Source organism: Rhamphochromis longiceps, linkage group LG7 (genome assembly GCF_057381845.1).
Source record: "Rhamphochromis longiceps isolate RC_006_pf linkage group LG7, R_longiceps_female_GT1.1, whole genome shotgun sequence".
In the NCBI taxonomy this organism is placed as follows: domain Eukaryota; kingdom Metazoa; phylum Chordata; class Actinopteri; order Cichliformes; family Cichlidae; genus Rhamphochromis; species Rhamphochromis longiceps.
The window spans coordinates 3,585,423-3,873,780 of NC_140563.1; the positions used below are offsets into that span (position 1 = coordinate 3,585,423).

General features: G+C 41.9%; 6 protein-coding genes across 36 annotated transcripts in view; 2 read left to right on the forward strand and 4 right to left on the reverse strand.

The window, feature by feature from the left end:
- Positions 1–1,498: 1,498 nt before the first annotated feature.
- On the forward strand, positions 1,499–15,046 carry tspan33b (tetraspanin 33b). Its single transcript, XM_085411644.1, has 8 exons — positions 1,499–1,644; positions 6,984–7,041; positions 7,453–7,580; positions 7,735–7,809; positions 10,408–10,503; positions 10,871–10,999; positions 12,840–13,001; positions 14,619–15,046. Exons 1-8 carry the CDS (start codon positions 1,549–1,551, stop codon positions 14,685–14,687), a joined length of 813 nt encoding a protein of 270 aa, XP_085267770.1. The 5' UTR covers positions 1,499–1,548; the 3' UTR covers positions 14,688–15,046.
- A 340-nt stretch (positions 15,047–15,386) lies between these two features.
- On the reverse strand, positions 15,387–25,629 carry ttc38 (tetratricopeptide repeat domain 38). The gene is made up of 14 exons (XM_085411643.1): positions 25,542–25,629; positions 25,027–25,104; positions 24,839–24,920; positions 23,988–24,159; positions 22,779–22,952; positions 22,302–22,377; positions 21,859–21,978; positions 21,667–21,726; positions 21,407–21,445; positions 19,393–19,474; positions 18,816–18,981; positions 17,481–17,640; positions 16,981–17,054; positions 15,387–16,618 (listed from the first exon to the last, which is right to left on the reverse strand). The coding sequence occupies exons 1-14, from the start codon at positions 25,569–25,571 to the stop codon at positions 16,531–16,533; spliced, it is 1,401 nt and encodes a 466-aa protein (XP_085267769.1). The 5' UTR covers positions 25,572–25,629; the 3' UTR covers positions 15,387–16,530.
- Positions 25,630–27,631: 2,002 nt separating this feature from the next.
- mical3a (microtubule associated monooxygenase, calponin and LIM domain containing 3a) lies at positions 27,632–105,117 on the reverse strand. 27 transcript variants are annotated; one of them, XM_085411672.1, is made up of 50 exons: positions 87,753–88,107; positions 71,590–71,997; positions 70,968–71,175; positions 70,757–70,873; positions 70,535–70,636; positions 69,849–70,004; positions 67,710–67,810; positions 66,265–66,522; positions 65,548–65,663; positions 65,073–65,199; positions 64,849–64,942; positions 64,710–64,739; positions 64,022–64,169; positions 62,104–62,300; positions 61,817–61,935; positions 61,632–61,688; positions 61,289–61,465; positions 60,368–60,463; positions 59,975–60,058; positions 56,361–56,494; positions 55,849–55,897; positions 55,555–55,668; positions 55,322–55,426; positions 53,845–53,958; positions 53,490–53,591; positions 52,365–52,469; positions 51,794–51,980; positions 51,058–51,152; positions 50,840–50,933; positions 48,164–48,359; positions 47,439–47,701; positions 47,067–47,159; positions 46,302–46,463; positions 45,814–45,876; positions 44,684–44,758; positions 44,400–44,513; positions 44,224–44,303; positions 42,099–44,139; positions 41,922–42,016; positions 41,442–41,618; positions 39,232–39,285; positions 38,406–38,513; positions 37,625–37,718; positions 36,774–36,824; positions 35,784–35,834; positions 32,523–32,588; positions 30,871–30,912; positions 29,861–29,960; positions 28,627–28,700; positions 27,632–28,520 (listed from the first exon to the last, which is right to left on the reverse strand). In XM_085411672.1, exons 2-50 carry the CDS (start codon positions 71,866–71,868, stop codon positions 28,336–28,338), a joined length of 7,749 nt encoding a protein of 2,582 aa, XP_085267798.1. In that variant the 5' UTR covers positions 71,869–71,997; positions 87,753–88,107; the 3' UTR covers positions 27,632–28,335. The 27 variants fall into 27 exon arrangements, with proteins under 27 accessions (XP_085267798.1, XP_085267773.1, XP_085267774.1 ...); XM_085411647.1 differs by lacking the exons at positions 30,871–30,912; positions 32,523–32,588; positions 36,774–36,824; positions 41,442–41,618; positions 87,753–88,107 and adding exons at positions 90,495–90,835; positions 104,912–105,117 and having other exon boundaries at positions 39,235–39,285; positions 41,922–42,019; positions 55,849–55,911; positions 56,384–56,494; XM_085411648.1 differs by lacking the exons at positions 30,871–30,912; positions 32,523–32,588; positions 36,774–36,824; positions 41,442–41,618; positions 87,753–88,107 and adding an exon at positions 104,912–105,117 and having other exon boundaries at positions 39,235–39,285; positions 41,922–42,019; positions 55,849–55,911; positions 56,384–56,494.
- A 1,159-nt stretch (positions 105,118–106,276) lies between these two features.
- On the reverse strand, positions 106,277–144,358 carry LOC146664523 (UPF0606 protein KIAA1549). Of its 2 annotated transcripts, XM_085411675.1 has the most exons (22): positions 144,152–144,358; positions 143,168–143,458; positions 130,765–132,843; positions 130,563–130,651; positions 129,484–129,643; positions 129,245–129,375; positions 127,959–128,151; positions 127,745–127,804; positions 127,506–127,651; positions 124,259–124,436; positions 123,317–123,501; positions 119,311–119,472; positions 116,806–117,035; positions 115,742–115,878; positions 114,043–114,248; positions 112,557–112,783; positions 112,318–112,462; positions 111,923–112,237; positions 110,698–110,744; positions 109,995–110,143; positions 108,863–109,017; positions 106,277–108,512 (listed from the first exon to the last, which is right to left on the reverse strand). In XM_085411675.1, the coding sequence occupies exons 2-22, from the start codon at positions 143,298–143,300 to the stop codon at positions 108,321–108,323; spliced, it is 5,319 nt and encodes a 1,772-aa protein (XP_085267801.1). In that variant the 5' UTR covers positions 143,301–143,458; positions 144,152–144,358; the 3' UTR covers positions 106,277–108,320. The 2 variants fall into 2 exon arrangements, with proteins under 2 accessions (XP_085267801.1, XP_085267802.1); XM_085411676.1 differs by lacking the exon at positions 119,311–119,472 and having other exon boundaries at positions 144,152–144,357.
- A 1,245-nt stretch (positions 144,359–145,603) lies between these two features.
- Positions 145,604–212,632, reverse strand: hipk2 (homeodomain interacting protein kinase 2). 4 transcript variants are annotated; one of them, XM_085411683.1, is made up of 15 exons: positions 212,248–212,632; positions 196,229–197,408; positions 165,761–165,884; positions 165,053–165,172; positions 163,690–163,776; positions 160,305–160,489; positions 160,021–160,183; positions 157,915–158,044; positions 157,379–157,500; positions 154,392–154,519; positions 153,254–153,436; positions 152,788–153,111; positions 152,071–152,315; positions 151,798–151,958; positions 145,604–151,631 (listed from the first exon to the last, which is right to left on the reverse strand). In XM_085411683.1, the coding sequence occupies exons 1-15, from the start codon at positions 212,264–212,266 to the stop codon at positions 151,167–151,169; spliced, it is 3,636 nt and encodes a 1,211-aa protein (XP_085267809.1). In that variant the 5' UTR covers positions 212,267–212,632; the 3' UTR covers positions 145,604–151,166. The 4 variants fall into 4 exon arrangements, with proteins under 4 accessions (XP_085267809.1, XP_085267808.1, XP_085267807.1 ...); XM_085411682.1 differs by having other exon boundaries at positions 154,392–154,522; XM_085411681.1 differs by having other exon boundaries at positions 157,915–158,140.
- Positions 212,633–285,623: 72,991 nt separating this feature from the next.
- Positions 285,624–288,358, forward strand: part of LOC146664525 (thromboxane-A synthase-like) — a 15,163-nt gene continuing 12,428 nt past the window's right edge. Inside the window, 1 exon segment of the mRNA XM_085411691.1 lies at positions 285,624–286,471. The gene's annotated coding sequence lies outside the window, so the exon portion shown is untranslated.

The following is a 288,358-nucleotide window of genomic DNA, read 5'->3' on the forward strand; positions in this document are numbered from 1 at the left end:
ACTGGGGACAAACCGAGCCAACTCCACTATGTCTGCTGTGCGGAAAAAACTTATCAATGTGCTTTTTGTGACATTTTTGTTTGGTGGTGTGCTGTGTGATTGTTCTAATGTGAAGTAGGTGCCGTGGCTCCAAAAGTTTGGGAAACACTGATCTAGCTTACCTTGTATCAGTGGTGACATAAGGGTTTGCCCCATGTACCTCCAGGATGTGGTGGAGTGATTCAGCAACTGTGTGATGCGAAATTGCTGCAACCAAAATCTGAGGAATGTTTCCAGCAATTTTCTGAATCCATTCCACAAAGATTTGAGGCCGTTCTGAAGGCAAAAAGGGTCCAACCCATTGCGAATGAGGTGTAAATGTATGGTGATGGCATGTCACATACAAAAAAAAAATGTGATGATTCATGACACAATTTTCAGAGCATAGTGCCATCTTACCAAAAACTCTAATATATTGATTGGAGCCAATCACAGGAAGATCCACCATACTTCTAATTTCTGTGTTCAAACAAAGCTCGAGGTATCTGCACAGCTCAGGACATCACTATGGTATCACCCATCTGTATCATCTCTCTTTTCATATCACTCCCAGTTGGAATCCATAGATTCCATTAGCACTACCAAAGGTAAAGTAAAAATGTTGCATAATTACAGAGTGCAACCTCCTCCCAGTTAAGGTTCTGTTCAACTAAAATCTGATTTGTATTCAATCTAAAAAAAAAAAAAAGGTGAAACTCATTAAATACGAGTCTCTGGCAAGTCACTGAGTTACTGAGGGATCTGGTGTCCAGTGATGATGTAATACATTAACTTTATAGTTACGTTTTTGTGCTTCCGGTCATTCTGACAGATGATCCTTCATCACCAGTCAATAATCAGCTTTCGTCTTTCAATCTATATCTCTTCACAGAGTTTGTGGCTTGACTTCTTTCTTTCTTTTTAACTTCTTTATTGGTTTGAATGTTATTTACTCAAAGTTTGGCAGATTCAATCTAAAGCACACTGGAGACATCACAGCAAAAGGCAATGTCATGTAACTACATTAGATGTTCCTCCTCTCAAAAATGTCATTGTCCAGCCTCTGTCAACCGTCCTTCTGCTTTATTCACTGGAACAGTAATCTGAATCTGTAATCTGCAGACTAGAACATGAAACTTTCACAAGCAATAAACATTAATACAGAAAGACGAGTGCACTGCGTTTGTGCGATGTGGAATCTAGGCCCTTTGACATAATGGCGAGAGGAGACAGAATGCACAGGGGTAAACTAAAGGCAGCTTGTAGGCCATTCAGCTGCTGTCAGCTAGAGATATTTTTTGTGCAATCTGACCCATCAGCCTACATGGACAGTTCTGGGTCTCACCAGCACGGTGAGGCGGCGTCACAAATCCATGCCCCCCCTTTTTTTAAGCCACCCCGACACCAGCACAGCTTGCAACCCACCCGCTTCTCACAGATTCACATGGCGCCTGCAGATCTGCTGGGTGGGGCAGGAACTGGGGACTGTTTACAAGTGAAACTCGCTGTAGCTTTACACCTCAATAAATAATGGACCGGAAACTGAATCTGGACCGAGCTGAGACATTCTCCTTTGTCAACCCGTGGATCAGATACTTTCTCTTCTTCTTCAGCTTCTTATTTTGGGTGAGTAGAGTTGCAACGATAAAAGTGTTGCAACGATAAAATATACTCTAAATATTTTGGAGAATGCAAATCACCAGCAATCAGAGAGCTTTCAAAGAAGACAGATCTGCTACAAAGAAAAACCAAAAAATATATAAATAATAAATGGAGAAAAGAAATTCAGCTATTATCAGGAGTTAAAAACAGCAGGAGCACCCAGCCTCCATGCTGCTACCTATTTCACGTTTAGTACAGTTACACATGAGAACTTTGATTGCCTGTATACATCACTGCAGCAATGCATTCGTAACAAATAAATCGAGTACTGACTCAACCTAATAAGTGGTTGTGTCACTCTTGGCAGCAAGAACTGCAATCAAGCGTTTGTGATGACTGGTATTTAGTCTTTCGCATCGCTGTGGAAAAATTCTGGCCCACTCTTGTTTGCAGAATAGTTTTAATGAAGTCTCATTGGAGGGTTTTCAAGCATGAATGGCCTTGTTGAAGGTCACGCCAAAGTATCTCAACCTGATCTGAGTTCGGACTTTGAATAGGCCACTCGAAACCTTCAGTTTGTTTTGCTTTTTTGAGCCATTCAGAGGTGTACTCGCTGGTGTGTTTGGATCATTGTCCTGCTGGATTGCCCAAGTGTCCTTAACCCTCATAATGTCCTCCCGATTTCCATGCACCTGTGGTCCTCAGGGGTCAAAAATGTCCCCATCTGGTTTGATTGATACTTAATTAATATGAAGTGGATTTTCCCCCCACTTTTAATTAAAACTTAATTCAAACATTTTGACACAATTTTTTTTTATTCCATTTCAAATTTAAATCTGATAAAAACCTCATAAAAATGAATTTTTTCTTTGTTTTCAGGTAAAAAATAAATGAAATCATCAGTTATCGTGAGGATCGTTTCACAACCAGAGTCGGTTGCTTTAACAGATGATCACAGACGGGTTTATGTCAAAGTTAATTTAGAAAGCTGTTTTTAAACTACAAGTTCTTTACTGGCAGCACATAATCACATCTGTTGTCCTCTGGGCTCAAAAATGACCCTGTTTGCTTTGACTGTTTATAAAGCAACAAGTATAAAATATCATCCATCTCTGTGTTTCAAGGTTTTATTCAACTTTATTCCAACTCATTACCTGACAGTTTTCTATATTTTGGCATGGTAGGACACCAGGGCATGAGTCTGAGTGAAGGCAAACTTTCATGAGGACAAAGGCGTGTCCATATTTGACACAAGTGCAGGAGGAAGCTCAGGTTTATTCCTCTGCACTGGTCCCATCATGGACAGCTTTCTTTTCTGCAGTTGCAGGCCAAGGGTCATATACAGTAAACAAGCTGTTACAGGTGATTGTTGTCTTTTGGAAACCTGCAATGTTAGGGACAACTCGCGTGTCCTGACTGCAGGACAGACGGTTTGCCATCGCACACGAGCATGTTCCATGTACAGCTGGACCTGCATCACATGCTGCCCATGTTTTTATCTCATAGTTCCCTGGTTTACTTGGATGTTCTGTTAGAATGGACAGAGTCCTCTGAAGAGGACTTGGTGCTCATACAGTCACATCAGTACCAGGATCTTACATCACAGCAGGAGAAACACCCACTTGTTCCATACACCTCATGGGAGCACGTTTGTGTCATGAACGACGATCATCTATTGTGTCTTTATCAAGAAATTATGTCCTTTTTGTGCTTCTGTGATTAATCTTGTGTCACCTTTAAAACTTCTCTACCAGACTCAGGATGTCATAAACTGGCCGTAGCGACTCTACTGGATGCACGGCAGTAAGAATCAACACACCCACATATGCCTACAGCTGCATTCGGTCCATTTTTCTTCCTCTCTTGTTGTCCCTCCTTGTTCGTCATTGAGTTGGCTGTAGAGCAGGTCATCTGCTAATTGGATGGTTGTTGGTTCAATCTCTGTGTGCTCTAGTCTGGAGTTCTTACCAAGGTGTCCTTGGGCAAGTTACTGAACCCCAACTTGGTCTCTGATGCATCCATTGGCATGTGAACGTTAAAAAGCAGAATACAAGCAGAATACACTGTGTATAATGCTTTCAGTACTCGAGTAGAAAAGCCACTGAAGGAGTATGGGACCTGGCACATGTGCTTGGACTGTGGTAGATCATCTTTCTCTGAGGCACATGAGAGAGTCAGGCATCGTCTGTCACTGGGAAGGTTAGAAGACCAGATCAGTGTTTCCTCACGTTACTGCAAATATTCCTCTGTCTCAGCTGATTCCTCTTTCTTGCTTGATTCTTTTCTTCATCATAATTGAAATGGATGATGTGTAGTCCTCTGACACATCTTCTATTTCAGTTTCACATTCTGAAAATTCAAGAAACTTCAAGAAGCCCAGTCACTTTCTCTCCAAGCTCCTCAGACTACCATGTCCTGGATGCCTGAGAACCTACTTGAACATAGTTCAGATTCTTCATCACTTTTCTTCACTTCATAGCCTTCTTCCACTTCTGCAGGTGGCTGATGTGCTTTTTCAGAGAAAGGGTAGCATGTGCTCTAAATATTGACAATATTTTCTATATCTTCTAACCCTGGATCTTCCTGAACATTGATTCTCCCTCCTCATTATACTAGAGGACAATATGTGCTTTGTCCTACTGGTCATTGCTTTGCACAACATGGTAAAAAAAAGTATGCTCATCAAAGTATGCAAATCTCCAGTGCAATGGAGGCTTGTGAGCATACTTTCTGTGTATGTTTTATTGTAGGGTCTACCTTACAATACAAAGCACCTTGATGCGACTGTTGTTGTGATTCGGCGCTGTGTAAATAAAATTCCATTGAATATAGAGCACCTGCCTCCTCGTTATGCTGCCTGTTGTTGTTGTTGTTGTGGTTGTTATGACCAGTGCTTGACCCCACACATCAGTGATCCAAGATCAAAGATGTTTGAAAGCAGTATGGTGTGAAAATATGACCCTTTGCAACACTTTGTACTTTGGGGTCATTTTTGTCCACGAGGACCACAGGTGATATAAAATCCAATAAAAAACCCATAAATAAATCAAGACAATCATATTACTATTTGTATGAAATGTTGTGTTTGTTTTAAGCCAAACATTCCACCAATTTTAACTTTTATCTTGTCAGTCTTCAGCATATTTTCCCAAAAGTCTTTGGGATCATCAGCATGTTACTGTTTGTTTTTTTTGGCAAATTTGAGCCTCTGTGTTCTTTTTGGTCAGCAGTGTTTTCGCCTTGTAACTCTCCCCTGGATGCCATTTTTGACATCAGTTTCTTTCTTATTGTTGAATCGTGAGCACTGACTTTAGCTGAGACAGGTGAGGCCTGCAGTTCTTTAGATGTTGTCCCAGGTTCTTTGGTGACCTGGTGGACGAGTCGTTGATGTGCTCGATGTGTTGGTGAAACAGAAAATAAATTGGTTGATATATTTGAACGATATTCTTAATGGTAGATAAACTGTTACATTTCAGGCAGTATAGTGGATACATAACTGCATAAATGTGTGAGCAAGCTGATGTTAATGGATGCTTATATGTTTTTTGCTCACTAGCACAGGAGATGATCTGACCCAGTCACAATTCAGCCCCTGTCAGTCGCTCACACCATCACACCTTCCATTTCTCCCGTATTCAAGGACAGGTGCCCTAAATCGCTTATTTTCTAACAGATGTCAGGCATGCACGCACTGCTGATATGACATAATCATTATGCATTTTGTGCAAGTCTTACATTATACACGCTCCTCTACTGTGGCTGTTAGTGTAACAAAAAGACAACAAGACAACTGGGAAATGATAGAAAGGTACAGCGGATACACTGAAGCAGCCATTAAAGCACCGCGTCCTCCATGAGCAGTTGCTTTCGCACAAAAACACACACTATTAAAATAGAGCTGTTTGGCTCACTTACTTTCCCAGCACATTACAAGTCGAGCACACAGATCACATCTCTAACTCTGCTAACTCCCTACACCTCCATTACATCCCTGTTCATCCAATCCTCCACAAAAACAGCAGGGGGGCAAACACTGTACTGTGCTCCTACTGTGTTTAGAGCCAATCAGCAATAACTGCACCCGCAGCAGCCTCATACCCCAGCCTGTGTTGACTTTGTTTATCAGACATGGGCTCAGGAGTGAACACTGCAGCCCTAATCCATCAGGCCTTTGTCCCCCCGTCCCCGTGGCTCAGTTGAGCTGGCTTTCACCTCCACACAAAATCCTCTGGGAGAAGTCTGATTCATCCCTTTGAAAAGCCTGAAAAACAGAGCTGGAATACATTCACTGTGTAAGTGTGTCTCCTGTTGCAAATGCCACCCTCATTCACAAAAGGCACAGTCAGTGGAAAACTGACAAAAGGAGCTGCAGGTGCGCACACTCCTACACGTCAGAAAATACCCCTGAAAAATGTACAATGGTACTTTACAATGCATCCTTTATACACAAAAGCAAACACGCACAAATTAGTAATCAGGAGAATGTCTGTGAATTCGGAGGCTGGAAATGGAAGCCAGGACCGCACAGATTGTTATTCAAGGTGAGAAAAGCAATCACAGAGAGAAGGGAAATTAATGTTGACAATGCAATCAACGGGAAGCGTTAATTCCACCTGTTTTCCACTCACTTGGCTCCTTTAATACGTCGATTCTATTTGGGTGAACTCACCTCTTCAGCAGTTCACAACACGTTTGGGTAACACTGTTTAAAAGAAGGGCACGCACACACATCACAGTCAAGAACTAAGTGAAGTTAGGGTGGATAATAAAAACAATTCTCTAACCAAGGTCGAGTTCTTCTCGCAGTTCTATAAATCCTGATAAAAACTGGAGAGAGCATTTTTCAGTTCTGGAGGATTTCCATCGCAGTCACAGGTGGACTGAGTCTGATTTCTGTATTCTGCTTGGGAAATTCAACACCAGATACTTCTAAGCTGGTAATTAATTAGCAATAGCAAAGCCCAGAAAATGCTGTGTATTTGTAATTTATCCAGGTTGAGTCTTTATTTGGATGTTTAAAAAGTTGTTGAAAGGAAACATGTTCCTTCCAGGGTGCCGCCTCGGACTTTTGTTTGCAGGACAGGTGTGATTAGATTAGTGATGATAAGCTTTTTCCTCAGGTGCTGAGTAGGCAGAGCACCCGTTGCCATGGTAACTGCATCACTAGTTTATGTGTTGGCGGTAAACGGACAGATGGATATCAACAGGGAAAAAAATAATAACATATGGACCTCGGTTTAATGTGGAACCTCGCAACGAAGGACAGACAGCAAACGCGATAGAGGAGAATTACTTGCTTTCTTTGCTGGTGAAAAATAAATAAAAATTGCTGGTAACAATAAAATCATCTCCTTTTTTTCCAGGTTTTCTCCCTGTTGATTGTTGCAATTGGTGTGTATGCTAAAGTCCAGAAGGCCACAGGTACGCAAGACAACACTTTTCGCTCACACCTCCTAAACTCCAAAGTGAATTAAAGACCAGCGATAAACCGTCCCTCATAAAAAGAGGTGCAGGAATGAGGTGGCACTCTCCTTGGGATCGTAAACTGTTTAGCTTTCCTGGCACAAAGCAAATGTGTGTCAGGCTTTCGCCTTCATTTTACCTGGTGTCTTTAATTTTGTAATTACTATGAGATATATATATAGTTGAGAGACAACCAAAATTTTTTTACCTGTGTTCATTGTGCACAACCCCACAATAGATCATTAGCTGCTAGCGTAGGAAGGGATGCTGCAAAGACAGGGAAACAAGGTACATGATGGAATTATTTAAATCAAAATCAGGTATTGGGGTTGGAAACAAACAGAGGCTGTTTTCCCATCTTTCTGCCAGACACGGTGAGGGACACGTTCCTGATCGACCCGGCTGTCATATTAATCGTGGTGGGGGTGGTCATGTTCTTCATCACTTTCTGTGGCTGTATCGGAGCTCTCAGAGAGAACATTCGCCTCCTCAAGACAGTAATAGACCTCACAGACACATTACAAATACTGGCACAGTGTTTTGCTTCCATCTAATCCAAAGCCAAGTCTCACATCTTATGTGTAACAACTAATCTGTCCTTTAAGATGATATTAGTCACAGCCTTTTAATATTTTTGTCTTTACTCCCTAGTTCTCCTTCAGCCTCACACTGGTCTTCCTCACCCAGCTGGCCATAGCGATTCTGGGCTTCTTTTACTCCGATCAGGTATCTGAATCTTTACAGACTGTTCTGTGCACTGGCTCAGTTATTCTACGGGGCCATTTAAGGCCACATTCAGGCTCCAGTGATAACAATGAGCACTATTGATTTATGGTGTCATTTCTCGGCTTTTGGACATTCTGTACATTTGTAAACTGCAGTATATGCAACTTAATAAGGCAGACATCTGATCCCACAGATGGGCCAGCCTTGCCCACAGGGGAAATGTCTTGTTAATGTCTGTGCTGCGCAGCATACACAGGAAACAGAACGGCAGCTTCCAGTGAGAATCAGTGTTTGTGTCACTCTCTATAAATCCTCCAAATGACTCAGGCTTGTTCTGTAGACTGACAGAAAATACGCGAGAACTTTCTCTCGGTATTACAATGTGATTTGAAGTGACTGGATATAAAAACTATTTGGGTTTATTGTGGCAAAGTTTTAAATGCTAGTGGCAATAACGGCAACGACAGCACTGTGTTCAGTGAGCTAATTGTTGGCACCTGGGGACAATGGAAAGAAGCAAGAGTGTGCTTCCAGGCAAACTCATAAACTTTAACGTACTACGTCTCTATGTATATGAATAAATAATGGTGCCAGTAGCAGTACCAGTACCTTTGACCACTGGAGTTTAAGTTTTATTGAGCTCGCTGACATGTTTGGTCTTTGCATTGATGTGTTTGTTTTGCAGTTATCCCCACAGACCACAGCTTTTATTGATTTCAGAATTAAGTCAACCTGACTAAATAGTCTCATTCGCAGACTGTCTCCTGCCTCTCTAATTGATACAATTAGAACAATTTAAAACAAAAAAAGAATTTTAACGATTGTTTTTTATTATACATTAATAATAAGTTTAATTCCAGGTCTAGATACATTAAAAATGTCTGTTTTTGTGACCATAGGTGATCTACTCTGTGGCTGCATGAATGTACATATGTACTACAGTACTATATCTCAGCCTATATCTTATACTTATATGACCCAAGTGATTGGTTTGGAGACTACGGAGATGAGAAGGATCCCCCTCCACTTATCCCCTTCACTAACATCCCATTAGGGCTCCACCGAGAATAAAAACCACAACAGCCAGCAGTGGCAGCACTCGCTGTCATCAGTGGCGGGGATCCTGGTGCCTGATGATACCTCTCCTCTCCCTTGTGTTCTCTGTCAGCACTCAGACTGCCTGCTGCTAAACAGAGTAGTTTAACAACCCTCCCAGCATCCTTCCTCGCTAAATGATTCAAATGCTTCGGCACTTCAAAGTGGAACCAAATGTTCCATTTCAACAGATCCCTTGAAGGAGACTTTGCCGCTAATGACACACTGTGACGGTAGCCTCCAAAGCCCACGAGCAAACTGCACCACGTGGGAACAGAAACAGGGGAAGGCACAGGGTGAGCGTAAGGAACATTGTAAAAATCCTAACACAAATTAACAAAACTACTTCAGGATAACATTTTGGGCTATTTTGACAGTGCTCACAGTATTTATCAACATAACCTGTTCTAACGTAGTTTGTAATGCGAACAATTCACAAAGCCTTTAGCAAAGCATTCAGAGAAGTTCGCTTTAATGAGAATTTAAAGTTCAGTGGCTCATTATCATACAGTGCTCCTATTAGTATATATTACATCTGAACTCAGCCTGTATAACCATGGCCCTCTTTGTTCTCAGCGTCTTAAAGGGTGGAAGAATAGCAAAAACAAATATGAACAATGCAAGCCCTCGTTAATACTCTGAAAATGAAAATAATCTTACAGACAATGAAAGTTAAAGTAACAAGCAGGACAAAATTTCACCGTCTGAATCAGCCTCGTTCAGTTTCAAATGCTCATTACTGATAACTCAGTCAAATAACGTATTCATATATCATCTATAGGTTTTGTTTATTCAGCTCGAGAGGAGCTGATGAAAATCGACACATAATAACAAATGGCTAAGTTCAAGTAATTATCTACTATAATGTAGAACCTGCATATGTGCTTTGTGTTTGGTATGCGCTTCATGTATAGTTCTCACAGGCACAAATGGTTTTATTATTATGTATGCTGTACTTCCTGCTCTGCTGCCGCCTGGTTTACGTGCATCCCGCAGGACGCTTTACAATGTAAACAGGACGATGCTGTGTTGCCTCCAAACCCATGTGTTAATATTTGTTTATTTTCAGAAAAAACTGAAGTGGCCTTTTATGGAAAAAAAAGTTCAATGCAACGTTGAACATGAATACCGTTTATGCAAATGTGAAAAGTCCCACAAAAAGTCGATCAAATCTACAGCAAAGCCACCTGATTAACTATGAATAGGTGTCTGACAGCTCCCCAGAAACCGTTTTAGCTTGGATCTGAAATTATCCTCGACTTCATCATTTCAAGCTTTGTGGGGATTTTCCACTGCATCTGTTCAAAAGAGGGTTCACAAAAAGGTACTTTACAATCCTCCAAAATGCTACCCGAGTAATTAACTGAGAGATCAGTTGTGTCAATGAGCACCTTAGCAGGCAAGTAACAAAGACATCTGTAGATAGTTTATTGTAAAACATGCAAAATGTTGATATTAAAGCTGTTATTCTGTGTATTCAATCAGCCTTTTCCTCTCTCTTAGGCACGGGGTGCTTTGGGAAAGTTTGTAAAGAAAGCAATTGTGCACTACAGGGATGACCTGGATCTGCAGAACCTGATGGATTACATTCAAAAAGAGGTGCTCTCATTGGCCATTTCCACTGAGCCGGAGTGGCTCCTTTTGTCTGTAGAAGTCTTCAAACTGATCACAGATAGTTTATTGGATGCATCTGAGACTAAAGCAAGAAACCGCAGTTTGTTTTGTTTGTTTTTTTGCCTTAGCGAGGGTTTCCACAGGAGGCTACATGCAACTTACAGTTCCTGTTCTCTGTGGGTCACCTCATGTGAAACTGCTCTTCCATCTGCACATGCTGGCACATTTATGAGTTTGGGTTTTCCCACGGGAGAAGCCCTGACTGGCAGGATGCCCAGTACAGACCAACACTATGTTTCTAAATATACACCCGATTTCACTTTTCACTCTTCATTTTTCTTTTTCCCCCCAGTTCAAGTGTTGTGGATGGAACAACTACACTGATTGGTCTTGGAACCTCTACTTTAATTGTACACATGACAACCCCAGCTCTGAGCGCTGTGGTGTGCCTTATTCCTGCTGTACTCCTGTTCCTGGGGAGGTCAGTCTTTCTCTGTTTAGCCTCTTAACATACACAACATGTACAAACTAACAGCGTGCCTTAAAAGAAACCTTAACACAAACTTTCATAATCTTAAGATGATGTATTATTAAGATTGCTGACCTCACAATTTCAGTCAGCATTTCAAATTTGTTCAGTGTTTTAAATCTTCTCTGTCATGCCGAATTCACTTGATTAAGCAACTGACAAATCAAACCTCCTTCACATTTATGATAAACAGAAACAAGAAAGGCAGAAAGATTGTGACATGAACAGAACAAGCAGCTGTATGATGATGAAACAGGCTCTTAACACTTTATTAACAGAGAAAAATAAATAAAACTGCTGAGAATTTAAAGTTACAAAAAAAATCTTGTATCTTGACTCAGCAGGGTCTTATGCAGGAGCTTGGTGAGTAGAACAGACTGTGGCAATAAAGGATAACACACGTAAAGCTACCCAGCCATGTCGACACAACTGTGCGCCAGTTGTGTGTATTTCACATTCACCTCCACACATCTCTCTCTGAATGCAAGATATGTACGTGGCCAGTATTCAACGGGAGACAAAGTATGGCAGCTATGCATGTATTTCTTCTAAACTTGGAGAAGAGGACTTCCACGGGTCCCTGGAGTCTCCAGACAGTTACATTCGATTAGAAGTGAGGCTTCTCTGCTAAGACATCAGACTGTCTTATCCAACAGAAGTGAGACTGTCAGCTGATGATGGGGATTCAAGACTTTCCACTGACAAGCTGGCATTAAGAGAGACCCAAAGAAAATTTGAAATCATCTATAAAATATACCCGATACTTTAGCTAATGGTCTGTGGATGCTGAATTATAGCCAGCACTGCCTGACTGTGACAACCTGCGTTGTTTTGACATGTACGCAAGTGTGTCCAAACTAAGAGGCTCTCAGTCGGGAGGTGGCAAGAACACGTCTGCATCTGCTTGTAAAAGCAGTTTTTGGTATTACCTTCCTTTCCTTTGGGATTAGCTGTCATGCACAGAACTGGTCTCATAATGGCCAACCAGTTTCTCTTAAAAGGAATCTGCAAATTGATTGGTTGAGTACCTGAATGAGTCACTGCCAGGCAATTTCCATCTTAAAGAAGAAAGAAAAAAAAACATGTTTAACATATTCCGATATGATCAACCTTACAGTAAATTTGCACAGATGATTCCAAATCAAAGTCTTCTTTCATGAAGGTTTTATGATATTTTGAGACTACTGAATCAACACTACAGCTATCTGCGTGCATGAGGATCCATGCTGTCATACAAACAGCATATATGTAAATGTCTGCATGAGCACAAACTTTGGATTCACAAATACACGCAAAAAAATCTCTGTACAGACGCAGCAGCACAGCTTGAAAACCACCACTGAGGAAAAAACATCTATCACACTATTGATTAAACATCATGCAACTCTGAAAACAGATCACAGCAACATTTTACAACATGGGGTAAAAATAAAATAACATTAAAAACAACTAAAAAAAACTATTAATTAAACAGTTTGAGAGCTGCTGCTGTGCTGCAACCTGCTGGTAGTACCCTGTAACTGCATGGTTCCCTCAGGGATTAGGTAGCTTTTCTTTTCAGAGCCAGTGGGTTTTGCTTGTACTGCTCACATTATTTTCTTTCCTCTCAACAAACGTCACTCTTTCATTATTTCCAATTTACTTTCAATTCAAAGTAAAAACAAGCAATGTGAAACCAGCAGCATGAAAGCGAGATCTGAACGTATTTAGAGTGCTTTAGGTTTATGTGCTTATCAATGTATCATGCACTCAGTGTTTCGTCTGTCTTTGCTTTTGTTCATCTGGCTTACAGGCAGTGATCAACACTATGTGCGGTTTTGGAGTTCAAACGCAAAACTTCATGGAGGCAAACAAGTCGATCTACCCAGTAGGCTGTGCAGACAAAGCAGTGATGTGGATCGAGTCTCATCTGCTGCTGGTGGGAGCTCTCGCCTTGGGTCTGGCCTTGCCTCAGGTAACCCAGTGTAGTAATTAGGCAACACAGGACTAGTAACTTGCCAAAAGGACTAGTTTCATCTTGAATAAGACTACAAACAAACAAGCCAATATAACTATTAATGAAAGTTTGCTGGATTCAGTGTGTAGCAATCAACATATTGACTGGAGACGCTCCCTCAAAGGCAAACTTCAAACTGGCGTTTTTGGATGTGGCTGCGAAAACAGTCCAAGCTAGACTTCAGCAATCAGAGCCATGCAGACTTTATACACGCATACAAATCTCAATCTGAGAGCTTCCCACGGCCTTTTTTACAAGTTCAATATCGTCCTTGTAAAAAGATAAAAAAATAAATTTTTTAAAAAAAAGGGATAAAACTTGGATTCTAGAGGAAACCAATAAGGAGTAGGGTTAATGTGAGGCCACTGTGAATCAAGGGATTTGGAATGGTGTGTTCTACCTAGACAGCAATAACTAGGCACATTGGGACAATAAAATTTTAACTGCACATTATTCATTTATTACACTATCCTAGAATGAGTACAGGTTAATGTGCAACAGAGGTAGAGGGGTGTGTGTGATAATGTAATATGTCTAAGAGATGCTGACGACTCCCTGATTCTCACTGTGCAACGCACCACGATCCCCCAGTATTTCCGCTGCAGCAGACGGAAATCTAGAGAATCTGAAATGCCAGAATTTGAAAATAGACAGGCCTCCTCTTGAAGCTCTTCTTCCTCTTCTAAATCCCTCCCATGTTGTCCCATAAATATGTACCAAACATCTATGCTGACGCCTTCTATTGCAATGGCAGTTCTTTATACTACTTACCTGCTAAAATTTCCCATCATGAACTATATTTTTTTAAATGGGTCAAGAGAAATGTATTCACACCTAAGACCACCTAAATTACAAAATGCTGACAGGATGTGTTACGGGGATGATTTTGTTTTGCCCCTCTACCAATGATGCTAAAAACATGCCCTGATAACTAAATAAAACCATTCAATACTCATTAAGCAAACATGAAATCAAATTAGCACTTATAACGAGCTGCCTCTAAATAATTACTCTGTTTACTTATTAAAATGTTTCAGCTAATATTAAATGGCAATCTAGCAGAAGGTGTAACTTTAGCACAGGATGTTTAAACTGATTTGTCTCGTTCTCATCTGTACGCTAGGCTCTGCAGTGAATCTGAAGAGAAGCACAAATTACCCACAAGGCCCGACAGAGCAATTGCATTAGTTTTCTAATGCTTTGATGTGCCGTAAATCTGATGACGTTCTCTTTTAAGTCTTGCATATCCTCTCAAAACACTTACCGACACTTACTTTGTCTGCATAACAAGCCAAAGTGTTAATTATAGACTGCTGTTTAAAAGCTGTGTTTGCAACCCAATGGTTTGGTTTCTCTCTGTAAGAACACCTTATGATCGGCTTGACAGGTGCGTGCAAATGTGAGTACGCAATTATTTTAAGTGACTCGTTTGAGTCAGTCTCAACTAATTTGGGAACCTTTCTTCCCAGCGCCACATTGCAGCACCCTGCTAAGGGACCTTGAGATGCTCGGTACAGAACGTACAGTTACAGAGAGCCTCTTCTGTGATCTAAAGTGGCTGCTGTTGTCCTCTAGATTGCAGGAATTGTGCTGTCCCAGATCCTGATCTCTCAGATTCAAGATGAGATTACCTCAGTGTTGTGAGAGCGCTACGACAGAGGGGAAGAAAACGAAAGAAAGGAACTTGCAGTACTCCACTCAGCTTCTCTGACATGTTCAAGGACATCTTTTCTACAGCTACTACTGCAATATCTGGGCATGTGATATTCTTAACATGTGGTTGCCTACAGGTATACAAGTGTGATGCACTTTAATGTATTATTTACAGTCAATTATATGCCAAGTGTATATATTATTAACCGGTTTTGAACATTGACGTCAAGATTTCATCTCTTTAAATGTGAAAAGTTTGCTTATAGAATTGAGTTAAAACATATGCATTTATTATTTTATGTTACTGTTTATCACTGAACATCAGCTCACATAAAGCAAGTCATTATGTGTCGTTTTTTAAAGGTCTGGAAACACAACATTCACACACTGCTCGCCTCCCTCACTCAGCTAACGGGAAAGAAAGAGAGTGAAGTAGTAAATCAAACAATTTCTGATCCTAAAGTCAAGGTAGGCGTAGCCACACCTCCACACAACCAGGCAAGAAGGTGTCACACTGGATTTTGTGCGAATGCAGCCAATATGCAGTGTACGTACTCGCCACTGTGGGCCATCTGTTCTGCAACCCTGTGTTGGTCAAACAGATACAGACCTTCAGCTGTCCATGAGAGACGGAGAGCAGAATGTGGGTAAAGCATTGTCCTCGTAGCTGTTTTTATAGCGCACCACCACACACTTCAAGTGCTTCATAAGTCACAACTGTGACAAATTTATTTCGCTCAAAGTCCAAAGATTGGTTTTTGTATATTATTTCTTCAACACCATTTATCATAGACATTGTCAGCCTATTGCTGATGTTACATACATAGATATAGATCAAAGTGTTCAGTATTAAATCAGTTATTTTTAAACTCTAATCAAAGAAATAAATGTTACATTTTTGATTTTTTTTAATCAAAGGAAGCTCATTTTAAAATGTTACATCAATTTCAATATAACATTTTAGGTATTTGAAATTTCAAAATGCTATTTTCCCCCAACAAAACATTTTTCTCTTTCTTTAAATCTCACATTTTTATGTATTTCAGCAGCATTACCACCACATTCCCACCTTTCAGTCGGGGTTCAGCCTTGTAGCACCAGCTCAACAGCTGCTACTCAATTTAGCCCAGTGGAAATCTTTTTACAACAATGTAAAAGCAATTTCAAAATCATACCAAGCTGTACAGTAACTAAATAAATGAAAGGACTTAAGACGGTTTATAAAACGTACAACAGCATTAAACCAGCTAAACAGGGTTGGGGGGGCGGGGGGGGGGGGGGGGGGGGGGGTTGTTTATTGCTGAGCATCACAAGTCAAGATCCAGTGGCAGTAATATTAATCATCATTTGAAGCTCTGATAAGCTAAACAATCAATATAGAATATTTATAAAAGCAAATGTTTATTTGTTTAAATATAGAAAGTGAGAGAAGGCTCATTTAAAATAACATTGTTTTCAGTCTAGCTTCAGAGTGCACAGCGCCACCACTGTCATGTAATGTAATAAAAGCTTTCATTAGAAAAATGGAAATACAATTATTTGGGGAATAAAATTAACAATTTTTGGAATGAATAAAATTAAAAAATATTTGCACATAAGTTATTGCAGAAATTTGAATAATTCAATTTTACATATTTTTTCATGTCAAACTAGCTTACAGCTGTGTATTAATTATTGAATACTTGGAGTCTATAGTAAGGAAAGAACTTCAATGCGAACTACAATGAGATTTGCATGAAAGGTTTCCACTCTCTTAACACTCCAAGCTCTTGATAGTTAAATCTTTTAAACCCACAATGGTTGTTTTTTTATATGGGAACTGGTTTGTGCACCTCTAGTCCTGAAGTGCAAGAGCTTTCTGCATCAGACGATGGGTCAGAGGAGAGTTTGGCCTCACGGCATCGCGCTCTGCCAGAAGACATCTGGGGAAATTCAGCACAAGACAGTGCAAAGACATGAACACAGATTCAAAGAGACTGCAGGCTGAGAGGCTAAGCTGATCAATAATGAAAGTATAACATGCTGTACAGACATGGATGTCAGTTACATAATAGGAGCATGAAAGCAGCTCGTGCTCTGTATGCAGATGGAAAGCAGTTAAAGAAAATCGGAGTGGACAGCAATCGCAACAAAACTATGTTGGAATTTCAGTGTTTCAGTGAATGAAAGATGGGGTTTTATTTCCCCTCGCACAATCTTCCGGCATATTCCCATGCAAAAACACACTGATACTGGGGGGAAAACACCCCAAAGCATGAAGCCTGAAATCCCTGCTGCTCCTTACCTTCCCAGCTTCTGGTGGTGCTTATTCTCCGATTTCATCGCAGCATGAATAAGCAGCTGATTAAACAGATCCCTCTGAAAACAACAATACACAAACACATTATTAGACACAAACCTCTTTCAGTTGTAAAAGGACATTCTGCATTTTGTGTTAGATTGTGTTACATTTTATGTAAACTGTGACGCCTTAGAGAACGGTTCTCAGAACAAAAATAACATAAAAGAGTTCATTATTCATACACTGGTGCACTGCACTCCACATGTTCACACGGTCTGGTATGTTCATAGATAGAAAGACTGCAGCTTTTCTGCACAACACTCCTAACCTCTGACCTGTTTTTACAGCATCAAGGATTTCACTTTTGCTCAAGAAAACAAAGTATGAGCAATGATATCCAAAGATAGTAAAGCCTCGAGGCTTAAACATTTTCAGCAGTTCACTAGGAGAGCTGCAGTTTGAAATGATTTTCTTTAACAGTTAATAAATTCTTTGAGACTTACCTGTGCATCACTGCCACCTATGTCTACCATGTGATAGCGTAAAGGGTATAGTAGCTCCACAGTTTGACCGTAGTTACCCTGGTTGTACTCCAGCATAGCCTGGCACATTGGTATCCCTATAGTCCCGGCCAGCTGATGCTGCTGATTGTCTCCTGGATCCCTGTGCAAGAAAAACACGGTTTTAAAAAAAGGAAACAACTTTTCTTATAAAAAGGAGCCAAAGATACAGAGTAACAAGTTAAAAACTGTTAATGCTGCATCTCAAAGAAGGCATCAGCATTAAATATTTTGTGAGAGTAGAAATCCAGGGATCTGGTTTGTCTTGCAAAAAGAAAATGAAAGCAAACATAAAGAACACATTCTGGAAAAAGACACTGTGGCTAGTTAGTTTATTTCTACATTTTTTGCTGACTTGTAAAGACACAGGAATATTTCCCTCTCCTTTATCTTTTGTGGTAGTTTCCCTTGTGGCAGGCTCTCCATGTGTGATAGCATATTGGTGTCTAAGTCTGCCCTCCTCACACAAATGGAGACGAACTGAACAGAAGCGAGCTCAGTGAAGTGCATCTAATATTATGTGAATTTAAACACTTGTTTTGTCACTGTAAGTGCATTAAAAGCTTCAAGAAGTGTGAGTCCATCTGCAATGACTTCAGAGAATGACTCTCTTAGGTTTGTCTTTGGAAAAAAAAAAAGTGCTGCTGTTGCACTTATCCAAACTTCTGCGGCCCAGTCTCCTCCCTACAGCAGTCAATCTAGAGGGAAAGCTGCAAAGACCTCTGAGAAGGATTCACTTCACTGTCCTTAAGCTTTCTCAGATTAGCAAATACTCTGAGTGACTGCCTCTGACTGTATAATTACCATATGGAAAAATATGGATTAGTTTAAACTATGCAATCCTCCAAAGACCCAGGTAATAAAAAGTAATATGCTAGATGTAATTGATGCATGCTGCGTTTGAACATGCATGCAGCTCGTCTAATACACTCAAAGTAAAGCTGCGATGAGGAGAAAATTACATTTTCTTACTTAACTCACTTTCAAAGAAATCCAACACGTCTTAAGTAATAGTGAAAGCACGACAGCTTTAAGGACTGGTTTTAAATGTGAGCTGTTCTGTGGTTTGTATGCTCGACGAAACGAAGAACACAGGCCATTATAACCTCAGAGGCATCTGCTGCAGAGGGAAGCCCCTCTCTCTGACTGTATTCACACTCTATCTCACATCCTACGCTCAGTCTTGTCTCCATTTTACATAAGGCTTGTGTTGTTCTTATGTAAGCCTGACAGAGTGTTGAGGTGTGCAGTGAAGAGAAGAAATGGCACGAAACTTACTTCGCCAATTCCTGAAGGCCCTCCAGCAGACGCCGACTAGTCCCAGTCTCTTTAGCTCCCAGCGACACCATAAGGAAGTGAAGGTCATTAAACAAGGTCACGTGATCGTCAGTGTGAGGCCGAGTTACTTGGAGCAGCTCCTGCCAACGCTCCTTCACACACACTCCTGAAACATGCAGAAACACAAACACGCTAATACAGCTTGAAGGCTGCATAGTCAGCTGTAAAACAGAGCAGGAAGAAAATGTGGTCAGAGGTTCTGTTAATTACCTTAATTTCCAACAAAGCACTTTTGAGGTTCAAATTAATGAAGGATGGCAACTGAGATTATCTCACCTCATTAGCAGTTTCACTCAACACCATACTGTCTTAAATTATCTTAAATTATTTGTTCCAGTTGCCCATCAGCCCATTAGTAACACATTAGGAAATGTTGCAGCATTTTGCCAGCTGGCATCATTTTAAACATATTCTATGAGCACAAAAAAAAAAAAAAATGCATTACTCCTGAATTTTAATCAGAGTGTGATGAGTGTCTGAGATGTATTTTTAGCATGCAGTTTGTTCTATATCTTACCGTCCATTTCCAATCTGTAAAGTAATGAGCAGCCATCTACAATGTCCAACATGGCTCCCGAGGCCTTGCAACGCCTGAAAACCTTAGTTGAACACAACACACTGTCATCACTATTCATTCTAATCACCAAAGGACATACAGACGTTTACATGCACTCGTCATGGGCATGAATGTCATGGTCATTTTGCTCTTTGTTCTTTTTCCAGGGTTTAACTAATTGTAGAGCATACATCTTTAAGGACTATAAAAAACAAGAACTGGGCCACATACATACATATACAGTATATAACTAATATTTGGTTAAATGTCACTTAATAAACCAGTTTCAAAGTGTGTTTAGGATCACTGACCCAATTGTGTATCCAAGTTTCAGCTGTCTAGCTGTTGACTTGAGGTAAAGAAGAAGTTGGAGGTAGTCCTTTAGTATCAACTGCAGGAAAACAGCCCCAGAGCTTGATGCTACCCCCACCTTGACTGACAGCTGGTAGCCTATTCTAACCTTTACTTCTCCAAACTTTCCTCGTCATTTTGGTCGAACAGCTCAATCTTTGTCTTGTCTGACCATAAAACTTTTCTCCACAAGGCTTGTCTCTGTGGGTTCAGTTCAGTTGTGCTTGAACTTTGCAGCAGGGGCTTTGTTTCTCAGTTCATAGCGATGCTTCACTGTGAACGCTCAGCCTGGTGTTCCAGCAGCTTCCTGTTCATGGCAGGATTTTTGATAGTTTGAGTCTTCTTCTAGACCTTAGCAAAGCTGTGACATACCTGAATAACTTTTACTTATGTACAATAGTTTTGAAGTTTGATGATCTTAGAATTTCCAGTTGTTTAGAAATGGCTCAGAGAGACCTTTCCAACTTGTGTGAATCTACACAAGTTCCTTGGACTTTCCCATTGCTCTGAGCATTGATCGATTCAGCGCGTGATGTCGAGCAAATAATTTGTATGCTGTAAGTTAACAGGTCTTCACCTTGTCAAATTACCAGACAATGTATGACCTTCAGTACCCCTTATTAATAGACTTGAGTGTATTTTTTTTTTGACAACTTTATTTATAATTTTCCAATATGACAAAAGTACAGAAAAATATAACTCGAATTGTGATTACAAACACTGCCATTGTGAAACTGGTTACGCCAGTGGCAAACCAGTTGGATGCAGGAAAATGTGTAATCTATGGGCACATACAAAAAAAAAGTACTATCACGTGAACAAGGCAAAAAAAACAAAAACAAACGAACAGAAAAAAACAAAAAACAAAACCCACCAAAGAAAACAAAACAAACAAAAATAGAATAAAATAAATACATAAATAAAAGGGGGGGGGGGGGGGGGGGGCTGCATTGTGCGCAGTTCTGCAAACACCTCTTAAGTGAGTGTATTTAAATATTTGAGCCTGTACGTATGATTCTGACCTTTGATGGATTAGAAAAAAATCTAAACTAAAATCCAACTTTTAAGCCAAATTCTTGTTTTTAAATATTTAAAGGTGTATCCACCTAACACTTCAAAGAAAGTCAGCCAAGAATTACCATGACATTCGTGTCCATGATGACTGTACACAACGTCTGACCACGTTGTGTACAGTTCAGAGAAATTAAGTAAAGAAAAGAAAAAAACGAGATGCTGAACTTTGCTGATGTGAATTTCAGAATTTCTTTTGCGTTCAAACTTTTAGCTGAGAAGTATTATTCTAAAGGTGCAGGACATCAAAGAGATGTACTTTCAAATTGTCTCTCTTATTTTTGGAGTATCACGAAATATAATCCGCTTTGGCTGTTGACACTGAAATGAGTGTGGGTGGTTCCTTGGCTCTGACATATGAATATGGATTTGACTTTCATTTTTGTTCACGCTTACCTTCTTGACTCACAACGAGCACATCAAACTGCATTAGTCTGCGTCTCTTGTGCAGTGTTGTGCAGTGGCGTATGCGTGACTCTGGAAATTACTAAGAGTATGTACTCAGACAGCTATAGTATTAAAGTTTAGATGCAAACTTTCAACAGAAACCAACCTGAGTGTCGTATATTTGCAGAGCAGCTTCGTGTTGCCTCTGTGGAGGAGGTGAGGAAGACAAATTTGAATAACTTGAGCACTGAGAAATAGGCAACGTGGATAAATTGAGTTGCCCAAATGCAAACACAAATTAATCTTACAATATAATCAACCCCAGGCTTCAAATTACCTATGGGAGACAATATCATAAATACATTCTCCACAAACACTGTGACTGCCAGCTTTCCGCTTGGCTGAAAAACCCATTATCATCTTTACCTTCTCGATGAAAAATAGAGCCCAGTGCCAATAGTTATGACTGGCCAGCATGTCAGTTACCTGGAATTAAACATTACAGAGTTCAAATACTTTTCCCGGGGCTATTTGGATATGTAATATAATTCAGTCGTCTATGGAACAGATTACTTGTATGTGATTAATCAAAAACAGAAAAGAACAAAGTCATCGTACCTCCCAGTCTTTCTCTCTACTTTCCATGAACTTCAAGCCTTTGTCCAACTCTGCCTTCATCTCACAAACATGGGCTACAGAGTGGACTGACCAAGCATCGTCGGGAGTTAGAGCAAGCCCCTTCACAAGAGAGTTTGCCGTTTTGAAGCAAGAAGAAGCGATGAACGTGTTGATAAGTAACTAGATCTAAAATGACCAATCCAAAATAACTGCATTCTAAACACTCAACATGATGCTCCCCAATCTTTTCAGCGACCCTCATATCATACTTTGTATGCATTACACGCTGAGTTTTGAAGGGTCTGCTGTTTATTCCTGTAGGTCTTTGACAGCAAATTACTTGCAGAGTTGAACTAACGAAATCAGAAAAGGGACCGAGAGTCCAAAACCCCCTGCTACAATAATGGCAACAGCTTGAATAACAGCAGAGAAGAAAATCTCACCTCCATGGCTACTTTCTCAGCCTGGTCATAGAAACGAGTTTCCAGGAGACCAAAGGAATATAGTCCATTCAGGTAGCTGAGAGCAGGTATGTGCACACGTACGTACACACAAAAACAAAGTAAACAAATAAATTTAAAAAAAAAAAGAAGATCTAATATGGCTCATTTCAGACAGTGAATTTACAAACGAGCTGCACCAATGCACAGCATACTGGAAATATTTATATTATTTCAAACTTTGAATCATGCAAAGCTACTCTGGCAGAGTGAAAGAACATCCTAACAGTTTGAAAGCATACATGCACACTTTAAACAAAAATACTAAGCACTGCACAACTACTTACTGTAAACAAGCCTCATTAGCTTACATGCTGTATGTTTTGCAGGTATGCATCCATACTGTCCCAATGCATGGCATCAATGTTTAGATTGACAAACAAAAAAAAATCTCTGGTGACATTAAGCCGTCTTTTGTACCTGGACAAAGGCATGTGTGGTTTCCAGTGGGGAAGCACCCTGGCCACTGAGTCCCTCATTTGCATTTGGGCTCCCATGTAGAAATAAGCATCATGTGCAAACTTGAGGGCCAACATATCAGTTGGGTGGTCTAGCAGAATATCTTCCCATGCCTCACAGGCTTTCGGAAAATTTCTGCAAGACAAATGTGTCGGTTTAAAAAAGAAAAAAAGAGCGAGTTCAGGGAACGTTGATCGGTACCTGGAGAATCACAAATGTCAATATGCTTTGTGAGCAGATTAGAGGGACTTGGAAAGTATCGCAAAGACAATGCTGAGAGCCAAAATGGCTCCTCGATATTACAGTATAGCTGACTATACCCCGGGGAAATAAGACAATGAATATAAAATTCAAATATTACTTGCTGGACTGTGACTGAAATTTTACAGAAGAGCTTGGCAGACAATCTGTAGTAAGAGAGTGTATCACGTAAGGCCAGGCAAATAACTTAGGGAATGAATATCACCTGATAAAAAAATAAATAAAAAAAACACTTGTACTTCTGTGTTATGTATAAAAAAAACACAAGTTCAACCTATTTCTTCTGGCTCAATGAAACTCATTTCGACTCAGACTTCAACTACAGACCCCAGTGACAGATAAGATTAAATATGTAAGAGTCTCTCTTAGCATACAACTCTGAGAATGATTAAGTTACTTCATTTTAAAGTCATTACATCAGGATTTTGTACAGATTTATAACAGAAATATTTTTGATAGCGTTAAATAATTAACCCTTAAAATAATTTTGATAAAACCAGTTTTGTGCACATAAAAAAAAAAAAAAAAAAAAAAAAAAAAAAACTGTTGCAGTGTGCAGGGCTCTTGGATAAGGGACGCTAAAACTAACCACATTTTATGCTTTTTAAAAAATAAGTGTTTGTGTGCTGTCAATTATTGAGGTTTTTGTTTGATTGATTTTACATTTGTTATGCATTTCAATCATAAACATGCTTTTCAATCAGTTTCCTGTGAATTCACAACCACTTTGAACATTTAGAGAATTGGGTTTGCTGACTGATACAGGTTTCATATCGTCATCATGGGTTTATTGAGGCCTTCTGAGCAGGAAAACATTCAAAGATAAATTTGGCTCAAACACAACCCAATGAAGCACGGGCTGCTTTGTGATTGCGTCTCCTGCTGTGGCGGTCTGGCTCTGGACCTTACCCGTGTGAGAAGAGCTCCATGGCTTTGACATGGAGTCTCTCTCTGGAAGTGATGTCCTGGCTGTTGGCAAGTTCCACCGTCCTCCTCACAGCACTTGACAGACGCTCATCCAGCCTGGTGGAGCTTGTTGTTGCCACTAGCTCCAGGCCTGTACTTATCACATGCCCCATAACTACAGGAAAAACAAATAACAGCTGTCTTTTCTTTCTGGAGGTTTCTGCAGCTGCAGTTCTCATGGGGAACGAATCACATGCACTTGTAAAGTTTTGCCTTTGGACTTAAGTAAAATATTACAGGAGCTTCTTGGTTCCATTTCTGTTTATTTGCAGCATGAGATGAAGAATAAGAGTTGTTTAACTCCACTGTATGCCCCTGATACGAATAAGTGCAAGCAGCCAGCATTTTAAAGGGTGTCTATTGTCAGCAATGGTAAACTTGGAAGACCTCAAATTGTTTTTCTTATGTAACCAGACATTAGGATCAATCAATTCAATCAACGTGTGTGTTTACAGCAGCTAAACTAAAAAGCAGCTTGCAAGTTCTGAGGAGAATCAATAAGTGTTGAACTTGCACAAAGGAGGGTAGAGTCATTTGCATGAACAACAACTAAATGCTTGATCAGAGCTCAAACTGACAGCTGACAACTGAGGCCTCCCAGCTACACATAACACTGAAATAATCTGAAGTGACTGACCTCTAACATGTTTATTTAAAGAGTAGTAGCCACATTTAATTGTTTTTCCTTGCAGCGTATAAACTAATCAGACATCTCAGGGTTTCTTTAGTCTTATTTTGTTGTTTTCCTTATTTCCATATTCATCAGAAGCATAGTTAACCCCACATTTAGTTACCAAAATTTGGGTCAGCTGCCTGGACAGCAGAAATGCATCCTTCAATTCCTCCCAAGCTGTCATCGTTCCTCCACTTCACGTACTGGGGGGTTAAAACACAATTTAGATCTTAAACAGCCTGAAACACCCACGGTGTGCAAACTGCGTGTGCATGTGGAACAGGTGTTTTCGGGTGTTAAGTAGGCTACCTGCGTGAGTATGGCGTCATACATTTTACAAGCCTCATTACTGCTGGTGGACAATGTAAGCCCCTCCGCCCTCCATGCCTGCAAGAAACGGGAACATAATGGTGCAGACGTTAATGCTGGGTTTCAGTGTGTAAGCCGTTTGCATGACAAACATGCTGTTGTCTCGTCGGCTTGAGCAACCTGAGGTTAAAGATTCATCGAGTAAAGGCAGCCAATTTCATTTCAGTGTTACCCAGAGCCTAAATAAATCTACTTGTTATTGTAAAAGTTCCGGACACTTATCAACAGTGGACATGTAACTTATCGAGGTTTGCCTGCTTTATGCCCCTGCATGAATATTTTTCTGTAAACTAACAGTTTTATCCTTTTTTCACTTTAAATATACATATCTCAATAATACAAACTATGTTTCTCAATCCTTACTGCCACTTAGTTATTGCAACAAATAAAGAGAAAGTGTCGCTTTCTGTTCTTCATCCTTCTTTAAAATTTCTTTCTCTCTCCGAGTCACTGACCTGGCAGTCCCTGAAGCTTGAGGAAATCATTTCGAAATCTTCAGCTTCTCCACCTACACGGAAAAAAAAAAAAAAACCTGCTGGTGGGTCAACTTCTCGGTCAATAAAAAAAGAAAAACGGGCCGGAAGTTTGTCCCTCCGTTGACACTCTTTCAAAATAAGTGCACGAGTAGCGTTTAGAAAGTCTACGTCAGAATGTTTTCCGAAAGCATGCGCTTTATTTTGTTAACTGACCTGCTATTTACGAGTCCACAAGATTATTTAATGTTAAAAACATTTTCCCCACATTCCGTTTGCTTTACTTAAAGAACCTGCTGTCGTTATCGGTTATGGAGGAAAAACTATCCTCGGTGGCTACAAGAATTATCAGACGGGGAGTCTTAATAATGTTGTAGGATTTATCTTGGCTTTTGTTTGAGAAATTAAATTTTTCACAGATGACAGGACCATTCAACAGGCAGGGGGCATCAAACGTATTAAATGTACAATTCTGGGTTTTTGATGTCTGACACCAAGGCACTAAAAATCTATTTTCCCCACCTCTGCTGAGAAGATTACATTTCAGCCCCCACCCTCTTTATTCTCCCTCATGCAAGTCCCCCAATTTCATGGAAGCGCAGCAAAAAAATATCAGGTAATTTTAAGATGCCTGGGTTCCATCACAGTGCCCGCTACAGCTTCTTTGGCAAGTTAAAAGGCAGGTAGAAGTTAAGATTGAAGTTAAATGCGTTTCAAAATATACAGGAAAAGCACAGATAATACCATATGAACAGTATTCTACTACTTCTTTAAATCTATGCAGTCCCACCACATTATATAGCCTGCCTATTTGCATTTAGGAATTAATTCCTTTCTGCTACTGTACTTTGTGTTCTCGGTAGAAAGCCTCCGCTAATCCTTTATTAAGCCTGGGCTTGTAATGAAAGCAGAGAAAAAGTCACAGTAACATCTCAGGCTGGCTAAGGTGGAATGAAAGGTTTAAAAATAATAATCTCTTGCTCATAACTATAAGACATTCAATTAAAAAGTTTGATTTTAGAGGACAAACACGTAAAAGAACTGCATCGTTTATTGCCGTCTTCAGCATACATCCAACACCCCTATGAATTTTAGCTACATGAAGCATTTACATTACAAGTCGTTTGTCGACAGAGTAGTTTTAAAAATTAGGATTCACTTTCTTTACATATGATACAATTTGCACAGGTTAATAAATATCAATACAATCATGTCAACCTTGGAACACACAATCTAAAACAACAGCCCATAAAATTGTGTAATATTCACAGCTCCAAACAAGTCATAAATATAGCCTCTGACATTTCTACACTGTAAAACAGTGCCCACCTGGATTTGTACAATTGGCAAAGAGGCCTACTAGTCCGCCAAGGATGTCCAACGGATAAACCAAACCAATATTCTCATTCAATGTAGCTTGTGCAGTTCTTTAGGGTCCCATTTATGTGTAGTTTGGGGACCTGCTGTAGAAAAGTGTTGTTTTAAAAAAAGAGCTCCAGTGGAACACACAGATGTGATTATTGGATACCTCAAAAAAATCTAAACAAAAAAAAAAACTTAAGTTTATAGAATGGAAATGAAAAGGCATCTTTTTCAAAGCTAAAGTATTAACACTGCAGTATATAGTTGTGTAGTGTTCTCTCTTCCCCACAGTAAGTCCTCCCATACTAACAACAGTAACATCAGGTCGTTAGTAACATCCCATTGTTAATACAGTCTATCCCGAGGATTGTTTCTACTGTTTAACAAAGCAGGAACCAAAATGTGAACAAATACTTGTAAACGTTAACGGTCAGTGTGATACACAGCCAATGAGAGCTCACAGAGAGGCCCATCATCATCATCAACTCATGTGAAATGCTTAAATATTTGCATCCAAGTCTTCTATGTGCCTGAAGCCATAATTCCTGACATGCAGCGGCATGTATGCGAGATACAAAAGAGATATGCGAGATAATGAGATTCTGGGCACTCTCCTGTGAATACAAATAAAATTAAAACAAAACCATTTTTTTTAACTGTTAAAAGCAAAACATGGTAATAAATACATAAACATGGACATATTTAATGGATTCATAGTGGTGACAGACTCTGCAGGGGGAAAGGAAAGAAAACAACAACAACGACCCCGGAGCGTTTTATGATGCATTTGTGGTTTCTGAAGGATGCTGATGTGAGTTTGTCACTAGGGAGAAAAAAAGGCAGCTTCAGCAGAGTCCGTTCTACAGTCGGACTGAAAAGAGTGAGCTAGGAGACCTTGCTCTGACATTTAAAACACACCTCTGCAGCACTAAGACCGAGGACCCTCATCTACTGAAAATGGGACTCGATTATACCCCCTCCCATTTTTGTTTTTACAATTCCTGTACATCAGCAGGACCAATCTTCATTCTTCCCTTTAAATAGTGGAGAACAAAGTCTTTAAACGCTCTCCTAACCCCCCGCCACAATTTTCAAGGTTGAGATGTTAAAGTTGTGAATATACACACCACGTCTCCACCCACAGACTGAGACAGCAAGCATAACTGCAAAGTGATTAACATGTACTGCCTTTGGGCAGGGGATATGTAAACGCTGCAGACTGCTCCAACATCACAGGCAGCCGTAGTGTACATATTATGTTGTTGGGGTTCTTCACACATTCGCTGCTCTAGGTGTGACAGTTTTAGGCCAAATGCCTGTGTCAAAGTTCAGCAGATATATCCACATCAAAGACGCCCACGTGAGACTGAGACCGCCTACGAGCAGTCGAAAACTTGAAATGATTCCCCTCACATCAAGCCCAGTTGAGGTTAAAGCCTTTAGAGAGCATAACAGCCTCCAGGTCCTTGTCTTCCTCCTTCTCTCGAAGTCTCTGCTCCTCCAGGAGAGCAACCAGGGCATCTCGTTGCTCCACCACTTCCAACATCTCATTCAGGATCTGCTTCTCCTCAGCCAGTTCCTTCTCAGATTTCAGGTGGTCTGAAAGAAGCCCGTGCAAATTTGAAAACAAAGAGACGTTATGCAGATATGAACGCTGGGAGCTCATTTGTATAGCCCGTCAGCTAATTTGCATTCGAGCGTTCACCTTCCACGGCCATCCGTTCCCTGAGTTCCTGCTGCAGTCGGCTCTGTCTGTCCTCCAGCTCCAACTCTCTGGCACTTGGGGACAGAAAGTAAGAAGGGAGACTGGCTAAGTTAGTGTCACTAATGAGCTATAGCTTTCAACATCTACATTATTCATCAGACTATTCATTTATCTATGTAGCATTTCATTAAAGAATATACTATCTGGCTGGAAAAAAAGATGGGCTATTAATCTAAAAGCTTTTGGTAAGCAATGATGAGATGATACTGGATAATTTAAGGGCCAAAATTAAAGCAGTAAAGTTGGTTTTCCTACATTTTTCTAAATGTATTGAAAAAGCGGTCACATATCAGCAGATGAAAAATAAGTGACTTCATAGCAGGGGAATCAACATCACACTCATAATATTACTATTTATAAAAGAAGGAGGTAATAAATCTCTGCTTCTGTCAAGAGAAACATAACTTATAAACCTTAAGAAAGACATTATATTACATATTTAGGCATTTATGATATTACACTTATAAAGTAATCTGACGCTGGAATGCATTTTGATCACCTGGCAACCTTCGGGAAGACTGGCAACTGCAACTTTTGGTTTCTTTAACCCAACTTAAGGGTAAAAATAAACATTTATGACAACATATGTGCAACTGGACTCATTCACTTTATAGATGCATCTTGTTAACCTATGAAAATGAGATGCTAACTTAGCACACCACCCTCTCATCCATGCACGGTCACTTCTGAAAAGAAGGATCCCTTTAAAACTGTAGTTCCCGAACCAGCTGGTGAGAATACAGTGACGTGGTCTGTTATTTACAAACCTATAATTCTTACTCAGGCTTGATTTGTTTATTATTCTGGTCACTGCTCTGAAGTTTCTCACCAACTACTGAAAACTATCAGAGTCCAAGGAATTCAAGAATCATCGCGATCGATGATGTCTGGTCATGGCCCTGTTGTATTATCCACTTACTATAAATCACTTTATAAGACGTACCCTTAAAATTAACCACTGAATTCACCTCATCTCAGCCAACTACTGACATTTTCTAAAGATCAGTTTTCCATCTGTACAGTGCACATTAGTGAAATTTGCCACCTACATAAAAAGAAGAAGCTAACATATGAACCAGTGACAACAAAGTTTTGCATCTTGGACATTAAAAGGATCCAATCAGCTAACACATTTGGGGGTTTTTCCAGTGCACCTTTAAAGGGATGTACTTACAATATCATGAGTTCGGACTCGTAGCGGACTAGGGCATTTTTCTCCTGCACCAGCTTGAACCACTCTTGCATTAGTTTAGGATCGTCTTTCTTACCCATACCTGGATGGAAGGAGGAAGCACAGAGCAGCAGTGAGACTCCAGGTGGCTGCGGCACGACACTCATGTCACAGAGACGAGGACTGACACAGGCAATGCAATGACAGCCAAGCCAGGATGTCCTTACAGAGGGATGGTGAGGTGGAAGAATGGATTCGACATCGACGTGATTGGCCGTGCCATACCTAACGATGGCACTCAGAAGGTGAGGAGGAGCTACAGGACTCAAATTTGGCATGTGTGCACATAGAAACACACACAATCCACATACAAACACATACAGACAATACCTGTTGTTGTGAAGCTGAGAGTTTGTGTTACCCAGTTTGGTCCTTTCGACAGACGTAGCTACTTTCTGAGCAACTCCTATATGTTTTTTTGCAAGTGTGAGTAATAATAAAAAATTCACAAGTCTACCAATCAATAGCTAAGATATTAGAGAGAAATAAATCCAAGGACCTATGGAAATATTTCATCTTCCCCTGTCCACATATTGACCGACCAGCTGAAATGAAATCCTTTCAGATCCTATTCATGCTCGGTGGTTTTATGGGTACTTTATCCTCATGTTATAGGGGGACTTATCACTGTGACCAGTAGAGAAGTTCCCTCTATTCATCCTGCCACAGAGACGAGCATATTTAGTGCTGCTGGCATCATGCATTGCAGTCAGAGCGCAGAGCAGCTGCACACTTCTCCTGCAGTCCCACTTGACTATGCAGAGAAGACCAGTGTATGGGGCATGCTTAGGGAAGGTCTGCTGCTGGGGCGATGCACCCTTTCATTTATCTGACTGCAGCAGGTGGAGCCAAGCGGTCTTGATGAAACAACAGAAGGCGAACCTTGATTCAGCGTGACATACTTAGCTGGGGAAGAGGAGGCTCTTGCACAACGAAAAGAAAAAACATTGTACACACATAAATAGCATGGCTGTGGTCTCGGGCACTGGCTGCTGCTAATTGACAGACAAGGGACAGAGAGAGAGGCAGAGGTGGAGGAGAGCTGCTCACACTTAGAGCAATGCAACATGAGAAGACAAAAACACGAAGCCTGATTTACCAGACCTATTCTACAATGGGAGCTTTTCTTCTTCCTTAACTACTTCTGTCTGTTCCACTGACACCACCCTTCAGCCAAGGCTCCCATCACAAAAGAAACAAGGACAAAAACAACATGCCTTTCTTTTTGGGGGGGATTTTTTTCTCTTCACATGGATTGAAAGCTTCACTGACCGAACCACGTGGCCCACTCATTTTTAAGACTTACATAAGGCTGGAATTTTACAACAAATCATCACACCATGCAAGTTTCTTGCTGACAGGCCAGTCAGGTGTCAGGTGGTCATTGCTCAGTTTGAACATTTTATGATTGCATGACATTGTAAAGATTTTATCAAAGGATAAGCCAGAAAATCCAACCAAAACATGCTGCTGATTAGAGTCACGCTGTGGCTGAGTAGTTACTAAGTTACTGCAGTAGTACTTAGATGGTCTAAACTTTCTACATTATTGTATTAAAATAGGTTGAAAGGTGATTTCTTTATTTAAAAATGAAAAATGCACCACAGTCTTCAATATTCTGTTTTTCTGATATGGCATTTTCTGAAAATGAGCATTACACAGGAAAGACATAATCCATTACGGCTAGCAAAGAAGTATGCTAAGCTAAATCTTGATATTAAATTACTCCCACAGTAAAACACCTGTTCAGGACTTGAGGGACCCCCCTAGTAGGAGCAGAGATGTGTTCTGGTAAACTATCCACAATGATATACAGCGGTCCCTCGTTTATCGCAGGAGTTACGTTCTAAAAATAACCCGTGACAGGTGAAATCCACGAAGTAGCCAACTTTATTTTTTTACAATTATTATAGATGTTTTAAGGCTGTAAAACCCTTCACTACACACTTTATACACTTTTCTGAGACAGGCGTGGACCTTTTCACACTTTTCTCTCTTGTTTAAACTCTCACAGTTCAAACCTTCGTAGAAAAATAAGTCCAGTATTAAAGAAAGAAACCAAAGGCAACCGCGGTTGCCTTTGATGTTGCAAAACGTTTCATCGACATCGTTGCGTTTGTTGGGGAGAAAACAAACATACCGTACGGCACTCCAGAGACACGCTGCTAGCGATCGAAGATTTATGTACATTTGATAAGCTGAACGCGTTCTGTACTGTACAGGAGACACGGCACGAGATTGATTGACAATGGTCTACAGCCAATCAGGACGCAGAAGACAATACGCTGGAAAAAAACAACAAAAAACAAACATGCAAAATTGAACCCAAAAAATCTGTAAAACAGCGAGGCTTCGAAAAGTGCACGGCGTTACAGCGAGGGACCACTGTATACTTCTAACAAAATTATTTTTCCCCAACATCAGCTTCAGCGTGATGAGCTCCTTCATATTCTGGAGAAACCTACTGAGCCTAATGTCACACAAACAGTTAGGAAAAGCTGGGAGGACAAAGGGGGGGGACCAACGACGTAGCCCATTTCTGGAGATCCTTACGCTTGCAGGTAACCTGCCACAACTGGCGGCAGATGCAGCGAGGTTATGTTACCTTCAGGGGAACAGCAGGGGCAGAAGGAGAGCGGTCTTCGGCGAGGCATCCCCACAAAGGGCTCAACTTCCACAAGACAGAGGGGAAAGAGCGTGAGGGAGTGACGCAGGTGGGCACATTAGGAGGGGGAGGTAAGAAACAGTAAGAATGGAGGAAATAATGTGGGAGGAAAAAAAAAACAGACATGACAGAGGCAAAGAGAAGAGGACAAAGAGGGTGCAGGAGGAAGGGGAAGGAGAGGTTTGAGGTGAGGAAGAAAATATCAAAGAGAAAAATCAACAGGGGACAGGAGCACTGCGATAGGGAGCAGACAAATCACCTAGAGAGAGGAGGTGGGAAGAGATCAGCTGTGTGGTGTGAGAAATGAAAAATATGGGATAAAATAAGAACAGAAAACAAGAGGGGGGAAATCTAGAGCATAGAAGAGAAAATAATCCTGTTTGATCTTGCAAGTGTAGTTCTTCTCATGATCTTTCAATTAGGTAAAAGCACCCTATATCTGTGCGCTACACACCACGCACATAGCCAGTGGTTATATATAAATGATTTATTCCCATTATAAAACCCATTACTGCTCATAAATCCATCCCACTCGCAGACGCAGATAATGGCTTCATCTTTAAAGTGCTGCTTCTTGTACACGCTACATGTTTAGACCACCCTGCGTAATTTGTTGCCGGTTTGGCGACTTCTGAAGTTTAGCTTCTTCTCAAGTGCAAATTAGGATTTTTTTCTTCTTCTTATTTGCATCCACTAAAAAGATTTTCTCAAAACGTAAGATTACAGATAGGCGTTTATTAAGTAACTTCCACTAAAATATAGACTAGAAAATATGTGTAATGTAAGGCACATTTCACTTAAAATGGAGCAAATATGCATGATCTTCTATAGTAAGGGCTCATACTCGAGTAAAAAAAAAAAGAAAAAGATTTTTCAGGTTGGAAGGTGAGGAGGCGTGAGAATGACATGCTCAATACGTGCTACAAGGGACTATCACAGAAAAGAAGGAAAAATTGCAACTTAAAAAGACCGAGGCCCTAATAAAATGTTTATGGCTTCCCCAAATCATCCAAATGTGCTTATGGATTGTGTCGTGTGTTCAATGAATCTTCATCTATGCTCATAATTATTAAAGTTGATTATTACATTTCTAAGTAAAGTTAATAAAAATAGCAGAAAGAAGAAGGGGGAAATTACCTGGCTTTAATATTAGATTTTTCCTCTTTTGTTTTTTCCTTGCAGGTCTCATCTGCTAGCACAAACCGTATAAGCCACTATTCAGTGTAAGCGCCACAGTTCTTCATCACCCACCAAACACGATAAGCAGGACGGAGGACTAATGGAAAATTATCAGGAAGCTAAAAGCGTTTTTTTGTGACACATCCAGCCCAAAACATTCAACAAACCCAAAACAGTTTCAGGTTCATACATTTGAATTAGCTCAGAAAGAACAAATAAAACCAGCTGGATTGGAAGTGATGAAACACCATGCCTCCTGTTAGACTTCTGGGCAACCAATTAGAAGGGGAAACTCGGACGCTTGCAGAGTGACCTTTGTGCCAAAACAAAATGACTCTGCACAATCTTCTTTTTGATGAGTGCCGACAACCAGCGACACAAAAGCACAGAGAAGCCCTGCATAAAGAAATGCTCATTTTTCTCCCTCGTGCTGAGAAACTCCATTTATGCTAAATAACTAAAAATCAAACACGTGTTTCTCACAAACCGAATTCACAGCAGACGTGAGGTGAAAAAGATGCATTCCTCTCATACTCGAGTCTAAAGGAGAACAGTGGACACGACGAGACCTTTCAGCCAGACACAGTCAACGCGTTAAACAGTTTTCCAGCAGCAGCTTATACATAGCGGCTAATGTTTTAAGATTACAGCACTACCCATTAGTGCACACACACATACACACACACACAAACACTTTGGGGAGTTATGCAACTGAGCAGGTATGAGAAAGATTGCTGGGACTACAGTGCAGAACTACAGCAGGACAGAGTTCTGAGGCGAAGCTAAGAGCCAGGCTAGGAGTTTAGTATTAGTCAAACCAGGGTGGGTCACAGGTTACACATGTGTGTGGTCGGCAGGTGTCCGAGGTTTGTCCATCTTCCATCACACTCTAGCTCCAATGTGCAAGATCGGAACATGACTAGATGAGATGAGTTGACTCAAAAGTGTCACAAACGCGATATCTTTAGATGTAATGTGACAGTTGACAATAAAAACACAGAAATAAGACAGATTTTTTTTTTTTAATATCTTTCTTGAAATACAAGGCTGGGATTTCTTTTCTCTTATTGTTAAAATTAGGAAAGCCAAAGCTCTTTCAGTTCATCTACAAACTGCGTTGCTTCAAACATGTTTTCCTTCCAGCTAATGGTGTAAAAGAGGACAACTGACAAAGATCGATTTAGAAATTTGCACTAGAAATGAAAATAGAGACCCTGTGCATGCAATATTCCGAATCTCACATGTACCAATTAAAAAAAAGAGATGATTTACTGAAAAAAGGTCATTAGTTTAAAACAAATACAGACATTAATCTGTTTTACAGTTGTCCTGTATGTCTCCCATAAAAATAACACTGAATATATCGATGTAGGAATATGAGAAGACAGCAGGATCAGTGCATTGGTGGTTTTGGTCTTCTCATGAACAGAATATTCAACGTTCCCAGCCTTTAAGTAGAACTCTGTACTTTTCTCGGTTCCCCATCTCAGCTGGCCTGCTGCTACTAGCCAGGATTTTATTTGATGAACAGTATATTATTCTATCTGCTAAATTAAACGTTTTAATGAATATGCAACAGAAGACCAGAACTTTAATGTGCAGCAAAAGCATGAATGCATACTGCTGCTCTAATATCACTCTTTGCATTGCGTCGCCGTTTGCATCAGTGCTGCACCAAACAGTCTACGTGCAGCAGAGCGACAAATAAAAGTTACTTATTAATTCGTTCATTCATCATTCATAAGTTTATAGAGATCAAAGACAATCTTAAGAGAACAGCACGAGGCCAAGTGTCTGATCTCCGTTTGATGTAAAGAGTGTCTGAACTACAAACCCAGTAAAGGAGAAAGCGAGGGGAGGGAGGGAGGGTAAAGGAGCAGAGAGCATCACAGTGGCTTAAAGCCAGCCAGCCAATCACGGCGGATATGAGGGGTACAAAGCTCAAGTAGTAACAGGGAGGAGGAAGGACAGATTGGGTTAGCCATTAGGTTAGTTTTAAAGCGACAGATGTGAAATACATACCGCCCAGATGCAAGTCCAGGATTTCACTGTAATTAGAATCTCCCCAATAGTCTACAACGACAGGGATATATTAGAGATAGGAGTTACTTAACACAGCCCCAAACTAGGCACACAAACACGCACACACTGAAATCTCCAACAAAAGCAAGTCATGCATGTTCTCTGAAACATACAGACACACACAGAGTCCATCAGTACTCACCACAATTCAAATGCAGTCATTTTGTGCAACAGAATATTTCCAATGATGATAATAAAAGACTGCTGCATAGATTTGGTGTGTTGCCGTTTGCTGGGCTATTCTGCATATTTGCTCTGTTTTGTGTGTGTGTGTGTGTGTGTGTGTGTGTGTGTGTGTGTGTGTGTGTGTGTGTGTGTGTGTGTGTGTGTGTGTGTGTGTCGACGTGTTGAGGAAATTGCTTCATTTTTATGTGTATTGATTTGAGCAGAAAAGAAGAACTAGCTCTCCACTTATGTACAATTAAATCTACATGTGCTGAGATCTTTGGGTGGAGCAGATAAGCTGTTGTGCATTCCGAAAGCAGCAAAAAAATAAGTAAATTGAAAAAAAGATAAGACAAGATCTCAAGAAATATCTGTATCAAGTCATCCAACCACAGCAAATATTTGCAGAAATGATTCCAATAACAAAGTTGTCGGGCTGCAAACCAATCCAAATTTGATTTCTTACATTCTGATTGCATTTAGGAAATCTAACGTGATCCGAGTATTGACTGGAGAGGCGGTGAGAGAGACGAAACACATCCAGAATGAGCAGACACCAATCTATGTCGGGGAGGGGGACACACGCATTCTCCTCGTTTGCATGCAGCTTGGACTGATGATGGCAGACACGTTATGAACGAACACATATCGACATGTTCGGAGATGGAGAACTGTTGCAGTGTGTCACCACAGATGGACCCTACGTAACAGTTTCATGTGTGGTTAATTAAAAGGAAAGGGAGAAACTACAGTAAAATCTAATACCTGATCTTCTTTTGTGCTGTTTGGGTAATGTACAAGTACCTTTATACAATCCTTTAAGAGAGTAGAGTATTAACACGTTAAAACATACTCAAACAGCAAACTGGATAAACAGCCGATGGTAAAGTAAAACAGTCATTTGGTCGGCGAGAAAAGGGACCGACTGAAATTAATGCTCCGCGTGTCTAGATGCATGCATTTGCATGATTAAAGTTTTCATTTCATTCCATTAACTTCACCATAAAGTGCACTAGGCTGGAATATCATTTCAGTGCTGCAAAGTCAACCTTCGTACTTTATCCTCATGCAAATCTACATCATGTAAATATTATATTATTACTACTGAGCACAATTCATGCTTAGAAAAAATTGTGCTGCTCTCAAAGAAATTATTTATTTCTCATTTCGGAAGTATATCGTCTGTGATAGTCCCTTGTCAGAAACAATTCGGGATTATTACTTTGGAGAAATAAATGTGTTTTTCCTGCATACGAAATCATGTGCTGAATTATGCTTCGGCACAAGTGAATAAATGGTAAACGCACACAGTGATTTCAGCACAATCAAATGAGCGCAGAGGGACAGGTTTGCTGAGTTACGTAACCCTGACGGTTGTTATTACTATTCCCTTTGGAGCTCTAGAAAACTCTGAACTCATATCGTGTAAAGATAAAACGCGGCCTCTGGTGAGCAGCTTTCATGACCAAGATCTTACGTCAAATTTATGGCAAAGTACTTGTAAAACATTAACAAGTGAGGTGTCTAATACGCGATATTAAAAATGCACGCGCACATAGGAAGCCAAACTGAATGAAAAAAATCGATATATGCAAGTATGACTGACGAGGAATTACCTGCTTCTCCTCTCAAAGCTTTCTCCACAGCTACGCCCCTCTCTTCCAGCTGCCTCTGCTTCTCCTCCACCTGCTCCAACTGCCTCTGGATGATCTGAGGAGACGATCAGCAGCAGAGGCACATCAGTATCATAAATGCACAGGGTGATAACTAACTACCAGTAATTAGAAATCCCCCCTAAACTCCCACAGGGAACACTCAGTCGATGCGGCTGTTTACTCTGTTGAAATGTCAGAAGTGGCAACGACAACTATATTTAATGCCTGCAGCCACACAGGACATTTGTATTAATTTGTCAAAAACCCCAAGAAAACGTGCAGATTTCAGTCGCTTGTCATCTTCTCTGTGTCTTGATTTGAAGTTGTTTTTTTGTTTTAATTTGAAACTTTTGATGCTTTATAGCACACAAATTGTGTGAAAAGGTTTTTTCCCCCCTCTCGAATCTCCTGTAACAGCTTCTGTCAGGTCTTGGGTTTATCTGTGCCACACAGAATTGGGAGCTGAAATAGAAGAAGTCCTGTGGGGTCCTGCAAATAGCCAGTAAAGGGAAGCTAAACTGAGGCCAGCAAATGACAGCTCCAGGAGAAAAGAGAGTTTAGTGCTGAGTCAGGGGAACGGGAGTCTGACTGCAGTTACAACATCAATCACAATGGATGAATCTGGCCTCAGTTCAAAACATTAGGAGTGACCAAATGGTAAAAAGCACCAGGGGAAGAATGCAGGAAACTGAATTCCCAAATTATATTAGGAAAGCAGTCTTTAAAAGAAGAAAGGACAAACCTGGGCTCTGTGGAGCCGCTTCAGTTCCTCCTGCTTGGCCTGTCGTCGTGCAGCTTTTTGGACTCGACGCGTCAGCTTGGCATTAAGCTCTTCCTCCGTGTAGGTTTTCTGTGTGGAATAACAAAACGTAAATCAGAAAAGTCTCATCCACAAGGTCCTAATGTGTGTAGGTGGCTCCATGAGGTGCTGAGCACTCAGACAAGCTGAGGAGGGGAACTTTCTGGATCTTCTAACAGGGCGAGGAGATAACAGGAAAGTGGCTAATGCTATTTAAAGCTTCATCGGTCATCTATGGGACTCTCGGGGGCTAGAAAAGTTATGCTTGCATAAAACACAGTGTGAAACATACTTCATATAAACTTTGCTGCAAGCTCTGTTATAATCCTCCACAATAGATAATACATATGTGAGAAAAAACAGAGATGTTTCCGCTGTAAGCTGACATGGATGAGCATTTAAGCTAGCGCAAAACGGCAGAAAGAGAAAACATGAATGAAAACATGTGAAAAGGTCCTCCAGTAGCCAGACTGGAGTAAATACAGAGCCGCAGTGACAGATTAATCTCATAACAGCCTGGGGTGTCAACAGATGCAGAGGTATCACGGTGACCAGAAAAGAGAGCGCTATTGGAAACGTCGTGTTATAACAGAGTGGATATTCAGCAGTCAGTGAGCGAGCGTTGCTGTCCAACTGTCGCATGCATCCAGACAGAACAACGATTAGCTTTAGGCCAGGCCTACGCAGGGTGTTATGAAAGTAAACTGGCACGTGTGCAGGAAGACGAGACGGGGTGCAGGAGGGTTATCAGCGGGAATGTATGTAATACTACCTTTGTGGCATACGATCTCTTGAACGCCAGTGCGTGAGGGACATAAACAGACTTGGGGCAGACGAAACATAAAAGGGAGGAAACAAACATGATACAGATGATATGATTAAATGGGTTAATGATTATGTTAAATAAACAAAAGTAAAATAAACAGAACAGTGAGTCACAGTCTAGTTGGTACAATCAAAACAGGCAACGTTAAGATCACAAAAAAGACAAGGTGGAATGAAATAGTTAAAGATCTACATTAACTACAAAATTGTGACACTAACCAAGAAACTCAAGTGTAAAATGTTTTATGATGAGATGTTGTGTCCAATACTACAACTATGACGCTTGTGTCTTGTCTAGTATTCACAGATCTGAAAGGGATGGGGACAAAAAAAAAAAAGAGACTACTCTATAGATTTCTCAGGGGCTCTCACTGACTCACACATGGCTGAGAGGCATGATACAACTTAAAACTCCTGTTACTGTAGCTGTATGAAGTGAATAATTCAGATCAATAATCGTTACAAAGAAGAAAACGACATTCATCAAACGACAACGAGCCACAACATCAAAACCACAGACGGGTGAAGCGGTTAGCACCGCGGCATAGACACCATGATGCAAAGCAATGTCCTGCAGGTTTTAGATCTCACCCTGGGTCAACACACCTGAATCAAATGATTAGTTCATTACCAGGCCTCTGGAGAACATCAAGACATGTTGAGGAGGTCTTTTAGCCATTTAAATCAGCTGTGATGGATCAAGGATACATCTAAAACTTTTCCATGGCTGTATCCCAATTCAGGGTCTGCAGCCTTAAAGGCCGCATTTTATGGCCGATTACGTCACAGCGACGTGGCAAAGGATTTCCCAATTCGAAGGCTGCTTGAAATGCGGCCCTCAGATGCGTCCTTCATTTCCCTGAATTTTAAGGCTGTGGCGGTGTAGACTTCGTGGCCCAACATATCCCAGAATGCATAGTGCGGCGGTGGGTGTGGATAATTTTGCGGAAGAAAAAAAAAACGGCGGATGAGGGGCGCCCGAAGAGTAAACTTTAAGTACTGAATATTATGTCACTTATTTATGTGCAAATGTTTAATAACGAAGAACATTAAACATTCCTGTTGGTCACATGTCGACAAAGTTATGTGACGTTAGTGACGTTTGTACTAACTTGGTTTTAAAGCCTTTACTTTAAAATATACGCCGTTCAATAGCTGAGCTTAATCCTACAGAGAATAATCAAAGCTCGTGTAGAAACAAACAAATGAACAAAAGATTGTCTCCTTCATTTCTGTCAAACAAAGCTGTATGACACGTTTCCAGCTGTTAGTATCATGGTTGCTAGGCAACCTGGGCAGCGCAACAGATCTTCCGGCCTTACGCGGCCCTTGAGGATCGTTGAGGCTGCGTACTTTAAGGCTGCAGATCCTGAATTGGGATACAGCCCATCAAGACATGTTGAGCAGATCATTTAGCCTTTAGATCAGCTGTGTTGGATCAAGGATGCATCTAAAACCTGCAGGACACCGGCCCTGAGGTCTGGTGTCCTGAAACTTTTCCATGTGTCCTGGTTGCAACACACCTGAATACATTTCGTAGGTCATTAGCAAGACTAGCCACGCCCTGAGTGGGGGAAAATCGACGCAGGTGTCCACAGGCTTTAGTGTTGTGGCTGATTTATGTACACGTTTCCAAAATATACACAAACAAAAGAGAATAGGAGTACATCTGAGCTTCATGCCTCTGGCCCTGAGCACGATTCTATCTATTTAAAACCACCAGAAACACACACAGACTCGGCAGCAGTGGCAAATATAATGCTGAATTTCAGCCATAAATGCAATGAGTGCAAATGGATTCCAATAAAAGAGCTCATGTTCTAAAATTTAAGGACTTGTTCCAAATATGTGCATAGTTCCAACGCCATTTATGCGTTCAGGATATTGAATTATTACGATCTTTTAAAGAATTCACTTGTCCAGACCTTGAAAATATTTTTATCATAATTTGTTCTGAGACCTCCCAAGGTCAAAAAAATATATATACACATTATTTTATTCCAATAACTCTTTAAAAAGAGATGACATGATAGCAAAGATGCCACCGGCACGTTATATGAACTTTAACTAAAAGATTGGTGATGCTAAATGGCATTATTCAGAAAGATGACACTTTCTGAAATTCAAAATTATGTAACCCCTGCTGCACAATACCTCCTCGTCGTCTTTCTCCATTTCTCGCTTAACCTCCTTCTCCTGTCCCCTTTTTTTATGCCTCTCTTTCACCCCCCTTTTTTCCTTCAACTCCCTCCTCCTCTCCTTTTCCAGTGTCTCTTCCTTTATTGCCTCCTTCTGCATGCCTGATACTAGGTCAAAGATGTCCACATGCCTCTAGGAGTGGAAGAGATTATATAAAGAAAAACATTTTCGAGAGGAAGCAAAACAGAAACTGGTACAGCGGATGTCGTGATGATATGTATAGCCTTGCAAAGCCAGACTGCACGAGTTTCATTCACAACAGTTTGATTTTAAGTTGTGATTTACATCTAATGAGATGAACCTGCATGAGTAAAATTCATTCAAGAAAGGTCCAAAAAGGCGGTTTTAAGGACCCCAGGCAACTCCGGTTGGCGTTGCAAGCCTGTGCATGCATGAATCCCTAATGACAACCACGTGACATTTGTATTTGCTCACATCTGCTTTGGACTTCTGGGAGGATCTTTCCAGAACATCGTCACAGGACAGGTCGGAATCTTCGGAGAAACTCAGGTTTCTCCGAGTTTTCAAGTCTACTTCAAACGACAAGCAAAGACAACAATCAGCAATCAATAATTTCATAACATGAAATGAGCTTTGGAAGAATAGTCTTACCTGAAGATCTCCCAAGAGGTGATGTCCTTCTCTTCCCAGAGTCCTGAGTAGTGGAGCTGGACGACGGTGTACTCGGGCACGACTTATCATCCTTCTTCTTCTTGTCCTTCTTGTACCCTGAGAAGACAGCCTTCCACAGAGACTTGTGTTTTGGAGGCGTCTCATCTGCGCCCGAGAGCCTGCTGCTGTCGTTCTTGGCTTTTTTCTCCTTCTTGTTTTTCCGCGGGGAGAAGAGGGAGCTTCGTTTCTTACTTTTACTTGTAGAGGAGCCGTCTGACGAAGCCACCGAGCTGTCCAGGCTCTTGTTACTGCTAAAGAAACGCTCCGACAGGGCCTCGGACTTCTTTGACTCTAAAGCTTTTACAGCTGATGTCTTTGGAGATGCAGCTGACTTTTTACTTTTTCCAACAGTGTCTGGTGTTACATTCCAGGCCACTTTAGGTGAGGCGCCCTTTTCCCCATCGGACTCTTTCATTTTGCTCAACTGTTTGGCCATAGCTTCTTTTAGAGCCGGGCTCTTGACAGATTTTTCTCTGGCCCTTATCCTCTCCTCTGCAATCTCCCTGGCTTCTGGAGAGAACTGAGTTGCCCTCTGGGTCTTAGAGACTGGGTTGACTGGGATATTGGGTTTACCATTTTCCATTGCTAGTGCCAGATGAAGGGGAGGTTTTTCCCTGCTCGGCTTGCTCGTGGGCGGAGTGTAATACCTGTTCATGCTTGTGTCTGGTGTCCGGTCGTCGTAGCTCTCCTCCACATCGTCAGCAAAAGGAATCTCCTCCACAGTCTCCACAAATGACTTCCTCGTCTCCTGCGGCCGTGGCTTCTCCCTCTTCTTCTCCCTCATCACGACCACCGGGGTTGTTTCTGGAGCTGCCTGAGGTGAGGAGACCTTCCTGGGTGCTGGTTTGGGCACAGATACGGGGCTCAGCTGGGTCCTGGGTGCAGGAACAGGGGTAGTGGCTTTTGCTGGCTCTTTGGCATGCTCAGATGGAAGTTTTTCTGTTCCGTTGGTCCAGGACACCTGGTGTCTCTGCTGCCTGAGCACGGCTGGAGACTGATTAGCAGGCACGGGTGGTGGCGGACTGGAAGGTGGTGTCAGCATAGCCGAGTCGGACGTGTTATAGCTGTCACTGTTTACCGTCTGGCTTGTGGCCACACTTCCATTCAAGCCCAAGCCTGAGCTGCTGCTGATGTCTCTTTTATCAGAGCCATCGCTCTTGGGCTCAACAGGAGCGATAGGAGTAATGACCTGACCCTCGAGAGTGATGTTGAGTCTGCGAATGACAGCCCGGCCAGTGAAGGCAGGCTTCTGTTCCCCGGACACGTCTGCTGTTTGTGTCTTAGCGAAGTTGGAGTCCTGAGGTGGAGTCTTAACAACACTCCTTTCTAAGATTTTACTACTGCGGTCCAAAGGAGTCAGACCGAGGCTCTTTCTTATCTCAGCACTCTTCAACCAGAACTCCTCAATGATATCCGTCTTTTTAGACGGCGTCTCTTCTGTTGAGGAATTTGAAGGCTCTGGCGTGGCCATGTTGGTTTTAGCCAAGGGCGTTGAAGTGACTGCGGGGACGGGCTGAGTTCTGACGGGAGAATCAGAGGTGAGGGGTGATGAGGGTTCATGGCAGGGCAGCGGCTGGGCACAGATCGGGGAGAGGGGGTTTCCTGTGAGAGGGCAAATGGAGCGGTGAGGAAAGACGGGAGATTTAGGTCCTTCAGTTTCGGGCAGGGGTGTAGGCTGGGAGCAAATTGGTGAGCTCACTGGTGACTTGAGAGGTGACTCACTGGGTGGCTGTAGTGGAGAGGCAGCAGGTGGTTTGGTGGGTGAAAGAGGAGGAGATGAAGCAGAAGTTGGGGTTTTAACTGGTGTAGAAGCAGCAGCATTAGTAGGTGAGGGAACAGGAGACAACTGCTGGACAGGAGCAGGTGAAGGGCACAGCGGGCTCCTGGAAGTTGGAGATGGAGTCATCTTTTCTGGCTTTGTTTCCTCAGGTATGAAAGGATCAGGAAAAAAGCGGAGACCAGGAGATTTTACGGGACTTATCTACAAAACAAAACAAACAACAGAGGAGTTTAGGATTCAGGTAAAAGCCATTAATCGCTTTGAACCTCTGAAGCATCATCTCACCTGGGTTTCAGGTTCTGGGGATGGTTTAAGCGGAAAAAGAACGATATCGTCCTTCTGCAGCAGGCCGATGCTGGATGGTTCTGAATTCACAAAAGGGAGAAGAAAAGGCTCATTGCCTTTTACTTGTGGAAAACATATCTGCGTGATCGTGTAGAGAAACGTTTTGTGACATGTACCCATACTGGAAGCTGTTGCCAAGCTTTCCGATTTCTTGTCTTCCTCGGGAAGCGCTTCATCGTGCTCCGACTGGTGCAAACGAGCCTCAGCTTCCGCATCCGAAGGGATGTCATCTGGAATTTAAACATCACATCAAATATTTCATTATTACACAGCTTTGGAAGTTTAATTATCTGAGTCGTTTCATTTTGATGAAGAGAGTTCTTTGTAAACAAAAATGCTATTTTCCGCATGTTAAACACTTGATGGATTCATTACTGTTTGTAATGTTTTGACTGTTTACCCTGATCCATCTCTGTGCCAGGCTCCATATCTGGACCGTCTGCTTCGGCTTCGAGTACTTCATCTTCGCAGGGCTCTGACATGAAAAAAAGGGAAATAAATGAGTCATTGGAACATTATTATCGTGTCTTTAGACAATAACTGTGAGAACTTTTTTCTGTTTAAAAGTAGCTTGAATGAATCTTTTCTCAGAAATCCTGACAGTGAGGTGGAAAGCTATCGAGGCCGATTTTGAAAAGCCGAATACAAACATTAAAGGTCGAAAAAAAGGTGAGTAGATTTTAAAAATCAAAATCTATTTTTCTTCAGACAGCATTAGGAAAGAGTTTGGGCAAAAAAAAAAAAAAAAAGAAAGAAAATCTTTTGCATACAAATCAAACAGTCCAAGTCTTTTAATATGAACAAAGGAGCAGCTAGGCTGCAGCTACATGCAGCAACTTTAAATTAGTAAGCTGAAAATATTTGATCCAAGCAGAAGCACAACCAGAATGTTACTGGTTAAACTGTGGTTAGCGAGCAAAACTGGGAGGGGGCAGTTTATCCATGCAGTTTATATATCAGCTTTAACTACTAGGTGACCGATCTGAGTGCACGGGCACATAAACTACTAAAAGAACTTTGTAATTGGTCTGATCTCTGCCGGAGGTCTTTACTGGGCCTTTAACTCTGAACTCAAGGCTTATACGAGGACTTCAAACAGAGGTGTAGGACTCTCATTCAATTCATTCAAGCTCTTAATCAGCTGATAATGTACTTCAACACCCACATTCTGTGAACTTAATGCAAGTACAAGTGCCATTAAGAGGTGAGCTCCCAAAGCTGTGGTGCCTTGTGGTTTCACTCCCCGGAATATATTACGTTACAGCATAACATACAGAGCAAGTGCAAAAGAAAATACATATTTTGGAAATTAGAAGAGTAGAATGTAAGGTTTGGTTACAAAAGGTGAAACACAAGTGCTGATCTGAACCCAGGAGAGAAAAACCTCGACAGCCTTACAGCAGGCATGCTTGTGAGTTTACTGGTCTCTGCATGTGTTTATGCATGCTCCATGAAAAGAGGCCAGCCCAGCTGATAGACAGAACAGGAGTCTAAGACGGGATGTCAGGATCCCTTTCGAGTCTGTGCTACCTCCGGACAGGGACTCCAACCAGACTCTCACTGCCTCGTGTCGGGCGGACGTGTGGGCAGGGGCTACATTCAAACCAGAAGATACAGAACGACGAGGGATAGATGGCGGGGAAATAACAGTAAAGCAATTAGACACATGAGAAACAACATGGGAGAACACAAAAGAACAAAAGAGAATCAAATCAAAGGAACTGACGAGAGGGTTAAATGGCGCGCTGGGATGCGTTTGGAGAGCGTTATATTCGCCCCAGAGGAACAACAGTGACTCTGAATGACAACAGGCTCAACACAAAATTAGACATTCCAAGAAATAAAGCAATGTTACACAAATGTACAAATCAGAGGTAATTCAAAACAACAAGCTGGGGTCCACCTGTGGCAGACACAGACAAAGCAGCAGCAGCCACACTTGCAAAATGAGACACCCTGATCCTGAACATGGCGAGACCCACGGCCTTCCCAGGCGTATAGGCCCCCGGGTGGGTTACCTGCAGAGGAGGGCTGCGTGAGCTCAGAGGGCTGGGAGAGTTGGGAGGCTGAGGCCAGCTGGCCATCATCCTTGTCTCCCTCAGACTCCAGATGTGCTCTCAAACCTGGAATGGCGCTGGGATCCACAGGCTGCAGGACTTGTTGGATGTGGAGACTCCTCGCTAAATGTAAGTGTTGTGATTTTGTATTTTTGCGTGGCGTAAAGTTGTGTGAGTTAGGAGAGGAAGATAAAGAGAGATGAGGGTAGTTGTGGAAGAAAGGAACAGGGGGGAAAAAACAGGGCAAAATGGAAGAGAAAAGGCAGAGAGACAGTTATACAGTGACAATGGGAAAAAAATCATCAAAGAGAAATGAAGGGTGGCTGCATGCAATACACTGCAAAACGCCAAACCATAAAAGTAAGCTTCAAGGGTACAAAGCTTGGAAAAGAAAATAATAACACATTTGTTAAATATAACAGTTCCGTCGCACAGCTGTAAAACATAACTGCAGCGCCGTGGGGGAGATAATCAGATCTGATTCATCAGATTAGTATTTTAATGCCATAAAGAACTCCAGAGGTTTGAAACAGGAGGTTAGATGGAATGGGACTGACAATGAAAAGGGAATACCGATGAACACAAAACTCACATAAAAACACAACAAACCAAACCATAAAGAAGCCAAAGGCACGCTTCTTGTAGAAATTATTGAAAATGAAACCCAGACAAGGCAGAATTATTCAAAGTAACTGCAAACACATCCGCAGGCACTTCCGTTGCTACCTTTAAATGTACCAACATCCTCTTCGTCTGTAAGGTACTTCTCCAGCCAAAGGCCTGACTGGAGTTCTCTATCCCAGGGCCAGTAATCCCCCTCTGTCAGCAGGGGGAGACAAAGGCCCCCCAAAAATAAATCAAAAAAGAAAATGACACAGACAGATACATACACGTGCATTGTATGTGGACATGGCAGACAAGCAGAAGAGAGACAAGAGGATGACTCGGTGTTTCAGACAGTGACGAGAACATGAAACAGTAAACAACACGGAGCTCTGAGGTCAAGGCCACTGAAGTCTGGATAGGGTGTAAACACATTAGCATAAAGAAACCATTAATTTCCACTATCACGGGAATAACAATGCAAAACTAATTTACCTTCGCTCGACTCCTCATCTTCTTCGGCCTCATTTTCATCCTCCTCCTCCTCGTCCTCTTCATCTACTTCCCCATCTCTGCTGCGTGTGTCAGCCAAAGCTTCACCCTCTCCCTCCTCGCAGTGATCGCCCCTCAGCTTGGCGTGGAGCTCTACCGCCTCCTTCCACGGAACGCCGCCGAGGTCTGACGGGCTGGGAGGCTGCTCCTCCGCCTCTTCTTGATCCTCCTGCTCGTCCTCCTCTTCCATGTCTGACTCTGAGCTACTGCAGAAAATAGAGAAAAGGCGTCAGCAAAGTGTTAGGGAACATGAAAGAAAGCAAGTATTTGAGGACAGTACAAGTATGGAGACGTTCACAGCAGCCTGAGGGATTCTGGACTCTAGCAAAGAAGTTTTCTGTGATTCAAAATAGACAAACCGCTCGTTGGTGAACCCCCACAGTTAATCCCAACTAAGATGTTTTTAGCTTCCTCCCACTTCCTTTCTATCCCACTTTATCGTGATTGGCTAACTGTCACGAACAAAAAGTTTAAAGAGTGGGTGGAGCTTCTGTGCGCATAGCCAGAGCTGCTTGCGTGACGCGACTATTTTAAGGACGTCCAAAGAGTTGAAACTTGTTTAAAGTCTTATTAGAGATCGTTTAAACAACTCGCTGAACACTAAACGGCAGAAAGGGTAAAACCGAATATCATAAAAACGAAATTAACGGATGTTGTTAAAATCTTACCTAGAACCCAGGTCAGCATCTGTGGCCTTGTCCAGCACACTGCTCAGATTGTGCTCCGCCAGCGTCTCCTCAGGCACCTCCTCCAGCTCCTCCTCCCTCTGCAGGGACAGACGGTAGTTCTCCAGCTCAATGCGTTCTGGAGTTCCCTTCAGGCGTTTAGCTAGGCTCGGTTCCTGCAGGCCGTTCACTTCCAGCACTGTGGGGTACAGGATCAAGGTAAGAAAGCAGAGGAGAGAGAGCACATACGTGCAGGTGATGATCAGGCAGGTGCAAGCAGGACCAAACTAAATCCAATGTATTTGTGAACGCTGATGTGAAAACCGATGCAAATTCTGGCAGTGTATGTGTGAAGCTACGTCAGCGACAGCATCAAATCCATCACACATCCAACTAGTAAAATGGTGCATTTTCATCCACATCTGCAGCCAGAACTTTAACCAAAGTAATCTTGTACATTAAGGACAAACTGACAAGGAGACACCGATTTAAGATCTATTACTGAATTTATTGCATTAGATAATATTCCTACAGCAAATAAGATCAACAAACACAAATAGGTTTCACACTTTAAAATAGAGCCATTGTTCTATACTTAAATGTACAAGATTGGTGCCTTGCCTTGTTCCCATTCTGAGAAGCAAACCTTAAAACTGTATGTTTTGACAATATTTCCTCTGGCAAAGGTTCATGACAGTGAAATGGGTTAAAATAGAGTTATCATGGAAGTACAGCCGTCATCTTGTCACTTAGAGATAAATTCTAATTGAAATAAAGAGCACTAGCACTGCTTTAAGGCCAATGCCTTAAAGTCCCATGATCTCATTAAATGTGTGATATTTGACACTGAATCCTGTTTATTTTGTATGTGTGACTCATATGAATGTGACGATAGATGTTTCCTCGAAAACAAGTGAAAAGTACGTAAAACAGCAAAGAAGAGAGAGACTTAAGTTTAAACTGATACATATTTATACTTTAATAACCTGCATCACTAAACACTGTAATTACTTCATCTGATATAGTCCAGGGTTGGACTTCTGTCAGCAGTTGGGGGTCTGTTTTGGTTTTTTTGTGGTTGATTTTGGTTTAGTGGTCTAACTCTTATTATTTTGCAAACACTAATTTAGTGGTCCAAGAACTCCACAGTTGCTGAACTTTGCAGCAGCATGGGATGTCCTTACCATATAATGCATATGTATTTGTGGAGGTGTCTGTGCAGCACAAGCACACATATCTGACGAATGTATAGACCTGCAAAATATTGCTTTGTTCTACAGTACTTTACACTGACTGCAAACCTCCACCAATATATTAGCAGTTGTTTGTTGTCTAATCTTAATGTAGAATATATTATAGTATGCACGGCTGCAGTATGACTACAGTATTTAATAAAGTCTTGCATCTGAAGTTATAAACTACACTTGCCACATTACGGCAGGCCTACACTTATTAACACTTTCACTTATTAAAGTTTCAAATATTAATTTTCTGCAAAGCTTACCGGTTTCAGCTCTCTCTAGTCTAATCCGTGATTTTATTCAGCTACAGTGTGCAAAGCAATTACTGCAGATGAGACGCACTACGTCGAGCAAATACAAGTGGTTCTGGCAGGAATCTGTCGGGGGGTGAAAGGCTGAGGAATGCAGGAAGGCAGAGGAAGGGGGGGTGAAAACAAAACTCCAGTCCCAAGCACCAATGCAAGCACTAGTAAAGCTCTCAGTTTTAAGATGCTCTGATCGGAAGGGGAAAGGTAAAGCTCACAACAGCACTGATACAGGCACTTTATCACATATAATAGTGAGTTTTAGGAAGAGGAATACTAATAGGTGCAAAACAACTTACAGAGAAAGAAACACGTCACACAGGAGGAGGTCGAGCTAAAAAAAGAGCACTCACAGGCCACTCGGGGTTACAATCACCAAAGAGTACAGCTTGGCTCTTCATTAAAAACAGGCAGCTCTATAGCAATCATTAACAGTATATAGAGATTGAATGTACACACCAGTGGGTAACTGATATATTTTTTTGGGGGGGGGGGATTGGGGGCTAAGAAAGCTAAACTTTACTTCCACATTTCACAGTAAAAGCCAGAATAGCAATGAGGAGGTCTATGCAAAGGGTTAATGGTGCTGCCTGGAGAGCTGACCAGAAGGAATTCTGAGCAGCTCTCTATAATTTCCAAGCCAAGAAACAAACAGGTTTAAGATGCACCATTCACTTCTAAGATTATGGCGCCAGAGCACTGTTTGAATCCATCTGCCAATCACAAGTCATAAAGAGACTGCCAACAGAAACAGAAAGAATGCTGCATCTTCAGGAAATAATTCAGCAACTGAGAGACTCACAGTATTTACAGGACCATTTTGAAGCTTTGGTCACACAAACTAGATCTATATACATCCCACTGACAGTAGTCGGCAAAGAGAAAAAGGAAGCAAGGAAGGAAATAAGAAGGGACACAAAAGTCATGCTAGAGGAGGCTGAGCAGGACATTGATGGTGAAACAGCAGAAGAGGTAGATGCAGTAGGTAAACAGGAAGGGAGAATCTAAGGGGTTGTGTGCCACCTGGTGGCAGGTCCGGGAGAGAGTGCGGCGGAGGGTGCCTAGCTGGACTCCCACACCCACGGCCAGACGCCAGGGCGCAGCCGCCACAGCTAGATAGGAAAGTCGAGTACCTGAGGGTTGGAGGTCAGCCGAGGGGGCAGCTGCTGCCATCGCCCTTCCAGGGGCATCCACGGTCGTAGTAGGTATTTGGGGGGTCTGATTCTCCTGCAAATGACACAAATGATTTTAACATCAGCCCTGCTATCGGAGATATGAGAGCACTCTCAGAACATTTTTCCAGCCCTATCCTGATTTCCACCAGGATTTCTTCAAGTAAATAAAAATGGACCTTGGCTGTGACTGGAGCAGCAGAGGGAGCAGGCCTCTTCCTCTGAGCATACCCAGACAGGCGGTAACAGTAGTGGGGCTTGCAGTAAAATTTTCCTGTAGGAGACACACAGAGCATAAGCAAATACATTAAATGCACAAATAAACGCATTCGGCAAATTTCACCTCACGGAGTCTGTGGGCTGCATCTACTCTGTCGGAAAAAATCAATTCCTTTGTCTCAAGTGCATTCAGAAAAATCAGGAGGTTCTGTTCCCACAGCTGACCGTGAAAAAGCTACTGTCCCACTGAACAATCTGTTGCCTGTCCTTAAGCACAATAGACACCTCCCAGCATGGAAAAATATGGAATCATAAGACTGCACTGAGTCCGAGGTGGGGGTTACCGCAAAAATCTCTTACAGCTGTCTTTTACATATTTAAAACCAATAAATTTTGAAAAATTATGTGGCTGTAACTTCATTTTTTGAATCAGAAGATGGCTCTGCTGCATTCCTCGGCTCAAAAAAAAAAAAAAAAAAACAGGCTGAGAGGCCATGGCATGATCACACCACAGGAGGGCAGCAAACGTGCACACAGTCAAAATCGTTTCTAGATTGTATGTCTTCAAACGAAGAATCATCTTTGCAGCTTTACACTTTAGTCATTATATCGTACTCAAGATCATTTCAGTCTATTTCACCTTGTAGTTAATGAAATATAAGCACACGTGGGGCTGAAACCATTTGGAAAGCTTACCGTCCTCGACATCAAACGCATAAGAGGACAGTCGTAGAGTCGTGCCGCAGTAGTCGCACTTGAAACAGCTGCGATGGAAGAACTTCCCCTCGGCACTCAGCCTTTCCATCACGTACACGCGTTTTCGGCAGAAGAAACAAACATCGCTGCCTCCGATGTTGACAGGGAATTCTTTCCTGAGCGAGCCCTGCAAGGGAAAAAGTACTGAATCTATCTTTATTTATAAATGAAGAGAAACGTTCAAACTGGTGCACAAGGAGAAAGTTATTGTTAAGCCAGACGCTCACATCAGGTCACTACAAATGTTTGAAGGATACAGATATTATTTACAAGCTAATGATTCCAAAATACAGCAATTCCAAAGTTATTCATTAGTGAGAGAGGGATGCTTGCAGGCGAGCAGCAGTCCAAATTACAGGGACTCGTTGGGAAAACACACTCTGCAGCTACGGGAGAGAAGGAAGTTCAAATGTGGTAAAAGGAGCACAATGTGCAAAAAACACACTCTCTGGGAAGCGCTGCAGTGATCTGTGTAGCCACATGCCTTCTACTCTACAACCCGAGTGCTTACCAAATCCCTCTTTTCAGGTACATGTGTGGGCTTGGGAGACTGAAGCTGACTGGCTATCTGCTCGGTCAATGAGCTAACGCCCCCTGTGTACATCCTTACATACTGCTATCAACAGCAATGAGAGAAAGAAAGAAAAATAAGAGGACAGGTAGAGAAACATTAGAAATGATGGATGAAAAACAACGTGAAAAACAGAAGGAAGAGGTGTGTGTGCGACAAGTGCTCAAACACAGCAGACAAACAATGGTGTCTAACAGGGAATTTACACAAGACAAAGGAAGCGTTTGCACACTGGACTGGTCGAGTGTTCAGACGTGTGTGAGGCTCCACCAAAAGCAGCAAACACAGTTCCTGAGAAAAACCTCAAAAGTTTCATGTTGGGTTTACTACCAAGAGCTGGATTTGGAAAAAGATCAACTATCACAGTGTTTAGACAACTCGCTTAAAGCAGTCATGCAGTTTTTATTCGCTTGCACACACAAAGTCACTCATGCTGCACCGTAAATATAAACGAGCTGCAATAATCTGTAAAAATCTGCAAAAATCTGCAAAGCTGCGTTGCTAATTCCCAAATTCAGCAAGTGTTTGGCATATGAGATCATCTTTGGGTCGAATTCTGAATTAATCTACACCAGGATTAGATTTCAATCTATGAAACCTCAAAGAGCTTTAAAAAGGGAAGAATCTAGGTCGACTGTAGCATGTGGCAAACCTAAGCCACGAAAACTATTACTGTGCACCGCTCTGCTAAATTGAAAGTTGGCTCGTCAACATGGGAATTACACTAGATGAGATTTTTGCTGCCAAGCTGCTCTTAAAATCCAAATCAGCTACTGAGTACAAATAAGCGTGGGAATTATAACAGAGTTCTGCTAAGATTACTTTAATATCTGTTCAGACACAGTGACGGATCACTCGCACTCACTAATCACAGCAAACGTGCTAAACAAATGAGTTTGCTCGCATTTCTAAACAAGCAGCCCGACTTTCAAGCAAACATCAGGTGAGATCACGTTAAGCGACTTGTGCTGGAAAGTGAGGTGCATCATCTTCCTGACAGGCCAAGTGCACGTTTAGTGTGTCAGCGCCACGACACGCCATTCCTTCCAGGCATAAAATGACTACCTGTCTCAAGGTGTCAGACGTGGTGGGGGGAGAATCAGGGGGACTCTGGGGGCTGGCCAGGCGCCACTGTTCCATAAAAAAGCGTGATGGCTTTTTCTTAGGCTCCAAAGAGGGAGAGAGGAGAGTTATTAGAAGTTCAAGTAAATCTAAAGAAGAATACTAATGTATTCAACTGAGAAGATATTATGATTTACTACTTATTCTGTAATATCCTGCTGTAACAACAGCCTCTCTTTCCTCTAGAGTCAGTTAAAGACTTAGGTGAGACAAAGTTGACCCAAAAAAAGTGCTTTTGTTAAAAATGTACAAATATTTAAACCTGTAATCATCCGTCTGTGTCAATAGTTCGAGTCACCTGTTGTTTGACTGGCTTGCCCTCAAATTGTAAAGCAAGTTGATCAGCCCTCTCCTGAATACTAAGCACACACAAGGGCATTTGGCCATCAGAGTCCAGAGGCTTTGCTGGCTTCTGCAGAGAAATCACCAAAGGGACGTATGGTGAGGAAAACGTTGACTAAATATGAAATCTCCTTTTCATTGTGGTAAAAGCCATAGACTGCTGTCATTGTTCTCAGATTCAGGCTGACAAGCCTTTAATTTATGCAGTGAGTAAATAAACAATGAAAGCAATTTCCTTTAGTTAGCGAGTGTATTCAGCACAAAAACAACAGATATCAGATACTTAAGCATCGATTGGCAACAATCAAGTGAGCCTTTAATTCCTGTTCGTAGGGCTGCCACGATTAGTCGACTATCAAAATCGTCGATGACTAATTTAATAGTCGACGCGTCGTTTGAAGCTTTGTAAGATCACAAAAGCCGCAGGAATAAGTGGTAGGATTTAAGAGTGTAATAATGGACTGAAACAGAAGATGGCAGCACTGCATGTACAAGGAACCAGCTGCCGTTAAACCCCAAAGAAGAAGAAGAAGAAGAAGAAGCTGTATCCCAGAATTCATAGTGCAGCCCAGCTCAGTTTCCAACAATGGCGGCAGCTAGTTAGTTTTAATATTACTCTTATTATTCTTTCTGGGTCACAAAATAAACGTTTAACATATTTTCAGGCGGGAATGTAGCTGTGGAAACCTCAAATATCTGCTCAGTTTATCAAGACACCACATATTTTCAAAAGCGCTCCGAAGTTTTCGGAGACGTCTGTTACCCACTAGCTCGATAGCTAGCAGGGGGCTAGGGTCACTAGAGCCGTGAGAACACCGGACTCCCGGCAAATCGTTTTCAAACCCACCGTGTTTCGCTACTCAGGTTAAATATATATAAGTCACTTAGATAACTTAAAAATGTTATTGTTTGGCTTTTTTCAGTGTTTTATTTGTTCCTGAGTAAATCGGTTTGGCTGAGATTAAAGTTATAGTTTTCACACAGCTGAATAAACGTCAAGCAGACAGCTGATTATCAGAAGTGTGAGATGCTGGAAAATTTACTCCGGTGTCCTGTTATATTTTAGAAAGCAAGGAGTTTATTAAACTTCACCGAAACAATCTGCAAATGTCATTAAAATTTAACAAACTATCATCTTGTCTTTATTTTTAGTTAGCACATACCTTAAACACTTAAAGCTGTAAGCTAATGATAGTTATATAAGAGCAGATGCTGCTGGTGCAATAAGCTGTACGCTGTACGTCCAATGGATGATGATCTGATTAGTCGACTAATCGCAAAAATAATCGGTGACTAGTCGACTATCAAAATAATCGTTTGTGGCAGCCCTACCTGTTAGTAGCAAAAATCTTTCTATGAGTGGTAAGTTTCCTGACATGCCACAGGTTGAGTCTCAGTCCACAGCATCCAAGAAATAAAAAATAAAAAAGAACCTTTCTGGCAGAGTCAAGAGAGGAGAGTGGTGAACCAGGAGCCCCAGTCAGGCCTCGGGACATGTACCACTGCTCTAAAAAGAAACGGGACGGCTTTTTCTTAGGCTTCGGGGAGGGAGAGGGAAGGGGTGACAATTAGCCTCCAATACCATTAGCGTGCTTTCTTGGATGTAGGCTACAAAATGAGGCAAATAAAACACTTAGAAACTGCAATTTTCATGTACAGTGTTCACCTTTGGTGGTTTATCGGGTTTGCCTTTAAACCTGGAGATTAAGCGCTCAGCCCTCTCCTGTATACCAGGTATGCGAATGGGTCCTGGGTCAGTTGGGTGCAGTGGCATCCACTCCTGTCAAGGGAGCTCAGTTGAGACTCGATTTCTTTTGGTGGAGCTAATGAGCGACTTGTTTAATATGTTGACATTTTTTCTTTAAAACAGCTTATTACAGATACTCGAGCCATAATCTGAGTAACCACTGAAACAGAAGCGGCAGAGGCAAGACGACTATGAATGCAGTCGGTCATTTACCCCGTGTGCCAGAGGCCTCTCATAGTATTCAAGTTCCTCTTCTTCCAGACTTTTACATTCATGCTTGAAGACAGAAATGAGCAGACACACACACAGTGTATTAACACTTCAGTTGGCACCGAGCGCACAGACATGAGCATAAAACACAGTTGCTGACTATCATTTAAAGAACAGCTTGTAATGCAGGAACCCTGACAGTGCTTGACAATAAATCAAAATGAGCCCAGGTCTCCTGAGGCTATATGTTTACAAGCCATCACACCCCAACAACATATACCAGTCAGCATGAAAACAAGCTACTACTCTGATAATAACAGACACCACCCACTCACAAGGGAAGTAAACAAGACTGAAGCCCTCCTGGGGAAACACGGCATTTTGTTTTCATCTATGCTACACACTGCAGAGGCCAAATCAGGGGTTCGGGACACATAATTAGAGCAGGAGAGTAAGGGAATACTAAATGGGTCGGCCATGGATTTGTGGCCAAAGACAGAAAGACACAAACAGACACAGATGGCAGACTGCGTGTCACCTCTGAGTGGAGAGAGAGCGAGAAAGTGGAGGAGGAAGAAGGGAGCAGAATGGTTTTCTTTGGGCAGCTCCGAGAGCCCGAGCTGTACAGCTGGTCTGCGCCACTTCTGGCCTTGAGAGATGAGGGGCAGGAGCAGCAGATGATGATGAAGAAAAAAAATAATAGGTGAGCTATTGCTAAACGTGAATATGGTTGAACTTCAACTTATCACATCTCACACTGCATTGAGATATCATAGTGCTTTACAAAACCTGTAAGAATAAAAAGGTTACATTTGTAGCAGCTTATACATATGACTGAGAAGTAGTTAATAGAATTAGTGTAGTTTCACTTCCTTTTTGTTAGGCTTAGTCACACAACAACCATATCAAAGCCTGGCGCACGCACACACACAATCTGCATAAGGCAAAAAGCCTAAAAACCCCTAAAAAAAAGGAAAGACAGTTGAAATATGCTCCAATGGTTTTATAATTAACCTCAAAATAAAGTTTAGCATGGAAAAATTCTCCAATATTGACAATTAAAACGTCAAACCGCGTAGCATATAAGAGCGACTTTCTGAGACATTTCCATTCCAAACACTCTCCGTAGAGAAGTACTTGGGATTATCAAGATTATTTACAGTCTTTCCAATCGACTTTCAACTAATTTACTCAGCAGCTGGGGACTTACTGTGTACTGAGAGGGAATTTTAAAACAGCAGTGAATTAATTCTCTTTAAACAGGAGAATTTGAGGCCTTAAATCAGTGCTTGTGATGTGAATGTGTAATCTAGTGAAGAGACAAGAAAAGGCAACTTCAGCAGGTGTCAGCAAGGGGAAACTGATTCTGGCAGTTAATGGTGCTCTGTCGACCTGAGTTAGGCCAGCCAACTATACTCAGCGGCCACTTTGTTAATGAGAATCAGCTACACATATGGCGACAACCCAAAGCATTTATGCATGTAGACGTGGTCCAGACTACCTGCTGAAGTTCAAAATGAGGATCTGAATGCAGAAGAAAAGGGTTTTGAAAGTGGCATGGGTGTTGGTGCCAGACAGGCTGGTCTGAGTATTTCAGAAACTGCTGATCTACTGGGATTTTCCCTCACAACCATCTCTAAGGTTTACAGAGAACGGGATGGAAAAAGAGGAACCATCCAGTAATCAGCGGGACGGGTGAAAATGCTTTGTCAGAGGAGAACGTCCAGACTGCTTGGTAGGGCAGGGCCATATCGGTATAATGTTAGACAATGACAAGACTATGAAATATCGCGATAGAATATGGGTAAAACACGCATGCGCAGTGCCTTTGTTTTCATACGCACATGGCGGAAAAAGCTTGGCGGCGACGCAGAATGAGAAGAGCGAAAGTGGATCGTTGAATGAAACGGATGAACTAGAACTGGTTTGTAAAAATGCTGCAACTTCAGTGGTGTGGAACTGGTTTAGCTTTCGTCCGTCAGATATACACCTAATCACATTTTTTGGTAGCGCATGCTAGCGGGCCGTCGTTATTACCGTGTTTTTCGGAAAATACGGCACACTTAAAATCAATCCTTTGATTTTCTGAAAAATGGACCGTGCAGCTTATAATCCGGTGTGCGTTATGTATGAATTCTGGTTGCGTTTACTGACCTCGAATGGATTTTATGTACACGGCGCACGAAAATCTGTCAAAAATGTTGTAGCACGACTTTGCTAAGCTACGAAGCCGCTACTCTTGATGGATTGTCGGAGCATTACAGCTGTCGTAGTCAGGAGCCTCGCGGAGTGATACGTACTGTGCTTCAACATAATGTTACCGTATTGTGTGTGTATAACCTCTTTTTAGGTTTTGTGGATATTATACATGGTTATGCTGAGGATATGTCGGCCAGTTTCCACTGGAAACGCCTTTTGGTTAAACTGTCAGCGAGGAATTTGCATCCACACTGTTAAATAGTTATATAGCTTTAATGCACATAAAAAACAGCTGCTTGTTTAAGTGAAAATACATTATTAGTGCAAAAAAACCCATCAAAGTTGTGGAGTTGTAAAGTACTTTGTCTCGCGTCAATTATATCGTCAGTTAGATCGTTATCGCAAATTTTCAAATACATATCGTGATAAATATTTTTGCCCTGCCCTACTGCTGGGAGCAGAAACTCAAATACCCAGTGATTACACACAAGGTATGAAGAATGAACCACACACTGAACCTTGGAGCAAATGGGCCAGCACATCAGGTGCTGCTCCTGTCAGCTAGGAACAGGACATTTTGCACTGACTCGCCAAGCTTGGACAATAGAAGAGCAGAAAAATGTTGCCTGGTCTGATGAGTTGTGACATTCAGGTGGTAGGGTCATAATTTGACTTCAACATAATGAAGGTACAGCCTTCTATTAACGGTTCAGGCTGGTGATGGTATATAGACATGGGGGATATTTTTTGGGTCCTTTAGTACCGACTGAACATTGTTTAAAAATGTACCTGAGTATGGTTGCTGACCACGGACACCCTTTATGCCCACAGTGCCCCATATTATCATGCTGGCTCCTTCCAGCATGAACGGAGATCTCAAACTGGCTTCTTGGATATGACAATGAGTTCATAGTCCTTGCATGGCCTCCAGTCACCAGATCTCAATAGATGGGCACCATCGGGATGTGGTGGGACGGGTGTGTCACATCATAGGTGCGAAATCTGCAGCAACTGTGTGACGCTATCGTGTCAACATTGACCAAAATCTCTAAAGAATGTTCCAGCACTGTGTTGAACCTGCCATGAAGAATGAAGGCTAGAGAGAGTCCAGCCAATCACTGACGAGGTGTAAAAAGAAGAACAGTACTAAAAAGGAACAAGCGGAAAGACTGACGTCGTGGGTGTTTTTAACGGTTATATTTTATATGCTATTATTTATAAACATTGGTTTTCATTAATGTTAACTTGCGTATTTATAGAGACACGTTATATTTTTGAAGCACACTTTTTTTAATTGAAAGTAAACTTCACTATTTATTTTAGTACATAAACCGTCTTCTTTATTCATAGTTAGAGTGCAGAGCTGCCTCCATATCCAGCTGCATTTCTCCATCTGTGACACCAAGAATACTAAAAACTTGTCTGTAAAATATTTTTTCTTTACAAATAATTTGCTTTTTATAACAAAAGTCATTCACTCCTTTTCTTTTTTGCAGTTGCACTTGTGCAGGTTAAAGTCTTAGTCACACAGGACGACCGTGTTTCTGTGGCCTTTGTATGCAGTTGTCTCGATGCATGCTCAATCATCCAGGTAAGTAAATCCCAAAAGGTTGATCCTGTTCATCTGGATGTCCAGATGAACAGGATCAACCTTTTGGCCTTTGTATGCAGTTGTGCAGAAATAAACTACCAAACAAAACACAAATATAAATATAGATGTTTTTTAAGAACGTGAAATAACTGGGAAGGTTTTGTTGTGATTAAACAAAAACTTTTTTTGAAACGAAAACAATTTTATTGTAAAACAGTCATGTGATGCTTGGTGAGGCTACAGTCTCTTCCACTTGCTTCTAGACCAAAACACCAATGTATTTAAGAAGGGGAGGCTACATAACTAAATAACTAACCATAGCTAGCTAGCTAACCATACCTGTTCCCCTCTGCTGGGCAACGTCTGACACTTGATCATCTCTTTGTACCGAATGCTCAGCTTCTCCTGCTGCTGTGTGCGTCTCTGAACCAAGACAGGAGAAGCAAGGATGACTGTGACTCTGCTTCTAATTCCATCTCTCTTGGACACAAACAAACACGCACGCACACGAAACCGTGCAGCTATCTGACTGGAAAGTTAAACAGTCAAACAGTTTTGCACACAAGCTACTGTGTTAGTTTCTCCAAATCTCACACAACAGATCTCAAGTCTGCCCACTACAAAGTGGGCTCAGGGTCCGACAGCTCAACACAAAGTGGCTTTCCCCACTATGAAACACCACGGGGATATATGGTTAGTCTAGCTGTTAGTCTCTACAGGGCTAATGTTTACCTTTCTCCATGCTGGGACAGGTGCCAGACGCACTGGCTCTTTCACAGGGGGTGGGGAAGGGGGCAAAAGACGGTCCAGATTGGGCAGCGAGTCCCCCTTTGTAGTCAGTTAAAGATGAGTGACAGCGAGCATGGCCAATTAAAGGGCCAGAATAACCATGCAAGGCATCGTGAAATGGTCCATAATGAGGGTGGAAACCAAGGAGAGAGCAACAGAAAGAAGGAAGTGAATCATGTATGAGTGGAGACGCAGCAGTAGGAAAATATGTCTTCAGAAAAGATAAGGAAATGACAAGACAGCATAAGTGCATCATGTGGGGTGAACTCTATATTTATAGAGACAATGCACAGTAAATGTCATGCAGAATGTAAATAAAAGAACGTTTTTAACCTAAAAAAAAAAAAAAAAGCATCACTCTTATAAGACTTTTAGGACCTTATCTGCAATCTTCATAGATTTCAGCGGCACACAAACCAGAAGAAGTTTTCCCAAAACAATTACAAAACGTCTCTCTTCTCTCCGCCAGCACTATTGTCTACTGTTTCAAAAGCTCACTTCTCCCTCCCACTGCTCTGTTGGTCATCAGTGGCAAGAAATCCAGACCACTGCGAACCAGTTCACCCAAGCCCTCCGAGCCCAGTCAGCACTGTGAGTCCACCCACATGTCCCAGGAACAATACAGAGCCTGACCAACATAAGCATGCGGGGCTCATTAAAACAGTGACCTACAGGTCATGACATGAAGCATGATATTCACATGTTCATCACAATGCTGATTTAAGAAAACAAACACAGTCAGTGTGCAAATATAACCGCAGCTCCTAGAACATCCAGTAGGCCTCTGCATCTTTTCCCTGTGGCTTCATCCTGATTTCCACCAGCTGTAAAACCACAAAATGAGACGACCAGTTTCTTCCATACCTGTCGTTTGAGTCCTGTAGGCTGAGTGGGAGCATTCTCCTCAAACTTAGCAAGCAGCTGGGTGGCCATGACCTTCACTTTGTTGTTGTTCCCCACAGCAGCAGAATCCATTTTTCTCTCCGACAGGATCGCAGGAACAGATGGCCTGTCGTCACGATTGGTCCTCGATACCTCGTCCTGTGAGAAAGTAGTCGGGGGAGAAAAAACACAACAAAACAGCTAAACTTTTTTGGCAATCACTGCCAGTCTAGTGGGATTAATTAGTTGGTTCTGGTTGGCTAGACTGCTCAAGCACTAATCACAAGATCAACATCTGAGACGCTCTGCTGTCAGAAATACTCACATCTTCAGACTGGCTGGTTTTCCTTCTCTTCCCGTCTAAATCCTTCTCTTTTTTGTCCTGTTGAAGAAAAGTCATGTGCTATTTTCCCCCTCAGCAAAAAAAAAAGTTAAATAAATAAATGATGAAATGCTGATTTTGTTGCTTTAGGAAGAAGTGAGATATACTGGCATGTTTCAGACACTGACCTTGGGGTTTCGTTTTCTGGAGATTGCTATGCTCTGACCCAGCTTGCTAAGGAAAGATATGGGAGACTTTGTGCTCGATATCAACGCAGCCTTCTCTTCTGGACTCAGATTTTGGTTATCTGAACAGATATCCGTGAAATAAGAACATTAACAGAAAATAGCAATTTAAAGTTCTTTCAAGATTATACTTTTTTTTGAGTAAATGACCCTTCTGATCAGAGATCGTCACGATGTCTCTCAAAAGAAAATTACAGAATAAAAACTCCCACTGTAGCACCATCTCTCACCTCCAGGTGGCACTGTGTCCTTAAACATCTCATAGAACTGACTGAGGTACATGACCATAGAGAGTTTGTCTGGCTCCACCACAGAGGACATCTCCTTGCCCGTCATGCATGGTGAGATGCCAAATTCCCTTTCTGCCACGTCAAAAGCTAACTGGTTGTTCTTCTCCTGGTCTCGTTCATCCAGGGAATCAAAGTCACTGAGAACAGAGAAGAGAGACCACAGACAGTGAGAGGCAAGTAGTGATGCCAAGCATCTCAAATGCAAACTAAGGGAATGGGGCTGATAGGTGCTTGAACTACAAACGTATATTACATATCAAAAATATAAGAACTTGATCCTTGTGGTCATATAAATTACACTTGAAAAGGTCCAATTAAACCACGACTAGCGTGTGCTCTTAGAGTTTCATTCAAAAAAAAAAAAAAAAAAAAGATATTGCAATAATTTATTTTTTAAACCCAAAAACAGGTCACATTTTCGCTGTTCTAAATCAACTGTTGAGTAAAAGTATCTGGTTTTAATGCCACTAAACTGTCCGTTGTTTTCTTGAGCTAGCTGAAAACTGTTAGTGGCAAACAACAATGCAAGAACAGTAAGAGTAAACCAAATCAAAACAATAAGGCTGTGGGCTGTAAAACAAAAATCAATGAGCTTCGCAACATTCGTAAATTGTTCACAGACTTTATAGCAGCTTTAAGAAAAAATGAAATAAAAACTAATAAAAAAAATAAAAATGCTGAATGCAGATCTGCTAATACACACACACGAATAAAAGAATCTATCATTCTGGGGGAAAACATCTGATGCTCGGTAAAATAGTGGAGGTCTTTTATTTCCGTCTTCCTAAAGAGGATAAAAAGCTGACCTAAGTGTAAGATCAACAGGAGAAATCTTTACTAGAAAATGGGAAAAACTGACTGCTTTTTATCAGAGAAGTGAGGATGCTGAGGTGCAGGACTTAACCTTATGCACAATCTAGATTGATAACACGTTTAAGTAGAGTTGTATGGACTGATGTGCCCCCAGTGTGCATGTTTGTTTGGTTTAAGAGTATAAATCTATCAAGTATCCCACAGTTAGTGATGAATCAGCAACATTTAAGAGAAAAACTGTCCCGCAGCTTTAGTTGTACTGGAAATAAACCACAAACACTAATGATGAAGCACTCGTGTAAAGCAGGTGGACAGTATTACCGTAAATGTCCTCATTACCGCAGCTGAAGATACCATTAACATGGCACATCAATACATCTCAGCTGCAAACAGCATCCATTTAAATGCATTACAAAATCACAACAAGCGCTGAGTGGGACCTCCATTATTTATCTTAACCATCATTTACACAAACACACATGACGGCAGTTTTCCAAAGGTTCCTTCACTCATCCTTCTGGCTCATCAGTAGCAGCAAAGAACAACTGCTACCCTACTTTGTAAAGGTCGGGCAGGAGAAACGCTCTAATAGCTTATAATGTTAATTGCCGTGTAGTCTCCAGAGGATAGCAAACCACATTAGGCATTGTGGATGGAGATTGCGTTATTTATATTGTATGCGAGGGTGAGCAGAGCGTTCATGTATGCTTGTGTGTGGGAGAAGAGAGGGGGAAATGAGGACATCTCAGCCCTAGGAGACCCATGGGGGTATTTTAACTGGTGGCTGTCACCTCATTTACAATGATATACAAGGTCCCAACCAGGCAGTAAACATCATTTGCAGCATCCAGCAAACACATAAACACAAAGCAGACCAGTCATTCTGAAACGAAGCAGTTTCAGTCCTTTCTTTTAAACCACAATGGGATATACTTGGCAAGGTTTGTACAAGTTCACAAACTGGGGGAGGAAAACAAACAAAAAACCTTTCCATCTATGAAATGTCAATCTCCGCGTTCTAGATGCATTTTCTTTAGATACTCACATAAGATCAGGCCTGTATCTGTGAATTAGGGCACAAAGGGCCAGGCCGCTCTTCCAAGACATGGTGAGGTCTGTCACATTAACATTCCTGTAGCCCTCTGTTTGCCTCTGGCACCAGTTGAGCAGCTTACTGGACCGAGCTATGGATTCTGATGTGTGGGAAAGAAGACAAAATTAAATGCTTGGTGTGAAATCTGCAGGTGGAACAGCATCTGAAGTAAGCAGGGAAGGAAACACAAACTGTTTCTGGGCAGCGTTACATGTCTCTTGCTGAGCAATCTCATAGCCTTGGGTCAGGCAAGGCTGAGCAGCAATGGGGCCCCATCATTCATGCTAGAATCAGTGTTTAAATAAGCCCATGGAGAAATATTACAAACCATGAAATGTAAAGATTTTACTGATGTAAGAAGAAAAGGATGCAAATGGGAGGTTAGGAAAGGATGCAGAACTCACATGAAAACTTTAAACAGCTACAAGAGGCTTTAAATGCTCGATATAGCCATGGAGCTTGAGTGAGTGGATCAATAACCGAGTTAGTATACGCAAAGGAAATATCATGGAGTCTCTCCAAAAGGTTTCATCACTCCAGTATCCACGCCATTCATAAATATACAGAAAGACTCATCAAATTTGTTAAAACTTTTAAAGGTCCCTGAAAAGCAACGCCATGCATTCGGGCTTTGTGTTACCTTGCAACTGCTTGTCAAGCAGGCAGTTGTCTAGAGTGAAAATAGTTCAGTATTACATTTCAGCAACAGTGACGGCAGCAACTCCTACACTGATTAACCAGCCTATGCCATATCATCTACAAGCAGAAAAGACACAAACCATTCCTGGCCAACTTGGGGGTTGATGAGTTGATCACGTTCTCGATTTCGATGCGAACTTCCCTGCACTCCCCCGTGTCAAACAGGTGCCGCACCTGCAACGTCAAGATGATCATTTCTCGCATGAAAAAGCGTATTTGCATAATAGCATCAAACACAACCTGGTTTAAGCTAATAATGAAATCTTAAAAAGAGGCACTGTGGCTTGTTAGTGCTCATACTCACTTGGCTAGGTTTGAGGAAGTTGAGGCTAATGTTGGGGTAACGAGTCGTAGGATCCACACTGTACTGACTGAAGTTCTTACTGACATTTTCTGGTGTGGTCTGAGGCAGAAGGCGGTATATGCTCTCCCTAAAAAACAAAAGCATCCCCATTGGGCGACCTTAACTGAGTGAAATGTAACAAAAAAGCAGCAGTGTAATATGATAATTCAGTAGCAAATCGCGATCACATTGCTCTCAGCGTCACAACAGAACATTACGGGCACATTCCAGTCAGTCCTTACTACAAACTCTTATCCTATTAGTACTAACAGAGGTGGGACTGATGCTTGAAATCTCACATTTCCTAGTAAAGCACTTTGAGATAAAAGGGTGTCCCTGAAGAGAAAGCACATCGAAGAGTGTGGCTGCAGATATGTATGAGCACAAGAACAGAACAGGTCTTGGCGTGCATGCATTAATGTTTCCACGCTCTCACCTCTCAGCCAGCACCTCAAGAGGGGTTTTTCCTTGGGCCCAGCTCTTCACCATCCAGCCCGAGTCCATGGCTGCCAGGAAACCTCGGGCTATGCCAGTCCCCATGGGCCAGAAGGGCTGGAGACAAAGTAAGCACATTCAATACCCAAATATGGTCAAATATGCAAACTATAATAAATATCAGAGATAGAAACGAGCTTTAAATCAACACCTTAATCTTAAGAATTTTAAAACAGTCTCTTGAAAATCTTTAAAGGGGACAAATGCTTTTGATATGTTGCATTACTGCTTATATGAAGTGTGTCCAAAGTTTCAAACAATGAGATCAGCACAATCCGAGTAAGGAAAACGCTCAGATTCAGACAGTACAAAGCTTCGTTTCCAAACAATTATTTCTACTCTTGTGCTTTCCTAAGCAGATTTCTTTATGTCGTAGCCACAATGATGATTGAGTTTCACTGAAATGATCATGTGGCTTCTGCAAACATACCCTGGTACTTTTACCAGGGTATGTTTGCAGAAGCCACACGAGGGGCAGCCAATCGGAACAAAATACACTTTGGGAGTTTTTTTTCAGAGAAGGAAAAACTAAAACAACTACAGACTTACATGAAGGGCCAGTACGACATTTTTACACAGTCAATTTTTCAGTTATTCTAGTGAAGTCCCAACGCAAGAAAAGAAAGAGTCGATCACAAGTCATCGTCATTCCTCTCACCTCTAACAGGCTGTCGCCAACAAGCGCCACTAGCAGCTTGTGCCCATTGCGTTGGCGCACCATGGCGGCATTTTCTGAAGCATACATGCAGGTGAAGTCAAACATTGCTACATCAGGCTGGCCGTAATGGTTGATGGCAAAGTCCAGTGTGGGCAGCTGGTGGTTGGTTGAAAAATCTGCAGCTTCACGTGCATAAGACAGCAAGGCAGCCTGGTCTACGTTGGCTCTGGAGAGCAAAAGCTCGGTGTCTGCATAGTCCTGCAGGAGAAGCAGGTGAGATAAGAAGCGGCCTTAACATGAAAATTTCATAAGAAATAAATAAAAGGAAACGATTTCCCCAATTGTAAGTTAAGATTTAAGATTTTTGAGCTTTAAGAGCTTCATATGCCCGGCCATCTGCTGCAACCCAACCAGTCACAGCAGATGGCCCCGCCCCTCCCTGAGCCTGGTTCTGCCGGAGGTTTCTTCCTGTTAAAAGGGAGTTTTTCCTTCCCACTGTCGCCAACGTCCTTGCTCATAGGGGGTCATATGATTGTTGGGTTTTTCTCTGTATGTATTATAGTAGGGTCTAAGATTGAATTGAATATGATACAATATGAATTATACAACCCCTTTACCACATAGAGCCCAGAGGATTTGCACTGGAATGAAGTCTCTCTAACATGTAGCATCAAATCACTGCACGCTTTGATAGTGACATGTTTTCACAGAGGGCGGTAAGAGATACATTTCTTCCATCTTCAAGCTCTCTGGTCTTCCAGTGGTGGTGCGTGACGGGAAGGGTGGGGCAGTGGAAGATATTAACAGGGGCTGTTTTCTGATTTGTAGTTCTGCCATGAGCTGTGCTGACTAGCCTCTGTCTTCCTCTATCTCTTCAAAATTAAAAAATAAAAATGGCTACACTGAGCTGTTTAATTGCTATAAAAGGAGCTCATCATACTGCACTGTAGTCGTGCTTACATAATCCAAATGCACTCTGTCTTTGGACCTCAGTGTATGCCCAAACGTCATTAACTCCCCATAAAAACAAAGAGCTGCACATCCATGCACAAATCAAAAACAACAACAGCTAAAAAGATCTCTGCTTAAAACTTAATGCAGACATTTATGCATCTATATCCTTTATTAATATCACTACACAAAGACAGACATGCCAAAAGGTCTTTCCGGTTTCCTGTGCAAAGTGGCCATGGAAAGGAAACTCCCGTATTTAGCGAGGACACAAATAAGTAGCAAGTGCTTAAGTTGGCAGTTTGCTCCAGAATACCGTTGGCTTGATTAGACCATTAGGGAAAAAACTGGAGGAATTTACAGAGAGAATAAAAGACTGAAAAACAATGAAAGAGTGTGAAGAAAAAAAGGCAGAAAAGAGAGAGAAGGACTAATTTTGTTGGTTTGAACAAGCATACAGAGACGAGCAAGCGCTGTAGGCTTTAATCACTCACATGTAGAATGACTCCTTTCTCCAGCAGGCTCTGTTTTTTGGCAGTCATCACAAAGTAATGCGTGTCATCCTTGTAATAGACGATATTTTCCAGGTCAATGCCTAAAATGACCAACAGAAAGATGTAGTGTTACATAACAAACACAATCATTTTCCTTTTTAACAGAGCTGACAATCCTGACGTCATTTGAGCACAAGAGCAGCAATTATGCCTTTCAAAGCACATAACCAGAGCCTCGGGGACATTGTCATGTCAGCGGCAAACTGTGGCCGGCTTGGCGTCAAACCTAAGTATTTTAATTGAGTGCGCTGACCAATTTTTAACTATGATCAGAGCACAGATTATTTGTCCAATTACTTTTATTTTTGGCATCAACTGCTTCCTTTTGCTTCTCCAGATCTTGCAGTTACCAGTAACAACAACAACAACAACAAAAGCACATGTTTTATGTTTTATGTAGTACCCGAAATTCTTAAACTGCATCATACAGTGGGGCAAAAAAGTATTTAGTCAGCCACCGATTGTGCAAGTTCCCCCACCTAAAATGATGACAGAGGTCAGTAATTTGCACCAGAGGTACACTTCAACTGTGAGAGACAGAATGTGAAAAAAAAATCCATGAATCCACATGGTAGGATTTGTAAAGAATTTATTCGTAAATCAGGGTGGAAAATAAGTATTTGGTCAATAACAAAAATACAACTCAATACTTTGTAACATAACCTTTGTTGGCAATAACAGAGGTCAAACGTTTACTATAGGTCTTTACCAGGTTTGCACACACAGTAGCTGGTATTTTGGCCCATTCCTCCATGCAGATCTTCTCGAGAGCAGTGATGTTTTGGGGCTGTCGCCGAGCAACACGGACTTTCAACTCCCGCCACAGATTTTCTATGGGGTTGAGGTCTGGAGACTGGCTAGGCCACTCCAGGACTTTCAAATGCTTCTTACGGAGCCACTCCTTTGTTGCCCGGGCGGTGTGTTTTGGATCATTGTCATGTTGGAAGACCCAGCCTCATTTCATCTTCAAAGTTCTCACTGATGGAAGGAGGTTTTGGCTCAAAATCTCACGATACATGGCCCCATTCATTCTGTCCTTAACACGGATCAGTCGTCCTGTCCCCTTGGCAGAAAAACAGCCCCATAGCATGATGTTTCCACCCCCATGCTTCACAGTAGGTATGGTGTTCTTGGGATGCAACTCAGTATTCTTCTTCCTCCAAACACGACGAGTTGAGTTTATACCAAAAAGTTCTACTTTGGTTTCATCTGACCACATGACATTCTCCCAATCCTCTGCTGTATCATCCATGTGCTCTCTGGCAAACTTCAGACGGGCCTGGACATGCACTGGCTTCAGCAGCGGAACACGTCTGGCACTGCGGGATTTGATTCCCTGCCGTTGTAGTGTGTTACTGATGGTGACCTTTGTTACTTTGGTCCCAGCTCTCTGCAGGTCATTCACCAGGTCCCCCCGTGTGGTTCTGGGATCTTTGCTCACCGTTCTCATCATCATTTTGACCCCACGGGATGAGATCTTGCGTGGAGCCCCAGATCGTGGGAGATTATCAGTGGTCTTGTATGTCTTCCATTTTCTGATGATTGCTCCCACAGTTGATTTTTTCACACCAAGCTGCTTGCCTGTTGTAGATTCACTCTTCCCAGTCTGGTGCAGGTCTACAATACTTTTCCTGCTGTCCTTCGAAAGCTCTTTGGTCTTGGCCATGGCGGAGTTTGGAGTCTGACTGTTTGAGGCTGTGGACAGGTGTCTTTTATACAGATGAGTTCAAACAGGTGCCATTCATACAGGTAACGAGTGGGGGACAGAAAAGCGTCTTACAGAAGACGTTACAGGTCTGTGAGAGCCAGAGATTTTCCTTGTTTGAGGTGACCAAATACTTATTGTCCACCCTAATTTACGAATAAATTCTTTACAAATCCTACCATGTGGATTCATGGATTTTTTTTTCACATTCTGTCTCTCACAGTTGAAGTGTACCTCTGGTGCAAATTACTGACCTCTGTCATCATTTTAAGTGGGGGAACTTGCACAATCGGTGGCTGACTAAATACTTTTTTGCCCCACTGTAACTGTTACACAGACAAAAAGTAATGGAGGAGAATGGAGCCATGACAGACCGGTTGCTTCTCTGAGGTCTTGAAAGAACTTCTGATTGAAGATGAAGGCCACGCCGCTGATCTCTTCAACTTTTGCCTCTGCCGTTGTGTTCCTGTTAATGAAGTTAGCAGTGATGGCGATGGCGAGCTTTCCCCGGAACTCCTTGCGCCGAAACCCTACAGAAAAGCACGGATGATTGAGGAAGGCCTCAAGGTTAGAAACCAGTAACTGTTCACTCCGTTAGTGAAGTAAAAGAACATAAATTAGAAATGTTAAAAATCACGCTACTTTTAAGCGCATACAATACATAGAATATCTAGAAGCATCTACAATTTCATGACATCGTCTGTCCTGCAGACCGCCTTCTCCAAAACAGTCGAATTAGAGGAGAAACACTCCTGTGCAAAGCTCCACTGAGGTCTCCATGTGTGCGTCCCAACACTCATAGGAAACAGACCTAGTTCAACAGTTCCTATTAACTGTGCTTGGAGAGCAAATACTGTCTGAAGTTGAACGCAGAAGCTAAGATGTACACAAATGCTCATTCGGCCGTGAGGAGCAGAGCGAGGTCAGGTACCCAACCACAGCTGCACACGAAGTGAGATCATAATCATTCTAACTGGCCTCCAACTCGACAAACAGTGCCGCTTCATTTAGTCAAATGCATTACTGATGCATTATTCCCAGTCTGCGCATGCAAACTCGCCTGGTAACGTGTTTCTCCTTCCATCTGCTCCAATGATGACATCAAACTCCAGCTCGCTGACGGGGTGTGTCCTAGGGTGGATCTCAGCTCTCCAGCCAATTCCTAAGAAAACACAGAATGTGTAATCGGACAGAAATGCATTAACAGAGTCGACACTCATAGGCTCTGACAGATAGTTTCATGCACTTTTGGACACATTTGGCAGCTGCTCCATTTACTAACTTTCACTTTCCTGATCTTCAGGAGGCTCAATAAGGCTTTTAAACTCTACGTTCACGTGGATCTCGATGCCCAGCAGGAGTGCCATTTTGAGAAGCATGAGCTGAAGCTGCCGAATACCTAGAACACACACAGAGAAAGAATATGTAAAATAACTTTGATATATTTTGTATTAGTACCAGTAGAAGAGCTCAAGAGAATCATGTCTACTCACTGATATGATCGATAGCACCAGCACAGAACTTCCCATAGAACTTTTTGGCCCCGAGACCCCTGAGATCCTGGATGGTGAAGGGCCAGAGGTGCAGCACATTGTTTCTAGAAAAGGCATCTCTCTTCTCCAGAATCACAACTTTGGCCCCCAGGAAAGCGAGCTCGATGGCTGTACGCAAGCCACATGGCCCCGCACCAATGATCAGACACTAAACAGAAAATGACACAGAAGTTTCAGACAGGTTTTAAGGAAGCAAGTCGAATCTATTCTTAACTTGCTTTCTTGCTCGACTCATAATCCACCTATTCAAGCTTCAGTGTGTAAAACCCCACACTAGCATCTAACACTCAACTTAATAAAACGGTCTAGCCTATAGCTGTTTAATAGGCTTTACCATTATAAGATACATCTATCTTCTACTATAATTATGAGCAACTCCCTAACTACAAAGCCCAAAGTGAAGACATCTTCAGCCTAGTGGAAGAAAAATAAAGATATCAACATACTGAGGATCATATTGTTCAGTCTGTTAGATGTGAATGGGAACAGGAGCCCAAGCTAACCACAAAATCCAGCTTTAAAACAAAACAACAACAACGATTTTCAAATTATGCTGCCTTACCTTTGTGTTGGCACAGGCACGGCCCTTCTTGTACTCCTTGTGGCTGGCCCTCTTGTCTAGCTTGGCCCAGAGGGCCTTGGCCTTCCAGTAGTTGAGTTTGGACTTGAGTTTGTGATAGAAGATCCTGTGATCACTGGGCTTTACTTCCAGGTGGTCACATAGCTCCTGGAAGGCCTTGAGAATGCCCTTACATGTGGTCGCCTGGACAAAGTTGTCAAACAGGACATGGGACTGATTCACCCCATCTCCTCCAGCCGCACCGGCACCTCCATCTCCCATGGTCCAGACTAACTCCCGGGCTGTGAGGTCCCCTCACCCCCAGAAAGGGGCTTCTGGGTCCAGCCTCAGCTCTGGAAAAACCCTCTCTCTGCTAGAGAGCTTTAACTCCCAGCCTCAGGAATCTTCATTCTGTAAAAGAGAAAGAGCGACAAATTAAAAAGTATTAAAAAAAAACAATAAAAAAAAACATACATATTGTTACAAATGTAACAAAACTGGAAAAGAAAACATGAAAGATTATAGTTTTCTCACATGTGTGAAATGGAGAATTTTACAATGATGATTTGTTGTACAATATTTTACATCAAACACTTAATGTCAGGCCTCCAAAGCACTACATTCACAAATCCTACAGATGTGAATCTGCGATGAACAATTTCTGATCTGGCACAGTAAAAACAAACAACATTAATTAAAAACCACATCAGTTTATGTCATTCATGACCTGCAACTTCTTGAGTGTCACGTATGTCAATTCATCAAATGCCTCCATCCTGACCATTGTTTTAGAAGGAATATCTGATACGTACATAAGTTATGATTTTGGAGACCCAGGAGAGTAGCTCAAGTTAACATATTCATTATTTTATGTTAAGTCTCTAAAGTGTTTGGATGTCTCATCTAACAGCAGAGGAAGCTGTGGAAACAATTTTGGAGGGAGGAGACTGATATTTTATTTTATGCATACCGTCCATCTAATATTCTTTAAAAACAGTCCAAATCAGGCAAAAAACATTCCCATGATATTCCTCAGGTATAACACCAGGTACAAAATACAAAATTACCTTTTTTAAACTTTCTTAAGTTTCTGTGATCATTTTCTCAACAACAAGTATTTTCATCTGCCTTTTTGACCAAAGACGACACATTCATCCCATTTTTTTATTTTTTTTTAAATTTTGCACAAATCTTCCACCTGGAATTTTATTTTGATGAATTTGATGACCGAATGCTTCTTAACAATCTATTTAACAACACAACTATATTTTATATATGACGACTTCTGGCTACTGTCATTCCTCTGCAGCATCATGACCTTAAACAACCCTTTGTATTTCTAAGCATGGAGCTGGACACAGGAAAGGTACCGACACAAAGCCAGACAGGAAACACACAGGGAGAAAGTGTATAGATGCGTCCTCGTGGCACAGACTCACTTCCAGACACAGGAAATGGTGGGTTCACTGCTAAATACACTGTGAAATAACACAACAACCCTTCTCAGTCAAGAAAATCATCTAGCTCTAATAAGGGTCTCTGAATAGCTACATGGATATACTGTGCACAGCTTTATTAAGCTATTTTTAACCGTTTTAACCTCCAGGGGTTAGAGATCATTCATGTTCACTGATGTCTGTAGCTTTGCTGTGATGAATGGGGAAGGCCCCGTCCATAACAAAGTGGATTTGGCAGTAACGTCTTCATCAGCTCTGACCAACATGGCTGAAAGTATACAAGGTAGATTAGAAGGATGGAAGACTATTATAAAAAGCTCAAATAAAAAAAATCAAGCACATTGACTTAAAAACCACCACACAGTTGATTCGGTTTGTTGGTGGTTCATTTGTTTTTAACCAAGCAGAAGCAGTGTTTTGCATTTGCTCCGAGCAGCGATGCAGAAACTTTTCTTGCCTCTTTAAAGTGAAAATAAGAAAGATTGAAGCGAATAATTACACTTCTGACGTGCTAGGAATAACTCTTGCTTACTTTCTTACAATGAGGACAGCTGACAGGACATAACATCTCATGTTTATAAGGTACATAAGCTCCAGGCAGGCTGTATGCTAAAGAAAGCATAAAGAATGGATGCGAGGGTGAACAAACTGGTGTGGCTGTGTGCACTCGGAACATAATCTGGCCAACAGCTGCTCTGGTGGTTCTTGCACTGCAACATTGTTTAGGCTGGAATACCTTTCAAAGTAATTATTCTGAGGTTAAACTCTGCTGTTTTGAGGATATTACTAACTTACTTACAAAAACATTATTTACAACGACCCGTTTAGATTTAAAAGCTCGAGCTTTGTTCTCCACTGTCCAGGATGCTGAGCTAGTTCGTGGAAACCAATGTAGCCCCAGTCCCAGTGGCAACACGTGATGAAAGGAAGGCAGGTACAGAGGTCAGCTGGCCTCCTTTTCACACACTGCCAACTCCTCACTGCAGTGAAAACAGCAGGCCTTAGTTTTGGCTCTGCCTCAGTCAGTCAGGAACACGACTATAAGGGAGCAGTGCTGACGCAAACAGAAAGAGCCCTTCACCAGAACAGCCAGCCACACCATTTCTTCTTTGCCTTAACTTGTAGTGTACTTTATTCAAAACACACACACACACATCAAAGTGTAAAGGTTTGTGGTTGGAGATGTGCGCACATCTGTGCTCAGTCAGTCCCCAGAGCATACATTTAGTAACAAGAATGAAAATACTGGCACACATTAGTTCCTCTGTATGGAAGTAAAAACTCAAATATAAGATTTCATTGTTGAATCAAATCACACAGACTTATTGATATTGCCCTGATATATTGTTATTGGCAAATATGCATTTTTTCTGTTTTATTTTTTGTTCATAAAACATTTGGCATAATTTAGAAATTGCGTAATTATATGGTAAGCACAGTAAGTAGCTAAATACTACTGTAGAGTTAAAGAGGCACAAAAAATACAAGAAAACAACAAAAGGAGCACAAATATGCAGCAGACACTTTTCTACATCTTTAACACTTTTTTGGTATAATGTGACAGACGTCCTCTCCACAGCAGCAGCTAAGTCGGACACCAGTGGTCTACTATACCAACTGTTCTGCGTATTTTTGACAGTGCCTCGCTACGTCAGTACACAGTTACATTTAGATATGAGCTTGGACTTTACCATCTCACTTCCATGTTGTACCCTTCAGACATACCATACACAAATTCTGTTGATCAGGAGCAGTTAAAATAAAGCTGCCTAAAAATTAGGGTGAAGGGAGCTAAAACAAATCTTTTCCCCTTTCAACATAACTCAACATACTGTTTACATATAGAAGATTAGGTGATATATCAATACTGGATTTTTTGGCTTCCTAAGAAGAATCTAGTACCCATCCAGAATCAGCCGGGTTGTAGTACTAAGCCCAAATATCAGGGGTAAACATTAATTATTAAGCCAAATTAGCTGCATTCAGAGCCTGACTATTGAGGAAGTTGTGAGAATGTTTAAGATCGGTACTCTATCAGGAGACCGCTGATTGTATCAGCGAATTAATCAGATCAGTAAAACAAAAACTCTGAACGCTGTGTCCTAAATTCTTGACCAGTCTTTTCTTTTGCTGTCAAACAATGACGGAGGAAACAAGACGTAGCGAGCAAAGAACAAAAGCAGTAGAAGAAATGAGCTGAGATTAAACTTTTTGAAATTATACTTCCAAAAAAGATGATCTTGGAAGGATGATGATGATAAACTGTATGGAGACACACAAATATGTGCATATTGTGTTGCTGTGTGTGCGCGCGTGTGTGTCTAAAACAGCACAGCTCAAACAGACATTCCTGTGACATGCTATACCATGACCCTGCTTAATGACAACAAAGCTGACCTATAGTTTGAATAACAGTACCCTCCTACAGAGAGAGCCATGTGCACACTCCACAGCAGCACTGTGTGTTTCCCAGTGGTCAGGAAGAAACCACACAGATGGGATGTATGGGATACAGTAATTAAGAAAAGTAAGGATATGGAATGGGCCTCATTTTATGCTTTTCCAAACTAAATATTTGAAGTGTGCAGCAAAAATAAAGGAAACTCATGAAATATGAGCTCTTTCTGCAATTATCCTGACATCTGGATGAGCTGCAGGATTTCACACGTTCACAGAATTCCCACAAGACTGACACACATGCAGCCCTGGCTGCATTACATCATCCACTAATCTAAAAATAGACACAGAGATTAGGCCAGTAGTCCTGTTTGTGGATGTTTGACAGCATGATTTCTTTATAAACACTGTCACTATAATGGCTCCAAAAACAAACAAACATTTCAAACCATCATTTTTCTTTGTTTTGGTTCATTTTGCTCTTCCTTTGGTTTCACTGTAGAAACAATCTGGGATTTTTCTGTTTCTTGTTTCATTTACATTCCACAGACTTGGAAAACCACAGACTTAAGAGCTTGATCCTTGATTATTTCCTTTATGAATATGTGCGAACAGATTACTAAGGAGAATCAGATGAGCTATGGCTGTTTGCTAAATGCAAACACAGTCAGGCGAATGAACCCAGAGGTTTTGAGACAGAATTTCTTACCAGTTATATCAGCATAAAATAACTGGGAAGAATGGAATTAGACCAACTTTACCAGTTCTAGAAAGTGTAATAAGAGCTGGATTTTACGGATTTATGCCTTTGCTCATTTCATCCAGTTTGCCTTGGGATGCATTCCATTTTAGCTTTGTTCCTGAAAGTTAATGATTACCTTAACATCCCATGACAGTTCTTGAAAATAGCTAGACCATAATAATAATAATAATTAGTCTGCAAGGCAACAACAGGTGTGGTCTGTTCACGGGCTGCCTGCGACTTGTAAATAGATCACACTGACGACAAAAGTGGAACGATTAACTCCGATGTCTAGGCAAGGCAAGGCAAGGCAAGTTTATTTGTATAGCACAATTCAACAACAAGGTGATTCAAAGTGCTTTACAGAGACATTAGAAACAAGAACAAATAAAAAGCATGATTTAAAATTGATTAAAACAAGCAAATAAACTAACTAACTAATTAACAAACAAACAAACAAACAAACAAACAAACAAACAACAGTATATAAAATCAAAACAGATAAAATCAGAACAGTAGATAAAATCAGTAGTTAAATGTAAGTTTTGAAATTTAAGCTTAAAGTGTGGATTTGGTGCTTTATTCAAATGCAGCTGAGAACAGGTGAGTCTTCAACCTGGATTTAAATAAACTGAGTGTTTCAGCTGATCTGAGGCTTTCTGGGAGTTTGTTCCAGATATAAGGAGCATAAAAGCTGAATGCAGCTTCTCCGTGTCTGGTTCTGACTCTGGGAACTGATAAAAGACCGGATCCAGATGACCTGAGGGATCTGGATGGTTCATACTGGGTCAGGAGGTCATTGATGTATTTTGGTCCTAAACCATTCAGAGCTTTATAGACCAGCATCAGAACTTTAAAGTCTATCCTCTGACGGACAGGCAGCCAGTGTAAAGACCTCAGAGCTGGACTGATGTGGTCCACTTTTTTGGTCTACAACAACAAGTCTACATCACTTGTTGGTCATTGTGTGCACGGTACCAAAACTGGAGACAAGAAAATAGTCACAGCCATCTGCATGAAACACAAAGGTGTGAACAATCCTTCCAAAAGAATCCTGTTTCCAAACTGACCCTAAAAGTGAATACGTTCTACGTTTTTACCCCTAGTGATAAATTTCATCCACATCCATCCATTACTTTCCAGTAATCCTGCCAGCGATCGGCCAATGCGGCAGAAATATAACAAAACAATTACAGCTGAAGTTAAGAGAGGCTGTAGTTAGAATAATGTAAACATGACATAAGACTGATACGAGGGTTGCAACGATAAAAATAGCTGTTTGTTTCTATGAGTAAGCAGGCAGATATGTGGGTAACCAGTGCTGACACTGGTCCTGAGATAACTCCCTGCCAGGTCTAAGCACAAGGGACTAACAATTTTCCTGGAAGAAATCCCAACAGTATGATGCCTACAACTACAGTTTCCTTATCAAAGTCATCTATGAACAGCTGTGTATGACAATAAAAGGACTTTCAAGATGCTTTCTTGTAGTAGATTTCTTGTTTTCATATGTAACAGACTGAATGTTTGGCGGGAATGCTTATCATCAGTGCTTGCAAATCCAAATTTCCTAGTTTTGGCCATGTGGCTGTCACCAACACAGAGGCATAGGGAAATGGGAATTTGGACCTTAACCTAAACTCCATACGGCGGTATGAAAAAACATCATGAGAGATGTTAGAAAAAGGAATGTAAATATACCAATGTACAGAACATGTTTGTCTAAAACTAGCTTAAACAGAATTACCTGAGATGACAGTAATAATGACCCATCACTCCACACACTGTGACTCCATATTGAGAGGATAATGCACAAATTTAAGTCAGAGTGTATTAATGGCTGTGTTACTCACTTCTGATATTAGTTATTGAGCAGACATGCTCATTGTGAGTCTATGCAAACTACTTTACTCAGTTAAAGGTTGTAGTCATGCACAGGTGCATCCAGCAGGAATTAGGAGAGTTGTGTCTGTTCACATAGCGAACAAAGACTCAGACCACACAGAGAACACAAATAGTTATTGGATCAAATTCAAATTGTCTCTGGCCGAAGTCGTCTCCAAACCGTTTGGCTTTTCGATCACATCCCTAACCCTCTGAAACTGAAGCCGAGCAGTTCGTTTGAGCTGATGCAGACACTGCCGATTTCGTTTCACGAGCACTGCTAACAACAAACAATTCATTATCCGAGCTTCAAACAGCACAAAAGATGGATGTAGCCACCGTAATGTCACTTGTCGGTTGGTGAAGTCCCATTTCGAAGATTTGATATGAGCGTTTTCACTACTGCCATCACGGCATTTTGAAAGCAGATGTGACGAGTGAGGGGCTCGGCTTGTTAGCCACTGAGTTCATCCTGGATCATCATCCTTTCAGACATTTAGAAGGGCCCAAATTTACAGAATGAACTTAATGTTTTATATTATGACCTAGGGCTGCTCGATTATGGCAAAAATGGTAATCACGATTATTTTCACTGAAATTGAGATCTCGATTATTTGACGATATTTATTTAACCCTTTAAGACCTACCATAGAACCAAGTCCACCAGAGCTTATATTATTTTTTTACATGTTGTAGTGCCATTTGTGGGAGCATTTCAAGTTGCTATACATCAATACAACTGTTATAGCCCATATTTTAATAATATGTATGCATTAAGTCCATAGTAACTACATTAATTGCAAAAAAGTGCAATAAGCTACAAAAAAAATTGAAAATCGTTTTTTTTTTTTTTTTTTACATATATTTCTACTTGGAGAAATTTAAGAGGTTTGTCCCTCAAAACTTTAAATACAAAAAAGTTGCAAAAAATAGTTTACAACAACAGGAAATTTATTTTGAGTGTCTTCATAGTTTTATTTTGGAGATACAGCAATTTTTATATACTGCAGGAAAAACAAAAAAACAATCCTATGATGCAAATTTGCAAAGAAAACAGCAGGTGCATCAAAATAAACTATTTCCAGCAGTGCAATTTGAGTTCTAAGCATCCCAGAAACTATTCAGAATAGTCAAACATGACTTATAAAAACACCAGTATAGGCTTTTAAGGCCTACAAGTAAAAAACTACATTTTCCGCGAATATGGCGTCACTTCTGGTTTTGGACGAACAGCTGATCGGCTCGGCAAAGCGTGTTTCTGGAATATTATGTTTTTGTTCCTGCAAGCGCTTTTTATGCAATTTTTTGCAAAGCTTTATGTGGAAGGAAACCGTGACTGAGGACAAGCTGATGGCATAAGATGTAAGTTTCATATGCAAAAAAAAATTATTGCGCTAGCTTACATGGTTCAGGTTCTACAGGGATTTAAAAATAGTTACACAAAACGGAGCGTGCTGCTCTGACTGGCTTTAAAGGGTTAACAATAACAATGTATTGAATAATGACTTTAAAAAATAATATAAAATAGTGTGCAAATACTGATAACAGTGCAAATGTTTGCAATATAAGAAATAAATGAAAAATGTAAACATCTAAGTTTAGTGAACTATGCAGTGTTGCTCTGTGGTGCAGCTACTACACCGTAGCAAAGTTTACACACTGTGTCTACTTGATCCACGTCTGACTCCGCGAACCCACAATGTTTCCACACCACTGAAGTTTTTTTGGGTTTTTTTACCTCTCTTTTCAACCAACGACAGTCACTCTCCTCTCCAAATAACTTCTGCTTAGCTTTCCGAGCTTCCCTTGGGTCCTCTTAATTGTTGTGACACGTGTTCGAAATGCAGAGAGGAGCGCTCGATTTGCTACACGGAGCAGCGCGAGAGTAAAGCTTGAGGGAGGTGCTAATAATCGGCTCAGTCATTTTTAATGATCGTGGAAAGCCCAGATCGTAATCGTGATTAAAATTCGATTAATTGAGCAGCCCTATTATGACCTCAAATTATGTTTTCCCAGTATACAACACTAATACCAGTAAGTGATACCCAATGGATTCCCTTAGGTTTTTTTTGTATCTGATGCCCTCATCTAATTTCCATTAACGTCAACAAGAGAAGCTCCAACTTCCTCCAACAAGCTGTGTAGTTTGCAGTATCGCTTACTAAGACTGAATAAATGACTATCCAGCTATTTGTTTATTGCTTATGTATTCAGTTGTGAATTTTTTAAAATATATTACATCTCAGCTTAGTTTCATCACAAGATATTACTGTTTGTTTGTTTCACTGTTGGACAGCAAACAGTCCTGGAGGCACACTTCTATCTGTACTGTCACAGCCAGATATCTGCAGCACCACGATGGAGTTCTTGGACTTTGTGAGAGAACAAATAAAAAGAAAAAAAAGAAAAAGAAATATTTTGTTGCTTCTCTCTGGGCAATTCTTTCAGTTGCAAACATTGCAGAAATAACATCAAAGACATGATTTGAAATTATTTGCATCGTGATTTTGTCAAATAAAATCTGACTCCACACATGTCGTCAGTAAAAACTTTAAATAAATAAATAAATAAATACATACATCTTGAGAGTCAGACTCATGGATGAAGAGGGAGAGCTTGATCGAGCGCAGGAGGCAAGTATCTATGGGGAAAGGTGGAGACTAATGTCTATATTCATAGATCCGTGAACGCTAAATGAGGCAAAGGGATAGAATTGCAGCTACGGCGTTTTATATCATGAAGAAAACATTTTCAAAACCTTAGAAATGCCCCTTTTTATTGGCTTCATTTACACCCAATTACTTTAAAACTCAAATAGAATAGCTAAGAAGCCACATCCAGCTCCACTTGATGTACTTGTAGAATTTAATCTGAGAGAATAAAGTGGTTCCTGGAAACAAGTACTCCAGGATTTATACTGGTCCCAGTCTGCTCAGTTGTGCTGCCAAGACAATCCTCAATTATGCCCAAATCCGGTTTTAAATGAATCTGAGCCTCATTGCGTTTCAGAATCTGTTGGACTATATCCAACCCTTTCCAACCATGAAAAGAAATCTTAAATAGCATGTTTTAAAAAGCACAATATAAAGAAATTTACCCCAGAATAGCTGACATGACTCAGGGGAGCAGTTTCCGATGACAATGGGTCTTTTGTACAACCTACATATTAGTAATTGCCTCAAGGGAGTCTGGGCACAGGCTCAGCCTGCTCTTGCTTGCTTATGGGTGTCAAACATGGTCAATTAGAGCGTCCTGGCAGCTCCGGCCAAAGCTGTTTGATTTAGGAATCCTCTCAAATTCAAGCTGAAATGCCACTTCCCCAACTTATGTGCTGTTCATAACAAGTCTTGACTAGTGTAGAATAGTATTTATGCTATGCAAACATAGATACAATGAACCATGGACGGTAGAAAAATGCAAAACCATTACTCAGCAAAGCTTTTACTGCATCAGCGTTATCAATAGCACTACTCATAAAAATCTGCATGGGTTTTCACATTTGGTTATCTGTATACATTTTACATCTGAGCACATACTGAAATAAAAGCACATATCAGGTTACTTGTATACTCCAAACCCTTCTTAACAGCAGACTAAGAAATGTAGTCTGAGGCAGACGCTGGTCTCCGTGTATTAGTTATGGTCGGAGTCGGGATATGCAGACGGCCAACAGGACTTCAGGACTTCAGTTTAAACGTCCACTGATCATCCAACATCCAACATCAGAGTTTTCTGATGTCAAAGCGAACATCTCACTGCATGTCCAGGAAGAACGATGGACAGAAGAAAAAACAGCTCGGCTGTCATGTGAAAACAAACCTTAGAGGTCGTATGATTTGGTTCCACACTGAATGCACACAGGCTAACCCAAACTGGGTTTTTGATTCTTGCCATAGGAAAACTAAACTATAACTCTGTTCCCAATCTTCTTACCTCTTAAACCACATTAATTACACCTCAAACATGAAGAATGCCACAGCCAATGTAAAAAACAGGGTGAAATAAGGAAACACAGAACGAGAAACTAACTGATATTCCCGGCACTGATAATTAGGGCTGTGCGATCTGACCCAAATCTCATATCCCGATATAAGACATCTATCACCCCGATAACGATATAAATCACAAAAATGTAACATTTTCTGTAAATTCTGTGAATCTCGGGCAGAAGTGTTTCCAGCTGGGCGTCGTGTAGCTGGAGTCGAGTGTTTTAGCCGATGCATGAAACGATACATTTTTAGACATAAGTTGTAAAGGCCGCTGTTTTCTTTGTGAGTATTTATTACACGGCGTGCTGCGGGGAAAAGCCTGTTCTAACGTTTGAGTCTAAGGTTTATTTTTTAGCACCGGACGGCTCTTTTTTACTTCTCATCCGTAAATCCTCTGTATACTATTTTACGTGATTCAGTTTATTTTGAAAAGTCTCAACAGGATCTTGAGCTTTATTGTGAAAGGTTTATGTGGAAAATAAACAAGCAGACACACGATGGTTTTACTGTCATTGTTGCTAACGACAACGCTTAAAAACAGGCGCTTGTCCGTCCGTAGTGTGGTTATATTAAATATAAGAGAAAGAGAAAACTTTAAGAAATTAATACAGCCACTACAGTGACCATCAAAACCATGAAAAAATATTACCGTAAACAGTTTATTTTGCGACACCACGAAACAAACGATAGCGTAAAATGAAACGATAGATGTTTTTACATCGTCATCCGATATATATCGTTATATCGAACAGCCATACTGATAATGTTATTTACCTGTGTGATTATGATACAAGAAATAGCTGCTATAATAAAAGAGATCCGTCCTCTGGCATGCGGTTCTGATATTATGATAGTACAACATTCAATACTCAGCATTCAATACTCAGCAATGGAAGAACTAGGAGATACTGTTTCCAGCAGGCAGGCACCAGTGCCGCGTTTCAATATTTTATTTTGTTTTTTTTTTGATGACAAACATCATCTAAAAAGAGCAAAGTACATTGATTGGAACGTGCAACAGTGAACTACAACCAGCACAGCCATAATCCCATCACATCCATGTTTGCTTTCTCTAATCTCTGCACGTGGGCGCAGCTGTGAGTAGTTCAGATGGTAAACAAATTGCAGGACTCTGTCGAGTCGATATAAGGGAAGCAGAATCTCTGACTAGCTAAACCTACAGTTGCCGAAATCTTTCATTTGGGTCGGTCATCCTCAACGTGTTAGTATCGCTGCGTGCAGTGTGGCAGCAACAGGGAGCATCAAAAACCAGGTATTAAGACCTATCTTTAGCAGAATGAGGTTTACCCAGTAAACAGCCTGTCTTTCACACAGTCGATAACTAATTATCCCATTTGCCCTCTTAGGTTACTGTATAACTCACTGCATAACTAAGCAATGATTTATAAAGGATATTTCTGTTAACCAATAAAATGAGTCACACGCGTCACTTTAGCTGTGATCAGGATAAAAGCACCAGAAGAATATTTTCTAATTGGAGAAAACAAACTGTACATATGCCTCAAAATAGTCCAAATTAAACACATGGCCATCAGAAATATCAGATGGTGCATTACTGTTTGATCATGAGCAGATGTGTTGGAAATGTTACAACTACCAAGAAGCAATAAATAGGTAAAAGTAGAGTTATGCAGTGTGCGAGCTGTGCTTTCATCCTCTTTTCAGACCAGTACATGTATTTTTTTGCTGTTTTACACAGTGTGCAGACAGTTGAATCAGAACATGCAAGGTTGGCTTTCTTCCCAGCCTCGCAATGCCGAACATTTCATGTCCCTCCATCTCCCAAATAGTTGAGCAGCAGACCAGAGGAAATCCAACCTTCCAGAGTGTACTGAAGAGCTGCTGCAGTAGGAAGGTAACCGAACACCCACGCAGCACCACGAGGCATGATTGCTTTATAGAAGCAAGCATGAAAACAGATTCCTTCCAAATTACACTTTAATCCCTGTCACCTACTACAAGGTGGTAGGAAAATCATGCTTAGCAGGTGCAGCACAGATTGCATTTAGACACTAGATGAAAACTGAGGAATTCACTGCTTCACTGTAAATCATATTTGAAATGATCAAATGAACACAAAGCAGTGGAGGGATGTGGACGAACTGGAAAAGAAACTGAGTCACAATTCATTCCAAAGTAAAAGGAGACAAAGGGGGATTCACAAGTCTTGTGTAGTTTAGTGAAGCCGATCAAAGTGTTGGTGTTAAGGTTAGCTGATCAAACGTCTTCACAGCTCCAGCCGAACCCTAAACCTCGAGACAAGAGTTCACGTCCACATTTTAAACAGCCGTCAAGTCCTGTTCTATACTCCTGATCCCAGGTCTGTTTAACATCTTGTGTAACCGCCAAGTGGATATTAGAGGACTGATCTGTGAACACATGATGGAATAAAACACAGATCTGAGCAGAGAGCACAGATGATAGCAAATTAGGAGCCCTAACGAGGTAAAGCAATCATTATTACAGTTCAAAAGGGTAACAAGCTGATGTTATCGCTATCATTCTACACGCCTACTCTAAAGTTGAAGTCTGGTTTGTCATCCCTCACGTGACACCACACATGGCAGCAAGTGTGTGACATCATGTGAAATAAACACCGGATTAAGACGTTGTTTCAATCATCAAAGGAGCAACAAGAGAAAACCTGATTCAACTATATTGGCAAGAAAGATGATTTTAACACCTTGTCAAGACACAATTAACATTACATTCAATAAAAATCAATGTTTTGTCATGACAGGCAGAAAAGGATTCAATATGAATTCGCTATGAAAGCAGTGCTGATGAAATGTGTGGAGACTAGGTTAGAGGACAGAGACGTGGAATATTAAATGTGTGGATGTCAGTCACAAATCTGTGCAATGTGTTGACTTTAAGACTTATCAATGCTCTTGATAAGAGGGGGAAAAAAGTGGTGATTTATTGGTCGGTTATTTCACCGTCTATATTTTAGTTTTGTATGCAAAGAAAATCTTTTTGGTTTTTTTTACCCGTACTACTTCGATGAACTAAAACGTTTTTTTAGTTTGGCTTAGCTTCAGTTCTGGTTTTAGTTTTGTTAACTACATCAGCCTCGTATCTATGTCACTACTACCCTTATTTCTCCCTGCTTTTTCATATTTCTCTTACACAACAATGGTTTCAAAAACAATTACAAAAATAAGGATTAAGTTAAACCAACATTACCCATCGATCCCATCTATGGCAGCGTTTCCGTGCAGCAGAAACAACTAAAAACATATAATGCTTCCAGTGTTGTTAGAGATCGCGCCCTGAGATGTATCCCGAGTAGAGAAGAGAAACTACAACAGTGTGCCGTAAAAATGGGTTTTGTGAGGTAGCTGAGAAAATACACACACTTAAGCAAAAAAGCAACGGCGCAGAGAGTCTCAGTAGCCTGTTTGCTTGTCACATGAAGATGTGTAGGATCAGAGTTTCTGCTGCACTGGCTGACGTAAGATAGTAGCCTTTATAGAGTTCAAGGAGCAGCAGACTGGCAACATGTATCACTGGCGTAGCCTCTGGAATGCATTTGTCATACTGACCCACTTCTGATCTCTAAGGTGGAAGAAACAGCCAAGAAGTAAGTCTTTAATCTAGAGCTGTGGGAAATCACAAAAGCAAATGGACAGGAGCCATGCTGGAAGTCATGCAGCTTTGACTAGTGATTATTCCACCAAATCTCATTTATTTTTCTTACTATGGGGGGGGGGGGGAAAAGAACGGTGGCAGATAAAGCAACTATCTCAGACTTTTTGTGGGATCTCCAAACCTTAAAGGGTGGAAACAATATGGCATCATCCAGGCTGTTTGGTTTTATTACACCGTGTGACTCAGCAGTCAACACAGGAATATACTCATCATCACAGGAATATACTCATCATCACAATCTCATCCACCTAAGTACAAAGTTGAAATGGTAACTGGATATTCTCTCATTATCTTGCAATGAGTGTTTGCTAAAGAAATGGAACCTTAAGCAGTTCACAACATTCCTTCTAGTTACAGCTGTCTCTCCTTTTAAGGACTTACAGCAGGCTAGACTTGCTATAACACGCATAGTAGTTTAATATTGTGGTGGGATGGAGGGGGGGGCACCAAGTCTCAGATGAGTCAGCCACATCAGCAAGCCATTGGGCAAATGAACCAGATAGCTGGGATACATCCAGCTACTCATGACACAGCACGAGTTGCCTTCACAGGACTTCCTTCCTTCCTACCGTCCGTCCTTTCATCCAGCACTTTTCCCATTTCCACAATATACTGCAGGTTCACAGGGGGTCAGAGTCAGAGCTAGTTTCCTTAACTCTCTGAGCGACGGTCAGTAAGGGGGCAAAGTGAGTCAGCTTTATCTTCCCCTCCCTCACGAACATGAACATTAAAAAGCTTGCCTTATCAAATTCGTGCTGCTGTGTTTTGATGTATTTTGGATGCTTTGTGGGTTGTGTTTATAACACAGAAATATAAACTTAAAGTTTGCCACTGTAGCACAGCTTAGTTTTGCAGAGGACGCTGCATGCTTGACTATACTTGAACGATTGTGTCAGGCTTCTCTTCAGAAAGCCAAACTGCAGTCAGCCACCAAGCAAACATCCTTTCCTACTCTGCTCCACATCCTGATCTAGGAGGGAAACTGCTAGTTATGATAACACAAAGGTGCGAACAGATACAGCACAGCCCAGTTAACACCCACCTACCCAACTGCACCCTGTGGCTTCAGAGTAGATGTACAAAGTCTTTAAAGATACAGTGTAGGAAGGAAGCTCTTGAAATGCGAGAAACAAAGGTTCAGTATAACTAATCAATAGAACAAATCCAATCACTCAGATGAGACAGGATAAGAGACTTTGGCCTGTCAGGTCAGGACCCTTCTGCTCCATTTAACCACAGAGTGGCTGCTGCTGCTGTATGGGCCCAGCTGAGCCAGCTGGAGTAATATGATATTAATGTTAATGTCAGCATACAGTTAATCAACAAAAACAAAAATGACATGTGGAAGCATTCATCACTGAAGTCTAGGAGGAGACTTTGATTTAACGTCAAAGCCTTTACACTTGGCCACAAAACAGGTACTGAGAGACAACAAAAGCACTTGCAAAATATCTAAACTTACGGTATGTATAGGACTGCATGAGATTTACACAAGAGCAAGCAGCAGCCAGCTCCATACCAGCCTCCTGTAACAACATCTTTTGCGAATACAAAGTGTGTGCATTAACGTTTACCTAACATGACTTCTTTCCAGGTGTGTTGCGGCTGTGTTGTTACCCGAAACAAGCTCCTAAAACGACATTTCTCAAATGTCACCTCTGACTCAGTGATGTACAAATATTATTGAGTTTCTTTGCCGACTCATCAGGTAAACTGTCGCGCTTGGACTGCATTCTGTACTGATGGATATATTTGTGTGGAAGTGACTAATAGCACCACTACATTCCACAGGATGTCCCATTAGAACCGAGGTTTTCCTCTGTGATGCACCAGTAATGTGCATGTTCTTTGCACAAAGAAAATTGAGATTTATAACAGGCCAATGCAGTTAAATCGTTAGCTGCTCTATTAAAACCAACAGAGCGTGACATTCCCAAATGTGCGAAGGTGCAGCCCGCGGATCCCACGGTAACGTTAAAAAAACCCACTGTTTGTCAAACGACTGAGAGAAGCGTGTCTTCTTACCTCTGAATGCCACGTGATTATAATCCAATCGTCAATAATTCTATTAAATCCATTTTCCTGTGTAAATCCAAATTTCACAGTGAAGCCAAAACGGGAATGTCTATTTTTTTCCGCTCGGTAGGGATATAGAGCACAGAGCCACACGGCAGACGAGAAGGCGCAACTTGAAACTGACTGAGAGGGATCCGTCGAAACCATAACGCCGACAAGGAGGGGGGGACGTGCAGCTCTGTAAATAACAGTATGTTCCTGAAATTTGAGCGAACAAATAATGTTCCTGTATTACATGTTGAAATAAGAGTACAAAGCAGTAATAGACTGCATACGGCAAAGAGACGACGCTGTGCTAGCTTGTACTTCAATCTCTCTAACAGTACAAGGTGAGCACCCCCCGCTCTTTCTTGAGGTGAGCCAGCGTGTTTTAACTCAGTTTAATCCAATTGGTCTCTTCCAACGTGACGCAGCAGCAGTGTTGCGTTCACATGCGGTCGAAAACTTGGCCGAAACATTAAAACTGGTTTAGACAACCGGGGATACCGGCGGGGTTTCATTTAACGTGATATCCGAACAGTCAAACTTTATTTGTATTTATTTTGTTATCTTTCAGTTACTGTAAAATATTTCCCGTTTGCCTTGTGTGCGATTGTGTATATAAATATTGACTTAACCTGTAGGGTAAAAATTGATAAATTATTGCTAGTAATAATTAGCCTGCACAAAAATGGGTTACTGTAAAATTGTTTACTGGGCATCATCCGCACAGGTGTGTTACCAGAATATAGAGGCGTGATTCAGATGTGCACTCTGGCACCCGGGAGTTTTATATGGACAGTAAAAGAAGTAGGCTCTAGGTAGTCTGGAGTGATGAGGCGCATGACATAAAATAATGGTTAACATTCCTGAAACGTGTGTATCTGCTGTGTCTATCTGCAAGTCTCCTTCTTTTCCACTGTAGGAAATCTTGAAAATATGATTCCAAAGGAAATTCCAAAGCTCATTTGTTTGTTTTCTAACAAAGTATAGACCCAGATTGTGCAGTGGTTTCAAATGGGCTGAAGTTTGCCTCAGTGGAAAACCATAAGATTACAATTTGGGAAAATTATAAGTTTTAAACAATCACTTTCAAATGGCAAGAAACAGTTTAGTGAGTGTTTGGCTGCTTCCCGCAGACAGAAATGTGCATTACTGATACACTGCTTTTGTTTCAGTCACAACATGGACTTCTCCCCAGACTACAAAAAAATGGTTCTGCAATCCAGACTGCAACTGAACCTTGTCAAAAGAAAGGTTTTTATTAACCAATCATTCAAAGCCATTACTGGTTCATTAACTGGATCACAGGCAAGCAAAAACAGTCCAGTCTCAAAGATGAGGCAGCTTGAGATATAGTTCATCCCCATGGATCAGAAGAAGATTATCTATATTCTCTGTAAGGTGCTACATTCTTAGGCCATGTTGAAAGGAGAAACCCTTCAGCTGCTATCAGCTCTGGGCACATTACCGCAGCTAGCAAGCAAACACCTTCCCATCAGCTCATGTCACAGGACAGATAGTGCGGCTGAGACGCAAGGCACGTATAATATAAACTACAACTTTGGCCAAGTTGGTAGTTCAGTATTAGTTTGATTTATTTTGTTTAAAATAGCTTTATAAGCACAATTTAATAAATGATATGGTGCATATACTAAAAAAATACTGAAAAATATTGGTCCCACCTACGCAGGGAGAAGATAAGATACAGGGATATCAAGTACAAATATACAAGGAGAGATAAACGGGCAGAAGTCAGAATCGTATAATGCCATATACTAACCAGATTATCACGGTTAAGTCACATGTAATGAGTTTGCAGGCACAATGTTGTTGTATAACTGTTCTGTCAAAACATAATGGGAATAACAAAAAAAATTAGAAGTCCCTTTCCAAACAATCTTTAAGGTTACTCTTACAAGCCACACACACACAAATAAAATGCAAAAAAATCCAACAGCCTGTAAACATCACGCTTCCTTCTATAGCAGGACATGAATTAGATCTTTAGCACTTTATTAGTGACTCTGCATCATCTCTCTTGCATGCTTTGCAATTATGTATGAGGCTCAAATGTAAGGTAATGTAAAACAGCAACATTTTGACCATGAATTAACTTGCAGCTAGAAAACCTCTCTGTTTCTATCACCACAAGGACATTTTACATAGCATACAAGTCCTGCAATCAGAGCAAACTGTCCCAGCTGAAATTTCCATGGATTTGCTAATTATACAAAACCCCGGTGGGGCACAGAGTGTCAGCCAGATCTAATTGTGTGGAAATGAGCAAGATAGAAAAAGGAAGACAGACTTGAAGGAGTAGAAATGGAAAAAAAAAAGAAAGACAGGACGAAGATTAGCGGTTGGAGGCTGAATGACTCGCTGCATAATACATCAGAAGGAGTTTCACCATGTTATGAAATTGCCTCTAATTGCGCTGAGCACCCTGGTTCCCACCATGGCTCTGTTTGCTGTTAAGGTCTGTCATCAGCCTTTGAGTAAACATACAGACAAAGGGTTGTCTACCTAAGGTGAGGCAGGCTGCATGCATTCTCCACATCACAAAGGGATTACTGATGCCATCCCTGAAATCATCAAAGGCATCTGCCATGTCACATTATCCAATTCTGATGACAAAGGACTGCATCAGATCTCCTTTCATTTGCTTGCAGTGCAGCAGGTGAACGTGGGTAATAAAGGTGAAGTACTCACTGTACTGAATGAAGACAGGAACAAGCTGAAGATCCAAAAGCTATTCCTCAGAATGGAATTGTTGTCTTTCTATCTTCCTTCCTCCCTTTCCTCTTCTCTTTCTGCCTCTCCTCCTGCCTTCTTTCCCCCCTCCACCTCCTCTTTTCTCACCACAGCAAGATGCTGCCTGGACCAGTGCTCGTTGTCATGGTAACCAAGACTGGGGGGGATTCTCATGTGACCGGATCTCCTTGAGCACTGATTGGCCAGATGCACTGATGTAAGGAGGGAGAGATGGGGCGGAGGGGGTGATGTCACATGCCCATCGGTTCACAGATTGGAGGAATCCTCAGCCAGGCCGCCTGCAAGCACAGACAGACACAATGGGCGTCTTTTTAAGGTGGGGTTGATCTGAAGTGGAGCACTTCCACAGTCAGGAAGAATCTCCTTGACCAACTGGTGACTTACTTAAAGGGATTCTGACATGCTGATGTAAGAAGTGAGATGGAGCTGGCTTGGCTCCCACCTGTTTTTGCTGTCATCTCCAACTGTACTGCTTTCTGCTGCCACTAAAATCTCTCCCAACTGGCAGGATGCAGAGTGTTACAAAACATATGGGATTGCTCATATGTGGCAACTTGACCTGCTGGACCTACCGCTGTTCCTCCTACTGGGCCTACAGTATTTATAGGACTGCAGAAACCAGACAGATGCAGGACTGCTGCTATTCACTCTTAGTTAGCCATGTTCATACAGCTTTCAACACAAACCATTGAGACTTACAGTGCATTGTATATCTTAATGGTTTGCTGCTGATAAGAACTTTCAGCTATTTCCTGAAATAAAAGGTCACGTTTAACTGCTGCCAAACTGTGATTAAAAACACAGAAGAGCTAGCAGAACACCACAAGAATGTGCAGCCATAATTGCATAATTATTCTTGCTTTTGTCACAGATTTTCTGTTTTAGAGTCTTGAAAGGTAGTGGTGACGAGGACACGGGAATTACAGGAGGACTCAGCGGCTGAGTGAAAAAAGAAAGAGCTTTCTGGCTTCATTTAAGCAGTAGATATCAGATATCAGGATAAACACTTTTATGTTTTCTATCCCTTATGAGCAGAAAGTAGGTCTCTATTAATTTCCCAACGATGACATGAGTAATCACAGTCCGAGCCTGTTGTCCAGACTGTTGTGTAACAGTTTGGGATTGGTCCAGTTCAGCCAGAGATGAGAAATGTTCTTGAATCGTGTTTGTTTCTCTGAGCTGAGCTGATGTCATGTGTTGCCTTTTTGCACTCAGCAACTAAAAAATCCCGATTTGACAAAGTTTTCAGAGTTGGTGGTCGTCTGGATTGCTTCATTGTGGCCATCTTGTTTTGCAGTGCAACTGTGGAGAGTCGTGTTGTGTATGTGTGTGCACGCCCACTGATTTCCCTGTAAGCAAAAACAGATTCACTCCTGCCACTGACCTGTGTCTCAAGACATTTCTTTACTTTTTTTTAGTAAAAATAATTATCCATTGTCTTCTATGCTATGGAAAATGACAAATTATATTTATTCTTAAAACATACGAATAGATTTGAATGCATATTTTCACTGTGAATATCCCACTCCCACTCACCCACTCACACTGTCTGAATCAATCAGACATGTAGCTTAAACATCAAGCTCCAGTGACACCAGGGATATGCATAATGCACCCATTTTTCCTGTAATGCCATAACTGGGCAGTGAGCTTTACTAATAAAACATGCACCACTGTCTCCAAAGCCATCTGTTTCTCCACACCCAGCAGGCACTGCCCACGTAAAGGTGTCATTCACTTTCATTTAAAAAAAACAAACACTGTTTTTCAACAGAATAAAAATGCAGGACTTGCTTAGTGCTTCCTTGTCTTGCATCTATATCACTCCATCTTTGGTGCAAAAAATGCACACAAACAAAATTAAAATGCTGAAGAAATCTGATTTATGTCTTATTTACTGTGAGTCTAACACTTGAAAAACAAAAAACAAATATGCTTTATGTGTGATGATTGACTCGTTTACAAAAGTGCAGCTTAACTGTAGCAGACGACACGTTAATGCAGGTCCAGCTCTCTGAAACACTCGACAGCCATACGGCCTTCATCTGTACGGCTACATTCATATTGAGGCTGTCACTGTTACTGTACCCTCTCCTCCAATTCTCTCAAGTGTCTCTGTACATATGCTCTCCCCTCTCCCTTCTCGTGTGAGTGTGAATGAAAAGATGATGAGATCAGTGATACTAGTGATCTCATCATGTTCATAGCCGGCCATCAGGAAGCTGTTATGGGCCATTGAGCACTAAGCTGCAGAGGAGAAGGAACTGAGAAGAGGAATGGCAAAAGTAAATCTTCCTCATCGGATTGACCTTACTTGGATATTCATGTTTCAATTTGAAAGCATATTAATGCTAAGAATAATTGATCAATTAATTAAACTATCAGCAAATTTAAATGATGGGCACAGAGCTAGAGAAACTAGCATTTTATCAACAGAAAAACATATATACATATAACTGACTACATAGTATAACTATATATAACTATATAACATATAACTGAATTTCCCAGAGGAACCTACCCGAGGGATTAATAAAGTTCTATCTATCTATCTAAACTTAAACTAAAGCCTGTTTACTACAATAGAAAGTAACGTTTACTTGAGAAAGCAGAACAATACGCCACTAAATGTGATTAAAAGTGTCAAACAAAGTGGAACGTTTCCATTGTAGGCCAGTCCCCAGATAGAACTATATTTCCAGAACACTGAAAGGATCAAACTGTCAGATATTATGCGCAGAAGGACAGCAGATTTTGAGACGTCTTGCTGGTTGAGCAGGTGAAAATGGGTCAGATTTGCTGTGTGTTTTCACCTGCTCTCTCTGCTCTCTCGCTCCACCTTCCTGTTAAATTTTTCACTGCTCCACTATTATTAATGGAATCACCAACTGTTTATTTACTTATTGGATACAAATTGAAATAAATCAGTTGAAGACACACACTCAACAACCGAGGAAATGCTCCAGTATGAATAAACAGGATTCCAGCAGTAAGCTTGTCAACAGAAGAAAGATGTGCACAGCTTCTTCTTCTTTTTTTAATTTAGGGAGGACAATTGTTTGATCGTTCAGATAAACACAGCATGAATTCTGTCAGTCCAAAAAAGTGATAATGGAAAGGGCTTTTAAGAATCGTATCAGTATGTAACTTTAACGTTTCATTTCCTCCAAAACTGTGAGCTCTAACTCTGTGCAGAGTAAATCAGCTCCAGTCGGCTGCCCCCGAGCACGAAGAATAGAGGGAGAGGTTATGAGAGACTGAGGTGTTTGTGTGTGAGATGGTTGGGTGCTCAACAAAGGAAATCGGTGAACAAAAGTTAGAAAGTGAAAACGCACCTACCCACAGAGTCAGGAGAGAGAGAAACAGCAGACAGTGGGTGTCAGATTTCAGGAGGTTAGGCTGTGTCTGTGGTCAGCCTGAGCCAGTCTAAATTTAAGCGTATGTGTTTAGGATACCTCGGACCAGGGCTGTGTGAGGACTGAAAAAAGATGTAGTGGTCAGGGTGCGGCCACACTGGAAACATTTCTCACACTGCTGGTTATTCACCGTGTCCATGAACTGCTAAGTTGGTAGGCTATAAATCCATCCGTTCCTACAAGAGTCAGTAGTCTCTGATCTTTAGCAACGTGCACGACGTTCCTGGTCTAAGTATGGCTGTGAATGTCATGACTCAAGGTGTTTAGGGGTCAGGGGTTACCGCCGTAGAGTGGATCATGCTAAAGAGTGAGCTGTGGGCGTCCACAGGAAAAATAATTCAGTTTATTTGAACAATTTCTTATACACATTACAAGGAAGGTATTGATCTTAGAAAACAACAGAATAAAAGGGTATATTTTGCATGTTTACCTTGAAAATATTAGCTTTATAAGAGAATACGTTTAATGCTTCCATAACAACAACAACAACAACAACAACAACAAAAACTGCCACAGAAATGAAAAGTAAAAGTTAAATATAACTTAAAGGTTTTAATCAAGTATTTCTGTAAGGCTGTGGTTTTGGGGTACATTAGTTCTTAAAGCTAGTTATCTGTAAGCATGCTAACATGCTAACAAACAAGCTGTTTTGGGGTATAAAGCTAACCATGTTTCCCATTACAGTTAGGATTTTTTGCTAATGTTTCTAAATTAGTTCAAAGGCATTAGATATGAATTTCTGGAGACATGAATGATTGAAGTAAATTAAAGGGTGATGCCTACAGCTGAGCTAATTCACTCAAAATCACTTTCAACGTGAAAAACTCATGTCGGCACTAAAGGCCATCTTAGTTATGGGGACCATGAATTTCTGCACCACATGGCAACCCCTCCTATATTGCTGTTACAGATCATATCACCAGCACACTATACCAGCACCAATGTGGAGGTTTGGTCAGAGTGGCAAAGCCTACATCGTTCAGGTAAAGTTTGACCACCCTCAGCACAGGTAAATATGGATAAATAGGCTGTAAAAACTCTATTTTATCTTGGATAAAGGAGTGAAAGTGTTTAATCTGCTTATTTGCCCTCAAAGAATAAACATAAATGTTATTGCTCCATTCACTCTGACGGGTAAGGTATATTGTTTTCCCCTCTGCTGGCACCAATCTTACTATAACATCTTAATTCAGCAGGATCAACTGAGAGAAAAAAAACACGCTGGACTAAACAGTGCACGAAAATGGATAATTGCATCTAAATCCATGGAATTAGATGGTCTAATAAATTGAATTACATTCCACTACAAGTTAATATTCATGATGGCAGGGACACAATAAAAAGGTTGTGCCACAGCACACTAGTTCACTAGTTTTGATAATGGATTTATTTCAGTCACATCAAAAGTCTAGCTCACTATTACAGTTACATAACTAATTACATAACAGATTCTTCCTTGAGGGAAATTTGCTTTATAGTGTCTTCATGAAGAGGAGTGTTTTTGCATGTCATTACTATATATTTGTTTGGCCGTGTGGGAAACATGGCTGCCTTTGAAAACAGCTGGCGTGCAAACACTATCAGGCGGCACACATAAAGGTCAAGTTGCATTATGTTGATTATGATACTTGAAATATACACTTTTAAAGAAATAGATTCATGATATGAAGTTAAATGACCAGCTTTATACAAGAAGTGTAGTTCACTCTTCTTTCAACACTGTGCAGTGTAACACAATGGTTGTGCAATGTTTTCTGAGACTGTGAAGGGAGCTTATTTTGTAACATCTGAACATGGGCTTGAAGCTTCAAAAAATAATAATTCAAGATCTATTCCAAATGTGTGGTGGGTTTGAAATGTGTGGTTGTTCAGAAGGCAGAGGGGAAAAAAGATGCCACTGAGTTGCATTTCAGGACTCCTGCGTTGTTGGTATTACACTCACACTGGACGGCAAAGTGTAAGACCTACACAACTCTTTTCATCTGGGTTCTTCTTGTATTGCGAGTTCCAGGCAAAGCGTCATCAGTGTTACTTTCCACACTTTCCCCAGAGGGTGCGATTAGGCTGTGCCTTATCAAATACCAAATGATGATTCCAAACAATGTGTGCTTGCGACTAGAACAGAATTTTAATCACATTCTGCTTTAGACTGCCAAGGTGCCCTCTGCCTTTTTTTCTCCCTTTTTCATGCACTCTCCCCCCTTCAGAGAGACCATGAGGCTGCTATGTACTCGCCCTGATCAGATGATGGGTTTGCTAACTGTAATCAGAAGTCAGTAAACACAGTCCTCAGCAAAGCTTTTTCATTACCGTTGGAGACAAAGCAGAGCTGAACTGCAGTTTACACAATGGCCTCAAATCTCAGTACAAATCAGCTCGCATATATTACCCAAGATCACATCTGACAACACAAGCTGAGCTGGAGAGCTGGGGTTTTTTTTTTTTCAGCTTCCATCAAAGCTAACACATAGCTTGACTTTTACTCCTCAAGTGAAAAAACAGCAAGATTAAGTTGTTACATTTTTTAGCTTCAAGTATACTTTTGAATTCCAGCTTATCGTGATGATTCATTAAGTGCACAACAAACAGGTAATGGTTTCAGTTGACGCTTCAACTTGATACAAAGTGGCCATGATGGTCGTCCGTGAGTCTGCGCACACATACAGCCCAAGGACAGAAACCAAACACCTCTACCCCTGTTACAGGCGCACGTACCTGTAACATATATATAGTGCACATGCGCTATACACGACACGCAATTCTCTCGCATTGTGTCCACTATTATCAGTGACCTTTACTGCTGTAGGAGACTGAATAGTACAACAAACAGTCCTTGTCCTGTAGCTATCAAGGGACATGAGCAGTTTAAATGAATTCTGAATTCTTGCGTTGCATGAGTTGCTTAAAAGGCCCTGAGATGTGTTAGTGTGAGTTTCTTCAAAGACAGTTTTATTGGCTCTCTTACAGCAGCCTCCTGGTGTCGAGGATATGACTCGCTTTCTGTGAGGCCAATAACGCAACGGGACAACAGAGAAGAAGATATTTAAGTGTATGTTGAAAGAAAAACTGGCAACGTTTCTCCAGCCTGGAAATGCAATGGATAGTAGCTACGGTGTTCAAGAAGGCTCGAAGAGCAGATATCATGTTCCAAGTCCTGATATTGACAGGTTTAGGTTAAGGTGACAGCATGAACGGAGCCGTTAGGTTTCTAACATAATCCATTATATTGATCCCGCTCCATCCTAGGGGAGGATTCTCAGCTGTCACTCTTTTGATGTTTTTCTTTTACTGTTGTCGTTGTTTTAATTACAGTAGTTTGTATGTGACGCTTGCACGATACTACAGATATTTCTCCCACTGCTCACCTGTCCAAATTCTCACAGTCTGTTATCAAACCAGATCTCCACTCTCCGTGTGGAAAGAAGAGAGAAAACACACAGCCAACGACTGCAGCTGTTCAAATATTGTGACATGTGATCTGTGGCTGGCACAAAGAGAGACTGTAGTGAATGACCAGGATACAAAGAGTGGAGAACAGGGGGCTCAACCGTGTGGCCTGTCCCCGACTCCCAAACACAGGCACAAACAGCAGCGTCTTTATTTTGCATTCTTCTGCACGTCATGCAGAGCTGCTGCCTTTGGCCTCTGACAAATATCCTTACACACACAAAAAAACTCCACCCACAATTGCAAACTATTTTTGGAAGCAGGATAATCATTTAAAACCAACATGAGGAAATCCGAGAAAAGGTATTATCTATCCAAATATGTTGAATAAACACGACTATGAGCAGTGGCTGCTGAGCAGAAATCAAACCAAGGGAAGACTGAGTAATGAATTCTTTATCTCATAAAGAACAGAACTGCTTTTGTTCTGCTCTTAGCTCTTACTCATGCTTTGACAAGACTTTCAGAGACTTTCATCCCACTGCCACCTTTCCCTTAACGGCTTTTATCGCACCTGTAGATGAGGATCAGATAGACAAAGCAGTTGTTTTTAAAGCTTTCCACCTCTTTTGAGTCAGACAGAAAAGTCCTTTCTGCCACTACCTACACCCTAAGACTTCTGTTTTGGGTGTGTATTGAGACTATAGGGGCTTTCCTTGGGCTAAATTATGATGTTAATGTGTCAGCAAGTGGAATTAGAAAGGTTAAAAACACAGAAACTCGAAATTCATTAGCAAACGAACCCCTTGACCTCACTGCTGCACTGATGCTGACTGGCACTGACACATGCTCTTTGGAGGGGAGCTGCAACAAGAACAGTCCAAAGCCAGGCAAGCAGCTCTGTGACTCTCTCCAGCTAAGCATCAGTATGCTAACATGATCACAACACAGTAATGTTTGCATCACAGCAAGCTGGCATATGATGATTAATAAGAGTGAACAACAAATTCAGGTTTGGACCCAATTGTGGCACGACACTAAAAGAGTTGGGGCTGTCATTCTTATATAGAAGAAGTAAATACTGTTATATCCACAAATTCACTCAAAACCACCTATATTTGATCTCAGTTAAATGCACATATGCAGACAAGCTGCTTGGATTATCACAGTCTGATATATCTATCTGAGGAAATGAAGAACACATCAGTAAAGAATGCAACCTTTCATTTACAAGAAGGTAGATGACAAAGTCCAGCAATCTTGAGCAATCCCAGAGCTCAGGGAAAGACCTCACTGAAGAGGCCTCATGTGATGGATTTCATTTCCTGTTTTCTTCTTTTCAGCCTGATGAGGTTCTGTGGACTTCACAAGACATGAAGGTATGAAATAATAGCTTGACAGCCTTAGTAGGCTTTAGCATATTTGGATTACTGCAAGGTTTCTTTATGCATGGTGGTTAAATGCTGGCTTAGAGAAACTACAAAGCAGTAAGGCCCTTTGAATCTTCATAAGGGTGCAGGGCCCTTTTTAGTCTTTACTCTCTCCAAAACATGAGATGATGACGACATGCTTGTCATCTTCAGTGCAAAAGGCAAGTTTGGGTCATAATGAATTCTGATTGCATCCTGGCAACAACACATTTAAAAACAGAATATTTTCCAGATGAATGGCAAAAATCACATAAGAATAACAAAGTACCTTTTTTCCAAAATATAAATTAAGATCAATTTAAGCTGAAATATATGAAGCCCTGCCCTCGGATATGATTGTTGGCATGAAGATAAAGCAAACAATGAGTCATAATGATGGTTATTTCAATGATGACTCATTTGAACTCCACTACAAAGACGAGTGAAGCTGAGAAAAGAGGTTTCTAGTTTTCAAGTGGGTTAGCTACTGGTATTTGGTATTCATATACAATGCTTTTATTTTGAAATAACACAAATATACAGCTAAATTAAGAGAAACTGATGGAAAAGAATGTTTAATGAAGTAGTAGGTGGGAATTGTGCTGGTATCCACATGCATAATGCCAAGCTTTGCAGCTCATTTCTCCGTGGTCTGTCAGATTCCTGCTACACTCTGTATGCTTGTGCACGCATATGAGTGAATCACATTTGGCCTGCAGCTCTCATCCTGACATCAGCTCTGATCTCTGACCCCAGTCTTTGCTTTTTCTCTTTTATCCCCCCTCATCTCAATGAGCTCATCGTTATTAAAGAAAGGGAAATGTCTGTTCTCTTAAACAAACTCCACCTGAGTAAAAAGAGCAATTCCACAGAGTTATTTCCACATTTGAAGTCAGTGCGGAAAACAAAATTACATTGATGTTAATAAGTTAAGCATACCAAACATATGCAACACTGGCATGCTGCTAGATTTAATGCACAAGAGCATAATAACAGTCGATGTGCCATGTATACAAGCTGGATGTCACCGAAAGGAACAACAGTCATTTCAGCCAGTGTGGGCATCCCATAATTTTCTCATCCAGTGAGGGTGTGGAGCAGCATGTTGGGTAACTCGAAATCGTGTAGTCAGCCTTTCTTTGGTGTCAGTTAACTGGTTACTGTGGTAACTGTGTGCTCTTGGATGGTTTCCCTGTCAGCAGCTTGTCTCTGGCTGTCTTCACAGAAGCTGTAGCCGTGTGGGTCTTCCTAAATCAGTGATATTATATCTGATCTTCCTCTCTAACCTATAGAGAGACAGGCATGAAGCCTTAGACAGATGTGGACGCAGGCAGGTTCCAGTCAGGTAATGTGACAGCCTGTTATGACAGAAGGGCCCGTGCGAGACAAGGAGAAGCAGGTAAGAGTCAGTTCTGTAGCCTGAATTGAACGTACCCTCCCACTGCTACGGAAAATATCTACCAAAGGCTAGATAAAAATAGACCGCAGCCACACCCTGAGTATCCAACCACACTGAATAGGATTTTACACATAATACATGTGGTGTAAAAGAAGATTCCCACAGTTCATCTAGCAGGTTAGCCAGAGCTCAGCCAGTTCCTGGGATCACAGAGATGAGGATTATGAAAAAGGCATGTCTTTGCACAATCCCTCCTGCTCTCCAACTCCTGTGTTAGAGAGCAGGAGGGACTGCTTTTCTGTCCACCCTTCAAGGGTTGAACCTGCGTTACAACCCAGCTGGAATCCCTACTCTGTCAGACTTCTTTAAGCTAGCTGGGACTCCGCTCTCTACAGCCCACAATTTCACAACAGCAATGGCCCGTTGACAGGTTAATGCAGGAGTCTACCAGTCCACTGTATCACTCTGGATGGTTACTAGGATACAGGAGTGTTTGTTTAGTGCTGTTGTGATCAAGAAACGCAGATGAAGAGTCAGACACGCCTGAGTGTAATGTGGACATACATCAGATGGCAGCGATTTAATCTTAAAAAAGTGACACTATAGAGACAAATCTTTGAAGGCCACAAAATAACAGGCCTGTTTTTAAAAAAGAGAAACATCACTGTAAATACAAGCTTTGGGCAATGAATATGAGGACAATCTGCCAGCATAAATTAGCTAAAATATACGACTTTGAGTTCTTGTACTCGCCTGTCAATGTGCTGTTCGGAGCACTTACACCCCCCTCGCTGAAATAAGACTGTAGAGTCATGTTTAAATAAATTCTATGCATCCATGTTTCTCATATGCTACGGTTTTAAATGTCCAAGCCTATTTCTATTGACCTTAACTTTTTTCTGTATACCTGCAATTCCTAAATGTAATGTTACCGTTTTTTAAACAGTATATGAAGACTGTCACTTTAGTAGCAAAACTGCTGGCTAAGGTGTTCTCTCAATAGCAATATCAGTATTTATTCACTTTAATGAAACGTTTTCAAAGATCCATCTGTCTGAAAGTTGATTCCAGTGAAATTGGAAAGAAGAGCCGGAGGGACAGCTGCAGCCAAGACCAAAGCCACTTTCTACTCCTCCCTGAGCATGTGTTTGTGGGCATGAATCTCACGTCTCAATGTGTGTTGCTTCTATTTATAAAACTCTGACCCTGTGGCCTGTGTAACTCCTCCAGGTGCCCTTTGCTGTGAGTCTCCCACCATCACCCCTAGCGGGCTCATCTGTACTCGCAAGATTTGTGTGTAGACAATGACGTAACACACCGAGATAAATATGCACAGCCCGGTCCTACCTGGGGCAATTTGTGCTAACATGTTGTTATCCTACTATTTTCAACAGCAGGAAAAATAAAACAGTGCATGAAAGTTGCACTAATTTCACATTTTTTATTGTTCTCGTCATTTTATGTCATCTTTACTAGGCAGCCACACACAGCATTGACATGTAAAATTGGACAGAGCTCACCATGTTTAAAAGCCACTCTCACTCCAGCCTAATCTGGGCTACTTGGGACATTTATGGATCACTTATACCACTGGCTGTAATGTTACATGAGCTAGCATGACCATAAAGTCATCATCTATCAGTCCAGCCTAAATGTTGCCCAAAGAAAACTTTAGATGTGGATTGCTTATTATTTTCTCCTGAGAAAAGGCTTTACTTGTGGTTTCCTGACTTTTACTTTTAACTCAGAGTCGCCAGGTTCAGGATTTATGTTTCACTGTACGTACAATGACCCCAGTTTTATAAAAATTTGGAAGGAGGAAATTAGAGGTCATCCATATATATACACTGTATGTATTTAAGACATTCCTGCATCTATCCATTTTCTGCCGCTTGTCACGGTTTGAGTCACGGCGGCAGAGAAGCCCACACTTCCCTCACCCCAGCCACCTCCTCCAGCTCATCTGAGGGGACACCGAGATGTTCCCAAGCCAGCTGAAAGATGTGTTCTCTCCAGTGAGTCCTGAGTCTCCCCTGGGGCCTCTTCCGAGTACGACATGCCCGGAATACCTCATCTAGGAGGCGTCCTAGTCAGATGCCAGAACCACCTCAACTGGCTCCTTTCAATGTGGAGGATGAGCAGCACACTCAAGAATAACTGAGATAAAAGGAAGGTTGGAGATTGGCTGTAGTTAGCTAAGATAACTCGGTCAAGTGATGCTGAAGTGAAGTAGTGGTTTCATTATTGCCAGCTTGAAGTCCTGTGGTACATGATTGATCAACTTCAAGATCGAATCATTAGTTATCATTAGTTGTTAAATGGATGCTATTAGACAGTGAAGAAAGTTGTGAGGTTATTGCACAGTTAAAGACTTTCCACATTGCTGTTTCGTATACTGTGTTCTCTGCCCACAGGGACTATACTGATACAAGAGCAAATAATCATTTTAATCTTGTTTCATAAGCAAATGAATATGCAGTCGAGCAAACAAGACCGCAGAGGTTATTTCTGTACTCAGCTATGATTCACTAAAGAGAAAGCAGACAGGACAAAACAACATCCCCGCGGTGTCCATCTGCTGACCAAGACAAAGCAATTAGAGAAATAATGGCTTAAAGGGATTACCTGCTGATTATTGTCCAGACAGCATGCAACCAGAACACAAAGTCTAAGGCTCCTCTGAAAGAGGTAAAAGGACTGTGCGTGTGCATTTAAGTACAAAGAAACACATAACCAGCGTTTTGGTTCTTTTCATTCCATCAGCATCTCCGTTGTTCGCTCCATCTTTATAGTTCGTCTCGATATATAGAGTGAGGGAAAGTTAAAAGCGGGACAACGTTGTTTGTGGTCTCATTCTACTCTTCCGCATACACACTAATAGCTGCCGGGCTGGTCTTGGCGGAGCTGCTGCTGCTGGTGGTGCAAACTGTCCTGAAAACATCCAGAGGATGTGGTCTGAAGGACAGCAGTGCAGAGAGATCCAGTGCCTGCTAATAGGGATTAATGCTGTCAGAGGATCAGCTGTGGCGTACCGGATATCTTTGTAAAGTTTAACAAAATACCACAGCTACCTAACAACATGCACTACAATGCGTTTGCAAGAAGGGTTTCTGAGCCAAAATTAGTTAGGAGTTTGTAAAAGGATCCTTATTTTCTGCAACTGCTTTCCTAATAAAAGGCTTCTTCAAATATGACCTGTATTCTCTGGACTCCAAAACCTGTGCTGTGTTTCCTTGTCTGCTATAAAGAACAACAAACATGTTTAATGTGTCAGCTACTAGTGCAACGGACACAACAGTTAGGTCTGTGGAAGACACCCGCCAGCAGCTGACAGGCAGGATCAGTGTCTGAAGTCAGCTGCCGAGCAAACGGGCACCCTCTCATGAATGACAGCTATTCACCTCTCCCTAGAACATCATATGAGTGCTGCCTCCTACTCAGCACAGCGGCAGCGCACAATGTGACACTGTGTCTTCTGATACAGTACAGCCTGGTGGAGAGGGGGTGACAGAGAAACAGATAACCTGCACTGTGACCTTGAGGACAGCGATCGTCCGCCGGCGACCAGAGGTGATGTCAGCAAGAGTTACCTGACCTGACACGAGGCGGTACAATGGTGACCTAATGCATGCAGACGCTTTTGCTTCTAAACTTGGATAAAATATGTGTCATGCAGTTGAAAGTAGGGCAGCACTAGCTACTGGCACTTTCTTTCTGTACCCCTCTCTAACCTTGCTTATCTCTCTCTCACACACACAGAGAGAGAGATAAATGCTCATTTGTTATGAAAACAGATCCTCCTGGAGATCCATGCCTTTCCTCCATTACGTCAGATGATGCTCATGTCACACACACACGTGCAGAAAATCTAAACTTTCTCTTATCGCTGCTGTTTCTGCATCGCTAGCTCAGAAATCCCCCTGATACCCTCACCTCACTGTTATGCAGAGAAGACAGGCAGAGATGACAGAGCAAAGATAACCTGCACTGGTTGGTAGAGATAAAAAGGAGATAAAAGGGGTGGAGAGAAGGGAAATGTAGGTTTTAGACCACACAATAAGGTTGAAGGCATTTCTGGTAATAAAAACGTGATTGAAAATCCAGGAAAAGAATGTGCGTGGTATTTGAGACAAATGAAGCCAGTCAGTTTCATGCAAAATTCATATGCGCAGCCAATGCTAAAAGTGAACACAGTGGCATCCTTCTATGACATCAGTGCCAGCTGGCCCTTAGCTGGGTACCGCAGAAGATGTCTGCAGTGTCAGTCAACTATTCGTGCTGCCATTGATTCATACTGTAGGCAGCAGCAGCAGCTCTAATGGTATGTAATAGTGCAGCATGCAGAGAATTGCATAAGAAGAAACCATGCTTGTAAACAAGGAGGGCGAGGACCACAACCTCCCACAGCAGCGCCACTGCAACAAAGCTAACAGCTGTGAGGGCTCATCGTAGGCTGTGTCAACAACATTCACTGTCACGAAACTGCAGGAATGTCATTTTCTGACACACACACACAGAGCACACAAATGTCTGCAACTGCACCCTATTCAGGAAAACCCAAACATCTACCTTGGTTACAAAAACAAACAATGTGGGAAGACACCTCGTCTGTGGGACTCTGGTTGAGAAACCCGTCTAGTAACATCAGTACATTCCCGAGATGTGACTCTTATTACAGTCAAAGAATACACATGTGCAGCAAAGAGCAGATTGAATGACAAGCAGATAACAGGCAATACTCACAGGGGCTTTAAAGATTAGTTAAAAAGAAAGAAATCCTCGTCCATCATCAGTAAAAAGACTTTCACAATTCTCCTCCTCCCTCCTCTCAATGCTTTTTGTCTTTCACCAGCAAACTGAGAGAAAGAGCGGCTGAAGGCAGACAGGAAGATCTGCAGTGCTGAAACTCAGTCAGCTACCTCCTTCTCCCTGTTTCTCTCCTCCCTCCCCTGCCTACCTCCCTCGCAGTTTTCTCCAAGGTCAGTAGGCAGAACCGACTGTTTGAGTCCTCCCTTAGTGGACAATACCCTCCTACAGGCTGGACGCACAGGCAGTAATTACCATCATGATCCAGATTAACTCCTGGGTGTGTTTTTGTTGTGTGTGTCCAGGATGCGCTCAGGGACAACACACAGGCAGGATTACCGTAGGGAAGGTGGGGAGAGGTGGGGGACGGTTTAGATACCGGGCAAGAGGCAGCAAGCCTGGGATACTCTGCAGCAAACATTGTGTGTTCTTTCATCATGCCCGAGATATAACTCAAACTAGCAGCATCGTGAAATTAAAAAGACGGATTATTAAGGAAAAATGAATTCATGTCTTGCCACAGCATGACTCCTGTGTATAGAGGAGATCGGAAACAAAATCGAAACACAATAAATGAACGACTTAAAGTCGATGACTATAAGTCATCAAATCCCTTATTAGGGTTTACTTCTCAAAACTAAGACCAGATGAATTTGCTGCCGTTTTGGAGCCATAAAAATAACCAAATGTGCGCATGGACTGTGAATATTGACCACTCAGGAGTGTGCTGTCAAATACTTGCTGAGTTGTGCAAAGTCAACCCCTGTAGAGACAGATCAGGAGATTTACGGAACATTTAGATGCCTCACTCACTGGCTTTAGAAGCTGTGATGGGGATACGAGTCAGTGAACGAGGAGCTGGAGGTTATTTTAAGAGAAATATAAACGTGTAACAGTCACCGGCGCATCTCGATTGATTCATTTAATTGGTGTGTATTTGTATGTTCATATTTTCCAGATATTGGTGGTTAGAAAAATTCATCTCACCCAAAGGCTAGTGGAAGCATCACTGATCCAAACAGACTCTGCTGTATGATAAACATCTGTTGCATGTTCACAATTCAAAAAGACGTAAAGAGCCCACCGACTGACCTGCTTTCAGAGACGCCTAGAATCATCCATGGGAACTGGTTACGTCATGTGCAGCGCGGGAGCGCGATTTGTCCTTTTAGTGCAGCTAGTTTTCCTGTGATGTGCTGACACCCTGTGGTTTTCTGGTGTAACTACAACACCTGTAAGCATGTGACGTTTTGGATGAATGACGTCAGATGTTATGATTGCTCAAATGAAACCAAAGCAAAATAAAATCTGAAGTAATTTTCACTCTGGCAATGTACATTAATTAAAAGGCAGCTCAAGTTACAGCTTACTTTGTATTTCACAAATTCTGAAATAGCATGCTCAAAACCAAGCCAAAGAAATACAACAATTAAACATGCAAATGGAAAGTTGGGCCAGCCAACGGATCATTTTTACATAGCAGAACACGTAGAAAAGGACTGGAAATAAACAACAACAACAACAAAAAGCAACTGAGGATGAACACAAGGATGTAGTTACAGTACAGGACCAGCAGATGGAGGCGTACAGTGTGAGATGGATAAACCATGAACATGTAATGGACAACAAAGCTACAGTGTCACTGTTACCTGATGTTCCATCGATTCGTTTACAGTTCAACTGCCCTTACATCCACTGACAAACAGCCATGTTGGAATAATGATGCTTTTAAATAATTCTGTGTTAGAATTGGGAGCGTAACAGTAGACAGTCTGGTGCTTAATCAATTCAGGTGAGTCCAAAAGGCACGTCACATGGAAAGGAAACATGGCATGAGAAGGACACCGTGGCCACATCAGTAAAATCACCTGGAAGTCGAGGCTTGTGCAGGGAACATTTCGAATTTGCCATATGATCCTGGCACAAACTGCAAAAACACATCTTCAAGTCCTGCTATAAAAACCCCACAGTTCCTCTTTTATTTTAATCGAATGAATTAAAATTTTAGGCCTCCGAAACATCGCACCACATCCTGTGGAAAAGACCTGGAATGACTTCTAACCAGCATGATGACTAAGAGCCAGGTGAACACAATTAAATGATCCAAATCTATTTAAAAAGCATGTAAAAATGAGTAGTTGAAGTAAACTCTTAATGAAATACAGTACACGTCTTCCCTTCCTGTGCTAACAAAAAGGCAAATCAAACGTCCAATACTGCATGAAAAAGACATCCATGTGTATTCAACACAGAAATGAGCTCAAACAGAACACTGGTGTCTGTGACTTTCCCTAATTTACACTTCTTCCATGTGACCTTCTAAAGTGTCTTTTTACGGATTTGTCCGTAAGGAATCTCTTAATGAAAAACCTGAGCCGTACCAAGTCGTCTGCATACAGTGCATCAAATAACCACATAATGAATACATACATTAAATATTGACCATAATCATCAAGTATGTCACCTTTTATTATTTGTACCACATCTGTGCCTGCGTCTTTAAAACTTGCTCAGAAACTGTTTGATCTGCTTAAAGGCTGATTTCTTCTCCTGTTTGCTTAACCATCAAGTAGCTTCTCAACACGAATTTAAAAAAACAACAACAGCACTTTAACATGAAAAAGTATATATTGTAAGCCGAGAGGTCGAACACTGTTTTACTGTAGTAAGTAAGGACAGAATAGGTAGCATTAATGAGTGTTATTACTATGTATGGATGCCCCTTTTTTTGCCTGCTGTCTGAACTGGGTTGCTGGCTGTGAACTATGGTCTTACTGTAGGCTCTAACAGCAGGTATGGTCACGTGAACTGTATCACAGTGTCAAGGCATAACATGGCTCATCATGGCAGAAGACAGGAAGCACCTGATGGTGGAAAGGAAGTTAGGGGTCTGCATCAAAAAGAAGAAATACATCAGGTTATGTGATGTAAAAAGACATTGTGACTTCAGTCTGACACTGTATTTCTGTTTGTGAAGGCGACATAAAGTTGAAACTATGACACAGAGTCTGAGGAAATGCAGCAAAATCAAGTCCGACGTCCACAGTACGTGACATTAGCGCTCCCTGGTCCACGGTAAAGAACAGGAAAGAAACACGGGCATGTCGAGTTCACGCGTTGGTTTCACGTCATCTCTGGTCAGCTGTACTCTACTGCAGCTGATCTCAGTCTCTATCAGCCATCCTGTTATGCAGTTTCTCAGGAGCAAACCTCTCTACTTTAGCAGGACTATCTCTCTGCTGTACAGCTTAATGGACTTCCATGGGAAGCACTGTCAGATTAGGTGAAGCAAGCAGGCAGGGTCAGTGACATGACTGGTTAGAGCAGGACACTAGAAGCCAGGACTTCAGCTGTGGTAGCTGGGCACAGCCGCCTGCTTCTGCGAGAGCCGCAGAAGCTCCTCCCGGATGGCCTTGATCAAGGAGGCAGAGGAATGAGTGGGAGGAGAAGTATCCAGAGGTGGGGGGGCTGTCAGATAACCCACACCATCTAGATGGGTCGGGGGGGCCGTGGGCTCCCTGATACCACTCCGGTGAATCTGGAAGATAGAGGAGGACGAGCAGTCAGGGGGTCCATAAATAGCAGGCAGGACAGAAAGGGCAAACGGAACAACAGGGGGAGGTGATAAAAAAGAAGAGAATAGATAAGATAAAAAATATCAAGTAACAAAAACAGAAGAACACCAGAAAATTAGAAGAAAACCAAACTGAAACTGTGGGTGTTTCTCAAAAGCAATACAGTTGGCTTCCTGTTAGGATCGAGTTACTGTGCGTTTGTTTTTAATAATTTGATGATTAAATGAAAAGTTTGGGATTTCATTTAGTTTCAGGTTTCAATGAAATTAAATGAACTTGTTAATGAAAAAATAAAAATGTGCAATTCACTCACTGCATCTTTTTCAGCTTCTGCTCTGGAGAAATTGTCATCATGATAGTGGTTCCAGCCTAAGCCTCCATTCTGGCCCGGAGCAGCCCTGACTCCTGCTGGGAAACCATTCATCCGACTGGACAGACCCACTTGTGCAAGATGATGGAGCTGGGCACCTAAAAAAATAAATAAACACATTATACTTACTGGCACTAATTTCCTAAAGACCCAACCTTAATCATGCCAGCTTCTTGCCCAACCTTAAACCTTACTGTATCTTCCATTCCTACTCAAAACTGCTCGGGATCACTGCAGTATTCTTTTATGCTCTCTCATCTAAGCAGAGAATATATGAAACTGTCTTTACTCGGCATCAGCGTCTGAAAATTTGTCAGCTGCATGCAAATTTATACCCACTGTAAGTGAAGTTACAAAGTTATTGGCAGCTGCCTGACTGTCTGTCCTCAGATTAGCCAAGCTGTTTTTGGGTGAGAGTGAGCGTGCACCCTGGACTGGTTGCACGTCTATCACAGATGTTCTTCAATCATTGCAGAAAATATTGGCAACCTGAATCATCTGTACGTTTTGCTGACACACCCCATTCCTGCTGCAACAAATGGCTTTAATCGCACGCGCCGCACTCAGCCAGTTCAGAAAGGGCATATTTTAAATGCAAGAGTTATTCCTCTGTAGTGACAGCTAGTGCAAAACCTTTCACGTTTGCACTAGTTATTTCTGTCAGTGTTACATATTCTCAGCAGTTTATTGTTAAACAAAGTCAGAGATAAATAGTGTATAGCTCTAAGAATAAAAAAAGGACATATTTGTGCTAATGGTTCATTTTGTTGTTTAGCTGTAACTGACAGTGGGAGTATTTACATTTAGATGGATTAAATATAGCATAAAGACTGAGACGGAGATTAAACACTGAGATAAAGAACATACATGTCTATCTTTAAGCATGATTGCTTAAGATGTGAGTTTCCTTTTTTCCTATTTTAAAAAAAAAAAATCTGCAAAAAAGTTGAAAACGAGATGCAGAAATGAATGGACACCATGAGCTTTGTTTGGGGGGACAGAGCAACAGCCTGAACATAAAATATTGTTGTGTTAATGTTGCATTTGTGTGATGCTATCGAACTTCCTTGTGTACCTGTGGTTCCTCCCACTGGACGCGGTCTGGCAGATGAGGGCAGTTCATCAGCGTAGAGGCCCCTGCTGGAGTACAGGCTGTCTGGCTGGAGCTGCTCACCGTGCCCTGCTGTTTCTCCTGGTGGCAGGTAGCTCGAGCCAAGGCCCTGCCTGAAACACAGACCAAAAAACTCATTTATGATTTAAGAAAACATAAGGACGCACCAATAGCTGAATTCTGGGTCAGTTTAAAGTAAACAATTTGACTAATAGCAGATGATGATTTTTCCCCTTTTTTGCACTGTTACTGAACATGGAGACATTTCATACTGTGTGTGTATTTGTGCTACTTTTTTAGCACGCTTTACATTTCTAATCACAGGGAGTCCTTCCTATATGGTGCAATCAATAACCTGATAGTCAAGCATTTCACAATTTGGTACCAAATAGTGGAAAACACAAATGGTTGACAGCTGATACTCTACATGTGTGTACACGTGCAGCCTTTTCAGAGTCTATTAAGAGGCAGCTGTTCAGACCTGATCCATTGAAACAATAAAATAAAGAGGACTCTTTTTCAGTATTCATGAGGCTCAACTCTATAAATGTAAACTAAAGAAAATGTCCACACGGGTGAAAGTTCACCTGTAATTATAAATAGGAAATACCTCTTGGGGTATGAAGAACATGTGGAAAGCGACTCTATTTTCAGCTGCTTTACTGACCTTGTTGCCATGCCTTGCACTGCAGCAGAGGACATCTCAGGGAATCTCTGGGGAAGACCAACAGAGATGTGCTGTGTTTAAGTGACAATGATCAAGTACCAGTGATGACAGAGGTCTCAGGTATAAACAGTGAACTGTTTTTACGAAGCATCAGGGTGTAGCGATACAAATATTGGAAAAGAAATGCAAAAGCGATTTTTAGTTGATGCAGTTATTCTTATGAGATCACAGTCCTGCTGTGTGTGTTACAATTTACTGTACTGTTGGTGGTTATTTTACATAGTGAACATTGTTATTTTTACCAAGCAAAGTTTCGTTGGATATCCATATTTTTAATAGCATATAAAAGCACCATCAAAGGGCTTTTTATGGCTGCACTGCTCAGCGTTTCTTTCACTCTTCTGGGGTGAGCACCCGTGTTGGATAGAGGACAAAGTATTGTTATTAACAGCTGTAAAGCAGCATGAAAGATAAGAAAGCATTTAAAAAGTGTATTCAGGGAGTGAAAATGTATTCTCTGCAGTCAAGAAGGTCTGGGATTAAATCTTTAAGGTTGCACTTCCAGGGAATGAATGAATGAAGTGACACATTTAGATCTGGACCATAGAACAGCCATACAATGCTTCTATTTTGTTTTTGTTTAGAGTAGATTTTTGCACTTGTAAAGTACCGATTCGATTTTCTTCTTCTTACACAAACAACCTTAATTTCAGCTAAGCCCTCTACCTCTCATGGATTTCAAAGCCAGGGATAATTGTACATGAATAGTATTATGCTGCCGTAGCTAAGTGTTAATAACAGAGGTTGGCACTGCATAAACTGGCCTCGCTTTGTAAAGCCTTCCAAGCAGTTTCTTTGAAAGTAGCCTATACCAACAGGAATTAATAAAGATTACGTGGGTGATGGCTATATCACTGAAGGGTCTTAGGAGCTCTACATAGCCAGTGGGGGTGGGCAGGGGGGGGCTAAGGTTGCACCTTGCAACAGATGGAGGAATACTTAAGTCAGTACTTTGCTAAGAGGACGTGATTATACTGGAAGCAATAGGCTTCATGCTGAGCAGGAGAGCAAAACACCTTAAGAAAGTGAATGCAAAGCTGTGTCTCCCACTGTTTCTATTTGTAACACATATTCTTGTTCCATGCAATATAGCAGCTGAATTATTTATAGCTGACTGGATGGACAATGCTCCAGCCAGAGCGTTTGTACACAGACGGCAACTTACGCTGGGGAAAGCTTGGTAGGAAAGACCCCAAGGTCTCGGCCCATGACCTGGAGGGCTAGAGTTAGGAGGGTTGCTGTTGACCCCTGGGAGAGTGATCCCAGCAGTGCTGCCCTGGGAAGTGGGTGACACAAGAGCGAAGGCGTCGTCCAACAGGGAGTGCATCTGCTGCCGTGCTTCCTCGATGGAGGGCTGTGGGGGCATGTACGGTGGTGGGGGAGGGGCATGGCCGGGAGGAGAGGAAGTGGGGGCTGGGAAGACATCATCTGTGGGGGAAGGACTCCTGTGAGGGGATCCTGGGCCTTGGTCAGGGTCCGACTGGAAAACATAGACGGCAAAGAACTCAGAAAGGTTGCAGGGTCCGTGAAAGGTTTTCCTACTTCTTCTGTGTTACTCACCACATAGGCAACATTGTTGACCCCGGGGCACTTTCTGTAAGCAGCATCAGTGTCTTCAGTGATGAGGTGGTCTTTGTCTGCTTCCATCATGCCTCCATTCATCTGGTCTTTCATCCTCTGCTTTGGTGAGCGCCTGCCTCGACCACTTAGAAACACATGAAGAAAGAGAGAAATATATTATCAGCATGCACAGAAAATCAAGTTCTCCACCAAAAAGTCAAAAATTCATAACCTCTAACCTTTTCTTGGGTTCCATGAAGACGGAGGGCATCTGAGCATCCGGGTCCAGGATCTTATCGATTTGCATCTGTTCTTTGCGATAAATACGATCCGGATCCTTTGCATCGCCAAGACCGCCTATGTCATCCATAGCTGGGAAGTCATAGTGGCCCTTCCTCTTGGCGCGAAGACGAATCTTGTTACGATGATGCTCAATTTCTGACTTGTGCCTCAACGCTACCTGGATCTGAGGATCAAATTACAATTATCAGTATTAGCTCGTTTGGCAAATTATAAGAACCACAGAAGCATCACAAATGAAATTTCAACCACGTGTGAATTACATCTTCCAAAAGACTCTGGAGGATTTCACTTTGTTCCTATGACTTCTTCTTTGAGAAAGAACATTTTCAAACTATCTGACCAAAGAGTTTGTGTCAGGGTTTTGTATTTTTTATTCTGCATTGAGATGAAATTTTTCAAAGGAACAGATGAGACTCCTGCAAGGCCTGTGGGGAATAATTAGCCTGGTAATTTTTTAACTTCAGCACTAAAAATACATCAACGTAAACACACTGGAGACAAACTGAAATACTGCAAAGAATGTGGGAGATGCTTCCCCACATCAGGTGACTTAAAACGACATGAACTCTTTCACAGTGGGGTTAAAAAGCACCTCTGTGCTCAGTGTGGGTCATCCTTCACCACTGCAGGTGACCTTAAAACACACAAACGAGTCCACACAGGAGAGAAACCATACAAGTGCAGACACTGTGACAAAAGCTTCTCATGTTCAGGTAATCGTAACGAGCATGAACGTACACACATGGAAGGAAACTACAGCTGTGAGCTTCGGTAATCTCAGTTCATACTCCGCACACAAACGATCCCACGTTACTAATAAACTGTTTCACTGTTACCAATGTGCCAAAACATTCACTTCATTATCTGCTCTTTGCAAACATCAGCGTGATCACGCAGGGCTGAAATCGTTCCCATCACAGGATCATAGTAAATCTGAAGAGAGAGAAACATCCTCTTCTGATTTCAGGGTCAAACTTAAACCCCTGGAGATCAGGCGCCACAGAGTTCAGATAGACTCTGCTGTAAAGATCTAATGAGGCAGCTATGAATGAAAATGTTCCCGTAGTTCCATTTTAATCTTTGTAAACTGTTCTTCTTTAGTGTTTGTGTTCAGTGGTTACCTTTTTTTTTTTTTTTCAGTGGTTGGATGAAAAATCTGTTTCCTGTTCTCAAGTTTTTATTGAATGTATTTTGTTAAATAAACTTAGTTAAAAATGTTAAATAAAGAAACAGTTTAATGACAAAAAACCCCCAAAACTTCAGCACAGCACAGTAAAACGATATCTTACTGTAACCCACGTTTTTCTAATGTGCTTGCGAAAGTAAAGCAAATCTTGATCCAGCAGTTTTAATAAAAAGACACTTTAACATTAAACTGCTGGATTATTTATCTCCTTAAAAAAGAAAATGAGAGCAGCAAACCTCTTTGGTCATTTGGTTTGTGTCTGACAATTTTCCATTGACGGGCGGACTGTGGAGTGGTGGGACAGGCATAGGCTGCATGGCGATAAGCTGGACTTTATTGGGGAGTCTCCTACTTGCGTCGGTGCCACGAGATATCCGATCAACATGTTCAAAGATGGAGGCTGAAGACAGCTGCTCATTTGTATCGTTCATAGGAGGAGGACCTGTGGAATAAAACAAAGGTCGTGACATGTTAGCAGCGAGTTCACACCGTATGCTAATGCTGATCTAAGCTAGGGGACAGAGATTTTACACAAACAGCTAATGCATAAGGATGACTAATGAAACATGTCCGTGTTTCTTTACCACTTCACTATATTCAAAATATTGGTTGTAATAAAAGTGTGGAGTAAATTTCTTGAGGGTTACGTGAAAATAAAACATTGATTTCTATTTCCAAAAGCTAAGCTTTGTTTCAAACAATGTCTTTTGCCTTTGTTTGTGAAGTTATTGTTTCCATGCTGTGACCGACAGCTCAGCACAGAAGTGATGGATGGTGAGAACTGTGCACAAAACTACCAAAGAACTAACAGACAACACACAGACAGCTGCTGGAGGTCAAGCCTGAGGTCTACAGAGACAGAGACAGAAAGTGGCAAGCTCTTACCAATTCTATTCTTGCCTGCAAACCACAAAAGAAAGGAAAGAGAGTCTTACTAGGGTGAAAGAGATCAAGTAAGAACAAAAATCAAAGTGGTTGCTGCATACTGACAACAATATTAAAAAACAACAACACAGAGGTGCAGCTGACACGGATGCATGAGAGAAAAGAAACATAACCAGGAAAGATCAAAAGAAAGGAAAAGGCAAGTTTCCATAGGTGATACTTTCATTTCTTCAGATCTTTTATTCAGTAGCTGGAAAAAAGCAAGGAAGATGTTGCTCTGAATAAGAAGAAAGCAAAAAAAGATGCAGCAGATTATTTAATATTGAATGTGTTTCATCTGGAATCCAATTAAACTCTTTTCATCCACCAGGTATCCACCGACCCAATTAAGCTAATACTACTGTTTGGTTGTTTTATTTACATTCTAAATGAACCAAGTCTCATACGTGCATCTGGGATTTTCTCTGGATATGACAATTTGGCAGAAATTAAATTAAAAAAGGGGGGTTGCTGTCAGCCTAACCCAATCCTAACCTTAACCAGGTTAAAAGCACCGGGCAGAGCATAGTACAGTATCAGCACAGACTTATCAATAACAAAACACAGACTGTTCCTCTGTGTGTGAGTCAGGCTGCAGTCTGCGTGCCCGACTGCCTCGAGGTCCAGCACGTAATCTCTTGAGTGGCACTGCAGGCTTGAATCTATCAAAAAGCTGTCAGATAAAGTAACTTTAGCATTTTTTTTCTTTTTCCTCAATTCCTCTCCGTCTCGTCTTATTTTGACCACTGAATAGAAATTCCTACCAGCTGCTTCTTTTACTTTCACTCTGTTTTATGTCCTTGCCTGGAATCTCTTCACGTCTCCTCTGCTTTGTCTTTTCTTCCTCCCTTTACAATCTCAAACTGGCCTCCCTGTCAATCAAAACATGCTAGCTGTGGTTGCTCTCTCTTTATCTATTTATGTCAGCCAAGTCCCTTCATTTTCTTCCTCCCCCTCATATTTGCTCTCCGTGTTTGGAGGAGCGAGTTGAGTGTTGCCAGGGCCACTTACCGTTTAAAACATTGATGGGGACCTTACGGGTCTGCTTGCTGTCGCTGGGCGTGGCCTGGGCTCTCAGGTTCTCCTCGGTTGATTCCCGCTCACTGGAATGGTCACTTAACACAGAGTCGCCATCTGATGAGGAGATCCTGCCCAGGAAAGACACACAAACACAGCCTTAGATGAATAATTGAAGCCCAAGAGCGCACGAACATGCTGCACTGTCATGCATAATCAAAACCTGCGCTCTTGCAGAAAGGTAAAAGCTGGGAGGAGACTTCTAAGAAATAATAACATTGGTTATAACTTGTTGAAATAAATGCCTTAAAGAATCTCCGCTGCCAGAATGATTACATTCATTAAATAATTTGTCTTGGATGGCTGTCGAGCAAGGAGGAACAACCAGCGCCAACTGCCCAATAAAACAGCCTGATGTAATGGAAGACATTTGTAACAGGAGTTAATAAATGTATCCAGCAGTAACTGCTGTACTTGTTTTGGTGTCACATATCTAATAACCAGAAGAGTGAGTGTTCTGGGAAAGGCTGGTAATGTTGCACAAACTCATTTAAGCTGTCGATATCAAAACTGAAAATTCTTTAGTTAAGCTTTGATATTATTTCAAATGTAGGAAAATAGGGCCAGGGCAAAAATATTTAAAGAACAAAGTAAAATGAATATTTATAATGCTCCTCAGCTTAACCTCTGTAAGTTACACAGACCTGTCTGAGGGAGCAAAAGAAGATTCCTCCTTCTTTGGTGCATAAATTAATCAGAAGATCTGTCAAAAGCTTTTTGTCTGGTTGGCTAACTGCCCCAATTGAAGGAGGCAGAAAGTCACCTCAGTTGGGAAAACAAGCTGTAATAAAATCTATACAGAAATGTTAACGCAATTTAAAAAATGCTACCAGTGTTTCACCAAGTGTGGAAAATAAAAACACTAAGGTGACCGTATCTCTAAAATATGCTGACTGTAATCATGAACTTCACTAGAACTGCTTATCCTCTCTTTATTTGCTTTAGGTAAAGTAAGCCTTTATGTTTTGTCACTTTCCTGTTCTGCGAGCAGCACTGACCTTCCTCTCCTTCGACCACTGCGCGACGCCTTTGTGGAGGAAGCGGACGTTTTGGAAATGGGAGTGGGGATCTCCCCATTCTCAGATGGGCTGAGGCCATCTTTAATGGATACTTGGACGGGCCCGAGGCCAGACGGGACAGGCTCCTGGATCACCATGACATCATCCTTGCTCTGCTGGCCAAGGTGCAGCTTGGCAAAGTCAAAGCCTTTAACGGTGGGAGCCTGCAGCTAAAGAAACGGGAAGAAGAGAAGGAACGAGTGGATAAACATGAGCCGAAAGCTGCACCAGCAAGACAGCGAGGGAGCGAGCACGACTTTCACTTAAGTATTTACTTATTGACAAGCATTCACCGCCTCATTGTGACATTAACCTTTACTTTTTAAAGCCTCTGACTTGAGAGTAATACTGCAAAAAACAGGGAACTGAAGGCTCAGAAAGTGATAGTCCAATGTAGTGCAATGAAATTCCATTAAAATTCCAGATTTGTAAATGAGGGAAATGACAACCAGAACGATGCCACGTTCGAGACATAATTGGGCTAAATGACTGATGAATGGATGCCCAGTGGGAGACTCACACAGTCAGACAAGAATGAATAAAGAGAAAGTCTCTGAGAAGAGCGAGAGACTTGGGTAAACATTGACTTGGTGTCTCTGTTCTTGGGGTGGTGGGGGATGGAGGCTGGAGCAGTGAGTGTAAAGCCCTCAGGACTTCCCGTCAGCAGAAGAGTAAACAGAAGATGTCAGATCTGAGTGTGTTTGCAAGCAGTTTGTGAAACTCTAGTCCTACGACACTGAAATGTGGCAACAAGCAAAGAGTGACGCGATGTGTTCCTCCTAATTCTCTGCATTACATGTGCGCACACCGAGTTTACTGAGGCAAAATGTACAGCTTAGAAGAGGCTTGTTGGTATAAAATTCCTAATCCAGTTTTCTGCTTGCCTGTATGAAACTGCTACTCCTGGGGGGAGTGAATGGGTATATGATTGTGTGTACTGTTCTCTGTGGCGCACAAATGAGGCCAGTCTTTGAGGGGCACAACACCTCAAATACTAAACTATGACTCATTATAGCCAACACCGAAGCTGAACGCACACAACACTTACGCATGACTTAATCATAGCCATAATAAACCATTTACAACAACACAGACACAACGTACAACTCTGTTTCCTAAAAAGGATTATTAGGTCCTTTAAAACGTAAAGATAACACGTGAAAAACTATTAATTTTCCCAAAAAATAAATACTTACCGTACATTTGGTATAAGAAATACATTTTTAAATAGTTGGGACAGGAGCTACAAAGACTACAAAAATATTTAACAGAAAAAGGGAAACAAAAATGACCAAACAAACAAACAAAATCTAAACAAGTATTACCGTAGTCACATGAGGACTCAGGTTAGTGACTTGGGTTTAAAAAGAGAAACAGATGCCTTCACCACATTGTTTTGAAATTGCAATTAATTTGGAGAGTTTCATCATCTACAGCACATAATATCATTATTTTAATGATATTAAAATAATGATGATGAAACATTATTTTAACATCATTAAAATATGAAGAACTAAATAAATCTCTGCAGCAAGTCCCAGAGCTGCATCCCTGCAAGTTGAAGGTATCATGCAAAGTAAAGACACATAAAAATGAAACAGGAGTGACTCTGAACTGTCGAGCACTTTAAATCAAACTAATAATGGAAAAACATTTTGCTTGCAAAGAGGTGAAGCAACACAGCAGTAAATATGCTCCTGTCCCAACGATGTTGTTAAAGTGGAAACGACGGTGTTTCGTTAAATACAAGCTTCATGTGATCTGTAAACATTCTGATTCTTTTTCTATGTTTTGTGAGGGGAAACAGAGTTGTATACATGATCTACCGACTATAAACACACACTTTTCTCTCTAGATACCATAATGAGGGAGATCCTACATCTATAAACACAAACAGGCACTAATCTCCCGTCTACTACATGAGATACCTCCTCCTCGGCTCGTCTCCCTTTAGACAACACTTTCTTTTTCCCGTCTTTCTTCACTTCCTCTGGTTTCTTTTTCACAGCTTTGGTCTCTTCCCTTTTTTGCTCTCTCGATGTACCTTCTTTCCTTTTCAGTTTCTTTTTATCCTCTTCCTCCTCTTCTTCCTCCTCTTCTTCTTCAGCTTCCTCCTCTTCTTCTTCTTCAGCTTCCTCCTCTTCTTTGTCCTCATTTTTCATACCCTGATTGCTCTTGAGAGCTACTGATCTCTAAGCAGAAGCAATGATGAATAAGATAAATTGTTCTGCTGATAAGTGATGAGCTACTATTTGTTATTTGTATCACTTGTAACAACAAGTAAACACCCAGACTATAAAAATTGACTTCATATAACGTGCATACGGTCTTGTTCTTTGCATAATTGTGCAACACTTGAATAATAAACCATAAACAAGTTACTTCCAACAAACATACAACAGGTCTGACTACATTTTCTACAAATCACCAGACACTGCTTTGTACCTTCCCCTTTTTAAAATCCTTCTCCTCCCCTTCCTCCTCCTCTTCATCATCTTCTTCCTCTTCATACTCCTCCTCTTCATCCTCACTAAACTCAATACCTTTTTTAGTTTGAGGGAGTCGCTGTTGACGAGAGGTCCTTGATTCTCTGAGTAACATAGTAGACTGAGAGAAGAGGAGTGGTGTTAAGTCAAAGACGAATGTGTGGATCAGAGAGGATGAGCCACTGATACACGTCTGAGTCAGAGCACTGACCAAATGCTAAGGTTATGTTCAAGTGAAGGGGAATCAGACAGAGATGAAAAGATGAGGCAGTTTCTGAAACCAAAACATCCAGAGAACCACCCAAACAGGCTGCTTGTAATCAGGAATGGAAATAAACATACATAGGATGGAGTCTTACTCCTGTCTTGCTCACATGTATTCTTAGTCCAAGCTGAGGTTTGCAGGTGGACACGTTTTAGACAGAGATTCAGCAACTGTTGTTCTCTAATACTACTGTTATGAGTACAGCGCTGCAAATATGTTAAACACCTGTGTGGTCTTATATTTCTGCACCACATATGAACTTCACCAAACTAATACAAACAAAACAAGACAGCCAAATACTGGCTGTTAAGTTAATTTCTTACTTAGGAATAAAATATACAGCCTGACATTAGAAGACTGAATAAAAATATTCGTGACGATAAAAAGGGACAAACACATGCAAACGTGGAGGTTTCCAGACTAACGAGTACACAGATGACAGAATCGGTCAGAGCAGGTATTACACAGACGCCATCTAACAGGCAAGTTGTCTAATATTGAGCCAATGTGTGAAGAGTGCAGGAAGAAAATCCCTGTGATCACGCTCGCATCATGTATAGCACCCCGCCTCCTGCACTCTGCTCATGTGTCAAACCTTGCCTAAACCAAACAGAGCATTTGCAATAGTGAGAGGTTGTGTGATACTGGTGTTTCTGTTGTGTGCAGTTTGTGATTGTCCACCAGACAAGGGCAGTCAGATTTATTCACTGTCCACAGCTTATGTCTGAAAGCTGTTTCAGGGAGGGTAATACTATGACAGAAATCTTACTTAGGGCAGCCAAATAGCATTACTTCTAAAATTAAGTGAAGCTACAAAAGCCAGAGAGGCTTTTCAATAACCACAGATTGAACACAAAATGAGCCGAAGGGAAACTGTCGAGCAGGATTGTTGGTTGTTTCAAGCAAAAAAAGAGCTGCTGAGGCTGTTTGCTGTATGAGCAGCATCATAATTTTTAACCCAGCACATGTCCTTCAATATGTCTCTGCTGGAATCATTAAAGTTTTACTAATGTCATCCAGAAGACGGCATCATGATGTCCAAATCGGTGAGGTCTAGCAGCACAGTCATGGCAGTGACAGATAGCCTTTATTAATCATGCTGATTTATAATCCCAGGATTAATCCAGTAAATCTAATTAACAAACTATTTCTTTTTTTTTTTTCTTTTTTTTTTTGGCCTGTCCCGTTTGGCTCTTTTGCATCAGAATTGTTGTCTAAAGGCAAAGAAAGATGCCCAACGGATTTACTTTACCAAACTGACCATCCCAGCCTTGCCGTAATGGTCCATTTGATTCACCTTTTATTGTTTATTTTATTTTCACTTACTGAATACGGGACAGACTTGACTGGGGGAAAGAAGGGGAGAAAGAAAGAGGGAAAGAGAAACAGCTGAGAAGAGGGACGGGGGAGAAGGGCAAAAGACAAAAACCAACAGAACGGGCAGAGAAAAAAAAATGCATATATCAATCACCTGGGTCACCTGCTGAGAAAGAAAAAAGAAAGCAAGCAGAAGAGAACAAGAGTAATAGAATAAACAACATCACAATGATATATGGGAATATGACAGTAAATACTAAATGTTAAACATTATTGTGCAGCACATAAGATCAACAGAACACAGTGTGCTTTGAGGTAGGAGCCAAAAAGGGTGTAGTTTGTGGGTGTGATCACCCGTGTGTACACCTGTGAGCATGGACGCGCTTGTTTTTTGTTTTTTTAAAAGGTTCCTTCATGTAATAATCTGCTAGAGGGTGTGGGGGGGCCACAGCCCCGTCCTCCAGGGCATGAAGCAGGTGTGGATGAGATCAAAACTCCAGACATCCAGAGGCCCCCAGAACACAAGAGACCAAGGGAGACCAACAGAGGGGCAGCTGCGCCACTGTCCCGGAAAGAGCTGAGGAGAGTCCCAGATGAGGGCTCACTCAGCAGCCGCGGAGCAGAAGCCAGGGGGAGTTGCAGTGACGCGCCCGTGAGCTCCGCCGGCAGCCAGCTGCGCCTGAGTGACCGAGCCCCAGGCCGAGAGGCCGGGGGCACCCCACCTCCGAAGTGGCCCGAGCGAGCCCCAGGCTCCAGGCCCCGATAAGCGGCCGCCAAGGAGTGAGCCGGTGTGTACCTGGACGCCCATCCCCGGACACAAAGAACCACCAACGCACCGATGTCTGAGGGGGTCTGCCACTGGCAGGGGAAGTGGTGGTAGGGGGAGATAGGCCTCCAAACCTTGGAGGGCCTGAGATGTCCCCAGAGAGGTGGCGCCTGACACCCAACCTGACATATAGACACAGACATACAGGCACACACAGATACAAACATCCATTCCCCCCCTCATGCTCTCATATGCACTTACTCCACACTCAACCAACGTGGAGACAGACATAAAGAGACGTTGTACACACGATCACACTCCCCAAGCGTACTCTACAAACCGGGTCTAGGTACCCTTGCCCCTGGAGGGGGGAACTGCACCCAGACCCAGGTGGTGTTTCCCTTTTCCCTGCGGTGGGGAGAGGCAGACCGCCCCGACTCCGCAGCAGCAGGAAGGCTCCACACTCCAGACCGCAGTCGGACGGCCAACTCCTCCTAGTCCTAGCCCCCCCGCTCCAGCAGGTCGCAGAGAATGGGGGTGAGAGAAGACTCCAAACCTCCCTCCACCCGCTCATTGTAATGTTGATGCATGTGTGTTCTAAGGTGCATTTAAAACCCAGGAGGGCTTGGAGCTACCTGCCAGAGAGCAGCAGGTAAGCGCATGGTCCCTCCTGCTAGCCCTCAATGTCTACGTGTATTTAAAATTGAGAGGTGGGCAACGATGCCAGGGGTGGGGTGTACACCCTGATGGTACTTTGGACTCCGTGTATCGTGCCCACCCCCAAGATCCTATATGTATGTGTAATGAGAGTGTGAGTAATGTGAATGTCTAAGTTGTGGGATAAAATTGAGGCAGAGGCAGCCAGAAGGGGACAGAGGGGGGGGGGGGGGGGGGGTAGCCTCCTCTGCACCCTGGTGACATACCCCTACTCCAAGGCCCTGCATGTGTGGGTGGTTGTGGTGGAGCGGGAAGAGGGAGGCAGCTGGAGATGGGGAGGGAAGGAAGGGAGGGGCAAGTGACCCCTCCCTGGGGCCAGCTCCCCCGCTGACCCCAGTAGGCACCCCCATACTCCGCGACCCGCCAGGGAAAGGGGGCCCAGGCCCATCCAGACCGGGCCCAGTGCAGCAGCGCCGCCTGGCCCCACAGAGCCCGGGACAGTCCACCCAACCCCACCACAGAGAAAACTGCACCCACCCCACCATCCACTCATCTTCCAGACTACATAAGACAATAAACACCCAGGCTGAGATCTTCCTCCACCTCTCCTGTATCTCCCCCTCCTGCAGAGGGAGTTCCTGAAGAGAGGAAAGCTCCAGCAAGATGTGACCATCTCCCCCACCAGTTGAAGAGCCCCCCAGGTGGCTCGACGCACCGGCAGCACCCTGCTCCAGGGCTGGGCCCCCATGCACCCACCCGCCCACAACCCCGGCAACACACCAACCAGGACCCAAGCCCCCGAGGCCCGGTCCGGGTCCCAGCCCAGAGACGGAGCGCCCCCAAACTATTTCTAACAAAAACACCTTCATTACATAATTACAAATATAAAATTTACGGCACAAAAGTCATTTTGAAACACTGATGCAGGAAAGCATCTGTAAAGTAAAGATGGAACTTTACCTTTTGTCTCTGTTGGATGGAGGTCATGGCGTCTGGCTGGAATTCCAGCTTGTCTGTCCGACACAACTTCCAGTAAAGGATGGAAATGATGACGACGACCACGAGGAGGGGGATCACAACCCCGATGATGATCCACATGTTTGTGTTCTCATTGTCAGAGGGTGAAGATGTCACTTTTTCGACAGCTGTGATTAGAAAAAACAAAGAAACCATAAACTGCTAAGTTCATATATTGACTACAAAGGAGGAGAAGGTGTTTTTAGAATCCAGGTTCTTTTCTGTTACCAGTATTTCCCATCGGTTGGCTGCTCTTCACATGTTCTGTATTTATTAACAGTGACACTCCTATATGCTAATGAGCTCATCTTTATTGAGTTTCAGCCTTGATCGAACTGAATCTATAAAGGTGAGCGATTTACGGGACATCTGTAAACCGTAGCTACAGAAAATAACCTGGATTCGTTTCTCCCTGGACAGACACGGCGCTGCTTTGGTTTTAATTAACAGTCACTTCATCCTCTGGGAAAGCACCATAAAAGAACGCAATCAGAACGGAGACAGAACTCCCTTGAGGGGCTCTCATTAGCCTTCATCCGTTGTTTAGATTCCTAATAAGGAAGACAGGGTTTGGGTGCAGCGTGTACAAAGGGAGATAATTAGCTCAAATGTTACTATAAACATGTAAAGATACACATGGAGCTGGCAGTCAGTATCCTTTCCTCTTATTAGGATCTTGAGAACAATTAGCCATTACAATAACAGTAATGATGGTGAAGCTAAAATAATTAGTCTTTTTTTGTTTACATACACTAAAACTTCCTGCCAGCATCAAAGAAGAAAGAAAAAACACACTAATAAATTAAATAAATTCACACGGGAGTGTTTGATTGACTTGAACTATCATAGATAATCTTTTTTATCTATTTATTGAGACATACTTACGTTGTGCCAATATGCCCTGTACACGATATCCCAGGACAATAGCAGCTCTTTGGACATCCAGGCTGTTAAGCAGGCTAGCAGTCTGATCTGCAGGCATCCTCTGACCACTAGGCCCCTCCACAAAATACACTATTTCGAGGGGGAGGTCAGTACCCGCCAACCGGCTTGTGCTTACAACCTGGGAATTAAAACAAGGAGGACTGGTAAAGTGTTTCAGAATGCAGTTTTGAACAGATATGGGTAATTTTCTTTAAAGCAACAGCTGTGATAGATAAAAGGCAGGGGAAGAGCAGATCTTCTTAAACCCCGCCCCCAAAACATTCAATGTTTTATGCATCATAAATTTATCCTCCAGGGTCAGACTGTCGAAGGAGCTCTACTGTAACTTCCTGAGGCATCTGAGGGAAAACACTAGCTGCAAATGACCCATACTGTCAAGTGTGCAATTGCGCACCAGTGCATTGAAGTTGAAGGGATGCTGTGTTGACACAGTGGAGGAGAGCGAGCTCTCTGGAGCAAGTCGAAGGGGACAGAAAATTGCTTCCAGGGAGCAATATAAACATAAGAAGATATAAACATAGCAGGATATATGGAAGTGCTTCAGAGGTGCATATGGAGATGACCTTAAAAAGAAAAACAGGTGTGTTTTTGCGTCTTATTAGAGTCACAGATCTTCCTGATCACACCCCAGATTTGACGGCTGTCATACAATAACAGAGTCACTGCCAGACCTAGTAACTCCTATATGATGGAAGCCCTTTTACCGAACTGCCAGTAATCTTATTTTTCCTCCAAAGGTAAGCATTTCCAGATGGTGCGGGGGGAAATAAAGGCTGGAGCATAACGGACTCTGTTTATTTGCTAAGGGACAAAGGCTGTCAATTCTCAGTTTTGTGGTCGTTAGTAGTGTTAAAGGGCATTTCTTTTCTTGGTTCACTCCTTAAGAACACAAACAGGGGACCATGTACGTTACCCTGAACTTCATTTCCACGTGCATGCTTTAATGTTCCCATTTGTGTCCTTATACGACAAAGTTTCCCATCTGAAACATTTGTGGATAAGAGACTGTGCTCGAGAAAAAAAATGACAAAATGCTTCTAAAAATGGATTCATGAAGGACGACCACACTCTAAATTAAAAATGGAATTTCTGATGAAGGTGCTAATGGGCAAAGTCTCACAATCTTAACAGTAAAGATGACTTTTTAATGGAGACAGTGGCACCTCATTTTCTGCCGAGCCTTACAACATTAATCATTGTTGTTTTTTTTATTTTAACGACAGATTTGAGATTTGAGACTTGAACCATTTGACCTTCTCGAGTCCACCTTGCTGTATTTAATGCTTATACAAGCACCTGAAAGTTACAGAGTTCTACAAACTAAACAAAATGTAGTTTTTAAAATAGGGACTGACTCCTGTGTCCACAATATACACACTGTTGCATTTTCATATCCTTGTGGGGACATCTAATTGACATAATGCTTTCCCTGGACTCCTACCCTAACCCTGACACTAAAACCACAAAAATGTCTTCAAACTTGTGCGGATGGGGATTTTGTCCCCATAACGGCCGTTGGTCCCCACAACTACAGTAAATTTACAATTTTTGTTCCCTCAAGATATGTAAAGATGGTCCAAATACACACACACAGACACATAACCATCATTTTAGGTCACAATTTGCATACCTCTTGGAGAGCCATTGCTTAAATATTTTTCAATTCTGTCCGATTTGTCTTTTTGACCGATTTAATTTGACTGATTTGTTTGTGTGTGTGCAGCCTCCCCGATGGTGCCCTGAGGCACAAGCACAGTCTGCTGTCTGTATTACTGAAAAGAGTAAAGTGCAGGTCATGCCTGGGCTGCCACAGAAAAACGGCCGGGCAGACTCCCTCATTCAGGGTTTAATCCAGTCCGTGTCTGCTTATTAGAGTGGAAAGAGGGCAGTGTGAATGCGTGTTACTGCACAGCCCAAATTCAACCTCCCTTTCATCTGTCTGGGCAGACTCATAAGATATTCTCAGTGGTGACAACACTACACTCGTTCTGTCATGACAGTCAGGGGCATCTGTCTGAGATACACCATAATTATTTATGTGCAAGAAAGCAAAGCAGAAGTTCAGACGCTTTCATCCAATAAGGCACTCGGAGATGAGTGTTTTTGAAATATTAAAACAGGCTTCTTATATAACAGCATTCTATCAAGTGAATAACACATTATCATATTTATGGATTTGAAAAAATATCATTTGGAAGAGCAGAAAGGATGCCAGAGCTAAAATTAGAGATCTAATCTTAGCAGAAATGCAGACAGCAAAGGTTCACCACTGATGTGCTTCTCTTTTCTATATTATTCTGTAGAATTCACCGAGGCAAAAACAAAGGTCCTAAATGGATGGACATGATGATATTTAGCACTGACAGTCATCTTGTCTTAGCTTGACCAGTTACTTTTGTTTGAATTTTCTGCTTCTCTTCTGATTTCCGAATCTTTACCTACCACTGACTCTGTGACAAACATTCACTTTTTGACTCTTTAGCCCCCCAACAGCAGGATACAGACAGAGAAAAAGACACAATTATTAACTGACATGCTCTTAGGAGCCATCGAGTATAAGGAGGACTGGGATAATGAGGAAGAGGACAAAAAAATAGGCAACATGAGGTTGTGGTCTTTGAATGGCTTGCCCCTGAGATGAATGGGATGGTGTTGCCATGGAGATCGAGCCGTATCCTGTCCCCTTAGAGAGGAGATGAGCAGGTGCAGAGAGGACCCACAAAAGCTAGAGCTTGATTAGTAAAGCACTAAGGCTTTCACTGGTTACAAACAGTGTCACACTCACATAATGACCCCTCTGTACTCAGAAAAGGTGGCAAGAGAGAGCTTGTATCAGGGTATAATGATACAAATGGTACAAGGAAGGATGGTTCTGCAGAGTTTTTAGAAGTTTTGTTATATAGGGAACAAGAAATGTAAAAAGCAAAAAAGTATTTGTGACCCTGAAAGAGCTTAAAGCTTGGTTGCATAGAGAATGAAAGTGAGAGACACGGAACACAAAGAAATAAGAAATTTCTTTGCATTTTTTATGTGATTACATATATGAAATATTTATTCTCTGGTAAAAAATTGAAATAAAGATATGGCTTACATTCGTGGCATGTGGAACGGGGCCCAGTGAGCCTGGGGCTACGGAGCTGTAAATATAAGCTGAGTAAAATGATTATTGAATCTATAAGCATATTACCTGAACACTACTGTTGCCTATGGTGGTGGCCCTTTTAACCCGTCTGACTGATCCTATTGCTTCACCGAGTAACAGGGCCAACCGGCGCTCCATGTTAGCTTGAAAGGTCCTCTCACCCACTTTCTGGTCCAGCACACCCAGGAGTACTACATATACACACACAGCAGAAGTAATATGCTCTGTAGTAACTGCTTTACATGAACTGTAAGACTGACAAAAATCATTCAAAATCATTATACCTGTTCTAACCCAGGAAGAGCGAAGCAGTTGGCTGGTGTTCAGCTCTGGATAATGGAAAGCTAGTGGAAAAAATTATAAAATTAATCAATAAGTGCTGTGACCTTTACTCGTATTCATTGTTGGCGATCACAATCAGAATTTCCAGCTAACCCAGATACAGAACTGATAATATGAAAATGGAAATAGTTCAAATACAGTCAGTACGGTACTCACGCTCAGCGATCTGCAGCACAGGAAAGCCCATGTAATAGCTGAATTCCACCATAGTGAGTTTCATTAGAGCACTGCTGATCTCTGACCCCATCAGATAACTCCTTGAACTGCGAACAGTGAAAGTAATGTCCACCGGTTTCCTCGCTAGTCCTTGTTCCTCGTATATGGGAGCAGCCATGGTGATGTTTACAATCTGAAACACAGTGGTAGTGTTACAGGAAACAGAAAAAACACATATTAAAACGAACAAAACATTTTCTATCTTACCTGTGTCTTAAAGACCTACAATTAAATTCCCTCTGAAAAGAGAACTACATAACTATGTGATCAAATAACCTCTTTAGTAACAAAAAATAATCTTCTTTAATACTCAACAACTAGAGCATGAAGCACTTTAAAAAGAATTAGCCATGTGAAAAACACTTGGGTCATGCTCATGAGTTATGGTAAGATGAACAACGAGTAGACCAAGGAGTGAGTATAGCGTCCACAAGAACACTTGGGTCTAAATCCTTGCCTCTAATTATAAGCTCTGTGCTGCATTTATTTGGCAATAACTATCATAACCCAAAATGACCATAAGCATCCATACTTTGGAGAGACAGAGCACTTAGTTGCTCCTTTCCAAAAGAAGCAAAATGCAGAGCGATGGCTTTTGCTCCTGCAAAATTGCATTACATGGACGTTACATTGTGTCTGCTATTACAGTGCTTCTCAGTAACATGTGCAGCATTCTCTGTAGAGATGCTGTCTGTGGTTTGATGAGGTTGATCCAACCTTGAAAAGACAGGCGATGGATTTCAGAACACAAGGAAGACTCCAGTGTTTTCTTTTCTTATAATTGACTTTTTAATCTTACAGAATAGCAGAGCTTTGTTCTTTGAGTATTACTTCCTCTTGAGCTCTCTGTTTTGATTTTTCTATAATGCTCATAAAACACTGCCAATTACAAATATTTTACTTTCAGCCTTTTTAGATAATAACAAGATAAATCTGTAAATACACGCAGTGCATAAAGAATCCCACAGATCAGTGAGTGAAATGACTTGATTTGTATTGGTCAGCTTAGTGAACAAACAACATTTTCAGCTTTTTTTCTTTGAGTAAAAACTCGATATTTTTAAAGCCTTTTTGTTGTATTTGGTCAAGTTGATAAGAAATTAAATATTTCATTTTTTCAGATTCTTTCAGATCCTAAGCCACAATGAAAGCATCCTAATGAAAACATCCCAGCTGGAATGCACCTCCCTGACTGCCCATGGCTTCCCTCACTTTGTGCCACTCACATGCACTGTGAAATTAGTCGACTCCTTTGATCGCCTGCGGACTTCAGCGAAGGCCCTGGTCAAACCTCTCTCGATGCTCTCACTGAAGTTGCAGAACCGCACGTCTACGTGGCCAGGAACAAACTGCAACACTGCACAGACGAATTGAATACTTTCTGACTGAGCTTAAAAAATAAAGGTCAAATTCTGCTAAATGCTTCAAGTGCCCTCGGAAAAAGACTCAACAAAAGGTCATTTACCTGAGTGGACTTGATAATTTCTATCTGGCGTCGACCAGTTTGGAGAAACAGACAAGAAGCGGCGCCCCGACCTCCTCAGTGCATTGACGACAGACATGCCTGTGTACACGACAGGACCCGACACCGCTCGAAACACAAATTTTGGTGGTGGATCAACAACCTACATTAAGAAAGCAGAAATTAATTGTATTAAAGAGACACACTGTACATTAAGTAACTTATGCTAAATAGGCTGTGTATCGTCTGGAACTCAATGTGACAGAAGTGGTCTGGCTGAGTTTGTATGTGGCGCTGTGACAATCACAAAAACACCCCAACACAAACATAGACTATACTTTTAACACATAAACGTACCACCAATTTACACCCACACTCTGTGTGAGCCACTACAACTCCATTCACTCAATTGCTCAAAAATCTAACAACATCTAGCTCAGTAGGTAGCGTGGTCGCCCCATGATCGGAAGGTCGGGGGTTTGAATCCACTGAATGGCTACCCCGAGGAACCCCCTGAGCAATGTACCATCCCTACACACTGCTGGGCACCTGAATAGTGGCTGCCCACTGCTTCACTGAGTGAATGGGTTAAATGCATCAATAAAGTATACATTATTATTATTGTTATTATGATCCGTCCATTCGCTTCCACTTATCCTTTTCAGGGTCGCGGGGGGCGCTGGAGCCTATCCCAGCTGTCACAGAGCACGAGGCGGGGTACACCTTGGACAGGTCTGTCGCAGGGCTAACACACAGAGACAGACAAGGATTCGCACTCACATTCATGCCTGCATTCACACCTGGGCAATTTAGATAGGTTAATTAACCTATCCCCACTAAGTGCATGTCTTTGGACTGTGGGAAGAAGCCGGAGTACCCAGGAAGAACCCACGCTAACACGGGGAGAACATGCAAACTCCACACAGAAAGACCCCGGGCTTATGGTGGAATTGAACTCAGGACCTTCTTGCTGTGCAGCAACAGCGCTAACCCATTTCCCCCCCATATTTTTCTTAATTGCAAAAAAATGGTTGACACCTTGCATTATTTAAAATATATGGAAATATGTTTAATAAACTTACTTGCAGTTCCACTGATTTGTTAAATTCCCCTTTCAAAATGTCTCTGACCTGAGATTTAGCATATCCTACAGTGGCCCCGGCTGGAAAACCTTGTGAAAAAAGCACAAGCTAATGGTCAATGTCTCTCTCATACTCTGCTGTCTATGAATAACTCTTTCAAGCACAGTTAAGTAAGACAAAACACATTAAATGCCTAACTTACCGATCCTGATCAAATAAGCGGGTTTGTTAACGTTGCAGAGGTACGATCTTGATGTTGGTGCTATAGCTGTGATTTTACCAACAGTGGTAGAGATGATGTTGACAATAGTTGAGGCTTCAGAGGTGGCAGTAATTCTGCTTGTGGCTTGATGGGGAGTAGTTGTGGCAGGTGTACTTGTGGGTGTAGTAGAGACTTTATTAACTACACTACTGGTTGGGATATAGGTCAGTGTTGCTAGGGTGTCAACTCCATCTTCAGTCACCCCCTGATCACCCATCACAAATGGAGGGGGCAGAGTCACATTCTGAGGCGTGGATTCAGTTGAAACTATAGTTGCATTGAGAGTTGGATCATTTGTAAAAGCAGACTCTTCAGGAGCTAATTCTGTTGTACCGGCTGTGCTATTGGCAGCAGGCTCAGTGGGAACAGGGGAGAAGTCTATAGTTGCAGTTAAGACAGCAGTTGCATCCATAGTACTTTTTGGGGGAGACTCTGTAACATACCAATGAACATACGTAAGAGAGGAGGCAACATTTAAATCGTCTGCCAGCAAAGGCGTTGTACTTGGCTGCACAGCTTCTGTAATTGAAGTGCTATCCAGGCCAACGTTGTTTGTATGTGCAGACCAATCTGTGGTGGACACCTGACCATCCGAAGAAGAAAAGGAGTGGAGGGAATGCGTTGGGACTATGGAAGGATCAAGAAAAGGCTGAGAGGCATTGGCCACCTGAGGACTCTCCTCTGTGGTTACTACAAAGCTCGTTTCATCATGAGGCTCAAGCCCCGAGAGATCACTGGAGGACTCCTCTTCAATCACTTTTGTATCATTGCTGAAGCTGTTGTTAGGTGTGCTGTCTGTAGTACTGATGGACACCACAGTAATGTTCCCCCTGTGTTCAGCTCCGCTTTCTGAACCGTTATTCTCCTTGGTCAGCTGATTGTTATAATATTCCAAGCTGTTCATGTCTGGCAAAAGGACATCTGTCGGTTGAATTGTGTACGTATCTGACCAATCTACGTCTGAAATGTCAGGCACGTCACTGTTAGGTGTTGGAGTAGGTTCCAGGGAAAACTGAACTGTTGCTGAAAATGAGGAAGGATAAATAGATCTAGGAGAAACTACGGTGCTGTACGCTGTCACGAGGCTGGGGGAAGGGGAAACGTACAGAGGATTCAGGGATGAGGGAGATATGCCCACTCTGGAAGGGAAGGACGTGTCATAAGTTTCTGTATAGTCTTCTAGATCATATGAGTCGGAGGGCACCTTGGTGACCAGAGAATAGTCTTCTCTATCTGCATTGAAAAAAGACATCGTCTCCAAGTAGTCCCCAGACCCCCAGTCTACTTCCATGGTGTTGGTGGGGTAGAAGTCCTCTGGAGAGAGCTCTGTGGGTTCAGATGAAGGTGATGCAGGGTGGGGGGTGATGAAAGGCACCTTGTAGCCAGGAGACTGAATCTCATCTGGGTTGGGTAGCATGTTTATATCATATGCATGTTTGTTTTCCAGTGGGGGATTACTGGAGCTCAGCTGGTCTGCATGCATTGGTTTCATATGTGAGTCCTCTGCTAAAAGGTCTGTGAAAGTCTGAATAGGTGGCCCGAGAGGCCCTTCAGGTTGGAAGGTCATCCTTTTCTCAGAATTAAGACCTAGCTGGGGTGTTGGAGAAGGCTTTACTGATGTTATGGATATATTTTCCCAAGGCTGTAGCTGGGACTTTGTTTGAGCTTCTGAGAGAGATGACCTCGCCAGCTTCCAGCCTAAGGAGAGTTCAGCTGGTCGTTGAAACTGTGGTACAGATGGTCTTAAGGTTGGAGTCGTCAGAGTGTGTGGCTCTTCTGCAGAGGCATCTCTTAACATGATGACTTTGGAGTTTTCATATGCAATATGCCCCCTATGAATGTTATCAGCAGTCCGAACTTCATGGCTTGGTTCAGGATTGGATGGAAGGGCACCAGGTGAGTCTAGACTCTCAAAGGCAGTATAATGCGAGTCAGGTAAGGCTAATGGTGATGATGTAGGACTTTGGATATCTCCAAGAAATCCCATGGGATCATGTGTAGAGTCCAAAGGAGATTCATCTGCAGAGGAACAAAGACAATGCTTCGTATCAGTACAGGAAACATAGGGAAACTCATATATAGAGACAATGACTGAAAAAGAGGCTAATTCTAAAGAAATCATTTTACCATTTAATTTTTATTGCTGAAAATGGTTGTTTCAGTAATAAAAAGACAAAGAAATACCCTGCTGAGCATGAATCTCATATCAGCCCTATGAATCAGTAACTGTAATTTCATCCCTTGTGAATGTTTACTTTGTACTCTGGTCTGTTAACAGGAATGAAGGAGTGTGATGGAGTCAGTGTTGAATGTGTGATTTTTGCCAAAAAAGTGTGTTTAAACTGTTGCACACCGAGCCAAGATGAGAGCAAACACGACTTTTCACGGCAGACAGGGAGGCTACCTACTCTAAGCCATGTTGTAACTGGACCGGCATTGAATTAGTGAACATTGGTGTTATGTTTACTGGTGTCGAAATGGCCAACATCAACTGTATCATCTATAAGGGTTTAAAAATATATAATGGAAGGACATCATAATGGAACAGGGTCCATTATGATGTCCATTTGCAACAAACAGTGAACATGAAGACAATGCACCCGGATGAATTTATACTTACAATAAATCAATACTATATTTAAAATAGCTTGATCAGATTTAAATTTCAGATCGATAAAGTGGAGATAGCTTCCCAGAAAACCTTTTGACTGTATGTCACCTAAAGCCTGTACATAGATCAGTTCTTATCAGTATCAGACTCCTGAGAAAAATAATTAGACAGTCACTAGTTTAACTCTCCTTTGCTTAAGTGGCTACAAACAAACAGACAAAAACCAAAAACTAAAGAAAATGTCATTAGAATAAAAGAGCAAGGACGGTCTCACAGGCTAATGATGTGAAAATCATTGGGGAAGCAAAGAAAAGCTGACAGATTTCTTTGGTTCCAGTTGTGAATATGCTGACATACACGCACGGACCATATGTCTTAAGATTTTACCAATGAACTCTCGAGAGTGCATTTGAGACCCTTTTTCATGGCACCTGATCTCGAACTGATGGATGGTGCAATTTTCAGCTCATCAGCAAGCCCCTCTACAGCGTGCACACAACATTAAAATCATTAAGGCCGACTTTTGAGCAGTCAAAATGCAGAAATAGCAAATGCCGCTTACGCAACGCATTTCAAACTCTATTTAGGTGCCAAAGCACTCCATATTGCGTAACAAAGTACATGCACATCATGCATGATTTAATTTGGGAAGAGTCTTGATTACAAGCCACTGCCTGGCATATTTAACACTGCCTACATGAACTGGAACAATTCTTTAATTATTAATGGAAAATAGATGTTTTACACTTATCTGCATATGTTTGCCTCTTTCATATACCCAAATATGTTTCACCAACCTTAATGCATGGCAGTCTTACTAACACTGTGCAAGAATTTAACAATGTCAGTTAAACATAACTATTATCCATTACCAGCCTTGTTGCTAATAGTGGCCTATTATCAAATCAAATGATTTTACCAGTGTTAATGGCAGCTGTTTATCTGTTGTGATGATTTAATTGTCCACTGACTGAACTGACTGAAAAACACGGTTATAAAAATGAAGATGTCTTTGTTTCACGAGTTTATGGCGGAAAATCATCACAACAAAAAAACCACAGATAATCAGAGACCGGATGACTTAGTGTGCCTGCTTACAATAAATGATATGTTTATTAATGCTGTTGGGTTTATGGATAGCTAAATGACTTGATGCAAGGCTCACGTCTGCACTGAGCCTTACAAACAAACTCTTTTCAATAAACTTGGTGCAGACTGTAAGTCTTAAATTTGTCACTGAAAGTAGGTCTTGAACAGAGCAAGACTTCAAAGACACCATTGTTGTCATTGCCAGAAGCTAGCCACCAACAGCCTCTACATAGTGACTCAGCAGCAGCTGCAAAGGCTGCTGCTTTTTGTAGTTCACAGACGCTCTGCAGAATCATGCACTCTTGAAAATAGCCACAGAATAAGCTAAGGGAGAAGACTATTTTTAACAGCGCTAGTGCAGATCGCTTAGCAAAAACATCAACAAAAATGAATGCATTTTGGGGCCATCATCTCCAATTTACTGCATCGAGTCATACAAGCAGACGCCTCTGGCTTGGCCCAGGAGAAATCTCGTAGCTTAATTATAACCTACGCTGGTACCTTAATCAAGTCAACATGCTAGCATAACAGAGCATGCTGGAAAGGACTTGGAAAAGAAAAGCCAAGTCTTTCTTCTGTGAAGGCTAGTCTGTCTTGCACATTTTCCAAGATTCTTGGTTTCTGTGCCAAATCTTTGAACCCACAGGGATGTAACACACAGCTGGGCAGACGCATGTGTACACTGCACTGAGCACACAATAACAGGAGAAACACTAAAATAGAAGGACTCGCGGCATCTAGTCATCTAGTCTCTACAGAGAACACAGCAGAGAAATGAAAGTCATTCTACAGTGGCAGCAAATCTTTTATAGGTAACTGTGAGAAAGATGCTATTTTAACTGCTAAATAACTCTTAATTAAGTCAAACTCATTTGGCTGTGAACAAAAAGATGTTTGGAGCTACAGATATATAAAACAAGAAGCAAAGACAGTGCAGACAAGCTTTATATAAGAGCATGTTGGACAACAATGCTGATGTTTGAGGTCACGCTGTTAAACAAGACCTCAAACTGTCACCTCATTTCAACACACCATTACAGCGACACAGTGTTTCATATACAGTCACATTTGTGATTATTAACCAAGAACAGATTACTGACAAAAACATCTAACACAAAAACAATGATTGACAGGAGAATGATGATAACAATGATAACTGCAGAGATGTCGGCGATGGTGATGATGATAATTATCACGGTGGTAAGTAAAGACGGGATGAAGGAAAATGGACAGCCAACATTTAATTACTGATGTATTAGAACAAATCTAACAACACTAACATGCAAAAGCTGAATTACAAACATACAAAAAATTGACTGTCTATCTGTAATACTTAAATATGCACAGTCTACATACTTGAAGGCTAATCGTTGATGACACCCTCGGCTCAGTGTGACAGACAGCAGCCCGAGTCAGGGCTAACATTACAGAGCGCAAAAAAAATGAACAATGGACTAGAAGGCTATCGTGCGCTACCACCTGTTCCCTGAAAGAGGAGCACGTCACACTCGGCTGGCCGCTCATTGCTCGGCCTGCCTGTGAAATGATTAAGCACTGACCTTACAGATAAATTGCGCAGTATTTTATACCTGCACAGTTGGTGTGGAGCACCCACAATTTTATTGTACATGTACAATGACAATAAAGACTGTCCTATTCTATTCTATTCTAATTTAACATACAGAATCTGCTGATTGCTTTTCATCAACAACAGGCGCTTGAGTGAAAACTTTTCCATATTCAAGCAAGTGATGGCACAAAAATAACACTCTTTCTGTGATCTGGATGGTTTGTTCAGCTTCCGTTTATACAGGCAGCTCTGGGGTTGAACGACTGCCAGCAATCATGTAAAAAAGGTTCTGACAAGAGAGGGATTATTACCGATGGTGGCTGATGTAATGATCCTCTCTAAAATCCCTCCAATCAAAAACAGAAGAGACTGCACTCAAGGCAGAACCTACTTCAAGTTTTTTAAGTAGCATCAGACCAGTGACCAGTGTGCAGGTTGCATAATCGATTACACATTTATCCATTTTAGCCAAACCGCACAAAAAGCCGGTTGATTTGTACGAGCATGATGCAGCGATAAAAGTTTAAATATTTTATGCAGCATTTTAATTTAAACCGTCAGATAAACATAATTTTAAGGAATTTTGAGTGATTGCAAATTTGAATGATTCTCTGTTTTGAATTAAGTTTACAGAGTAAAAGTGTAAAAAGGAGAAAAGATAACAACGTACAATAACTGTACTTTACACACACACAATAGTAAAGCCTACATCATGAACACACACACACACACACAAAGGAAATCCTCCAAGTAAGCTGAAATGTGATTTTGCCTTCGGTGTCTGCTTATGAAAACAGTTCCCAGGGCCCAAACAAAGAGCTGATAATGCCTCTCAGCAGACAGCACTGCGCTGGAACTGAATCGGAGAAAATACCTTTCACTGGTCTCCTTTACTCAGCCAGACTCGAGGCTCACATAGACTGAAAAATGCATTTTAGAATTATGCTTTTACATTTTCCACATTGTTTTTTATTAAAAATGTATAATGTAAACTAAGAAAGATATTTATAAAAAAGTGGCAAACCCAATCCATTATAATTGTACTGCACACACACAATGCTGAAGCTCATAATAATTAAAACAAACCGATACTGCTAGCAAAAATGTTATTTTGACATTCCTGTCTTCACATGAAAACAGATCCCAAGGCCCAAAGAGGGGACCTAATAATGCCTGTCAGCAAACAGCACTCTTGTTGACGTCTGGAACAGAATCAGAGAAAATACCTTTCACTTGTCTCCTTTATTCAACGAGACACTGTGCTCACATATAAACAGAAAGAGGGAATAATGCCATGACTCGGTGCTCCAGAAAAATAGGATTTGGGATGTAAGAAGTGACAGACGTAAGCATGTCTGCGAGGGCATTTTCAGGAGCCGAAAATAATAATTAATGCGTTCCTGTCTCCATCTGCTTTAATCCAAGTCGACGAGGATGAGTATGCATATTTTTGAGTGGAAGAGACTCAGCAAACAGTCCACACTAAAGGAAAGTAACATGAGTCTTTATACAAAAAAACTAATAAAAATCTACAATTATTCCACAAAGATATGTGGTCCTGCTGTACTGGTCAGAGCTGATTTTACAGGGAAATTTTATAGGAACCGATTACTGGAATACGGTTACTTAAACAATATGAATCAGCCAAATAGCAACACAAAGATGTGTTTGTAAATACACACACAGCATAGACATTAATCCATGCAAGCACATATGTCTATTTAAACCAAGAAACTTGAGATACCAGTGAAGGAGTGCTATAACAGCACAATTTCCTGTGTTTGCCAGATTCGTTTTTGCTAAAAAAGAAAGTAATTTAATGGCAGTGTTATTCGGGGGGGAAAGAGGACAGAAGAAAGGGTCTTTTTAGCATTAATGTTAACTACACCCCCACACATGGTTCTGTTTTCAGCTCAGCCCGTTGCGTGACTGGCGCTTTTCAGTTGGCAGGAGCCGTGTATGTTGAGAGCAGTCATACAATCAGTGCTGACGTTTAGTTTATCAGGGAAGCTTTTAAGATGGGAAAGATTTAATTGTTTTTATCAGCAGAGTTCTATTAGATCAGTGTCTCTGCCAAAACTAAAGAAGCTCCCCTGACAGAAAAAACCCAAATCTCAGAGCTATAGAGGGTACATTTATTATAAACACACAGTTTATGCACTGCAGACACTTGTTGAAGTCAGCTTACACCAAGCAGCGGAAGATTAAAGAACAGACTTAAATCAACAAAGTACGGCCTATAAACAGAAACCAGATACAAATGTTACAGTTACCGACGAGAGTCAAATAAAGGAAATAAATGAAACTTAACATTAAGTTTCATAGTTAGAGAGACTGTTCTGATTTGACCAAAAATGAACATGAGACCTGACTGGGGTCATGCCTGCACTTAAAATACCATCAAATATTAATGTGACCTTTGTTTTTGTTTTCTTTTTCCTGAGGGAATACTTGTTTTTAAGACAACAGCAAGGTGGGCATAAAAAAAGAGATGGGTTCACCATAGAGAAGGAGGTTATGATGATGTATTTGAATATTTAACTTGAAATCTGGACACGCTCATTCACTTTTAAAGTCTTGATTTTCTTTAAAGACTGGAAGGTATCAGTCAGCAGCCTCTTCTATTTTGTCTCATTACACTCTCAGACGTTACGTTCTGGATTAACAAACACTGTCTGCTGGGCGAGGTTAAGTTCCCTATAAAGCTCGTAGGAAGCTGCTTTCAAATAACTAATTTTGTCTGAAGGGTTTGGTCAAATGCTTACTGTTTGGCTTCTAAGTGGGTGCAGTAATCCTGAAAGGGCCAAAACAAAATGATTTAGCCTGGAGAAGCTGAAAGAAGGCCGTGCTGAACAGAGCCATCTGCTCTGATAAATATATAAATAATCAGCTGCAGCTCATCAGAGCAGATTTGGGCTCAGCGCAATATGGCCTCAATGTGGCCTCCTGTCAAATTATGAACTCTGCATTGCACATTTTAAGCTCCTGACACTGGCAGACTGTTAGTATAAGAAACTGTAGGCAAAGTCAGGGAAATGTATTTAATAATGAAAGTTTTACAACTCTGTGTTTCTGTAACCAATAACTTTTGCAGAGGAAGGCAGCCAAGTTCTCGGTTTTCAACAACAATAAGACTATTTTTTATTAATTTCTCTCAAATCTAATCTTTAAAAAGCAGAATACAGAATATTGAACTGGATAGAATGCAATGTTTGCTTTGGTGCTGAATTTAATAAATATTATGCTAATAATCACATATGGAAGGAAGGAAGTCAATAGCAAACAGACAGTTCCTATAATATTACTGCAGCTATTATAATTCTGTTTTATACTATTTGAATATATCTGCTCCAAAAAATGGGCAAAATCTAATCCTAACACAATATTAATAAGTAATAATGTCTGGCTTTCAAAAAACAAACAACAAAAATCAACTAGTCTTTTTTTAAATAAGATGCTGTGTAGGTTCGTGATACTCTGGTGGAAAATTGCCTTGGTAACCCCCACCAAAAAAAGGGTACACAAAATCACTACCAGATGTACATTCATGGGCCAGACTATGGCACCTTCACATCACAACCCACGAGCAAGATGCAGGTAATAGCAGGCAAGTGGAGAAGATTACACAAACTCGAGTGCAGCCATTGGCAGAACAGCCGACTATATCATAACTGTGATGTGTATACGTGCTATCAGACACGATTATCGAGAGAAATAATGACGTTAATAATAACACTGTAGACTTGAGTTAAATAGTCGTCAGTGTCACATCATTCGCTGTCTCTTGACCAGCTTCTACCACGCTCAGCAGAGCCAAATAATGCTAGGAGAGGCTAGTGAGTAGGCAAGGTCGGCCACTGGCTGCTTCCCAGGAGCTCGTTGTGCTCGGCCTCCAGGCCTGGTGAGTGCAAAAGTACCCATTGTTTGGCTTTTGATAGGTTCTAACCATTGATCTGCAACTGGCTTCCAGCTCTAATGAATAATGAATGCCCATATTGTCATCCCACACAGATCGCATTTCACATGGAAACAGACTACACTGGTAATTAGACAGGACTTTGCTGGCCTGCAGCTTTCTATGCTGAACTTGCCAGGGATTGTGGTGTGGAGAGAGAGAGAGGTACTGCTGAGGTAAAATTTCAAGGGCATTTTATAAGTTTCGAACAGCATCTTCCATATTTTTCAATTCAGATATGAAATTTACATGCCGAACTATTTCTTTAACAGAAACTGTTAAGAGGAGAAGCCTGACAGAAGTCAGGACATGGGTCTCCTGTGTGGTGTTGGGTCTGGAGGAACAATAAGACGTCGGTCGCCATGCTCTATTTGACCCAGAAACTGAAAGAGGAAAGCTGTTAGACTGGTGACATCAGTGTTGATACAGACTACGGAAACTTGGAAAGCTGTCATGTTGCTGATGAACAAAGTGAAGTGAACAGTGATGGGTGAAGACCATGAGCAAAATGTGTGATCTCACAATCACAGCCTACAACTGAAGAACAGAACCTTTATTCCAAGCATTTTAGTTCCCAGTGCAGGATAACGAGTACGTATTTTACAGCCTCGTGTCACCAGATAAGAGCTAGAAAGTGTATCTGACATTAAAGTAGCTGTATGAGCAGCAATGGTTACACCTCTTAATTGTGTAAAAGAAATTTTCCTTTCAACAAAGCAGCAATATTTTTGTATTACACACCTAACACAATGTACAAATGTATATTAATCAGACCTTATTTTGCACTTCTGCTATCAGACCAACAAATATCCAAAAATTCCTATTGCTGAATTCTATTCATTTTCTTTTTCAATATTTATTTAAATACTTTTACAAAGCTTTGTTTGAGTTTTAGTCACAAGATAAAAACAACTTTACATTCCACAAAAAATAAGACTGCTCTGTAGTAGGCAGCCTGAACGTGGGCAGGTACCTGTACCAATCCAACTAGAAGGATAACTAGCAGAGCTAGTTCTTATACTCCATACCATTTCTGCTTTATCTGCAGAATCACAAGTTCTAATGAGAGGAACCAAAGTCCTTCCTCCTCAGGGGGCTCTACAAGATGCTGAGTTCCTAACTTCACTTTTCAAAAATAAATAAGTAAACAAATAAAATTTTGCCATAATGTTGATTTTAAAAAAAAATGGAAAATGCTTAAAATGAAACAGGCTACTGTGGAAGATTTAGCAGCTGCCTGAGATTTGTCCAAATTAAAGGAGAAGTGTCTATAAGATGCTCCTGAAAGGGTCTTATTTAGTCAGCATCATCATCAATACCAATTTATCAAAATATAGGACATGAAGGATGAAAATGGCTAATAATGAATGCTGTTACTTTTTTGCTGGTGTTGTTATTTACTTCCTCTGTTCTGCCATGAAAACCAAAAATGTTAATTCTAAAAAAACAAAAACAAATTTTGAACGTTTGATCTGAAATAAGATTTAAAAATCTAAAAAGAAACTTTCAGATTTGATCAGTATTTTCCACAGAATTAGCCACTTGCTAAATAAATGAGAAAATAAACAGGTGAATTCTGACAAAACAAACAAAAAAAGAAACAAACAAAACAGCCTTAAAATGTTTAACCATAAACAAATAGATGTTAAACCATCGACGTATATCTAGCGTATCCTTTAGAAGGCTATCACAAGAAACATGTTCATCTCTGAATGCTAATTAAAAATGACAATCAAATGCAAATAACACACATGTCAATATATCAAACTTGCAATCAGATGTCGTGCTTTACCAAATGATTTGATAGTATTTTAGCTACACGCTGAGAAAAACTGCAATATAACAAATGGCTGATAGCCTGCGCTAAAAAGCTGCGAATGGAGGTGTTATCAAACAAGTGTGAGTTCAAGACTCGCTAATGCCTAATTTCCTGCACAAGGTTTTCACCCAGGCATTTAATACATAATCCTATTACCATCCAATATCATGAGTTTTTGGCTACCCTCTAAACACGGTCTTTTTCACTGGCCAGTGTGTTAGTGGGATAATGTCACTATCAATAAAATTAAGCCCGGACAAAGCACCCATCAAGTCGGAGGGTTTAGACACTTTCTCTTTCTACAGTTACTGGAAGTTGGTTTAACCCCAGACTCTGTGTACAAGAGGAACTGAGTCACTTCTGATTCAAGGATGTGTCTGTGTAGTCTTCAGTGTGACTGCATCAGGGCAGAAAGCCCTGTTCTCATGAAAATCACAACAGTGGTAAGTTCACACCGAAGCGAACTAACAGACAGAAGCTGTTTCCACAAATGAAGTGACAAATAAAAACGAATTCATGTATATTTCTATGAAACGGCTCATGACTTTGTCATTAAGGCCCTTTTTAAGGAAAAAGGTTAGCAATAGTGGCTTACACTTAAGGAAAGCAAGCTTATGACTGGAAGCTGACTGGTTAAGTTGGCTTATACACGGCCTGTAATAATAACAACCCCCAACTACATGAGTGACGCTGTTCAATGGCCCACAAAAAAGGCATCGCCTGGATGTGACTGGTTATAACAGTTGTCAGATATTGTTAAAATATAGCACATATTTGTAACAATGAACACATTATATAGAGAAACTGACTAATGCCTCGGGGCTTCCTATTTCTCTCTGACCAGTCATCAGGATGAGCAAGCGTAAGCTATACCAGAAGCAAACCAATCAAGATAAAGATCTTGATTGCACCCAGAATGGATCATGGATACATTAACACAATAGTATCACAAAAAGAGACAACATGTGTGTGAAATACTGACATTTGCTTTCAGGTTAATGCAGTTATTCAGTTAGATTAAGTGAAAATCACAAAAAAAGACTTAGAATTTGCAAATCTAACCATCAAAAGAATCCCAGATACACTCCTTGTAGCGTTCTTAATCTGAAATAAACATTAACGTGTGCCGATTCGATTTTTATTTGCAACTTGAACTCAATTGGAATATTATTTCTAAATGCTGTTCCTCAAAGCTACCTGAATGTTGGACACGATATTGATCCGTGCCACTTATGTAACACAAGGTACTTAGTGGATCATGTTGTGTGAGTCAGCAAAAAAAGAAAAGTGTTCTCTTACCTGCCCCAGGTAAGTCAGCTGCAATCACTATTAACAACACCGTTACCACCAGAAGCGCAGCACGTTGGCTGTGGGTGTGCATGAGAGCTTTGGGCATCACCACCAAACACACAGTGGAGACTAAACCTGCCATGGTACGGTGGGTGTCGAGTCAAGGCATGTCATCCGGTTAAGGAGAGAAGATTCACTCCAAAAAGACAATCGCAGGTTAGGTTTTTGCGAGCGCCTTAGTTTGCTCTTCTTCACTTTAAGGCCCCTTATTCCATCACATGTCTTTGTAGTGGAGAAAAACTGTTGAAAAGAAGCAACAGTGGGACATTTAAGAACAGCCTGCTTGAGTATCACTGTGTTAACTTAAGAATCCCCCAGTAAGCTGAAGAACAAGTGAAAACTACTTAAATCATTTCAAACCTGCAATTTTAGGGTAACATTAATAACAGATATCATTGGATGATTGGAGCAACACATTTTCTTTTATCCATGCCCTGGATCATTGATAAAAAGTGAGTATTTCCCTTATTTATCCTGCAGTTTTCACACTCATGGCCAAATTGGTCGTGAAAACAGCGACTATTATCCCATCAAATAAACAAAACAAAGCAACTTACTCCATATAAGGGGAACAAATCTGTAAGGAGGTCAAAAAAGCAAAAGACGATCCAGCACAGACCTCATCCCTCGGATGTATGGCTGGCTTTAAGACGCTCTCACAGCGGGTCTTATCATGATACAGTAGTCTCTTGTCCTACATCCCGTCCCGTTACTTGCAAGCTTAATGGTCATGTGGCTTTTCATTTAGCTAGACAAAGCAGGTTCCATCCCTCGTTTGAGTCTGACAGGAAAACGCTAAACGCTGCCTAGCCAAAATAATTTGATGATATATCCCAAAGCTTGCGCTCAGTGCATACATAAAGCGATTTTTCCTTCTCAATTCGCCCCCTGCCATTCCTGTAAGCCAGCTCATAGCTGCGCACACAGACTTACCAAGAAAGGGAGCTCCAACTCTATCAGTTCCTTTGTGAGCGTGAGGAGAGGATATCCTTGGATGAAATGCTGTGTGGAGCTCTGTCATTAACGTCCTCGTGCCCACCTGCGTGCCTTTGAAGTTTTTGCAGTGTATACGTGGTGTGCACGAACTGGCGACTGGCTTTCATCTGACACTCTTGGTAACAGTTACCTTCTCTCGTCCCGAGGATTGGGATAGCCCCGCCCTCTGACAGATCTGATTAGTTTCTAATTTGCTAAGGCGTATTCCCATTGGTTCAGCCTCTTTTCTGTCACGGTGGCCTTTTAAACATTAGGTTGGTCTTCGTCAGGAGGCGTCTGCGGCTTCCACGGCAACCTCACGCATTGATGCACTCACCCCAAGGTATAGCTATTATATTTTTATTGGCTGTATAGAGTTGACCTTCTTCCGCTACTGAGTTCAAACGAAAAATATTCTATTACCCTAATATGTAATTATATGCAGATCAGTTAACATTACATTTACAAGCCTGAGTCTTATCTTTATGGTGGTGAGACTTTGAAGGATCAAACAATTAATTCGTTTGTTTCTGTTGCTATTTAACACATTTCTGAAAACAAGTTAATGCTCTATGTAAAGATAAAATAAATATCCTTCTGGCAAAGACGGGGCCCAGTGGTGCAGCGTGTAAACGTTGCCCATTGCAGAGTTTTGTGGTTGCAAATAAATGGAGGTGATTAGCATACCTGATCACGTCAGCGCAAGTTTCTAAGTGAACATCATGGCGAACACCGCCACCTGGTGATGGTGTTGTGTGTAGCCAGTGCTGCCGATGTTAAAGCAGTTTCTTTTTACTTATTTCTCTCTGACTCTTGCTGTGGTCAGTGGATGAAAATGTCGTGAAAAACCTAACGTGACGTAGTAGCATTATGGTGTTTTAATCTCCATAAAATGTATGCGTGTAGCTAATGAGCAAAATAAAGTAGTTTAAATGGTTAAAAGGTGAGACTTCATTGTTTTCAGAGAATACTAAGACCTACATTATACTACCACATTGATATAACAGCTGTAGCTTGTGTGCAGATTCAAAAATGTGTAAATTTATGATGACCTTACACATTATATGGTATAAAATGGGCTCTGCCTGAACCATTTACAACTGTGAAATAAAATAAGGCAATAAATAAAAAATCTCTTTTATATGTTTTTTACAGACTGGAAGTTGGTTTCCAATTTTGTATATAGTGCATGACATGAAATGTTTCTTTCAAACTTGTGCATAAAATGTTGGTTTAATTGTAATACACAATAAGCCATGCCCAGACATTTTAATTAATTAATTCTAGATCACACACTGCAGTCAAACTGCACTTAATTCTGAGGTTTTGCAAGAGACAGTATGCTGGGTGCAAAGAATGAGCCTAACTCATGCACACACATATACCCCACAGTAGACAACAGGAGACCGATGCTGTGACTTAACAGTTTAATGTAAATCCAAGACAAAGTGTGATTACATTTCTACACATATACAATATGCATATGTGAGCATACAAATTCTCATTAATAACTCGATTCACCTCGGAGACCGAAAAAATGATCAAAAGTAACAGTGAATAACAAGCTATAACATAGTTCACCACAACGGGAGCCCCTTGTCACCCTACAGTTAGTAAAGAGGACAATTAAAATAACTATATTCTTCTATTTGACGAAGCTGTTTGTCTGTTAAAATCCTCCTGTAAAATTTACAATGCTATCATTAGTTTTTTCGAAGCCTAATATAAATTCACTCCATTTTTCTACAACGAAAATGATTAAGAGAAGCACACGACATCATAATGGTAACACAAGCGCTTAGTAGCAAGTACTCAACTTGTTAGGAGGTTTAATTAATCCTTTTTCTTATTGTCATTATTATATTTATTTAAACATTCTATAAAGCCAGTAAAATATCCATTCTCATAACATACTTAATATTAGGCTAAGGAACAGGGTATACATTGAACGCTACGTCAACAGATTGAAATAATGAGACATCACACCCCAATAAACCAAAGTAAATAAGAAAAGACAATAAACAGAGAAGTATACTAGGAAATACTGCAGCACACATTAGCTTCATCGACAAAGAATGAGATTTTACACCATTGATAAACCATACAGCAATGGACACAAAAGGGGGTCAGGGTTTGACGCGCTCTTAGGTCTTTAGAAAATGTTAACAAACTGAATTATCGCCTTCTTTGTGCGAGTAGTTATTTAAAACTACTATAACTTGATTATTATAATTTGATTATACCGAGGATCCCAAAAGGGACTGTGATCCTAAGATTAAGACAAACAAGGAAATCCATCTTTGAATGTAGTAGCTTTGGTCTACCAAGTATTCCGGTAAAATAACCCAAATGTTTAAAGTTCTTCAATGTGGACCCCAACATCTCATAAGATTGCAGATTGGGGTAATCGGCTGGTGCAGATCAAATGAATTTTAACTCAGTACGTAAAGAAATCACTTTTTTAAGTTTCAATAACTTGACGCCAGTGTCAGTGACGGCATCAAACCTTGACCACCTTACCCTGAATTCCCCCAAAGAATAGCCAGCAAAAGGAGCAGATCCCCATAACAAATATATATTAAAAACCAAAAAATAAAACAAAACAACAACAAAAACATACAAAAGGGCTTCAAGAATGCTCGTGTAACTAGATTATGAATTTCCTGGTGACAGAATAGTTCATCAGCACGTGATTTATCCACCTAACACCTGTCCTTAAACTCCTTTGTACTTTGGGAAGCAGCTGTGACTTTGCCAAATGACGTACAAGCGTGTGATTTGACGTTGCAGGTTGCTTGTTCGCTTACTAAGCTTCGAGCCAGCTTGGAGGAGTTTGTTCGAAGAAGACTAATGTAGCACTGCGTGCGCCGCGCTCGCAGGAATGTTTCTCAGTGTTTCCAAAGCTCCGGGACGACGAGTATGTGAGATGACACCGTGGGCAAAAGTGGAAGTTTGAGTGTATCTCAGGAGAATGCCAGGCTTCATAAAGAGAGAGAGAAAGATGCTGCCTTATGTTTTCTCTAATTTAAACGTCACCTTAAAGCTTTGGAGGTATTATTGGTTATTTGGAAGGCAGTACTTAAGAATAAAGTTGTTGCTGGGAAGGCTACACTCACCACAGCAACAGAAAACATTTTTATACTCTACTTAAGCACATTTTGGTAATTGTAAGGTCACTCGATCTACATTAATGCTCATATTCTTATTCCCCTCTTTTTTCATAGAAAACACAAAACATTGGTTAAGTGAAACTGAACGATAGACAAATGTTTCGTACACATCAAGTTATTTTTCACCGTGTTTGTTTGATTTGAGAAAATAGCGATTATTCAATATCCCCAACTCGCGATACCGGTAACTTTACATAATTAGTCTCATGTGGGAGCTCGCTGGAGAACAAATGTTTAGTTATTGCATCATGCATGGCCACAAATGGTGTCGAAATGAAACTAATGGTCACCCACGGAGAAAGATCTAAAGCCATTCCTGCCATTGCCTTTCACTCACAGGTCACATATTACATTCATTTTGTGCAGGTGACCACGCTTTTAAAGGTATACTTGGTATATTTTTGATTATTTCCATAATAATTAACGGGCCATTCTCCTCAATGGCAACCTTTAAAATTAATTTTCTTACACTGCTAATAAAGCTACAACATCAACAACAGAAAAATTGATCATTTTAGACAATTATTGATTTAATCTAAACAGGGGCCAAATATGAGGAAAAATCAAAGTGAAACATTAAAAAAACAAAAGCTTTCAAACACATTGCAGCTCTTCTAATGGTTAAATGTCCAGAAACAAATAGCTGTGCTGTTTGCAAGAAGTATGCCAAATCCTCCCCGTGCATTCGTACGTTGTACACACATATACATTTCATGGTGGTGAAACAACATGTCCTCAAAAGCACTTGTAAAGCATTTAAAGATGAGACCAGAAGTTATTGCCTGTCTGCAATGCTGTGGAGGATTGCTTGTACTGTGCTGTGCTGTACATGATCGATCTGTAAAAGTCTTTGGTGGGACAAGCAAAAGAGTCAGAGTGTGTCAACATTAGCCCCATCCTGAAAAGAGTGGGGGAGTGGGGTCTGGACAGCAGTGTAGCGTGGGTAATGCCAAATTCCCTCAAAACAGTGGAATGTTTCAGTAGTTTGTGTCATAACAGAGGAGCTAAAAGACTTCCATGGAAAATCACTTCCCTTATGTGTGTGTGTGCGCGCTAAGGCCCCAATGACCCAGAGGAAATTAAGTAGGTAAAATAATATCAAATAAAAAGACAACGAACGACGTAACCAGCAACATACTATGTAATCACATCTTTAAGCGCCTGGACCCGAGGCTTGCATGCTGGAGCTGATGGGGAGGGGAGAGCTTTGAGGAAAGTACCGGGATAAAAGACCACTCTGGGGCCCATCGGGGGACCGCTGGATTTCAAACCTGGGTGTGGCATCCTCAAGACGAGCACGTATCGATAAGGGCCCCCAGTGGATCATCGTCAACTCAACACTTATCATCTTCAGCAGTGTTGCAACACTTTACACAGGTGCAACCACCTCAACAAAATACTAAATATCACTGTACATCAACCCCCAGGTTATAAAACAGAAATGAGCCTGACATATAATAAAAACACACACGCGCACGCACACGCTCTGATAAAACATCAACAAGAATTATTGCAACAATCTCTAAAAATAAACACATGTACTACAGCCATGTCAAAAAGTTCAAGATGATGTTGAAAAAAAATCACTTCAAATGCAAGTACTATGGCATACCATGAAGGAGAGGGGAAGGCTTTCACTAAATCACCAGCAGTTCTGATGCGCCCACGTTCGAGAGGACAAAGGAGATTCATTATTATTAGCTACAAGAAATTGAAATCTATTAAATCAAGCAGCAAACACACAAAGCGACAGCCCTATTGGTTTTCTAAGTGTTCGGGTATCCTGTCTGGCTGGCATGGCGGTGTCTGTGGTGAACCTGGTTCGAAGACAAATGGACAGCGATGACAAACCATCCACAATGTGCCCTTCCAGGTGTATGCTGTGACATTTCCCTTCTGTTCCCTTCAAAACATCCGTGAATCAACTTCCAATTATCTTTGCTGCAGAAACAAACAACAAGAGGAACAAATGAAAAGAACAAAAGAAGGATTAATGTCCGAATGTTACGCCATTCGGACATGTTGTTACGGCTTGGGCTCAGTGTTTACTATCAACCTGCTCTTTGCCAACTTGCTCCTATTTTAGTCCCATTTAAAATCGAGAGTTTCGCCCCGCCCTCCACGGTCCCCTGCTAAACCGACCCTATGCTTTCAACCAGCCCCTTAACTCATGCCTACACTGTACCTCTCTCAACAACCCTCAACACGCTGTCTCTTTGCTGCAGCCAGGCCATCTAAAGCCTTACAGAATCACCCTCGTGGCAACAATCACTTTCCGTCAGGCCCTTCGCTCGGACTAGCTCTTAACCTGCCTCTGCTGAGTCTCAAACATTATACTGTAACTCATTCCTTGTACACGAAAACTCAGCCGATATCGTTGCTCTGCGATCACGACACGCGTTTCCCTCGCGTGGTTCAAAAGAAACAAAATCCTAACTAAAGCCACATTTTGGGTGCCACCGTGATAGAGGTTTACAGCTACAGCTATACTGTACATTTTCACATTTACATTAATATCCACAGCAAACGTAGCAAGAATTTATCTACGACTTTGGTAAGTACCCCAGGCAAGTTATCTCATGCACACATAATAAAAAAGCTCGGCGTGATAAAACCTCTGACATTAATCTTCGTCATCTACGGTACGCTGTCATTAAGGACAAGAAACAGCAAGGGCTGAGCCTACACCTGGAAGAGAGCTACAACCGCCCCGATTAGGATGTCAAATCAGGGAAACATGTGTCTCTAAGTATAGCTATAGTCTCTTGTGGCTTTCAGGATCCAAGCCAAGTAAACTGTGTCATTATATCTGTAAGGCACTACGAGGAAACAATGGTCAAAACCTAAAGACTGAAGAGGGTTTTGAGGAGGTGGACTACACACGCATGGCTGACAGTAGCACACACAGACAATCACGTTGCACATGCCTATGTTATTATAACCACTTTGTGCAATCACATTTAAAAAAAAAGGAACAAATTCATCTATTGGTATCCGGGGAAAACAAAAAACGTATTAAAAAAATGGTGCAGACTGCTACATTCTAAGAACGGGGCCCAGCTAAGACACTTAAAATTGAAGTATTATCATAAAGGTGAAACAGAAAGGAAAAATATCTATAAATACACTAAAAAGTTTGTTGTCTTCTCTTGGTTATATTTCCAGAAGCCTCCTCTGCTGGAGGAGGTGGCGTGGGAGGAGTTGCCTTTCTATTCTCCCCACACCACGAGTGATTTGGAAATACTGAGACAGTTCAAGGCCATCAATATTTTTTTTCTTTGAAGAGCAGCAGGTTTCCGTATTCCACCTTTTCCCAGATTTCTCGGGATTTCTCCAGTCAGTAACCCCTGTTCGACAGTCACTTCCCAAATGTAAGGGGGAAATAAAAAAGCAAAAAAAACAAACCAGAAAACATCCGCTGCCTCAAAAGGCCTTCTCCACGCTTCCCTGTAAAACGAATGAGACTTATTAAAGTAAAGAATAGGCAAATGAAAGCAGAAACTGGCCCTTTCAAGGAAAAAAAAAAGAAAACAAAATTTCTTGAACTGAATCCCTCGAAAATTCAACTCCAAACTTTTCCTTCTAGAAAGGCTGTGAATCATATTTTTTTCTTTTGCTCTCTGTCGTTATGTCTTCAAGTTATACATGACAGTTTCAGGAGGATTGCAAGTTCCTCTGTCTCTGTTTGCGTCTGAGGTCGAGGGGAAGATGTTGGGGATGTTGACGGGGCTCTTGTTGGGCTGAGGCTGAGGAAAGGAGCAGCAGCGCTGGGTCAGGCTCTCCAGTGTCAGTCAGTGTCTTCTCTAGAGGTAAGGGTACTGGTTCACCTTGGTGGGGCTCAGGGGGTATCCAGTGTAGACAGTGGAGGCGGGCGAGGCGCTGATGTAGGCCTGGTGAGCGAACTGGGCCTGGTACTGGCTGTGGTGCAGGGTGGGCGAGGGCAGCACACGGTGGCCCATGCTAACTGGAACCTGGTGGACGATGCTTGGTGGATAGCTTCCGTGCTGGACCGCGTGGCGTGCCGAGCTCTGTGACGCCACCAGGTGAGCCACAGTGCTGGTAGAACCCAGAGCAGCAGGAGCTGTGTAGGTGTAGAGATGGGGCTGGCTAGGGAGGTGCGTAGCAGCCAGATGTGGGTGAACGTTGCCTGTGTGAGAGGGGCTATTGTGATGGAAGGAGTACGGGGCTTGAGCGGCAATGTTAGGAGTGATGTAGGCCTGCTGGCGCCGATGTCCTCCGTTACGCTCGGCTACCATGTGCTGCTGGGCCTGAATGAGGGGATGACAGAGATTAAGTAGTGTCAGTGGGTGGATTTTCCCCTTTCTTTAGCCAAGCTAATCAGATATGAACCATATATGACCTTATAAGGTGCGAGTGATATTATTGTTATAGTAAATATAACAAGTTCCCAATAGTTGAACCCTCTCACTGTACCTGGCTGAGATTGAGAGGCTGCTGCTGGAGGGGGTGTGGCCCTGAGCGCTGCTGTCGGTAGGACCCGCCTCCAGTTACACCCCCGGCTATGTGATTATTGCCAGGCACCACTCCATTGGTGGATTTGAACTTGTAAGCTGAATTCTGATGGTTCATTGCATCTGCACAGGAAAGGATACAGATTTGTTGAATTGGAAAGGAGCAGCTATAAACACATAACAGATGATCTATCCAATGATTGAGGCCATGTTTTGCAAGAAATCTGTCATTTACCTGGCATCAGACGCTCACACTCATTCAGGACCTCACTGTTCTGGGTTTTGAGAGGGGGGATGATGATGGTGCGAGGGTTTCCATTGTTGTAGTTGTCCAGGATGGTGGTCTTTGTGTCATAGCTGTTGTTGTTAGGGGGTCTCGACTCAACCGTATAGGGACTGTTGTTGCTGGAGCAATAGGACTCTGGTGAATCATGGACCGTCACACAGCTGATGACATTCTTTCTCTGCTTAGAAGATGAGCTGGGAAAAATAGAAGCGAAGCAGAAAGAACACAGTTACTGGTAATGTTTTATCGATGCTGGTAATATATTTGAAGCTAATAACTGTTACTACATTCTAATGTTAATTGGATTTATTGACAAATAAATGTAAATGCCTTACTCCGAAGTTGGTTTGCAGGGTAAATTGAATTCCCTTCTGACTTCTTCACTTTTACTTAGTTTTAGTGTATAGCATATCACAAAATACATCAAAGAGATTAGCATTTGTTAACATGATAGAAAATTGGCTTCGAAATGCCAGGAAACACATCTCCATCCAGCTAACTTAAAGCAGATGTGTTCCATGTTTTTTGCTGTCTTTATCCTGGATGATCTAAGACTACAGCCCTTTGTGATGTGATTATTAGGGAAATTCATATTGCACGAGAAGCTCAGTAAAGATTCACAGTAACAACAAACGCTAACCTGTAAGTGTGCTAAACAGCACTGACCTATTGTTTTGTTTGTGGTCGTCTTCCTCGTCTGTGTCGCTGCTGATGGTGATGATGCTGACAGCAGGGCTGGGTGTGTCGGGGATGACGATCGTCTGTCTGGGGACGTTGTGCTGGTGCTGATGGTCTCGAGTGGTGCTGGAAGCCTGCTCTGTTTCACTAGCCCCCCACCCTCCACCCCCACACCCTTGCGTGGGCGGACAGTTAGAGGTCGAGCCATTCTGTAGCACAGCGCAACGCGGGGGCGTATTCTCCTTCACCCGCTTTGAGCGCTGTGGAGACAGCACCACTTGAGAGGATGAGACCTCGTTGGTTGACATGTTCCTTAAGGAAAGACAGAGATGAGAGAGTGAGTGGCTATAGAGGGCAAAACAAGCAGATGCTGGAGATGTGACCTTTGGTAACAATCGTTAGCTTCCAGTATGAAGATTTATAAAGATCTATGATGACCTGAGACTTTAGGTACCTGCCAGACATCTGGTGCTGTTTGTTCTTTTTGGAAGAGGAGTTGTTATTGGTTGAGGGCTTCCTCATAACATGTGCCACTCCCACATTGAGTGTCTGGTTGGATGGGAGGGTGACGTGGCCAGCCAGCAAGGCTGGCTGCTGCATGATGGGATTATAATGGCTGCCATGTGGGTGGGAATTCCTGTAATTTAAAATACAATTTTATGTTACCACAACGTTAAAAACAATAAGGAATCTTCAGGTAAAGCATCCTAGCAATGTACGAAATACTAAAGCAAACAAACGAACACATCAATCAGTCAAATCTGACATTTCCAGGGGATAAGAAAGACTGGATAAGTACTTCCTAATTAAGCCAGCAGGTGGCAGCAGTAAACTTTTCTAGAGGAGGAGGAAAGGGGATAAATGAGAGAGAGAGAGCAAGGAGGGAGGGCAGAGGAGCTGACACCAGCAGCTGTGGAGCGATAGCTCTGCAGAGGAAGTGCGACACTTTCCCAATCGTCTCTCTGAGGACAACAGAGCTGCCACTGGACAGGAAGGGAGGGCGACACAGGGAGGGGGTTGTCTTGTCACAGATGGACAGCTTAGAATGAATCTGAGCATACATGGCTGCAGCAGCCATCCACACAGACACGTTATATACCTGCATCCCCCTTATCTCCCTTGGGTTGCATTCTCCCATCTATCCATCCATTTATCAAGTCATCACAGTGACAGGCTATACTTGATAAGATTTCGCTACATGCATATATATGCCATCTCCCTGAGGTAAATCTGCTCTTATAAAATTGAAGATAGAAGACTTGTCACACAAGTACAGGCTTCCTCATGAATTGGTCTCATGCATATTTTCATAACATATTTGGACTGATTTAAGCCGTAAACGACTACTTGTTCTTAAAGCCTATATACACTATTTCTTTTTTTTTTTATCTGTCCTGTCAATATCCGTAAATTGAGCTACAGACAGTGGGGATGAGTGCTTTGATTTGAAAGTGTCAGCTTATTACATTTGTTTTTAGTTCAATAGAATCCTTGAGAAAAAATGTAGGTTAAAAAGTGTTGACCTCAATATTCATTGTCCTGCAAAATCAAAGCAATAAAAGCTAAAGCAAACAAAAAACACTGTTCTTCACCTCCAGTTGGCGAGGGTCTGTGTGCTGCTCATGGAGTCAGGGATGACAGTGGCGTGTTGGACTGAGGTGTGGGTGAGCTGCTGCCAGGCTGGAGGCAGCAGGATCTGCTGGGTGCCGCTCGGCCAGGCCTGCTGAAGAAGGAGAGAAAAATGAGTTGGAGGGTAAACAAAGATTTAAAGGTCAGGAAAAAGGAGAGAAAGAAAAACAGTCAGCTGCCACGTAACGACATGTCCAAGTCATTATTTATTTATTTATTTTTAATTTTAGGAATCATGTCACAGGACAGGAAGTCCCGCTTTTTGTTTACATTGTATGGATTTAAATGCTCGTTCACACAACATTTTAAGCATAAGAACAAAGGAGACTCGTTGTACTTGGCGATTAGTTTGAGCCTGTCGTGATAAATGACAGCGTCTTTTCAAAAGTGCGTAACAGATGGTTTAAACTGGCTCATAGGCACATTGAATGTGAACTCTGCGAGCCTCAAGGAGGCATCCATCGACAAAAGAGATAAGACCAGGACTTAATAAAAATGTACAGCAGCTCCTTTGTTTGTGTGCCCGTGTATGACGGAGTAAGTGTATGCATGCATGCGTCTTTATGGTTTTAGTGTGATTATGTCTTTGACTTGACCAATGTTCTAATTAAAGTCTTAGAATCTATTCAAGCTGCTCTGAAAGAGGCTACTTTGTATTTCTGATGCAGAACGAGAGGACTATCAGGCAAGCTACGCTCCGAGATGTGCCAAGATGAGTATGTGCGCCTGCATGCCTGAAGACGTTTGTGTGTTACTGTGTGTGTAAGCCTAATAGTTTAATGCAGTTCTATTGATTAGCACTTTAATGTCAGGGCTAATGAATTGTTCCTTTAATACCATTTGCACATCTATTTACAACGGCATCACTATGTGCTGCAGCACACACACACACACACACACACACACACACACACACACACACACACACACACACACACACACACACACACACACACACACACACACATTTAACTAGGGAAAGACGGAGAGAAGAGAAAGAGAACAAGAGGCACAAATCCACACGCAAAGCATATGACGACTGTATTTTTACCTTTATCTTCATTTTCTCATCAACATTTGCTTTGATCTGGTTGTTTCTGTCATATTTTAACACAAAATAGCCGTTCTGTTTTGAAGTGTGGTTGCAGTTGAATTGTTTTCATCTGAGGCAGGTTGCAAAGTCCAGTGCTGCAGGGGGGCATCTGCAGGCTAGCAGAGCTGCCTGGTCTGTGTACCGATGACTGACATCTCTAATGGAACATTCTGGAGCTGGAGATGGTCTTTACATCTAAGACCACATCCAAGGTCTTTTATCAACATGCCATTAAGAGGCTTCTAATACATCCATCCATCTCCCGCTCCTCCTCCTCTCTCTATCTCCATTCCTGGTACTCTATATCCCTCTCTCACTAGGCGTCTGCGTTGTGTAACCAGCCTGTCTGCCCTGAAATGGTAACCCAGTTAAGAGACCATTTTCTTTCAACTCAAGGCCTACCATCGCTATCAGTGGCCCAAACGCCTCCCACCTCAACCTACACTCCCTGGGTGAAAACCCTTTGTCACCTCAGGGCTTTCAGAGCCCCAGCTCTTACTCCCAATTGTTTCCACATTTTCTGCATTCCTGCTCCAGATAAAGGTCCTGCTGGTTTTCCTGCCTCCCTGCTTGGAGCCTCCTTCACTCTGGTCTCTCTGTCTGCACACATAGGTGCTTGGGGGCTAAACTTGCAAGGGTGCGATGTTGGCAAAGGGTCCACGGATGACATTAAAACGTAGGCGGATAAAGTCATAGGTAGGTGGGAGAACGCACGCAAGAGGCAAAGAAACGACTCCGCTAAGCCTCGGAGACCCCCCACAGTAAAGGAATAAACACAGAGAAAAACACACACCACACACCCAGTTATTAGGTGTGCTGTTTGCTGGCCTATATAAAACATCTGCTTGCGTTAACTATTGCCTGTCTTTGTTTAACATGTGTGCGCACAGAGGGTATATTGAACACCTGCAGAACACGGCTGCAATGTGCAAGCCACACGTGATACGATAATTAATATAACTGACATTATCCTTACTGTGACATAAGTCGTGTCTCTCACGTTTTTGTTATTATTTTATATATCCACGATACCCATTCTTGCGATGCTGTGAGTCCTCTGGTCATGCAAAGCCTGATCCAAGCTTACCCTGACCTCCGAGGATCCTCTGAGGCCTGTAATTTGGAGCGCCTGACTTGGAAGCAGCCGTGGAGCTAATCACCATTTGGTATCTGACAGATTAACCCACCATAGAAAACACAGGCATGTGCACACACATACACACCGCTTTGCTGCCTGCTTGCCTGCCTGCTGCATGATTAACTGGAGATAAGGGAGTGCTTCAAACTCCCTGGATTCTCAGGGATATTTAAAGCCTTCATGGAAATTTCCATAGGGAAAGAGGTGGCGTGGCAATGGAAGCGGTCTACTGTCTGTGTGCAGAGAGTGATGCACAGTTATTCTGCTACTTGCAACAACTGTATATTAACAGCTAAAGCTCCAGCCCCACCGTGGAGGCTCTGGTAAAGGCCTTCTCTGTGTGAAAGGCTCCTGCCTTTGAGTGCATCAGACCGTAGCAGCCTCAGCCTCCAGGAGAGCAGGGGCAGATGAAGAGAGGAGAGAGAGAAGAGAGGAAGTGAGCGAAAGAGAGAGAGGGAGAGAGCGAGCAAGGCACAGGAAAGCTCGCCTGAATGCACTCAGGAAAAACAGCTGCCAGCAGGGGCAGGGTCAAGAACATCAAGTGATTTCCATCCTCCATCGATAGATACTATTCTTAGTGAAGGCTTATTAAAAAGGAAAGCAGAGGGCTTTGTTTGAATGTGAACAGTTCAAAGTTCATAAATGTCCCTGACAGGCACTCTCTCTGTTAAGATTCAAACTCTATTAGTTCGTTTTCTGCGATACTTAAAAGTGCCTACCTGTGTAAGGAGGCCAGGTTGAATCTGCAGAGGCTGGGCACCAGGGGCCTGCGTCACTATGGGAACAGCATTCTCCATCCGCACGGAGTAACTGGTGTGCTTGGAAGGGGATGCCTGCAGCCCTGTGCATAAATAAAGCAAAAGCATGGAGGATGTCAACAAACAAGAAAATCTGTCACCTATAAATAATGTTGCTACAGTATTTTCAAAATAAATTCCAAAAGATCAAATGTGGTATACATGCTCACAGTGTGCCTGACAAGTATGCGTTCTGTTCAGTTTGATATAGGAAAAACTAAAAAAGCAGCAGTTATGGAAAAGAATAAAAATAATTCTATTAAATTTGCGCAAATGATTAATTGCCTCTAGTTATCAGTGAATCACAGTTTGAATGCTATGACTGACACTGCCTGTGTGCTGAAAAACAAAAAGACAAGCAAGTAAAAGAAGACTGTTTGTGCAGTGAAACACTGTCTCTGACCAGAAATCGGATTTTTTTGAATTTATGCAATTTATGGACTGCAAGACCTCCTCACCTTGGAATCCAGGTGGGCAGACTATGAGCGCCTGCTGGAAGGGGTCAGGCCGGGCAGCGCAGAGCTGAGGAGCCCCAGGCTGCAGGGGCATGCTCCTCTGGGCCACGGCTGCCATGGAGGCAGCGGAGGGCTGGTAGAGTGTAGATTGGTAGTTTAGTATGGAGACATCAGGACTTGAAAAGGAAAGGGTGGCATTGTTGGTGGAGGAGGGAGCCAGGTTGGTGGCCTAAAGGAATGATTGGACCAAAATAAAAATCATGAAAGTGGAGGTACTAATGGGAGTGACAGGGAAGAAAGGATGAGCTCCAAGGATAGAAAGGCTAAATGAAAAGGAACAATGGAAACAAAATAACTGAAACATTAAAATGCAAACAACAACCAGCTCAAAAGGAGACAGACAGGGAGCCACAGATGAAAGAATGAGAAAATTGGGTGTATGATTTAAACATGCCTTAAAATATTCAGACTGTTGATTTGATTAATTAGAGGGAAAGAAAGAATGTGAGCAGAGGTGCAATCAGTTCCAAGAATAATCAACCATCAATGAACAAAATGTCACCAGAGCAGAGAATGATCAGCGCACGGACCCCGACGAGGCTGGACAGGAAATCCACTCTGACAGTACACTTCATTTTTTGATGCTTTGCATGTCCCAGTTTGCCATAAGCGTGAACCACACGGCAGCATGAACGTCTCTCTTTGCTTAAATTGTGAGTGTTTAAGTCATAAAGACATAAAGCCAGTTTAAATGCAAATGATACAGACTAATAATAGGCCAATATAATACGCTGCAACCAAATTTGACATTTCATATCACGGCTTCACTATCTACCCTCCAAATCAATTATGCATGACAGAAGCAATATTTAACAGCCAACAGTCATTGTATAATTACGTAAGCTTAGGTAACTCCAGCATGTCTTGACCATTAATAAGGCATGTGGATTACGAAGACTGCCTGGGAACATCCTGGATACAAACAAATGCTTTTAAGAGACACCATTTGCTCAGCTTGTAAGCAGTATATGCTCCACAAGACACGTCTAATTTTAGCCCTTCATTAGGTGTATGTCGGGATGGAGGGAAATACAAAGACGGTGCTTTCAGTTTTCATTTGCTCTCTTTAGCGTCTTTGATGAACACCAGGAGAGAGAACAGAATCAATATGGCACTGTGGCATTCATCATAAACAAGCAAAATACAGCCCAGATGCATTCTAGTCTTGCAACTGAATCAAGCTGAATAAATCACTAACTTAACTATGTCCATACGCCCTCAGAGCCAGGCGCAGAAAAGACAAGCTGAGGGAATGTTAATTCATTTAAATCACAGCAAGATTGGGTTTTTGTCGCATTCCACTCAGTGTGAGCTGGCTCGATATGGTTGGTGATAAAGAACTCTGTTTACTAAAGAGAGGGTTGGGGGGGGAGCAAGAGTTGTAACTAAGCACAATCTGGAAAACCTTGCAACCAGACGCTTGGTGATTCCGGCAGAAGCCAGAAGTCAGCAGTTTCGATTCACAGACCATACGCGAGCGAAGCGGTAAAGCACCACAGGCTCAACCCGGGGAAATGGAAGGAAAGAAGAGGAGACAGAGGAGGACAGGAGTGAGAGGGGAAAGAGAGAGGAAGCCTGGTAAAGGGATTCTTAAGGCCTGAAAGCCCCAGAATGCAAGGCAAGCAGGAAATGTGGCTTGTCATGTGTGTAATCAGCACTTTGTGACAATCCCACAGGACCTGGGGCACAGACAAAATGCAGGCAAACAGATATGCATGCACCAAAGCAGCAAACATGGATAAGTACAGAAAAACAGGAAGAACAGACATAAAAAAATAGAACAAAGGCGCAAACAGCTGCGTTTCTAAGATGTCAATATTCAGCTCAACAGCCCTGTTTGATAGTGACCGTTTGATATTTTTGGCTCTGCATTAATTATTGATTGGGGCACTTACTCTGCATGCTCCATTCTATGTTCTATGCTTTTATTTTGAAGGTTCCGTACTGGGACCTATCACGCAAATACAATAAACTACAGCTTCGGTTATTTACTGATTTGTATCTACATAGTAGGAGAGTGACAGTGGTTTTCTTTTGGCTCACTCTTACCTGGCTGTGCACAGTGTTCAGCTGGTTGTTGAAGGTCATAGTGAGGTTGGTGGAGGTGCTGGGGGCCACATGGGTGATAAAGGGTGTCTTGCTCTGGTTGACTGTGTCGTACATGTTGACGCGACGCTTACAGATCTCCATATTTTGGAAGCACGACTTCACACTGCGCGGACAGAGAGAGTGAGGGAGACAGACGAGGCATGAGCACTGTGTCTGATGACAGTGGCAGATGTTCAAAATGATAATTCTATAAACAACAACATCAGGGCTTGTTGGGCTCGTACTGTGTGCTGTGCGGGAAATCAAGGAGATGAGACATAGTGACAAAAGGGTGGTTGAGTGTTTCGACCGGGGTGATCCTCTTGTCTGCATCGATGGTCAGCATCTTGGTTAACAAGTCGATGAACTCCCTCCTGTCGGCCTTCTCTGCCAGCATGTCGCTCCCCTCCAGATCTGACGTCATGTTTACCTGGAGGCACAAAGCAAACCGAGCAGACATTTAGCATTTCAAACACTTCTCCATTTTCAAGGATCTAATGTGCTTGCAGATGACAGAAAAATCTCTCCCACAGCTTATTCCCATAGGGGAACCTATTAATACCCACAAGGCCTCATACGTTTGGGTGTCAGTTTGTGTGTCGTGGAGTTTAGTGATAACCTTGCACCTTAGCGGCATTATAAACATTTGTACTGGTATTCATAGCAGGACTTGAAATATCCCCAGGCTGGCGCCTTCTCTGAGATTTTTATCTATTCCTGAGATGTGAAAACAAACAAAAAAACACGGACCAAATAAACACTGGCGATGGGTAACCAGTAAAGAGGCCTTTCACACAGGACACCGTTTTGCGAATAGATCTGAAAAAGCTGACGTGGGACAACTTAACCTAAATACGGTCTGAGGGGAGTCTGAGAATCTGCCTCGGAACATCATGTTGCTTCATCTCTAATAAACATTGCGGCTTAGGTTGTGGATAAATACTGGGCAAAGCAGCGGATTCCCGCTTTAATGAAAAGCTACATGGTCAGCAGAATTCGATTTTTTTGAAGCGGTGAACCAGTGCTGATGTTTAGCTCTACTTCTGGGTTGTCACGTAAGGTGAGGAATAAACGGAGAGCAAAGCAAGGTCGTGATATCTAGCAAGTCTGATCTTAGGCAAAGAAGGAGGACAAAGACAGGCAAGCCCTGTTTGCTGTGACTGCCCGTGCAGTGGTAGTCGGCCTGTTTTTCATAAAGATGCAACGTTTATCTGTAGGCCTGCTCTAAGGGCTATCAGATGTGCTGCCAGTCAACACCGCTAATCTGATTCAATTCTTTTTCTCTATGCAGCTTATTCAGGTTCTGTAACCAGTCCTCTCTGCTTGCCATCTCCACTGACTGTGATAAAGGAGTAATCTGCAGAATGAGGTGAGAAATAATCACGCCGTCCTCCGCTCGTGGAATAGATGACTTTGGGGAAATGTATATAGTTTGGTGGCACAATAATCAAACTGGATAAGAAGAAGCATTTTTTTTCACCACCCAGTGAATTAAGATATGTGAATTTATTAGATAGAAAAGATACCGGTATAATTTGTTGACTTTCCATAACAATGAAAATGAAAACTTATAAAAAGAATGAAAAAAAAGGCGGGGCTTCATCTAACGTGGTCGGCATTGCACGTCAGTGGTTGTTAATGGAAACACATCTGTGCCGTGGAAGCTCTGACATGACTCCGGAGTGAGGGCAGGGATGGCAGATGTCAACCACTGCCTCAGGAAATGTGGAGCAAGGCATCCTGCTGTATGCGGGCCTGCCATCTACACAGCCATAATGTGTAGTTTCATCTTTAACTACTAGGTTGAGTGGTTGAGGAAAGGATATGTATTAAAATATAATAAAGATTAGATGAAGACCACGTTCCTCTTCCTTCTGTGCAGCTTGACTTGCACCAGTAGAGATACTGAAGGACTGCAGATCAAAATGAATCCATTTACAAGTACTTTTGGCCTTCCTTCCATCTACATCAGCCCCCTTGTGGGGTCCTGCATCTGTTGTAAGTTGGTGTCTGATTTACTCAAATTAGATATACTTGTGACTAAACCCTCCGCACATTTCCCACGACTGAAAGGAGGTTCATTATCTCTTTTTGGCACCCAGCCCCTCTGTCTTGCGAGGCCTTCAGCTATATCATCCATTATACACGCAGAGGCAGATGTCCACAATGCTGAGTTGTTTATATGGTCAGGACAGTGAGAGGTGGCAAAATAGGCAGTTTTCTCCCACATTAAGCCACGCAGCTCTGCTGTATCGCTGTGTTTATGTTGTAGACGACAGGACACAGAGCTTGAAGCGCAGAAGACAGAGATGACCCAGGGGATATCATACCAGTGCAGGTTGGTTTCATTAAACTCTGTGTTGCACGTGTGTTTGTGTGTATGGGGCAACTGTAAACTCTCAGGAAGCGATACTATCATGCCCCAGCCGACAGCACGTTATTCCAGACAGGCCTGACAGCGGCCCTGGGCACTAGTGGACAACCATAATTGTCTCCATCAGTTAAGCAGATACATGTGTTGCGTATCCATATGGGCAGATTCCAAAGGGCTGCTGGTTGGGAATGACCATAATTCAAAAGCAAATAAATAAATGAAAAATTCCTCATAACTCTCAGCTAGTCATTATCAGAGATATAATCAAGGCGCATGATGACGACAGAGTACTATGAGAGATTTGAAAGGCCTGGGAAAATCACTGTAATTTTTATCACCACTGCCATATCTGCCAGCAGAACCAGTATTTAGCCAAGTGAGGGTGAACACAACAACGCTCGCTATCAGCCACTGTCAGGCATGTCCTATCAAAATGTCATGGCTACATGTGAACTTTTCCACCACGGAGAGACAAATTCATGCTCAGTTACAGAGAGGCATTATATATAGCTGTCTCAATTTGCAGTGTTTTTCTTTATACATATCACACCTAGTTTAAACACTTCCCGAGGTTATGTAATCTCCTAAATAAACAAATTCCCACAGGTAACACGCAGAGCTGCACGGGAAGACAAGATTCATGCAGAAACAACATGGCGTGGGACCCACTGAGCCAGGCTGAAAAACTAGTCGGAGGTCCAGGAATAACGTGTGCATGTATCTTAGTTGGTTTATCTTAGTCCCTCGCCCTCTACATGCTTACGTGTACAGCAGATGCACAAAGTGGAAACACAGCCACAACGCTACACTCACTGCAGCTTAAATAAGAAAGCAAACTGTACACATTGAGCCTGCTAACCAGCCACGCCACATGTTCAGTTCAAATGTCTGTCTGTAAGTTATTAAATAGTGGTTACACAAAATGAAGAGCAGAGGCAGAGTTTGGGATGGGGTTCATTGAGCAGCTGCTTTCATTTCACTCAGTCAAATTCTATATAGAAGCGGAGCTACACTGCAGCTGGAGATCAGACCTTGGCCAGATAAATATTTTAAGGGATTTCAAATATTTGATAGATAATTCTCAGGATGTGATGGATCAAACTGGCCCGGGACCTGAGCACCCCCATCAAAGAAGCCTCAAACACGAGACAGGTGGATACGATTGTAGCAAAAGACAAAGCAAAAGCAAATAGTACATCTACTGCGTGATTTGTGGGAAGGAAGACGTCGCGCTTTGTGATACTGAGACAGCATACCTGCGCCATATCATCCAAACAATTGAAGATGTACTTGCGAGCCTCCTTGGATTTGATCCCTGTTTCACCCTCATGGTCCTCTGGAGTCTGCAGGAGACAAGAAGCAGATGTTCTTCTCAAATCCCATCACACTTCCCCTCTGGAAACACACTATTTACATTTGGCTCATTATAGTCTCTTGTTGTTGATGTGTGGCAGGGCTCGGCTTACCCTCTGAGTAACCCTGGGGTAGCACACAAATACTTATCTAACAGCCGAGAAATAAGATGGCGCTGAGTGTGTATACAATATATGACACAAACACAGAGACGGTGTATATTCCACTGGTGTGCATGTGTACCGACGTGTACATACAAACACCTGACTTCATGAAAATGTGCAGAAAGCAAACAACGTGTGCTCTTTTTGTTTAAAAGGTTAGAAACCTCGACACTAAACACACATTTTTTTTTAAAAATCACAGTCAGCTAAGCAGAGCAGCTGCTGCTACATGGAAAAACACGCCATGGTCAAATTAAAGATGTGCAGTCGCTCCTCATGGCGGAGAAAAAAGAAGCCTTGACGTTTGATTTTTCCACATGCCAAAGACACCAGAAAATCACGAGGAGCTAAAGCTGTGATGTCATGTCGAGTGCGAGTTTCTACTCCATGTTTGTATCTTCCCTACAATGCTCCTGTCAGCTCTTATTGTTATGAACTTAAAACACACTTCTTTAAACTGACAATGATGGTTTGTTTTTTTTAACAAGCTTTGTACGCCCATAGATCATAACAGCTTTTCCGAGAAGACTTCTTACATTCCCACATGCAGCAGAAACTTGGAAAAACTTCTACCTGGCAGCAGTCTGACCTGGCAACATGCACACTAACTCACTATGTATGTTCATTAAATGGCCAGTCCTAGCGAACAGTTGTTGTGAATCGCTGCTGTAAGCCACCGGGACCCTTTTTTTAAATAATAACAAATGCATTCAGCTGAAAAATATTAATCTGAGGTACAAGAACAGGCAGCGTAAAAATATCAACAAACCCTGCAGAGATGTGTCAGCATTTGCAGGTCAGTACAGTAAAGAACTCTATGTGTGTGGCACATAGTTTAAATTAAGTTAATGAGGGTAAAAAAAAGTAAAGAGTGGAGCTCTTTATTGATTGGCCTACATTAAAGGACAATGGGAGCTGTTTAGAGCAGAAACCCTCCAAGCTACATTCATCAGACTGGCTTTTTATTTGCCAAATCCTCTCACGCAGATCTATTTTGCTCTTATTACCCTCTCACTGTGTTTATAGCTAACTACAGGGCTCGTGGTGTAACCAGAGTTTCTGGAATAATAACTACAGCTTGTACGTGTGTGTGCAAATGTACCTTTAGTCTCCAGAGAGGGTAGGTGGAGTCCGGATCTCTATTGAAGAACCTTGTGGTCTTTGTCCCTGCACTCAACAGGTACTCTGCAGGCAGACCTTGTGTCTGTGAGATGTACCTGATCTGCAAAACAGAGGAGGACAAAAAAAAGCACATTTTACAGTTTCACATAAGGACAGATGTTCTTTCGGCAGTTTGAAAATGGAGGCTGACTTTAACTACTCCAATAGAAGTATACGTGGCAGCCAAACATGACCTCAGCTTAAGAGGCTAAGACTGATTTGAGACTTGTAAATGAGGCGGGGTAAGTTTTTGGTTTTGTGAGAAATCAGAAGAGCTTGTTGGAGATGGAGATGGAGCACAACTTGTTCAAGGTGTCCCCACTGTGCCTCATCTGAGCGATAGCGAGAGAGGAACGCGACAATGTCTTGCTTTGGAGCACAGGGGCTGCACTAATTGGACAAGTGGCTCTGTGGCATCTGTTCAGATAAACAGGGAGGCTGCGCAAGAATCATCAAGCGCTGTCAGGGGGATTTCAGGGAGACGCGTCCCACCTTCCCAAGCACATTCAGTCCACATTCATGAAGAGAGAGCACAGACACGCACAATTCTCATTCATGCACATGCAGAAATAACAGCATATTAATCTATGGGTGTATAAGCACTCAATGCACAATCATCAGCGGTTCATAAGTTCAAATCATACGTTACCTGATCGTACTCTGAGGCTCCGGGGTAGAGGGGCCATCCCAGGAAGAGCTCAGCTATCACACAGCCCAGGGACCACATGTCTATGGCCTCACAGAAAGGCAGACCCAAGATGATCTCTGGAGCTCTGTGGACAGAGAAAACATATCGCCCAGTCAGAGGTTAGGTTGTGACTTCGCTTAAACCAAATTTTAAAATCATGTGTAAAAGAAGAAGCTTGTGAGGATCTTTCTCTTCACATTTCATCTGAGAGCAGCAGACTCTAATATACACAGGTTAACGATTAAATACTCAACATTGCATATGTTGGAGGGAACATGAGGTAACAACTTGAAGGTCGATTTCCAAAACCGAAACCAAGTCCGGATTTATGCACGCAACCTACAGTTCCACACCAAGACGTTGAATTCAATGTCTGCAGGCTCTTTTGTTGTCTTAACATTGATCTCTCAGCACAGCCTTGAGATTTATTTTTCTAAAGTCAGCAGGGTGTCCCTTTTTTCATATCTCTTGTTTAAGCTCCTCCAAAGTAGCACCTTGCAGACACAAAACTGATTGATAACCGTGCACGAGCGCCACTCACTGAACCCCATCTCTGCTACTCAGACACTGAGGAGCAGTAGAGTAGTATTTTAGTTGAAGTTTCACAATCCAAAGTGAGAATTAGGCAACTATAGCATGAGCAATTAGATGAAAAACAGATGGATGGACGGACATGAACAATAAAACCAATATAAATAGTAACCAGACCAAGGAATTATTCAATTAAGTTACAGTACAGTTAAAAATGCCAGTAATTAATTTCCAAAGAGGCTTTTCCTGTTTGTAGGAAAACACAGAGAAAAAAGTAGGAATTCTAAAGGAGATAAATGCTATGATTTGATAAAAAGGAAGAAATATTGTTTTAGGTATTTGAGCACCACTGCAGTCCCAAACAATTCCCAAATTTCATTCAACACGTTTTATGTCCTGTCAGAAAGACTAATACACTTCTTGTGAGCTCACGTCTCTGATGGGGCTTAAAATAACCAAGAACACACTGTTTCTGCTCGCTAACAATCCAAAGCACTTTCAAGAGGTTCTCTGGCTGTCATCACCATGCAGGTTGGGGGATGGGGTGGTGGGGAGTGTCTCTGGTCTAACATGTTATCTATTGGTAAGATGTAACCACTTAGCTCCGAATAACAAATTTAAGCTGAAATAGGAAAATTTAAATTCATTCATTAACAGCACATTAACAGCTCACACACACAGTTCACAGGAGCTCGAGGCGGATCCTGGAAAGTTTCAAATCCATACTGATGATTGCTGTGACCATGGTAACTAGCCTGCCCTCAGAGATTTTTGGTCACGGAGAGTAAAATGAGGGGGTCTGGCCTTGGGCCCGCTGGAAGTGAACAAACCAGGGAAACAGAGAATGCGGAAAACAGCACGGGGTACGTTATAGGACTTCATAGAACGGTAGGGGGCCAATGGGCGAGTGGTCTGAGGGCAGCCAGAGGGTTTGGAAGAGAATGAATGAGCATACCTCGCATACTTAAAAGCAAATTTCCAACTGTAGCCCCCCTGCTCCCTATTCATTGCTCGCTGATGAGGGGTGAAATGAAAAGAGGGCACAGGCGATTCATTGTACACTCAGATACGGCTAATGTATAGAGGCAGAAGGCACCACAGGGACAGACAATGAGATACTGCAGCAAATAGGAGCAAGAGGAAGACAGAGTTCCACAGAGGCACAGGCAAAAATGAAGCAAAAGGGGAGGCGGCGCTTTGCTCAGTGAAGAACTCCTGTCACAGACAGTGGTTATTGGGGTCTTAAGGGCAGCAGTGGAACAGACACCAAGACAACACTCTAGTAACAGTATCTTAGGGCAGCATTACACACCAATACAAAGACAACAGCGCACAGCTGAGAGATCTGTCAAAAAGGCTGCCAGAGAGGCGTAAAGGAGTCTGTTAGGAGGTTATATCAGAAGGAACAGCAAGGACTACTTAAAAGTGAAGAGATGGACACGTGGACCAGGGTCAGCACGACTGGAGTTTCACTGAAGACAAGGGGAGGGGGACTAACAACTGCTGACATATATGTAAAAGCATTAGGGCTGCCACAAACGATTATTTTGATAGTCGACTAGTCACCGATTATTTATGCGATTAGTCGACTAATCGGATCATCATCCACTGGACATAAAACTACAGCTTATTGCACCAGCAGCATCTGCTCTTATATAACTATCATTAGCTTACAGCTTTAAGCTTTTAAGGTGCTAACTAAAAATAAAGACAAGATGATAGTTTATTCAATTTTAATGAAATTTGCAGATTGTTTCGGTAAAGTTTAATAAACTCCTTGCTATCTAAAATATAACAGGACACCGGAGTAAATTCTCCAGCATCTCACACTTCTGATAATCAGCTGTCTGCTTGACGTTTATTCAGCTGTGTAAAAACTATAACTTTAATCTCAGACAAACCGATTTACTCAGGAACAAATAAAATACTAAAAAAAAGCCAAACAATAACATTTTTAATTTATCTAAGTGACTCATATATATTTAACCTGAGTCACGAAAGACGGCGGTGGGTTTGAAAACAATTTGCCGGGAGTCCGGTGTTCTCACGGCGCTAGTGACCTAGCCCCCGGCTAGCTATCGAGCTAGTGGGTAACAGACGTCTCCGAAAACGTCGGAGCGCTTTTGAAAATATGTGGTGTCCTGATAAACTGAGCAGATATTTGAGGTTTACACAGCTACATTCTCGCCTGAAAATATGTTAAACGTTTATTTTGTGACCCAGAAAGAATAATAAGAGTAATATTAAAACTAACTAGCTACCGCCATTGTTGGAAACTAAGCTGGGCCGCGCTATGAATTCTGGGACACAGCTGCTTCTTCTTCTTCGGGGTTTAACGGCAGCTGGCATCCTTGTACATGCTGTGCTGCCATCTTCTGTTTCAGTCCGTTATTACACTCTTAAATCCTGCTATTATTCCTGCGTCTTTTGCGATCTTACAAAGCTTCAAACGACACGTCGACTATTAAATCAGTCGTCGACGATTTTGATAGTCGACGTAATCGTGACTAGTCGACAAATCGTGGCAGCCCTAAAAAGCATACACCGCTGGAGAGGGTGGCAAGGATACCCCAAAAAGTGTTAGAACTGACCTTTCTGCATCCCCTTTGGCCCCAGCAAAAACAAAAGCTTGTACAAACTCTGCAAGGAAATCAAAAGTGCCTCCTACTTTACAGCAAAGTTTCAAGTATGGGGCAGTTTTGAGTTTTCACATCAAATGACCTTAAAACTATATCATCGCAAAACTGTTTGACAAACACGGAACAAAAAACAGATGTTTGTCAAGAATTCCACTCTGTTTACATCCCAGCATCATCAGCTCTTAGCTTATCATGCTGTCAGCGCAGATGTCGATAATAGAAGCAGGCAGCGCTGTGACATTAATATTACCTGTGCATTTTTTTTCACAGCATAATGAAACCAACAAACAGGCAGTTCTGTGGTGCATTTGTCATCTAAATAGGATTCACATATTCCTACACAAAACCCCCAAACATATAGCACCTGATTTGCATGAATATGATTTTTCCACAAGAAAAAATAAAAGTCATTTAAATCTGAGCGACCGGAAATATGAGCCACTACAAGCTTCAAAAAGAGGGGAGGTTACTCACACAATAAAGGCTGCTTTTGAGGAAATTCTACCCTTCAAAATGCACGTGAAGATGAAAGACACAGGAAAGCCTTTCATCTGATGGTCCCCTAAATCACTGCGACTCTACTGGACAGATGCAGACCACAGGACCTTCAGCTTCACCCTTTGTTTTCTTTTACAACTTTTAGTGATTTTGGCTCAATAGGGTGTCTGTCGCTGATTTTAATGCAATATTAGCTTCAACAAGTGATTGCTTTCTTGTATACACGTGAAGCTTTTTTTTTTTATTTCTGTGTCTGACTGAAAGAATTGGATCCATTTCAGCTTGAACCTTCTCAGCTTTGCTCCACTGCTCTACTTATGCTGTTCTCAGTGCCCCTGTGCTTCTCACAGAAAGCTCCTCCAGATCAGCGAAACGCAGAGAAACAAAGAAAGACAGCGCAGGGGAGGAAGGAAGAGTGAGAGGGAGTAACATTGTTGCTCATGATATGAAACCACAAATGCAAATCTCCCCCTTCCAATGCATGTCTTGCCATTGCATGCAAAGCGCCCCACAGCTGCTGCTGATGCAGGCCTTTCCCTGGCAGTGATAAACAGCACACACATATGCACAGCTCGCAAGCCTCGCTTCTTTCCTGTCCCCCTTTCTTAAGTACACAAGATATGACAATTCATGCGTACAGGATCATTTCAGTTTTTCATGCTAAACAGGATGGCTTCTTCATCTCTGCTGTAGGTAAAACAGGGCACGAGCAGCCAGGTGGTTTGTGGTCGCAGTCTTGGTTTCTGAATCGTTGGTTATCAAAATATTGAAAAGTTTCAAGACTTAATTACAGTCCTTAAAAAAAAAAAAAAAAAAAAAAAAAAAAATATATATATATATATATATATATATATATAGCTGTAATGCTTTTTAGATCTACTGTTTTGTGTGTCATTGTTCCCTTGTGAGATAAAAACTCAGACATACTATAAACTGCGAGCCGAGTTATCAGATTTCAGAGTAAAGTGCTGTTACTGACAGTATACTAAGATGCTGTTTTTTTACTTGGTTTAATGTATCATGTGCGTCATCTTGGCCAACTACATTAGCATGCTGACTTTTGCTGATAAGCACAAAACACACACAAAGCCAGCAGCTGAGACTAATAAGAACTGCAGTTTTCCTGGTATTTGGTCGTAAATATCAGATGAAAACTCATTAACTCTCCCGTCTCCTGTCATCTATACAGGTTATATCATTGGAACAAAATGTAAACCTGATGATGAAGCCAAAGAAATTCCACTTTGCCATCTGTAGTGTGACTAAAACTACTGTACATTCTTTATGCATCCAAACACCTCAGTTGTGGTTTGGACACACCTTCTAAAGCCTGCTACACTCAGTTGGCGTTAGCAGTTTTTTCGACCTTAAGCTCCACCTCACCCAGCTCATCTCCAGCTGGTCAGGCTACAACATGCAGTGCCTCTTTGGGGATGCCGGTGAGCTTCTTCCACCAGAGTGCACCAGGCCATACATGTCAAATACAGTGTAGACGTGTACAAAACACCGGTTAGCTAGAGGCTCTCGGTGGATTTGAATGGGGACCCAAGTGCATGAGAGGCCTCAGTGTTCTGGCTAGAGTCTCTGACAGCACTGGGCCTTGACAAAAGAAAGAAGGAGGGTGGGAGAGAGAGAGAGAGTGTGTGCATACTGACATCCTCCCAGCTGGCCTGGTCATTGATGAGCCTCAGCCCCGTTAGGAGCCAGAGATGGCACGACTCATGAATGGCGCCTTTCTTCTGCCACCCCAGCCCACCTCCTTCACCTCAGCCCTTTCACCCAGTCCTGTGCCAACCCACCCAATCCCTACACCTCACCTCACACCCCCCTTACTTACCATCCCTACCACGCCACTGCCAGTAGCACCCTGCCCCCCTCAGCCCCGAAACAAACACGCATAGACACAGACACTGCATTAAAACCCTCAAACTAGGGCGCCGAGGCCAGGGAAGTGCTCCCCTCCCCACTCGCCTGTCCGCCCTCTGCTCTGCTGAACAGTGCCTGCGCTTGGCTGGCCTGCCAGCCCACACACACGCACACACACACACACACACACACACACACACACACACACACACACACACACACACACACACACACGGATGCGCTCACACAGATACACGCACACAGTTGACATCACAGGGTGTGTGGATGTCAGGATGTATCCATCAGGCTGACCTTCCCTTAGCTTGGCTCCACAAGGGAGACTGATGGATCCCCGGAACCAGACAGCATTTACATAGGCACAAATGTAGAACACACACAGACACACACAAACACACAAGTCAGCCAGTCTTTGGTAATGGGTTTGATCTTTTCCTTTACATCTCAAAGACTTCGTCATCGGCTCTTATGTAACCACATTCTCTTGAATAGCCCGGCGGTAATAGGTAAAGAGCAGAAGGCATCATCAAAGTAAAAAAGTACAGTAGCAAACATAGCCAGTATAATCGTATGCTGGTTGAAAGCACAGTTATGAAAAAGTGATGGTAGGGGACGGAGATAGCTGCCCAGTGCAAACAGGAAAAAGCACTTCATGAGAAAAAAGCCTGCCATTGACTTTTCTCCACTTTATCCCCTTCAATTCTTCCCTTTTCCTCCCCTCTCTTCCTTTCCCCTCATCCCACGCTTTGCCCTTGCTTAATGTAAAAGGCTCGGGTTGGTGCTGTGAATGACTCCCTTCCTTCCCCTGGGTATTCATCTACATATTCATGCCCTCAAAGGTTCCTCCACAGCCTCTTTGAAGGTGCACCATAGAGAAACACTTTCCCAGATATATTGCATGGTGGTCGCTGGCTGTGAAATCAATGTGCGGAGTTACACCCCCTGCCGTGCACCTGTGGCTCCAACTCACACACACACACACACATATACAGTACACTACACCTCACAAACCGCCTGCTCCCATTACATTAGGAATTGCTGTACAGTGCACAAGCCAATCGTGAGATGCAAAGATTGTGTAAATTTGCTTTTATGCAGGCAGGGACTGCAGATCGCATTTAAATTTAGAGCTTGCGCGTTCCAGGTGGTTGAGAGGCAGAAACGGGAGGGGGATATCTGGACAAGGCAAACTTTTTTTTACAGAGTCCTTGAGAGATGTTGTCTTGCTCTCTAAGCAGGGGCGACATTCCTGGTGTTCAAGGTCTTGAAAACAGGGCTCTTTCTCGCTCTTTTTTCTTTCCCCTACTCCCAGAAAAAGGCACAGCAAAAGCGCTGACAAGGCTGTCACTGTTTTAGGTGTTAAAATATTAGCATTTCCTGTGAGTCCAGCAATGCACTGCAACAAGGCAAACAAACGCGTATGGAAGGAAAGTCGGAGAGAGGATGTTTCATGCAAAGCGAGGGATCGACATCAAAAGAAGCAGTGGCTCAAAAGCATGGCACTGTGACGATAATGCAGAAAGAAAAAGGCAAATGTTCAGAAACATATTAACAACAACTCAGCTTCTACAGAAATTGTGATTACAGAGCTCCAAATGCATCAAAGCGGGCCAATATAAACTATGCGTGATAGCTGGGCGTGTGCTGATTCAACACAATCTGGAGCACGGTTCAGCTCAGCAGCCTCGAAACTCTAACAAAGAGTTAGCATAGCATTTACACATTATACATTTATCCTTTACCAAGTCTCACCGTTTCACATACAGCTCCTCCCTCCTGTTTGAGGCATTTTATATAGTGAAATATTCAGTGGGCAGAGAGCCACCCCTGTCACTGTGGCACACATGGCACATTGTCGCAGCATGGCACAGTCAATATTAGCACACAGGATATGCCGCATTCTGTCACGTTGCATGAACCTTTGTCATTACATACAGGCTTGTTATCAAATCATTGTATTCACAGCAGTATTAGATAACATATCAGATCTAGTGTTAAATAACAGAACAGCAAACATATTTTAGTGTCCTCGTAATACATTTGCTGCTATGGCGACTCCTCCTATTAGGAAAGGCGGTACAGTCCCATTTCTCACCTGCCCTTGCTCCTTCTTGTCTCGCTTTTTATTAGAAAGCCCAACATGTGCAAAAACAAAACACAATGACTGCAACTACAGCGCAGCTCTGTTGTTCAGTTCAACATCTATGCGCTGCTTCATCGTTCTCAGTTGGTAATTACCTCTTTCCTGTGGTTATTATTATTCTCCAGCACACAGCTGCTCCTATCAGTAATGCATCTCATATTCACCTGCAATGATTGTGCTCTCAGGGGCTCTCGGCAGTACCCTCTATACTCCGCCCCTCACTGCCTGATACAGGGGTCAAAGGGACAGACCTCCTTCAGCAAGGATGGAGACAGGGGGAGGGGGATAAATGACAGAAAAGAGATGAAGGAATGAAAGATGGATCGGGCGGGGTGGGCACAACAATGGAAGATGGATCAGAATCAGAATCAGAATCAGAATCAGAAAGGGTTTTATTGCCAAATGTTGAGCAGGTTTACAACATTAGGAAATTGCTGCGGTGCTTCAGTGCAAACATACTGTCATAAAAATATAAAAATAAGAATAAGAATTAAAAGTGCTAAGTGGATAGATATATACATGATATATACATGAGTGCAGGTGGTGCCCTCTCGATCAGCACCCACCCACACACCTACATATGCACACATATTCTGTCCCTCTGCCTGTCTCGTCAAAGGAAGGAGTGCCGGGAAAAATTTGCCATCAGTAAATGATGGGTATCTGTCATACAGTGGTGCTGTCTGTACAGACAGCCTGGAGAGAAGATTCAGGGGATGCCAAAAGGGAGCCTCAAGTCTCTCTGTGCCTATTAGAGTAGCGCAATGACAGTCCGACATTATTAGGCCAGTCTAGTAGCCACTGGCCTGACACTGACCCAACCTGGAGGCACGAGCTCAAGTTTCCATGTAAATATAAATTTAGTTTGATTCTCTGAACAATAACCTAAAAATGAGTGAGACACGATTCTTGGAAAGTATTAAAATGCCACCGCTGACCCTTCAGAAAGATGCTAGAGCGTCCTCATACTCTGTTAGTCACCATTATCAAACCCAGAGGAAAAGCGTGAGCTTACTATGAGCGGACAAAACCGAACAGAGAGCAGAAAAGCAGACAGACCGAACCGCAGTCGCTCAGTCAACAAGTTTAAACAGCTGGCACATTTGTCACCGTGGGTGAAACATTCACAACAACAGACAGGAAAGCAGCATAACGGGCAGCGAGACACACTGTGCAGACGGGTGCATGGGGTGAGTCAGGCAGATGAGATTGCGTCTGCTCATGGCTGCGAGATGCTTAAACCCAAGCTTGATCACTTCAGCAAATTGGAGTGTACAGGAGATTCAGGCAGCTAGAATTAAACCTCTTTCTCAGCTCCATCTGACGCTGGCATGCAATCAGAAGAAAAGTCCGAGAATTCATCCAGCAGAGTGCAAGCCACAACAGGACAGCCCAGAGCCCAGGCGAAAACGGAAAATATACCGTATATCATATAATAATATTGCGCTGGAGCCTTTCAGTTGAAACACACAGCAAGACAGTTATGTAAACCGCCGGCCAAGGCAAACACAGTCTCATCTGCTTGCTTGACTGACTGTCTCCCTCTTTCACTTGCGGTTTTGTCTGTTTTCTCTTGTCTGCGTTATTGCCATTTGTTTCTCCATCAGTTGCTCCCGTCCAATACGGTTTAGAGCAAGAAACTGTAAGGCTTTGCATCAATATGTCCCATTCTGTTGATTTAGGGTAACTAAGACAGAGATTAAGAGATAGGGAGCGAGAAAGAGAGGGCAGAGTCAATGTGGCTGGCTAGTGGAGCCGTGCATACTGGATATGTGATAAAACAACAGACGCCCAAAATCCATTTGAAATGTGGTTCCTGGGAACATATAGCTAGGAGCCACAGGGGTGCCGTGCACCCGTCGTAATGACATATGTCTACCTGCCACACACAAACACAGAGGCGAACACACACGCACGTACGCAGTTTCAATCATACACGTTGCTCTGCTTGACTGGGTTCTTATTTCTGGGGCAAGTGAAAGAGAGCATGGGGAGAAATTTGCAAGGCAGACTGAAAAATCCCCCTCTGCCTTACCCCCACCCGGGCTTGTGCGGGGCATGTACGCTACAGTACATGAGCTCCCTTTCTCTACCTCCGCCCAGACCTCTTTTCAATCCTTCACCCCTCCCTCTCTCTATCGCCGTCCCTTGTTTGACTACCCTCTTCCTTCCTCCTACCAGGTCAGGCAGTAATACCATCTCCTGCCTAATCAAATTTTGCTGTGTGTGACATGAATTCTCGGTGCCCAAGGCTGCACTGCCTCACCACGAGCTACAGGGCTGCACAGAGCAGTAACTAAACCTCACGCACGTTCTATAGAAGAGAGCAGCTCCCCATCTCTCTCTAAAATTTAACACAAGGAGAGTCCTCCTGGATAATCTTCCCCTGGCTTACAGCACTCCTTCGATCTGTCTGCTCCACTGCATCCCTCGCCATCTTTCTGTGGAGAGTGCTACTCTGTGGTGCATGTGTGTTTCAGTAGGGTCCCGAGAGTGCAGCGGGCTTATGGTTAATTAGAGAGTGGATGGAACAGACTGACAGCGGCTGATCCAGATTGTCACCCAGATGTGGTCAGGCCTTAATCCAATACAAAGACTGACCCCCCTGAGCCTTTCTGCAACAATTAACATCACACATGCATGACAGCAATCACATAATCATGCAGGAATATTCACACATCCCTAAACACGCATGGTTGTCCTCTAGAGCATCCGATGGGAAAGGTGAAGCCTTTGTCGATCGCGAGCCATCCCTCCTGTGATTGCACGACTCATGTCCCTCTATGTGCCCCAGCGTCCTGCCTGTCTGCTGTGTCTTCACACACTCTTAACACAGTTTGTCACGCTGCATTCTTCCCTGACAAGAATTAGAAATGTCATCACATAGAGAAACAACAGCAGGATTATTAAGGCTTTATGGAGGAATTTGGACAAATAGGCTGCTCCCTTGTAGCCTCGTCATAAATCAGCCTCCTCACTAGGACAAATGGAAGGAGACGGATATTTTAGTGCTTTTGCATACTTGACAATGAGAGATACAGTTTCTTGTGCAAAGATCAGCCTCGGAAGTCGTGTAAGTGAAGATGCTTTCTCTCTCTGAAGCTTTGGCACACTGTCATCAAATTTTGTGGCACGCTGCACGTCGCTGCGCACCGCATTAAAACGATAGTCCAAAAAAAGTCTCTGATGTTCATTCAATCTAAGCAACGCTCCTCTAAGACACAACAAATAGATTTTCTTTTCCCACCAACAAAAAAAAAGTCAAAGTAAATAGGAACACACCATTTACTGTAATTTTGCCTTTGATCACCGGTGTTTGTATTTGTGTTCTTACAGTCTGGTGAAAATGCAGTGCCGACTCTTTCGATACAGCCGGCAACAATACGAAGAGCCGTCTTCAAAAACAATCAGTCACAATGACAGGTAATTAATTTGGCCAAGCAGCAGCACCCTGCAGTCATTTGTAAGTATAGTCACAGTTAATCACCTTTCAATGACAATACTCCTGGATTGTTTTTCCTTCCCTTTGCCATAAAGAGAGTGTTAATTTCTCCCACCCCTATAGGACTATGACAAACAATGAAGGCATGCTCAGCGTTTAATATGCCATACATTGTCTATCGAAGGAAAACAATCGCTGCACGGCAAAAATCAAAACAGCGTTATCCTTTTCATGTAGCTATACTTGAAGATTCAATTATTAGGGACAAAATGACATTATTTCTGCTGCCCATGGCCTCACTCAAAACGACAGCAGACAGATTTCATTCCAGCTTCAGTAATCTGGATGAAACTCGGACTGCGCTATCTCAGCGCTACGCCCCCGCCTGAGCAGAGCATGAATATCTAAGATATGTTTATGTGTCAAGAAGGAAAACGACAGAAATGAGTAATCCGAGGAATCAGTGTTGTGGCTTTACAGTTGGTATTAACACACATGACAATTACTAATGATAACTTGAGCAATCAGTTTCATTATCAAGGTAGCAAATCCGAAAAAATAGAGCAGCTGGAACTATTAGAAGTAACAATTTTCTTGATAAATGACAATATACAACTAGATAATAACATTAGTTGATTATTTCTTTCATAATAATCTCTGCGACAGCCAAACACAGACATGATTTACGCAAGGAAGTTTATATTATAAAGAAGCTGAGCCGGTGACTAAGTAAACAAGAAAATTACCCTTAAACATAATTTGCACATATTATCTTTTCATCAAAGAAAGCGACTTATACTGATACATACTAGGGGAAAATCCACATTTACAAGTCAAACAATAAAGTTTCAAACCACCTCACACTGAAAATTGTTGCTTTAATGTCTTTTTCACGATGCATGACAAGACAGAGACGGCTTTTCCCCCCCCTCTGAAACATTCCACCCAAATATGCATGTCCCGTGACACCTATATAACTGATGACTGCCTTTCCTAACCAGGTGTTTTCCTGTCTTACCTTACCTTGCCTAGAGGGATGACCGTCCCCTCTCAGTTAGCACACACACATGCACAACAAAGGAATTCTGGCTCCGAACATTTCCTTTTGTTGTAGAGTTGGAGGTAACAATACAAGAGTGAACTGTGGAGGAGCAGCACTGGAGGAGCGTGCTGGACTCTATGTGAATTTTAAACTAGTGTTTAACATGATGTATTTACAAATTGTTTGACACACAAAGAAAGGAAGAAACGGTCTTTTCTTCTCTTTCTTTCGTGCCCTTCTCCCTACCAACTTTCTTTCCCTGCTCTCTCAGCGAGCACCGTGAAGGTGCTGCTGGAATTAGTCCAAATGGACACAGTGTGAAATGAACACAGCTCTGACCTCCCAGACACCCTCCCAGCACAGCCAATAAGACCGCTTCCCCCAGACACATGAGACGCCGCGATTGGTCGGTGGGTTGGAAATATGACCAGCGGTGATTCGCGTGGCGGGAAAAAAGGAGGGAGTGACAAGGGAGTGGTCCTCCTCCGTGCACTTTAACCGACCCTTTGCCCAGGACAGGACAGGAAATCTCCAGAACAAAAGCGAGCTGTTGTCTCCTCCTGAAATGTTCTCTCGGAACAAAGCTGCTTTCTGACGGGCAAACCAACCAATCCTTGAGGGAGGTAGCGTGTCGTAATCTGGTCCTGTCTCACATTCCAGACGTCTCCAGTGAGTGAGGCACAAGAGTGTGACCTGAACCCTTAAACAGGAAATGAGTCTGACTGTTGTGCATTTCCCAGAGATGGGGCCTCAGCGTTGGCCAGTAGAGGGTCATAAACACTGCATATATAAATACAAACATACCCGCGAGGTGACATATGCGCAGAGAAACGAAGACATGAACACATCCGCAAATAATCTTGCGGCGTCCTTCCTTTTAAGAAGATGGTATGGGCATGCACGCACCCTTCTACCAGACATTACGACTCACAGCTGCATGCCCCAGGCCTTTGCTATCTCCAGCACAAACCAGACGCACATCAGCCACATTCCACAGCCTCCCAAAGCCCCTGGGGGAGCTTCACAGCTGGGCACTGGGCTGTTTTCTAACTCCCTGGCAGACTTTCACCATCTCCACCCTTTCCTCTCTCCTCATGGTCACCCCAAAACAGACCCTATCCTGCTCTCACCCCCGCCTCAGAACTTAAAACTGCGCTGCAGGATAAAACTGTCCTACTTTTGGTTCCATCAGCAAACTCGCAGGAAACATGACAAGGTCAGACAGAAGTGACCGAGGCCGCGGCAACACTGGATGATGATAAAAAGCTGCTGGCACACTAATGAGATCTTTTCAAGTTTTGCTATTACTGAATGTCATTTGATGCTCCTGTTTCTTTCAAAGGTGCATCGGAGGTAAAAACAAACATAATCTAATAACATCTGTGACTGTGAGGCTTTTGCCAGTGAACAACAACAATAGTCATTATATGAAAGTGACCATATAATGTAATAAATTGTTGTGAAGGCTCACAGAAAATTTTAAAAACAAAAAGCAGGACCCTGGTGAGAGCATCTGAGCGGACAGCTCTCTGCTCCAGATGTGCAAGCACAAAAGCAAATTGCTAAGAAGGCTGCAATTAGACACAAACAAACAAAAAATGCTTATGTATGCGGACAACTCACTATGTGCACTAATATGCATGTTAGTATTTGCATGTCTGCAGTCATATGTGAATTTACTTATGTGTCCATAAATACTAGGGGCCGCGGCGCGTTTCATTATTTCACCAAATGCCAGGCAGTATATCAGTGCAACTGCACACGTCTTGGGCCATTTCCATATCTGTAATAAAGAAAGCCCCTCTCCCATCAGAGCTGCTCCTCCACTGTGCTCAGAGAGCCCAAATAACAATTGGTTGTCTGTGAAAATGTGCGTGCACACACACGCGCGCACACAGACACACCCCATCTCTGATGAGCTGACACAGAAAACTAGATTTATTAAGAGGAGAAAGAGCAAAGATGCAGAATGTAGGGGGTGGAATTTAAGCAATGGACACGGGTTGTTGTAGACAACCCGATGGCACAAAAACACAACGCACCCGACACACACACACACACACACGCACACACACACACACACACACACACACACACACACACACACACACACACACACACACACACACACACACACACACTGATAGCCATAAAGTGCATCACTCTTCCTCTAAGAGACCTGTTTATTTCAGACCTGTCACACAAAAGCCACAGCGGCATGCAGGCTTATCTTTCCCTTGAAACACAGCGCAGCCCCTAAAGAGCTCCCGTTGCTCCACATGCCACTTTCAATTAGTTCCACAAAGAGAGTCTTCTGCTACCAAAAGGAAGATGGGAGCTCATTACCAAATTCCTCACTACTTCCTCACAGCTTTGAAATATAGATCAGGAGATTTATGTTTGACTTTTGGGTTCCTGGATGTGCCCGCTTGTCGACCATGCCACAACAGGCCAGAGCAGAGGAGCGCAGAGTACCATCTCATGGATTAGCCACTCCTCAGGTTTAACAGACCCAGCAGCTTACCCTCAATCTCACCATTAGTTCTCTGCCTACCCCTCTTTCTCTCATTTGTTCTTTCTATCGCTCTCATGACTAAATAGGCTCCCTGAAGCCACAGCTCTCAGCATTAAACCCACAAAAGGGAAAATACCAGTTCTAATAATCTGATGAGAGCCTATGAGAGAAGTGGTGTAGGAAATGTGCATATCATATCACACAGTGGTACTATTATAGTAAGAATAGACACAGAGGCAGGTGCTGATAAAGCAATGCAAATTCATTCAGGTACTCTAATGAAACTAAAGCTCAGCAAAGCTGCAAAGGGGTGGAGGTGAGGGTGGGGGCTTTTATTGAAATTAACCAAAATATTGTAGTTCATTAAGGATAGTTTTGAGCTACTAAACTCCACAGAAATAAAAATACTTGGTAACCATGTGGCATCGTTACTAATTCAGAAACACAAACCAAGTCTGAATTATTCGGAGCAGTGACCCGTAAAGCACGGCAGCAGCATTCACCCTGAAATCAAACAGTCAGGATGGATCTATTTCTTATCTGACCAGATCAGAAAAATGCAAAAGCTGCCATGATGCAATAATGCTAGTAAATGGTACCAATAAGGATGTAAAAACAGCAGAGTCACTGACATCTAGCTGTTTGCTTTTTGATGATGAACCTATTAACTACACACAAGCCTCCATGCCGCTGCACCAAATTTTAAACGTGTGCATGTGTCCTGTATGCACGTAGCTGCCCGGCTCATATATGTAACATCTTCATCTACCGTACAGGCAGTATGTTTATACCATCAATTAACAACTTCCATTAGTGCCATCCTCAGAGGGATGCCACCAGCTACATTACTAACAGGCAGTTAATTAGAAGCTGCTGGCTGAAGCTGGAGGTTGACCATTAGGGATCGAGAAGGAAAGAGACACGTGACCCGATGACTCTTTCATTTTGGAGAAGAAAAAGACAATCACTGTGTTGTGCCCTCCAGTTAGTCAATTCCTCCCAATCAGTCACGATGTACCGAGGTATTAGACACCAGGGTTGGCGTGTCAGGTGCTGAGCCACTGATGGAAACGCAGCGCAGCAAGAGGGACAGATAGAGAGGAGGGAAGCAAAGGAAAGCAATTGGAAGGGAGGAATGGGCGGCTGTATATACGGCGGTGAGGAAAAAGAGGTACTATAGGGTCTTCATACTCGCTGATTCGCTCTCTATGCAAATCACAACAATCACAGGAAATGCCTAGGCCTTGGCTTCAGCTAATTGCCACGGCAATAACAAAGGAGGGCTTCCTTTGAGCAGGAGAGGAAAATTAAACATTAGTTTAGAGTTTTCTTGGAGACTGAGGGATGTTATAATTACCCAGAAACCAACACATCAGCAGTTTGCACGCCACGCGTCCCACTCTTGCACCTCGGTGGAGGAAAGCAAACGTATCTCATATTCGGGAGAGGGGCATTTTGGGGGGTGGAGAAGAGGAGTACCATGAGGGAGATGGAGTATGAGTGCATGTGTGTGTGTGTGTGGGGGGGGGTGAAGGGCATAGAGAGGGATGAGAGCAGTAAGCATGAGATGGGGGAGGACAGAGATAGAGAAAGACGCGAGGGGATAATGAGGGGAAAGGAGGAGGAGAATGATAGCCCATATCTCCAAACCACTCCATGCTGGTAGTGGAGCATCAAAATGTACACCCACTATTAGCATACTGACCCCACCCCTCTCCTCTGGCCTTTTTCGCCCTCATTATCATCACGAATGGTGAACGGGACACAGAAAACACAAACCGAAGCTCATTTCCCGTCACACGTTTGCCAAAATGTCACGCCAGCTATGAAATGAGAACAAACCCAATGGAGTGCCTGTGCTTCAAGTCTGTAAATAATTGTATGTTGTGTGTTATGGGCGACAAACAACACAGAATGGGTCTAGCTGAGCTATGCAACCACGGAAACTTCCAAAGACCTCTCCCCCTGTGAGGGGAGGAAGACAGAGAGCCTGCCCCAGTCAGGAGGACCAACATCGGGGCCTTGAGCTATGTGATGTGTCCTGGATGGCTGGTTCTATGTTTGATATATGTCTGAGGGCAGAGCCTGACACCCAGTCTGTCTAACCTAAATGTTCATTCAAAAGGCCCATCTCTCCCTGCAGCCAGACTGTGCCCTCTATCTGTCTGTAGGTCTTACTGTCTGTTTCTTACCAATCGGCTAACTTTACAGTCCGTCTGTCTGTCCTCCCGTTGGTCTGTCTGCTTTTAGCAGATCCTTGTCTGTTTGTAGGTCAGGTGCATTCATTTGCCAGAAAGCGTTCCCTTCCCTTAGACATTACGGATGCATGGACCTATACAATCGACTGACCGTGCCCTGGAAATGTAATCGTCCAGAACAGTTGAATGTTTGTTTGTGCGTGTACACACAGATGTGCATACAGAAGTGCAAACAGCACACAGGCACACACACAAACAAAAGAAATCCCACCCAGCTAACATAGGGTTTTATTCCTCTGGTTGCTATGTGGTCTTGTTAGTATTTGGGCTCAAAAAGCACAGGTTGTGTGTTATTAGTCACACAAGGCTAACCTCTTTCTTTTACACAAGGCCATGCACACACATGCACACAAACAAATCCCTTCATGTCAGCAAGCCAAACTCATAAAAAAAAAAACTCGCTAATTGGCATGTTGTAATTCTGCTAGCTCCAATAATAAAAGTAACTTTTTTTCTACCCCGCTTACTTCTCTGTGTTTATGTAATGGAGCTTGTTATTTTCTGACTTTTAATATCTCCCCTCATATAACTGTAAGCTATGTAAATAACAGCCTTAATAAACCGCAGGTCCTCGAGGATTTGTTACTTTTAGGGAAATTAGGGCTGCAGTGATATAGTCCTTGCTAGCAATCCAAAAGGGTGACATCACTTAATTGCATAAAATGGATCAGATCAAGCCAGGCATGAGAGAGATTATGGCACAGGGGCAGACTGAACTGCAAGAGGGACAAAGCTCTGTTTCTGACACCAGCATTCAGAGGAAGAGAATTACATCACTGTGTTGGGGTTATGTAAAGCACCAGAGCAGCTGTAAGACCGAAAGAGATAAATGTTTTTCTGGTTTAGGTTCAAAGTTTCTATTTGTTACGGTCAGCCCGGGGTACGAAGGAGAGCAATCGAGAGATGGGGAATGAATTTGGACTGTTGCACTATCCTATATTCATGCATGTGAATAATTAAAACTGAAGACAAGTTCACCAATACTCCGCAGACATAGCCAACTGACTTGCAGGCTGAAGATGTGCAGATAAAACTGTTAGTGAGCCAGCACTAGATTCCCACCTCCTCATCAGTAGGCCTAAAGACTATCCCATGGACACAGAGAAACCCAGGAGGGAGATCAAAGGCTGTGTGATCCAGTGGCTGTTATATCACCCCAAGCCTGCTCTCCCACTGCGGGGCCTCCTGTTACGACGCAGGCAACAGGGAAGACGGGGAATGCAAAACACTGACATAGTCCCGTCTGTGCATGCAGCCATCCAGGATCTTTCACCGATGTTCAGCTTGCCTCCCTTTGCAGCAACATTTACATTCCACTTTGCATTCCATTAATTTCCATTTGACCACACTTGCATCTTATTGCAGGCGATGTGAATAGTAATGAGCTGCACATATGGTCACAAAAAGACAAAAGATACAGAAAATTTAAAAAAACTGATTTTTCAGTAATTGCTCACATTTAAATAAGATCGTTTTAGCCGCTGCTGCAGAATCAATTTGGTATTTGGACGTGAACTTAAAATACATTTTCCCAACCTGTCACTTTTTTTTAAAACTCATCCAGTAGCTTCATGAGATTCCCCCTCCTTTGATCACCTTGTTCTAAACTCTGATTGAAAATCAGCACTTTCTCCCTCTGAACCCAGCAACCTCCCCTCACCCTCCCCCATCTGCTTTGGGAGATGAAGCAAGGAGACAGGCACGATTGGACCTTGTTTTCTTCCCTCAGTGGAAAGGCATCTCAACAAGCCTGCTATTGACAGCGTCCACCAGGAGAGGGAGTGGGTCAATGGAACAGAAAGCAGGGGACCATTTTGGACCACTTAACTATAATCAGTAAATGCACCCCGGTCGCAATTAGCACAGGGCCACCCTGAGAGTGTTCGTTTTGCTCACAGCTCTGTCTGCGTTTTATTCTGCTCCGCAGGAACCTTGTAATGCAAATAGCACTCCTCACATCCAGCTTCACAATGGGCAAAGAGGCGGGAATGGTGCTGGAGCATGCTGCTGTCCAGCAAACACGGTTCCCTTCCTATGTTTTGAGCAGAAATAATCTATAACTCATTGTGTATTGTTCTACCCTGTAGACCCCATGTGCTGTGAAATAAACCAGCTAGACTCACAAGCTGAGAGCAGAATCCACGTTACCATCTACTCAACATTCATACCCAAAAATTTGCCTTGATTCAGAGTCAGTCCTTCATCGGTTTTATATATTCCAGGACTGTTATTACTTGTTGTCAGGTGCTCCGGCAGCCTGCTTTGTGCAATTAGCCCCATAAAATGGCTCCTTTTCATAAATCAAGACTTTGTAAAGATTGTGAAGCAGAGAGAGAGAGAGAACAGAACCTTTTCTACATTTGAAAAAAACGAGGAGAAAGAACAGAAATGTGACAGGTAGCTGGTGCCGTTCTGTGAGGCTCTCCCGTGCACTGATAAACTCCGCAAATCATTTATGATTCACTGCACTTAGTCATCCATTCTCTTCCTTTTCTCCCTGCTCCCGGAAGAAAAGGCAAACAAAACAGGCAGACAGAAGGACAGACAAACAAACAGACGGCCTTTTTAACTGATGCTGGCATTTCTTTAGAACAGGTGCTGTAGTTATGATTGATTTGAGCTGCAGTGTGCACTGACGATTCAAAGAGAAGAGCCGAGCACAAAGACGTGCACATGAGCTCAAGGAGTCTGTTAGACTCTCTCCTCCTGCGGTAACGCTTGCCTTTGACTGATTCGAGAGCAGCAGAGTGAACTTCGTCAGCAGCACGGGCGCCTGTGAAGCTTGTGGGTACAGATATTTCAGGGGAGCTTGCACCTGTTAGCATATACACACGAACAAAAGACGGCGAAATAAAGTATCTGACCTCCTTTTCCCTAAACCACCTGTTTACTGAGCCAAAAAGATAGAAGAGACTCACTTCTGTGTGCTACACACCATGCTATACATTCAGATATTCACTTTTTAATTCTTGAAATTCAAAGCATCTCACAGGCTTTTTGAGTGTTTTTAAACACGTCCACGCAAAGACTTCATGTATAAATATTGCACTGGCGCATAAACTAAAGCTTCCGGCTCTTGTGGACATCTGCAAGGGTTTGAGATTCTGAGATTCTCCTTCTTGAGATTCGTTCTGTCTGGATGTCATGATCTAAATGCCAGGCAGACCTGCAAAAGGGAGGAGGGTCGGGACAAAGGAAATGGAGAGAGGAGGCTCAAGATGGACAGAAGAAGGACACCAGAGGGGAGAGGGGAAGATTAAAGCAGTTTGAAGATAGACAGAAAGTTGTAAAAACAGGTAAAGATGGGAAAAGGGAGGAAAGGGTACGCATCCCTTGTGAAAGTTCTGTTTTCTCAGCTGTGACCTGGGCAGAAACGCTGGTTAAACTAAGCGGACCATCCTTCCTTCTCCTTTACACACACTTTTGGAATGAGCGCTCCTAAAAACACATTTTTGTTTCTGACTCAAAACCTCATTGTCACCATGGTGACACTGTGAATAACAGGACTGGTTTGGGACTTTGGAGCATTTTGTGCTCCTCGAGCACCAACATGTGTTATGCCAAGAGCTTGGCCCTTTTCTGACAAGGGACACGTGACATTGCTGGTTTCCTCTGTCTGCAATTCGAACACAGCTCGCTGTTTACTCTGCATTCAATCACTGCTATGGCTGTTCACTCGGACATACCAACGACAGCGACTGAGAGAGCAATTATATGGTTTTTCCTGCAAAAGTCTTGTTACACTTAAAGCGATGAGTATTGTCAGTACCGACTCTAGTGAAGTGCACTCTGTGTGTGCATGTGTGTACAGCAGTGTGTGAAAGAGAGCTGCCTGGTGTTATTCTAAAATAGAAATAGTGAAAATACATCCTGGGTGATTGTTTGAATCACTTTTCCCTTTGTTGCGTGTCGATCCATTAACGAGATGGTCTGCAGGGAGATTTCTGCCTCGCTAAAAGTGAGGCAGAAATATGACTGGGTCAGATTTGCAGAGAGGAGCTATATCGGCTCACAATGGAGGAATTATTATAAATAGAATTATTTTTGCATTTTAAACTTCCTTCAAAACCCCAAATTGGGGGCGCAAAGCGCTAACAAAGACATGCCAAAACTTTAATAAGACATCACAAGGAGTTATATGAGAGGCAAGCATTTCTGCAGGGGCAGCTATGACTCAAAGCCAATAATAATAACAATGTCATGGGTAAAATCTATACTTTTCTGCACAGAGAGAGAGAGAGCACAAATGCACAATGTACACAGCTGGTAACAGGCTGCAGATGAAAGCCAATTTGGGTTTCTTTGTGTAACCGAGAGCTTCAGTTGGACCACAGGTCCCTGTGGAACAAAGACAGAGAGAAGTGAGGGAGCGATGGAGAGGGGACGTGATAGAAAAAGGCAGGAGAAGGAGAGAAAGATAGGGCGTCCTGGCCCACCTGGGCAAACAATAGCAGCGAGATGAGAGTGTGGCTCAAGGGCCCTGCCTGTCCCTAAAGTACACAGCTGGCGGTTGGGACAAGGAGGAAGATCAAAACATCCGTGGTCTAGTTCAGGTGTCGGACATTCAGAGGCAAATGGACAATTTTTGGAACAAGAGCCCTGGTTGCCATGACGACTGCTGCAACAGAGAGACTCTTTTTAGAACTCGAGAAATGATGCATGCAAATGTTTTTTTCATTCATTTCAGCAAAAACGCGGGACAAAAGGGGGTAGGCTTGATTTGTATACCTTCATAAAAGCTTCAAGGACATATTATTTAAGTTAAAGGCATTTGCCACTCATATCAGACTATAACACTTATTTGTGAGTTGAAAGCAGCTCGCGCAGGATCGAGGGCTCCATCTCAACCAATCTGCGTAATACAACTCTGCCTAGTGCAATGAGCTTTGATTTCTGTGTAGGAAGCATACACAGAAACTCTACTCCATGCATTGGAGATACTTCTGAGATTTTCAGGGTTTTGAAAACTGTAAAACCCTGATAATCTCATTAAAGTGCAATTTTTTTGTTGGAAAAACTTGGGAGTTGCCTGTTTGACACATGCCAATCACTAAAAAATTGCTGCAGACAACGCACACACACACACAGAGGTGCTATCCACGTCTTGATGGGTCAGAGCTGCTCTGGCTGCACAAGTAAAACCTACACAGTATTCAAAAGGCTGATTGGCAGCGATGGCAGATAGAGAAGAGGGTGAATATGAAAAGGCCAAGAAACATCACAGAGGGGAGAAAAGGCCTCTAACTCCCTTACGCTGGTTACAAGGACAACAGTCTTTGTTTATAGAGAAGCCATCTGTTTGATGATATATAGATTCTGGCTGTAATGAAAGACTGTGTGGTGGTGTTGCTGCTTTCCTGGTGTCCCTGCTGTGTTTAAAGGGGTGACGTGAGTTACGTCCAGTTCACGCTGATAATACACACTGAGATGTTGTGTTGTCTCAGCTCAGCGAACGCCACTGGGAACACACCTGGTGTCACGTTGCACGTGTTTACTGTGTAGGTGTCTGTACGTGCAAAAAGCTTCATAGTATTTTGTAAATCAGTTGATCCTGCACATCCATTATGTGCTTTGAGAAACATGGAGCATGTTCTGTATAGCAGCACACAACATATCCTCTGTTTAATCAGCCACTCACATACACAACGCGCAGGCCAAATTGCCTTGTACGCTTGAGCAGCTACTGTTCACATTTATACTGATTAATTTCCTCTCTTGATCTTTTGGGTCTTTTTTCTTCCCTTTTTTCCAGTTTTTTTTTATATAGTGTTTCTTTTTTTATCTGCACCCTCACTGGAACACTTCCTTTGCTTCCTCCGTGAGCTGATATATAGCATCTTAATGCTCTTTTGGTGCCTCCCAGCTTGTGCGCCTAATAACCAGCTGAACCCAACAGACAATCTGACGCTCTTCGCTCATAAAACGCTGGGATTAGTCTTCAAAGCTTAGTGGCTAAGCACACAGAGAAAGTTCATTAGTTTGCAATGCCCTTCTTTATGAAATTTAGCAATGTAGTACTCTGAATTAACCAATAAAATTCACACCATTTCAGCCTGTCTGCAAGACGTCTCGAAAGCAATGGGTTTGCTCAGAAGTCGACCAAAACACTCTTGGATGCCGCCCCATTCCTAATGCTAACCCTTTTAATATTTAACCAGGATCCAATACAGGAGTAATTATTTTTCCAAACAAATTACGCCTCAGGCCAAAACCACCGCAATCTGATACACCACAGCGATACATTCCCCGTCACAAGGCGCTATTAGTCATTTTAAATTATTTATCAAGCTCGGGTGAAATAGGATTTTCTTGAGACCCATTTTATGACAAGAATAGAGCTTCAAAAGAATCTAGATCAGCTTTTATATTCCAAAAAAAGCTATTTTTATGAGAAGCTCCTCTGGCTCACCTTCAGGAACCCCTGGGGACATCCACATGTGACACAAGGTCAAAAAAAGAATTAAAGTGCTGACGTCAGTTATGCCAAAAGTTTGCTAACAGATGGCTACATCAAATCTTTGTTTTCCTGAGAGTCGAGCATTGAACGTCCGATAAACGATAGAAAATTCCTGTTAACAATCACTGTGTTAAATGCATTCAGAACTAAAGCAGGGAAACTTTTCCACGTCACCCATCAAACCTAAATGCTTGTTATTCAGAGTGTTATAAAAGCGATAAAAGTGCAGTGTTAATAATCAGACTCTAAAAGTCACATAGCATGTTGCTTTATGACTTTATGAGCGGTGCTGAAAATAGCCTGTGTGGTAAGAACAGAGCCTCGTTTAATTCTGCCATCTGCAATGAAACAGAGCAACGTTTTTATAGAGCGACAACTGTCACCATGAAGATGAGCTGTGGTCGAACATGTTCTTTCAAACCAGTAAAAACAGGAGGGAGACGCGGGACGTAAAAGCAAGGAGATAAATTTGTTAAAACGGTAGTTTCGAGAAAATCAAATTACTGTGTTTGTCCAGGGACGATACTAAATACAAACTGATATGGAGATGGTGGGGTGGGGCTAATCAAAGCCTCATTTTCCCTCCATACAGGGGCCCCAGCTGGCTCGACGAGTAATGTAGAACTCTGCCCATTTGCCTGCCAGAAAATTAGCCAAACTATTTACCCTCATATATGCACATTAGCGAATTCCTGCAATTGAGAAAACAAATGTGTCTGTTTTGTTCTGTAGAAAACTTTATGGGAGCCTGCATGGGCCTCTGCACACCAGGCATTCTCTGTCATGGGGCAATCAGTCCACACACACACACAGCCAACTGCTGGTCCCCACTGACCACCCCCCAGTACTCCCAGTCTTCTCCCCAGCTGGACAGCTATTGCTTGTATCACTCTCTCAGTGTGTGTTGTTGAAATTCTCCCTTTTCGACTCTCTTCACAACACTCTGTAATTAGACCACTTTGAATTTCATCACATGGCCTGCCTTAAATTAGGAAATTCAAGGTCCCAAAATGAACATTTCGCTTTTTTTCCTCTCTTTGACAAGTCTCACTGCCCTTGCTGCATATTTTCCATCGTGGTGTTAGCTTTTAAATATTCATGCAAGTGGATGGAAGAGGCGAGGGGGGTGGGGGTGAAGGAGAGGAAGGCAAGGGGGGGTGGCAGAGAAGAGAAAGGGAAGGAGAGTGGGAAGGAGCCAAGACACCATGCGGTGGTGGGGGCTGCTCCCTTACTGGAGTTCCCTGTGGAGGGATAGTGGGCATACAGGAATGGCGGAGGGAGGGGATCAGCAGGAGGCCTCATGATTTATTTAGACCCGGGGGCACCTGTGCCAGTCAGACGCTGATGGCAGCTATCACCCTGCCAACCCGCTGGTGCTTGAATCGGGGAAATTAAAAAAAAGGCAGACAAATCTGTGGCAAAGAGGAAAACTACTATAGGACTGCTGCTGTGAGAAATTTCACCTGTCCTGTTAATGATTTTCAGGCTCAAATGAGAAGAAAAATCTATTGTTCGGCAGACAAAATCATACAAGCCCGGCGATTTTAATGGGCCCCCACTTCATAATTTTAACAGCAACGCTACGCACACGTGTAAGGTTGAATAAGTTGCCACTTGTGCGGTGCCATCATTTGCTAAACAGCCCAAAAGCTTTGTTGAGGAAAAATCCTGTGTTTCAAATAAGCCAATCAATATAGAGCAGCAAGATTGCAGCCTTAGTGAGTCTGAGTGGGCGGCTTGCTGTGTTTTATCAAGGCAGCTTAATTTCCGTCAGCTTAATATCCTGGGAAATGTATGGAAATTGAACTGTGAGGGAGAACAAAGACAAGAAGCCAGGATAAAACGATGTGGAGAAACTTAGAGAGCACCGTCTTATCATAGAAACACTCGGTCCCACACTTCACACACACACACACACACACACACACACACACACACACACACACACACACACACACACACACACACACACACATCCATCATCATGTATTATTTGCAAGGCTGACTGTCAGTTTCAGACTGCTGTATATGTTCCAATCCATATGCTTGACTACTGGTAGTTAATTAGCTTAGCTGCTACATGTCTCCTGCTTCCTGACTGCTCTGTGGAGACACATGGAAGAGCTGCCCAGAGGCAAATTATAAATGAGAAGCAGGTTATTAGGATTCTGTCATGCATACTAAGGTGTTATGACTGTCATAAAAAGCACCATGGTGAATACACAGGCCAGTAGTCCTGATAATAACTAATGACTTCAGCATTCACAGTCAACAACAAAAGGTTGGCCTTGGCCCTTACTGGTCACAAGCTCCACACATGAAGCTTAAAATACATCAACTCGAAAGTCAGCAAAAAGAAGTACCGGTGTTCAACAGCCACTCAGTCAGGCTGAAGCTAATGAAAGTCATTTGCATTAGTAATAATCTGCCACTGCTTGGGGTAAGCGTGCACTGTTCCAGGCATTGGCAAGGAATGCAAAACAACAGCCCTCTGCAACCTGGCCCTCCACCTTCCTCCGTCCCTCAACCCTCTTCTACCTTACTTTTACTTTCTTACAATCTTCCCATAAGCAACACCAGCGCTACAAACAGCAACGCCACTACTAAGCTAATGTGCCTTTCCCCCTTTTTCCAATGTGTCTTTTCCTCCGTAGCAACCCGATCCTGCCATTTACCTAGTTTTCTCTCCCTCCCTGGCACATACACACGTACACTTTAACACACGCTTCATAGAACAGTAACTAATAGCAACCTCATTCATTAAAACACCCCTTGATGTTTCGCACGGAGGCAGGGTAAATGTGCTGGAACGCCTGTCCTGTCTGTCTGATTGTGTGACGCTAAAAACAGATAGAGAGATAGACAGACAGGTGGAGCAGAGACTCATCTTAAACTCAGCAGAGACTGCACCACCCGTGATGGAGACGGATCTATATTTAATGAGTTATTAACATCAAGACGTAAACACAGTGGAGTCGTGGATACTACGAATTAGCCGTACCTAGCTTTACTGCCAACATGAATACAGAAAACACAGAGAGTTACATAATATTAATAGTCAAGTTTCCATTTGGGAAGCATTAAGATCTCTTCTGCCAGAAGCCTTTAGCCTCAAACTGATAACACTGAGAGTACACAGACCCTGGCCACTTCAGATCACTGGTCGCATCAACAAGCCCATTCCTCTTTCTCAGACACTCTTAACTCATTTTCCTTTCACTCACAGTGTCTAATAAGCTAACTCCTCAGGCCTCTGTACCTCTGCACTGTATATTAAGTCTCTGATCCTTAGTCTATGGTGTTCATTTGTCATGTGTAAGTATAATGTGTTCAATTTAAATAACAGGTGCAAGCTGGGAGGTTCTGACATGCGTGCAGCGTGTGCAATGCAGCTTCGGGCTTCTGGGTTGTTAATATTAAGATTTTTAATTACTAGAGGAAATGACTCGGTCTCCGTCTCTGCACCCCTGTCTTGTGGCACTTGAACAAATCGGTGTAACACATCCACTGTGTAGAGAGAGAGCCTTTGTGTGTGTGTGTGTGTCTGTGAATGCATTCAAGTGTTACACTATTTTGTTAAATGCAAAAATGAGCATAAGGATGAAAAAGGAAAGAAATGAAAAGGAAGCTGGAGAAAGATTTCTCGCCTCCACCCACCTAACCGCTCACTGCATGCTCCTCTAAGTGTTCAGTATGTCTAAACAATCTACGGAGAGAAGTCACATGAAATGTAACCAAGTCTCAGACACATATCAATTTGTTAATTGTTGTGGTACATGTATGAAAACAGATGCTTTGGGTTTTACTTACTCAGGTTTTCAAATGATCTCTGTGGGTTTGCACCTTCCAACCACGTGCACAATTCTGTTTGAGGAGCATTAGACTATGAAAAGTGGTCTTTGGAACTACTTTCTACCAAATATTTGGAGCACTATCTGAACTAACAGCATAGAACGTACAGCATTCAAATTTCTATTTATTTTTACTGTAAAACTGATGGAATAAGTGATTTTTTAGCAGGTTTTAAGTCATATACCAAAACGTATGTATAAAGAAAATCTAGAAATGTAAAACACGGCTATTATTTGCATGATTTGATCTTAAAATATTACAAATAGGAAGCCAAATAGCAGCTTCAGTTCTTGCAGAATCTGTTGGTAAAAGAAAATATTTTTAGTTTCTAGTCTACGTGCGAGTTCTGTTACATAGTCACACTTGAGTTTATCTGCATTCCTAAACAATGGCAAAGTCATCAGATGTGAGTCTGCGATGGAGATCAAGCAGGATAAGAACTTGTGTCTCCACCAATCCCTGCCCCTGTGCGCACCTCCCTTTCTCTACCAGCAGTCATCACGAGGTCTGCTGCTAGCAGCTGAACTGCCTCAGGAAACTTTACATAAACTTTAATAATGTCTTGCTGCATTCCACCCATCTCATGGCCTTAACCCGAAGAGATAAACAGGGCAAAAATGCCCAGCTGGGACAACACAATAATCCCTTTATCTGACACAGGGTAAGCTTGACTAGCCAGATTACCTGTTACATCATTAGCTACAGGAAACAGGGGAGAGGAGGAAGAAGAAGAAGAAATTAGGATAACCAGCAATAGGTCACGCAGTGATGTAATCAAGACGAAAAGACCACAGAATCCTTAAGAAAAGGACAGAAAGACTGTGCTGTTTCATAATATACATAATCGTAAAAGTATAGGAGTCCTGCAGATGGGCCTCTTTGACGAGGATAGATGAGCTTGGTGACATGACCCTGTATTTGCTAAGCACTGAAGCAAATGCAGTTGAAACTCTAGGAACCCTGAGAGCTGTTCTTGTTTACTTTGAATACTGGTATTTTATTTGCATAACTCAACCTTGTGGAAAATCCATAACTCATTGCAAGGCTGTTAAAGCACATGTAACGTCAACAGCAAACAATATCGGTGACGTCCAAAACACAAACAGCTGCATGTGAGGTTTATGAAATTAGCAGACGGAAGCAGATATCAGCGAGTTTGGAAGTCTGTAATGTCCGAACGGGGCTTAAGAATGTTTTACAGTCTTATTCATATACAAAGAATGAAAATGAGACAAATAAGAAAAACAAATACACGTTTTATTGAAATCAAAGAATACAACACAGGGATGCGGTTACTATTGTGTGATACTGAGCCAGCTTTCTGGAGCCGTGCAAGCACACCTGCGTGTAATCTCCACCCTTTAAAGGTGCAGGCAACAGAAACGGCCTTGCTATCTCCTCATCAAAGATGGTTTGATGTTCGCCACTGAGCTTTTGAACTCACTCTGAACTCTACCCGCAGCCAAAGTTTGTTTGTGGTCCAAAATGCATACAATGTTAAAACACCCCTAGTGTTCATTTCCCATGAGCTCATTTTTTGAATTAGACGGAAAGGCTTGCCTGATTTCACACAATCAGTTCTGGTAAAGCACACGTATTATTAAAACAGTCATTACGAAGTACAGAGATCCCTGTGACACCTTATTCCCTCCCAGAGCTTTACACCAGGGTCACCAAGTACCCGCTCAAGGCGTTTGACGGATTCTCTGATCAACATGAGACTTTCTTTCCCCTTTCCTGCTGCTAAGAGTGCACGAAGGGATGATCTCTTCACTCACCTGCACTCTTTACACCCAAGAAAACAAACAGGAGCATTTTATAACCTCCTTGTTGACCTACAGCAAGGAGCAACAACAGGCTAACAGCGGTGTTTACTTCAGGATGAGCTACTTAAACCGATATAGCAGCACTCCCTTGCTGACATGAGCAACACAATTCCCACGTAGGGATCTTAATGTAATATATGCTGCTTTAAAAGTCAGTTAAGCAGAAAGAATAACAACAAAAACTATCGGTCATTTAAAATAATAGACTTGTCAAATGTGCCAAAATGATTTAATGCTGTAGATACACAAAGTCTGAATCCCATGTCTGTTCATTTGCTCTGTTGTAACCTTTGCCATCTTTCAACAGGAAACAATGATCTTCTCTGTAACACATTTAAAAACCCAGCGATAAACTGTAAAGATAACAAAAGCAAGCTCTTCTATCAACAGAATCCACTCAGTGGAGACCACAAACTTCTCCCAACAGAATCTGCACTATGCACAGTTGTAAAGCTACCACCTGTGTGTGAGATCTCTGTGTGGGTCTGCGTGGTACCGTAGCTGACACACACACCTGTTCGTCTTCCTGAGGCCTAAACAAAGCTCCTCTATGTACAGACAAGAAGACGATTTGACTCCACGCACACTTCAGGCTCTGCTAAAACCCAATCACACTATTTACTATGGGTAAAAATGATTTTTTCAAAAGTACTGAGAGAAGAAAGAAATGCTGCCCAGAGAGAGTCATCTGGTTCTAATGCAGGGCCCACTGGTGTGGATTACAAGCACATATTACAGGAGAACTCCAGCTGACCCTCGTCTCTATCCTGGGGGAAATGGAAGCCAGCTACGGTGATGGGGGGGTAAGGGTCTGGGCAGTAGAAGGGTGAATTGAAACTTGGGGATAGATTGCTACCTCACATGATTGTGGTCCGTCTTTCAAATTCTCTCTGTGAAAAACAAACAAACAAACAAACAAAACAAAACAAAAAAAGGAAAACCACGAAATTCTCAATGGCACCAAACAGTGAAATGGCTTTAGATATGCTCTGTGGTTTCTTATGTCTTTACTAGAGTCTCAGCAGGTCTTCTCTATTCATCAAAGTAACACTAAAGCATGGTTGGTGTTGTTTTGTCCTGCCCCGACTCTTTTTTGATTTTTGTTTTTTCTTCTCAGTAAGCCTTTGAGTTTTATTACCCTGTCTTCTGTCGGAGAAATTTAACTAGGGGGGTAAATAAGTACAAGAAAAATAATGGTACAAAGAGAAATCTTCAGGGGAAACTCAGAGGGTAACAACAGATTTGGATGTTTGGCCCAATAAAGAACAATCTTGAACAAACAGAAAGAAGCATGTTGTATCTGCAGTCATACATATAATAGCTAACTAGCCCGATCTCTTACCTGTAGTATCTGGACTGTAGATAAGTGGAGCAGACCGCTTTGGACACATGGCTGGCTGAGCCAAAGTCGATGACTTTGACCCTGTAGGGCTGTCGAGATGGGTCCACCAGCATGATGTTCTCTGGCTTCAAATCAGCATGTATCAGTCCTAGGCTCTTCAGTTTCATTAGCGCTGTGGCCACTTGCTGCAGCACCGGTCTGATGTATTTGAGAGGCAGAGGGCTGAACTTGTTCTGCTTGAGGAAGTCGTACAGGTTCTGCTCCAACATCTCAAATACCAGGCACGTGTGGTTCTTGTGCTGGAAGCACTCGTAGGCCCTCACAAAGTTGTAGTCATCTGCGCTCTCCGTGCTGAGACGTGCCAGGATGCTGACCTCGATCTGACCCTGCCGTGCATACGATGGGTGGTTTTTTAAGATCTTGATTGCCACTATCTCGTTTGTGCCCCTCTTCCAGCATTTGACCACCTGCCCGAAGGTTCCTCGTCCCAAGAACTCCAAGACTTCGTAGGTGTTGGTCATGGAGCAGAGCACCTCATGCTGCACCAGCTGGTAGTCTCCCTCGTTGTTGGAGCCGCTGTTCTTGGATGTTGCTGTGGAGGTGGCTGTGGCCACCGTAGCCACCGTGGCTCCGCTGGCTGCTCCGTTCTGGATCATCGGTGGGCCGTGCTCCTCAATGATCTGCACGCTGCTGTTGTTGTCAAGCTCTTCGCTCTTGCGTTTAAGCCCACATCGCTGATAGGTGTCTAGGAGACTGACTGTGCTGCGGCGCGTCAGGTTGTGAACACCAACCCCACCACCCACACCACTGCCACCTCCGCCACTTCCACTACCGCTACTGTTGCTGCTGCTGCCTCCACCCCCGCCACCCAGCAGAGACCCCACGGCCCCCGAAGTGCTGCTGGCTGAGGCGACCACAATGTGGCCCGCGGTGGCTGGGAAGACGAGAGCCTGCTCGTAGGGCAGGGTGGAGCTGGCGACCTGCAGGGAGCTGTTGATGCCTAGGGGGCCGCTGGTGGCCGACACGTTCTTGCTGCTGTTGTGGCTGTAGGCTTTGCTGTGTGTGCCGTACCCTGTCATATCCCAGTTACAACTTTGCTCCACCTTCAGTTTCTTCACGCTAAAGAAGGCACTTGACTGGAGAGTGTGAGGGGAGAACACTTGCACTTGCGAGGCCATACCTGTGACAAGAGAGGAACGGAGGGGGAGGAGCAAGAAAGACAGGAGGGGGATGAAAGTGAGAGGTTAGGAATATGAGAGTGCCTGCAACACGAGTGGTAGCAAGAAGCTTTAAATAAAGATAGCTTGGGTCAGAGCAGGTCATTAAAACACCAAGCATACATATATGCTGATACATCGTCATGCAAACCCACTGCACTTTTCAACATCACGGTAAATGAACGCTTATAAAATAATCATCCATTATAATAAATGGATCCACAGATTTAAACCCACTGATGAAAAGACTTATTAACCATTAAAATGTCATCAAGCATTTGTCGCTTCGGCATCAAGTTGTTTCTCAGAAGTGCTGTTATCTAACACTTGGTAGTAAAACATCCGAGCCTAGATCATTAAATCTGAAGCCAAATTGTTTTTGAATGCAATGCGCAGTAATGGAGGGTTTCTTTTAAATATATTTGTTATATAACATAAAAATGCCAAAAGGTTTAGCCAAAAGATAAGAAGATTTAGACTGAGCAGTGCTTATGCAAACCACTGGTTCATGCAAAGGAAATGCCATTTCCCCACTGTTCCCATCTGCGGCAAAGTAAATAGGCTCAGTGAATAGTAAAAGAATACCCTTTTCATCGGACACTCCACAGAGACAGAGGAGCCGTATGAAATCATATATAAAAGTAGGAGCACAATAAGTGTAAGTGAATGATTGCAATTTCCTTCCCCACCACTCAGCCCAGCCCTGCCACTTACTGGTACACAATTACTCACTTTGGGGAAGGTAGTGGAAGAAATTTTGCTCAAGTAACTATGAAAACAGGAGCGAGAGGGACTCAACTCCCTCTCAACCACAGATCCTGAAGACAACAAAACAAAAGCAAAACTGCAGCGAGGCTGTGCTCTGAACTCCTGGGAACAAGCTGCCTCAGAATAAGCAAAAGCTTCTCCAAGCAAACAACTGCCCAAAAATAGTTCCTTTCTTTATCTCTTTTTGCAAACAGGCTTGTTTGTAGCATCAAAATGATTATTACAGCACGAGATTATATGAGACTTGTACTAATGATATGTTTAAATAGTTTCCAGTAAACCCAAAATTAGTTTACTGCTAACAAACTAAGAGCTTCCACCTGGCCTTGCCAACGCCCACACACACACACACGCGCGCGCGCATGCACAATTAGGCCACTGCTGATCAACTGATGCACGATTCCAAGATTATTACCGCCACAACATGCACACAACACTAGCAACCCTTAAACGTTGTTTACTGCTGGAAAAATTGCTGCTTTGTGTGTTTAATAGACATCTTGGAAGCTGGAAAGTTTTGCTGTGTTCAAAGATAATTAAAGGACCACACTCCCCCCGAAACGGGATGACTTCTATAATTGTGGACTATGTTGTGTGGACAGAAAGCATTGAGGAGAGGACATGACTGGTCACTTTGTCATTATTAGCTCCTTTCAGTGATGATGATGATTAATTCAGTAGGATGCTGGCAGCCCTCCACTATACTTTGCTTCATTTGTTTATTTTAACTCTCATGACCTCTCTTCCTCCTGCTTTTGTGGGGTTTTTTGGGTTTTTTTAGGTTCTCCTCTGGCCTTGCTTGGACGTACTATTTATCTCTTTGTTCATCTGGTCTTAGCCCTAATGCGGCAGGATTGAAGGCAGAGTGCACATTACAGTGCTCGCTGTAAGCTTGGCAAGTGTTGCACAGTAGCAGATAGCACCTCCGTGTAGCAGTTATTTAGAGGCTTAGCCATGTTATCAGCACATATGTTGTCTGAAAAATCATTAATGTGTAGAGTTTTTTTGTAGTTTAAGTGGTCACACCTGGTAAGTTCAGGTCCAGACTCGCAGGTAATGAAGAACGTCCGCTTGGCTATTAGGGGCAAGGCTCTCTGCTAATCACATAAGCCCTGAAGGCCAGATGTCACTCCTTGGATTACCAATTCCTGTGTCTGGACTTTACGCTAAAAATAATTTGAATGATGCATTGCGTCACAGAGCAGTGTCAACAGTGTGTGACTGAGAGCCTGAGAGGATAATCACAGGCACAGACTGATGAGCACAGAGATGGATGGACGGGCACAGAGCCAGCCTGTTTCTCGTATGGAAAATTCCAACATTACATATCTGCCAGCGTGATTGTGGATAGTTCAAGGTTTTACAAGGCCAGATTGGGCTTGCTGCTCTTGCATTCGTATCACACGAATTCTTCCTGAACCGTGATCTTAGTCACTCATTCACTCCCTGTCAGTTTGAACCCTGTGGTCAAAGAGTTCAGTTAACATTGTCGACACAGTGCAACGAACTGAAGGCCAAGCCTGTTTGTCTAAATTGGGGAAGGGCTCTGAAAAATAGCCAACAAAAATCTTTAGAAATGTACAGGAAACTCTTGAAATTCAGCTTTGTCTGTCGAGATATTCGGCACAGCTAAAGCTAAAAGTAACAACAGTTTAAGAGCCTTGTGCAGAAAACAGATAAGTAATTAAATGAACTAAACATAAAAGGTCAAATGGCTGGAATGTTATCTCATGACAACATACGCAGGAAACAATGTGACCAATTATACTTCATTTCCAAGGCAGCACCAGTCCTCATGAATCAGTCTTCACCTTGAATGAAGTTTAAAAGTATTTATGATTCAGAATCTGAACAGCCTCTGTCAAAAGACTTTCCCTTCAAATGGTCCTCTTGAACTTTAGCTAAATTTGTGAACTCTGTGCCAAGCAAAGAACAGCAAAGGTCCATTGTTGTACATTTACAATGCTGGAATGCCTTCAGTAGCCAAGGCTGTCCATTTAACATACCTAAAGGAACTCTGTGTGTCCCGCACACTGCAATTAAGCATACCACAGAGGCATTTTCCCTTGTTTAGAGGCAGCATGTTGAAATGGTAATAGTCAATGTTTTCAGAGAGATTACTTCTCTGTCAGGGGTTTGTTAATCTTCTTTTTGGGAGTATCAGGGTCGTTCTGCATGCCATGTGAGGGTGAGAGATGGACTGAAAGGGAGGGGAGAAGAATAGAGCGTGGAGAGCTGGGGCCATGAGTGGCCCTCACATTCTAGCCTGTGACCTGCTTCTGTTTGCTGCCTTTTATTAAACCTGTCATTTATACTCTTTTGACAACTTGGCAGAGTTAAACACCAACAAACCAACCAAATAGTCTTTTGTAATTACGAACAGTCTTATAAAACTCGATTACTGCTCAGCTCACCCATGGTTATTCTCAAATATCTATGCTTTTATAGAAATCCTCATTTAAAATGGCTTAATGTAATGTAAATGTAATCTTTTTGCAGTTTGCAGGAAAAACGAATGAAAAATAATTCTAAGAAATTTAAATATTTATCATTCACTAGAGTTCCTGTTCCGTGCTCTCTCTGTACCCAAAGGACCGAGCAGAGCGAGACACAGTACCAGGACACCAACAATCACCTGGGAGACAGAAACAGGAGTCAGGTCTGTCTGGTTGATGTCTCCTGGCCTGGTTATATTTGGACTACTTCCTGAGGCCTAATGGCTACTGACACCAAAAGAGACACTCTGGTGACCCTGTTGCTTTACTGGACATCTCTTTGTCTGCGGACTGGAGGGTGTTGGGTGGTAGGCCAAGTCGCTGTCTAAAGAAGTGACTTCTGCCCGTCTAGACAAAGCATTATCTCATTCTTAGCTGCGTGTTTGCATGATTGTGCTCCTCCTCATACCATTTTTTAGATAGAAGACAAAATAAAACATTCAGTGTTATTCTGGTGCCCAGAAGAGCTGCTCTTGTCAAAGACTCTATACTGTGTCTATACTATTTACAAAAATGGACCTGTCCAACAAATTGAAAACCCTGCTGTAGCTCCAGTGACTTTGTGGCCAAATGCAACAGTGAACACGCACGCCACTGCAGAGGAAAATCGTGTCCATGCAGAGGTTTTTAGCCTGTGTTCCTGCCTCCTGCCTGAGTTCTGTCCTCTGTGGGAGAGCTGGAGCTTGACTCTGCATGGTCTCTCTCCCTTTCTGTTTTCCCCCCTCTCTCTCTCCCTCTCTCTCTCGAGGCCACTATTGACCATCCTGTCTGCTTTTTTAGCTCTCTCATCTCTGCTTATTTATAGAATAATGCATCAGAAAAGCTTGTGGGGAGTTGCTGTCATGCAGGCTGCTGCTCCATCAGGCTTTGCGCTCTTTCTGACTACAATATTTGACCAGTTGGAAGCGCCTCATCACGTCTTTTCACTCTCTTACAAACACACAAAAGAGTACAATCTAGCATATGGGCAGACCGAAAGGCAAATATGAATACTGTTTCACAGATAAACACAGCACTTTTTAAACTGAAAATCAACAACATGCCAGCTGTAAATGTGACACTCCCTCAACTCTCCCCTTCCTGGAAGCAAACAGCCAAAGATACAACATGGTGTGTTAGCTGCGAGATAACATGTTCACTCAGCGCTTGTTAAAATGCACATGCGTAGATACATAAACATGAACACACACATGTGTCCACACGTGAGTGCGTGCAGGAGCACAGATACAAAGGAGTGCATATGGCTCCACATATTTCAAAGCAACTGATGAAAAACAACAATCTGAATTTATTACCTTTCTTAGCGCCTACCTAAGCTACGACACTTTGAGTATTCGAAGTTCAAATGTTAACACTTTTGTTGTAAAAGTCAAAAACCTACTACCCCAGGACAACTGTGGGCAGATAAGGAAGCAGTTATCCATGTTGTAAATGTGGTCATAAAACGGCTGGTGCGAGAAAAAACATTTATACTGCTAGGTCAGCCTAACCAGCTGCTGAACAGGGTGGAGGAGAGGAAGAGGAGATGAGGAGGAGAAGCACGAGTGGGAGGAAGAGGAGGGTGACAGAGTGGGTTTGCTTGAGCTTATTAATCGAATCACGAATGTGTGCACTAAACTTCCTTCGCACCAAAAGAAAGAAAGAAAGAGTTTGGTGCAGGGAGGGGAGCTAAAAATTTACCCAACCGTGAACCAATGGCACCTGTTAACACAAGGCTTGACTACACTGCCAGTGACATCCACTGTATGCCTCAAGCTGTGCTGCTTTGACTACAGCTCCAACACAGCGCAGGCAGGGCCACGCAGAGCCGAGCGCACGATAAGCGGCCGCTCTCCACAATGCTTATCATTTAAACACAGTAAGAAACAACCCGCTAAACCGTACTTCCTCTTATGTGATTAGGCTTCACAATGACACAATGTAATATAATGAGATCAACATACGAGAACTACAGGCCAAACCAGTAACCAAACATAGCAAACAATGGGGGAGGACATACAGATGAGTGTAATGTGGGAGAAAGCAATGTACAATGGCAAATTGATTTGAGAGCAGCCAGAGCACTATGGATTATTTTCTGCAAACTGCTCTGGTATCCAGGAGCTCTTTGTTGTGAAAGTGAATGGCGGCCTTTTTGCCGGTCTTGCAGCGCACCTCAACCTGCCCTTTTAAAAGGTTGCCACTTAATTTAAGCAGACAGAAGATATGTAAACGCAAAATGTAGTTAAATGATGGTGCGACGCACATGTCCGTATGCAAAAATGCTCAAAGCCAGGTTCCTGTTGAGTGCAAATCAACATTTTAGTCATTATTCAAAGTAATGCTCGTAGCACAAAAGACTAAAGCAAAAATCCACAGATGCAAATCTCGATTTCATTTCTAAAGCCTCGAATTATAATAACAGATTTCTTCTTTTTTAATTGTTTCAATGCTCTTGATGCAAGATATATTTTGAGCAGGAATTCTTATAAGTTCATCTGAGCCATAACCATAACAACCAAAGTGTTTACTCTTTTTTATATTGTACAGTAAATACTATTTGCTGTTGGTAAAACAAAGGAACTAAGAGTAAAATAGAAAGATATTTTTGAAACGATGGTCCTCCCGGCCCTGTCCCATGGAACAGGCTACCGCACACTGGTTTCGTATATGTTTAGGACATTTGTGTAACTTTACGATTAACTGGTCACTCTGTGGATTTCTGCTAAAGGCATCTTAGCTAAGCAGCAACAAGTGTCATGAAAACACCACCCCAAAATACACTTGCACACACACTCAGGGGAATTAATTTGTTGCACACATTGAAAACCCAGCGGTGAACCCCACCATAGGAGGAACCAGTTGAACCTGAACATGCACCTGGGGACCAATCAGGCAAAGGCAGAGCCATCACTTCCCGTATTTCCAAAACACAGCTGTATTCAAACTTGCAAACGGATGGCTTAAAAAAGAAATCTGGATATCTGACACCTTATTTCTCATCAAGTAAAAGGAAAATAAAGAAGAGCCACTTTGTCTCATAACGATAAGTGATGATGGTGGCACGTGAATCCCACTTTTTACTGGTTCAAATACAGTAGACACAGGAAGAAACGGGCAATTTCGTCTATCACAAATCAGTGCTCTTTATAACCCCTACATGTAGATGGATCCTGTTCCTGGTATTACCTTCCTATCACAGAGAGGCTGGAGATGGTGCACATGCTTCCCCCGGCAACGAGATTGTGTGATATTTCAGGGGTGTGTGTGAATCTGGTGCTCAGGGCCTATTAAGGCTACAGATCAGACTAATTTTGGCTACATGCCTTTAAGATGCCTCAACATGTACTTGTGCCTCATACAGCAGGTGACTCATCAATATGCATGCTTAATAAAGTGTTTTAATCTCTTAATCTCTCTTCATCTTCTTTTCAAAACATTATTCCTGGTGTCGTTTCTCTTATTCTGTCTGTCAGTTCTTTGACAAAGTGAGGCCCAGCGCTCGATATATTCAAACAGCTTTTAAAAGATTATAGCGCACACGCAGACATGTGCTCTCATACCAATTTAGCAAGGCATATGTGTCCTTAATCCAACTGACAGTGTGTCGTAAACATGGCTGGTTGAGTCCTTCTGGCCACAGAGCTGAGGTAATAAATATCGCTAGCCAAGTCAGCCCACTGCGTCTGATTCAGTGTGAAAATCATGGCTTTAGCTGGTTATATTTACAGTGTCCTCAGAGTCTCAAATAGCAGCCAAACCCAGACAGGAAATGACTATTCTGACCATCAGTTTAACAACGTGCATAGGAAACACATATTTGAATTGGCGTGCATAAATGGTGACACCTTCAAAAGGAAAATCAGAGTTCTGTTTTGCTATTACAACAAACTCTGTTAAATAAAGCACATGGCATTCGGCGCTGCAACAGTTTGCCAGACTGGGTCTGATCTGTGCATCTATGTGAGATTTCTAAACTCAGTTTTGTGTAGCTGAGAAGAATTTTAACAGATGGAAAAGAGAGGTTGTGGGAAGTTAGTAAATAATGATTAATCAGTGTAAGATGCTTCACAATGAGAAAGAAGTGCCTGGTGTTTTGATCCAGACTTAAAAGAACTGGAGGAAGTTCATGCCATTGAGATGGACAACACTTCTTTACATCTTTCAATTTAAATGTCTGTGAATGGCAAACTCACACTCTGTCTATGTTTCACTGGGGCTTAATGAGGTAGAAATAACTGGCCTGGACTGGACGGTTGTGGAGCAGGGGGGGAAATAGAGCAGGTCCTCATAGCTAAAGGTCAACTTTTGGCCTTTTTTCTGGGCCAGCTTCTCTAAAAATGCTGGAATAGCGCAAACAAGTTGGTGTGTGTATTAGCAGCTGCTGTGCTCTGTCAGGGGAGCTGTGGAGGCAGACGCATCACTGGACTACACTGATCTCAGATGTAGGATGCAGATTAAATGAGACAAAGGGTAAAATCTGCGACCCCCACCGACACCTCCTCCAAACTCCCTCACTCAGAAACCACCCACGCAAAGTAACCACCACCACCATCTCTGTCTCCCCCCCCCCCCCCCCCCACACCCATCCCGATCTCTCAGCCTCAGCTCCATTACCTCCCTCCTCACAATGCTCCCATACTTCTCCAGTCTACGTCACCCCCCATTTCAATGCCTTTTCCTTTCTCCATCTCTGTCTCTCAGACTGAATGCAGAGGTCAGTTCAAAGGGCTGCCAGGCAGAGCTGCTGGCTGGCCCTAATGTGCCTGAGGCTTTGAAGTGAGGAGTGAATCTAAAAGGTGTGTACCCTCTTTTATATACTGCGGCACAGCGATACAAACATGCACTGTGATTCCTGAACTCAGTTTATTCGTGTTTACCATGAACCAGTGTTAAAGCTTTTAATAAGCCTTGCGTAAATGCGAAACATAGAAGCTTTATTTGCAGAGCTTCTTCAGCCTTGCAGTCTATGCTACTGCTGTAAGTGTTCTGATATAAATATGATGGTTAAAAATATACTTTTTATAGATGTCAGAGAATCAAATAAAACCAAAATTAAAGAAAAAACATTACTTTAAGTTTTTATAAAGATCAGAAATATTACGATTTTTCAATAAAAAGCCTCCGGCTGCCATTAAATAACTTTAATCATTCACTTATGCTGCGTCTCAATGTTACTGAGCCTCTTCCGGCGCACAGGTACAGCAAAAATGGAGGCATATTTCTTACAGTTGGGACACTTAGCTATTTGTCGTGCCAGCTGCAGTGTTATTAGAGGAGCCGCTGGAATGTCTAATTGAATCAATGACTTTTTAACGTCTCTCGCTCTCCACATTATCCCTTAAAAGCTCATAAAGAGTTGATCTCCAGCCTTTAGCAACAACAAAGACGTCATTTCCCTACATATGTGAATATTAAATAGATTTCATCACTGAAAGGTTTCTATCAACACATGTCATCATTTTACCTCCTGCTTCTTTTGATGTTTGATCCTTCTTAGTTTACTATTTATTGAAAATGATTTTCCACAGGGAACACAGCTATCCTGAGAGAATCCCAATCTGAACAAAACTGAGAAAGAAAACTTGAAAGGAAGTGGTGCCTATCTATAACAATGGCCACCTTATTTTCATTTCCGGTTCTGGATAATATGAGGATGTGTCATCGTAGCTTTCGTAGTAGCTGAATAATGACAAACATGCAGCAAGTATAGAAACAGAAAAATATGATAAGATTATAGTGACTGAGTAAGTGCTGAACGACTATATATAAGGATGAACATGGGAGCAAAAGATGAAAAGGCTAAAGCTGCTCATTTCCATGCCTGTTGACTCTTTTGACTACCCCAGTTCTTGTCTGTTGCTGTCTCCTTTCTCTGCTCTGTGCCTTTTGCCTCCTGGCTCTGGACAGAAATGGGCTCAAGCACTCGTCTGAGCTTTGAAGTCCTTTGGTTATCAGCCAAGCGTAGCGCTGTACCTGCAGCCATCTGTGAAGGGGCCGCCAGCAGCCGCCCATCGCTCCACTTCCCTTCCATGACTGAGAGGGGCCAGAGCCAGGAGTGGTGATGGGGCTGGCAGCGGCACTAAGTCCATGTTGGCTGACCGCACATGGAAGAGCCTATAGCTATGTCAAAGAATACAGGTGCGTATACTCGAGTGCCCCAATCTTACTATTTAATTCGGTACTTCTGTGCTCGTTTTAATATCTGTCTGTAAACAGTCCCCTCTCTCCCCTAGCCTCATCCGCCCACCGTGCCTCTTTCCCTCGGAAGAGGAGAAAAATGTAGAGGTTATGAAAGGCTTGATTAAAAACTGCAAACCATTTTTCACTCTGCGCTTCACATAATATGAAGAGACGGTTTGGATCTTTTGTTTAAATGAAGTGGCTGTGAGTGCGGTAGCTGTCCTCCCCATCTAGCTGTAGCTCCGTACATCATCTGTTGCCCTTACAACACATGCTTTGTAGAACTTTTTTGTTTCATCATGTGTGCATGTGCACTCTGAGTCAAGATGAATGGCCAGATGAGCTCGTGGTAAATACTGCCAGCACTGGCAGCTCTCTTCCAGAGAGTACAATGTCAGTTATACATGTGCGGGTGGGGTTGGGGTGTGTGCGCGTGTGTGGGGGGGGCATTATCACAAACAATACGATTACGACCTGCGACAGTGTGCACCAAAAACAAGGTGGTGGTTGGGTTCTGGGGGTTACTGATGGGATAATCAAATAATACAAACCAGGAGAGACCGAGCAAGGCGGGAGGCAGCGGGGGAGTCTGGGTGGGGGTTAGGGTTAGGAAGAACAAAAAAGCTACAGTAGCCAGACCTCTTCTCCAAAGCAGCCTCCAATTACACACATACAACGGGGCTTCCAATCTGGCCATCAGGCTGTTGCTGAAGTGTCACATGGGTACCATGTGTGCTGGCCAATGGCCTCTCGGCTTATCAACAAACAGAGCGGGATGGAAGGACAGATAAGAGATAGACGTGGGGGTGGGGCGGGGAAGCGCAGGGTGGGAACTGGAGGGGGTCGTGTGCGGATGATGAGAGATTGCAAAGTGAGCAATGAAATAAATAAAGTGCAGATCATTCTTATGCCGCACTGTGCAATATTTTTCACATACTGAAAAAGTATTAGACATGCTCAGCGTTTAAAGTGTTTTTCATGCTGTAAGAATCTCTTTGTAGTTACTATTTAATAGGCCCAAGTTAACAAAATGGCTTATTCACTCTGTGCTGTGTTGAGAAGTAGTCAAATGTTAACCTTTGTTTGAACTGTAGCTTTCATAGACGATTAAAGCAATAGATGCGTTACCAGTGCAGAGACTCCCAGCATCACGCCTTTTAACAGACAGTGATATATCACGGTAGTAAGAGAAGCTATTAAAAATGTTCTTAGATGCTGATCCTAAATTATAAGGAAACCTCTCTTAAAGCTACAAAATGTATCCACTGAGTAAAACCAGAAAACACCAATCTGTTTCCCGCCATATCTTCACGGTAGATTTTCAAAATTATTAATGCAAATAGACTTAATATTCCATGTAAAAGTCCAGCTCAGAGATGCTCGTTGACTCAGTCTCTTTTCCGACGCAGCCTGGAGCCGTTACAGTTTTAGTCAGAACCAGAGGCAGATGTTTCAAACAAGCTGACACCGTACACAATGTGAAACAAAAGTGGGGGGGAGTGCTTTCGCACATGCATGAAAACCAACAGGGAAATGCCTTGTGCAAGCACTCGGAAGGGTTAAGGCTCCATCGCAACCCATCTCCCTCTTCGTCTTTGAAAAAAACTAACTAATGTCAGCAACTGATGTGGTCTCCAAGTACAAGGACCTCGGCTGATTCTGGGGTTTGAACTATATGACAGAGGCACTAAAGCAGCACTGGCTGATGAGAAAATGAGAAATGCAAAGTTCTCTTGCATCGTAGTCACATTTCTTTCTTGCAAAAGAAAAGAAGTGGAAGAATGATGTGCTAGAGTCTTGGAGGCACTTCTACTCCAGAGAAATTTGCTGAAAACAGTATATGAAAACTTGAGCCTGTTGAAATAGCCTGCTCATATTGAAGGCTTGCTCTCCTGTGTCAGGCTGGCCTCTACTAACCTGTCATTTCAGCTTTGCCTCAACCACCGCTCCCCCCCAACCCTACCACACACCCATCTGTTCCCAAAACTCTCAGAGCACACCTGTGAACTATTTCAGAACATCAGAGAGCTCACATAGCCCCCGTCTTCATATAAAACTCACATTCTACCTCCCTCCAAAGCCTCTGCTTCTTCTTCTAAATGCTTTAACAAATCAATAGCGCAAAGAATCCCAAAACCCTGGATTTCACTTTCTTTTCAGATAGGAAGCTCTGAATAATGCAGAGAGCAATACTTGTGGAGACAGCTTATCCATTTTCATAAACCTTTCTGAACAAACCCCCTCTCAAACAAGTCATGAGGTGAGGACTCAGGTCAACAAAAAGATCAAAATGGCCACTGAATAAAAGCGGGGAAAAGAGAGGTAAACATTCACAATGCTACCTACGAGGATCTGCAGTTCTGAAACTTTTTTCATGCGTGCTGTTTAAAGCCATTACTTATTAACTGTTTAGCTATCCTCCATCTCCAAGCTTGACTCTTTGTTCACTATGGACACTGAACAGCTAAACACACCACCCTGCTTGTCATAACAATCAGGAAGCGAGACTCTCCATCAGTTTCCCCGACTCTACCGTGGGGTGTGGCCCAGCAAGTGGCCGCAAAGGGCTCCATAGGGTTTTTCCTGCAATTCTAATCAAAGTTTAAAAAGCTGCAACCTTGGAGTCTGAGCCTGGGTTGTGGTCTGTGAGGAAGATATCAATCAAGCAGCTCCAAACAAGCGTGAGGGGGAAAGGGAGCCAGGCAGGCAGGGCTGAGGACAGTTTCTGAGAAACTCTTGCTCTCTCTGTCCTGTCTCTTTTCTCTGTCCTCAGTGGAGTAAGTTCCCCTCTTCAAGGGCAGGGTGCATTCCCCATACCAGGAAACCACAAGGTAATTCAAAGTCGCATTAACACATAATGGCTGCGCAGATGGATAAAACATTAATCTGCCTGTGATGCTGCAGCGCCTGTCACCACCGCCATCATCATCATCGGCTTCTGAGTCATACTCTGTCCATTTTTCCAGGCGGGAATGAATGAATCCACTCTGGAATAGTACTGCTTGACCTGTAAGCGGCAGATCTGCAAATGAAGTTGTTTTCCTGCCTGGTCCCCAGTTCTGCAGCTGTCTAATCCTCTTGCAGTTCTGCCCTACAAAAGGGTGATGGGTGATTGTGCAGGGACTCACAGACAGATAGAGACATATGCACATGCATGCATGAGCACACAGCAACACCCATATCTAGCCAGGCAGGCATGTTTGGCAGTGTCTGAATATTGGCTTTTCCACAGCTAGAGGCTGCTGGACCTGCTCAGCTCATCAGACATCCATCAAGGTGTCAGTTTGGGTTTTGAGACCAGGCTCCCAGGACGATCACACCGCTACCTTTTCTGGCAGCAGGTCTGCACGATGGCCTTCTATCTGGGCCAAGAAGGACTGAAGATAAACATTGAAAAAATATAGGCAAGAGAAAAACAACACAAATTGACACTAGCACAATGCCCACTGCCAGTCCTGAAAATCTCAGCCTTCTTTAAACAAATGCTTTCTCATAAGTGATTATGAATACGAGATCAGCAAACAAAAGCAAATGGGCTTTTCCTCAGTGTGCTTGACTTTAAACAATCAAAGGAAGTAGTCAATCACGTAGATTTAAGTTATTAGCTGCTCTGCAGACAAGCGGGAGTCATTAACATAATAGCCGATTTTCTTCTATGTGAAGCCCCCCCCCACACCTATTTTCCACCGGAGACTTTGGTCATTTTCATGACTTCTCATAACACCCCTCCCCAACTCCGGGGAGGACAGGCAAGGTAATTAATTCCCCTTGCTGCCTCTTTCTCTTCTCTTCTCCTTCCCTCGGTGGTGAAGGGAAAAGCCAGGGAATGTAATTTACACTAATTACCTTTTGCATAGGAGTCTCATTTCAACTTTCCTTTTCATGTTGAAGCGCCAGAGTCTCAGGCTATGCCTCTAAGCTTCAACACCCCTAATGAAAAATCACTACAATATTGCTATAGGGACATAACAGCACACAGACAAGAGTTTGCAGGCACCTTATTGCGCTTCATGATGCTGTATATCCCCAAATGAGCCATCGTGTAACTCAAATATCCCTATTAAGACTCAGTTTTGCTCATGATAGTACTCTAACGGCACTTTAAAGTGTGTTAAAAGTGTTACTTTGAACAGTTCTCTCTCTCAAAGTGAAAATCAGGGGTTCCGTTTAATGCCAGCAGAGGGACTATAGAGTGGACAAGAAGATAAGCAAACATGAGGCTGCTACAAACTAAATATGAGAAACACCAAGGCTCACCGTTTGCTTCTGCCACTATTCAATTTGTATAAGGATCTCATCAGTATGTATAGCTTACATCGTTGTTTCCCCTTTACTGCTCAGGGTTTTCTGTCCTTTTGTATATTAGATGAGCATCGCTACAGTTGCCTACTTCTGATTGATATGTAACTACTAATGAATTAAGTAAAAAATGTATATATACAACATCAAATTGCACGTAATTTAATTTTTCCGTTACCACTGCTTTGTCACTCCATTTAACCTCTAGGTATTATTTGTACAGTAGTTGAACCATTCACAGACCCAGATTTTGCATGCGCGGATTATAATGGACCGCTTGCATTGTTTTACATTTAAAGGCTTGCTAGTCCACCTTGCAACGACATTGCAGTCAACAATCACTGCGTTTGTGTGTGAATTGTTCTCTTGGAATAATAACAAAAACGCACGGCAGCAAATAATGTAAGGGTACGGGGTAGTATTCTCTCAATTGGATTAGTCACAGCCAAATGCTGCAGCGATAGCTAATATGCTGTATTTAAGGCTGCATATCGTTTCCGGAACATAAATACGTATGTGAATCAATACCCCGAGGTTGACGAAGCGTTAAAAGTCAGATAGCCTAGTTTTTAAACTGATGTGGGGAGATGGGAGATAGAAGAATGAATGCAGGCGAAACTGGGACCGATCGGTCTCCGACCTTCTATCATTCCCTCTCCCTCTTCAAGCAACGCTAAAGAAATTTCTACCAGGAACAAACACGAGCACAAATAAACGTCCAAGTGTACGGAGAGTGGTAAATGTACCGTGGCCTAAACATATACTTATCTTTGACCTTATTCTGGAGGTTTGCAACCTCATCAGCGCGATTTTAACGGACACAGCTCAGACTGGCACCCCGATCTGACTGAGCCTTCACTAAAGCGCTAAGGCAAAAAAGCTGCCGGCGATCTGACAGTCGGCTCGTGTAAGGTTTAGAAAATCTAATATTAATACAGGTTGCATGATTTTGGCAAAATGAGAGAGCTTGCAACGCATCTTTCCTCCTACGTATGAGCCGCAATTCAGTTGTACCACGATTGACACAGTACACAGCAGCACTGGAGGGGAAAACAGCACGTTTTCCAAACCACCTTACCTTCGTATACAGGGGCCATCGGTGCAAGGATTTCTGTTATTCATGGCAAAAAATAAAGCGATATTTCTGTTCAAAACTCAATAAAAATCTGCCATCTTGAAATGTTGATGAGAGGGTCGACGCGGTCTCCTGCATTACTGGTCCAGTTCATTAGTGAGGAAAATACTCATAATTCATATCCAGGCGTTTTCAAAGCTAGGGTCCGATGCGAGGCGAGCGACAGACGACAGGCTGTGCAATTCAAATCCCACCCGCGGTGTGTTTCTGTGGGCTCAAATGATGAGCCACGATGACAGGTTTACTTCAGCTATTGTGCGACATGTCTGTGGAGTGAGGAGTCTCTGCAAAAGTTGCAGTGGTCAGAGCGCAGCGAGTTTGGTGTGCAGCGAGAGAGTCGAATGACGATCGAATCGATGAGGCAGACCCTGAGTGTGTGTGTGTCTCTCTCTCCCCTCCCTCTCTCTTTCTGTCTGTCCATAGCAAAAAAAAACAAAAAAAAACTTTGGGTATAATAACACTACTACTACTACTGATAATAAAATATTCTTTATATTTTGTGTAATGATTAAAATAAGCTTTCAGATTCAGGGCGCTGGGCGCTTTTAAAAAAAATTAAGCGGTAACACCATTGTACTCATATAACTACTATAACTTATTATACATGTATACATATGTGAAAGAAATGGTTCAAAGAACTATAAGATTAAATGTGTTAATATTAAGGAATGGGGTTAAAGTAGATTTGGACTTCTCATTAATCTACAACAAGTAATGAGAGAAAATAGTGATGGACTAAAGTCTGAAAGAGAAATTATCATGTCAAGAAAAGCACTGCTTGTAGTTTTTTATATTTTTAGTTTAATTTTTAAAGCCTACACTGAGATTTTTTAACGGTGTCATGTCAAGAAGAGAAGAACTAACCACTGTGCACATTTTCTAGTAGGTATAAAAAATGCTAATAGATAATAAATATTCGGACATGACGTGACGTGAATCTCTGCTGGCGTTATTCGGAGCCGTGCAAAGTGCATCTGGGTTGAATGATTCCGTGTGCTTTTGCTCACGTCTGTACGAAGCTAAAGCGCTCCCACTGTAGGCTACAGCATGACGACATGAGATTTGCACAGAATAAACTGGAATCGGATTACATGGGCTCACACAAATGTGAGTAATCTGTCATTTACCAGCGGTCCTGCACTCACAGCAATATGCGCACCAACCTCTAAATTAAACCTGTCCATTTAGACATGTGGGCGGTTGTTAACATAGTACTGCACACTTTGCAACCCTGACGAAGTATGCTGCACCCAAAAATTAAGTTCATTTAAGTTCTGAGTTTCTATTGCATAAAAAGCACAGCGTAATAAAGCTATCTACAAATGTTATACAACTACATTTAAGCAGTCTCACCTATCAGGGAAGAGCTGTGTTCAGCATGTACTGCCTGTCCTAAGCCATACAGCTTTGCAATGAGTTCTGCAATTACTCATTCATTAAAAGCGTCAGAGAGCCTGCAGCCTGCACGCACATCAGAGCACACAGAGCTGACCGCTGCATGTCTAAGTGATCCTATAGTAGCAAAGCAGGCATAAAAATGAAGTCTTACAGACCCATGGGATGTGCAACCTATATTTGCTTGGTTTTAAAAATCACTGTAATGCAGCTCTTCCATCAGCAATGCATTGTTTATTCATGATACTTCAACCACAGCACTACAGCGTATCTAAAAGGACTAACACTGGTAAATCCTCAACGTCAAGAGAATACTTTATGAGACATAAACTTGGTCAAACAGCGTCTGAGCTATGAAATGTCCAGAATATGCCACATATGAAATATGGTATAGAATACATAAGTATGCTTAAAAATGTATTCTCAGCTCTGTCGTAAACAGTCTAAACAGCGTCACACCGTGTGATCATGCCTAATGGGCTTGATTCTTTTAAATAAGCAAAACACTGTGACACATTTTTATATTTGCATTGCAGCCAGAGCATAAACAGACCAACTCTGCTGATTAGTTAGCAATGAGCTTTGTAATAATGCCATAAGGACACACTAAATTTGAATACCCTGGAATCAACAGAAGATTTTTAAAAAATCACCCCGGTGTTTCCTGTAAGCTACATCAGAAATGCTTGAATTGTGTCTGTATAAGTACATGTGTCAACCTTTGCTTTTTAGTCAAATTATAATTATAGATAATGGCTATTATGCTTCCAATCTTACACTATTTTTCCAAAGAAACATATTGAGATCTTCGAGCGATACATCGTAGTTACTTTTTGTATGTACTGCTATTTGACTCAGCTGGTTTCTTGAGAAGAGACAGTTCCACATATTTATTCAAACCATTTGTTTGAAGGTTCAGAATGTGAACAACATATTTATTACAGAAATGCTTTGTATTGCAAAACGGTTTTACTGTTGGTCTAAGTAGAAACAGGATGTAACTCGGCAAATGGCATTTCCCAATAGTTTGGGAAACATCTCCAATTTCACCTTTCACTTCGCAAAACATGTTTTATGTGAAACTGGCAACTTCTATAAAACTGTTTTGAATGTGAACATTGTTTTCCTGAAAAATCCAAAAAGACATCGATTTAAAATTGTATTTTTTACTTTGAGAAGTGATGACAAAAGAAAATATCCTAAAGAAAAAAAACCCCAATCCTAAAAGACATTTGAACACTTCAAAGATTTCATCCAAAATGTAAGTGGAAATAACCAGGAAGTTAAAACAAAGCTATAGCATTCCAGCTACACCGATCAGTTCAATTAAGACACATATTACGAACCTTTCTTACAACTTCAAACACAAAAACATATCACAAAACATTGACAGGTTGTGTGGTTCTGCCAATGCGTTGGCAGAACCACACAAACACATCAAATGGGGTTTTATCTGGGCTCAAAACCAAACAGTAGTTTCAGATCACGCACACAGAGAATAAAAAATAATAACATTAGTGAGCATTCATTGCACACTGCATCAAAAATGGAAATCACAGTGATCAGTATGTGTCATACACGTTTTTCCAAACTCACGTGGCTGATTAGCAGGTCTACAAAAACTCCAAAAATATGAAGCAAAAAAAGAGATGGATCTTCCACTGCTACCCCTCCTCCATCCATCTTCTTAATATTTATAAAATAAAGTAGTGCACAGCTCGCGTGCAACAGAGGATCTACTTAGATTTGATTGTTCACTTTGTCCTGTGTCTGCTGTTTACATAAGAAACAAGTAAAAACACAATATATTAATAAGACTTGTATGTCTCATACTATATTTTACTTAAAGAAATTGTCATTTTTGCATTTTTCTAACTCAATATAAGACACATAAATCAATTAAACACTATGTTATATGGAAAACATGTGAAGAGGGACACTTATGGATAAATTATGGTATGAGACATGCAAGTGGCTAATTCATATGTGTTGTGATTGCATGTACAAACACATGGTCTGTCACAACTGCTCTTTACCGAAATGATTTCTCCCCCTTCTTCTCTTCCTCTTCTTCATTTCAGATTGTTTCCAATATTTACTGGTACGAACCATCACCGCATGCTTGCTTTGCAGTCTGAAATAGCTTCTACTGGTTTCATCACATCAGTAACTGCAAAAGCCAACAGTTTTAACATCTGTGCATCATCAATCTATCATTGAGGTAGAGAGAATGTGTTTAGAGTTTTGAAGAAAAAAAAAGGGCCTCACTAGGTAAAAATTGTTAAAGTTTTTGTCATAAGAGTGGCAAATATGATCAATTTTCATAGCAAATTGAGAATTAGGAGTTAGTGTTTTAGCAGTAAATAAAGCATTTATGCCCTGAAGTTTCATATAAAGCCATTCAGGGCTTTCAAAGGCATTTTGCCTAACAGATGGACATACGACAAATTGTTGAACAAACACACTGACAGGCAGATGGTCTGGGGCAATTACCTTGGATTAATACTTGTCCGGTCCCCTAGGTTCATCGTGTAAGACAATTCTGGGCCAAACACAAGTTGATGGTGCATGTTGATATATCCCACTCAAAAACAGGTTGTTTACAGTCAATAAAAGCAATGGTGTTAGACAGAAGCAACATGAATCTTTCAAATCAAAGTGACAATATTTTTTCCTGATTGCTGAGTCACATTGAAGCAATCCCTCAAATCCATTTTTTTAAAAGGTTATATATACGTTGTCCTTTTATGGCCAAAAAATGATTACAAAGAAACAACTTTTGGTGCATTAAGAGAGAAATTCAACTCACTCTTTTTCAACACCCAAAATCCAGTCTGTGGTCAGGCCAGAGATTCTCATTAACATCGCGTGCAACATCAACATCAAAGGAAACGTGCCAAAATTATTGAACTGAACCGTGGCCCTTTCATCTATCCTGAGATTCTTATTGGTGTGCTAGCAATCTTGACTCTTAGTGTTTCCACCTGGAGAACTGTGTGTTACAGTAAATCCAGCACTGCTTTGTAAATAGTGCTTTATGAAAGGTTATTCATGTAAAGATTGCCTCTAAAAAACTTTATACATATATCATGAGTGAAAATAGGGAAACTGTTTTTAACAGTTTTGGGAAATTGATGTGTTTCTGTGTTTCGGCTTGGAATGGCATGTTAATAGCACCAGTATGGTGTGCAAGCAATCCAGACAAACTGTAAGTTGTCGTGATTATACTAGTGCCTCATGACTCTAGGGGCCCACTAATACTGACCATTTGTTGAGCATGCACAACACACACACACAGAAAACTGTCTTCCTCTTATCTTTGCCACTGCTTTGGAGTTATCGTCATGCTATGTGGAAGTGACTGGTTTGGTTCTTGCCCACAGCAATTTTTTTTATTGTGCGACAAAAATCCGAAAGTCCACAAGTATTCCAAAACAAACATTTCAAAGAACCAACTTCACATAGATATGCTGAGCGGAAATGGAAAACAGCTATGAGCATTGGTGGCACAATTTCAGCGCTACACAAAGTGTAACGTGTGCAATAACCTGATGTTATGTTTTTAAACTCAAATATAAAACACAGAATATTTTCTGTTATGAAATATAACAGAAAGAAAAAATGCTTTAAGTTAAAAGAATATTATCTGTTCTTTCTATGACTCCTCCCACTTCTTCGACTCTTTTCATTCTACGTCTCTTTTTAAAGTTGGCATCCTTCGACAACACACCTTAAGAGGTTTGACTGCTAAAGCAATGATTGCTAATTTAAAAGCAACAGGTGTTTGCTCATGGGTAGGAGTCAAATTTGAGCATTCTCAGTTGTCAGTGTACTTGCTGGTGTAAGATAGGATATATGAGTTTAATGTTTTGTTCATTGTGTTTTAAGTTCCAATGTTACTGTGTGATTAGTTGAGGAAAAACTAGATATGTATATATATGTTTTGAACTATATTATAATCTGCCTACTAGTGTGGTCTTTTCTGTCTCCTTGCCACAGCACACCATATTCACAGCGTATCGCACATGTATTTACACCACATGTAAACTGTTATTAATTATAAGAATATGGAACACACATGGCAGATTTAAAGTAGCATAGCTGTGGTGACCTAAAGTATATGTTTACCCACTAGTGTGTTTACTGAGTAGTGGATGCTCCTGGTTTTGCAGACAGAGAAATCTCAAAAAGTCCAGACTGCAGAGTTAGAGGACACAGGCATTTACATTTACAGGGTTTTTACATGCAAATTCCCTGAGTTGGAAAGAATTTAAGTGTCGTTAGGGTGTGTTTGCGCCAGGCACACACGAGAAACTGCCTGTCTTTCACGCAACTTCAAATAGATAATGAAAATAGTATGCATAATGTTAGTCTTGAGTGAGAAAGAAATGAAATAATATACACAGTAGGAAGCCAATTTTAGCTCTCCTGTTACACAGCAACTGCCTAGTGTACATGTGCTTTATATACAGCAGGCAACCGCTCTTTCATTATCCTCTAGTGCTCGGTCCCATTTCAGGTGTATATTATATGCTGAAATTGATTTACATAGGCGCCCCCGTATGAATATATAAATAAATATTGCCAATTCTTATTTTGCTCATTTGAGCTGCATGCACATTAATGTAGTTTTAAGTCAAACATGCCTTATTCTTGTTCTTGCCTCTACTGCGTCAGTGGAAAATGCACTTAGTTGTTAATGACCTCTGACCTTTGGTTTAGCACTGAAATAGCTGATCTGTGCTGATTCAGACCCTATCTGCTGTACTGCACTGCTCAGTCCCACAGATCCTTTTATTACTTCACACATTTTCGAATAGCGTCCGCTTCTTGGTTCAATGACACGTGCGACATCACTTGATTTTAAATAAGCATTTCCATGGGAAAATGTCTTTTACTCAGTTTGTTTGTGATGTTTCAGGATTTGTGCGAGGACAATATGTTTAAATAAAATGAGTTCCAGATTGACACACTGCCCATGTTTCAAATAAAAAATATCTGTCATGCATGTGTGAAATAATGCATGCAAGAGAACAGCGTTCACAAGTAATTACAGTCGGTTGCAGAACATTCAGTCATACACAGCGATGCTGTCAGTGTGGTTTTTATTGCAGGAGTCTGTGACCGTATCTTAGTTATTTCAGTTAAAAACTGAATTATTTTGAGGAATTACTTCTTATTGACAATCAGACAGTCAGTTATGACGATATACTTTCGTGAAAAAGCAACTATAAAGCAAAATGACTTCTATCCAAGCTGTGAAATGAAAGACAGCTGTTCGACACTAAAAGCTGTGTTTTCTTTTGTACGAAAGCTGTTTTGTGGTTTTTGTTGGTACGTACAAGTGTGATGTTTTTCCTGCCTGTGAGGAGTGGTGGTTTACCAGGCAGCTCAGCAAAGTAAACAGAATTTAGATCCATCTGACAATAACGTTGGCATTGACTACCTATTTGACTTAGCTACGGTATTTCTTTAACAACAAACGGCATAAATTACAACCCAAAGCTGTAAATAATTAGCCCATATGCTTCACATATGGGCTAGTCCCCCCCCCCCACCCCAACAGCCATGCAATTTGACATGCCTTATAAAATCTAGAGCACTGAATTGCTTCTTTCCCTTTTTTTCCATTTACTTTGTGTGCTCAGCAGCAATAAAAATTCTCTGTCCTTTTTGTGTTGCAATGTTTGTGTGTACCCGTTTAGTGCATCTTGTTCTTGCTGCTGCACAGCGTGTAGTGCTTTTGAATGTTGTGCCTGGTTTATCATTGACATGATGTTTCTGAGGGCAGGTTGGACACGGCCTCCTCGACCACAGTTGAGGCAAAAGGTGAGAACACTGCTAGGCTTCAAAAAAATAATAAAAGGTAACTACTATGCACATGACAAATTAGTCTCATAGTCAGAGGTAGCCAGTACTAAACATGGCTACAGAATGTTGCATATATAGTCTTCATTTCAAGTAGCAGAAAGAGATTGCTGAGGATGCGGATACACACAATGACTAACGCGATTCAAATCATTACATAATCATCACACAGCGATCCTTCAAAATGTTGACACATCTAATATAACCAGCTTACTTTTCCACATTTTTCTTTCCTTTCACCCAGATTCCATCTTTCAGGGCTATGTGTAATTTCACATGTAACAACTTCTTTTGAATTCTTCAATCTGTAATTGAGTTTTAAATGTATTCCGTGTTTATGTTAGTCAGACTCATCTTTCTACAAGTGATTAAATATGCTCAGCCCCGAGTTTCCAGTACCAGACTCGACTGGCTAAAGACTTAAATTTGGAAAGTGCATTGTTAGTGGTTTGATGGGTTGTCAGTTTGACCAGCGAGACACTAAAGGACCATAAAAAGCATTTCTTTTGATTTAATATAAATTAGTTTAGAGAAACCAAAGCTTCATGCATAAATTACTGCCCTGCAGAAGTTTCTCTGCTAAGTCCACATTGCACAACATGAGTAATGTTGCGGTCATGAGTGGAACACATATTCAACTCCTCACAGTGGAAATCAACAGGCAATCTCTGTTTGAGTGTCAACAGAGCCAAAGGACATCCAAAATATAATGAGGTGCTAAAATAACTGTCTGACATTTTGCTGGGAGATGAGAAGATGTATCTCTCTCACATGGTTGTTAAAAGTTAGCTTACTGTACTGGCTTTTTTAAGGTAACCAGCTGCTATCAATGCTATCACCAAACTGTCCCAGAATATGCTTGGTCCATAGCATTAAAGACAAGCCAGCAAAAGGTGCAGGCAGGCCTGCTCGTGAGCTTTTGCTCCAGCACACAATATATATTTACTCTGCCCAGTGTGTTTTAACCTCTAGAAATGGAATTGAACCTGTATGGCAGCAGGGGTTTCAGATATCAGAAGAAAAAACTTTAAAGGAGAAAGTCCACTCGTCAGTGCAATCAGTAAGGACTTAACTGCTTAATCTGAATAGAAGTAAGGGAAGCTGACTAGGTGTCTATTAGAACTAGCATGTTCGGCTGCTCTTCCTTTGCAACAAACATTTTTTTTCTCTGGTGTTGCCTGAAGAGATTCACCAGGTTTCAGTTTCTCTATTGTGGGATGAACATTAACCACTTAAGGATGTAGCACTTTCTTTAGCTGGCTTAAAACTGTGACTAGCATGAGCATTTTTGATTTAGCTACTGCTAAAAGTGATGTTATTATTCCCCCTTTGGCACAGCAGTTATTTGGGCCTGTATGCAGGCACACAGCCACATGCGAATCCACCTTGAGACAGTGAAAGGAAAAGAGAAAATGTGTCCAGAACATGTAAATTCCTGTCTGTTTGCGATGGCGCAGCTGCTGTGGAAGTTATATAACCTGCTATCAACATAAATGCAGATTAACATGATGTAGAACGCTGCACCTATGAGCAAACATCGTGTGAAACCAGTGCGTTTGAAAGCAGCTGCGACCCCAAGATTTAAAATGACAGGATTCAGGCAAAGTCCAGAGACAAGTAGAAAATTACGCCCACTCTTCCAACTTCACTCCTCAGCAATACAAAGTAAAGGTTGTGTCCTTGAAATGCAGTCTGTTAGTGGTTTCTCAAGTGCTGTAGGCCCATGCACCACTATTTCTTTCCTGTCTATCAAAAAGCTCCCCTTGTTTTCTCAGAAAGAATGTCTCTCCTCTTCCATTTACTTGAAATGAAGGCTTTCGCAGTCTCCCATGCCAGAGCCATCAAATAGTGTTAATGATTGTTATCTTGAAATAGCTTAAATACTCAGACAACACTATTTAGCACACAAAATAAACACAGGCATACATACAGAGGTAGGGGCATTTTTCAGCAGCGTGGAGAAAACATTTCTCCCCCCTGGGGCCGGTTCAGCGAGCCAGAGTGTGGCAAGCAGACTGGGTTTCACACTCCACTGCTGTGCAGGGTTGAACCTCTGGTGAACTCTCTCGCAAAAGGCAGAGCAATGACTGAATGGGTGATTGACTGACCCCACCTCTTGCTGCTCCAGACGGTCCCAAGCCAGGTTTGGTTGGTGGCTGCAACATTAATGCCTGCACTGCACTACAGGTTAGAGTGACACCTGCTGGAGTCTGCAGAAAAATGATTATCTAACTTTGGCACAAAGAAATAATGTTGTTGCTGTTGACTCTTTAAGCCAAATCCCATTTCTGGCAAAATAATATGCAATAAGCAATGTCTGAAAATCTTTTAAGATTCTTTATCCATAACACTTTATCACAGTGACAATGCACAGAAAGAAAACTGTCGCGTCTCCTTATTAGAAGTAGAAACTTACATGTAACAAGGTACGTATCATTTTTACTGAGAAGGAGGCATTTGTTGTTCTGAAAATAGAAGGAGGTAAGGTTTTACAGCTCAGAGCAGTGCATGCCACACATCTTCCCACACTGAGCTTTTCTAACAAGGAAGCTGATAGCATGATGAATGTTGTCTGAAATACCACGCCCCATGGCAGTGACTAGCACTGTGGAACCTCTCCTCGCCTCTCCTATCTTCTCCTATAAAATGCACTAATGGTACCTAATCGTTTAAGCTCTGCAGTATGCTGTGTAACTAATGCAGAGTCCATTCAGGGTCCCAAGGTTGCGAGTGGAACTGATGACATATTCTCAGATGATCTCACAACAAGTGAGCTTTAAATTGTTTTGCTAATCCAAACGGCTCCTCTTGCTCATGGACTGAGTGACTCACAGGTCAGGAAGACAAACACGATGGTGGTCTCTTTTTACAGGCACAAGCTAAAATAGTTGTCACTGGAAAGTTACTGAAAAGCGACAATCGCATAGGTTTTTTTTTGGCACGATCAACTAGGAGTGTTGACATTGCACGATCAGCTGGAAACTACACAGCAAAGAATCTTAGAAGATGATTATGATAAAGTTACAGAACATGACTTCACAGTAGCAATGTGCAAGAGGTCTTTTCCTGTTTTTCCAGAGGACAGAGAGGATGCTAAACCTGCTGGGAGCAAGCAGCTGGAAGTCTCAGCGGTCCAACTGCTGAGTCCTCTGTGGTGATAAAATGCTCAATGTCCTGGCCAGATTGTTCAGGAATGTTGGAGAGGAGCTCGGTGATCCATATGTTCTTTTCCACATGGTGTGGCTATCAAGGCTCTTCAGATCACATCCAAACCAATGTGTTTCATTAGAGCTGGCTGTACTCGATGCCTGTAGGGAATTAAGCCTATAACTCACTGTCGAGTATGCATTGAAATCAGCACCGAGTTTGTGCTGAGATACTCCCCAGCCAATCTGAACAGACTGACATGCTGACGTTCGCACTTGCAGGATTTTGTTGTCTGCGACTATACAAGAGTGTTTTATTGGGATTTTGTTTATTTTGGTGTTTTTTTGTGAGGGTGTGTATGTAATATGTAGACATGAGGGTTCAGACAATATGGTTGTGCATCTTTTTAGAAACCCAAGTCTGTTTATATTCAACTAAATGCAAGCTGCCAGTATTCTAACTACAGAGAACTACAGGTATAGCTAACTATTTATGTAAGCTATATTTATGCATATGAAGTATCATACAGGTATACTTAAATATACAAATAATCTAAAAACATTTGTACATAATTGGAGGCCTCACGCTTCAGTTTATGAAACTTCAGAGTATGTGCGCAGTATGATAAGATATTAATAATATGTATGAAAATAGAAAATACAGACATTTATTACTGATAGCTTCAATTCAGCATATTGCTTGACTGCAAATATTTATAAAAACATTTTTTACTTAAGGTACCCCCGACCTTTAGTAAAATCATATCAATGAGACTCACCTGACAATAAAGTTTTGACAAAATATTAACTAGAACTCAATTTGTTTGTTGCTTATGGCTGTTTGTAGCTGTAAGCAGTGAACAATTATAAGCACATTTCGGAAAATTCCCAAAAGACAGAGAGTTTTGCCCATTTACACATGTGGAAGAGCAGCGGTAATTAATTAATTACTTATAATTCCCGAATTCCCAAACACACTTAATACAGAATCACTACAACTCGGGACTAAACAGCAGACCGCAGTCTGTGATTTTCCTGATTTTACACAGTTGAGCTACAACACAGAGTTAAAGTGCACAATAAAGAGTTAACACACACAATAAAAAAACACTGACAATAGCTTTTATTGTGTGGGTTAATGGTCCCTATATCGCATCGGCAAAATAGAAACAGTGTAGCAACAAGTAGTTTATAATTATGAAATTATGAATTATGAAATAATTACTTTGTTTCAAAGATGTCCATTTTCCTCAGACTCCTCCCCTCGTATATGTAAAGCACTAGTTCACCCGAATCACTAAAAATTGCTATTACAGCCATGTGGCTGGAGGTGTCTTTAACATAAGTCACTAATGCAGACCGTAAGTTGTAAACTACTAAGCAGTAGTGAAAAAAACAGCAGCAGTTGCTGCTTTTTGGACTAATGTTGCATCAAACTATCAGGAGGGTGATAATCCAGACATATTAATAATATAAGAAACATTTGATAAGATATATAGTTGAAACAATATAATGACAATGACCTTGTAAAGCGTTTGCAGGAAGTCCTCAGACAAGTCAAAGTCAAATCTTCAGTAATTGTGTGTTAGAAAAGAAGGAGCTGCTCACCTGTAAAGTTTCTAAATAACTGGATTTCTTGTTTGCTCACACAGAGTGAAGCATCTACGAGGCAGGACGCCGCTGTCAAAAGTGCTGAGATGGTGCAGCAGCCCATTGCTTCCGCCCTTCACATACTCACACACACAAAAACACACATTCGGATCACCATAATACTGAAGTGTAGACAGTTTTGCTGTAACCTCTTCGACCTTCCCCTCTGGACACGCGTTTGTTTTGAGTTGTAATTAGCCGATCCTGGGAAGTAGTTATTGTTTAATTAGGGGCTCGTGTATCAGAGCATCTAATCATAGCACAAGAAAACAAAGGAGATTATTGTGTCATGCAATCAGCATCAGAGCAGCTGTACTTCTTTCTTTTGACATTTTCAGTTTCATCCACAGTCACAGAAATGAAAACAAATGCTGGCACCACTGACTGTTGACCTCACTGATGCTGCAGTGCGACCTTGGAGCTCTGTGGACTTTTACACAGTGGACAATATACCAGTCCCGCCTCATAAAATACTGGAAGTGGATGTACAGGGGAATGTTTTACAATATGTACTAATATAAGAGGATATACTGTAAGTGAGATAGAGTGTAAAGTCTGGGAAACTGATGGTTGTAATCTCAGAAATGAATAAAATGTACACTCTGGGTATTCTTGACGTGTCTGGTGTTAGTAACGGGCACAATCTAACATACATGTATGGATAAAGACAACTTACACTGCATGTGCTTAACTTTTTCTTAGTTAAGTATAACATTTATAGTAGGTCATTTCTGCTGTAAATTTTGGAAAAAGTGTTATATGATCAGTTGGTAATCTAAAGTTTTCCCTGTTTTTAGCAATAAAAACTGTAGCACTCTGTTATACATGCTGGGACTTACGGTGTAATTTCCCAGCATTTACTGTGTAGCTTTTCTGTATTCAGGGTGTTATTTTCAGCATCTAAATGCTCACTGCTAGCCTACAGTAGAAAAGGGACGAACAATTGAAATGAAAGAAAGCTTAGCCTAAAGAACAAAACAAACAAGAACAAAAACGAATTAAATAACATTTCAGAAACTGAGATATAAGGTAAAAAATGGTTTAATATGTTGTTTTATGTTCTTGTTGTTCAGTTTTCTTTCATCAGAAGCTACTTAGTGTATTTTGTCCATTTTGTCAGATTTCATTAAATCATCTAAAGGTTACAAAATAAAAAAACACAATCCCTCTATTAATTATATGCTTAGCAGTTTAACGTTTATGTTGTTGCTGAATAAATAAAATAACGCCCAATTAATTGATAATATTAAGTAAAGTCTACTACAGACTTGTAGTACCTTGAATAATTAATTTTGATTTTCTTCATTCAATACTATTATCATATTATTCTTTTGTTTTTGTTTGTTTCCCCCTGTTTGGCCAGATCATAAGTCCACCAAGATCAGAAGTGTAGTCCTTCAGCGTTGTACCTCCTGAATGAAAGAGCATGCCAAAAGTTCCATCCCCCAAATTAGGTGCAATCACTGTTCAAAAAGGTGGGGTGGGGTTAGGACTATGACACAGCCTGCACCACTAATAGTTAGTTGCAATTAAAAGCTGAGAAACAGAGATTAGGATACTTTATAATACAGCCAGTACCACTAATAGGATTGTAGAATTAGATTATAAGAAAGGGAATTTCATTCCTTAATGCCTTAATGCCTTTCTTTTAACATTTTATGAAAACTCGTTACTTAAAAACACTACCTGGTATAACGTTGTTCTTTTTTTTGGTAAAACTATTAATTGTTGGTTCAGTTTTCTGACATGCACCATAAATTTGTAACAATTACATGATAAATTCTTGTGAAATTACACAATAGGTCACAAGTTGTATTATGAATGCTACAATGAAATATCAGAGCTACTATAACCATGCTGTAGTGGTTTAACCTCCAGGCTATGAATAAACAACAGGTCCTGGTAAAGTGAGCTTTACCTTACAGAGAACATCCTGTTAGCAGTCACTCTTTCTTTCCACATCCCTGTCTTAATTTTTTTTTACAACAACAGTCATCCATTAAAGGATGACACATTCGGAGCCTCCTAGCAACAGGAAGAGGGTCTGTTCCCTACAGAGAGCTCCTGTTAATCTCTAGCCTCGTCTCTACCTTTATGACCGAGCTGACGTCAAAGGCCAAGCCTCGGTTATTGTTTCCTAAGGATTGAAGTGTCTTAGATGTGAGGATTCACACTAATGTTGTGCTTCCTGTAAGTGACCGAAATAGCTGTCCTCTCTCTCCGACAGCAGTGATTGTTGAAGTCACCCACAGTTCTGTGTGTGCTGGGAGGGCCGGCTTCGTGACAAGAAACCTGGCCTCCTGGGGGGCCTGGCTGTAAATATCGCTGTTGTTGTTGAGCTGGATGATGTGCTCTGTGGGGAGGGGATGCACAGTGCTATGTTGATGTGTGTGTGTGCCTGTCTGAGCTTGTGTGTGAGAACATCAGAGATGGTACAGGTAGGGAGATCCACGTGACTCACAGTGAATGGAACAGCTATAGATCAATGGTCATATACAGCTTCGTTGCTATAGGGATGTCAATAGGTAGTTAAAACGAGTTTTTTCTCATGCTGCACCGAGCTGATGATGCATTAGCTTCTCTAGCATGTGCGTAACACATAAGGCTAACTTTTTCTCGCCTTTTCCCAGTTGTCTTTTCTTTGTCCTCTTTTCCCTCTCCACTGTGCTTCATTATCCATCTTCTTTTAGAGGAAAAACATTCCCCCTTTTCTCCTGCCTCAGTGGTTCATTTCTGTCTTATGTTGTTTGTGGAGGCTCAATGGAGCGTCACTTACTGGCCCCTCGACAGATTCCAGACTACACACAGCAGCTGTGGCTATAGAATAGACTTTAGAGCTGGCTCTGCGTTGCTCCAAATTACTTGCTCTGCTTTCAGTGTTTAAATAATGGTCTTAGCACAGAGTTAATAGTAGTAGTGGGAGGAAAAGTGATGAACACACTGCTGATGCAAAGTATTCCAGCTAGTTTGAGCTAAGGATGGCCTAGGTCCCCGGGTTAATAGGGACCAGAGAGTGATATGTAGTCTTAATGGAAATGAAGGCTGTTTGAGGGAGGACATTACTGCGATTCTTCCATGTGTGATGTTTTGAAGGAATGAATGTGGTCATTATTTCTTCCCTTTGCTTTCTCTTGTTGCATCTTTGGGGGATGGGAATTGGATACAGTCGGCTAGTGCTCTTTTGTTAATGGCATTAGCTTACATGCAAAAGGACAATAAGCAGCACATTAATCAATGAGTGCACATGTTCCTTGGTTTCTTTCTAAAATTCCCCGTTTTGTCCTGCAGTGTTTGTTACTTATTGTAATTGTACATATTTGAGAAAGAGACAAAATGCAGACATTTCAGCCACCACATGGGCTCTTTCTTTTTTCTTTTTTGACAAGCTTCCAGGCCAATGTTGCGATAAGAGATTGTTTCATTATGGGAATATTCATGGGCGGAGAACGCAGGCTCAGTTATTGATGCAGCTCATTGGTTTTTTGTGAGGCACAATGGCTTCTCTTGATTGATCGTGTTAGACGGACAGTGATGTGACACAGAAGACACCAGACATGCAGAACTATGAGCCATATTCAAAGATAAACCTCCATTGTGTGCACATGCTCGCACACGCAGACTAGTGCACGTAAGCATATTGTACGGACATGTCTCTATAATGAAGACAGCTCAGCGATGGTAATGAACAACATCTAGTCCTCTATGGTGAAGAGATTGGCCCTTGCTCAGACAAAACAATTAATATTCATGCTTGGCTGGAAATTGAATAGTAGCTGAGATTCTTGCCTGAGCCCCAATGGGGTTTGATGATAAAAGAGTGGGAGCAGCAGAGGCGCGTCTCAGTGAGCTGATTTTGGAATACAACTTTTTGCACAGTGGAGTGGGCCAAGATGGGCTGGTCTGATCTTGTGTCCTAAAATCAGGGATAAAGCCATCTGCAGTTTATGAAGAGTGAGATCAATGCTCTGTGCAGTTCATTTTTGGGAAGGATTGCAGCCCAGAGCTAACCAGATTTGGTTAGCGTGGATTCTTTTGGCTTGAGACTCTGCAGTGCCATAGCTTATTAATCAGAGAAGTGTTCTGCTCTGTGTGATAAGCCCGTGTATTGTGTCCATGTGTGTGCAGTGGTGCAACTGTGTGACCACCAGCCAAGATGTGGGAACTGGGGCTGAGCTAATACGGACAATGCTCCGCACACATGCACACTCACACACACTGGTTCACTTGTGACGAGAAGCTACATTTTAAAGTCAGCGCCATGCTGCAGCGAGCTGCACGGGGGCTCATCTTTATAAGCCAACACCTTCTAAAATCCTTTTTCCAATCTTTCCTTATACCTTGTCTCCTTCTACCTTGCACATGTCATCTGGACATATGCATTTATTCATCCTTGTGTCTCAGCAGGCCAGCGTGGGGCTCTCAGGGAGACCTAAAACTGACATCCTCTTATCCGTATGGGTGCCTCTGCACATTCTCCCCCCTTTTCTATTGCATGTACTCGTGTGTGTTTGCATGTGCATCGTCTATGTTCAGCATCTGGGGAGGTTACTTGGCCATGCATGAATCAATGGTCATGAATCGATGCTGGTATTTATTACGAGGCACTTAACAATAAAAAAGCAATAAACTATGACATAGATAATCCAGTGGGGTATCGCAGGTCTGCTCCTTCTGTATGATTTACAGACGTGCCTGCAGTCTTCCAAAGGTCTTTGATAACAACATTTCCTGGAAGTGAAAAGAGGATTTATAGAACTGTTTTTCTCATTCGTCAGGCAACACCATTTCTCAGGATTTTAAATGATATTGCCTTGAAGTGATAACACTAACCCTCATCCTACTGACTGGGATCCATGCAGACCCCAGTATATTTTTTGCTATATCCCATAGGTGATTTTTTTTTAAATCATTCCTGTATTTATGATTAAGTAAGTTTGTTTATTTATGCTTTGATTGGTGCTTTTTCAATTCCAACCATGCAGTTTTAATATATGGAACTATTTATTCAGTTAATATCTTGAAAAATTAAGATAACATACAGTATCTAGAGGGGTAGGGGTACTATGTCAGTCATTTTAAAGAAGAAAGACTTCATTGCAGCATTCATTATCTGGATGGGGAACTTGCCAGGCTGGAAGTTATCAGAATGTTGGAGGAATCACCGGATCTACCAAAAACACCTGCGGCATATCCTGGTCACGCCACACGTGAAGAGAAGAGCTGATGCTGCTAACTTACGAGCCCTAATCTGAACACCAATGAACCTCTTAGGAATGAGGAAACCTCCACCTGCTGGTTTAACTGTCCTTTGCTTGGCTGCTAACTCTACTTAAAAACGGTGTTAACTTTTGTCCCGAAACACATGCCAGCATGCTGTTAGCATGACATGTGGCAGATCTCTGTGCTATAACTGCCTATAGTGTTTGTTTAGCTTTAATTGTGGTTGCTTCAGTTACAGCTGTAGTGAGAGCTTGGTTCGTATTGCCAGCAAAAAGTCAAACTCGTTTCTCGTGGTTGCTGAATTCCCCCAGAGTTGCTTTTTGGCAGAGATTCTAGGCACAGCCAAAGGGTGACGGTGTCGAGTTCAGTGGACTCGGGATCTCGTCTCTGCATTTTGCAAATGATGTAGCTCCGTTGGCTTCATTGAGCTATGACCTCTAGCTTGCACTTGTTTGCAACTGAGCGTGAAGTGGCTGGGATGAGAATTAGCACCTCCAAGTCCGAGGCTGAAAAGGGTGGAGTCCCCACTCTGGGTCAGGGATGAGTTGCTGCCCCAACAGGGTTTTGCTCATGAGAGAGGAGGGAGCGGAGCTGGTCTGTCGTGGTGAAGAGAGAGCTGAGCATGAAAGCAAAGCTGTTGATCTTCCTAACCTCACCTATAGCCACAAGTTCTGGGTAGAGACTGAAAGAATAGACAGCAATGAAATTGAGTTTCTTCTGAAGGATGTCTGGGCTCAGCCCTGGAGAGAGAGTGCAGAGCTTGGTTGTTCAGGAGGGGCTCAGAATACGCACTCCTCTTCATTAAAACGAGCCAGCTGGGGTGGTGGCTTGTGTGACCATTTTGGGGCAGACCCATAACATGCTGGGGAGATTTCATCTATTGGCTGCCTGATGTGTATTGTGTTTATTTTAATTATTTCATATTCAGAAACTAATACAGGTAATGTTTACTAGACATTATTCCAGAATAAAAGGATCGTAATAATGTGGATTCTACTTTGGATAAAGGCTGCGAGTTGTATTAAAGAAATGTTAAGATTTCAGTTTTACAAAATATGCAAATTATATGTAACTTTACAACAATAATGACAATAATCTTTTTTTTATTAAATGATATTAATGACATGATGAGTAATGCTCTGAAAATAAGTTTTACTATTATTATTATTGTTTTTACCATTATTTTTGTTTATTACAGTAATTTAGTCTTGAGTTCCCCAGGGACTCCAGTCTGTCCTTGTACGTTAAATATGTCAGTAGGACGGGGGTTAATGAATGGAGTGACTCTCTGGAGACTGTATTGTGCTCTGCTGGTTGGATATGTGGGTGTTTTTAAATGGTCACATATCACTTTTCACAGTCACAGCAGATATGCTGTATGTTCACCGGTAATATTATAAAATGCGCTGATTGCATGATTGCAAGTGGGTTGATAATACTGTTTGTGAATTCGCCCACAGCTTGCCTACCTGCCGCTCATCATGCAGGATTATTCATGAAGAGAACGGCAGAGAATTACTGTGAACTGAGTGTAATTATACTGTACCTCAAATTGGCCTTATGTGGGCTACTGAGATATAAAGCTCACATGACAGCAACTGTACTCCATTTTGATTAAATCTTTTGTCTGCACAGTGTTTGCTAGGCTATCGAAGCACACTATCATTCTTAACATGGTCGTATTTACAATTATACGTGAAAACTTACACTACAGGAGTTTAATGATAATAGTGTAAAGTACAGTTTTCACTTCTTACTGTTATTACTACTCACTAAGTACTGAATGAATCAGGTTTTATTAGACAAATGATGGCTTTGAGGTTAAACACGCCAACAGTGTGTGTTGGACTGTCTACACACGGTTAGTGTTGCCTGTTAGCATTGCAATTTTGTTGACATTTCCCCAGTGTGATGTCCTGTATGATTTCTGGCTGTAATCATGCACCCTGGGAATAAGTGTGATGATAATCGTGTGTACTTAGTACTTTGGTTAACTTGCATTAGTGATGGAAATGTGATCCAGGGGAATACAAATCAGCCATATTGCCATTTACATTTTCAGACCTTCAAAAGTTATATTTTTTTCATGGGTTCCCTCTAATGTTATATGAAAATGTAAAGTGTAATCCTGCAAGGTGAAACTGAAAAATGCATGCAATTTTTTCGTAATAATTTAAACTAGGGAGTACAGCAAATATATTGCAGTGCTATTATAGATTATCTGTCTTTACAGGTGCCTTGCAGTTCACAACATACAATGGAGAGCTCACAGCTGATTTTAACTAAGAGAAAGAGGCAGAGTAGACTGCATCACAGGGCTAACACAGAGAGACAAACAACATCCACACCTACAGCCAATTTAGAAGTCAGCGATTAATCTAACAAGCATGTCTTTGGACTGTGGGAGGAAACTAGAGTACCTGGAGGAAACCCACACAAGCACCGGGAGAACATGGAATGAGCTTCAAACACTGAGCTTTCCTGCTTCCAGGCAACCGTGCTAACTACTCTAATACTTTGCTGCCCCTTCAGAGCCAAACAACCTGTCATGAGAGCTTTTCACACAACCTGCGCTTCTTTTTCAAGGGGACATTCCTTCATAAAAAACATCAGATAGATAAGCTGAAAATGATTTTCACGCATCAAAGGACAAAAATTAAGAGAGGATTTATTTGAATTTTGAAAAGGTAAATATGTTAGTTCTAGTGATGGAAATTCCGGCTCTTTATAGGGATCCGGATCTTTCGGCTCGGCTTACTAAAAAGAGCCGGCTCTTTCGGGTCCCAACCGGCTCTTCAGGTTGTTTTGTTGCTTTAGTTAATTTATTATTAACAACAATGTAAAATTATGCACAAAAGGAATTACTAATGTAAAAAAAACGTGGTTTTATTTATATATGTTTATATGTAAATATATACGGTAGCCCCTAGAGACAAAACACGCACAAACTCCAAAACACATTTCTAGCATTAGCTGAACTTCCAAAACATAAGCATATGTGTATTGTTTGTGTATTTATACACAAGCACACATATATATTCAAATAGTTTAAAAAAAATGTTCATTTACCTGTTACTACCACACACCAAATCCGGTCGTTGGTACTTCCCGGCTTGTGTAGCCACTAGGTAACAAAAGCTCAACACTGCCACCTAGCATCCTGGAGCACTTCTGTTGTGTTTTGGAGTTTTTACGTGTTTTGGAGTTTTTGCGTGTTTTGGAGTTTTTACGTGTTTTGGAGTTTTTACGTGTTTTGGAGTTTTTGCGTGTTTTGGAGTTTTTAAGTGTTTTGGAGTTTTTACGTGTTTTGGAGTTTTTGCGTGTTTTGGAGTTTTTGCGTGTTTTGGAGTTTTTGCGTGTTTTGGAGTTTTTAAGTGTTTTGGAGTTTTTACGTGTTTTGGAGTTTTTGCGTGTTTTGGAGTTTTTAAGTGTTTTGGAGTTTTTACGTGTTTTGGAGTTTTTGCGTGTTTTGGAGTTTGTACGTGCTTTGTCTCTAGGTGCAACCGTAAATATACTTTTATTTATTTACTCCACATAAAATGTAATAAATAAATCATATAATACAAAAACCAGCTATTTACATTTCAACTTTTAACTATTTAAATTTTCAGCTTTTTCCTTTTAAACAAATTTAAAGTGAAACAACACAAAATGTCACGGTGCTGGGTCAGTTTGACCCAGTATTTTGAGTTCTTATGTTTTGGTTTGATTTTGTATTCTGATTCTTGTCCTTTGTTGATTATTATGATAAATCTATGTTTCAGTTATTCTTGGTGAGGGATTAGTTCTTTGGTTGAGTCTCGTATTTAGTATAAGTTTAGTTCTGTGTCTAGTCTGTGTCTTCGTGAATTGTTTCCTGTTTTATTTTGAAAGGTTGTGTCTCATGTCAGTGTGTCTTGCTTCGCTCCCCCTGTCTCGTTAGCCCTAATCTCTCCCAGCTGTGTCTCCCTCCTGTTTTCCATTCTCTTATTACGCCCCAGTGTATTTAAGCCCCGTGTTTCTTGGTGTCAGTGTTGTGTTGTACCCTCTGATCGGGCCTGTTTATTTTGGTTCTGTGTCAGTATTCATTGTTAAGTTCAGTTCATGTTTTGTTTCTTCGCCAGCAATAAAGCTGAGGTTTTGAGTTGTATTCAGTCTCTGAGTCCTACGTTTGGATCCTCATGCCCGCCTGCCCACACACAGAGCCTTGACACGAAACACAGCAAACCACAACACAATTAAATATAAATTAAAATATGAAAACAAAAAGAAGTTGCATATTCTCTGTCATATGGGCCTGCATGAATAAACTTTATGAATCCTTTATCATCTGCAACTGGAAAATAGTTGTGGATGATTACTATACCTTTCTAATGTGACGTTGTTGTCCCTGGCTCTCTTTCTCTCTCTTTCCCACCGGCTCTGTTATAACTACCGTCCCTCCCCCCTCTTCCCAGCGCAAGCACAAGGCTCGCGTGCGGAGTGAAGTGGAAAAAAGTGCGAGAGAGAGAGGGTGAGAGAAAGAAAGGAAAAAAAAACCCACCTAGCCGGCTCGCGTCGTTCACTCCAAAGACTTGGCTCTAAGAGCCTTTTTGTTTATGACCGACACATCACTAGTTAGTTAGAATAGAATAGAATAGAATTCAACTTTATTGTCATTGCACATGCACAGGCAACGAAATGCAGTTTGCATCCATCCAGAAGTGCTTTAGTGATATAGATATATTACAATATATATTAGCAATAATATAGATATGTAAGTATATTACAGAAATGGGTCTATTATGGTATGTTATAATGTACACGGTAGAGCTGGGCGATAGAACGATAACGATATGTATCGCGATATAACTTTTACTCGATAGAGAAATTAAGCTATCGCGATAGACCTCGCCGCTCTTGTCCTCAAAGAAAAAAAAAAAAAAAGGTCAGCCAATCCAAATTAAGTAGCGCAGAGCCGAACCAATCACAGCCGCAGCGTCACGTCGCGTGGCTTGTTACGTACAGCACAAGTGCCAAGCCGCACGTGTGTTTGTTTGGGAAGTAGCCAGCGGGTAATGGAGGAAATGAGTGTGCCGACTAGAAAAATCAACCGAGCGTGACCAAAGAGAAAACAGATGATGGTTCCAATGCCGGAGAGATTGTCAAACGGAAGAGCCATAGAAGTTCCGTAGTGTGAAGGTATTTCGGCTATTTCAAGTCTGACAAAAAACAGAGTAGCGTGCACTGTAAATTGTGCCGAAAGCAAGTCTGGAAATACAATAAACTGGAGCATGCGTCACACTGTGCGCCACGTTATTGTTTCGGTGAAATGAATTTCTACAATACTGTTACTGTTAATTCTACTCTCTGCAGTGTTTAAATGCTTACATATACACACAGTTACTGTCCCTCCACACATACGACTCGGTTCTGCTTCTATGCCCCAGCTTTGTTTACTTTTTCCCACCGAGGCTTCTAGACTTCTGATTGGCCAACATTTCGGCACGGTTAGGAATCTAGCGCCACCTGCTGCTTTGGCACGTTCATAGCAGCGTTTTCCTTCATTTCTGCCTTTATGTGTGGACGGGATTATTTTTTAAAACGAAAACGGAAAATCTCAGTTTTCAAAAACACCCGTGTACGTGTGGACGTAGCCTCAGTCTCTGACTGGAAGCGCTAATTCGTCATTCGGCTTTTGTCAGACTAAAGTAACTGTTAAAACTGTTTGAAAAGCTCAGCTATACAACAAGGAGAGATTGAGAATTTCCTTTTAGTTCTCAGTTTATTTGATATTGACAAAAGTTAGTCAGTTTTGTCTGTTCTTCTGTAACACAAACTAAGATTTATTTTTAGAATTAATATTTTGTTTCTAAGTGGAATTGACAATTTAGTCTGTTTCGTTTGTTCTATTTTGAAACTTAAACGCTTTAGCGGCTGCCTTTTGTGTAGTTTGCAATATTTGCCTTTATTTATCTGAAAAAGTCTCATGTTCCTTAAGTACATCTACCCTGTTGAACTTATTATGGGAAATAAATATTTAAATAAAAACAAGCTGCTGATTATTTCACATTTTACTTGTGAGCAACGGCACATTTAAATCTTACAAATATAGTTATTTGGCTTATATCGTGATAGATATCGTTATCGCCTGAAATGAAAAAAACATATCGTGATATGAAAAAATCTCATATCGCCCAGCTCTAGTACACGGTATTAAGTATGTTGTGAATATTCTATAACTATAAGTATGTACAGGCTGTAGTGAGTACAAGCTGGGTACAGGATATGAACAGGATATAAATATGAAAAACTATACAGAATATGAAATAAAAAACTATACAGAAATCTGAGATATACAGCTATACAGAAATGGGAACTATGCAAGTTGTAAACAGTTGTAGGGTTAAAAATTATCGTATGTACAGAATGATTATTTCAGAGCTATACAGTAGTGCAGTTAAGATAAGTGAGGGTGTGGATAATTTCTACAGAGGCTATATAAAGTGCTAGTGGTTGTGAGTGGTGGTTCAGTCCATGTTATTATTGTGTGTTTGAGGGTACAGTTGTCCATTGTGGGTGTGTGTATGTTCAGTCCATGAGTTTAACGTGGGTCAGATGTCAGGAGGCAGAGTTCAGGAGTCTGACAGCTGTGGGGAAGAAGCTGTTCCGGTACCTGGTGGTCTTAGTCCGGAGGCTCCTGTAGCGCCTCCCAGAGGGCAGGAGGGTGAAGAGTCTATGTGATGGGTGACTGGGGTCTTTGATGATTTTCCCAGCCCTTTTCAGACACCGCTTCCTGTAGATGTCTTTTATGGCAGGAAGTGGTGCTCCGGTGATGCACTGGGCAGTTTTCACAACCCTCTGCAACGCCTTCCGGTCCGAGGCAGAGCAGTTCCCGTACCAGACTGTTATACAGTTGGTCAGGATGCTCTCGATGGTGCAGCGATAGAAGTTCACCAGGATATCTGAGGATGGGTGGTTCTTCCTCAGAGTCCTCAAGAAGAAGAGGCGCTGGTGAGCCTTCTTGACCAGCTTGGAGCAGTTGGTCGTCCAGGTGAGATCCTCGGAGATGTGGACTCCCAGGAACTTGAAGCTGCTCACACGCTCCACAGCCGTCCCCTTAATGTGGATGGGTGGGTGTGGGTCAGCATTCCTCCTGTAGTCCACGATGAGCTCCTTGGACTTCTCGGTGTTAAACAGCAGGTTGTTTCTGTCGCACCACTCAGCCAGACGATCCACCTCCTCCCTGTAGGCGGCCTCAGTGTATGAATACTTTTTGCTTTATTCCTTCTGTAAATATACAAATGTAATGTCTGTCTGACAAACAGGTTTCCTTCAGAGTCCATAAAGTAAGATAAATTTCATTTATCCAGAGATAAGTTAACAATTCAAAAGAAAAATAGAATACTCTCAGAAAAATTATGGTTCTTAAATGGTTCTTCAGATGTCTTTTTAAAGACCTTTTTAGAAAAGGTTCTTCAAAGAACCATTTCTTGATGGTTCTTTGGGGCACCATTAAAGGTTCTTCAAAGAACCATTGCTTGAAAGGTTCTTTGTGGCACTAAAAAGGTTCTTCTATGGCATCAGTCTAAAGAACCACTTTCGGTTCCAGTTGGTACCTTTATTTTTCTGAGTGTACAAATGACCAAACAAATGTCCTGACAAGGTAAAAACAAAACAAGACGAAACCAAATATTAAGAAATAATCTTTTTTTTAAAAAGAAAAAGTAAAATGTTTAAAATTCAGCAAAATAAAAGGATCATTTACTAAATGTAGGAAGAGTCTAGCAAATATGAACACCACTGAAGTGTCTCAGTATAATGTAGGGATACCGTGATGGGGCCACTGACACTTTTCCCCAAACTGATCAGACTATTTTGGTTTAACAGAAGACATCAGGTACTCTCTACTCTAACAGATCTAATTTGTTTGAATTATTTGAAAGACAGTTCATACAAGTGAAGTGATTGATTATGTCAGCGGGCGCTTGTCTCTCTCCAGTACAGCCTTATTTCAGCGTTTCAGTATTTTTGTGTGTTGGCCCCTCAAACACACTTTTCTGTATCGACTATGCGATTTAGCTCTTGCAGGTGTTATTATGGTGAGATGGCAGCTGCTTTTTATAGAGTTAAGAAGCATCCTTATCTTTGTTGGTAGTTTGTCTTTTTTTATACACACACTGCCTTTTTTCAGATACCTTTTTAGGTTTTCAGTAGGTTTGCTTGCTTGTGTCCTTTTCTTTTTCTTTAAAGCTTTGTTTAATTGGTGAGGAAGATGAACATCATCATCTGGTTATAGAATATACATTTTGAATTCAAACAGATCATCACAGTTTTTATATTTTATTTTTCATAACAAGTAATAGCGCAAAAAATATGAAAGATTATGATCAAATATTGAGGCACACAGTAGAAAATGTTTTTCCCGCCATCCCTATCTCAGACCAGGGACACTGTGATAAAAGAAAAGATGCTACTCCCGGAGGCTTCTTCCCCATCCCTTCCTTTGTCCCTTCACCCCCACCCTACTTTGTCATGCTATGGAGGTGATGCTTTTACCACAGAGTTTTGTTTCTAACTCCTGTCTCTCTCTTTTACTCTCTCTCCCTCTCTTGCTTTGTGCTCCTACCGATATCTCCACCCTCCCTGTGAATAGAGAAAGAGAGAAGCTGGTTCCCAAAGGCAGGCTGCTCATCCCTCAATAACTCCAGCTGGTTCCCTGTGGTGCTGAGCCCTGTCCTCCACCAGTCAATTACTCCCCTCCATAAAGATGTGCAGATGGGCTGGGACCCCTATGTGCATGCACACTTCAGACAAAAACACAAACATGGACCTGTGCGTGTACCCATGGTAATACACACTGCAATGCGTGTGAGTCAGTGCACATTCACACAAAATGTGTGTCTTGATCAAGTAACAAAGCTCCCTTCACAAGTTGCTCAGTACTCTTCCTCCTATCACAGAGAGTAAGACAAACCTTTTCCAATTTTCCTCATTTGCACCGTTGTTTTTTCTTCTCTCTCTCTGTCTCACCCACTCAGTCACTCACTCGCTCTCTTTCTTACAGCATCCCCCCCCCCACTCACTGCGCATCCACAGGCGGTTAATGAGAACACAGCACAGATTGGCTTACCTGCCTGCTTTCCTGCCCTCTGTTCAGCAGAAAAGTCTAACAGTGACTCAGTGACTACACCAAAAGCACCAATAATGGCTGTAAAGTAAAGACAGCCCCTCTTAAATGGAGATGCAGATAGTTAAAACACAGGCAGTGTCACAGCTAATCATAGTTCCCCCTGTTTATAATGGGACAGTATATGCATGACATTTTAAGAGCAGTGCAGGTAAGTTTAGTGCTGCAGGCACGAGGGCATTAATGAGACGATCCGCTGCCCTTACTACATCCTCTGCTGCAGCCAGGCTAGAAAATGTGCTTTGCATTTGGCTTGAATCAACTTGAACTAGTTTTGATGAACTTATTCACTTACTATTACATTTTAAAAATTTTATGCTAAGAGAAAAATCATCTTTGCACTTGCATTTAGCTGGTTTGTCTCTCAGTAAGGTCAACATCAACTCAAATTATAATTGAGAAGATATTCAAACTTGCAGCTTCACGTGGAGGTTTAGGGTGTTTGTAGTTCGAGTGTCAATATCTAAATCCAATATAAAAAAGCAGCCAAGATTAAATCATGTTTGCAAAGGTAGAAACCTTGCATAATAGCTGTACTAAATTTAAGCAAAACACTGTTGCATGCATTTCAATTTAAATATTGTATTTCTAGCTGATTCCAACAAAAGTATATTGCTTTTTTTTATTGCCATGCTGCATTTTAAAACAGTGAGCTGTGTATTTCAAATCCAATATCTCCTGGCAGTTATTCCTGCTTCTTTATCCTGCGGTCTTTCAGTTTTTTCCTCTCTCATTTCTCCATCTGCTTAATGTTATTTCATTGAACTGTTGCTGCTGCTTCTGATGACGATAATAACGGTGATCATAATCATTACAGTGATAAACTGTGTTTTATTTGGCACATGATGTGTGCAGCAGTGAAAAAACAAAAACATTCATCTTACTGTTTGCATATAGAACATATCACTGCGTATCACATGTAGCCGAGATTATTCACGTGTTGACCCTGTCATTGAAAATTGTGCAGTCCGGGTTTACACAGACACCCTGCGCACAAAAAATCTCTCCATGAGACAGTCTTGACTACAACACCACCATCTGCTCCTGTTTTGACTGAACCTGACTTAAACTGTGATTGTGTGCATTAAATTGTACATGCAGTAAGTGCTGCTGCCCCCCCCCCCCCCCCCCCCCTCCTCTATTTACAACTGGTAGTTTCATGTCACCGACAAAATCTCATTTGTTTTTGTTTTTTTTAACTCAGCTGTTTGTGCGGCCTCACATTTGTTGATTTTTTCAAATTTATGTCAAGCATGGAATGTGAGCCGTTGGAATGAGAAAACAAAACATCTCTCTCTCTCCCAAACACACACACAAATACACACAAACACACACAAACACACACACTCGAGCTTTTCTCTTCTCTGCAACACGCTCATGCAAACGCGCACGCTCTCCGCTACGGCAACAAGGGAAACAAACATCATTTCTCACCCAGTCTGCAGCGCTTACATTCACATTAGACGCCAACCAATGTGTCACTCAAAGCCACAGAATACAATCTATTGAACACAATAGCAGCTTAGTGTCAGACGCAGAGCAACAGTGAAACTGTGTACGCACTAATATATCTGGGGTTTTTCAGCTTAATGAGCACTCCTGCTGAGAGTATCCCACACCAAATACTGTTTACATCAACACAACGTTCTACTGTTATTTTTATTTATTTTTATACATTATTCAGACCATTTTGTTTAGAGTTTCTCGCAGGTTCTGGGGTTATTTGTTGTACTGCGTACCACCAGAGGTGCAGAACAACGAGGAGAAAAAACAAAAAATATTTTTCAAGTTTCTAAAGTTATTTTTGCCATGAAGTGACTTGAGGGAGAACATTGCTATTTAAATTCAATACCCAACAATGTTGTGAAGATTTAATTTTGTAGCAGCAGCTCCACTTGGTCTGATACACTGGCCCTTGTCTTGGTGCCATTTAGCAGGTGAATATCCCAGTTTGTCACTGTCACATCTATTTATAATAAAGGCAAGCTGATTATGAACTGAGTCTATATTTAGCTCGTGGAAGAAGAAGAAGCAGAGGAGGACAAAGTGAGTGTGTGAGAGACGGAGAAAGATTGCATGACAGTGTGTGTGTTTGATATATGCAGGGGCCCTGTCTGTCAATTCTGACACATGCAGTTATAATTATCACACTGTCATTAAAATGACTCAGTGTGAGTGCCTGGCAGGCTTCTTTATTGCCAAGTTTAATCTATGACCGGTTCACATCGCATTATTAATATGGTAATGGATCTCCTTGAAGAGATTAAAAGATGGAGTGGTTGGTGGTGACAGTAAAAGCTATTTTAGATTTTAGAATCGGCAAGGGCTTGGGAGGTGGGCAGATGGGCGGCTGTTGCAGATGAGGGCTGTTGCTTAATTTAAAGTGGTTTGGTTTTGGAGTGCTGTTGCTTAATGTAGACTGGTTTGTTTCATAGCCGCTGTGCTCTTTTTCAGCACTTTGAAATACTCGTGTGTAATATGTGAGCGTGCCTTGTTGGAAAATATAATTGAATCTCACATTTTTACTGTTCATTGTGCAGAAATGGGTGTCTTCAGTCTAACAGCTTTATTTGTTGTCTGTAAATGCCATCAGTACGCTGTTTCTCCCAGCACACAGCGAGGAAACCCATCCAGTAATTGGCCTTTCATCGGTCAAGACATCCAGTGCTGCCGCCGCTGCTGCTGCGCTCCACAACTAAAGCCCGTCTTTCTCTTTTTTTCCCTCCCTCTCACTCTCTGTGGAATTCATAAGAAAACTGCAGAGCAGACACCAGACAGACGAGGCATATTACATGACTGAATAATGTCCTGCCACATCTCGTGATGCCTCTCAAACAGACGTCTGTGCAGAAGCCCTGCACGCATGTCCAAGGACTTTCACGTCAGCAAAAAACTGTGCCCATGTAAATGAATAATGCATGGCGTGGGTTTGAGGAGTCTTATGGGGTGGCTGTGGAAATGTGGAGGTTTACGTTCCCCTGAGCTAATAAATCCGTCAAGAATCACAATGTTATGTGTTTAAGTGAGGAGATTCTTATGTAGTATGTGTGGCGCATTAGTTGTAGTAATGCTGGTTGGAATTTCTCTTTCATGCGACACACATCAGGTTCTCCTCTTTTTCAATCCCTTCTTGCTGTGCTATCAAAATTTCCCAAGCCGTCGCCTTTTCCTGGCAGCATATCCGTGTTTCAGCAGGTAGGCTTAGACGGGGGAAGGTCTGAAATAATTTGTAGCATCTGCCTTACATTTTCATCCAACTTTTCCATCCAAGTTTTTTCTCTGGCTGTCTCTTCTTTTGTCTTTAGCAAAGCATTTCAGTCATGTCGAAACCACTTAGGTCCTTAAGTTATCCCCACCACCCCACCCTTCGTACACACACACACACACACACACACACACATGCATATCACCCCCTAAGGTGAGAGAAATCTTGCTTCTAACGTATTAGTGCACTTCATTAGATTTGTTCATTAAAAAAGGCTCACGAGTAATGACTTTTTAGCACCATGTGACCGCCAAATAGATTACAGTATTGATAATTGCATTAGTACTATGATGAATATGTAAAAAGTAGAAAAGGAGGGTGGGTGTGTTTAATATTGAAGAATTAATAAGCTTTTCTTTTCGTTTCAGCTTCAATCCCTTAAAGATTTGTTCAGTGTCATGAGTTTTACTGATACTATCATCAGCTTGGATGTGGAAAATATGGATGAAAAACTGTAAAATATAACAAAGAGGGAGGGCTCTACACTCTTATGCGTGTATTTATTTTGGTACTAAAATGCCACAAAATTCAGCACCCTGGTTTTATTCAGAGATCAGTATTTACTGGGTCAGACGATGTTAGCATGACCTCATTGTAGCTTTACTGGATGCATTTGAACCTGCTTCCTTATGAAAGCCACAAACTTCCTCCGTCATCCTGTGCAACTTTGTCCTTCTGACAATTTAACTTTAAAGTCAATAGTGTGACGTTTGAGGACATTTGTGTTGCATTAAAAGAACAAACGCTGAAAGAAGGTTAGGAATTTGGCCACAACCTGAAATTGAATAGAAATGAATGGGATGAAAGCCAGAACTAGGGCAGATGTACTCCTAATATATATATTTATTCATGCATTTTTTGTTTCCATTTTAACTTAAGGTGCAATCTGTGTTCATTGGGCTGTCTCTGCCCTCTGTGCAAATAAAAGACAAACTAACGGCCCAAATAAACCTTTTTTTCCCACCGATACCACGGCTGCTAATGAGTTTTCATGCAATCACAACCTAAATAAATAATATCTGTTGATTTTATATACAGCCTCAAGTCAGCCTGTGCCTGCAACCATATGGGAGGTGTTTTTATTTCTGTGACATACCCCTGCTCGGGAACATGCAAATGTAAAATGTAAATAAGCAACTTTGGTCTGTCCAGAACAAACTGAAGAAAAGGGAATGAATGGAGGAGTTGTGCTGGCTGTGGTGTTGGCAAAAAACACCAGCAGGAGCCCTCTTGCTGTGCGATGGCAAGGAAAAGCTGTGGCTGTGACAGACTGAGAAGGTGTTGTTGCTGCTCCTCTACAATTTCTAAGTCTATCACTCAGAGAAAAATGTAACCCGTCCATCTGGTCTTTATGGAAGACTTTATTCTGTGGCTTTGGTTTGAACGCTCAGCAAGTACAGTTCAGCATACAGTTCATTCACATTACATCATCTGATTTGAAATAGTGAGATGTTTGAAATAAGGTGGATTTTATTGCATAGTGTCGCTTCACGTTGCCTCTTTCCCCCTACCAACCCCTCTGTTCCCTGAATACCCAGCAGTGCATTAGCCAGAGAGCTACTATTACAGAGTTCCACTGCCAGAGAGCAGCCACGGGAAGCTGCATGTTACAGTAAGCCCCCACAGGTTTAATGGCGCAGACTGTTCTCACCATCTTGCCAGTTCATAGCCAGCCCTCCCCAGGAGCACCAAGGTCGCATTAAAACGGAGGACACAGCAGTCTCAGCACGTGCATGTGTGTGTGTCTGTGCCTGTTACTCCGAAGGCACAGAGTCATTAGGAGGGAAACTCGAAAACGGGGTGAGGTTTTCTCTGTTTCTACCTGTCTTCAGTTTTCTCTCACGCTAAATGTGAGTGAGGTCTCGCCATCTTCAAACGTGATTGGAAGTGTCTAATCCCCCTCCGTAAAAGAAATTCCAATAGGACAAACTTCAGATCATTCTACTATGCGTGGAGTCAAGAGTACCGTATTGATCTGCTCCGTCTGTGATGAATTCACAATTAGAGGCATGGCAGGCCACCGGGGAGTCTGTCCTCTGTCTGATTGAGCCTGCCCTCTTTACCTTTATGACTACAGTATGTGAAGGAAACATTAAGTAGGACAAAGAAGGTGCATGCTTTCAAAAACTGGAATGCAGGAACTACTTCTTGTGTGTAAGCAACAAAGGAGGAAAAGGGGTAAAGAAGAGGAAGAAATGAAGATAGATGAGACGGAAGGTCGTCATTCTCAACGACATTCTAGACAAGGACAGGGTGAACAACAAAGAGCTTGGGAGGGATTCCTTTGGGTTGATGTAGTGCTGTGAAAGGATTTGGATAGTGGGTGCATACCTCTTGGGAATAAAAAGAAAAAGGGAAACTGCCAATTTAAGAATGAAACAAATGGGAATTACAACTATAAAAGAAAAAAGAAAAGCATCATCATGGCTGATGATACTATGTAGCTATTTGTGACACCCGCTTGGACGTGCCTACCACTTATGGATTGTGGGAGATGTAGGTTGGTGGGGTTCATCCTGTAGGAGTGCTAGTGTCAGAGCTCAGCAGTGCAGAAGAAAAGAGGTAGGGTGGGGGGCATCCTGCCAACTGGGTCTGCAGCTTAATTAACTCTAAAGCAGGCGAGCTGCGGGCTGCCCCGTTGCCTTGCATATCAACGACCTGAGCGCTTTCTAAGCACCTTAGCAGAAAAGCCCTTCTTTGTGAACCAGAGGGCTCTATTCAGCTGAGGCCAGCGGAGCCAGAGGAGCTCCTCTCTTGTCTCTGCTCTGCGTGATGGGCATGTACCAGTTTCTTCACATAAACAATTGAAATGGAGAGTGGAAAAATAAGGCTACTGTTTTACGTGCAAAAACACAGGCCAGGATCACCTGTTTGTGGCAAAAAAACAAAAAGCTAACAGAAAGAATGATGCTAAGCACATGCATTCATAATGCTGCAGCTGTGCTGTCCTGTCTTATTTACAGCCAGTCATCAGTTTTTTTTATCTCTGAGAGGGTCAAATCAGTGCCTTCTTGAACAAAGATTTCTCTACTCAAGTGCAGCAATCCTCCTCGATTCACTACTAACATCTACTCAACTAGCCACTGACCTCTAGTGGCATAAGGTGGAATTAATCAGTGCTCGAAAATTAATTAAGTTTGTTCTAATTAGAATGGAAATGAAGGTGATGGTCAAGGGGACTTGCGTTTGCCATTTAAGGTTAATCATTAAGGCACCGAGGATAAATAGAGCACAGCATTTTCTATTACGCTCATTCATAAGTGCAGCACATATTTTTGGCCTTTTCTCTGGTTGTAATTTGTAAATATGAGCCAGTGTGTGAGGGATGCTACACACCACCCTGCAGTAAGAGATTTTGTGATACGCACTGCACTCACATAAACACAAACACACGCACGCACGCACACATACACAATCATTCGAATACAGACACCTCTCATAGAACAGCAGTGGCAGAGGTCAGACCTGATATATTCTGCTGAGAGCTCACCATGATCTGTGATGAGAGCAAGTGGGATTATTAAATTTGGACCTGCTGCCTCCTCCAGGCTGGTTGGCTGGCTGACCTTGAGTTGCTGGCTGGTGGCGATGACGGACTGCGCTTGTGGTGCTAGGCCTGTCTGCAGACTTATTGACTACACTGCACGTCTGCAGGGAAATCTGGCAGGCTGGCTACAAGCCTGTTTAACTGACTGACTGGGAGACTGGTTGATAAGCTGCTGGTTTGCTGGTGTCAGGATGTCCAAATAACTGCCAAGCCTTTAAGCCTGCAAGCTGACTGACTGTACGTAAGTTCACTGACTAGCTTGCTTGCTTGCTGGATGCATCGATGCCTGCAACTCTATATTTTATTGGCTGTCATTTCAAAGGTAGTTCTACTGTCACTCAGCCAACACACCTATGTGGGCCCACAGATTGCTCCACCTGTCAAGGGTGCACGCGGACAAAGTAGTTATTTGTGTAGCTAGTTCCAATTTTAGTATATCTCACTGAGAGTTCTCTGGGGTCAGAAGCGCTTACTCCAAAGCATTTGGTATATATTTTATGGAAACTGATTGCTCTTCTTTTGAATAGATTACAAGAAAAAAATTACATCTTTAAATTTCATGCAAAAATAATTAAGTAAATGAATTAATGCAGTAATTAGATATTATTTAACTGATGGAGTATTTAATCATTGTGTGAAGAAAGGTTGGTTAGTCTGTTGTATAAACGTCACGCACAAAATGCTTCTATAAGTGGCATTTGTTAAGACCAGCATTTGAGATCAAACCTCTTCATCTTCAGTTAAGTGCTTTTTGAAGTTGTTTGAATCCCTGATGAAAAGGTAGGGTCAAATAAAACGTAATTAAAGCATCGCATGCAGTTACAGGGTCACATTCAAAGCACATTTTTGGTGGAAACTTGCTGTTTACACAGACACGCACACAAAAATACTCATGCAGAAAAAGGACTCGAGTCGAGTTTATATAAGCGCAGCTATGATGTGAAACCACAACACACAAATACATAATGTGAACAACCAAATTACCAGCTGTTACTGATGATAGCTCCAACTCAGGCTCTGTGTTTTACAGGAATACAAAAGCCTCCGCTTAATGTATCTCTCAGGAAAAATTGTGGCACAACTTGTCCCGTATTTCTGTCTGATCTTGTGTTTTTATTGGTTGTTTTTCTTTTAATTGCCTGTTTCACAATCCTGCAGTTGTTGCTTATGAATAGGAATTTCCATCAACTCCATCATTGATCTCACAAAACAGGTCACAGCGTGTAATTATATAAATGAGATTCTTCCATCAATCTTCAAAAAATAATTCTATAAACACTGCACTGATTTGTGTCACAGAATAAGGTGAGAGGAACATATGTGAAATGAGAAACTGCTGACTGCTGGTAGAACATGGATTCATTTAATAACCACTTTCAGTAAACTAAAGACTTTTATTCCAAATCAGGTTATGTGACAATCTCATCCAGACATCCAACCAAGGAATAATATTTGCCTAAGCTGTATGTACACATAGTCTCCTGTTTCCTCTGAGAATACAGACCACAGGTATCAGAGTGTATCATGAGCAGCGCCCCACCGTGACAGCCTCCCAGTGGGTACACCGGTATTAAAGCGGCACACTCTCCGATGCTTCGCCTGATCAGTCCTGGGGTTGATAAGAAGGAGTTCTTATGAAAGGCAGATTTCTTTCTTAAGAACACATCAAAGCAACCAGGCCTGCTCACTTCCCTACTTCTACCCTCTGCCGAGGCTGAAGAATAAAAACAAGAAAGAAAGCAAGTTTGGGAGGAATAGGCGAAGCAAATTGGGTTTGCCATGGCTGGAATTGATGCCAAGACCGGATGAAACGAGTCAGAATTCAGGGATATATGCCAAAAGATAATTCTACAGCTTTCAGCGGACGTAATCCACTACTTCTGTGTATTTCCTTTTTTTTCTCTCAGCAAGAGAAGCTCGTGGCTTCATTGTTGAACGTCTCTAAGTGTATAGATGTACAAGCATAAAACAGTCACTGAGGTTTAGTCTTTCAAAATGTTTATGTCTCAGAAAGATTTATAATCGGCACTGAGGTGAAATTTACATTAATTTCAATATGATTAGTCTGTGCTTGCAGACTCAACTAGTACACCGCCAAGAAAAGGAAATCACTGAATGAGATAATCACTTCAGCCCTTAATAAAACCAATGTTTCTTGAGTACAGCAAAAAAAGGTGGAATATGTAGAGGCACACAATTTTAATGACCTTACATCACATTTAATAAAGGCGCAGCCCTCCTAGAAACGAATAGCTTGGTATAACTCTGCTGTTAAAAAGCCAGTAAATCACATTTAGGACATAAACACATGTTGCTGTGTCCATAGGACCTGAAAGAATAACCTGCAACTCTAACATGAACAGGATGCTCCTCAAACTGTCAGTTTTTTGCAGAAGTAGAGCTTTTGATTTATAATTCGTGTGGGTGTGAGTGTGTGCAGCCCACCAGCAGTTAGAGGACAGTGTCTGCAGGGGGCCTGTGGATAAGCATGGTTGTCTAAATCAGTGCTGACAGCCTCACTGCTCTTCTGTACGTGTGAATGCAAACCGTGCACAGACAACTCAAGATCGGATTAGCCTGTGAAGGCTTCTGCAGTGTATCTCCTCTCCTCTCCTCTCTGGAGAGGCCACTGAATCTTCACGGCACAGCTATGAAAATTAAGCTTTTTATAACCAGCACTCTCAATTAACTGTTAGCCCAATTTGCCTTGAAGATTAATATCCAATTATCACTTCAACGATAAAAGAATTCAAATTACCTCCACATTTCAGTTTTTTATTTTTTTTAATTACTCTCTACTCAGGTTTCAGTGTGAAATTGATTCAAAGACTCACAAAAAGACACTCCATTTTTATACTTAACACGTGTAATACCTTACCTGCGTGCACAAACATTAGTGGAAATTCAGTTTATAATTGCTGGGCTTTGTTTGTTCATCTCTTCTTGAGGTTGCCTGGTTTACAAGTGGACGAAGACTGGCACGGAAAAAAGCACACAGTATACGTCGTGGGATGAGAAATAAGGGCAAACCTGGTGACCCTCCTGTGCATTTATTTTGGTAGTCTTCTGTTGGATATATTGGTTATGAATTAATTTATCCAGTTCAGCATTTTTCTGAAGATTCTTTTCTACTTTTCTTTTACGGCCTCATAAAAAAAAAGTTCAAGGTGTTCAAAGTCTAGGTTTTACCCTTGATAGTCTCTGGACATGTTTTGAGCTGATCCTGCAGTTCTTTCTCATGTTGCGCTTGGTTGTTTTCTTCTTCTTCTGGCAGATCCTTCCACATTAATTGATGTTTCTGTCTCTAGCATTTCTGTTTTATGATTACCGTCTCAGCCGGTTCTAAAATAGGTCCAGACAGGTGGACTGTTATGTCTTAGAGGTCAGTGGAGCTGTTTCTCTAGAGATAGCGTTTGCGTTGACTTTAAGGCGACTTTCCTTCTGTGCTCCACTGATGATTGTCATTAACACAAACTTTTAAAAAAGAGAAAAAAGACGAAAAGAAAGAACAAAGAAGAAGAAAGCACAGAAAGAAAACAAACAAATACTTAAACTGAACAAATAAAAATTATAAATAAAAGTATTCATAGGTAATAAGAACAGCTAATTGTACATTCTGTTATTTTGGACTTTGCATATAAATGTCTCAGCCACCCTGGAGAGACAGACAAACATTCACACCTACAGGCAGTTTGGAATCAACAGTTAACATAACCCCACTAACTGCATGTCTTTGGACTGTGGACTGAGTCCTAATCAGAGATGGGCAGTAACGCGTTACGCGTTACTGTAATCCGATTACTTTTTTCAGGTAACGAGTAAAGTAAGAGATTACTATTGCAAAAACGGTAATTAGATTACCGTTACTTTCCCGTAGGAACGCTGCGTTACTGCGTTACTAAAACCGTGATTTTTTTTGCGAGAATGTCTCATGACAGTGACGTAAGCGAGTGCGACGTTCGTGGCAACAGCTGTGTGCAGATCAACAATGGATCACATATCGAGTGCGGAGAGAGTATGAGCGTGCAGCGTTTAAAGCGTGGAAGTACTGACCTTACTTTGAGTTTGATTCCATAAAAAGTGACAAAAACATTAGTGTCCGTTGTGCGTGGGAAGAAAACTTCTTTTTACAGCGAAAAAAACCCCTAAACTTCCAACAAGCACCGAGTAGCTACGACGTAATGGGAAACTCACAGAGAAACTCGCGGATTCTTCCACTGACCGCGGCACACCTGCACCAGGGCAAAAAATAGAGCAACAGGACCCCTAGTCTTTGATGTTATTTATTTTCTGCTGTGTTTTACTTGCATCTATTTGAAAGACTGAGTGTAAACACGCACAAAAAAATTATTTTATGTGCTGGAATGTGCACAAAATAAGTTTAAATATTAAACAAATTTCTTCCAGTCAGAGAATGTTGCAGATAATTAAATTTTTGCTTGATGCATAAAGTTAAAACATTAAAATTAATAAAACAAGTTTTAAAAAGATGCTTTTCCATTTGATTACATTTTGTATGATGGATTATGTAGAAAAAATAGAATTGGGCTGAAAGATCTATCACTTTATCACCTATTCAGGTTGTAAATCGTGTTTTTAAAAAGTAACTAAGTAATTAATTACTTTTGAAAATAAGTAATCAGTAAAGTAACGGGATTACTTTTTTGGGGAAGTAATCGGTAATTAGTTACTGATTACTTTTTTCAAGTAACTTGACCAACACTGGTCCTAATATTTATATATGTGTATATTTCTGCTCACATTCTGTAACTTCTGTCGGTCCTGTGCTCAAAAGGTCATAAACTGTGGCAGGTGACTAACATTTTTATGTGCACCAGTTTGTTAACTTTAGTTAAAATTTATGCTAAAACTGTGGACGGTCTTATTTACATCACAACAAAAATAAACTTGCTGTAATTTACTGTGCAGTACTTTAATGCTAATACTGAAGTTGAAAAAACAAAAATAACAACTTACATAATTATAGACAAATTAAAATGTTGGAAATAATACAGCGTATTTGGGAGATTCTTCTGTAATTCTAAAAAGACCACAAACACAGGCTTTAATTAGATCTTTTTAGTTTCCTCTTCTTTAAACTCACTGACCTAAATCATATGTGAAATGTGCTCAGAAAAAGAAAATGATTGTTTTTATCTTTTCAAGGAAAGTAGTGATTGTTTTTGAGTCCAAACCAGTATCTTCCCACTAAAGTCTTTCCCACACCCACGGCTGTTCCAAGTCTCTGCATGGGAGAAGCTCTTTGGAGGGAGATGTTTGGATGTGCATTTAAAAATCTGTCTTTAGTAATTTTGCCTGCATGATTTCTTTTAGTTTGTTTAATAACAGCCCAAAAAAGAGAACTAACATGTCTAATGTTGAAAGCCATTGCTTTAATAGACTGGCTATTAACAGAATTTCTGGCCTGTCAGTTTATCCATTACGTGCATGTGTGTATTAATTTTCCTGCCTTAAAGAGTGTCACTCCTAAGATAATTTAATATTCTTGGATTTCACTTAAGCCTACAACCTCAGTGAAGGTCAAAGTGCTATTTCAGAAACTTGTCACTGTGACTGTGAATGCTTAAATTTTCTTGGTTGAAAAATGTCAGACTGACAAAAATTGAATATCAGCACAAAATGTCTGCGCTCAGCAGTTTTAGTAAAAAAAAAAAAAAGCCTTCATTTCAGGAACCTCATGGGCCAAATCAGCTTGAGTCTGCAAAATCCTCAGATTGTGCTGTGTGTATGTTTCAGGTACTTTCTCAACCAGATAAATGCTGTTTTCACTGATCCTGATATTGTAGTGATACAATTAGCTTTTGAACATTTTTAATAATAAAAAAAAACACATTTTATTTTTCCCAGTGGTAGCAGGATTCACCAAAAAATGTACAGTTCAGTCTGCGTAGAACATAAATTTCTGCCCAACTTTATTCTAATTTATTCAGTATTTGTCAGCCTCGTTCTCATGAACACCAGCAGCACTGTTAGGCTCTATCCTCTGGAAAGTATCAATGCCTGAACCAATTTCTGGATAATCCTGAATCATTATCATGGAATCAGTTTGCAGCACAAACTGTACATAAAAGATGGGCGTAACCGTCATGAGGTCTCCCACTGTTTTGTGAACTTGCAGACCGAAGCCTTCGTATTAGCATTTTGGCCAATGATATTTGGCTATTGGAGCAATAAATGATATTTATACGGAGCCCCGCAGGGGACATGGGAGAGAAAAAAATTAAGACGGACTTTTGCGAGATCTTGCAAAAGTTTAAGCCGCATTCTTCGGCCTTCGACCTCCCGTTAGCTTCGAGCTAACGGGAGGTCGAGACCTACTACAGCCAGGAGGAACACCGCTTTCCCGGCGCATCGTGCCTCGACCTCCTCGTCGGCTTCGAGCTGGCGGCCTCCGAAGAATGCGGCTAAAACTTTTGCGAGATCTCGCAAAAGTCCGTCTTAATTTTTTTTTCTCCCATGTCCCCTGCCCTGCGGGGCTCCGTATATCTAGATGGTCTAGAACCAAATTATGAACTAACAAAGCAAGTCAGCAAGGTGCATCCACAGACTGTCATTGCACTGCATATATACACACACACTTGCTAAATAATAGTGAGCCACATATTAAATTACTTAGACTCATTCACAAGGGTTTAAACATATATTAGTCTCAGAAGGAATTTTTGTCCTGAAGCCTTCAAGCAAACGAGTATCAAAGCCTTATTTTCTAACACAGAACCAAAACGACACCTAAAGTGCGTGTGTGTGTTTAAATCCTTACTGTGAGAGGATGGTGTGTGTTTTCTCCACAAGTTCACGCTCTGTGATTTTTGAACAGTCTTTGGGGCTTTGGTGTCCTCACCCTCAGATCCTGCAGCTGAACCTAATTCAGGGGAGCGTTGTATGAAGGGAAGGGAGCAGGGAACAGAGCGTGAAGGAGCAAAGCAGGGCAGTCCAGGCTGGAGGAGAGCAAAATGGAAGAACGGGAGAGCTTCAGAATAAAACAGAACAGAGCAGAACGGAAAAGAATGGCCGGTAAAACAGTGCAGTCTATACACGCTGAGGCGGAAAGAAGAGGAGATGAGATGAAAATCAAATCAGGAATAGATCGAATAGAGCAGCGACTGCGATATCAGAGTCGAGCAGTATCTCATGATGCTGCAGTCACTGCTGAGACATGCAGCACACGAAGTTCAGAGGTCACAAGGGCACCCTGGCTTTCATCACCCTGTGTATAGGCTCTGGGCTGTACAGTATCTCTGAAATGTCAGAGGGCGCTGAGGCAGGCTGGAGAAAAGAAAAAAATCAATGCTCTTTGGAAACACTGTTGCCTCCTCTGCTTTGTTTTCAGCGCACACAAACACAGATACTCAAAAACCACGACACAGGCCTGTTTTGACATTTTACCTGAAATAAATTGGTGTGAACTTTAAGTTGGTATAGTGTGAGACACCGACTTTAATTTGTTATATCACCTTTCTGGACAAAGTAACTATAATTAACCAGCTAATTTATAACTGAACACAGTTAGAAAAAAAACATCCTGATGTTTTAATGTGTGTGAAATTACTTACTTATATTGCAAAAGTTTTTTTAAAACCAGAGTTTACTTAATTTGTCTTTGCAAATTCTAGGTATTTTCTTCCTCCTTTTAGAAAATAATCAATTAACATTTGTTGGAAATTCTTACAATTTCAAGGTGTTGCAAGCTGCTATGAAGTCAAAGCATCTCCGAGTCTCTCTTTAACAGACCCTGGCAACGTTGATCTCTAGGTGCACGGGGTCTTAGGTACTGAAAACGTTGTGGTGTCTGTCCACTTGTTCCAGCTGGACACAGCAGTTGTGCTCGAGTAGACTCGCTTGCTGGAAAATGACCACCAGGCAAGCAAAAGAGGGGCCGCGTATGCCATTGTAATCTTCAAACCAGAACTATCAATTTAAGAGAATTTAGCTTTTAGAGGCTAAAGGATTCCTTGTCTGTATTCACTTAAGCTTCTTGAAAAATGCCATGCACAAAACATTTGCCATTAAATAGTCCCAGAATTTTATAGTTTTGTTTTTTTTCTGTCTGAAACAGTCAGCCCCACTAAGCAACTAATGAAGAGTCACCAGAATTACTAAAAAATATTAACTTCCCCACAGGCACTCTGAGCAGAGGAACAATGATTTAGCTAAGTAAGTGAATTCATTATATTGTTGTTGTTGTTGTTTTTTTTTAAAAAGCACCATAATCATTCTTTAATTGCACAAATGTCAGATTCAGCTTGTGTTACACAGACATGCACTACAACTTTATCTGGTATTGTGCAGCTTGAAGCCCCTCCTGTGGGATCCTTCTGTGTTACAGAACCTCCAAATGTGATGAGTGTTACACACTTGGACTAGAGGAAAGATTTGCTGTGGTTGTAGCATGTGTGTGCATGCCCATCAATCCATTAGTTTGCAGTTAGGATTATGGCAGTGCGACATATTTCAAATATCTGTCATTTCTGTTCTGATTGGGTGACCTCAGTAGCTGAGGTTGAGGTGTAGATGCTGTACCACTTTCTTTTTTTTGTCTGTGCACAAAAGGATGGCAAAAAAAATATTTCATTTCATATTTCATATTTTTTTGCTTTATTGTCTTTTATGATGGAAATCAAGTAGACAGGCTAGCTAGTTAGAAGAATGCCCTGTTGCACCATTTTGCAAAACCTAGTATAACATTCAGTGAAAATTATTGTTGTGCCGATAGACATCCATTTAGTTTGTATTCCTCCAGAGTCTTCCCTTCCTGTTGCATTTCTCTCTCAGGTGCCCAGGGATGGAAAGATGGAGGGATTGGGGATTTAGCGATGATCAAACTCACTGGACTGGGCAGGAATAACACAACAATCTATTGTTGAGATGATTTGACCATCTGGGGTGCTGTGGCTGTGGGATGAAATAATGATCCAGAGACTTGCTGGTGGAGGGTGGGGTGGAAGTGTGGACAGGATAGCACTTTTTCTGTTTCCCAGACACCTGATTCCTTCAGGTAAAGTGGACACAATTAAGAAGAGTGTCCAGAGACGGATTAGAGAGATTAGAGTGACTTCATTTGTCCTTCCTTCTTCTTTGCACTTCCCCATTTTATATCCTATTTTCTGAGCCCTCATCCTGCTCTTTCTTTGACACCTTTGTCCTCACTCAGACCTTTTATTTTCATTCCTTTTGTCTGCCATGTCATTACCCTAATGAAAGATAGTCCTAATCCTCCATATACATTTCTGTCATCACTCGCCCAGACATATTAACCCATCCGCTATTTATTTTATTAAGCAATATCTATATGCATGTTCACATTCAAAGGCATGCTCATTCATGTCCATTTACACCTTCAGCATTTGTTTCTCTGCACCGTTTATGCGTTTAGTATGTGCTGCTTGATGTTTTACTGCTTGAATTTGAAATCAAAATTCCATCCTTGCAAAAGTCTCTGGAGGTGGATGTGCATCGCTGCTGCATGACTTTTTGAAAAAGTGGAGCAATTACATATTCCCAATGGGACTGGGAAGCGTGACAATCTGATTTCCTTGTGTCATCTGGGACCAGAATGTAAATGCACAAGGATCAACAGACCAGAGATACATGTAGATTCAGCTGTTGTTGTTGTTGATGGTTTGCTGTTCTTTGCTCAGTTTGCCCAATTAATGGACTTAAAATGGGTTGTAATTATTTAAGATTTGTGATTTCTTAACCAATATTTTTTTATTTGAATTTTCCAATCCCTCGTTGTGTTTTAGTTGCTGCGCTATTGCTTTGGAATTAGATTTTTGAAGAATGACTTGATTTTTTAAATTTCAAATGTGTTTTCTGTAATCATTTTAAACATAAAAAAATAACTCTTTGATTACTCTCGAATCAGCTTGATTGCCTTTATTTGATTCATTTTGGTGATGTGAATTAAACAATAAACTACAAAGTGTTACCCACATTGTAAACGCACCAATTTGCTTTCATTTAATTCTCTAAATTCTTTGAAATTGCAACACAAGTGAGCCATAAAGGAGCGATTTCTTTTACTGCTCTGCTGTGTTTCCCTTCCCTCGTTTCTAACACAGTTTCACTCCTTCTGTCTCCGTCTCTCTCTGCATGGGCTGTGACACCATGACAAATGTGGTGTATTCATAATTGTCTCTGGTACATTTGTTGTATGGGCAGTATGTGTTCACTGTTTGATTGTGTAATTACGTGTTACGCACTGGCAATGCATGCCGGTAGATGGTAATACAGGAAGTAAAAGAGATGGTCTTACCGCACACAGTGGTCCCGCGTACTTATTCAGATTCAGAGTAAGAATCACACATGGTGTCAGAAGTGCTGTGTGACTCGTAAGACTCCATACATCTGCCGAGTGTGAGGAGAAGGGGAAGGTGGAAACAAAATGCCGAATGACGACGTAGACGATCGTCCGAGGGCAGGAGTTAGCACCGCGGCTAGCACTCCCAGCGCTACGTTTAGCATCCAACCACCGGAGCCCTTTGATTTTTCCAAACCACACGAATGGACAAGATGGGTCCGTCGCTTCGAGAGATTCCGTCAGGCAAGTAATCTGTCTGCGAGCTCGGAGGAAAATCAAGTGAACACTCTCATATATTGTATGGGAGACGAAGCGGATGACGTCCTGAGAGGACTAAAGTTAAGTGATGTAGACCAACGGGACTATGCTAAAGTGAGAGATAGCTTCCACAACTTTTTCATTGTCAGGAAAAATGTTGTTTATGAGCGCGCACGTTTTAATATGCGCAAACAAGAGCCGAATGAGACTGTTGATGCATTCGTGACTGCCTTGCATGCATTAGCAGAGCACTGTAACTACGGACCGCTCCACGATGAGCTGATAAGAGACAGAATAGTAGTGGGCTTGGCCGACACGAGGCTGTCTGAGCGCATGCAGATGGAAAAAGACTTGGACTTGGATAAAGCTATAAATATGGCCAGGCAGTCAGAAGAAATCAAAAAGCAACAGTCAGCTTTGAGAAGTGAAACAAATGTAATGCATGTAAATGTGAAAACAGTTGACAGAGTGATACAAAAGCACGTGTAACCGGTGTGATTCTGCGTTGTGTCTGATAAAAAAGGTAAAAGAAAGAAAGACCTCCAAGTAAATAATTTGCCCACTCCAGCTCCTCTCCCACAGGGGAATTGTAGAAAAAGGGGAGAGGCAAAAGGGGTACACTGTATTTATAGTATTGCACCAAAGAAGAAGAAAAGAATGAGGAGGGGCTCTAACTGATAATGAACACAACTACAGGCTTGGAGGTCCTAAAAGTCAGGTATAAAAGGAGAAGTTTGGGGGTTTAGAACACATTTTGTGTAATTATAACAATGTTATTTATGACTCTGTTACATTCACCCCCCAAGAATTACACAAAATCCTAAAGGGTACACCAAAAAAAAAATATAAACCCACAATAACAGATACAGTGGCCTCAAACAAATTCACATCGCATATACAATGAATTAGATCAGCAACATAGCTTCCTCCAAGGAGGATAAGAGACCTGAGACCTGCTCGGCGCCTAGCAAGGTCCCAGGACTTTCTATAGACAAAATGAGGTGCCATTTACACCACACAAAACAGGCCATAATATCTATGGGCGTCACCATCAGACTGCACAGACTGACAAAATACAATGAACTCTGTGCCTGTATTATTCTTTTCCAAAAACAATAGCAATGAAAAACATACAGAAATAAGCAAATTCACACATCAATAACCGCTGCTTGAACAGGTTCAACACCAAGGAGTGTTTCAAGTTGAGCCATTGATTCAATCAAGCGACGAACTGGTTTAATGATTCTACCAAAACGTGTGGTAAGTCCTTGATCCACGTCCACATTTTTGGGTTCAAGAGAATGAAAAGTGTGGGACGGGAAAGCAGCAGGGGAGCCTGGGGAGGCTCCATCACCAGCCAGCCCACCAAGATCAGAAACACCCATTATGGGAGGGGTCCCATGAACGCCATCTTCGACCGGGTCAGCGGCAGATTGCTGATGGATCCATGATAGTGTGCGGTCATCACACTCGCCAATGCTGGAGACGGAATCCACAGTCCAGGTGGCAGGAGGTACAGCTCCTGTGCCCCCAAAAGATGTCACAGACCCATCCAGGTCAGACTCAGCGGGGCCACTGACAACGCTCACAGCAGGATGTGCAGCATCGTCATTCAGTGTTGTGTCCAAGGGCAAAAAGTTAACTTGAAGGAGCAGGTTGCGATGCACCACACGCTCATGACCTTCTTTGTCTCTGATACGGCAGATGTGAAGAGCAGGATCCAAGTCAACTACCGTGTACACAACAGGTTCCCATTTGTCAGAGAGCTTCCTTTTTCCTCTGACTCCCTTGTTTGCCAACAACACCTGGTCCCCTAGTGAAAGAGGCAGACCCTTCACTTTTCTGTTGTACTGGTCAGACTGGTGTCTCTGCTCCATTGTGCTGTGTTCCTGGGCTCGGAGCATGGCAGAGCGCAGGTCATCCATCAGTGACTTGACATAGGTATCATAGTCACAAATGGTGTCATCATGAAGGACATCCCGAAACATGAGGTCAACTGGCAACCTTGGCACCCTCCCAAACATCAGGTAGAATGGCGCAAAGCCGGTGGTCTCGTGTGCCGTACAGTTATACACAAACGTCATGGACTGTATCATCTGCGGCCATTTCTGCTTACATCTGGGGGGGAGGGACCGTAACATGTTTCCAAGGGTGCGATTAAATCTCTCTGTGGTACCATTACCCATGGGGTGGTATGGTGAAGTGTGGGATTTGGCAACGCCACCCAAAACCAGAAGCTCTGCAAGCAGCTCACTCTCAAAACTAGCTCCCTGGTCAGAGTGAATGCGCTGAGGGAAGCCATACACACAGAAGAATCCATCCCAGAGCTTTTTAGCGACTCTCTTAGCTGTCTGATCCTGGCATTGGAATGCATGTGCTAATTTTGTGAAGTGGTCAGTAATCACAAGGACATCCACAGACTTGTTGTTGCTGTCCTCAGCTGACCAGAAGTCAATGCACACAAGTTCCAGTGGAGCACAGGTCTTAATGCTTTCCAACGGGGCCCTAGCTGCTGGCTCTGGGGTCTTGCTGAGAACACACCTGCGGCAATTTCTCACATGACCGCGCACATCCTTCTCCATATCATACCAGAAAAAACGCTGACGAGCCAAGGAGAGTGTGCGAGGTTGACCTTGATGACCAGCATTGTCGTGTATGCCAGACAGCACCACTTGTTTTAGGGAGTCAGGTACCACAAACTGGAATCTCTTGTGTTTGGTCAGTGGGTCCCTCACGACTCTGTAGAGGACACCATTGAGGAATGTGAGCTTATCCCATTGTTTCAGGAGCCGCAACGTATGTTGGTTCTCATGACAGCGCTCACGTCTGGAGGGTCTGCGCTTACGCTCAACATAGCGGGCTACTCTGGAGATCACAGGATCCCCTGTTTGATGAGACAGGAGATCAGCACGGGACAGCGCATGAGTAACATCACAGTCAGGTGGACTGATGGAGGTTAGGTGACCAGCGAGGGATGTTGCACGCTGGCGAGAAGCAGACTCCCACTCACAGAGCGAAGACATGAGAGAAGACACGTCATCAGTTGACAGAGACACATCAAGCACAGCAGAGGGTGGAGCACTGCGTATCGATTGAGGTTGACAGGTCAAACGGAAGGCATCTTGGACACTGGCATCTTTCACACCACTGACTTGCTCTAGTAGCTCAAAGTAGGGCTCCGACAGGAGCCGCTGGGCCAACGGCCTCACAAACGGTTCCCTGCTCAGGGTGTCTGCCACAATGTTCAGCTTTCCAGGAACATATTTGATCTCAAAGCAGTATGGTGCAAGCTTAGAGACCCAACGCTGTTCACAGGCATCCAGCTTTGGCTTAGTCAGAATGTATGTGAGAGGATTGTTATCAGTCCAGACAGTGAACCGATGACCCTTGAGCCAGTGGCTGAACTTATCGCACACAGCCCACTTCAGAGCCAAAAATTCGAGCCGGTGTGCTGGGTATTTGGCCTGACTGCGGCTGAGAGACTTACTAGCAAAGGCTATAGGTCTTGCCCTCTCCTCACCAGCTGGCACCTGGGATAAGACAGCACCCAGCCCATCCATGGAAGCGTCAGTTGAAAGGATGAATGGCCTCTCAAAATCAGGATGTGCCAGCACCGCACAGCTGAGGAGTGCACCTTTGAGTCCCTCAAATGCTTTCTCACAAGCAGGAGTCCAATCTTGAGGGGTGAGCTTGCGAAAAGTTCCAGGTTTCCGACTCCCATGGCAGCCTTTAGTCCTCTTCTGACCGGCAGTTAGAGCAAAGAGTGGCTTCGCAATACGAGAGCACCCTGGAATAAAATGCTGGTAAAACATCACCATGCCAAGGAAGGATCTCACTTTCCTCTGAGAAGGGGTGCAACCGTCACCATCCATAAGGTCAGTCTTCTGAAAATTGGCGATAACCCTCACTTTATCCTGATCAACCGAGACACCACCAGCATCCACGACATGACCCAAAAACCTCACAGAGCGTCTGAGAAAGTGACATTTTTTCTGCGCCAGCTTCAGATTGCTGGTCCTCAGGCGAGAGAAAACAATCTCAAGACGTCTTAGGGCCTCCTCTTCTGAAGGCGCAAACACCAGCAGGTCATCAAGATAACACAGGAGGCTGGAAAAGTTCAAATCACCAAAGATGCTGAGCATCATCCGCATGAAAGATGCTGGGCTGTTGCATAGACCCTGGGGAAGTCTGTTGTACTCATACAGGCCAAGAGGTGTAGTGAAAGCAGTGTACCGTCTGTCAGACTCATGGAGGGGAACGTTGTAGAACCCAGATGTGAGGTCCATGGTGCTGAAGAAAGCATTCCCACCAAGGGCAGCAAGACAGTCAGCCTGATGGGGCAGTGGGTGAGCATCCTTAATGGTTTTGGCATTGAGCCACGACAAAACAAAGTTCAACATGTTCAAAAATAAAACTGTCAAAACACAACAGCAATATAGCAAGAGACAAAGTAACAAATGCTACAAGTGCGGAGGCTCTCCACATCCGAAACCTGAGTGCCCAGCAAATGATGCAAAATGTCATTTATGTGGAAAAAAAGGTCACTACCAGCGAGTCTGCAGACAAAGCAAGACAGTGCAAAGTATTGAGGAGGAAGAGGAGCAAGGTTTCTTCCTAGGCTCAGTTTCCAGTGACGGCCAGGCGTGGACAGCCAACATACAAGTGAAAGATGCAAAAATCACTTTCAAACTGGATACTGGAGCAGATGTGACTGTAATAGCTGACTCGGACTTATCAAAGATTTTTGCTAACGAACACAGACCAGTTCTCCAGCAGCCAGAAAAACCTTTGTTAGGCCCTGGAAAAACACCACTGGACGTTGCAGGTTTTACAAAGCTACAGCTCAACTACGGAGCGAAACAGACAACAGAGAAGGTCTATGTTGTAAGAAACCTGAGCACTCCACTGCTAGGCCTGCCCGCCATTACAGCTCTTGGCCTGCTGGTGCGAGTTGACGCGGTTTCAATGGACACTCTGAAGACTACTTACCCTAAACTTTGCAATGGTCTAGGGAAAGTGCAGCGGGCCTATCACATTAAACTCAAACCGAATGCTGTGCCGTACTCACTCAAAACTCCGCGAAGGCTTCCTCTGCCTCTGATGGGAAGGGTAAAAGAGGAACTCCAACGAATGGAAGAGCTTGGTGTCATTACCCGAGTTGAGGAACCAACGGATTGGTGTGCCGGCATGGTTGTTGTTCCAAAGAAAAACAGCCCTAGGCTAAGACTTTGCGTAGACTTTACCGGACTAAATGAGTATGTGTGCAGGGAAAAATATGTGCTGCCATCGGTTGAACAAAGTCTCGGAATGCTCGCAGGAGCCAAAGTGTTTAGCAAACTGGATGCCAACATGGGCTTCTGGCAGATTCCCCTGTCCGATGAGTCTGCCAAACTCACCACCTTCATCACACCCTTTGGGCGGTTCCACTTTAACCGCCTACCGTTTGGGATCAACTCAGCGCCCGAACACAGCGCATGATGGCGGAGGTCATCGAGGGTCTCGAAGGAGTGGTGTGTCACATTGACGATGTGTTGGTGTGGGGACGTAACCATCAGGAGCACGATTCCCGTCTCCATGCTACACTGCAAAGACTGGAAAAAGCAGGCATAACGCTGAATGTTGAAAAATGCGAGCTCTCCCAGAGCAAGGTTGCTTTCTTGGGTCACATCATAGCGGATACAGGAATCAGTCCTGACCCGAAGAAAACGGAGGCAATTACAGAAATGACAGAGCCAACTAATGTGTCAGAGTTACGCAGTTTTCTGGGCATGGTGAATCAAGTGGGCAAGTTCATCCCCCATTTAGCTGAAAAAGACAAAGCCCTGCGAGATCTTCTTTCCAAAAAGAACGCATGGTATTGGGGAACTGACCAAGTGAGAGCTTTCAAAACATTACGAGATGCCCTGACCTCACCCCCAGTGCTCGCAATGTATGACCCCAACAGAGACATTAAAGTATCAGCAGATGCTTCATCCTATGGTCTCGGAGGTGTTCTTTTGCAGCTGTGGGAAGAAGGATGGCGACCAGTGGCGTATGCATCGAGGTCCCTTTCTCCTACAGAACAACGATACGCACAAGTGGAAAAAGAGGCACTGGCATCTACATGGGCGTGTGAGCGTTTTCGTGATTTCCTGATTGGTAAACATTTTTGTCTTGAAACGGACCACAAACCTCTCGTTTCCTTACTGGGAGGACAAGCTCTGGATCTCTTGCCACCCAGGATCCAGCGATTCAGAATGAGACTCATGCGTTACTCGTACACTGTGCAGTACGCCCCAGGGAAATCGCTCTGGACAGCAGATACTTTGTCCCGCTCACCTCTGAAAAAACCAATGAACCTGTCAGACAAAGAGCTAATGGAAAGCACAGACATATATGTCGACAGTATTGTAGCAAACATGCCTGTCAGTTCATCATATATGCAAACACTGAAGGAACAACTGAAAAGCGACAGTGTGTGTGCTCGCGTCATGGACATGTGCACCGAAGGCTGGCCAGAACATGCAAAACAAGAGCCTTTACTGCGAAATTACTGGCCTGACCGAGCCACGCTCACTGTTGAAGACGGCCTTTTGTTAAAAGACACACGGCTTGTCATTCCTTCAGCAATGAGAAACGAGGTGCTGGAAAAACTACACGAAGGACATCAAGGTGTTGTAAAATGTAAAGCTCGTGCACGCCAAACAGTGTGGTGGCCTGGGCTGAGTCAACAAATCTCTGAGATGGTGCTCAAGTGCAAAACGTGTATTCAAGAAAGACACAATAACAGTGAGCCACTCATGCCAACAGAATACCCTGCCCGCCCATGGCAGAGAGTGGGCACAGATCTTTTCGAGCTGGGAGGGAAAACTTACCTTCTCGCTGTTGACTATCACTCTAGATTTGTTGAGATTGCTTTGTTAAACAGGACAAAATCAAACGATGTCATTACTCACCTGAAATCTTTCTTTGCCCGTCACGGCATCCCAGAGGTCCTCATGTCTGATAATGGACCACAGTATTCAGGTCAAATCTTTACAGACTTTGCAGCAGCATACGGCTTTAAACACATCACAAGCAGTCCCAAGTTTCCGCAAAGTAATGGAGAAGCAGAACGTGCTGTGCAGACTGTAAAAAATCTTCTGAAAAAAGCAGCTGATCCTTATCTAGCTCTTCTTGCCTATAGAGCTACACCACTGCAGTCCGGATACAGCCCTGCAGAGCTTTTAATGGGCAGACGTCTGCGAACCACACTGCCGATGCTTCCATCGCAGCTGGAGCCCACACTGCCGGACAACGCACTGCTCGCTCGAAAGGAAAGGGAGAAGAGGATGATGGACATGGCAAACTTCAACAGGCGCCACCGCGCAAAACCTTTATGCAGCCTGTCCCCAGGAGAGCAAGTTTGGGTGACTGATGTCAAAACTACAGGCACTGTTATCCAAAATCACTCTACACCCCGATCATACACAGTGGAGTTACCACAAGGGACTGTGAGGCGTAATCGTGTGCATTTGATTCCTTTAAGTTCACCTGTGCATGAACCTGCTAATGTGCCTGTGTTGCAGAAGCCTCAAACACCCAGTGTGATCCCTGCTACACCTGTTAACACTGATGTGGTCAGAACCAAGTCAGGGAGGCCAATAGTTAAACCTAAAAAGTTAGATCTGTAAGAAAAAAAAAAGGTTGTTGTTATGTAACTGTGTTATAAGGGTTTTGTAGAGCACAGTAAAATAAAGCTAAAAAGAGTTGTTAAGAAAAGAAAAGAACAAGAAAACAAAAACAAAAGGTTAAAAATGTAATGCAGATTGTTTGCCAGATGTTCTTGTATGGCTTTGAAAAAGAGAAGTTCTGTCCTGAGAAAAGGAATATTCTGTTTTTGTTTAAAAGGGGAGATGTGGTGTATTCATAATTGTCTCTGGTACATTTGTTGTATGGGCAGTATGTGTTCACTGTTTGATTGTGTAATTACGTGTTACGCACTGGCAATGCATGCCGGTAGATGGTAATACAGGAAGTAAAAGAGATGGTCTTACCGCACACAGTGGTCCCGCGTACTTATTCAGATTCAGAGTAAGAATCACACAACAAAGTGCTATTTGACAACGCTCCCTTTCAGCCTAGCGAGAGTCTATTGCTTTCTGTGCTTTCCCAGCACTTATAGCCTTCCTTCTTCACGTGTTCTCTTTCTCTGTCCCACGATACAGAGATAAGAGGCAGCGGCGCCACACACCTTCGTAACTGAGCACTTTGACAGCTGATTCAGTGTGCAGATAGAGTACACTTCAGCTAATATTTACGTAATGAAAGTTCTAAACATGCTCTCAGCAGTCATGTGCTGCTGCATGAATGGAAAAGTTGTTCTCCTGACCAGTTCACTGCACAAATGTGCAGCGCATATTGATTGCAATGCTGCGATAACATTGCTACATTATTGTAATGGACCGGCCTTTTAGCCTTGAATAAAATAATTCTTTTTGCCTCTATTGTTTCCCGACAGGGTTATTTAGCAGTAAAATAAAAAGAGGCCAACCAGGGTGCTCGGGTGAGCTGAGCTGAAGTCTATAATTACCCCAGAGATGGAAGGGGGTGAAGAGAGAGAGGTGGTCATTTAGATGGGATGTTAATTGTAATTACCGTTCCTGTGGAATGTTGCCATAGCAACCTTAGCCACCGTTGGACTTGGCCTGACCGTGGAGACTCTATGTGTGTGTTCATGTGTGTGTGTGTGTGTGAGACCAAGGGGAGAGACGTCCACAAACAGTAGGGCCACTCAGAGTCCACGTTCAATATCCAGCTCTTTAATGCACACATCCCTCTCTAACTCCGCCATATCCTCTCTCCAATCACTCTTGGTTCTGTGCCCTATTCTGTGCCTTATATCTCTTACTCTCTACTTTCACTCATGTAGCTCCTGCACCTTCTCCCCCCATTCATTTCCTTGTTTTTTTGTTCCTCCAGTTGCCACTCACTCATGCACCACTATTTTGCTTTCTGCTCCGCTGCTTCCTCCTCTCATGTCGGCCGTTAATCAAGTAGTTCAGATAGAGTGTACTTACTTTCTGTTTCGCCATATTAACCAAAGTCTCCTCCATTTTCTACAGTGTAAGTAGCTGTGTGTGTGTGTGTGTGTGTGTGTGTGTGTGTGTGTGTGTGTGTGTGTGTGTGTGTGTGTGTGTGTGTGTGTGTGTGTGTGTGTGTGTGCGGTTGGGCGTGTAGGGAGAAGGCCTTTGCTTTAACAGCTGTACCATGTCTGACAAAAATAGCTCGTAGAGGAAATAAGGCATGCAGAGTGCTCTCCTCAAGACCAGGGCCTGGATGTGTAAACGGTGTGTACACACAAAAACCATGCATATGCTTCCCCCCCCCCCCACACACACAAACTGCCATTTAGAAGAATGTGAGGTGAGAAGTGTGTGTATAATGCATAGATTAAACCTTTTTAGTGGGGGTCATTACATAGTGCCCAATAAATGAAGAGGATATGACTTGATATATACTGAGGACAGCATGAAAAATAATGAATCACTGACTGAAACAACTATTTTTTACAGAGCTTTGTTCTCTCATTATGTTATTTGTTCAAACAGACACATTGAATTGCACAATCTGCCTGTATTTAGTTTTGCTGCAGACAAAATTAGCAGAATGACGATGGGTTTAACGCTCAGTCCAGTGCGAAAATTACACCACTAGTGCAGATACGCTCTCTCACACACAAACACAAATGCAAAGTGATCCAAGTTTTAACATGGGAGATTGACTTTAGTGTCAGTAATCTGGTGTGGCTATAAAAAACATCTTAAAACTGCCAGACAGACATATTTGACTTTGACAAATGTTATCTTCCTGCCCAGCACGCTGTTTACTGCTTCATGCCTGCTCAGTGTGTTTGCAGTGCAAGGTGGTGTGGCCAGTGGTTAGTCAGAGGTTTTCAGTTACAAACAAATTGTGACTTCTGGCACTTCGCTGAGTGCAAATATTTTTTGCACTGACACCACGGCAGCATGTTTGTATTATTTAGCAATCAGACAGAACAAGTCAAAGTCAACATTGGCTTTTAAACCAGAAATTGTATCGACTGTCTCATCTTTTTAACCGTATCATGCCCCAAAATAGAATCTGTAACAAAAGAAGAGAGACTAAATACGAAGCTGAAACTATACGATTTTTCGCTACTCATTAGTGTAGTTGAGCAAATGGATAAATTAATATAACTCCATCGTCTTCTGGATAATGTGAACTGGGAGATGAAAGCCTTCCCGACAGACTTGGAATGAAGCAACTCTTGCAATCTAAACTTGTGCCGATAAATGCAAGTCAGCTAAGAAACATTTACCAGCGTTGCAATTACAGGGATGATAGAAACCTAATACAGCTTTCTGGCATTTTTTTTATTCTTCATTTTAACTGAATGGTCTCTTAATCAGACATATCAAACTGGTGATTGATTAAATACATGGGACTATAAATTAAAACAGCTTGCAGCTTAATAATACATGCTGCTGGATGAAGGTCAACAAGCAAAACTGAAAATAAAATTATACATCATGACGTGCTGTGTTCCTGCTTTGATTTGGTCACTGCTTTTCAAAGTTCAGAGACTTTTTTTGAGCAGATCAGTGTCCCCAGAAGAATGAGAGCTCATCAGCGCCTCACTTTTGGAGGTTGATGAAAGAAATCTCTCACATAGCAGTTGTGGCAGCTAATCCAGAATAAATACCGTGAATATTCTTGGAATTAATTCTGCAAGTAGCATTTTAAAAGACTGAGGAAACAGACTTTTTAGAGGGATGAGATTATGAAGAGAGCAAGCAAAAAACCAAAACAAAGTCTGACCTGAAAATATTGAAGGAGTAGCTTGGAGGGGACAAAATGAAAGAGGATGCAAAGAGTAACTAAAGAGAAAATATACAATGCAAACGTCTGTGTAGAGATCTGAATAGAACATGATGTCAACGCATGTCTGAGCAGATCAGCGGAAACAAAAGGGATAAAAGAGACGATTCCTTTTTTGTAAAAATAAAAAATAGCTCAAAAGAAACCCAGATTAACAAAGCGCTCAAGGGTGACTCCAATGAGCTTTCCCAAGGTTCTTCCTGTGGCTGCAGGTGGACTATATTGAAAATTATATGAATGATTAATGATGGCTCCCTTTTCAGGATATATCGTTTCCCCTCAGTTTGTGTGTGAAGGCTGAATAGTCAGCCTTGCTGCCTCGCCAGGACCTAAACCTCCAGCAGGCATCATTGCCACAATACCCTCACAGTTAAGGCCACAGTGGGATTACACTGCATGGAAATATATTTGTGAGGAAACTTTGAATTGTGAGTCACCTCGTTTTAAATAACAAATAATTTAAACAATGTGATTTGCCCTAAATGTTGTGTACTTATGTTTATAGGATATATGCAACACCCTAACTCTAATATTATATATAACTGTATTTATATTAGCAAAGAGTAAATATATAATAAAATAGGATAGGCTAAAAAGGAGCCTTTATTTTGAAAATAACACTTTGGACCAATGTCACCATGAGACATTTTATTGTGAGACATCTTTACAGATGACTATTTCAGTGTTAGAGATGTGATGGAAAAGCAATAAAAGCGTGTGACATGTAACCCCTTTCTCTGCCGCTTTGATCTGATTAACTGTGTTGTGACATCAGTTGGGGGAAAGAGTTGGAAAGAATAAACCTGAGGGGTTTGTAAATCCAGCCAAATTCACTGGAGGGCTTGGAAACTGCCAAGACAGAAAAGCGCAAAGACTCAAAAGGACAAATTAAATATGTAATATTAAACTCCAGATGACCTGAACCGAAATCACAGAATAACCCTGATCATCCATGTGCAACGAAAGCAAGATTGTGGTGAACAGACAACTGGAATGTCAGCTGACTTTTTGTACTGGGAAGTCCAAAAACTGAAAGAAAATGACTTTGATACCAAATGATACTGGTTCCCTAAAATAAACCAGCTAACTTGGATGAACTGAAATAAGCGCTGTCAGCAGCTGCCACATGCTGAACTAAAGTCTTGACTACACTGCATTTCACACGCTGTGTGAAGAGAAAGGCAAATCAGTGATGACAATAGATCCGGCTCAAGAGGGTGTTTTAATTGTCAGCATCATGTCATCACAGGAATACCATGATTGTTTACACGCGTATTGCTGCAGTAACGTTAACTTCGCTAACGTTTCGACTGTCCACTCGTCTCTTCCAGGCCATGAAGGTCTGCTGCCAGCATTGTGCCATATAGATTTTCATTTGGGGCACTTTGTGCTGCAGTGGAGGAGGACACTGCTCCTGTCACATCCGATCAGCTCGTCTGTTCTTCTTCATCTAAGCTCTGTTTCTGTCTGCCTCACCCTCTGACCTGGCATCCGTACTCCACAGAGCTCTAGTCAAACCTCTACATCTCAGCTTAACTGTGAATCAAATACTACTTGATGTTGAGGAATGGTAGTATTTCAGATCACGGCATTGAAAATCATCCAGTTGAAGACATGACTGAGGCAAAGCAAACTTCAAGAAAAAAAAAACTCATGGTATCCTATCTTGCCCACCAGTGTAAAGATTTCATATTTCATTTAATCCAACATGTATTGATTTCTGGGGAGTGCGGAGTGTGAAAGGAGAGAAGAGGAGATGTAGTAAGAGAAGGCTGAGATAGTATCTTTCAGTTTGAAATAGGCAAAACCAAACATGTAAAAACACACAAGTCGGTTATTTTTTTTCTTTCCAATCTTTGGTTTAACCTCATTATCGCCTTATTATCTGTTTAAAAACCCCATTTATATATAGACACCAACCACTCAGCCCCACATCCCCAGGCTGAGGAAGCAACATAGCATGTTTCTGTCATTTTCTTGGCCTCTGGTCCCTGGGCCATCTGAGAAAGGATCAATACCCATCGTTGTCTGCTGCTCCCTAATCACAGCTCCACTGGTGTGAGATGAAGCAGAGAAACAGGCTGTGTAGTTTCCTCCTTTCCCTGGTCTTGCAGTTTCCTCTTTGTCTTTCCTCTCTCTGTCTCTTGCTGCAACCAGACTGACACCTAGTGTGTGTGTGTGCATAACAGAGCTGAAAGGAGGCATTCACTGCGGTGCCAGAAAATGTTCATGTGTTTCAGTGTCCTTTGAAAAGCAGCCAATGGCCTATACTGGCAATAACTCGTCTTTGATGTTGTGTTTCATATTTCATATTCATATTTTCCTTCTCGTGTCAAGTTTTGATGTTTGTGCTGAGATGCTGCACTTGATGTCTGGCTCTCCCTCTCTCCATTTTCATTACATTGCGCTAACCATGCTTGCGTGAGAGCAGCGTGTTAATGAATAAATGAATTAATTAGATCTTGTTTGATCCACCATCATCATCAGGCGTCTCTCCCCCTTGGTAATGACCTCAATAATGGTGCTGACTTTAATGGGATTTTAATTGATTTAGCTGCTTTAGTTTCCTGGTGTGTATGTGCCCTGCGCTATTCAGACAAAGGTGAGCAGCGGAACCGATCCCTAAATGCCTGAAACCTTTCCTTTCATATCCCGTTTTTCCTACACAATTGTGAATGGTAAAACATTAAATCAAAGTAAATTAATCTTTTGTGCATTAGCATTCAGGTAAAATTGCACGGCGTGTTTGTTCTGGTTTGACTGAATATATAAATCTTGGACTGAAATGCTTTTTCTCATGATTTTATTTGAAAGCACTCACAGATTCTGATGCCCCCAGGTCCTCTGGCAAGCTGCTCGATAAGGGCCAAACACACCAAATCTGCCTCTCCATAGGTCTTATTAGAGCCTAGTGTAACAGGAAGGGGAGCATCACCTGACACGCATTGAGGCAGTTATCCAGTAGGTAATTTGGAAGCCAGGAGAAGAAACTTAAGGTCTATTATAAAGCCAGGACATGCACATTTATTATTTATTGTTCACTTGCGATTTCCTTCACCTACATTACTGTAGAGGAGAAATATATTATTTGAGACACACAACAGGAACATGGTCCACAAACACAGCATACAGCATTAGGATGCATTCTTGAAATTTGACAGTAATTATTTTCTTAAGGTTGTTAAAGTGCACTGGGTTATGAGAGATCAAGCTCAGTTTGACTATTTTAGGGATGAGAAGAGAAAAAGCGAAAGCACAGAGAGGTGAAAGACAAAACACAAATTATAGGAGCGAGGTGACAAAGCTCGCACATATTAGTGACATATAAATGCATTGGATTGTGTGGAGAATAAATGCTAAGTGCATCATGGGAAGTTCTCCAGCAACCCAAACCCATAGCTGCATAACTAGGGAATGGTTCACGGTTACCTGATCCAGCTCTAACTATGAGCTCTATCAAAAAAAAGGGGAGGGTGTTTAAGCCTAATTTTAAATTTAGTGTGTCAATCTCCTAAATCTGGATCTATGGGGTGATGGCCTGATATCTGAAGACTCTGCCTCCTATTCTACTTTTGTAAACTCTAGGAACCACAAGTAAGCCTTCAGTCTGACAGCGAAGTGCTTTGTTGGAATAATAGGATACTAAAAGGTCTTTAAGGTGTGACGTTGGGGGGATCATTCCGGACTTTGTACGTGAGAGGAAGACTTTCAAATTCAGTTCTGGATTTAACAGGCGTTGAATGAAAAGAAAAAAGAAGCCAGTAGAGAAGAAATATGAACTCTTTTCTAGTCCCTGCTACTATAATAGAGACTTACAGTAGTAAAAAACACATGAATGCTCTGCTCTGATCTGGAACTACAATAGTGCACCGGTTAGCACTATTACCTCAGAGCAAGAGGGTCCCAAGTTTGAACCAACCTTGCAACCTTTCTGTGTAGAGTCTGCATGCTGTCCATGTTCCTAAGTTAGCTGGTAATTCTGCTGTGAACTGTTGCTGTTTCTTTGTGCTCTGTAAAAATGGACTCTGAGGTAGCATGGTTCTAACTTTAGCAAAAATGAGCAGAAGGCCCAGATATTTGTTTAATGTTCTCACTGACAGGATGTATCCTGGTCAACAATGTTTCCAAGATTCCACACATTGTTATTGGAGGTCAAGGTAAATAAGTATCTTACACACCATGTTTGGATTTATTTATTTATTTATTTATTTATTAGATTTTTAGGGCCAAATGTAATCTAAATTTTGTTAGAAGTAGCCAATTACATGTTATCCAGGGATTTCTGTTTTTACCCTCTTAAGCCCCAAGGGAGTTTCTGAGCTTCCTGCTCAAAAATGTAATGCCCAAATTTAATTGATTATTTCTCTGCAATTACAAACTCTGTCCTAATAAAGGTCATCTTATCTTATCTTATCTTACATTTGGTTCCAGGATTTCAGTAACCAACATATAAACATCATCTGTGCAAAGATTTATGTTTCTAAAGTGAAACAGTGAAAAATTACAGCCCTGTCAATACATGAATATCCAGAGGTTGTACAAAAATGTCCAATTTTGGCACGCAACTGGACACCATGCCAGTTGAATTTTTTAGGTATTAAAGAGCAGAAATTAATACATTTTATTAACAGGCCTAAAATGCTTTTTTTTAAATATATTTTTGAAGAATTAACCACACATTTACATGGTAATGGCCCTTTTCTGCAGTGCACATGAAGCTAATTGGTCTCTGGCCCTTTAAACTCCGAGGGGCTGTAACTTTGGTTTCTTTTGGTCAGTTTGCATGATTGACACCTCTTTTTAATCAGTTTAGCCAATAGAATCAAAGTAATGATGCCATGTCACGTCACTTCAACCAATCAGATGTTGCAATGCCAAAACCCACGTGGGCCCAAATTTGCTGCTTGTGGCTTCTGTCCAGTCACGTGTCTGTAGGTGGGTCTAAAATGGAGGTTGTTGACAGAAAACGGCTCTGAAGGCATGGCTAGGTAGGCATGGTAACTACTGATAATCACGTGGCTACCGGCTACCAGTGAAAATAACAGCAGAGGGTAAGCCAATCTCTGTCTTACACATTTGCGCTGCTGTGTGTTTTTGTGGTTTTCTTTTGCGGCTCATTCAGTGAATTTTGGTCTGATCGTGGTGAAACTTCATGTGTGGATTCAGTGATAGCTCTGGAAGCTAACCAGCCTATCTTTAGCCGGTTACATGAAGTCTGGAGAATTTCCAGTTCGGTTTTGTTTGTTTAGTGGTCTTCTGCGCATTTACGTAACTGCTTGTTAAATCATGGCTTGTTTTCGATGTGTTTGGTGGTTGTAGAAATGGTTTATGTGACATTTTAGCTGAGATTCAGAGGTTTCTGTGGATACCACACATGTCTGGACTTATATTTCTCACCCCGTCTTATATCCAATTAAACGTGATCTCCTCCCAGGGCGTGGGGCTTAAGTGGTTAAGAAATGCCTGCAGTGGCTCTCTTCCACAACTTATCCTGTCTTCCTTCTCTCTCTCCAACCTGTAGCAGCAGATGGCCCCGCCCCTCCCTGAGCCAGGTTCTTCCTGTTTCTTCCTGTTAAAAGGGAGTTTTTCCTTCCCACCGTCACCAACGTGCTTGCTCATAGGGGGTCATATGATTGTTGGGTTTATCTCTGTATGTATGTATGTCTATCAGAATACAGTTCAAACCAGCACAGTTCGGTTCCTTTAATGCCGATACTGTATAGTAAATTCACAGAGTACCTATCATCTCCAATTTTGTACCATCCAGCGAGTGGAAATAGATCACAAGGAAACATCTCACTAACTTTCTCTTGGGCAATACGACGTTGGAGCAAAGAGGAAATGTTATTTAATCCTGCATTTACATATTTCACGTTGTGCATTTATTTGATAAGTTTCTCTGCAAAGGAGTTTTCACAAATATTAAATATGATCATTTTTGTGACCCAACACTCAGTTTTTGCTATCTTGCACCCATCTCATTCAGCTGTTGAGGCACAGCATTTTAACAGCTAATGTACAGTGTCAGTGATTTAAATAGAGTTCGCCACAGCAGAGACAATGAAGACCAAAAAAAGAACAAAGAATAGCATGTCTTTTGGACACTTGCAGCATTTCCTGTCTTAATATCCTGTATTGCTGGGATTGCTATTAGCCTGAATAGACACTGACATTTACCTGAAGAATAAAACTCAGTCCCTCATTATAATCTCACTGTTTCCTTTGTAATTGCCTATGACAGTTACGTGGTTGTTGTCCATGTGTCGTTAGTCCAGACGCCCCTTGTGATAAGCTTCTGAGTGCAGATAGGTTGCAGTCCTGAGGCGCCTGTCATAAATAAAATGCATTACCACTGCGGCTGCACCGTTATAACCTCCTCTCGGCTGTGCTCTCCTGTCTCATCACCCTGCTGACCACAGAGGTGAAGTGGTTACACAGTGTGAATGTGCGCATTTGCACATTCTTGTTTGTGTCTATTTGACATTTTAAAGCTAAAAATAAAATTACTGGTCCACCACGATGATTTTCAACTCAACCCTTTTGTCATTTAATTTAATGTTCAGATGATGTTGCTTGCTCTTCTACCATTAAAAATTAGATTTAAAAATGCTTAGCTATATAAGCAGTTTAATTGGAAATACTTTCTGCAGAGCTGTTTTGTCCTTCCCTGAATGATTTATGATTCTGTAACACTTTTGAGAGCATTTCCAAACACATGAAATAACCTGACATTGAATTAGTTGTTGTAAATAATAATAATCTTCAATAGTTCATTTACATGAACACACGAGTCATCTGATGTTTGGTTTTTGGCTAAACTGTTTGCTGTAGCAAATTTTAACGTTGTATAATCTGTGATAGACTAATGAATTGGAATTATTTAGTTCGTCTTGTATCAGGCCAAATGCTAGAATATTGTCCTTGGAGATATGAGTGATTGTACCTTCTGTGTGCTTTTAAGGACATATTTAGCTTATGAAAGCTGTTCTGTCCTTGCCTTCATGCTAATGCCCCAAACAAGGCCTTGACTTTCTACGTTGTTCTCAGGCAGCCAGCCGACCAGAAGACAGGATCAAACATGGGAGGAGGAGATCTCAGCGACTGGAGTCAGATGCTCTTTCATCTCTTCTCTGCCATGCCAGCACACACTCTAATGCTTCATTTTCCCCACGCACAGGGGAGGGAGTCTCCACAAAGAGAGCTTTCTGAGCGAACTCTCTCCGTGTCTATCTCTCGTTTTCAATTCCGCTTTAACTGGTTCATCCCTGATAGAAATATGGATCAAGATAGACTTAGTTATGCGCTCCAATTTTGTATGCATCTCTCCCCCCTGATGTGGAAAAGAGTAAATATGTGCTTATTGCTGCTTTTCCTCTCAAGATAACCCGGAGCTTTTGCCGACTGTGATTGCACCGAATGGTTTTGTCTGAATGGACTATTGCACAAATGAGGCTATAGTCATTTCTTTGTTTCTTTCGGAGCAATATTCAGAACATTTGTTACATCCAACCTCTGTGAATTGTTGCCACTTTCAAGGTCACCTGAATGAGATTTGGTTTCTTTATGTGTAAAGGTCAGTCTCTCTTTACATAGTGTCGACTAGTGTTTGCTTCCCACTGCTCTCCATTTCACAGCCTTTCAGAACTGAAAAAGAGAGAAAAACATATTTGCTCCATCCTCTGGTTCTGAAGTCTTTTGAATTTCAGCTGATCTCTATATACTATAAAAAGGTAGATGTTCTGTGTTTGGTCTGTCTTATTAGAAATCTGTTGCCTATGGGCGACACAAAAAATATTAATAAAGACTGAGATTAAAATGCTAAAGTAGCTTCACAGAGAGTTTGAACACCCAGGCTAAATAAAGCAAACCTCCAGAGGTGAAAGATGTCACAGAAATCTGAGAATATCCAATTTACTGCTACTTATTAGGATAAATACCAATCATTTACATGATATAGATTTACACTGGAGTAACAAGGCAAAGAAATTTCATGATATCAAATTGCCTTGAGCAAATTTAGTCAGAGTTTGCTATTTCGAATCTGCAGACATACAGGATTTAATTATGCTGAATTAGCAGCCTCGAAGAAGATGTGTAAAATTTGAATGTTCAATCAAAATGGAAAGTATCTTCAGCTGGAGAAATTTGGCCTGGGAGATGAATGAATATATTTTATACCAGAGAGAGAGGGAGAGAGAGCGGGAGAAATAAAAATACAAATTTCAAACGCTTACAGTCTCATCTAATCTGTTCTATTGAAATTATGTGAAATTATCATATCCTGGCAGGCTAGAAAAAAAGAGCACTTTGGAGGTTCTCAGTGATATCAGTTATATAAATTTGAACTCTTTAACTTGAGTAAGCCTCCAGTGAGTCTGGCTGATTCCAGTTCACCTCTCAGCATTAGTCTTTGATCTCTGACCTTGGATTTCAAAATATCGGAGCATATGTGAAAATCATGTAATAGGAGACAAAAAGGAAAACGGTGGGCTGAGTTAGCTACTCGAGGTAACCGAGTAATTATTTAGTGTACTGTGATTTGTGGAGTGATTGTGCATTCTGACTTTGGGTTAGAGGTGGGCGGATCGACCCAAATATCTTTAGGATTGATACCAAAGCACTGATATCGCATCAGTACGAGTGCAGCAGGATTGATACTTTGTTTCTATCCTCTGAGTTTAGTAAATAGTTCAATGAAAAATGTGTTAAATAAAGTATTGTTTTGGAAATAAAAATCAGCATCTGAACCTTTTAATCTTTTATTATTCTAATAATTCTTTTTCTTCTTCTTTTTTACTGTTGGACGTCATATGTCAGAGGTAATATTTAAAATCGGTACAGGTATTATAATAAAAAGAACATTTCTCAAAGTGTTGTAGATATCAGATTTTTTTTTTTTTACCAAACTAAGAATTGCTAAAACTCTTTCTTCTATAGTTTCATTTTATTTGTGTTAATTTTCCAACTTTAAAAATTCATCAGTTTTTATTATTATTTAATTTTTTTTTTCACATTTAGTTTTCGTTTCATTTTAGTTAACTATAATCACCTTGGTTGGTATTATTAGACATAAACCTTCAGTTGAAGTAGTTGTATTGTACGTATAGGTCATATTTATTATACGCTTGGTCAAAATTATATTAGTGATACTGGCTGATGTGAAAGGCCATTAGTAACCTACACTTGTAGAAAATATGTTGCCTCTATGGATGTTTATCAAAAAAGCTGTTTATCAACAGCTCCATTTCATATCAGCGAGTAGCCTTTCCTCTTTGTTCCCCGGTGTTCACAGATGCCTGTCACGTCACCATGAAAAGACAAGAGAAAGGGAGAGCATGACACAGATGCATCCCCCCTGACTGACAGACAAGCAGGCTGAGAGGTGTAGCTGATCCCTGAGAAGCACTGCGGGCTTAATATCCCCTCTATATCCTCTCCTTGCGCCGTCTGGTGCCACGAGGCTCAGGTCTGACGTCAGTGTTATTTCTGTCCATCTCTTGGTCAGGGAGGGTTCATCATTTCAAATGCATTATTCACACCGGCAGCATAAACCTAGACAGATCTTATCTCAATAGGGCAAAGCAACCATCACCCCTGGTACACTGGCTGCATAAACAGAAAAGGCTCTGGCTTCACTGTTTTTCACAAATACTCACAGAAGGACTTCTCAAGAAAAAGGAGGGACTTCTGGGAAACCCATGGTCTTTTTAGTTCTGATGTCTTAAATGGTCCTACAAACAATGTCAGGTTATTCAGCAGTGACTGATGTTTTGAATGTCAACGGGCATTGTGCTCCACACCTTGTTAGATAAGCTTTCCTTTCCCCAAAGAATCCACAAAAATCTGAGCTACACATCCTCATGCTCAATGAATACAGGATAAAACACATTATTTTCACTCATGCAATCAAATGCAATTACAGTTCAGCGTAATATTGGAAACATGACTCTTAATCTCCTTTTTGTCAATGTGTTTGTTGTTGTTTTTCCTCAGTGCATTGGTGATCGTTAAGTCATTTTATTATCTGTACTTTCTTTCCTTGTTTATAGTTTACATCCTGTTTTTTTATCTGCAGCCATCCTGTTATTGAAAAGTACACAAAAACAATGGCAGCATATTGCTGTGTTGAAGCCCTTCATTTCAGTTGTAAATCCACTATAAGAGCATCATAAAAAAAAATTTGATTTCTATTCAGTAGGAAGAAAATATGAAAATTTGTTTAAGACTTTTCTCACGTCATCACAAATGGGCGAACATTATAAAGATATTGAAAAATTAAGTCTACACCCACATGAACTTTCACAGTTACCAAATGATGATAAGCCTTTCCCAGAAAAGAACGATTTTATAGATACTATTTAAATTATGCACAATATGTGTTGTGTTTACAAGGTTCTATAATAAGGGAAGAAAATTAGTACATGCTGTTACCCTGTCAGACCAGGGGTGTCGCTAATGAGGCTGGGTAAGAGAAAGAGGAGAAGAAGAAAGTAGAGAGCGAGAACAAGATGGAGCTCCGCTGTAAAGCCTAAAATAAAGTGTTGAACCCAGACGTCGCCTCCGCTGCCTGATTACACACCCAACAAATTGGCGACGAAGATGAGCGCTTCAGTGCCGAGCCCACCGCCCTTTTTGCAACATGCGGGTGAGCCGCCAATACCGTTTATGACGTGGCGCAAATTCTTTGAGAACTACATGCTAGTGATAAATGCTACGGGAGATGCATGGCCGGAGGCGAGACGACGAGCCGTCTTATTACATTGCTTGGGACCAGAGGGACAACGACTGTTCTACACACTGCCGAATCAAGGTACAACGTTTGCGGAAGCCATGACTGCGCTTGAAAACCACTTTGTCCCTAAAGTGAATGTAGTGGCATGCAGGCACACATTCAGACAGCGAGTTCAGCGGGCTGATGAAACGGTGACCCAGTATGTTGCCGCCCTCAGAGCATTAGCTGTGCCATGTGGTTTTGGAATAATGGAGGGTGAAATGATTCGGGATCAACTTGTTGCTAATGCTAATCTCAGTGTTGTTAAAGAAAAATTGCTGCTGGAGGAGGACCTTACATTGGACAAGGCAGTTACTATTGCATGTCAGGTGGAGGCTGCGGTCAAGAATGCTACACTCCTCTCTGCTGCGCCCACGGCCCAGACTGCGGCAGTACAAGCTGTGGAGGTGAAGGACGCACGTCTTCGGGGAAAAAGAGGAGCGCGACCGGCTCAAGCTCGGGGACCTACATCTAAAGAATGGCACAAAAAGGCAAGTGATAAAGAGCAACAGCGTCATTGTTTCAGATGTGGATCCGAGAAACACCTGGCTAATGATAAAAACTGTCCAGCAGCAACAGTAAAATGTGATAAATGCAACAAAAAAGGGCACTTCGCCAGAGTTTGTAAATCAGCTGTAGCAGTGGTCAGGGAAGTAGTTGTTCCTGAGTTTACAGTTTTATGTGTCGATGATCACAAACTGATGACTGCAGCATGTGATAAGATTACATGCAAAATGAACATTGAAACACCACAGGGAAACTCTCAGGTTCTGGAGTTAATTGTGGATACAGGAGCTTCAGTATCTATCCTCCCAGAAGCCATCTACAAAGAACATTTTGCACCCTGCGCTTTGACTGAACCGAAAGTTAAGCTTGTCACTTATGCAAAAGGTGACTTGCCTGTCATTGGCTGCCTACAGGCTTCAGTGAGGGTTGCAAACAATGACAGAAAAGTGCCAGGATCATTCTTCATAGTTAAAGATGGATCACCGTTGCTGGGGTTGGACTTAATTAAAGCACTTAACATTGATATCATTGCTGGAAAAGTCATCAACAAAGGAGAGGATCCTGCAAGAGGAGCACCAGCCAGTAAACAAACATGCATGGTGAATAACATTGATTCCTCTTCTTCCCATCATCTCGGAGCTGTTAAAGGGTTTATCCACAAAGTTCGAGTGAACAAGACAGTACAGCCGGTTCGCCAAAAACTGCGGCATCTACCACTCAGCATACGTGAGGAGGTGTCAGCTGAATTGAAACGTCTACTCCAAGCAGGCATCATCGAACCAGTGGATGCAGCTGAATGGGTGAGTCCTCTGGTGGTTGGAAGAAAAAGTAAGGGAGACTTAAGACTTTGTGTGGATCTGCGTGAACCTAACAAGAGTGTGATCATGGACTGTTACCCTCTTCCTCACATGGAGGATTTGTTCGCACAGCTGGCTGGGGCTACACATTTTAGCCAGATTGATTTAAGTTCAGCTTATCACCAACTGCCTCTTCACCCTGATAGCCGAAGCCTCACAGCATTCATAACCCATGAAGGACTCTTCCGGTTTACCCGAGTTCCATTTGGACTTGCTTCAGCCCCTTCTGCCTTCCAAAAGATGATGCAAACAGTCCTAAAAGACCAGACAGGAGTACAGAACTACTTGGATGACATAATAGTGTATGGACATTCCAGAGAAGAGCATGATGAACGGTTACAGGCTGTCCTCCAACGCCTGAAGGATGTCGGTCTGCAGATCAACTTCAACAAAAGTTCATTTGGACAGACATCTATTCCGTTCTTGGGACACGTCATTTCCAAGGATGGCCTGAGCCCCAGCCCAGACCACCTGACTGCCATTGCCAAAGCCCCTGCACCACAGGACATGGCTGCTCTTCGTTCCTTCTTAGGCTTGACTTCGTGGTTCATCAAATTCCTAGCAAACTATGCAACTGTGGTTGAACCACTCCGTGAGTTACTTCAGACAAGCCAGACGGCTGAACTTCAATGGACTGATACAGCAAATGAAAGCTTCAACAAACTGAAGGAAATGCTACTAAAAAGCCCAGCACTGGCAATCTTCAACCCAAATCTGCCAACGTTCATCACCACTGATGCGTCAGATTATGGTCTTGGAGCTGTTCTGACCCAGATCAACTCAAACAATGAGGAACGTGCTGTTGCTTTTGGTTCCCGCACCCTGTCCCCAGCCGAGAGGAAATATTCAACAATTGAAAAAGAAGCCCTCGCCTGCGTATGGGCCGTTGAAAGATGGAGGACGTACATATGGGGACGGAGATTTACTCTGAGAACTGATCACCAGGCCCTCACCACCCTGTTAAGTACTAAGGGGATGAACAGAGCTGGCATGAGGATAGCACGGGTCAGCCAGACTGATGTGTTTCCAGTATGACTTAGAGTACCGTCCAGGAAGCCAAAATGTTATAGCTGACTGTATGTCCCGTGTTCCCCTGCATACCACAAACACAAGTGAAGACTCTGAACAGGACTTAATTACAGAGATTGCTGAAATTTCTCCTCAGCTAACAGCGCTTCCACTGGCTGACTTCAAAGCAGAATGTGAAGACTGTCCTGAATTAACAAAACTAAGACAGATCGTTCTTTCGGGCTGGCCGAAAGTAAGAAAATCCTTACCAGATGATGTCAAACCCTACTTCCTGGTCCGACATGAACTGGCAGCAGAGTCACCGCTGATATTTAGAGGAACACGGCTGATTGTTCCTAAATCTCTGCGAGGAAAAGTAGTGCACCTAGGCCATGAAGGACATCAAGGCATGGTCCGAACCAAACAACGCCTGAGAGATCTATATTGGTGGCCAAACATGGATGAACTGGTCCACGAAATATTGTCCACATGCACAACCTGCCAATCGTGTGACAAGACTGCAGCTGTTTCACCTGCACCGTTACAACCCATCAAATTCCCAGAGGGTCCGTTTCAACATGTTGCTGTCGACATTGTTGGTCCGTTTGAACAAGGAACCTATGACTGCAGGTTTGCCATCACACTAGTTGACTATTTCAGTAAGTGGCCTGAAGTCGCATTCACACCAAACGCCTCAACTGCGACAGTGATTGCATTCCTGACTAGGGCTGAACGATATATCGCATTTGCGATAATATCGCGACATGATCAAGTGCAATTTTCTAACCGCAAAGGCTGCGATTATACTGCGATTATATTATACAATTCATGGGCTGCATCCTCCTGAGGCCGCATTTGTAGACCGATTACGTCACAGCGACGCGCCGAAGGCTGTCCAAATTACTACCATATCCCAGAATTCATAGCGCGGCCCAGCCAAACTCCAGTTTCCAGCAATGGCGGCCGCTACTAAGTTTTAAAATTACTCATACTAATCTTTCTGGGTCACAAAATAAACTTTTAACATATTTTCAGGCGAGAAAGTAGTTGTGTAAACATCAAATATCTGCTCGGTTTATCAAGATATCCCATATTTGCAAAAGTGCTTCGACGTTTTCAGAGGCGTCTGCTACCCACCAGCTCGACAGCTAGCCGGGAGCTCGAGGGTTACTGATGCGGCCGAGAACGGCACAACTCCCGGCACATCATTTTCAGATCACCGCGGAGTTTCGCTGCTCGGGTTAAACGTAATATATAAGTCACTTAGACAACCTAAAAATGTTATTGTTGGGCTTTTTTCAGTGTTTTGTTTGTTCGTGAGTAAATCGGTTTGGCTGAGATTAAAGTTATTAGATTAGATAAAATAAAACTTTATTAATCCCCCGGGTGGGTTCCTCCTTGGTTTTCACACAGCTGACTAAACGTCAAACAGAAAACTTATTAAACAGAAGTATGAGACAGTCGAGAATTTACACCAGTGTCTGGTTATATTTTAGATAGCAAGAAGCAGACGGCCGAGTTTATTAAACTCCACCGAGACAGCGGTGACGCTAATCAGAACTAGACCGTCCAATTTCACGCCTTTAAACTTTAAAGGCGTGTTTGTGTGTGTGTTTATACAATTGCTATTATGTTTGCACTTTATGTGTAATGTTACTGACTGCAGAGATCAGTAAGATGTGTGTATTTTTTATTTATTAGTTTTATTTATTTAATATTATTTTTTAATTGAATGACTGTCTAGTAGTTCACAGATGTCGAAAAACTGAGTGTGGTAAAGCCACTGATTTTTTTTTATGTATATTTCTGCAATCTGCACATTGTACTGACTTTCATTTTAATGTTTACACCAGGGTTCCTTGTCAGCACTTTATGCTCAGATGTTTGTAAGCTAAAAATAAACTATTGTGTATGTTCAAATATACTGTTGTGATTGAAGAAGTTAAATAAAAATGTCAGTCATCAATTCATGCATCACCTCATGTCATCATAACAGAGGTCTGTCTTCCAGGAAAGAACAGTTTAAAATTAATGTAATATAGTATTGGCCATACTATATGATGTATTGCTTGTCTTTGTTTAATAATACAGAAGACAAATACCTTAAAAAATAATCGCATCGCAATCGCAATATTGGGGCAAAAAATCGCAATTAGATTATTTTCCATAATCGTTCAGCCCTATTCCTGACTTCCATTTTCGCCTGTGAAGGAAACCCTTATGAAATTACAACTGATAATGGTCCGCAGTTCACCTCAGCTGCCTTTGCTGAGTTTCTCGCTGAAAGGGGCATAAAACACATCAGGACAAGCGTCTATCATCCTCAAGCAAATGGATGTGTGGAGCGCTTTAATAGAGTACTGAAGGACTCCATACAGACAGCACAAGCTACTCAGCGACCATGGAAAACTGTGGTTACAGAACTGCTTCAAAGTTATCGAGCGACTCCCCACGCGACAACCGGTGAGTCCCCTTTCCAGCTCCTCAGAGGAAGAGCCATGCGGACTAAACTCAACATTCTGCCACCACCAAAGGATGCTGGACAATATGACCACATCAGATCCAAAGTGACATTGACACAGAAAAGAAGTGCACTTTATACAGACAGAAAGAGAGGTGCTGAACCTACTAAAGTGACTGTGGGTGCGTCAGTGAGAGTACGAAAGCCATTCCATGTGGGAAAAGGAGAGCCACAATACACCAAGCCGCTGGAGGTACAGCAGCAGACGGGTGAGAGTTCTTTCATCCTCAGCGATGGGAGAAGATGGAATGCAGCACGTCTCTCACTTGTCCCAGAGAACTCAAAACACACACAAAGAGCTGATACAGAGACAGAAAACATCAGCTCAGCACAGACTGCTACACGTCCCACACTGCAGAGGGACAGACAACCACCAAGATGGACAAAAGACTTTGTTATGAAATAGTTCAGAGGTACAAAGAAAGGAGAAATATGCAGATGTGAGAAATGACTGTGAAGGGAAAGTGCATTTGAGTTTCATTAGTTATCTTTAATTCCAGCTGTGACTTCTGATAAGCTGAGAAGAGGGCACATGGTTGTTACTGTTGATTCAGGGTTGATCCGGGGCACGTTTACTTTGCCATTACAGTTCTTTTATCAGGATATATATATAATACTATTCTGAAGTTACTAATTCCCTCAAAAGTAAAAGGCTGTCGAATGTTTCATGTTGTGCTACAAGGGAAAGAGTATTATTTGAGAAAAGGGGGAGATGTTGTGTTTACAAGGTTCTATAATAAGGGAAGAAAATTAGTACATGCTGTTACCCTGTCAGACCAGGGGTGTCGCTAATGAGGCTGGGTAAGAGAAAGAGGAGAAGAAGAAAGTAGAGAGCGAGAACAAGATGGAGCTCCGCTGTAAAGCCTAAAATAAAGTGTTGAACGCAGACGTCGCCTCCGCTGCCTGATTACACACCCAACAATATGGCTTTACCATAGTTTAACATCAGTTCTGTAGCACAGCAACGAGCTTTAAAAACACTACTTTACTATTTATGCATCAGCCAGTCAAAAAACAATGTTAGCAGTAGTTTCTGCAGTGCTTTCTATCATTACCATCAGCACCATATTACATTTTAATTATTACATGTTTTATTTAATTCTGATTTCTGGCTTTTACAGAGCGATTACACTGTCTTAAACAGAATGGAACTTACTCTCTTTTTCAGCTTAGTTAGTCATTATTCATATCATTCCTCCCCTTTAGCTTAGTGTATATACATGACTGTGGGGTTGAGAAGAAAGGCTCATTACCGATGTACACAGCAGCCATCAGCTGCATCTCTTAACACCATAATTGAAATGTTAATTTTTATGATATTATTACAGGATTATGGCCTGTGTTCAGAATGAAATCCAAGGTCTTGTAGAACAACGAACAAACGTAGACTCCCCCACTAAAGTCCACTGGCAGACTCAGTCCTAGTTGAGTACGTAGTGTGAGTCTGTGTGACCAGACTGTGTGTGTGTGTATTCCTCAGCTAGTGTCAGTTCAGTGTCAGTGTCTCCTGTTTTCCATTAGGCGTCTGTAAAAACTCAGCTCTGATATGCTAATAAAAATATTTGGAACAATTCACTATGCATGCCTTCATGAAGACACTGTCTAGGTTAATGTGGGTGTACGTGTGTAGCAGTGACTTTTCATGAATAGCTTTACATAAATGAGATTCACGTAACCTCGTTTAGCCATTTTCCCCATTTTTGTTTTATTTTATTTTCCCCAGAGCAACTTTGCTCCTCTGTGCTTTTGTTTCCCTTCCCATCTGTATGGCATATGGCCTGATAGGCAGATGTGATGCTTTTTGTACTTTAAACCTGATAGGTAACTTGGCGTTTTTGTCATTCAGATCACTATCTTGATTGCTTTCTGTTGCTTTGATGACCTGAGGGTGGCTAGCTAGTGAACATGGTGACCAGCTTTGTCTGTTTTTTTTGCCAAACAAAAATACAATCAATCCCTGCACCACAAGCTCCAAACACACCAGTGCTCTGGCTTTTACACACACACACACACACACACACACACACACACACACACACACACACACACACACCTTTAGTGATTGCTTAGACTAATTAACAGTTTAGCTGTTGGTATAATTGTCAGGAGAGCAGAGAGACACGCTGGGTTTGCTGGATCCTCATTTTTTTCTATAATTGGGACTGGCTGGTGAGGTCAAAGCATTTTTCTTTTATATTTTATCATCAGATAAACCGAGCCTCCGACAGCATTAAGCCTTAAGCAAAACATGGATCAAAGCAAAATATTATCTTCATTATCTTCACCTTATGTATTTTAATGCTTCATAATTTATTTTTATTAAGGCTGAAGGCATCCTTTGCTTTGAAAGTTTCTTTTCCCCCCTTGTAGGTTTTCAAAAATTACATACTGCGTTTAATTCCAATATTCTCCTGAATTATAAACGTAGTGTAGATTTATTGGCTTTTATTGTTTAAAGTATGTTGTTTCTCTTCACTTGGATGAGTGGGCCGTGCCATAATGGAGACTACTACAATCACTGGACTTTCTGCATATAAACACTGCCATAGCAAAACAAAGTGAAGGTAAAAAAAAAATCCACCAATTAGCTTTTGATGTTGTTATCCTGTTAACACAAACAATTTCAGGTACTGTGCAAACTTTTATCAAAGCACACAGTGGATACTTATGTTTCCACATAATTCCAAAATCATATTTCATAGTCGTGATGTCGTCCATATCGTCTGACAATGTAGAAAAAAAGCTGTAATTTAATGAAACATTAATAAGAATACATTATATAAGGCAAATCTAAAATATTTGGTATGACCACATTTATTCTTTCACACAGCTTGAACTCTCTTAGTCAAGCTAGCTTGGAATTTCTTTAAGCAGGCTTCAGGAATAGTTCTCCAGGCTTCTTGATGTTTTCTGCCTTTTGTAGGGTAGGGGTTAGGGTTAGGGTTAGGGATGTTTTCTTCTTTGGATGTTTTCTGCCTTTTGTTCCATGCTCTGTCTCATATGGCTTCACTAATGTGAAGCTCAGCCTATGGGGAGCCAGTTCATGACTGGTATTGTTCCATTGTGTGTTTTTCTATCCAGGTATGCTTTAACTGCACTGGCAGGGTATTTGGGATCATTGTCATGCTGAAGAATGAAGCCATTGCCAGTCCAGCAATTTCCAGATGGTATTGCACAGTGGATTAAGATCTGAAATGCAGTCCACTGTGTTTTGCAGAATGCTATAGACTGTTGGTACCTCTGTCCTGCAGTCCAGGTCTTTTGTAATTTGCCTTTTATTCCTGTTTCCCTTCCTTAGGAATGACTTCTCGCTGGCCACCCTTTGACTGAGAATATTTCTAATGAACCTGAGCAAATAGATGGATCGGCTGAAGAGTCACATGCGTCATGCGTCAGGTCTTATTAAGGACATGGCTTTTTGATACTGTGTATCAGCTGTAGATGGTGTTTTTAGGCATGCCGCTTCTTCTTTTTTCTAAACTTGTCCCATTGCCTCAAATTTTTAAGGAAATGCTGCAAACCATGATAAGCAAGCTATGCTGTTAGTTTTTAGCCCATAGCTCTGTATGAATCACATTACCAAAGACACCATTTTCTGCCTGTCCAACTGTTTCATTTTTGTGTTTGTTTGTTTGTTTGTTTGCATGGAATTAATTCCTTTTAGTTTTATTTATTTTAAGATTTGCTTTTGGTGTTTATTAGATAGGACAGTACAGGAAAGTAAGGAGAGAACAATGTGCAGGAGATTCCAGACTCAAACCCAGATCCCTGCAGAAGTCTTTTATGGACGGATTGCTCCTCAGCCAGGTGAGCTATACTGCATAGAGGTACAGTTTAAACTAATTCCTTGTTGTGTATGTCAGCATGCTGTCAGTGTCAAATGACTTAACAAAAAAACAAACAAGCAAATCTGGGGGAAAGGAGCCAATGTCCAAAGAAACACTCAAACGAGTGAGGGGCGTCTCAGTGCTTTTGTAAGTGTCTGTTAGACTTTCACTTGCTCAGTTGTGACCCATGTCTGGATGTTTCAGTTGGATGTGTAGGCATTTTTTCTCTACCTAGAATGACACAAAGAGCTAATATAAGGACTTGTAATAATAAATAACAAAATAATAATTATTTCTCAAACTCTTGAATGATGGCATATTTTCGAATACCGCACATTGTAGTGAAACTGAAAATAAATGTGGCCTGTGTGATTGTTTTGACCACCGTGTACAGCTTGTTTCCATTATCCACATGGAAAACTGATTCCCACTTCCACATCCAGCAGAGAAATGTTGGAATTCGTTTACTATCCAGCACTATTCAATATTCATACTTCCTGCCATTGGACAGTCTGGCTAGTCTGATGTGTGTTTTTAGAGAGTTTTGTGTTTTTTCCTTGATGCTTCTGCTTCTTAGTGCACAGAGATTAAACCAAATACAGCTGCAGGCCCTAAAATAAAGAGCTACAAATGCATTACATTGGATTGCAGTGATAGACAACTTGAACATTTAAAATACCATAGTTATTTAATCTCTTGGTATTGTAAAAATGCAGATTGCTGGATCTGTAAGTTTTCTATTTACATGTATATTCTTATGTTTGGTATCACAGTCCATTCAAGCTCTTATCTGACCCATTTTTCACAGTCACAGGGTTATTTTCTTCTGATTGTGATGTCTGTCTTGTTTCCAGCTTGCACACAATGCAGACTGCAAAACCCAAAGCTCTCAGACTGTTTTTCACATATATGCATTTATACAAATAACAGTTCTTGATGACCCAACAAAAACATGCGGCTATGGTAGCTAGACCAAAGATGCTGCGAGTATTCTGTGCTCTGCTTTACGACACACTCACTGTATCCAGCCTATTTTTGTGTGTTTCGTCTCTCAGCAGGCCTCATTCAAATTGGATGTAATGTAATGTAAATAAGCCAGGATGCAGCTACCGTGTAAGCGGTTAAGACCAGGAAGCCTGGCAGGCACTGACTGGAAGGGGAGCCTGGACAAAGGAACATAAAGGCCCAAACACAAAGACAAATCAGGCATAAAAGGGAGAGCCACAACAGCTGACTTTATTTACACAGTAATTGGATGTTTTTGTCTCCATCAAATGCGACCTGCTAAAGAACGCATTAGGAAAAACATAAAACTAAAGATGTCTTTGGATTGTCCCCTCCCTTTCCCTTTTTATTTTAAATGACTTCATTAATTAACCTCAGTTTGCAGACAAGAGGTTCATCTAAACATACAGAGCCAATTTGATGCCTCCTGCCTCGCACTGCTGGAACGTCTCTGGAAAGTTTGGGGGTTCCCCTTTGAATACGGATTCAGGGAATCTCAGTTAATTTTTAAGGCAACGTTATATTCCTGCTTTGAGCTGTTAGACATTATTTGACATGTCGTCTGGTGGTTAGCGTTTATTTTGAAGTAATTGCTTCTGAAAGCAGGGTGGAAGGGATTTCATTAGTTCCCTTGCCCCTGTCTCACAGCAAACACTTTACCTGGACTCATTAAGCATCAGACATGACACTTCACAGAGACTACTCTGCCAGCATTCAGGCTGTTACTATGCCAAGGTCTGCCCTCTTGGAATAACCTGCCAAAGCTGCATGCGTCGTTTCCTTTGTGCCTGATATGTTTTCTTCCCCTTTTGGTGGCGCACGTTTGTCTTTCAACTGAGGATTTAGATAAGGCAACGGTAAC

What these genes read in the sequence shown, in the direction of transcription:
- tspan33b (XM_085411644.1), top strand. Translation starts at nt 1,549, where the DNA reads ATGGACCGGAAACTGAATCTGGACCGAGCTGAGACATTCTCCTTTGTC. An exon ending in TCTTCAGCTTCTTATTTTGG is followed by an intron (nt 1,645 to 6,983) that starts GTGAGTAGAGTT and finishes CTTTTTTTCCAG; the next exon opens with GTTTTCTCCCTGTTGATTGT. An exon ending in GCTTCTTTTACTCCGATCAG is followed by an intron (nt 7,810 to 10,407) that starts GTATCTGAATCT and finishes CCTCTCTCTTAG; the next exon opens with GCACGGGGTGCTTTGGGAAA.
- ttc38 (XM_085411643.1), bottom strand. Translation starts at nt 25,571, where the DNA reads ATGATTTCCTCAAGCTTCAGGGACTGCCAG. An exon ending in GGCCTTCAGGAATTGGCGAA is followed by an intron (nt 17,641 to 18,815) that starts GTAAGTTTCGTG and finishes TTTCTTGCACAG; the next exon opens with GGATCCAGGAGACAATCAGC. An exon ending in CACCACCAGAAGCTGGGAAG is followed by an intron (nt 16,619 to 16,980) that starts GTAAGGAGCAGC and finishes GAATTTCCCCAG; the next exon opens with ATGTCTTCTGGCAGAGCGCG.
- mical3a (XM_085411672.1), bottom strand. Translation starts at nt 71,868, where the DNA reads ATGGGAGATGGAGGTGCCGGTGCGGCTGGAGGAGATGGGGTGAATCAG. An exon ending in CGTCTGACACCTTGAGACAG is followed by an intron (nt 52,470 to 53,489) that starts GTAGTCATTTTA and finishes TGCTGTTGATAG; the next exon opens with CAGTATGTAAGGATGTACAC. An exon ending in GGCTGACCTCCAACCCTCAG is followed by an intron (nt 48,360 to 50,839) that starts GTACTCGACTTT and finishes TGTACCCCACAG; the next exon opens with TGCTGGAAGTGAACGGCCTG.
- LOC146664523 (XM_085411675.1), bottom strand. Translation starts at nt 143,300, where the DNA reads ATGGCAGGTTTAGTCTCCACTGTGTGTTTGGTGGTGATGCCCAAAGCT. An exon ending in GTGCAAGGCATGGCAACAAG is followed by an intron (nt 110,144 to 110,697) that starts GTCAGTAAAGCA and finishes TCTGTGTTTCAG; the next exon opens with GCAGGGCCTTGGCTCGAGCT. An exon ending in TCCAGTGGGAGGAACCACAG is followed by an intron (nt 109,018 to 109,994) that starts GTACACAAGGAA and finishes TTATTTTTTTAG; the next exon opens with GTGCCCAGCTCCATCATCTT.
- hipk2 (XM_085411677.1), bottom strand. An exon ending in CTACAGTCCAGATACTACAG is followed by an intron (nt 165,885 to 196,228) that starts GTAAGAGATCGG and finishes CTCTGTCCACAG; the next exon opens with AGCTCCAGAGATCATCTTGG. An exon ending in CAGACCCTCGCCAACTGGAG is followed by an intron (nt 153,437 to 154,391) that starts GTGAAGAACAGT and finishes TTTAAATTACAG; the next exon opens with GAATTCCCACCCACATGGCA.